Genomic DNA, 220,615 nt, shown 5'->3' on the forward strand with positions numbered 1-220,615 from the left:
AATTTATTGAAGTTTGTTAATCCAAATTCCAGATATTTCACTGGCACACCTACACCCCATTTTCATCCTGGCTCTTCGATTCGATGCGGTCTGGTCTTAACCACCATCAGCAGCTAGACTCAGGGGTCTCTGCTCTTGGTCCAAGGTCATCACAAGACGTCTCCAACCCTGAGTTCAACTGTCAGAGACTACTGACTATTCATGCTTCACTATCAAGTCTTTCAATCATGTTTTCAAGATCTCTCCTTATTGAAATACAGACTTTCAAAATTGGTCAGTGAAATAGAAGATTTGAATAAGTGAACTGTCTCGACAAGGACTGCATAGGGCAACACTGTCATAATTTCTGGCTCTAGTTGCTTTCCCCCGCCCTTCGTAATTCCTTGCTAATAACTAGAGAGATCTTTAGTGATTTGCTTTTGTTTACTAGCTTTGGTACGAAACAGGAAAGGCCACTTGATCGCAGTTTGAATACAGACAAAACACAAGGTTCAGTTCAGCAACATTGGCAGATTATTGAGAAGCGTAAAGTCTTCTGATAAGGACCAGATTTAGGCAATTGTGCAAAAGAAACGAAATATATATAAAAAGATATAACTCAATGGGGATGGGATTATGTAAAATTGGAGATCAACCTAAAGTCAAGTTTTAAGTCGACACATGTTGACGTTAAAGACCCACAAAATCGCTTCTTTGGTGTTTTTAACATACATATATATATATATATGTATATATATAATGTGTATATATATATATATATATATATATATATATATATATATATATATATATATATATATATATGTATATAATGTGTATATATATATATATATATGTATATATATAATGTGTATATATATATATATATATATATGTATATAATGTGTATATATATATATATATATATATATATATATATATATATATACATATACATATACATATATATATACATATATACATATATATATACATATACATATATACATACATATATACATTATATATATATATATATATATATATATATATATATATATATATATATATATATATATATATATATATATACATACATATATATATATATATATATATATATATATATATATACATACATATATATATATATATATATATATATATATATATATATATATATATATATATATATATATATATATATATACATATACATATATATATATATATATATATATATATATATATATATATATATGTATATATGTATATATGTGTGTGTGTATGTATAAGTAATTAAGCTTAAAAATCTTAAAATTTGTTATGTGAGTATTTCTTTATTCAAATTGTTGTGAGTCAGTCGCACACAAAAAAATGCTTTTTAAAAAAGATTGCCTTTTTTGAGCAGACATCTAGCTCCAAGATGTACTTCTCTGATCAGTTCTAATATGACTCGCCATTTCTGTTGCACCAGTGATGTTAGGATGTGGGTGTGAAGGACTCAAAGCTAGCAGGAGAACATGTAAAGAGATGAATGATGGGAAATAGGCACAAGCTTACTCTGCACCAACAGCCCCGCCTACAACTGACCTAGAAAAAAACACTGATTTTTGTTTTTTTTTGGCTAAAACCTTTATAATCATAATTAAAAGACCACTGTGAATCCTTTGAAAATAGATTTTAAAAATTATCAGAGTGGGACTTTGAATCTTGAATGTCTGGAACTCAAGTGAAGCAACTAGGTGACTGTAATTTTTTTGATGACCTGAGAGTAGTTTTAGTCAGAATATATTTCTATAAGAATATTATGACAGTAATCGTTATATGGGCCCACATCAAGATATTCATTCTTTTTGACATATTATTTGTTTAAATGTAAATATTCCAAGTACGTTTACTTTTGATTAATCCTTTGAGTAAAATTCAGACCTAATTTTACATATTTTAAGATTAACTTCTTGTGTAAACAGTACAATAGCTGCAGACAGAGAATCTCAATGAAGTCATTGGGTTTCTAACATTATCACATTAACTTGATTGCAAGTGAACACAACTGAGATAGCAGATCTTTCTCTGGTGCTCCTCTGCTGCACAGCAGTTCCTCCATCCCTGCACTCTTTTGTGTCCAGTATATCTTCTATTATCCTCAAACAAAGGGCCTTTTGTGTTGAATTACAGCCAGAAACAAGTGGCTGGCATCGCCTTCTCAGTAGTAATTTGCTGTCTCTGTTTGAGGGTTCTGCTTGCCGCGGTTTAACGGTCAGAGTCAAAAGACCAGACCCGGGTGCTCAGAGGTCAAACAAGGGTCAATCATTCACTATGACAGGTCAATGTGGTAATAAAGACGGAGAAGTTCAATGATTTGTAGAAAATGGGTGTAAATGTTTTTTGTTTTTTTAAACAAGAACAGTCTACAGAGGTGTGGAGCATTCAGAGCACACCCTACATGTTAGGACAGACAACATTTACCTCACACACATATGCAGAAAATGTAAACAAGCCATCAGGTTCACTGCGCCAAACAAGGTCACTGGCTGCATGGGTTTGATCAAAGCGCAGCACCAGCTGAGTCGCGTGGAAATGGTGCTGCAGGAGCAGAGGATCTGCCACAGAGAGAAGGCTGATAAGTCCTGCTCGACATTCATGACACAGAAGAGGAAAATGATTGCATGTCCTGCTCAATGGATTTCCAGCATCTATGCTTGCAAAATCTGGCCAATGACACAGATGAATCCCTCTTAAGCTGCCCTCATGCTTCTGTTCAGGCTGCAAAATACAGCGTGCTCCCAGCAGGGGGGATCTGTCAAAGTCTTCAAGGTGTTTGCTTTCATTATACCTTTTTCAAATCTCATTATGAAAAGATGATTATAAATGTGCGAGCAAAATGTCACTGACTGCTGGAAACTCACAATTTAATCATCAGTGATGGGTTGAGCGGGGACAGTAAAGTATGGAATTTAAAATGATGAAAAAGAAAAAAAGTGAAGAGAATTTGACATTTTTTTGTAAAACATTGTCCACAAAAAGATTTCCCCTAATGTTTTCTTGACCTTTTTGTGACTTTTTCCTATGGAGTTAATCCAAACTCAACTTCACATCTCACATTAAAATGTTTGTTACACTTATTTGTACACTTTAAGACATGTAACATGCAAAAACCATGTTTCATAACCACAAAAGAAACACGTGCAATGAAAAAACACACACAACAGCACATTACTTTAAGTGTGTGTATCTGTATTTGCTACTGACAGCAACGCAGAAGAAGAAACACCTCACAGTCTCATGCTGGGCTCGGTGGAATTGTTCCAAAGCAACGCAGAGGATGAAGAATTCAACAGATTTAGTTATTTAAAGTGATTTAAAGAGTTTAGCTGACTTGTTTGCATGTTCTTTATGCCATAGTTCACTGAATACTTTAGGTTAAGAGTTAGAGTTATGGTTGGGGCTTGGGTTAATACGGTTACAGTAGTGAAGCAGTCACAAATTCAGTCTATTATTGTTATCTAATCGGTTATTATGGTTTGCCTTTCAAGATGAAATGTCCGTTCTTGGTCTCGTGTTTTGTTAAATACGTTTCTCCCAAAAGTGCAACTTATACTCCAGACTTACAGTGCAAAAAATAGTGTAGTGTGGTTTTAAGAATTTGTTTTGCTTCTAGATTGAATATAAAAAAACAAGGAAGAAACATTTTTGTAAAAATAAATTAGCCCAATGCTTCAATAGTCCTGAAGTACAAATCATATAAACAAATCACCTGACCTGATTTGGAATTTTGTTTTGAATTTTAAACTGTAATGTTGCTTGTTTTATTGCATCGCTTTTTTAACTGTCAGTGTGATCTTTATTATGTTTTTTTATCAAGTGATTTTTTTGGTCTTTAATTAGCACAAATAAAAGAAACATACTAATCGTGTCATGGTATCCAAAGAAAAAAAACATACAACATAAACACGTGTTTGTGTAAAAGAACAAGCTGATGTGCAGGAAAGCCTACAGGTTTTTAAGAAGACCACCCCCAGATAAAAATAAGGAATAAAAAACAAGATATGTAATACTATCAAAACAAAAGTTTTAAAATTTTACTCTGCCCATTTTGTAGATCCATATGAGACATACTTTAAAAACAATATCACAGTAAATTGTTTTATGAAAGTCTGTTTAATAATTTAGTTTTGTTTGTTAATGTAATTTGCACTTAATAAACACCATAGAATACCACCCAATGTGTCACATGGTACCATATTTTTTCCATTCTTTAAAGCCAGTTGGTTGTCTGAGCTTTGAGGAAAAAAGGCATTTTTCCTTCCTGAGTGCTGCTCTTCTTTGTTTTTGCCCTGCTTTAAATGGTCTTCAGTATTAACACTAAACAGACAAATCCAAGAATTCACTTTTAGAGGAAAATAAACCATGCTAACTAGCATGCTTACTGCTAGCAAAAATAGAATTGTGAACGCCTGATTCCAACACCTACAGCTGGTGTGCAATCTCACAGTCTTGGTGAAGATCCTTATCCTCAACCCAAACCAAGTATAACCACAAAAAACCCCTCAGATATTCTGCCTCCACCGTCTCGATTTGTTGAAACTGATAGCCAGGCGGTTTTAATATATCGCTTCAGAGTGCAGGAGCGTGAGAGGGTTTCTTTTCATGAGGTCCCTGTAACTCACTAAGTAAAACCCTTTCAGTTTTTCTGTCCCACACACACAAGAACCAGAAAGATTCAGAATTAGCTTCAAATGAGTGCCAGCTCCCAGGCTTAATGGCTGGCTTGTGTTCAAAGCTTGTCTTTATTAAGAATATATAGGTGCTGTTCGGAGCTGGCCTTCCATGTGGGTTTCAGATGCACTGCAGTGAGAAAGCCGTTTTGGACATGCATCTATGCTCCCGCCCACGAGCAGTGTGGATAGTGAGCGGATTGGACCTCCATACTGGCTTGCCAACTGTTAGTCTTGCAGTCCGTGTGTTGAATCTTTTCCCCACTTTTGAGAATGAAAAGCTATCAAAATGTGGAGGCTGTGTATTATATGAGGCTGCAGCAATCCAACAAAGTGACTCTATTATCCTTAAGGGTTTTACATATATATTTTTGTTTCCTCAGATATACATTTATCTAGTAACAGTGTCAGCCTCATATCACTCTTGAATTCATGTAGTCATCTTTTGCAGCCTTAAGCTGCGTTGACACCAGCCTCGGCAACACACGTTTAAGTGGCATACGGATCTGATCATGTGTAAATGGCTCTATCAGAATGGAGTAGAGGAGGGAAACTTTGAACCGCCCATTTACATTTTTTTTTTTAAGTTGTTATCTGCTTCTGAGGACGGATATGAAGAAAATTAAGATTAGCTGTATTTTCAAAGTATTTCCTTTTTTTTTTTAAATCGTTGTGAATAAGGAACAGACAAATAAATTCCATTTGAAAAAGATTATAGTTGTTACTTGGAAAATACAAAAGGCTGGCCACAAGCTCCTTGCTCTGCTTTTAACTGTTCACACAAAACTAGCAGAAAATTGTCACTGATGTTTTTAAAAAAAACAATTACTATAAAGCCAAATCCGAATTATTACCCTACCACTACTCTGGCTTCTCCCTACCCCTCCCAATTATAGGGGCATTTACAGGGGCATGGGTGTCCGAAATTGTTTTTTTAAAACCCTTGTGCTATCTTAGATGACCCCACCCTTACTTTGACGTGTTATTCCTACCATGACAAAGGTGGATAAAGGTGGAAAGATTTCATGTAATCCATGGATACCAGTGAAGATCACATATCATTGAAAAAAAAAAGGTTCAGCACACTGTCTAGTGGGTCTAGATGACCCAACTCCCAGCGTTAAAGTGCCTAGGATAGCACAAAGGTTAAGGAAATAGCCGGTAGGGTGACCTGCATCATGAAGTTCCACAGAGAAGAAGCACATTTCTTCACATTGTGCGCTCTGAAGCACAGACGTTTACATTTAAATGTAACCAATGACTTGTTTTAGCAAGTTATAAAACTGATGTTTCGTATTTTCCGAGCGGTGGCAGTTATGAGCCAACATTGTCTAGCATGCGTTGTATTCTTTACAATAAAAAAAATACATTTTCAATCTTATCTGGTTTCATACCACAAATTATGTGCTTTAGAACAGCACCTTGGAAAATAACTGATGCAAAGCTGCATGGGAAGTTTCATGTTAACCGTGTTAGAGGAAAGTTCTCTAAACATTTCCCAACTCTTTCTTTCAAATTGTTGATGAAAACCATTATCTCTGTATGTGTGAATCTTTTTCGACATTTATGGTTGTCTAATTTTTAGATGTTTCTAGAATAGGCTGAATCCCCACCCGTAACAAACTTTTACTTTGAAGATCTAAATGCAAGTTGTTTTTTTTTTGGGTGTCTGCATTCTGCGAGCATGAAGACAATGAAAATGTAAAGGTAAATGTTGTCTGTCCTAACATTATGAAAATAATCAACTGAATCATTCATTCACAAAAGCACCATTTAGTTGCTCAATTACAAGTTCTACTCCCAACAAAAAAAAAGTTTTTTTCAGAGACTTTTTTAGAAACTGCATATTAGGAGGAAAATATGTTTACCATGAGAAATTGTTAAACACCACTAAAAGAAACATAAAGAAAAACTGTCATTGCCTACATAATGTTACTTTTTTAAAGTAAAACCAGCAGTGTTCTGACTGACAAGTTGAAAGTTCAGGAGCTTTTTCATAAATTTCATTCATAGAGACAAGCTCAAACAATCCCCAGCAGCTATCAAACATGTTAAGCCACCGCCATCATTAAAAAAGGTTTGTTGTCTTTCAGAAAGTTTACTTTACAAGTTTAAAGTTTATTTCTGTTCCTAATTTGGGGCAAACCCAGATGTACTGAATGCTTCTGTTGTAAAGTTTTCAATTAAAATGTGCATTCATACTAACGTTTTTCATTTAACACCAAAAATCATTCACTGCAGCTTCACAGTATTTTTCAAAAACCTTTAAATAAAGCTGTGACTTTTTGAAAACCCTGCTGGACAACATGACCTCTAAATCAAGGACAAATCTTTCCAAGTCCAAACTTATGACCTCGCTTTCATTTTTTAATTGTAGCTGAGTTTTTGTGCACCGCGCATTCACAGTTTTTATCATTACTGCATCACAAGCACTTAAGCTGGAAGAAAAAAGTGTCTCTCAAAACACATTTGTCCAACAATTCATAAAATCTACACAATATCTTTTTCTGCTTAACTGTGCACAACTACACTTCTACTTATTTTTTTAAAAAACAATACAAAATGCAAAGGTTCCCTTTCAGTGCAAGCCTGCAGGGAATTGACCAAGGCCATCTTTCAAAAGAGTCCCCCAACCAGAGATTCAAACTATTTAACTATAAGAGCTTATCCTTGTTTTTTTATAGATATGTTGCTATGCAACCTTTGTACATAAAGTGATCCCGCTGATGACATTTGTCCACCATTTATCATCACAGTCCCATGAGCACAAAAAAAATCTATTCAAGCATGTGTTTACTGTAAAAAGCTGTTTGTGTGTAATGCTGGGAAAAAGGCATATATTTGGGGTTGATAAAATTGATTTATCGATCTAAATCAATCCAAGTTATAATTGATCCATAAAAGTGGAGACCTATCTTTTATGCCTTTCCTTTTCTGATGACCTAAGGCATATAACAGCAGTAAGGCTAATGTCAGCAAGCTTGATGCTAAAGTATAATGGAATTTCCCACAGGACGGCTAATGCTAACACTCGGTTGACCTACTTCAATTCAATTCAATTTTTATGTATTTATATAGTCCAAAATCACAACAATGGGCTTTATATCGGTAATTGTAAAATAAAAAAAATAAAAAGGAATCCATGAATTCATAGAATTCCATATGAAAATGTTTAAATGAACTAACTAAACAGACTAGACTAAACTCGGCATCCCTGCCATGTGACACTATATGGTGTCAACAGTCCCTGTGGTTTATGATTTCACTAAATACATCTTACAGTAGGTTATTTCTGTACAAATATGTCTAAATGTGTGAACCGTGTTAATTCAAAATTGAACTGAATCAAATCGAGTGGATCGAAAGAATTCACCATAGCCTTTATCGATTCAATAATCAAATCGATTCTGGAAATCATTGATGATACCCAGCCCTTGCATTTATTCCAATTCAAAGACACTCTTTTTTTCAAATGTTCACAACATTTTTGGTTATCTGCAACTTACTCTGAATCTCAATCATTAGAATTTTTATGAATTTAGCACAATGAAAATAATGTTTTGGTGTTTTAAACATTTTCTTATGGCTTTTTTCTCAAGATGGAGGACATATATAAAGAAAATTAAGCTTAAACTTGCCTTTCTGAGCATCTATTTATTCAAATCGCTGTGAATCAGGAGCAGACAAAAAATGCTTTTGGCAAAAGCTAGTAGTTGTTCCATTAAATCAATCAGTTGGTCACAAGCTCCCTGCTCCAATCCATTCTGACACATCCACTTGCAGGCAGATAGATCCATGTAAATGTTTCCCTCTTCTGAGCGGGCATCAGACGAAAAACTGTACAGCTGGATGGCTCCAATATTAATCACCCTTTTTGTTGCACCAATAATGTTAGTCTGGGGTTGTAAGAGGCTGTAAGCTAGCAGGATAGAGAATGTCTGAGCCATCCAGCTATTTCGTTTTAAGGCAAGATGCCCGGACACATGAGGAAAATGAAGAAGCATATGGATCTGATCATGTGTAAATGGATAAAACAGAATGGAGTAGAGGAGGGAAACTTTGAACCGCCCATTTAAAAAAAATGTTTTTACGTTTTTATCTGCTTCTGATCATAACGATTTGAATAAAAAAATGCTCAGAAAACAAAAGTGTTAATCTAAAATTCTTTTATGTCCTCCATTATGAAAAATGATAAAAGAACATTTTAAAAACACCAAAAATACTTATTTGATATTTTCAATGGAGTGGATCTTCAATTAAAAAAACAGTTTATTATTATTTATTCGTTTATTTATTTATTATTATAAAATAATGTTTGACTATTAATTGTTGACCTTTTGCATCACTCATATTTGATTTGTGTTGATTTAAAAAAAACGTTTTAAAACAATTTGTTGATACTCTTTTATAGTGAAGTTTACAGTTGAATCGATAGTGAATAACTCATTTTTTCAACCAGCCTCCAGTGGTCATTGCAGGTATTGCACTTTTGTGAGTTCTCCACAAGAAGTGTCCTCTACGGTGGCCGAGAGGTGCAAGACACGCTTACATTTAAGATACAGCAACAGCAAATCCCAGTACAAATGAACAAATCATGAAACACAACAGCAAATCACGAAACACAACAGCAAATCACGAAACATAACAGCAAATCATGAAACACAACTGCAAATCACGAAACAACAGCAAATAACGAAACACAACAGCAAATCATGAAACACAACAGCAAATACTGAAACACAACAGCAAATCATGAAACACAACAGCAAATACTAAAACACAACAGCCAATCACGAAACACAACAGCAAATCACAAAACACAACAGCAAATCACGAAACACAAAAGCAAATAACGAAACACAACAGCAAATCATGAAACACAACAGCAAATACTGAAACACAACAGCAAATCATGAAACACAACAGCAAATACTAAAACACAACAGCCAATCACGAAACACAACAGCAAATCACAAAACACAACAGCAAATACTGAAACACAACTGCAAATCATGAAACACAACAGCAAATCACGAAACACAACAGCAAATCACGAAACACAAAAGCAAATCACGAAATACAACAGCAAATCATGAAACACAACAGCAAATACTGAAACACAACAGGAAATCATGAAACACAACAGAAAATACTGAAACACAACAGCAAATCATGAAACCTATAGTGGCCGGGATGGGGAAAGACACCTTTATATTTAGGACACAACCAACAATAAATCCCAAACTAATAAATCACAAAGCACTAATAACAATCTCGGAACAAATGACAGAGTCCTGAAACACAAAAGCAATTTCGCGTGAAAACTAACAAATACTGAATTACAAAAACAATCTCGATACAAAAGAACAAATCCAGAAACACAACAAGGAAAGCGGAGAAACGGCGTCTAACAGAAACGGAACGTCCTGAATCCCGGAAGTGATGAAATATAAAACTAATTGTGTATTATTTTTTACATTTCCTTATTACTGTGTTTTTTATGTGGACATTAACAATACATGAGACAGTCCAAAAGCATTTTTTCAATTGTATTACTACAATAAAAATTACAACAACGTTTAGTAAGGTAAAGTTTTTGCTTTTCCGGTATTAAGGTAATTCCCTCTCCGTTAAGACCACTCTAGCAACAATGCTTCAGGACTGTTTCATGTTTTTAAAATGTCCACATAAAGAAAAAAGTAATTAATAACATTGAAAAAATCATACACAATTAGTTTTATATAACGTTCATTTCTGTTAGAAGCCATGTCTCCGCTTTTATTGTTGTGTTTCTGGTTTTGGTCATTTGTAACAGGGTTATTTTTTTGTAATTCGGTATTTGAGTCAGGACTCTGTAATTATCATGATTTGCTGTTGTGTTTCAGTATTTGCTGTTGCATTTCGTGATTTGCTGTTGTGTTTCATGATTTGCTGTTGTGTTTCAGTATTTGCTGTTGTGTTTCGTGATTTGTTGTTGTGTTTCATGATTTGCTGTTGTGTTTCGTGATTTGCTGTTGTGTTTCATGATTTGCTGTTGTGTTTCAGTATTTGCTGTTGTTTTTCGTGATTTGCTGTTTTGTTTCGTTATTTGCTGTTGTGTTTCGTTGCTGTTGTGTTTCGTGATCTGCTGTTGTATTTCGTGATTTGCTGTTGTGTTTCGTGATTTGCTGTTGTGTTTCATGATTTGCTGTTGTGTTTCGTGATTTCCTGTTGTGTTTCGTGATTTGCTGTTGTATTTCCGTATTTGCTGTTGTGTTTCGTGATTTGCTGTTGTGATTCATGATTTGCTGTTGTGTTTCGTGATTTGTTGTTGTGTTCCATGATTTGCTGTTGTGTTTCGTGATTTGCTGTTGTGTTTCGTGATTTGCTGTTGTGTTTCGTGATTTCCTGTTGTGTTTCGTGATTTGCTGTTGTATTTCCGTATTTGCTGTTGTGTTTCGTGATTTGCTGTTGTATTTCGTGATTTGCTGTTGTGATTCATGATTTGCTGTTGTGTTTCGTGATTTGTTGTTGTGTTTCATGATTTGCTGTTGTGTTTCCGTATATGTTGTTGTGTTTCATGATTTGCTGTTGTGTTTCAGTATTTGCTGTTGTGTTTCATGATTTGCTGTTGTGTTTCAGTATTTGCTGTTGTGTTTCATGATTTGCTGTTGTGTTTCAGTATTTGCTGTTGTGTTTCAGTATTTGCTGTTGTGTTTCAGTATTTGCTGTTGTGTTTCATGATTTGCTGTTGTGTTTCGTGATTTGCTGTTGTGTTTCGTGATTTGCTGTTGTGTTTCCGTATTTGCTGTTGTGTTTCGTGATTTGCTGTTGTGTTTCGTGATTTGCTGTTGTGTTTCATGATTTGCTGTTGTGTTTCAGTATTTGCTGTTGTGTTTTGTGATTTGTTCATTTGTACTGGGATTTGCTGTTGCTGTATCTTAAATGTAAGCGTGTCTTGCACCTCTCGGCCACCGTAGTCCTCCCTGCTGTTGAGAAACCAGAGGGAATTAGACTTTGCTGAAAACGAACCCAGGCTGTAATGAGATTGAAATGACATCAAAGTTGCATTTGTTTGAGGAGGAAACTGAAAATGAGATGAATGAAAAATAATTTTGTAATGCACAAAACCCCACTGTGTTGATGAATGCTAGCAGCTCTCATGGGGAGGTGAGCACAATGGAAAGAGGCAGCCTTGAAAATGTGTTTATGGTTATGTTTTGAACACAAAAATGCTTGTTATCACATTCAGATATGAATGATAAATGAAAGATAAAAGGCTGACAGAACAACAGTCACTCACAGGTAACTTCAAGCTGATAAAGACCAAATTAAATATTTCTTCAGATAAACTGAGCAGAACTCTTTTTTTGTTAGAACTTTGCCTTTCTTTAGTGGTGTGATACCCGTTATGTAATTTTAGCTCCTGGTGAAAAATAAAACTGAAACAGGAAAACTTCTCCTAGAGAAGTTGTCATGAATAAATTCCATTAACCAAAAGTTTTTTTTTAAAACAACTTGCAACCATCTTTACATTTAATTGAAATGTTTAACTATTTTAAAAGGCAGCCACAAGGAGAACCCTCTGCAAACACATATTGCTGGCCATTTTAAGCAATTGTCATGTGACCTAAAACCCTGGTCACACAGAAAGACTGAAGCACAGTGTATGTGAAGCATTGACCGTATATGAGAACTGGACTGAGTGAGTGTGACGTCACCCATTGAAAATAACTTACATCCAGCTCAAACGAAATTAAGTCAATTCAGTCACCATTTTTCTATGACGCCGCCGTTAGAACCAGAGGACGTAAGTAAGTAGTTATTTGTCCAAGTCGGTCTAAGTCAATGTTTCAATGGCAACCACTTTCACCAGTCAGGAGTGTGCATGTTGGAAGGCCACACCCCTACTACTGAAAAGCGGGCTTGGGAGAATCTGTCAATTAGATGTTTTGACATTAAACCACTTAATTTTATTGAGTCATTTTATTGGCCAGTTTATGACTTGAATAACTTGTAATAGATGAATAAGATCAGGAAAAGAAATTAGGATAAGAATGAACATTAAAAAAAATGTATCAGAGCAAAAATGGTTATTCTGACAAATAGAATGACTGAGTAACAGCTTCTCTATAGAAGTCTATGGGATTTAGGCTTCTAGAAACCAGCAGGTACTTTCTTTTTGGAACTGGGATCCATTTTTAGTCTTTGTTATGAATTAACCGTGGATTTGAACTCAAAACCTCTCAGTTTCAGAGTGGACACTCGTATTACAAGACCACTAAGCTGGAGCTTTTCATTGACTTTCTACGTTTTTCCATTAAAATAAATATATTTTATGATTGGGGAGAAATCATATGCAGGCCTCCAGGCAACTCCCCAAATTCTGAATTCAACTTTTAGACACCAATGCACAAAAATGAAAATCAGTGTATCTGTAAAAAAAAAAGTTCCTAACTTCAAAATGTGTCTCACAAAAGCAGGAAAAAACTAAAATAAATAATTACTAACACTGTCTAAGCTGCAAAGGACCCCCACGAAAAAAAAGGATATCTAATATTTAGGTATATACCAGTATTTCTAAAGTTAAAGTATGATTAGATTAGATTAGATTTGTTTATTAATCCCACGAATGGGAAATTTCCTTGTCACAGTAGCATGGAGTTTGGCACAAGTATGTACAGACAGTAATGACAAGTTAGACAGACACACATTTGAAAGACCCACTATGACCCACTAATAATCGCTCACACTGGAAAAAAGATAATAAATTTCATTAATTAAAACACAGAGCTTTTGTGAGTGTCATGGTGCCTCTGTCAGACTCCTCCCCCTCCCAGCTCTGCTCTCCCCCTGACTCACAGCTGTGACTACTCACCTCATCAAGACACCAGCTTCATAAGGAGACCCAGCTCCAGCATTCTTCGCCAGTTCGTTAACCCTGATGGTGCCTAGGCTCTTTGAGAGCTACGTCTGGCTCCCCTTGTCTCGTACCTCGCTAATCTTGTCTTGTCTTCTATGCCTCAGGTTTTTCTCATGCCACGAGAGTCACCATTGTATTACACCACCTCGAGCAGCAGCTTCTTTCCACTCACGCCGACGCCTTCCGCCTTCAAGAACCACGGGTCCTGTGCTCCACAAGAACTCCAGCCACGCCACACTAAGAACTGCAGCCTCGCCTCTCTCTAAGAACCACAGCCACGCTCCTCGTCTAGAGCGCCAGCCACGCTCTGCGCCAAGATCTCCAGTCAAGATCTACAGCCACGTTTACCCACAGTCTTGCCTGGATCAGTAAAATTAAATCTTTTTACTTAACCACTTACCTGTCTCCTCCTTCCGTGTTTCAGCATCTGGGTCCGTCTCGTGTTCTGATCATGACAGTGAGACATGTCTCCTCCTTCATTTTTCTCCTTTGTCTTTTTTTAATCATATACATCATCCTGCAAGTTTAAAAGGTCTTGTATAGGTTTTATATAGGTCTTTTATAAAGTGGTACCTTGAACCCACTTTGCAGAAGGTGATGTGAAGATATCTTCACACCACCTTCTGCAAAGTGGGTTCAAGGTACCACTTTATAAAAAGTTTTACCTAAATGCGCATAAATGAATGTTTTGAGCTTCTGTGTTCAAATCTTCCGCATTCATGCATAACTACTTTTCCACAACTGTTTTTGGGGTCTGTGCACAAATCATGTGGTCACTGAATGCGCGTTGGGGAAACCAGGGCAAACTTTGACCATTCAGGAACTTTCGGATTTGGGAGGGCCGAGTGGAAGTCCCAACTGTTTGAAAATTAATTTTGGAGGAAAAATTAATACTAGTTTGTTCTTGCCCAGAATTCTGAGACACCAAGTTTTTCATTTATCGGAAGGGAGCTGTGAAAGAAAAGGTCTGGAGCAAAATTTTCTTAGATTTGCACCACTTCAACATTTCACACCAAGACTCTCCCAACTATAGGTGGCGCACATGGGCTAGTGAACAGTAGAAAAAGAAAAACAAGCCCCCCCTTGGTTGTCTAGTGTGAACACCATGAGCTAAACACGCATTTAAAAATGTTCTTGAAAGTGAGTCACATGTTTCCGTAGCTTTACATCTGTGCATCTGGAGGTAAGGCTTTATCAAGGTGCTCTAAACAAAGTTCTGTGTGGAAGAATTTGAGAAGAAATGGGATTTGCACCGTATCCCACTCTTCATCATTCCTTTAGTTTCCTTGCTTTTCATTTCCACAATGTCCTTAATCTTTTTCCTGATTTGGCATTGTTGTTAAAGAACATTTCTGATTTAAAATTGTTCAGCATGAGCTCTGTTGTTTAGGGACATTTTATACTCTCTGAAGATAAGAAGATAACTCTTTTGGGGACATAAAAAAACAATATAGTGCTCAGATCTAAGACAAACATCCCAGTTATTAAAGATTCCTGATAAAAGCCAGAGAGAAGGATCAAATCCAGGTAATGACTGTTCTTGTTTTTCAGATGTTCTTGCAAAGTATTTTTTTGTGGGGTTTAACACTAAAACATACAGATACTAATAATATTTAGTGTCTGCAATGAATACACATTAAGATAATTATTGATGGGCTAATAAGTGAATTATAAAGAAATTGAATTGTCACCTTTCTTTTTGTGAATAAAGATTTCTATTGTAGAATTAGATCAAGTAGAACTGCGATTAAAGGGCAGAAGCTGCAGATCCATAATTCAAACCAGACCCTCTTTGGCATCAGACCCTGACAGCCATTTGTGAGATTAACTCTCTCCTTGGCTTGCTTTTAGACAAAGGAGAATTGAGGGTAAAAGAAAAAGAATCACGTGGTCTGATTGGAAAGTGTTCCATGTCAATCTTTTTCCTCGCTCATAAATCCAGCAGTTTGCTGAAATGGAAGCTGCTCCTCAGGTTCTCTCTTCATATTCAGAAAGGTTTCAAGTGCTTGTTTGTAATTGGAGCTTTGAATAGGTAAATCAACCGGCAAATGTCACAGCTGCTGCCTACCATTAAGAGCTTTTCTTTGTTTCACAACAAAGAAGCGCACAGTCAGTCAAACAGCTGAAAGTAAAAGGCAGGAAATTAGGTTAAACTGAGGGCAGAACAATAACTTTGGACCACTTGCAGCAAACATGTGTCTAAAATTGTGGGTTCATTCATATTTTTAAAATTTACTTTGTGAGTTCATTCACTTGTCATTTTAAATTTTCCACCAGTTTTTGTGTACAAATTCAAACAAATCAAGACAGAAATTATTTTTTCTCACAAGCTAAAATGATCTGACTGGCAAGATTGTGAGCTGCAAAATTAAATGCTAATAGTTTTATTTTTTTTTTCAGAAATACTACAGTTAGAGAAATATTTACTTTCTAAATTCTCACAATAATTCAAAACATTGTAGCCTTTAGTTTGGTCTGACATGTCCATAAAGAAATATGTCATATAAATAAATAAAATAAAAAAGGAAAATGTGCGCATAATAAGCATTATACCATGGTCTGGGTAAATTCTTGATTCTGATTGGCTGCTGGGTTTGCATTTAAATGTCATAATGCACAGGGATAGTGCACGCACAAAAGTGCACGAAATAAGTTCCAATCACATAGCTTCAATGTTCTATATCGCGGCACTGGCTTGTTTAAAAAAAAACTTTTGCTTCTTCATCTCGACAAAAAAATGTGGTAAGAGAGGAACTTCTCCCTAAAATGATGCACCTTTGCTGCTGCAGTCGAGACTGGGTGTCCTAACAAAAAGTCCTCCACACTTAGCAGAAGCAACAATCCTCTGCTTCACGTGGGACGGTTCAGGCATCCACGCCGTGCTTTTTGATAATGCACACTTAGTCGGCCATTAACCTTCTTATAGCATGATCATTTATAAAAGACATAACATTTAAATCAGTGTTTAGTGCTTTATTCTTGTCATTTTTTGGTTTACACAAAAAGCGGACTATTTGTTACGTGGTGTGGTGCACCGTCACATCTCAAATGCAGCGGTAAAGGAAAGCGACATACATGCTGGTCGTTACATTTTTTAGATACCTGTAGCAGAAAACACAAAAGTACCAGACCAAAAAGCTTTCTGTGTCAAGATAATTTCAAATCATTTGAGCCCTTTTGAAGATTTCTTTTTTTTTTTAATTTCCACAACTTACTATGAGTGTTTTTAAAATATTAGTCTTTTTCATTGAGGAGTTTCCTCTTATTACAGCAAGTCATGGAAGCAGTATCCAGTTGTAAAATCCCACCAACTGTTTTTAGTGCATAATTTTATGGGTCGCCAAAAGTGAACTCACAAATATAGAAATGTGATTATTAATTAAAGACAAAAAATAATCTCTTGGTTTTATCCAATGACTTTCATTTCTAATAATACAAGGTTAGTCTAGCCATGATCACATGAGCTAAAACAGTTCTTTCTACAGTTTTTATATTTTACGATCATAACTCTGACCCATATTCTAATAATAATAAAATACACTGTTATCAAGACTTATAAAAAATAGGGCATTCCCATGCTTTTAGGATCAGTGTTAATGACATCCAGGGGTTAATCCAGTCTGTGACCTGTGCAGATTGTGTTTGCACTGTCTTTTTAATCCAGTTTAATCTTGCATGGAAGTAAAGCTTCCAGCATTTCTCAAAGACACAACACACAAAGCGCTATCAGGAGCTGCACATTCATACCGACTCAAGACAAGTTATAAAGAAATCAAAGCAAAATTTAAAAACGCCACCACTTGTTATTTAAACATTTGTGTGTGTCTACATTTACAGATGGCTGGGTTGGTTTTTGTGTTGGGGTAATGTTTGATTAACTTCCACTTCCTGTTTGACACTGGTTTTTGAAAATTAGGTAGATAAGTCAGTTAACTAAGTAAAACACAATGTAAAACTGCCAAACTTTACAGCAGAAGTACCTAAGTTTGCTTCTCAAAGCTTTTTTTATAGCTTCTGTAACTTCCATCTGTGAAAGTTTTGCTATTTTGATCCAGATGTCAACTTGGACAAGGAAAACAAAGATTTATGGATGTGTTTGTCTACAAGTGGATGCATCAGAATGTAGTGGAGCCCATTTTCTACATCGTCTTTTTCAAACTGCATTTTTTTTTTTGTCTTGATTAAAAGATACTCAGAAAGGCAATTTTGATTTTAATTTTCTTTATATGTTTTCCATCATGACATATGCCATAAGAACATGTTAAAAACACAATTGTCATCAGAGTGGGTCTTTAAATTGCCCTCAGATAGGGGCGTGGCATTTTAGAGAACAGGAAACACACTTCACATCAACCACCAGTGCCTGACAAATAATGAACCTCCATCTGTGTGCTGTCAGAAGGATGGATTAGTGTAACACCTTTACACGTGAATGTAGTTGTAAGGTCATCAGGTTATAGGTGATGAGCCTTTTTTGCCAACAGTAAGCTCTGTGGTCATCACCATGCATGAAGTCATAAACTTTTACCTTTTTTGCAAAAATGAGAAAAACGTGGAGCAAACAGGCCTGGCAGTTATTACACACCATTAAGGCGATTGTCGACATATGGATTTAATGTTTACTCGTCAATCAAAAGACCACTTTGCCATCTGCATAATCCAAGGTGAAACTCAAATTAAACGAGTTTAGATAAAAATATTTTTCAGGATCCTCATAACAGTGCATACATATGCATGAGTGTCTACTCTATAAGACTTCACACACAGATGAGCAGTTGATCTGTGTGTGAACTCTACGAGAGTTCACACACAGATCAACATAAACCCAAGTTAAAACCTCAGACTTTTGACATGAATATTCTGTATGTATGTTTGAGGATATGTGATCACTTAGGAAACACGATGGCGTGTTTCTCATGACAAAATCATAGACTGATAGACTGACTGTAGAAACTAATTCCAAATCTTAGTGACAAAAACCGACTTCTAGAAATCAGGGAAAGATTTTATTACATGAATTTGCATAAAATGTTGCTGTCTGATTGAACTGTAAGAGATGGCACGACCATAGGCTGCTGACACAGGGGCTATTTGGGAAACTTCTTATGAAGGAAAATATATTTATGATTGACTTTCTAAATTATACCACAGTCTTTTTGTCCCATCCTTGAGGAGCATTCCACCGTTTATAATTTTTTAAGCGTTTCATGTCCTTCTGCTTGCTAGTAGAAGTGTTTAGACTGAGAGATTGTGTCACTGTGCCTAATGAGTGTTTTGAACTTGTGCTTGGCCCATGGTGTTCACCCAGAACAAGCAGGGAGGGGCTTCTTCTTCTTTTTATACCTTTTACTAGTACATGTTCGCCAGGAAGTGCTTTGGTGCAAAATGTTGAAGTGGTGCAAATCTCGTGAATCTTGCTCAAGTTTTTTCTTTCACAGCTCTATTACATGAAAGACTTGGTGTCATAGAATTCCGTTCGGGCACAAACCGCATTTATTATTTTCTCCTTTATGATCAATTTTCTAACGGTTGGCACCTCCGTATATTAGAAGGGATGCCGAGTCCCTGAGTGGTCAAAGTTCAACCTGGTTAAACTTGCAGAGCGCGTTCCTATGGTGTCAAATCAGCGCTTAATGTTTTGCGCATCAAAACTGTTACACCGCAAATCAAAATCCCAAATCCGCAAATAAATTTGCATAAATTGAGAACCAAAACCCATCATGTGCAACCAAAAGATATAACCAAGAGCACGATCATATTTCTCAGGTGCCGATTTTTTTTTTATTGCCATACTGAAATCGTCTTTTTGAGTAGCGGTTTTATTCTGAAATCGTCTTTTTGAGTAGCAGTTTTATTCTGAAATCGTCTTTTTGAGTTGCGCTTTTATTTTTTGCGGTTGTGATTCTATAACCTGCACACGTAAAATCAGCGACACGTCAATCAAGCGAAGGGGAGGCGGGACATCACCGACACCCAGTAGCTTATTGCCTACCAAATGACTCAAAGTCAACATACCAGTTCCAGAAGGTACGTTTTTCGTAAGTTTTTCAAATCTTTTACTATATTTAACGATCAAACAAGTACTTTATGTAACCAGAGGATGGCAGCATAGTCAGATGTGCTCCACCAGTAACTGCTAGTAAAAAAAGGTGTTAGTTTGTCATGCAACATCTTACTTTCTATCGCCATTCATTACAAACAGTGTTCTCCTGTGCTGGTCAATGCTGCCTCAATGCTAGCGGTGTTTCCGGCTCATTTCATGACTTGTACGGATTAAACAGTCAATTTGTTTAATCAAAGGATCGGTCATGTCAAACCTGGGAATAATTGCCCGTGAATTGTCACAACGATTAATCAAATATCTTTTTTCAAGAAGTACATTAATCTATAGCCTAAATAAGGTTTCTCAACATTTCCTTTAGCAATTACAGAGGAAATAATTGATGAAATATTTATTTATTTTAGCAAGTGACCATTGTACAAGCGGGATAATGCCCTTGGAGGTGTCTGTTTTCAGAAATGAATGGACTTTGCGGAAGCAACCGTCGTCTGCCTTGCTCTGTTCAGGCCACATAATACATGAATTTCTTTTTTTTTTTTTTTTAACTTGTCCTGTCCAACAGCTGGGCAGGCAGATGAGAACTGAGGGCCTCTTGTGTCGGACATATTTTACTTTAACAACAGGGGTTGTTAATCTTCAGACAAACCAAAGGTATGTCTGAATAAAACCCCTTTTGTAATTGAGGCCAAACTTTATTAATTTCAATCATGTTTGAAAATCTTTGGTGTTGGACCGGACGGAAAAGGAAAGAAGGGAAGAAGAATGAGGGATGTTGGGGGGGGGGGGGGGGGGGGGGGGGGGTAAGAGGGTGATAATAGGAGGGGGGGGATAAGACCATGAAGCAGCATAGAGCAGCAAGTTTACTGGATGTTTATCATTAAGGTAAGGTAGTACAAAAAGGCGGGGCCTGTCCACACACTCAAATGTTATAAACACACCTGCTAGCTGCAAAAATGTCCACATGTCAACATGTAAACAAACAGATAGTGTTCATACACGCATACTTATGCCTTTCAACCAACTAGTGTGACATCTTTCATTCATTCAATCATGCAAACTATTAGTGCAAAGGTGAGCTAACACCTGTGCTCAGGTGAGTGTTTATGTTCTTCTAAAATGGATGGTGGAATGTGAAAAGAAGGAGGGAGAGTGCCCAGCCACCCCCACACCAAGACCCCCGCCGCAGCAGCAGCGGCAGCCGGAATCCCCCAACACCACACGGCAGCAGGCAGGGAACAACCGCCCCCCGGGCGATCACATCCGCCACCCAGGCCAGGGCCACCAGGACCGCCGCGAGGCCCCCAGAGCCAGAGAGCAGGGAGGCACGAAGGAAAGAGAGCGCTGCCCCAGCCCAACCAGGAGAGCAGCCCCCCCGCCGCGCCGGGAGAGCCCAGCGCAGGGCCCCACCCGAGAAGGGTGCCCACAGCCCCAGACGAGCACCCCACCACCACCCAGGAGTTCATGGCATCCCCCCGCCCCAACCCCAGGTACGAGCCAGGACCCCCCAAGTGAGACCCGCTCCGCACTCCAGGCAGCCACCCACCCGGCCCACGGTTGGTCCAGGGAGGAGCAAGGCAGGGGCCAGCCGTCCCCGCCCAGGAGGGGAGCACCCCGGGGACAAGAGGGGCCCACAAGGGATGCTGTAAACATGGCCCGACCAGGCTCGGCCACAGTTGGAAATTTGGCGGGGCCCAGCGCTCAGGGGCAAAGACCAGAACCCACCCCCCAGGGACACGGACACCCCCGGCTCAGGTGTAATGTGACACCCCCCCCCCCGCGCAGAGAAATACATGAATTTCTGATAATGGACAATACGTTGGGTGTATTTTGTCAAATTTGTACTTTAGCAAATGCTTTTATCTCTTCCTGTCCTCACCTTGACTTTTTACTGCCGACACCTGCACTTTTAAATTTAGTCTTTAGCATACATAAAAAACGTGTAAAAATTTTGATGGAATGAATTTCTGTAATTTTTTTGTTTTATTGTATTTATTGTTTCATTATATGCATTTAGTGATTTAATGTCGTTTTTTTTTTATATGAACATTTTTAGATTTTCGTAATTTTTAGTGTGTGAATTCACTTATTAATGAGTTAAGCTAAAGAGGCGTCCCTTGGAGGAGAGAAACCAGGATTCTGGAGCTGCCATGGGTCAAAGGGATCATGAAAGAGTTTCTTAGCTGAAGAGCCTCTCTGTTGGCAGCAACCTATTATATCCAGTGCAGTGCTCGTCTTCAATTATTCTACAGCCTTATCCCTTCAGGTTATGCACAATACATTAGGTGCTGATTTGACACCATAAGTTACGGCCACACATTTTGTTCATTGAATCCAAAATCGGTCATATAAACTTATGTAGCGATGTATAAACGTGAGTTTTGAATGCAACAGCTTGAAATGCCTATTTCCACGCATTTATAGAATTCTTATTGGAAGTGGAAGCTTGAACACGTGTTGCACAGGGTGGTGAGAATGTGACACTTTACAGAATAATAATATACAGAACTTTTCAGAGGCCAAGCACTGTCCCCTATGGTCTACCTTTGGCAAAACATCTCCTAATATTATAAAGAAAAATGGTTTGTCATGTTATATCTGGTCTTCGTTCACAGTTCAGGAAATCTGTTCTGGTTGGTAATCCAAAAATCAACGTTGATGCTGCAAAAGCAGACATTTGTCACTAAAAACACCAATTCCCTATTTAACCTTTTTTCTAAAGCCATTTATACGTATGGTAGCTAAACTTTAATGGCTCCATTAGGTTCATATTTTTAAATGAGAGTGAGTTAATGATTTGCATCTGTTAAGCCTCTGATGAACCAGCCCTCCTCCTGTTCGTCAAACAGCTCCTCAGAAACTGACATTTGAACTTCCATCCAGGTGCGAGCTCCTATTTCATACATGTATTCAGCTGTTTCCTAAAAGCAGAAGACACCACATTATCATTAACCTGAGAGCAGACGATGGCTTTTTCAAAAGGCTTGTTCTTGTGTTTATTTTGTTTTTAAAACAAAGAAGAAATAAATTATGCAGTAGAGGAAATGTAAAGAATCCAAGACCCTTTTGAACGGAAAGTAACCGGATTTGCATATTTTGTTGTGCATTTGAATTTGGATAATGCTTTCAAAGATAAGGGAAGAGAGTCTAATCTGTGTACTACAATAACTAAAACATTATTGGGAAACGTAATATTTTTGTTGTATAGATTTATTTTAATTTACATATTTCTGGTGTTTTTCTCTTGGATATTTCATTTCTGTGAAGCCTTAGGCTCCTTTTTTGAAGTTATAAACAAACTTTGATGGATTGAGGTGGTATTTACACTCAAAATGAATCTAAGCTTGGGCTGCATGGTGTTGTTGTGGTTAGGACTGTTGCCCTACAGCAGGACTGGCCAACCCTGGTCCTCGAGAGCATTAGAGATTTAAGATAAGATTTGTACCCTGTCTACACGTTTTTAGTCTTTTTAAAGACCCATTCCGATAAAGATGATGTTTTTGATGTTGTTAATATGTTCTTGTTTCATTTTTCTGATGATGGAAAAAAAAATTGAAGAAAATTAAACTCAAAATTACATTTCTGACTCTTTCTTTATTCAAATTGTTTGAATCATGAGCAGATTTGAAAACTGCTCATGATTCAGGTCATAAGCAGATCGAAATCATCTGCAAAATAAGCTGCTCTTTCCGACGGATTTCTTTGCTGTTGGGAAAAAAAAGCGTATTTGGTATGGAGAAAATACGTTTGACAGACCACAAATTTCCGGTTCCGCTCCATTCTGATGCACCCACTTGTAGACGGCTAGATCAATGCACATCTGGGACCGCTTTTATAATAGATCAAAAGATGATCGGAGTTTGACTTTAAACTCTTGACTTGTCTTGACTCTTGGATCTTCACAGATGTTGTAAAGTTTCTTCACAAAAAAGGTGATTTTTCTGCATATTGTCTTTAGTCTGACAATCTCAGTTGGAATGTTATTTACTAGAAAGGTTAGGATCATTCCTCAAGGACGCGTTGAAGCTTTCAGGCAAAATGCCAACCAATGATTGGGTCATGAAAAAACACATACATAGAAATCCCTGTTTGCAAAACTTATAGAGAATTTAACAAAAATGGACAACACTGTCCTTTACAGCGGTACAGGTCTGATATTGCTCAGCATTTTTTTGCTTAGACTTGTGAGGTGCTGTACGCTAGCGGGAGAAAGTGTAAACAAAGGGTTGATGGGAAATTAGCCTGGGCTAACTTCTGAGCACATAGTCCTGCCCACATCCCAAAGGTGAATTTCTAATGAACTCCTCCCGTGTGTCTTAACCCTGAAGAACCCAGAGGAATTTTTCCTGAAAAATTAAACAATGTAGAATACAACACAAACCAAGTGGACCATTGTTCACATTTTTGATATTTCTTTGTTACACTGATGTCACCACGGGTTTCTACAGGTTAAAACACAACACAGGCTTTTTCATTTTGGCAAAAACTGAACAATCATAAAAGACCGGTGGAATTTTTTTTTAAAAATATATATTTTTGGAGTTGGACTTCATTGGTCTCCATTACAGCATATACATGCGCATGAGACTTCCACACAGGTTTCCAGCCACAAACTGGAGTTATTACCCCAGACATCAAACTATGTACACACCACCCTCGGCAATGTGCGTCTAAACAACCACCTTCAATGAAAAGTCTAAGTGTAAACCAATGTAAATGCACGTTTTGGGCTTCCACATTTAAAACTCTCAAGTTTACATGCGGCTACTCAAGTTTTATAACCGTTTTCCGGCACTACATATGTCATGTTCAGCTTGTAGTCTCGGAGGCCATCATCATGGTAGAACCACAGGTGGAGTCTCAGGACTTGGGTTTAGCTCAAAACTTTATTTTCCAATTTTTTCTGTTGGCATTTCACAGTCATACCCCAAGCTCTAACCACTAACCAACAACAATCCTCCAAATGGTTACAAGTCCCACCTTTATGGGATTTCTCCTTTGGGAGCTACCATCCACCCAGGTTCCCAAAGATAATCTATTTACACAAAATATTAAAATATATACATTCAAAGTTTCCCCAACCTCTATAAAAATAGATAATTTCCTCACTATCTATCCACTCACTATCTGTTCCTAAACCATTTCAATAATTCACTCAAATAATAAAATTACTACTCTAAATCTCCCCTGTTAACTTTACAATGATTTTGGGTCCCTTCCCGGAACCAACATAAGGTTCTTGTACCCTTAGGGACCTCTTTTGCTGGCGGACTATTCCTGCGAAAGAAAAAACGGCTCGTTGTGACAACATACGACAGTGGCTCAGGTGGTTGAGCGGGTCGTCCAATGACCGAAGGGTTGGCGGTTCGATCCCCGCTCCCACCAGCCAAAAAATGTCGTTGTGTCCTTGGGCAAGACACTTCACCCTCCTTGCCTCCAGTGTGGCTCCACTGGTGTGTGAATGTGCATGAATGTCCCGGTGATGGTCAGAGGGGCCGTAGGCGCGAAATGGCAGCCACGCCTCTGTCAGTCTGCCCCTGGGCAGCTGTGGCTACAACCATAGCTTACCATCACCAAGTATGAATGAGGAGTAAATGAATAATGGACACACTGTAAGCGCTTTGAGTGTCTTGAAAAGCGCAGATAAATCCAATCCATTATTATTATTATTATTATTATACAAAACGTGTGGTCAATGAGTGCGAGCTGCAAATTAAACCAATTAAGCTTTGACCAGTCAGGGACTTGGATTTGGTAGTGACCTATGGATGATGTCCATTTCAATTCACGGAAGTGCCAGTCGTTTTAAAATTTGTCAAGGTTTGGATGTCTTTGTCTTAGTTTTTGCTTGCTTTTGTTTCTGTCATGTTTGAGTTCTGTTTCCTCTTTAATTTTGGAAGGTTTCCCGTTTTGTCATGCTTTTGAGTTTTGACTTCCCTGGTTCCAATCTCTCCTGATCGTTGTCCCTTGTGTCTTGTCAGTCCTGTCTGGATATAAGTCTTTTCTTTGTAAATAAACACTGGCCCTCCCTACCTGACAGAATGGACCAGCCTTACTTCTTCCTGGACCCAGCAGAGCGGGACATGCGGTTACTGGAGGCCTACTGCTTAGGAGCAGAGCGGACCAGGTCATAATGGGATTTTGACCAGGCCCAGTTCTCCGCTTTTGCCATGAAGGGGAGCCATCTTGCCTTGAGGGGGGGTTGTCGTCGCCGTCCCCCTTCAACATTCCGTTCTTGTTCCGGATGTGGTCCCGGACGCACCACAGCCTGTTCCAGTGGTGGTCCTGGATGCACCCCAGTCGTTTCCTGTTCCAGTGGTGGTCCCGGACGCACCACAGCCCGACCCTGACTTTACCATGCCTATCCTAGACTCCATTCCTGACCAGCCTGCCCTCTCGGCCGTGGAATTGAAACACTCTGACGACTGGCCTGACCCACCAGCTGACTCCATGCCTTACCCGCCAGCCGACCCACCGGAGCTCGACCATTGGCCCGACCCCCCGGAGCTCAACGACTGGACCAACCCGATGGAGCTTGATGACTGGCCGAACCCTGACCTTGCCACGCCTGCCCTAGAATTCTTGCCTGACCCGCCAGCTGATTGCTGGTCTGACCCACTTGCCCTATGTACTGACGACTTAACCCACTCCGACGACTGGCCCGATCCGCCGGAGCTCGACGAGTGGCCCAACCCGCAGCAGCTGACGATTGGCCCGCCCCGCTTGAGCTCGACGACTGGCCCGACCTGCCAGAACTCGACGACTTGCCGAACCCTGACTCTGCCACGCTGGTCCTGAACTCTAACGCTGGCTTAGGACTCCCAGCTATCACCAGAACCACTGACGCATCCTGACTTGGCCACGCCAGCCCCAGACTTTATGCCTGACCCACCAGTTCCATGTTCCATGTTCGCCCTCTGGACCCGCCTCATCTGCCACGCCAGACGGTTGACTTTTGGAACCTCGGTGCGGTTCCTTGAGGGGGCGGGGGTACTGTCATGGTTTGGGTGTCTTTGGCTTAGTTTTTGCTTGCTTTTGTTTCTGTCATGCTTGAGTTCTGTTTCCTCTTTTGGAAGGTTTCCTGTTTTTTGTCATGCTTTTGAGTTTTGACTTCCCTGGTTCCAATCTCTCTTGATCGTTGTCACCTGTGTCTTGTCAGTCCTGTCTGTATTTAAGTCTTGTCTCTGCCTTCCTCTTGTGCTGGTCCATACTGTCTCTTCCCTGGCAGTCTTCTGCCATGTTTTCATGTTTAGGCCACAGTAAGTTTAGATTTGTTTCCCTGCTCTGCAGCGCTTTTTGTTAAGTTAATAAACCCCTTGCCCTGGAACCGTGTGCCTCCCGTCTCTGCATTTTGGATCCTTCATGGTCACCAGCCCTCCCTACCTGACAAAGCTGATCATGGAGAACTTAATATTTGCAGTTTGTGCTAATCTGGAATTATATGAAACCAAGTCTTTCATATTATGGAAAAGAGCTGTGAAAGAAAAAGCCTGGAGCAAGATTCACAAGATTTGCTTCGGCTCAACATTTCAAACCAAGATTTTCCAACTGTAGGTGGCGAATAATTTGGGCAAGTAAACATTATCAAAAGAAGAGGTCCCTCCCTGCTTGTCCAGTGTGAACACCATGGGCTAGATATGAATTTAAGGACCCGCATTTATCGCATTGTTGAGCATGTCGCATGTCCGGTGTGGCCATAGCTTTAGACAAGAAAATACAGTCTTCATGGATCAACCAATCATCTCCTTACTTCTGTCAGCAGCCAGCCGAATTGGAAAATGTTACCTACTGTCTATCATATCCTAATGCAAAACATGACTACAGGGAACAATCAATAAAGGAGATCCATCAAATCTGACTCCGTTTAAGATCATTGCAGTATTATGTGAATATGCAATACGGTATACAACAGTACTGTCAGACAAAACAAGTTCATGGCTATTATGTTAATGCTTTCATTTTACACCAGTTTCGTATGCAAAATGATCAAATGTCCTCATTTTATGGTGAATTATTCTCAAAAACATGGAGTGAAGACACATTCAGATCTGCAGAGAAGTGTACTACTGCTCCTGCACTTGTCTATGGATCCTACCTCTGGCTCATCTAGCGCCCCCAGCCGTCCCCCAACTCCCTCTGGATGAAGCTCATCTGCTGGACTTTAAATATGAAGTTGTACAGTTAGATATTTTCATTTTTCTCTATGAGTTCTGGTACATCAACTGTCAGTCCTGGGGGAGGATCCCTCCTTCATGTAGACACCCCTGAGGTTTCTTTGTTTTTTTCGGAATCCGTTTTCTTAGTAGTTTTTCCTTACCGTGAAGGAGGGTCTAAGGGCAGGGATGCCCAATATAGTCTGTTTAGTTAGTTGGTTGAATGCTGTAAGCATTCAACCCTTTGTTTTCCTCTTCTGCTGTCTTCCGCCGTTTTTCGGCACTTAACTCCTTCTACAATTTTTAACCGATTGTAACCATTCAACTTTTAAAATGTTCAGCTCTTACTGCTTATTTGTGCTATGACTCTTGGTTTTTCAAATCCTTCAACTTTTTAAGATATTCCAGGTTTTCCGGGAATTTTTGCCCTGTTAAAATACATAGGGAAGTTATGGTGCATGAGGTACCCGGTTCAAGACCCCGTTCGAACACTTCAAAAAATTTTCAACCATTCAATTATTAAAATTTTCAACTCTTTCAACTTATTCCAGCTATGAATTTTGGTCCTTCAAATCCCTGAACTTTTCCAGATATTCCCGGATTTTCCAATCTTTTTGCTCCATTGGCGACACCTTTGCTTCTTTAAACAATTGTAACTATAACATTCTTTTGGCTGGAGACACCGTTCAAATATTGAAATGTTCACAAGGTTTTGGACTTCAACATAAGGCTCAAAATTATTATGGGATGGCAACACCACCTACAGTTTGGCGGCCATTTTGTGCCAAAATGTGAGGCAATTTTAAACTTCTTCAAACTTTCACCTATTTTAACCATTTTACTATTACAATGTTCAACCCTTTCAGCTTATTCCTTTCAGCTACGACTTTTAGTCTTTCAAATCTTTGAACTTTTCAAGATATTACAAGATTTTCCAGGATTTTCCAAGATTTTTGCTTCATTTAAATACATGGAGAATCCTTGAAAACCTTTGTTGCTTTCAAGCATTATAACTTTAACATGCTTTCAGCTAGAGGCACCGTTCAAACATCGAAATGCTCACAAGGCTTTGGACTATAAAATACGTTCATAAATCATTATGGGATGTTGACACAACCTACTGTTTGGTGGCCATTTTATGACAAAATCTGAAGCAAATATTGCAATAAACTTCATCCATGCCTGGAACTGAACATATTGAAATTCACTGGATCTGGACATATAAGGAATGTGGGCGTGGTTAGCAAACAAACTTCGTTGCTAAGGACGTCCAAAGGTTTACTTTTTCCGATTTGTCTGAAACTGACGTCGATTTATTCGTTATCCCCAGCCGACCCAAACATAAAATGGTTGCTATGGAGATAAAATCAATAGAAAAGCCACCATTTTGAAAAAAGTGGATTTTCTATCAACTTATAACATGTAGCTTTTACCAATATGATACTCTCAAACAATGTGTTTTTTGAGTCAGTTGATGATGCTGATGCTAGCACTTTTAGCCATTTTAGCATCATCTTCAAATTTTCAACAGTACATCCATTTTTTCAACAATTTCAGCTTTCATGCTTAACTCCGTCTACAAATTTTGACCTGTTTTGGTCATTCTACATTTACAATGTTCACCTTTGACTTTTGGTCCTTTAACTTCTCAAAATATTCCAGGATTTTCCAGGACAGTTCAGCCATTTTTCAACAACTTCAGCTTTCATGCTTAACTCCTTCTACAATGTTTGACCTATTTTAGACATTCTACTTTAAAATGTTCAGCTTTTTCATCAATATTTCTGCTTTTATTCAGCAATACAGCATTCAACCCTGCATTTTTTCTGGAAATGCAGCTCCTTCTAGTTCAGTTTAGTATTTTCCTATTGAATTCTATGTATTCATGATCCTTATGATTTTATGTTTACTTAACAATTACCGGTACGAAGCCCATTGAGATGACTGTTGTTGGGATTTTGGGCTATATAAATAAAAGCGAATTGAATATGAATCCCTATTTTTTCACATTAACAGTTTCCCTTTTATTTTATTTATTTATAAATTTCCAACCAAAACAAAAATTTATGAGAAAGTAATTTTTTACATTGATTATGTATGCTGAGAAAAAATATATTATTTAATACCATACTTTTTTTAATATTATTGTAAATTAATAACAATGCAAATAATCACAGAGGCAAATGAGGTTACATGGAAATTGAAAAAAGTATTTTGTGTTAAGAAATATCCTTTTTGTGAATGTAGAGCATTCTAAAAATATCAGTTATAGGTGTATAACTGATATTATATGATGTATAGTATGCATCATATTATTATTAATAATATGATACATTATATTTTACAATTATCACATAATTTCAAAAAAACAACCATTTCTGTGTTTTTCTTGTTTAAATCCTGGATGAAGAACATAGCAGCTCCAACACTGAGGAGGATGAGGAGGCGCAGTGACGATGGAGCCAATAAATAGGGAGGGCATAGAGGCGCGCGGGCAGAGGAGGCGCCGCTCGCTTATGTGTGGAGCGCGTGCTTTACAGCGCGGCTCCTGTAGAGAGCGGTAGATAGTTTTAATAAGTGCGTACAGCACTCCTATTACTGTACTGTATTCGAGCAGAGGGAGGAGCAACCGTGTAGTATTTCTTTCTTTTCCTTTTTTTTTAGCTCCTTTTCTCCACCTTGTCGTTGCAGTTCATCCAAACGCTACTAGAAAACAACAGAACTGTCCGCTTTCGCTGAACGGCTCCTGGTCGGGAGGAGGACGGGGAGCTGTGCGCCGCGGGACGGAGCTTATTTACGGTACAACGCTCAGCGGCCAGGCGGACGGCCACGTTCGGCGTGAGAAGGTTACAAGAGGGGCCGACACAAGTTACAGCGAGCGGGGGGAAGAACCCGGCAGACTTTCTCCCGCTTCCGTCTCGCTGCCCTACTTTCCACGCGGGTGTCCACCACGCTGCGAGGGCTGGAAGTGACGGTGAGTGTCGCCGCCTCTTCTTGCTAGCTTGTGTAGCCCGGGCTGCTTTGACAGACCGTCCGACCGATCCAACAGCCATAATGACGGCGTGTGGGGCAGCACGCGGGCTCCAAGGCGCTCGTGCCAGCAGTGTTCGCCGAAAGCAGGGGTACGCTGCTGGCACGGAGGGGCACGTTTGGTGTATTTTTAAGGCCCCAGAATTGGAACGCCTGCTTACAGTCTGGAACGCGCATAGTCCAGTCACGCATGCATGCGTGCACGCGCGCGGACACAAATGCACTCTGTCCCAACTTGCAGTGGCACACCTCCTGAAACTATGGCAGTATTTATGTAATCTAGTGGTTTTGTTCCGCCGACTAAATGTGGTTTCAGACTTTCTCTCCTTCAGCTGTGAAGTTCCTGTTTTGGTATCGCAGTCAAAACTTTTAAACAATTTTTATATTTATTTTTGTTTATGGCTACTTAAAATAAAAAGCTGAGCAAACTGTGGATGAAAAAAACAAAAAAAAACAAAAACAAAACAGTGATAAAATCCCCAAAATAAAAGCCCCGGTCTCTGTGTTGAGCTCAAACGGTTTTGAACCTGCTTAAGGACATCAGACTGGACCACCTCAGGTCATAGAGAGTACCAGAGGGTCTTCTTGCTTTGCACACTTTTTACCCAAAGAAGCAGTCAAGGTGATCCAGGCTGCCAGCTATGACAGTAAATTTGAAGGGACATGTAAGATGACCGATACTATGGCAGAAATCCAAGGATAGACTTGTAAACAAAGTGATACGGGTGTGTGATACGGGTGTATGACACTGCGTGTGTGTAACTGAAGTCAAATAACTACTGGATATAGAAAACATTTAGGAGTAAACACTAAAGACGCATTGATTCCCTATCCCCACGATTTGGTTCAAACCTCGATTTTTGGGTTACGGTTTAGTTTTGGTTCGACAAATGACTTGTGCTCTAACAAAACAACAAAAAAAAATGAAACGTGTAAAAATCCCTTTTTCATTTCCTCATAAGCAAGTAACAACGAAGAAAAACCTTTTAACCGACTTATGGTAAGCCTAGTGTAATGTAATAAAAAAATAAACGCGTTAAATTTTGAACAATTGTTTAACACTTTAAATGTAAACATACTGGTATGCAGTTGGGATGCAACTATTCACTTTCCCCACAATTTGGTTTGCTGATGTAACATACTGTTCGGTTTACGATCCAGAATTGTGCCATCCGTATAAAACATCGAAATGTGCTGAGTCGTTGCACATGTGCGCAACCCAGTCTTTTTGAGAGTTGGTATTATTTTTTCCACAAATGCACCAGTTGAAATGTTAGTTTTGACACACTTGCCCCCAAATACCCCTTCTTTTACACCAAAAGGGATTTTACAGCGAATGCACAAGGTGCTGATTGTCGCTCCCTTTAATAATGCTGTCTTGTTATTCCACGGCCCCCTACTTTTTATCATTCCTCAACTCGAGTTAAACCATCCCCAGTCCAAGGGGTGTCAGGGGTTTGATTGGCGATCGTCAATACAACAGTGACAAGTTGTTGGGCCTGTTGCAGCCGCTTGCCTCTGAATGCCTTCATTGCTGCATGAAAGCAGCAGGAATAATTAAATCTCTCTGTGTAATCAGTGCACTCAAAGGCTTGCCAGGGTTTCCACTCTCTGCTCGGTTTTTCAAAGGGACAAAGGGGGCAGAACGTATTGATTTTAGCTGAATGTATGGATTTCCCCGTCAAGATGGGTAGCTGATGGAAATAAAGAAAATCATTTGGGCTGATATTTTTTTTTCTTTTCAATTATTTTTCAAAGGACTACGCAAACGAGAGGTTTTTATCTCAGCTAACACCAGCCAATGTTGGGGCAGAAGGATACTTAGAGTTCTGGGGTCTATATTTATTGTGTGTCAACACGTGGAGTTAGAGTTAGAAACTTTCCATTGATGTGAACCAAAACAGAGTCAATCCAGGTTACTTGAATGTTATATCAGCTGGTTTTGCCCCAGGTGCCTCTCCATTAATCATTAGCCATCAGTTTAAATGGCAGTGGACTGTCCTTAGGTTGCTGATTAGCCATAGACAAATTTGTCACTCAGGTATGAACATGCTGCGGAAGAATCCCAAGTGGACCAAGTGCTCTCCATCAACAGGGCAGCCACGTGTTTGTCTTTGGTTTTCCTGCAGAACCAATGGTAAATATTGAATTGGGCCTAAATACGCGATCTTAGCTCATGAGTTTGTAATGTGAGGCCACTAGACAGATGAATACAGCCTTATTTGACTTTCTTAACCCTTGGATGCATAACCTACCAATACTTGCACATTTCCACAGGTAGGGTCAGATATGACCCTAAATAGAACCAAAGCGCAAAATACAGCATTTTTCGGAGTTAACGTTATTTTTTTTGCATAGTTTGGCTGAGGGTCTGAATTATGAGATTAAAAACATATAGCAACAGCTTCTAAAAGGCACTGTAGGTGTGTGTATCAGTGTTTGCTACTGACAACAACGTAGAAGAAGAACCACAGACTTGGCAGAATTTTCCCAAGTGACACCAACGATGAAGAATTCAACATATTAAGTGATTTGAAGTGATATAAAGAGCTAAGTTGACTTGTTAGCATGTTCTTCATAGTATAGTTATCTGAATAATTGTTTAAATGTTGCGCTAATATACTAGACTTCTCTAATTTTTCATTAAACTAAATACAGTTAAAAACCCGTGGGGTCACTTTTGGCTCAACTTATGCATCAAAGGGTTGAAGTCCTTAACTGTCTTCCAACATCTATTACTGTGACCCTTATTCCTTCTTGTTTTTTTCTGCCCCCGCCCCCATCATGTCTGCTCTTGCTCCCCTTTGGAGGGGCAGACCTCCAGCGCTCAAATGTGAACAGCATCCTCTTATGTAATCCCTCTGTGTGCAGCTGACGTCAGAATCCGAAGCCGCTTTCACATGATGTCAGAGCTGTCTGTAGAAGCAGAGGGCATGCTGGGTAGGTCGGTGTCTTGGTAGCTATTCCTGTCCTGAGCGGGGTGTAATGGGAAGGCCTGAGATTTGATGGTTGTTTGCGTGTCCTTGACAGAATGTGGAGATGTTATGTTCCTGTTCACTGCGATAACTGTTGTAGCAACCAAACCAGTTATTGTGCCAGAGCAGCGATGTCTTTGACTGTCTAATCAGAGCATGGTGGCTTCATATTGATATTTCTGCATTAATCGTGTCTATTGGACATTATTACTTATTAGATATAAACACTATAGATTAGCAACTGAAATGTATCTGCATCCAGTCACCAGCTCAGAGTGATTGTTGTTTTTACTGTTCACTTCCGACTCCACATGCCTGTTAGTCTCATGTTCAGCGCTGTCTCTGTTCGGCTGACTCGGATGGAGGATGAGCCTGGGGGTCTTTCAGATGTTGCCTGTGATCTATTCAGATGTTGCCTGTGACTTATTAGATCATAGCTTCCATATGGAAGAGGCTGGCATGGCAGTTAAGCCAGAGTGAAAGCAGCCAAGCACAAAATGTCATCTGATAATCCAAAGACTGCTGTGTAACTCAGCTAATTGATGCTGCGGTTTTGTAAAGGAGTGCACATCTGTCGTGGAGGTCAAACAGTTTATTTAAACTGTTTTTCTATCATTTTTCTGGCATTTTTGTTCTTATTTGCTGAATATAACTGAACGTAACCATCAATAAGTAGTGTACATTAGAAACCAAGCAAGGCAGTGAAGCTCCAGATCAGATCTGGGAATTTTTGGTGGAGGAAGATGTGCTTCAATAGAGGGCTCTGAAAGATGAACGCTCCTAAGTTTTGATAAAAAGCTGCAGTAACCAATCGTTCAAGCTTCTGGGATGAGATCCGCTGAAGTTTCGATTATTTTGTTTTGGAGTATTAAAAGATGTGCACTAAGTAACATGGCTGTGATGAGCAACATCCGTCCATCCATCTTCAGAACTTGCTAACTCCCTTTTGGGGTTACATGAGTCAACCCAGCTACTGTTGGACGAAGGCGGGGTACACCCTGAACAGGTCACCAGGGCCACACACAGACAATATACTCACATACACAGTTAGGAGAAATTTAGAGACACCAATTAACCATTGAAGCTTGTTTTTGGACTGTGGGAGGAAACCGAAATGCCCAAAGAAAACCCACACACACACGAGGAGTAGGCTTATTCAACAAATCAACATTTTTTGACAGTGCCATATCAGGTTGTGCAGTACACATCGCAAAAGACTGTAAACTGTGTTATAGTTACCTTAAATGTTTACACACATGCATTGACAGAGATACTGTTATGTTTAAAAAAAACAATTCTCACACTACCTACATTGGTCTTAATTGTTGTCCAGGACTACCAGAAAGGTAGATATTTGGTCTTTGATGAGTTTCCTAGACATGCGAGTTCCTTCGTTTCTATTATTAAGATAGCTTACAGTACAATTCATGTTGACTTTTTATTCAAATGTGGAAAGCAAATGATATTTTAGTAGTTTTTTGTTTTTCCATTTTTTTAATGTATCACAAGACTTATCATGACCGCAATTTGGTTCACTAATATCCCAGATTGCAAGTTTTCCTCATATTGTGTGGCACTAACGAAGAGAACATGCAAACTCCACACACAAAGAGCCCAGTAGGGATTTGATCCAGTCACTGCTGGGCCTTCTCACTGTGAGGTAAGAGGGCTAACCACTGCGTCAGCCCGACGCAGCCCGACTTTAAAATATCAGTGTTGTTATTCTCCACTGTAACACATGTACCACAAAGTTTATACATACCTGAAGGTATTTTATTCTTTAACAAAACATGACACTTTCATAATGTTCATCCTGTATGGCTACATTTTAAAGAAACAAGGATATTTTCCACTTTCTGATGAATATTACAGTCAAAAAGCATTATAAATATGATACTTGCTGTCCAAATTTGGATGAAAAAGCAGAGAAAAGGTATAACTCATAATAATCTTTACAGTAATGCATCTTGAGAGTGATTTTGCCTGTTTAGAAATTAATTTTGGATCTATATTCCACTAATAATATCAATTGAGAGTTATTATTGGTGGCTGGCAAATTAATAATATTCTCCAAAATCGGAGAAGGGGTCGAGACCTCAGGTTTGATGCAGTTGCTGTTTCGTTTCTTCAGAGGCTCTGCTGCTGATAACCATGCTGTCATGGTGAACGTGACAAGAGATTATCAGCTGGTCTTCATGCAGACCTGCTGTCTGTACGACATGGCATCCATTTAAACTCAGATACGTTTGCATGACTGCAGAAAACATCCAGGCTAAGTTCATGTGCCCCCCGCCCTTTTTTGAAAAATTCATTGCTTCTTCCTTTCTTCTCATAGGAAGCAGCGTTTTTTTTTCTTCTGATGGTGGTTTTGTTCAGTTGTTTCTGTTGAGCAGTGGTTTCCATGCAGATTGTTACTGGAAGCCCCCACTTATCTTTTCTACCTCTTTGTGCCATTGAGCTGTAGCTGCTCCAAACTGCGCTTTGCGTCGGCTTATGCCTCTGCTACCGGGAATTGGAGAAAACAATCATTTGTAAATCTGCCTTATGGGCCAGAAGAACAGCAAGAGGGCTTTACACAGCCTCCGTTCCCTCTTGTTAGTGCCAGCCAGTTTGGCTGCACCGAGATCACTTACAAATGGCTGCTCATCAATGGAAATATTTGGCACCCAGACCTGGGAGCGTTCTAATTATGAAGACAAGTCTGTTTGACCTTAGCTGCTGGACTGCTTCTGTTGGACGCCGATGGACAGGTGGTGGTTACCACCAGGGTCTCACAGCTAAGAGGTCCTGGATCAAAATCTGGCCGCGGCCCCTGTGTCTGGAGTTCCTTACTACTTGCTGCACATGCACACAGTTGTTTATGTTCCAGCAGCACCACATTGCATTTCTGTTTAGATTTGTAGCCTCAAATGTGGAATGGTTCATAAATGTTTTTGGGTGTCGAAGGATGTTCAGTGCAAACAGAAACTGAAATAAAATGCAATAAAAACCTCATTATTGGCATAAAGAATAAAGGGCCCACTCTGATAAAAACAGTGCTTTTGCTGTTTTTACCATGTTCTTGTGGCATATCTCTGAGCTCCTCATTGCTGTGGACAAGGACACCTGACTACAGATTTTCTCTCAGCTTGAGAGCATCAAGTCTGTCAAGAAACTTTTCTATTTCATTTCAGCCACTTTAAGTGTGAGAAATTTAAGAGAATGAATAAAACTGGTCTGTGAAACCACTGAAACTGACTGTATGGCAAAAGCAAGAATCTGACAGTCAGTGGTGTTCACTAACTTCTCCAAGTTGTTCTCTGTATTTGTTTTAAAACCTGAAGGGTAATTAAAGAAGTAAAACATGACGCCTAGAAGATGAACACCCGACACCAGTCCATAAGAGACTTTGATGAAGCATAAATGCACTGCAACTGTATGGAAATGTACCGACTGATAGCGCCAGGGCAGACTCCATGCCAAGAAAGTTCCATCTTTTTATTATTAGTTGCAGAATATTGACTCAGAACATTATCAGAACCTGAACAGGTTGCTTAAAAGAAGACTGTATGCCCTGAGAAAGCTTGTGTTCAACTGAAGTAGAGTGCAGAGAACAAGGTTGCACAAAATGAACAACTGCACATCCAGACACTCCTTCAGGTGCAGCTAGCAATGCATGCAAAATTGATGGAGGTTGTAAGAGTTTTTGTCTGCTGTCTCATGCCACTAAAATGTTTTCATTTTGTGTGACTTAAGTAAAAAAGGTTCATCTATTTGTCTGACCTCTGTTGCTGTTTTTATTAAATGTAACACCATATTTACTGTTTTCTCAATTTTGTTGAGTATAGATGATGTTTTTCAGTAGAATTTTTAAGAAAATTTGCAGATGTGTGTTAAAATGTCATCCATGTCTTCTGCATTGCATCGTGAAAACTGCTTTCGCTTCCTTGTAGAGTTTCCAGTTAATAACAGAACGTTACCCACTAAGACCAGAACCGTATCAAGGATCGTTGGTGGTTTTTCTGTTGACTTTTTTTTAAACCTGTTCCAGGTCTTTCCATTGCTCTCAGAATAGAATTTTAGCTCCTTCCTCAGCTGGAGAAGGCACCAGACTTGCATCACATATCTGCTTCTCACATCCTTCAAGTTTGACTTGCATCTTTGTTTGGCAGAGCTGGACGTATGGACTTTGGTAATGTTATGACTGTCGGTGAGGTTAAAGATCACCTCGGAGTTTAGTAGGGCTTCTCTGAAGCATGACTGACAGTATGGGCCCCTTCGTTACTACGCACCCAGCATTCTTCTGTTTGAGGAAACTTCTCATCTCCTGACATCCTTTTTCCAAACCCTCCCCATGAAGGCATTAGCACCAGTGGTGGCTACCTGATCTCCTCAAACTTTACAGAACGAGCTGAGTCCAGCCATTATGTTTTTAAATAAAACTAGTGGCGTGACACTAAACGTCTTAGTTTTTATTTTTGCTGCTGGAGTTCTGAGAATGTTTGCTAGCTTTTATGAAAATGGCGGGAGAAGTGCAGCAGGCATTAGACAACAACAGCAGGTGGGTGCGCTGCGGTTTTTTGGCAGAGCTCTTTGGGAACAGGAAGTTAAAGTGACTCCTGGTTTCAGCCATCACCGAGTGACTGGGATCCCTGCAGAGTTTGTGGTAAATTTCTTTTTTTTTGTGCTCCACTTTTCTGCGAGACTGAAGTCATTTGGTGCAAAATATATTTAAATCTTTCCTTTCACATGGATGTTTCCTCAAAAATATAACAGTGGAGTCAAGTCTTGTTAAAACCTGACCTTAGGCTCAATTTTATTTGCCGGTTTATGATCTGAATATCCAAATATTTAATTAATTCAGAAAATAATAATCAGCAATGATAATCTTACAATTAGTTCCAGTTTTGCCTATAAAGTATTGGGAGGGAATACAGCTTAAGAGGATTAACAGACCTCCGATCTAGAGCTAAAACCAAGCTCGTAAATTAAACATATCCTTTTATTTTTTTTAGGATTATCACACTTGTTTCCCTCTTTGGAAGTCTGAAGTTCTAATGCATTCTAGACATGTTTGTATTTGAAATAACTAGTCAAAAGCTGTAATAGGGAGCTTTGTGCTTGCAGCCTGACTTTGAAAGCAACTAATCCTTTGAATGCAAACGATCCTTTAAATCAGGCGAGCAGTTTCTTGTACAATATTGCTTATGAATACTAGCAGAAAATTGAAATACGAGAGCGTGTCTGTGAGTATACCTCGAGTCAGTTGAGGTGCAGACGGTGGACTTGCAGTGTATTTGAATCCGTACCTGTTGCAAGCAGAGAGGGCCGCATACTGGGAGGTCTCGGGTGCAGTTTATGCCAAGCACCTTGAGGCGCTGGCGTGTGTCTGTGTGTATGCATGTGTTTGCACAGGAACTCGTAGACTTGCTGATCTGGCAGGCATGCACATTTTTCACATCAGTTGCCTCAACTATTGCCAATCATTTAATACTGGTATATAGCAGACACCCAAAGCTGTCTGCTATGTAACAGGCTTGCTTTGCCTTCATGTGAATAACTTTGGAAGAAAATACATTGTTTCAGTTACAAATTCTTGGATAATGGATTTTTCGTCATTGTTAATGCAGTGCAAACTAGGATAAATAAGGGTGCAACGTGTAAGAAGCTATAAAGGGCCTTTTCATCAGGTCAAGTAAGATTGCACGGCTTGATTGTTCATCTACTTCTCACTGTCTAGTGCTCACATTCCCTTAAATAATCCAGGCCTGAGTCCATACGCCACTGTTTTACAAATTCCATACAGTGGGGAAGAGTATGCACTTTTTTTGTTGGCTTGCTTTGCACCAATAGATGATACAAAAAGGACCTTTAGTAGAAAAGATATCCTTTATAGAGCTAAATGCAGATTGTATATTTTAACTGTTTAAAGTTTGCATTATCTTGCAGTTTTATGCTGAGTTGTTTTAACAACTAACATGCAGTTCAGGTGTCAAATAATGAATACTATAGCTTTGCTGTGGCCCATCATGACAAGCCAGCCTTGGCACAGTTTATCTAACTGAGCAGAGCACAGAATGGAGCACTTGCTCTAACAAAGTTAAGCACATTTTTGTCAAGCGTGCCTGTGTGGTTTTAGGTGTTTTCCCATGAGCATATTTCTCATATTCTAGGAATGTCAGAAATCGTCACATTGTCATTTGGATTGGTTTCATCTTGAGCAGGCCAAGGCTCACACGAATGTCATGAAGTAACAAAGGCTGCTTGTTTTAGGTATTTGAGATCGCTCGATAAGACCCCTGTGCAGCAAGGAAAGAAGCCCAAAAATAAAACCACCTAGTCCCACCAGCCCTACCTATCATATAATGCTAAATGCCTTGACCTCTTCCACTGCACCATGTTCCAACCTGTTTGGGGCGTGTTCAGATAAGCTGTGGGCTGTTTTGCTATTCTGCTTGAAATGCCTGCTGCTAATATCACGCGACGTACCATCTTTGGTTTTTTCTCTGACCCTTTGGTCTGCTTGGTTGGTCATTTGCGTTCACACCGTTTCAGGATCACTCCAATGTTTTCTGCATGTCAATGAAAACCCTCAGTTTTAGGTTGATTGAAATTGGCGTGTTTTGTAACAGAGTTCAATAGAGCTTTCACACACACTAACTGCTGCAGACCAATCTGTGTCTTCTGAAATTGACACGCCTGCAGATGAAACTTTATTTTTGCTTGACTGTAGCAAGCTGTATTTGTAGCAGGCTGCTTGTGTTGCACTGTTTTCTGCACCAGGCATTTTAAGTGTTTGGTCTCTTACACAGAGTCGGGTTTCCCTGTGCATAGCTGGCCCAGACGGAAGGAAATCCAATAGTTACAGCGTGGGGGACCTCAAAGCACCTTCAGCACTGGAGACCAAGATGTGGGCAAGCTGCCTTTTGAGCATTGCAAACATGTACATGCATGCTTTGCAGTATCTGTTCCAGGCCACTTCAGGGGAAGATGTTATCACTTAAAGTTTGACAGCCTCAAGTTTGCTCTCTGTTACACACTTTCAGACAAAAGTACTTTGATTACTTCAAATGCCAACTTCCTGTTTGCACAGAAATGTTACTGACTGCAGACTGTTTAGTGTTGTGCCCAACAGGGCTTGCGTGGCTTTGTTTACTGCCAAAATGACAGGATGCAGCCATGTTGTGGTGCATGACTAGAAAGATTTCCCTTTTAAAATAGGTGAATGTGGATTAAAAACATTGGCAAGCCTTCAATTATTTGCATTATTCATTTGATGTAATTGAACAGAATATCACACAGTATCTGTGGAGCTACAGGACTCTGTCAGGACTGTCTGGCCAGGACTCAACAGATTCTGGCATTGGGCCTCTATGAACAGGGGAAGCTGTTGTAGGGGTTCGCTGCTGGAAATGATTTAAGGAGAACTGGGATTGATGGAAAAGGGGATAAAAGATTCAAGGTCATGCCATGAGTGAATCGATGCATCCACAAAGTGTTTATATTGCACTGATAATAAATGGAGTGATGGACCCATGTCTGTCCAAAGGTCTCTGTGTTGTGAGTTCACTGAGAGTTTGAAATGCTTCTTGTAAATTTTTTCCAAAAACAAAAATCGATTTCAGTTTTCTTGTTTCTGGTGAACAGCAAAGGGAAATGCAACCGGGGCGGAAAAAGGAATCTACCTTAAAGGACCTATATCATCTAAAATCAGCTTTTTGAGCTTTTCAGTGTATTATATTAATTCCTCACAAAAACAACCCCAAAGTGGTATTTTGATCTGCAGAGCTAACACTTTCATTTTCTGTGCACAATATGCACATCCATCTTTGGAAAAGTTTAGATGTTGTTTGCTTTCATAGGTGAAACACAGACACGCTGCCAAGTTGTCTTACTTCCGAGTTGGAAAATGACTCATATTTCATTAAACAATCGTTTTTCAGTATGCCAAAGTTAATATATTATTAAATATAAGGATATTTTTGACTCTTAAAAGGTTTGAGAAAAGCACAATAAAGGCCCTTTGAATAACCACTCCAATGAAAATTGTGTTCTTGTGGCATTTTCTGATGACGTAGGACATCTATAAAGAAAATTAAGCGTGAAATTGTATTCCTAAGTGTTTTTTTTTTAATTCAAATTGTTGTGAATCAGGTGCACATGAAAAAAACGCTGTATCAAAAAGAGGGAATCAGTTAAGTATAAAAATATACTGGATAGGTCATAAGCTCCCTGCTCCGCTCCATTCTGCTGCATCCACTTTTAGACAAGTGGAGCCATGTCAGTCTTGGTTTTGCCCATCTGAGCTGGCTTCTTTTTTGGTTGGTGGTGTGAGGGGCTGTAAGCTAGTGGGAGAGCGCATAAACGGAGAGCTCTCAGCAACGGGGAGGGAAGGGGGGTGGTTGCTCAGTGACAACACATTTTTGATGAATCACTGCCGCTCTGCCGAAACTGTCTTAGAAAAAGAAACTTTTTTCATATATAGTGTAAAAACAACATAATCATGATTAAAAGAAAATTTGGAATCCTTTTACAATACCTCAAAAGATGATTCGAGTGGGTCTTCAAACATGTTCATTGTTCTGGTTAAATTCAGGAAAATCCCACTGTCCCACTTAATCACATTTTTGATGGTGAAAGAGCTGTTCACGAATCTGACCCAATGAAGGCTCAGGGTAACCATAGAGTGAGACCTGTGTTGTTGTGGGATGAGGCTCCAACTGGAGCTGATGTTCTTTCACTAGAGTCCCTGATCTTTGTCCAGGTTGGATGAGCTCCAGTTGGTCCCCAAAGCCACCATTCCCGTACTAACAGCTGTAGTGTTGTACTGTGCCAAGCTGGGCAGCTTTCAGCACTGCTGACCTTCCACTCCTGCTTGTGTGCAAATCCTTCCTACCAACAGATTACAGTAAACCAGGAAGGACGTCAAGTAGAGCGCATGTCGGCCTGCATGAAGCCATGCTTATGTTTGCGTAAGGTGCATTGTTTACTGTCCACTATTTCCACTTGTTATTTCTGTTGCCCTGTCAGTTTGCAGGCAGACCGTTATTTGTTCCAGAGAGATTATTTGACGGGGAGTTGTCTCTTCTTTTCACTTTCTGAAGTTGTTTCGACCCTGTAAACTCAGGGTTTGCAGCAAATGTGCAGCACATCCACTTAATGGTTGCCAAGATGGGAAAAATTTGACATCCTCATCGCTTAGGAGCAACGAAAGCCACCTAAAGTAATGCCAAGCTTAGAAGTCAAATAGCATAGCATACTGATTCAAACATTAGTGGACTTTTTGCTGTTGCACACTGAAATCTTGAAAAAAGTAATCAAACTTTTTTTATCTGTATTCATGAACATGTTCCCATTCATTTGTTTGGGTGGGTGATATGTTTTAGGAATGATTTAGATAAGCTCAGAGTGTTATGTGGCAGGTTCCTTTCTCATATCGGATTATTTGTTGTGCAGAAACCAAATGCATGTATTTTAGTTTTAGTCTGTAATCAAACTGCAGGCAGCTTCCCCAAAGTCTTAGATGTGTGTAGGGCAGCTGTGGTACAGGGTAGGGTGGTCGACCTCTGATCGTAAGATTCCAGGTTCGATTTCTGCCCATGAGTCGAAGTATGAGACACTTCAATGTGGGGATCAGTGTCTTGCCTCTGGTGGTTATGGGTTGGCGCCAGTGTTCAGCAGTGGAGCCACCATCAGTGTGTGAATGTGACTGTGACTGGAAAGCGCTTTGGGCCTTTGAGGAATTTAGAAAAACGCTATACAAGTATATACCATTTACCATATGCCATTTTAGTCTGACTTTGCTCTTTCCCAGCAGTACACAGTTTTTTTCCAAACAGAATGAGTCCACCGACTGTATAATAAAGTGTGGTGCTGAAACATCTGTTAATGACATCTGTCTGTTTATATAAATGAGGCAAGTTTTTATCCCTACTGAGCAAAACTGAGCATTCTCTAAAAAAGAAGTCAGTGAGTCTTTGAGTTTTCCTCATACCAGGATGAAATGATGACTTTTATTTAGTAAATAGTAGAGATGTGATGAACTAATCTTAGAAAATCTGTAGCTAAAATAAAATTCAGGTCAGATTTATTAACAGTGTAAAAAATGCGTTTAATAAACACCAACAGTTATTGGTGAAAAATGTTTTACAATAATTCAGTAGATGACTAAAGCAGTTTTTAAAGTTCCTCGGTAAACTAAATCTAAGAAATTAACTGTGTACAAGGCATAAATAATGCTATTTATTTCAAAAATTGGACCAAAGCTTCATTACCCTTACAAAAACAGCAAAAACAACCCACTTTAACATTTTTGTTACACATCATAATATAAGTGATAATTTTTATTTACGATATTCCTGTAAACTTTATGTTCATTTAAAAATCTGTCTTTAGCAAAGCAAAAACAAGAGTGCCATTTATAAAATGTTGGCTTCAGTTTGACTCCTGTAAGTAAATCAACTCTATATATGTAGCACTTTAAAACTTCAAATGTTTTTCAAAAAGCTGTCAAAAAAAGTTTAAGAAAGGATAAATACAGCAGTTTCAAAAATTAGTTCTAAACACACACAAAGACAGTTGTATGCTTTTTAAAGGCAGAAAGCTGGTACTAAAGCAGATGAAAAATTGACTGTAAATGTGTTGGAAGGGATGAAGATAAAGGTCTTTTATAAGCTTTGTTTGTCCAACAACAAAGGCTCTGTCCTCTCTGAGCCGTGAATTTGGCCTCTAATCGTTTATCTGCTGATCTGAGGCGAAAACCAGAAAAGCCCAGTAAGAACACTAAAAGATCTAAAAGAAAAATTAAAACAGTTCTTTATCGAATTCATTGTGAAAGTGCCAGTATCTGCTCCAAACTTTATTTTAGTCATTGATCTGTTTCTGTTTGTGCAAACCGGGCTGCACGGTGGCGCAGTGGTGTCCAGGATGTCCCCTGCCTTCGCCCGCAAGCGGCCTGGATAGGCTCCGGCAGCACAGTGACCCCGAAAGGGAACAAACGGATTAGAAGATCAATGTTTGTGCAAACCTGGTGTATTGGATTATTGCACTGAACTTTAACCAGCAGGTTGTGGTTCAAAACCTGGAGAGGTTTTATCTGGGCTAACATGAATTCTGCCCCATCATCACTGAGATGTACTTTGCAGTAAACAAGTGGTGGAGGTAGCTTAACAAGCAAAAAATATCTATTTATGTTTGGTTATTACTTTCAGCAAAGAAAATTTGAATGCTGACTCCACAATAGACCTAATAACGATCATCCTGGTCATGCCACGCTTCATACATGTGCATTGGAAAAGGTTTTAATGTTTTCAATGCACAATTTCCCGTTAGGAAGATTTTTGTGACTCATAAAAAACAGAAAACACACCTAATTCAAATTATTGGTAGTTCAAGATCCAAGTTAGTTAGAGTGTCTTCCTGAGCAAGAATTTTTTCATTCACTGTAGAAAGGAAATCCACTCATGTCTTTCTTTAAATAATGCATTTCAGAAAATCTTTTTTCAAAATTGTCCCCCAGTATCTTATCTGTAATTCCTCCACCTCCTCATATCTAAAGCCTCTTCCCATCACCTAAGCAGTTACATATCTTTCTTAGATCTAAACCATCGAGCCCTCAGCTGAACTTACTATTTCTGACAGTATTCACTCTTATTTCTCTCTATGGGGATTGTTCTTAAACCCCTAAAAGCTGCTGCATCGGCCCCAAGCTGAATCAAAAACTTGGTGCTGATTCCTCTAACTTCTTGAATAAACGTACCTCCAAAATCTTATGAAACCTTTGTTCCAAAATGTATTAAAAGACTAGCATTTCAGCTTCACCTCCCACCTGTTTAAAAATACATTTCATGAGCAGTTCCACTCTGGTTTCTGTCCCTTCGCATCATTCTTGACCCTATTGCAACCTTAGGCTTAAATTGGCGCTTAGCAAGCCCGCCCCCACTTCCTGTCACCCATTGCTTTACATACTCTGCTAGCTTACAGCCCCTCACAACCCCAACCTAACAAGTGCAACAAAATGGTGATTATAGTGGAGCAAATCAGTAGTACAGTTTGGCGGATCTAGTCATGTACAAGTGGATGCATCAGAATGGAAAAGAGCGCATCTTATTTTCTACATAACAAATACGATACAGCATTTTTATCTGGTCCTGGTTTGCAAAAACTTGAATTAAAAAAATACTCATTAATGCAATTTTGAGCTTAATTTGGATTATAAATGTCCTTCCTCATCAGAAAAATGCCACAAAAACATGCTATAATACAATATTCATTGGAGTGGGACTTTAACCTATTTTTTCAAGTACAGTTTACACCTTCCTCTCTTTTTAGAGCAAATAAATAAAAAATGATGTAATACTTTTCTACCAAAGTCAACATAGAACTTAGAATGATCCCTTATTAGCTCAAAATCCACACAATAAAACTGAAATTTGAAAATTGCTCTGTTTTTCCCCACCCACAAATGAAGAGGATGCCATCTTCAAAAGGACCTTATCTTTTCAATCGCACAATAGTAACACATCTGTCAGCGTGCTTCTAGCTATGAAAGCTCCTTCCCCTATACCAGAGCTCTGTCTCTGGGCTATTTTAACTCTTTCCTCTTTGGTCTCACTCACAAAGCTCTCCATAATCTTCTGCCGGTCCAGAATCACCAGAATCCCTTCCACCTACCACAGGTCCCCTGGTCTCTAGCAGCTCCCCAGACTCTCGGTTTAAACCCTTCTACTAACTTTCACAGCCCTTTTGTGACCTTGACCTTCATATCTCTCTGATCCCCTTTATCTTGCTTTTCCTTTCTGTTCTTAAATAATCCTCTCCACCTGACTGTTCCCTTGTGCCTGTTTTACCACAACTGGGAGCAGTGGCTCTGCCCTCAGGCTTTAAAGCTCACTGCCTTCAGATGTTAGAAATATCACACTTGTGGTTTTACTTACTTTGTGTGTTTAAAAAAATAATAATATAGTGTCCTTGAGTGACAGAAAGGTACCCCCCAAAAAATGATTAATAATATACAAAGAATGTGAGTAGATCTACAGTGGGGAAGGTGAGGAAAAAACATGGCACAATGCTCTAAGTCTCCTTGGTTACGAGCATCTGCTAAATGACTTGATGTGGAAGTGTAGATCTTCTTTTTATCCACATTACCCACTACCCCTGTGGTGCAATGTTTGCTCTGTAACAAAGTTATGACAGTGTTGGGTTCATGCGTAGTTTTTACTGCACTAGCTTGATGTATATCACTTCAGTTAAATACATTAACATCTTTTATCCAATCTTCTGAGTCTAAATCAGACTCTCCACTCGGGTTGTATGTAAGCTCTAACATTTTGAGGAAAGTAAATTCTTGCTGCAGAACTGACTATATTAAGGAAATCGGGCATCGTATTCATTTAGATGTTTAGGTTTGTATTATTTTAAAGGGAATATTATCATTATTCTTTTTTATTTTTATCGGAACCTCTAAATTAAAGAAAAAAAGCTTCTCCCGCCCAAAAACTCAGTGCTTTAAAGAGATGCTTGCATGCTGCTGCATGTCGCTGATTGACAGGAAAGTGGGGCCCCATGCAGTAAAAACATTTTATGTTGAGACAATGGAAAGACGAGGGCTCCTTCTGCAGGGTATTTCCTAACTGTGAGCGGTACGAAAGACACATCGGCTGTTTCCATTTGTTGTTACAAACATTTTAAATATGCAAAATAAAAATATGGGTTTAAGGGAGAAGGTAAACAGGCATTCTAGGGAAGAGGTTGTCATTTTAGGGTGAGGAATCATGAACCCGCACTGAGGAGATTGTGGTTGGACTTTGGTTGGTGCAAAATAAACAAATATGATTTTTTTTTAAGTCCATTCTCAGCTCTGTTCACATTTCAGTTTAGTGACTTTTGTGGAAAAAAAACCTTTCTATTGCAATAGTTACTTCTTAAGATTTAAAAAAAGATAGCTGAAATGTCAAAAAATTGGTTTAATTGAATTTATTGTATTTATAAAGCACGAGTTCACAACTGAGGCTGTGTCAAAGAACTATACAAAACATCAGACAAAGTTTTATTTAAGCTCGTTGTAGTCCAATTCAGTCCAGATCATTTCAGCAAAGCCAGATGATCTCAGTTGTAGAATAATAACTCATAGACTGAAAAAGTGAAATTAAAAACTGCCAGAACAAATGTGCTCATTTCAATCATCATTGAGTTACTCTGGATTCCCGACTTCAACTGACTTTATGATTGTTATTTGTTTTGAATAGCAGTTTACTGGATGTTTCCAAATAATCCTGTGGATTTGGTTTACTTGGTTTGGGGATTGCACTGAATGGAGGCAAATTCTGCTTGCCCCCTGACTGTTGTATTCAAAGCAGCTTCACTACATAGTCTACCTACATTTTACAGTTTTACAGAGTTTGCATTTCTTAAGATTTGCGAAATACAGTCACGTTTTTGCTTTACTTTCAATGTGTGGTCAGCTGAATAGTCCGTTTGTATTTACACTGTTGGGATTCACACTTTTGTTCACTTGCAATAAAGTGGAAACCCTGGTGTTCAGAAGAACAAATGTTGGTTTATTTGGTCATCTCTAGAGTTCAGATGAACTTTCATCTCTGTCAAATGTTAAAACGTATTTTGGTGGGAATTTAACCAACCCTGGACAGAAACTTGTTTCAGTGAAATTCTTACTGAAGGCTAGCTGGAAGATGCAAACCTTTCATGCTAACAGCTCTGGTATATAAATATTAAGATTTAAACACATTTTGGATATTATTAGCTAAAAGTTTTTCCTAACCATTGCATTAAATAAAATGTTCAGAAATCCAAACTGTGAATTATTGCATATCTATATGATGTGTCAGAAATGCAAGAAATGTGTATTTTTTCCTTCTTAAAGGAACTTTCTGACAAGCACATTTTTTTATCAGAGAGAAACAGCTGTGTATGTTCAGGGGCTAAATAATTGATTATTGAACCATGTCTGTTTGTACGTAGAACCCATCTCATGCATAATGATGAACTCATACAGTACATGTGGCTGGATCGCACTGAGTGGAGAAATGCACAACAAGCCTTGTAGAGTAAATGAAAAACAGATGCGAGCTGAAACACTTCATGCAGTGTTTTCGAGCTCTAGAAATAACAGTTTAGTGATTCGCTTCATTAGGTTTGAATGTAGGGTTTTTGTGTGCTTTTGCTTTAAAATCTTTAAGTTCAACAATTGCATAAAACAAAGTTGGTTACACTCTTTACTGTAGTGTGCAGGCAGTGTGTGTGTGTGTGTGTGGGGGGGGGGTGCATAGGAAAAAACAGAGCAGGAGGACTTGCAGTTGAAAATGGGTCAGACATCTGAGAGCGAGGCATTCCACTTTCTTCCTTTTCCTTGCTTTGTCTCTCTTTATGCTTTTTTATCTTCTATGTTTCTCTTGCCAAGGAAAAGTGCAAGGAGAGTGGAGTTATTAAGCTTGGCATGTGTGCAGACATGGCAAGCTTTAATTTGGACACAACCCAGCAGATCAATCTCCACCTTGGCTCAAAGCACTGTTGAGCGTGCACGAGAGTCTACGCGTAACACTAAGCTTTTAAGTTATGCTAGCTGGACCCCGCTAAAAGGAAAAGTATGCTGGATTAATCCAATGTCGAAACAAATTGTTCTGCGTAGAGAACAGAGAAGGATCAGCAGATTGGATTGTGACTAAATGAGAGCTAATAGAATACACTAACCTCCAAATATGGAGTCTTGTGAATGATGAGCTTTGATTGTACCAAAGTCCCAGAGGGTGCACTCCCGCACACTCAAAGTCTTGGAGCTTAAGCAACTCCAGGTCATTAGCATAACATGCAAACATATGGACGTGATTCGGAGAGCCGTTTACTGAAGTGTCAGCAAGCATGCAACATTTCCTCTGTGAGGATTTCCTCTGGCATCTGGAGCACTTAGCCTGCTTCTGTTCCAAAATCCTGCTTGTTGGTGCTACGGCTGCTATCAGAAACGGGATGAAGCCGGGGTCTAGTCGGAACTCATTCATCACCAAACCCAAAGCAGGAAGTGATGATGGTTTTTCAGATTTGTGCTGAAAGAGACTTTTGTAGTTTTTCTTTTAAAGGGTCTATACCATGCTACTCTTAAACCTTTTATGGGGTGGCAGTTTAGCTCAGGCGGTAGAGCAGGTCCACCAACAATCGAAGGGTTGGCGGATCGATCCCCACTCTCCCCAACCAGCTGTCTCCCCCAAGCACGGCCTGTCTGCAGCCCACCGCTCCCCCCAGTGGATGGGTCAAAATGCAGAGAAGAATTTCCCCATTGTGGGATAAATAAAGTATCAATTATTATTGTTATTATTATTAAACAATATCCATGTATATGATAATATATTATTGTGGCAAACAACAGATTTTTAAAAAAATCAAATGTTAGTTATTTTCCAGAGCTCTTTTCCAACACGGAAGTAAGGCGACTCGATATCTAAGGGCTTTTGCTCCGTGTGGTTGCCGCCCATTTCATGACGTCATCCATGAGCTGGCCTCGGCAGTGTGTCTGCATCTCGCCCACGAACACAAACAACATCTGAACTTTTGCAAAGATGGATGTTCATTAGGGCTGTGCGATAAAGCGATAGTTAAATATATGGCGATAGAACTTTTTATCTTGAAAAGCTCTTTAAATTTTAGGAGTTATTATTATTCAGGTTTGCTGTTATAGCCTAAGAAAAACACATTTTAGGTTCCCTGTTATTTTATTCGCCCCCCCCCAATTCAAAATTGACTAATGGGACATTAGGCCATTGTTCAGAGGTTGGGCGGTCCACCTCTAATCGGAAATCACAGGTTTGATTCCCAGCCTGCCCGCGCATGTGGTGAAATGTCCTTGGGCAAGACACTGAATCCCATCATGCTCCTGGTGGTTGTAGATTGGCACCTGTGTTAAGCTACGTACACATCAGCCATTTGACACACTAGATGTGGGTTCAGAGTTCAAATTGTTTCACTTTCAATGTGCGTCCAGTGGACATCCGTTTCTATATGTAGAGCCTGAAAATGGTCTTAAAAACGTGCGTAGCTACATGTGAATGCAAGAGTTTTTTAGTTCTGAACTTGCCACTTAAACACAGAAGGCAGTGTAAACGTATCTCTAGGCAGCGGAGCCACCATCACAGTGAATGTGTGTTTGAATGCCGCTGTAACTGTATTAGACTTAGATAGTAAAGCGCTACATAGATATACGACATTTACCATTTTTACCATTTTTAATGTTTTTTTAACTTGATCACATCACCCCTTCCAACATTGTCTGCAGTTTTAGATAAACTTGGATTTCTTGCATCGTAAACTAGTTATTTACTCAATAATTTCCCCACTTGGTGTGCAGCTGGGCCTCAGATAACGCATGAGTCCTTTAAACCTTACTCTAAAAAGACTGGTTCATCAACCAGTGCCAGACTTTCCAGGATTTTCCATGGTTTTATTGCTGATACAGTTAGTAGAAGCAGAGCTTTTCCCCAATTAGGATATGTTAAAATAATAATTGCAGTGGGAGTTATAACATTGTAAACATTGTAATTGCAGAGTGAAAAATATGATGAATTTGGATTAAAAAACTTATTTATTAAGAACATTACCAAACTACTTTGTTTAATAAATAACTCTAAAAGATTTGACTCCTTTTCCAAGAAGTTTTAATAATGACTCAATTGTATGTTTTTGGAAAATGAGTAGCCAGAAAGAGTTCACCTGATAATTGAGGAAAAGTTATTATGTTTGAGGAATAAACATGTCATTTTAGTTCAGGCGGTCAGAGCAGCTGGCAGCACATGGGTGTTTCCCAGCTGCCTGACCTGTCCTTACAGCCAGCTCCATGTCATGTGAGACTCTGATGTTCTGCAGAGCTGCGGATCTTGGAACAGATGTGTGATAGATCATCTTTAGGAGAGTCAGATTGTTCTTCAGGGCCTGTGGCATTGTCTCAGAACTGGACTTTACTGTTGTTTTAAAGAGCCTGTTCTATACCAGAAACAATATCAGCCCTGATTATCTTTGGGATTTATTTCACCTGTGAAATTACAGATTTGTATTGACTCTATCTGCACTGTCATAGCTGCTGCAGTAAATTTTTATTTCCCCTCCCAAAAACAAAGCTCTGGTTCAGACTTCACAGCTGCAAAATTTGACCTGACTGCTCAGTTAAAGTTTGATGTTTCTGCTGGAAAACCTTATTATTTCTCCTCCACACCGCATCCAATGTGGGTTTCAATCCAATTGTCTGTTCCTGTTATCTTTCCCACCTGTGCAAATGCATTTTTATCCTTCCCTGAGTCCCTGAGAGCTCGCTTAACTAATGGATTAGCCTGATAATTCGTTGAATGGCCTCAAAGAGTTGCCCCAGCTTGCAATGGCAGAGATGACTTGTTCAGCTTGTTTATACGGATTTCTGCAGCTTGCTGTGTTTGTAGAGGTAACATGTTGTTCTGCCTTAATTAACCTTTGCCAATTTCCACCAGGATGTATTTAAAGTGAGATATTTCTGCAGAGAAAGCCACTGACCTCAGTTTTCTTTGAAAGTAAAACATTCAGTAAGCTGTGCTGTAAACCAAGTGAACAGTGAATAACTTTTTGGACTTTTAAGAAGCGATTTTACCTTAAGAAAGTTTGGTGAAAAGGAGATGAACGATTGTTGTCATGAATGCATGTGTCCTGGAATGAACTGAGCTAATAAGTCTGAGCCTCCCATTGGAAAGGAGCTGCAGTGATTAATGCGCTTCAGCTGGTGGAAACTGAGGTCAACCAACTCCTAGAATATACCAAGTGACAAGTTCACCTAGTTCTTCCATCAGTGGTGGTTTTTTCTCTGGTTCCATAAACACATTCTAGAACAACAATGTCAGGAATGGTTAGGCATTCAAGATGGTTTGTGTAGTAAGCAAATCTTTATACATACAGTAGACGCATTTCCATAGCCTCTACTCAAATATAAGTCCATTGTTTATTTGGTGCTACACTATCGCTAAAGCCTTTGTCACAACTGCCCTTACAGGTGAAAGGCTGTCTCTCATGGGGCACACAGGTGGCCCGCTGGAAATAGCAAAGGACAAAGTCCGCTTGGTGAGCCTGTAGAGCCAAAATGTTCACGCACATTTTTTGCTTCGGGCGACGTGTTGTGACAAAAACTTAAAAAACATGTAAGGGTAAGTAAGGAAGTGGTAGGTCAGATATGGATATGGAGATATGGATTTTTCATTTTTTTCAACCCATCCAAATGTGCAAGAAGTTCTTTAGTGCTGCTCATGTGATAAGCTCCTGCTCCTTGTGCGCAGCTGTTAAAAATGAGGAAATTACACAATCACAGCGTAGTTTGCGGGGATCCAAAAACTACGCTACATATCTGTGTCCAATGGGGATCCTACATGCACCTATGTATCACGTGCACACCCTGTTTGTGTGTGCTCAGTAAGAAGCCAGTATGCACACCTCACTAATGACTAGAGTGTGGCATAAGGGCACCATACGATAGAATCACCTATACATCACAGGTGCATGCAACTTACTTCAGCCTTACAGGCACTTCATAATACATTTGCCAATCACACGACAATTGGATGTTCATTTTTTGTGACATCCCTTGAGGTGGCCGTATGAGCTTCAAGGGAACTCCAAGACACACCAGTGCTCCTCTTGAGATTCAGCTGTTCTTCCCTAAAATTGTCTACGCGCCCGGGCAACCCAAAAATCTGCAGCACCTTTAGGGGTCAAATCCTTTACAAATGCATGTGACTAAGGCTTTGGCCAAATCCAAATGATGCAAGATTGGGCAAATGGTAATTATGAGCAAAGGAAAATGCAGAGATGTGCTTAAATTTCAAAGTAAAACCCATAGTGTCATCCTTGAATAAACTCGTGATTTCTCCCTCTGCTCCTTCTGAAACACCACGTGGAGCTTAAATGTAAAGATTTTGTTGGCACAAAAATGTGCCACCTCCGTTGGGATTCCCTGTTCATTCAAAGAGACGTCAAGATCTCGCCACTCTGCTTGAACCAGCAGCATCTATGAAGCATTTGCCAAACGACCCACGAAAAGGAAGGAAAGACTCTCCCTGTTTGACTGCTTCCTTCAAAAGTCGCCACAGCCCTTTTTCTTCTGTCAACGTAAAAGCACAGTATTTGTAGTTTCATCAAACTTGCTCACATTGGCTAGATTCAAGTGCAGTAATTTGTTTTCATCTGTTTTGAACAAATAGCGGTAATACGCATAGTCCTGTCTGCCATCATTTGCTTGCCTTCAGCTCTGTCCATGCCTAATAATAAGATAACCTAATAAAATCTGTGACGGTTGAAGCAACTTTGACTTTCAATGAAACCTGGATCCCTTTAAGCTGCATTTATCATTTTTTGTTACATTAAAAGATCTGCTGGAAGAATCTTATGATCATAAATTACCAGCAGATTAAAATTAAGAAGAGGAGAGCTTCAATCTGCAAGCATCATTCTGCATCCCGGTGTTTTTTTTTTTTTTTTTTTTTTTTTTTTTTTTAACTTGTCCTGTCCAACAGCTAGGCAAACAGATGAGAGCTGAGGGCCTCTTGTGTTGGACATATTTTATTTTAACAAGAGGGGTTATTCATCTTCAGACAAACCAAAGGTATGTCTGAATAAACCCCTTTTGTAATTGAGGCCAAAATTTATTAATTTCAATCATGTTTGAAAATCTTTGGTGTTGGACCGGACGGAAAAGGAAAGAGGGGAAGAAGAGAGAGGGATGTTAGAGAGAGGGGGGGGTAGGAGGGTGATAATAGGAGGGGAAGGGGGGTAAGACCATGAAGCAGCATAGAGCAGACAGGTTTACTGGTTGTTTATCGTTACGGTACGGTTCAAATGTAGTACAAAAAGGGCGGGGCCTGTTCACACACACTCAAATATTATCAACACACCTGCTAGCCGCAAAAATGTCCACATGTCAACATGCACACAAAACAGATAGTGTTCACGAACGCATACCTATGCCTTTAAACCAACTAGTGTGAAATCTTTCATTCATTCAATCATGCAAACTATTAGTGCAAAGGTGAGCTAACACCTGTGCTCAGGTGAGTGTTTATGTTCTTCTAAAATGGATGGTGGAATGTGAAAAGAAGGAGGAGGAGCGCCCAGCCACCCCCACACCCATACCCCCGCCGCAGCAGCAGCGGCAGCCGGAATTCCCCCAACGCCACACGGGAACAGGCAGGGAACAACCGCCCCCCGGGCGACCAAGACCGCCACCCAGGCCAGGGCCAGCCGGACCGCCGCGAGGCCCCCAGAGCCAGAGAGCAGGGAGGCGCAGAGGGAAAGAGAGCGCCGCCCCAGCCCAGCCAGGAAAGCAGCCCCCCGCCGCGCCGGAAGAGCCCAACGCAGGGCCCCACCGGAGAGGGACGCCCACAGCCCCAGACGAGCACCCCACCACCACCCAGGAGTTCCGGGCATCCCCCCGCCCCGACCCCAGGTACGAGCCAGGACCCCCCAAGGGAGACCCGCTCCGCACTCCAGGCAGCCACCCACCCGGCCCACGGTTGGTCCAGGTAGGAGCAAGGCAGGGGCCCGCCGCCCCCGCCCAGGAGGGGGGAACCCCGGGGAAAAAAGGGCGGCCCACAAGGGATGTTATAAATATGGCCCGACCAGGCTCGGCCATGTTGGAAGTTTGGCGGGGCCCAGCGCCCAGGGGCAAGGACCAGGACCCACCCCCCAGGGACACGAACACCCCCGGCTCAGGTGTAATATGAACCCCCCCACCGTGCGGAGAGAGCACCGCCGGGCCCAGGGAGCCGGCACCCAAGGGACACGGCCGCCATCGCAAAGGGGCCCACACCCCCCACCAGGGAAGGGGTAGGGGACAGATGGACCCAGGTCCCACCTTCCTTGTAAAATGTGTGTGCGTGTATGGGTGTTTGAGAGGGTGTTTGTGTGCATGTGTGTGTGTTTATGTTTGAATGTATATATTGAAGGGGGAGGGGTGTGTGTACTAAGGGGGGTGCAGTTAAAATTGGCGAGTAGGGCACTAAGGGGACATCTCCTGATTACTCACAGTGATGTCCCCTCACCCTCCACACCAAGGGGCCCTAAATGTCTAAGGTGCGGTTAAAATTGGCGGGTAGGGTGCCAGGAGGACATCAGCTGCTTGCTTGCAGTGATGTCCAAGCACCCCCCCTACCAAGGACCCTACATGTCTAAGGTGCAAATAAAACCGAAAGAGGGGGGGCCCACTCCATACGACAACCATAGGAGGGGGGCCACTCCCAAGTAGCCCCCCCCCAAGGCGCATCGCAGGCTAGACCCCCCACCCCCTCACCCTAATATGAGGGGGTGGGGGGTTGTTAATCCCGGTGTTTTTTAAACCTTTGGCTCGGTATGCAGACACATCACTATTTCAAAAGCAGTTATAGGATCTTTTCCTTTCCACGTCCTGTTGTGTTGGACAATGGTGAGACCTGTAATCTGGCAAACTGAAAAGCAGTTTTCATTCTTTCACTCTGTTTAATTGACACTGTTTTTCTGAAGAAAAATCTAATTGGGTAGAGTTCCCTTTTGATACTCTGTTTTATTGGACAATTGGACAATAACAGCTTTTTATAGCAATCAAAATCCTTCAAAGTTGTAGAAAATCCCAAATGCAGAAAGAAATATAAAACTGAGAGAAAAATGATGCAGTAATGGCAGTATGGAGATTATTCCTTTACAAACCAGCACAGAAAATGTAAAGAAATAATTTGTAGATCAGCTCAATAATGCTAAATGTTTTATGTGTCTCTGAGTGAGATGGTACATTACCTCAGTTGTAATTAGTGACCAGTGGCTTCACAAAGGACACTTGCATCAAGGTTTTATTACAGTGGTCTAAACTTTTAGGCTCATGCATACAGTCCCATGTGACTCTTTAATGGTTTAGGCACATGAGCGATGCATCCCTTATGGCTCGATGCAAATACTGACTGGGAGCTTAAAGTGCTGAAAGCGCACAGAAGTGCCTTATAAGGAGGCTGGGGTCAGTCCCCTTATTTGCAGGCTGAAGTAGTGATTTAAATGCATTGGCTGTTTGGACCGAGGCCATGGACAGAAATGATAGTAGAACCCGTGTTGAAGCTACAAAATGACTTCTATGTCTGCCTAAATGAAAGAAAAGCATGTGGTCACGTGTCCTGTAGCTGAACCTATTTGTCTTGAATTGGATTCTTCTTAAATGTTGATGTTTTCATTTACAAAGTGATGGTTGATAGAAAGAAGGAACAAAAATGTGATAAAAGAAATAAGGCATCTGAGTAGCCTTTTAGGTTTGTGTTTTAAAACGCTTTTCTATGTTGGTTTTTGTATCTGGAAGGACAATTGTGTGTTAAAGTCACTTGCTAAATGTTTACTCTGGAATGCAAGAAATAGTTTGACTCTAAGAGTATGACTGCCATGGAACTTGAACCAATGCATGATGATTTTAGGTAAAGAAATCCTTTTAGTTTTCTCTCAGATTGTAAGTTTAGTTGGGTAATTATGGATTTTGCTTTGTCCTACAAAAAAATTAAGAACACCAATCAATCGCTGTCTTTACATAGTGGATCAGAAACCAGCAGATCAGATGTTGTAAAAGCATATAACAAAAGCTTTAGAGCAGGGGTGCTCATTACGTCGATCACAAGGATTATCGATCTTAAAGGACATGTGGGTAGATTGCAGGTCAGCAAAAATAAATAACCACAACAACAAAAAAAGTACTTCTAAAAAATCCACCAGCCAATCAAAATCCTCACTGATAAGTTCGGGACATGATTGATATGCAGAACGGCCAATCGGACATCCTCTGAAACATACGTCACTACACACGCGTGTTTAAATTTACTGAGCGCAAATTCTGTCTGTCATCAGAAAGTCGCTTTCTGCCGCGTGGCACGTCAGTTCCCCGGCAGAAGACCACTCCGAACAACTAGAGTGTTTATTGAAGCCGCCCCGTGTGTGTCCTCCTGCTATCGGCTCTGCAGTTCTCGCCCGATAAATACGAGCTCATTAAGGAAGCGGGTTTTTTCCGTGGCACGCGCTTCGTACGGAGCCAGCAGCGCCTTTGAAATGCCACGCTCCCCGCATTGCACGGTTTACCACAAAGCATGACCTACGATAGTCGCTGCTTTCTGTCTTTGTAATAAAACCCCTCATTTGTTAATACAAAAGTATCTTTGTGTAATCTCACTGTGTAGTTTTTAATTATCAGTACATAAACAACAATGTACAAATAAGCATGTAACTAATAAACAAACATTTACTAATAGCATTTATATATATATTTATATAATATAACAATCTCAGGGTGTGTCTGAACGTAAACATTTATGGTTTTCCAGAAAGGCACACATAACCAAATATTAACAACCCTTTCTAGGATCTTCACAGCAAAAATATTGAGAAAGCATAAAAGATCATGCTGAAATAAGCAATACTATTTATGAAATAAAAAAAAAACAAAATAACTCTGTGATCTTCAAAGAAAAAAAGTCAGAAAAAATAAAAATAGTAAATTTTCTAAAATAAATCCAATATCCTCTCCCGTCATAGTCCATTTGAGACTTTGGAGTCACACAGCTGACATTTTGCTCTAAACTTTACGAATTAGTGATGGGATCTGTGGCTCTTCTTAGAGATCAAGCTCTTTTGAATTGGCTCACTAGAAAGACCTGGCTCTTTCGGCTCCCAAATGGCTACTTAGTTTGTTTTATTTTGTTGCTTTATTTAATTTACGATCAACAACTATATACAATTATGCACAAAATTGATAACTAAACCTTTTTAAACCTTTTTCCTGTAAAAAAATTTGAAGCAAAAAAAACACAAAATTATTTTCCTGCAGACAATAAAATTGAAATGGTTCCAGATTTTGTTTCTTTTTTCTAGACTCATTCATTTTCTTTACTTTGCGTTTTTGTGTTAATATAGTTACTTGTTGCATCTGACACTATCTCTGTCTCCATCATACTCGCTTCTTGCGCTGCTGCATGTGTAACCCCCCCCCGCGCGCTTAGGACAAACATGTATGTATTATGTATTAACCAATAACGTGTGGCTTAAGAGAAAAAAACAGAGGTTGAAAGAAAAGAAAAAGAACCCGGCATAAGAGCCGACACATCACTGCTGAAAATAAAAAGGAGTCCTGCACATCTGTGCTACATCCAGTGCTAATGAAGCAAAATGTCAAGTTCTTTTGTCTTCTGCTGTAACTGGACATATATGTGCAGTACAGTGTTCCCTTGTTAATTGCAGGAGTTATGTTCTAAAAACCCGCAAGTAGGATTATGGGTGTTTTAAGGATGTAAAAACCCTTATTACACACTTTTTACACTTTTCTCAGACATACATAAACATTTTCACATTTTTCTCTCTTGTGTAAACTCTCAAAGTACAAACTTTGGAAAAGTTTATTAAAAAAATATAACATTGCAATCACATATTTATCTGGAGAACTGCTTGTATTAGCAGACAAAGAGGCAAAGAGTAGATTGATTGACAAGGTTCCCAGCCAATCAGGACACAGAACAGAGTGCGCTGTTTAGAAAAAAAAAGAAAAAGCAGCAGCAGCATAATCACACTTGGAGAATCAGTGAGTCTGTGAAACGTGAACTGCAACGTAGAAAGTAATCACTGTATTCTCTTCTACTTGACTGTGATTTTGGAGGGGGTGGTCAGGTAGGGGCACAGACTGCAGAAGGGTGCAATTAAATGTCACGTTCTATGTGGGTCTCGATGGCGGCGCCAGACTGAAGAAAAAAAAAATCGTGAGTCTCTGATATTTCTTAGGAGGCCGAACCAAATATGGAGGTAATAAAAAAAGAACATGGATGCCTCCTGGACACCTCCCTGGGGAGGTGTTCCGGCCGGGCATGTCCCACTGGGGGAGGCCCAGGGAAAGACTCAGGACACGGTAGAAAGACTCTCCAGGCTGGCCCCTCAGAGGAGCTGGAGGAAGGGGCCGGGGAGAGGAAAGTCTGGGCACCTTTGCCCCCGCCACGCGGTCCCGGACGAGCGGAAAAAGAGGAATGGATGAAAAACATTACATTTTAAAAATCAAAACAAAACTCCAGAAGCTAGAATATAATTCTAAAAAAAAACAAAGCATAATTTAAAAAAAAGGGAACATAATAATTGTAGTTTTGAAAATTACTTTTGTTTTCCAAATTTAAAAAAACATTTTGCCCTCTGGATTGTTGTTTTGATATCTAAAACATAATTTTTATTTTTCATTTTGCTTTTTTGAATTCTTGTGATCTTGAATTTGTTTTTGTTTTGAATGATTTGTTGATGTGATTTGCACTTCAGGGCCACCATAGTTTTGCAGCATTACCAAGCCTGTAGTTTTTGGGGTTCTCGTCGGTCACCTGGTTTGGAGCAGTAAGGGCAGAAAGATTTGTGCCAGTGCGTAAGTCTGAAAAAACAAAAAGTGGACTCCCCTGATGCATTTGAGGGAAGAACCCTGACAGGGCCATCATATCTGTGTCCAAGTTACAATATATCCTTTCTCTTTGAGTCCTTGTAGGGATTGAATGATAGTTTTTGTTGACATGCTGGTACATCTTCCTATCAACTGCATGATAATGACCCTCACTGCTCCAGGAGTATAATGGCTGAAGGGATCATTAAGGGGACTATCAGTGCCGTATACTTCACAGTGGGGAATTCCCGCACAGATACTCATCTATGGCCTCTTGACAGTTTAAAGCCATGCTTTCAGCTCCCTTTGATTCCTCAGGCCAGCCTCTTCATTTGGTCACAGGATTAGAATACTAATCCTTTTAGCGCTAAGCTGGTTACAGGAAAATCTAACATGGCCTTTCATCGACGAAAAGGCCCTGCACCTCTTTGGGGGGGATTTTCCCCTCTGGTGCTCTTAGGCTCCTCCCATGTCATCCCCAGTATTGGTGGTCATCACGTGCTGCAGCGGCCACACAGGTTTTCGTGTGCAGGCCTGAAATGTTAATGGATGCTGTGTTCTGATTTCAGAATTCCTGTGTTGGAATCGAGCTGGGATCAAACACAAAGGGAGGACTCTGAAGTGAGGACAGCTGACCATAGAGGTAAGCTTTGCAAACAATGCAGGCTGATTAAAAAAAGTTACTAAGTGTGGTGTTTTCTGCACATACAGTAGTGGGGTGTGTGTGTTTTTGTGGTACCCTGACAGACGAACAAAGGCAGAGGAGAGGCTGGTGTTGTTTTCCCTGCTGGATGGCAGTGTCTCGTTTCCACAGGTGTAGGTATCGGGTTTGTTTTTATCTGAGGCGCAGTATGTGCAGTATGACAAAACTCTGCAGCTCAGTCCACACGTTTTGATTGTTGCAGCTGCCTCAAAGAGAAAAAAAGACGTAGTTGAAGACAAAACACTCAAAACGTCTTCTTTTCCCCTGCTGGCCTCAGGGTGATGTAAAGTTCAAAAATGCATCATGGTAATGCAGATCATATTGCTTTCCTCTCTACCCTATGATGGACTGGGGGGTAATAAATGTGTTAAAAGTGCAGTTGGATCAGTCAGAGTTCTTCCTGTTATCTGCATGCTGATGGATTTCGCCCTTCAGTCATCACTGCACAGCTCATGTTCACAGTTTTCCATCAAGGTTTTGCTTCTGATACAAAGTCACATGATCCTTTGAATCCTGTATGATCAGAAGGAAGAAGCGCCTAAATATCAGCCACATTAATCACAGTCTGTTTATGATCTGAGGAATGACTCATAAAATGTGTAGCACGTCTAACTAAAAGCTTCAACAAGCTTTTGTTTCAAAAGGTACAGTCTAAAAAACTGGAGGCATGAATCCAGATCCTGAAGTGATGTGATTGATTTCCTAAACGTATGCACTGCAGCTGACACCCAGAGGTTAGGCCAAATGTTTGTTTTTAGATTTACAGTTGACTTAGATCTGTTCAATGTCAGAATCCACAGTGTACACACAGTTGTTTAGTGTCAGGACTCAGTGACACTTGTTTCCATAATCAGCTTCCTTTAAAGAGGGCCCAGCTTCATTCTGGATCTCAGGGAATTTGGCCAAGATGCTTGTTCCTGCTTTGTGCACCTAAGAGGAAAATACTGGTACTGCTGGACTGACAGACTGTTTCCTTTTTCTGCCTCACTGGCAGAAAGTGAACCTCCTCCTGCTCTTGAAGCTTCAGAGACACTTTGGATGTTATTTTCCCTATGAGACTCTGAGCTCTGGATGCTGTGAAAAAGAAACAAAAGCCTCAACAGCGTTTCGTAAATGTAGCCTTAGTCGCATGTACGGGATATGGGGATGAACCTGTATGGCTGCTGGGGTTTTTTGAGTTGTCTGAGCCTGTGGAGGGTCATAGAGACGAGTGGCCAAATCTCAAGTGAAGCGCAGGTGTGTCTTGCGTTTGGCATGAGGCTTGTTTGACCATTTCAAGGGTCGTCATGAAAATGAAACACACGATTGTTATTCATATGCTGAGTGTTTCGTGAAGAATATGTAAGAACAATGTAAGTTGCACACACTTATGGTGTTTGGGTGATGCTGTCGCACAGTGCCATTACGCCACACTTTAGTCGTCAGTAGGGTGTGCCTACTGACTGCTTAGGGACCGCGTGCAAACGCTGCAAGGACAGGGTGTGCAGGTCTGAAGGACACCTACACAAACTTTGCTCTGATTGTCTAGGTCCCTCATTTCTAACAGCCTGGCTGCACGCAATAAATGCACACTTCTCATTTCAACTGCACTGTTGGGCGCCTTTCACAATGTGCAGAGTTTGGGCGGGTTAAAAATATGAAAAACCTGTGCGACATGCCCCCGTCTCACCCACTTCACTTTGACCTTCCCTTACGTGTTGTTCAGGTGTTCTCTACGACTTACCGCCCACAGCATGTCTGTTTAAAAAAAATCCACATGAACATTCTCTCTCTGTGGTCTACAGAGCCTACAGTGGTCTACAAGCTTGCTTTTTCCTGCGGGCCTCCTGCTTTCCAAGTACAGGTTTGCCCAGGTTTGCCTCTGTCCACCCGTAAGGGCTGTTGTGACAAAGGCCTTTTCCAGCTCTGAGATGAATGCGTCTAAGACCAAAAACACATTGTATTGCTTTATTTTCTTTATTATTACGGTCATTATTATTTCATCTACAAAACTAGCACCAGGCTAGCTTTGCTGGGTCACATGAAGGCAGCGTGATGAGGCGAGAACAAAGTTTGCTTGACGGCTGTGCATCTTTGTGTTGTCATGCTGTTGAATGAACATTTTGTAAGAAAAAAGTGCCAGGAGAACTGCTGCAACTGTTGATTATTGCTGAGCTTTTTTTAGGAGCAACTGAATCGAAACAGGAGAGGAAGTAGCATCTAAGGAAAATTGGAACAAAGGAGCAAAGCAGCTGGAAGCAGGTGACAGATGCAGAGCTGTTGTGTTCCGTGGGGACGCAATTTCTTTCAAAGCAGGAAAAAAAAAAAAGCAAGATTCAGAGCATTGATTCACACGATGAGCAAATGTTGTGGTTTATCCTGCTGCAAGAAATATTTTTCTAGTTCTGACATCACATGTTTTTATTCATAGCATTGAGAGAAAGTTGACTGTGTTTCCTTTTTTTGTAAATTCTTTATTTTTGGCTGCATGATCTTAGTGTACTGTTGGTATAAGGCAGGCATGTCCAAAATTTTTGCAAAGAGGGCCAGATTTGGTGAGGTGAAAATGTTTGAGGGGCAACCAATCAGTGTGCATTCTTTGAACCCGTTTAATAACATGCAAATTAACTATTTGATTGACATTTTTTTTTGCAATGGGATACTATTTATTTCTTCACATAAAATAGAAGTACATTTAAATACATTTTTCTAAAACTACAGTGAATTTCAGATTTGAAAAGCAACCTGTCTGGAAAAAAAACTTTTGTCAACATTAAACCTGGGTTTATATGAAATGTTACATATTATTCATTATGAAATGTTCACTGTAAACTTCTAAATGTAAATCGTGTAAAGAGGAATAGTTAACATATTCAGAAGTAATCATTGTGGCTTAGATTACAGAAACTAGTAAATCTGTTCCTCTTTTTTGGCCCTGTTGCCACAGGTTTACAACTGTTTATAATGGAATATAGCCAGTCAAAATCAAGACGTTGTAGTTCTTAGAAAGTACTGGGGGCAGATTATTGATTTTTATGACCGGAGCCGTGGGCCGAATTTGGCCTCGGAAATGTCTGGTATAAAGGGTTACTTGAACTAGTCATCAGAAATCACATTTATTGCAGTAAAACCCTGTTTGACTTTTTTTGGGCCAGTTTGAATGCAGAAACAAGTTGTTTTTTTTCCCATGACATTTGCATTTTCCTTCAAAATTTACACATTTATTTGGGCAGGACACAAAAAAACACAATAATAATTATTTCTACAAACATGACATCAGCAAGATGTTGATAACATGCATTTGTTTTATATTTATTGCTGTGAGTTATTTATAGGACATTGTAGAGAAACATTCGTGTAACACATTTTTGCATAAATTAGTAGGAAAAAGCTGAATTTGGACCCAGATGGTGGACTGTGTTTCTGCCTCAAAAATGCCAGTTTTTTCATTGTCAGATTGCCAGCCTGTCGCTTAATATGCGATTGTTTCATAAGTGTTTTTTTCCCCCAAATATCTTTATTCTCTATGGATTTTTCTAGAAAATGGTTTTCACCCCTGGAATTCTCCTTTTAACCCTTGTGCTATCCTAGGCACTTTAACATTGGGAGTGGGGTCATCTAGACCCCACAAGACAGCGTGCTGAACCTTTTTTCTTCAATGATTTGTGATCTTCACTGGTGTCCATGGATTACATGAAATCTTTTCACCTTTATCCACCTTTGTCACGGTAGGGAAACACGTCAATGGTCATCTTGACCCCATAGGATAGCACAAGGGTTAAAAGAAACTCTGTGGTTGTTGGTAAACCTGCATGAGTGGGATTCTTGTCTTGCAGTTTGTGTCACTTGGGATTTTCTAGATAAAGGGAATGTTTTCTGTCCTACGGTAAAAAAATAAATCAAGCAAAATTGACATCTCAAACTGCTGTGCTTGTTTGAACATTTTTTAGACTCCTAAACATGCGACAATCACAACTCATGTAATCCTTTTTAGCTTATGAGTGATGATAATTGTCAGAAATTGCTGTAAAGGCAGCCAATATCCTGCTTCTTCATTTTTCTTTATTCTACAGTTTTGAAAAAACAAGATGAACCTGTATGTTTAGAAGCTCGAAACAGTTGAATAACAGTAAAGCAGCTCCTGGCATGGAGGCTGCACCAACACTTGCTGAGCCGCAGAGAGTGGCCAAGACGCTCCTCTTCCCCCATCTGTCATTGGCACATGCTCAAAACAGAATAGCTCATCTGGAAACACCAACACAATCAGATGGGCAAATATGTAACAACATTTATGTAGGCGCAGACAAGAAAAAACAACAACATGTTCAAGTCCGTCCAAAGATAATCCAATGTTTACCTGAAGCCAATGAGTGCTGGGCTTCTGCAGGGCATTGTGGGTAGGGCGTCAGGAGGCTCAAAGGCAGTAATCACTCACTGGTGGTTTGACAGCACGTTTTTTGGACGGCACCCACCTCCAACTGATGTTTCAGTTGGAGTGAATGTCTCATTCGGTTGCACTGGCAGACATCCCTCTGCAAAAAGACGCACTGTGGGTTTCATCCACTACAACCAGATCCTTCTGCTTCATTTCTGACATTTTCAAAATATTTTTTTGGAATTAAAATAACAAATTAACTGCGTTTTAAGCTAATTTGTTTTTGCTCTGCAAATGAATTTTAGGATTAACAATTCCCAGGGAAACTGCTGAAGCATTTCCTAGAATAGAGGAACCCATAAGGTGCTTTACTAATGCTACTTTAAGTAATGTGGTCAGCCTTTGCTGGGTCACTGTGCAGCTCTGCAGGTGAATAGACCTCTTGTTTGTAAACTGCAGGTGTGATTTCCACCAGCTGAGCTGCAGCATCAAACTCAGGAGGTAGGATTGTGGTATTCACGAAACTGTGGTTTCCTTGATAGCTTTCTTGCTATTACTGAACGGAAGTAATTTTTTTTTCTTCAAGCATTTGGCATGAAATATTCCTCTTTAGCAGCCTTCTAGAAAACCCTCTGCATTCAAATCAGTCTGCATTAAAGTCAGGTTCGGTGGGGTGGGGGTCAGATGGGGTGGTTTAAGCAGAGGAGGCCACACCACATTTAACACAGATTAGAAAGTGGGTAATGTTTTGTTGTTTAGCAGTGCAGGATTCCTTTTGCATAACCCTCACATGGAGTTGCAGCTCTGCACAGCCCGCTTCCTGACATCATTCTTGTTATCACTCTTTAAGGCCTGTTTGGGTTGCTGTCTGTCCCTGTCATCAGGAAAACATGGGACCAAGTCACTTCATCCACACCTACAAAGTTAGCTTTGGTGAACCAGACAGAGCACAACTGTTATCCATTAACAACATTTTTTTGTTTTTAATTAAATGCTGTTTTTTAGAACCAGCAGACTGACTGAGATTTTAGGTGGCCAGTCAGTGAGGCACCTGATTTCTAATCTCCTTTCGTATTTTTATTCTATTTTAAATTAAATAATTCTGCAATGAGCCAAGATTTTAGGGGGTCCTCACTGCTAAACAGGCCCCCCAGAAATAAGTCAAAAATTCATAAAATCTGAAAAATGTTCCTTAAATAATCAAAATAAATAAATAATTAAAAAAATGTGGTAAGAAACATCATCCTACCAAGAATTCATATTTTAAGAAAAAGATTTAAGTCACTAAGACTTAACTGAGATTATTTTGCTGTTAAAAAAAACTTGATATGATAATTTTTTTTGCAAGAGAGAAAATAAGCTTTTTTTAAACAAGAGTATTATTACTTTCTGGGGATTATGATTTTGCAGTAAAATCTTGCTTGCAAATTGTATAACTATTTTTAATTAAAAAAAAAAGCTAGTGATGACTTTTTTTTATTCATAAATAAATTAAACCAGCAATACTTGTTTATTTTTCACATAAACTTTCTCAGTCTCCACTGCAGCTAAAGTCCTAAATGAAATGTGTCCTAAACTGTCTGAAAAATATGCTTGTCATAAATGTATATTCTAGTTGAACTGGAAGCTTCAGGTTCTGGACAGCGAGTCTGACAAATCACAAGTTTGACATTTGAACACAACCAGAGAATGGAAAGGTTCAAACTGCCTGTTCAGCCCGCAGGGTATGAAGCTGCTTTTTGTGAAGCGTTCCATCCAAGGCTGCAGGATGTTTACATACTCTGCATTTATGAGAAATCCTAAGAGTTAGGAGAAACATTTAGGAAATGGTATTGCCTTTTTAGTTGTCTGACATCCGGGTGAGTTTAAAGAATTGGTTTGGTAAGAGAAGAGTATAAATCAACACTTTACACAATTAACCTCCCATCTTGGGATGACAGAATTGTGTGTTACAACTAACTCAATTAACATTTATGTTATTAAAGAAATGCCCTTTAGTCTAATTTATGATTACTATTAAGGAAAACAAATTTAATCTCAGGTTTTTCAAGTTTCTTCCGATTCATTTACTCTCAGGATCAACTGAACTTTTAAGCAGTCCACTGCACTGCTGTTTTATTGTGTTACTATATACAGTTTATGAAAAAATTCTTTAGTTATATTTTGCCCACTCCTTTAGGAACTCCTTGTGCTTGGAGGCACAGAACAGGTGCAGCAGCGAACACCAACCCACAGCTTTTTATTGAAGTCCAGTGCGCCGGGTTCAGAGTACTCCTCTTTGCTGCTCTGACCCAGTAACGGCATAAGAAGGTGGGGCTCAGCTGCAGAGATAAGGTCCGTCAAAGACCTTGTAATGTCTTTCATCTGCATTTACGGACGAAAGGCAGCTGAGCCACGGCTGCTTTATGAGCCTGGGTAGCATGTCGCTCCTGAATAATGGACTTTTCATTTAAAGTCGGGAGTAGGTGGCTCACAGTCAGTAAAAAGTTGGTTGCTCACCAAGGATTTCGTACTGTATGTGGTATATGGACCAAATCGGATTGTTCTGCTTGCGTTTGGTTCAAAGGTTCCTCCCTCTGATCATTTATCTTAGACTCCTTACATCCAGCAGACCGTCAGCCAGCATTCATTTGTATAAAGATTACAAAGAGCACTTATAAAACCAGGACCAGAGTTATTACTTATGGGCTCAACAATGGAGGTGAAAGAGAAAAGCTCAGAGAACAGAGAGCATTGTGGGTAAAAGTGGCCTGATAGTGGTGGGCAGCATTGACCAGTTTAGAGAAGAGCATTCCAACGCCTTTTGTTGTCTGACCACAAATATGTGTGCTCCTACAGCCCAGCAGACTTCAGAGGAGTCCAATAAGAGCCCAGCAGAAGGAAGAGCATCGGACATCTTGAGGGACATTGGTCAGCATGGACCAACGTTTTTGACTTTTGCTACAGTCTGGCTTGGGATATAAAGAAGCATGCCTTTCATTGTGTTGGTAGATTAAACTGCGTTGCTACCCCCATGCATGCACAAACATGTACATTGTACATCAGAATGTTTTCTCAAATGCCTTCCAGCAGGTACAGCGTAGTTGACTGCTGGAATGTACCCAGCTAACTTTTTCTTGTATGAAACCATTTCCAGATCAGTGAGCTGCAGTTTGCACCTTCTCATTAAAGACAGGACCGTCCAGGACGGTTATATTTTGGTTTCAATCAACCCCTAATGATTCAATCCTCCATTGAATCATTAGAAACCTTCTTTGTGCTGAATTTATTCTCTTGCTAAACCAAAGAAGCCAATAATCTTTTCATTCCCATTTCTTCTAGCTCATTATTGTCAGTGTAGATTTTCCTGTGCTTTTGTTGTGTATGACCTCTCCCTGTGCTGCCAGTGGAGGTGTTGTCTCCATTACATAAATTACTCAATTGCATTTTGTCACAGGAGCTTTTTAAAAACATCATCCATGTCTGTCAAGGTCTGTTTAGCTGCAGCTTTGCCAGCTGGATTTGACACAGCCCCTGAATATGTGTGTGTGTGAGTGTGTGTGTGTGTGTGTGTGTGTGTTGCTATTGGAGTGCCTGTTTTACAACAAAATTGTTGCAAATTTTTGATTCTCAAATTATTGCAGAAAACATAATTTAAAACAATTTTTAAATGGCTCAAAAGCAAAGGTATTTTTTAAAATCTCTTAGCCAGAAGCCCCCCTAATGTCCTTACCTTTTTCCTGGACAGTCCTTCATTTGTAGGCCCACTGTTCAAGTTTGGTATGGACATGAAAAAAAAAGTACATTGTTTTAAATCTGTTCTTTGTTTTACTTTAAGTAGTCTGTGAAAGGAGCAATTTTTCTCCCAACAAATCTATACAACCTAAATTGAAATGTGAAAGCCTTCTAATTGTCATTTCACAACTGATAACCAAAATGTATAAATCATGAATCTAATAAAAAACGTATCTGTTAGGCTTTGTTAGGCTATAAAAAAGAACATTTACCAGACCCCCAAGTTTCAAAAATTGTATTCAAATAGTATATTAAGAAATATAAATAGGCAATTAATTGTTGCTGATGAAAGCAGTGATAATGAAGAAATGAAATTAAGGGTGTTCCTAAAAATATCTGTAGCATAAATTAATACAAATGTGGCTTTGTCATAGTTTGAAAAAGGCCTCAGAGGTCCAGTAATGTTTTATGTCTATGTAGGATACTCCATTCTGAACTCTGAAGGTTGTTTTTAGAAATAAAAAATAAAAAGTTTTATTCAAAATTCTTTTTTACTAGTGCTTTATACTAGTGGTGTTCTTTTTAATTTACAAGTCGGCTGTGGCTACATTTGTAGCTTAACATCACCAAGCATGAGTGATGAGTGAATGAATAATGGATACACGTCATAAGTGCTGTCAGCGTCTGGAAAAGTGCAAAAAAATCTAATTCCTCATTATTATTATTGTTATTGTTGTTGGTATGTTCCTGCCCAAGCGCCACGGTATCTCTGTGTAAGTCACATGCTGTGAGTGTCTTCTCTTAACGTAGATAATTTCAACTCTCCTTGCACGCATGGGTTCAGCCACGGAGACGACTGCAGGGACATGTCTGGATGGTAAGGAGAAGCCTCTGTTTTTTGGTACATACTGTACTGTACTAAAGTATGCCGTTGCAGTCCGTAAAGGTGCTATATATAGATGGAGCAGATAACAAATTAAACAAAAGAGACTCGATGTGAAACAGACTTGTCTGACTGGTTCTTGTTTAAAGGCTCAGCTTGGAGCTAAAGGATGCCTGGAGGTTCAGGCAGGCTGAGGTAAAAACAACATGGAGGCCCATTATATAAGCTTCAATCCAAGAACGAAATTGAAAGAGCCAGTGTTCTCAGATTTACTTTAGAAACATGTGCCAGTGTTCAAGGGTCAAGCTTCGGTTTCAGGACGTGAAACATTTACATATTCATGACTTGAGCGAGACTGGAACCACATGGTGCTCTCTCAGAAAACTCTGTGTCTGAAAACATTAGCAATGTGTTTTGGTATGTCAAGAAAAAAACAACAATTTTGTTTTGAATTAAACAGTGTGTGATATTGAATAGTGCTAAAATATATCAAACTCAACATTGGATGACAGGAGTGCTTGCTAGTCCTTACCCTGACCTAAAGATGGAACTGCCTCTCTGAGTCAGATTCCAACCATTCTAAAGCTATGGACAAAACAGCGTTCAAGAATGCGCATGTTCGCACAGGACAAGCAAGCTTAGGGGGTTTTTCTTCTTTTTTTTTCTACTGTTCACTAGCGCTAATCTCGCGAATCATGCTCCAGGCTTTTTCCTTAACAGCTCTATTCCAATATGTGAAAGACGTGATGTCTGATAACTCCAGCTGGCCAAGAACTGCAATTATTCATTTCTCTTCTGTGATCAGTTTTCAAATGGTTGGCACTTCTGTTATTTAAAGGGGACGTCATCCATTCGTCACTAGCAAATCTGATTCTCTGATTGGTCAAACAGGGGTTGACATAGCCCAGAAATTTGCACTGGCCCACAGGGCCAGTAGTTTTTGAAAGTTACTGGCCCGACACCGCGCACAGCGAGACCCGCCGCTCCGCAGGTGCTTGCAACTTTAGGGGGGTCCGGGGGCATGCCCCCCCGGAAAATTTTAATATGGTGCAATTTGGTGCATTGTGGTGACATCTAGCACTTATTTATACACTTTTCAATGACTAAAAATAGAGCATATCAAACTTAAATCTGCTCTAGTCTGTTTCAGATGTTTTGAAGAGAGCGCTGCAGTGTAGTAGGAAACACTAGTTAAGAAGTTTTCATGCTGCTTCTAATCACTGCTATTTCAAATTTGTTCCTAATCAATAGTTAAGAAGTTTTATTGACTTTTTTGCCCTGACTGCCTTAAGGTTCTGCTTTTTGTTACTGTTGCAAAGTTACATTTACTTTTTACTTACTTTAGTTACCTAATTAAATTAAATAATTGAAAAATTAAATACAATTAAATTACTGAGATCATTCAGCTAACTAGAAATACTTACTGCTTACAGTGTTGTAAAGAAAAACAAAATTAAGTAGTTTGACATTATACTCCATTTGAGTCTGAGATTCAGGTATTTGGAGTTGCCTTTGATTCTTTGACATTCAGCTTAAAGCTTAGTGCATACAGTTTCATCTTCAATGCATTCATTAAATATCTTGCTGTCCATAGCACTAATTCCACCCATTACTCCATCTAACATATTCCTATCTATTCCTGCCATGTCTTCCACATCTCTGACATGCTTCAGTCTTTCTTCAGTGACGGTGTTGGATTTATGATCATCGCGGTGAAAAACCACCAGGGGGCGCGCTGATATGTGTGTCATTTTAAATATATCTGCCTAAAATGTAATAATAACCCACTGGCTTGTTCCTTCGTTGTTGCTGTTTAACATTGTTTAGTATTGAATTGTTACATTCAATAAAGTTTGAAAAAAAAATTGAGTGAGCGCGTGCCGCGTGGTGCTCGGCAGTGACAGCCGCGCGGGAGAGGAGGAGAAGAGTGATAAAAGGTTTCCCATAGAAACCCTTGAAGTCTGAACACAGGACTAGCAGAAAAAGTGAATTATAAAGACGAGGTAAATCTACACGTTTTCGCAAAATATACTTTATTGTAAAAGGTGAAAAATGTATTAATTGTTAGATATTTTAGTGGCCCGAGCGGACAAGTAAAAAATAAAGTCTTGTGGTCCGTACTGCTCGAAAAACAGGACCGGGCCAGCGGACAAATGGCTATGTCGAGCCCTGTCAAAGTTCCACCTAGTTTAACTTGCAATGCAGGTTCAATGACTACCTGTTTAATACGTAGAGTCCGAAAAAGGACCTTAAAACTTGTATAGCTACGCATGAACGTGGAAGCCCAAAAACATGCATTTTATTGGGCGTGGCCACTTGAACTTCTGTTGCCAAGGGTGGTGTTAACATAGCTTTAAGAGTGGAGGATCAGTAATAACAGCAATTTTAACAATAACAGCAATTATCATTGTGCTAATGGCATTTTCTTTAGGACAGGTAATGGACGGGAAATGCTAATGCCTAGTTGACCTAAACATGCATTGCTGACTAAATTTACTTACTAGCATGAATTTTCCAAACTCTTTTAAGGAAACCTTATTTTAAAAGTAACCATTTGTGGTCCAAAGCACCGTTTTTAGCTCAAATCTTCTGGAAAGTCTAATGCTATAGTGCAAGGTTCATCTAGTGGCTAAACTGAAACGCCTTCCTTGAGAGGAGGAACATTTTATTTTGTAATATTTGCCAGTATGGACCCTTTGCAGTGTTAATGATCTACACATTTTTGTTGGAGGTTCTCCGTCTGAGAAACCATTTAACACTATGGTGTTAACAATCTCATTGGTTTATTATTTCACTAATACATTTTACAGTATGTGAACTCTATTAGATTAATTTGAATAGCTTTAAAATGTATATAGAATATTATTTTACTTCTATGAAAAGATGACTAAATATGTAAATCGTGCAATTCAAAATTCAACTAAACTGAGTCGAATCAAGTCCATCAAAAGAATGGAGAAAAAACAAAAAAACAAAATAAACATTGTGAATCGAATTGATCCAGGCTCTGGTGAATCGAATCGAATCGAATCGAATCGAATCGAATCGATTCTGGAAATTATTGGTGATACCAAGCCCTAGTTCTTGGAACTGCTACACCAGATGATATTTTTGGATGTTGGACATGTTAACACATAGGATTCTTTTCTTCCACAGACATGATAGAATTACAAGTTCCTTATCTAGAACAATAACTTTTCATGGATATCAGCCTCGCAGGGAAACATGTCTTTGCCAAGAAACAGTCATTAGTGTAAGCAGCAATAAAATGTTTGAGAAGAACTGATGCAAGCACCCCACACATTTTTACTGAGCAAAGCTCTACATTAGAACACAAGGCTATAGTAAAAGTTACCAACCGTCAGTACTGTAATGTGACTGAGAGTTAGTTTGTTTGGCTTGTACTGCCTTTAGTAGAACCAAACCCATGCCAAGAGCTACACTTCTTAAGGAATTCCAGATTAAAGCAATGATTGGCCATGGCTCCACTTTATTCGCTGAGGACTTTTCATTTTGCTCTTGGCTATAAAGATGTAAAACTTTGTATGCAACAAAAACATCTTTTTGGTGGAAGCTAAAAAGTTGCAATGAAAAAATGATATCCAGTTTAAATCTAATCTCTCTGTATCTAATCTAATATAGTTTGAGAAAACTTAGAAACTATGAAAATTGGGTTAAACATTACTGGAACCTCACAACTAACAAGGGTATTTTTTTTCCGCATTTTGCCATTTCTAGGATATTTAAGAAAGATAAGGATCTTTAGAGAAATAGGGCTGTTAAAGCTTTAGATTTAACAGGCTGTTTAGATAAAATCTCTTTTAATTTACTTTGCTCATGATAACAAATTAGTTAGAAGGGACGTCAGCTAATAAGATTCCTAATTGGCGTGTTGCTCATTCTCAGGTCATATGTTCTGGGTGTATGATTGTTTCCTTTAATTCTGTAGGTCATAGCTAAGCTTGGATGCTCAGATGAATATTTGCTCAGTCTAGGACAGAGCGGCAAGAATGAGCTGCGCCACTTGGAGACTCCATAGACAGTTTATCACTGGACATACTGACCAGTCCCCCCTCATGTTCCAAATAGGAAGTACCTACTGGCTCCAAGAAGCCAGAATCCCATAGACTTCTATAGAGAAATAAACAGCTATTACGTAAGGTATTTTCTATGGGTGACGTCACACCTGCTTTGTCCAGTGATACACTATCTATGGGAGACTCCCAACTTTGTTTTAGTTGTTTGCATCCTGTGGATCATGGTCTTCATCGTTAAAGAAAAATTATTTTCCTTTTTCAGTTTCAGAAGAACTATTATTTTTTTTTTCAACTACACTTTAAGGATTTAATCTTAGATTTATTATTACTAGTCTGCTTTTATAGTGTGTGCTATAAATCTTATTTTGTATCAGTGAAGATTAAATACCTATTTTGCTCCTCATATACATTGCAACCCCCCCTTTCTAGACTTTTCTTTTCCCACATGTCGAGTTCTGTTTTATCGTAGGAACCCAAGTCTGTCGGCTCTCAAACGCTCACAAAGATATTTTATATTTACCACTTTGCCCCTTTCCTTCATCCTTTTTAATGGCTCTGCTCTTGGCTTCTTCTTTTTTGTGGCCTTTCCCCTGACTTACAGTATTCTTTCAGGAATTTTGGCCCAAAGTCAAACATCCTAAATCAACTGCAGGCTGCCAGAAGAGCCTGGGCCCCTTTGCTCCACGTCTGTCACCCCAAACGTATAGTCCAGAAAATGTTTGTGTGGAGAAGAGGACTCGACTGTCAACTTTGACCGCCCTGTAGCTTCTTTTGGCATTTGTTTCTTTTCTGAATCCTATTATCCAGTTTGTTTTCTTTGTCAGCTCCTGATGACACACTACAAATTTAAGGAGCTATGCCGACCCCCATTATTCTCCTGGAAGATGTTTGATTCTGTAGCTTCCAGTCAAGACCTCTTTAGATCTCATAATACTATAAGCTGAATATTTTTGTCATGCAAAGCACTCGCCTAAAGTTTTTGTGCTTGTAGCATCTTTAAGAATGTAAACTGTTAATAAAATGTATCTTTTTGGTTTTTATTTGCCTTTTAGTACAGAAGATTATTATTTATTTTTAACTAAAAAGTGTGGAATCTGTCCACATTCTGCATTTTAACCAATCCAAACAGTATCGTTTCCTCACAGCAGTACCAAACCAGACCTTCTTTAAGCTGCAGTTCTTTGTTTCTGTTCAGGGTTCTACTGGGGTAACTGGGTGGGTGGGGGAGGAACCTGGTGAGGGACCTCGACAGAAGGGCCACACAGTTTAGATCATTCATCTGACTTGTTGAAATTAAAGGAAGTGTGTAATAACTTCTCACACTCTGTCAGAGGCTTGGATAAATGCAGCACTCATCAATAAAAATGCCAGACTATCATAACCACTAAACAAGCCTGCTGTGAAACCCTGCTTATCTTTTACAGGCACAAAAGCTACAGCAAAGTCTGGTGGAGGGGAAACCCTGTCGATGTGTGTGTGCTCTTTTGGACACAGAGGGAATCAAATTTACAGAAAACCTGTTTCAACACATTAAGATCCAAATCTCTGTTTTCCTTGTATTCGGTTTATCAGGAAAAAACAACAAATTATCTTTGAGTGCAAAAGTTTAGAGGAAATCAGCGCTCCAGGTGTTCTCTCCAGCATTTTCATTTTTTGATTGATTGATTGATTGATTTCAAGAACTGCAGTCAAAGCAATAAAGAATTCACACAGATGTATCATGCTCCTTACAGAAATGATGAAATGCATAAATAGATAAAAACAAAACAAAAAATAACTTAAATCACATTTGCTTATTTAAATATAGTGATTGTTAACTAAAGACATGCTGAGCTAGTTTTATTGATTGAAAAGGAGTGGGAAGAAGCAAGTTTATATAATCTCACCCCTACTGAGTTAATTCATGTTATAGTTTTACATAGTTTTCTGAATCCGGTTCAGACAAATTCCTTCCAAGTAACAAAATAAAATGCTTGTAATATGATTGATTATCTTGAGAAAACATTCATTTATGATTTCAGTAAACTGTAACGGTAACCGATATGTAATTATCATTGATTATCATTAGAACAAATTATTTCATTAAACCAGTAATTATTGCTACACATTGCAGATCAAGCAAAGACAATCAATTGCTTATTAATTGTAATGAAAACATTTCAGTAATCACTATTGCACATTACACAATGTAATATTCATTCACACATGTATTTGGAATTATTCAAACACCTGTTGATCCTTAACTCCTCTTATCTTCATATCGTGTAATCAAAGTTTTTTTTATAGATTTTCTTGAATATATGGATATTTGAACATTGTTTGGGCTCATTAATTAGCCCGTTCCAAACTTTAGTGCCACACAATTTTCTTACACATTTTTCTTACATGTGTCTTGGTTTGACTATCCCCTTTACCACACTATAATGTATTATTTAGTTATTAAATTGCTGTGTTTTTACCCCATACAGCATGTCCATGTAGTCTTTAATGAAGTCTTTGCATTGGTTGTTGCATGGGGGTAAGAGGTGCTAAGCTCTTGTCAACAACAGGGGTTCCTCTTGAGTCCTTTTATTTGAATACCAGTACAGACATTTGGCTCATATAAAGCTTCTTAATGTGTTGTGTTGTTTTTATTTCTTTTTTAGATGGTGAAGTGACAAACCTGTTGCACATTAGTCCAGTGATTTAGTGAGTTTGGCTTCGGCGCCAGCCTCATCCCTTTCTTTCCCTGAACCTCTCTCTGCCTCATCTGTCTTTGGTTGTGTATTGAATCTGGTCTGGTTTAAATTTTCAGTTGGATGCCTTCTTTGTTGGAGAGGGAACACGTGCAGAGCGGATGTCTTGTCTTGCACATTGGCAGCCAACTCTCACATTTCTCCACCGTCCCGTTTCAAAGCTGCAGCTCGGTATTTTTTCATCCCCTTTGAGACCGTAGCATGGAATGTCACCATGTCATGACTGTAAACGCTTACAGTCCACTACTGCTCTCATCAATAATAAAAACGACACAAGAAATTACTCAAAGTGAAGTCAGAATAGACTGAGGCCACAATTACCATATTTTCTATGGGAACTGCATCCTGGCTTTTAATGGTTTTGCATTCATGCTGTCACACAAAGGCATCAAACACATTTACAGTGCAAGGCAAGTGTTTGGAAGAAGCATGTGATTGGAAAGGCTTTGGACATCAAGTTATCTGGTTGGACATGTCTTTTGTTCCATTGAAATGATGCTGCCTTTTGTTCTCAGTGGGTAAAGCTGTCTGCTCGTCACCCCCTTTTCCTGTGCATCACTTTACAGTGAAAGTGAGCTTTGTTCCAACTCCTTTGTGGTCATTTTTTAATTACTTGTTATTGCTTCACTTCTGTTTTGTTTAATCCTTAATGTCCCACTCCAATCATTTTTTTAAATATATTTCAAAAGCGTTCCCAGTGGTGTTTTAATTATGGTTATGCAATTTTTAGCAGTTTTCTAGGACATGGTTTCTGCAGAGCGGCAGGAGTCGATTAGAAATTCACCTCTGAATTGTGGATGGGACTGTTGGCGTGGAGTAAGCCCACCCCAGTCTCCTTAATTCCATCTTTTTACTTGCTCTTTCACTAGCTTACAGTCTCTCACACCCCCAAGCCAATTTTACAGTTGCAACAAAAAAGGCGAGCACCATGGAGCTATCTAGCCATACAGTTTGGAGCTAGCTCAGACAAGGAAAATAAAGACGTGGTTCTGGTCGTGTATAAGTGGATGCATCTGAATGATGCGGAGCAGAGAGCTTATGGCTTGCCATAGTAATTGAATGTCACACTAACAAGCTTTTTCAAACGCATTTTTCCGTCTGCTCCTATTTCACAAGGCTTTGAATAAAGAAATACTCAGAAATGCAATTTTAAGCCAAATTTTCTTTATGTCTGTTCTCCTATGTCAGAAAAATGCCACAAGGGCATGTTAAAAACGCCAAAAACACTTTTTTTTTAAATTTAGAATAGGTTTTAACGATAGCTCCAATGAGTCTTTCTGGTGTTTTTAGGTAATTTCTTTGTCCAGTTTTTGGCAGTTTCCAGTTATGTTATTCTGGTTGCTGTATCAGACTTGAAAGTGTTCAAGTGTTGCGAAACTCCAGAAAAAACAACTATTTGAAAAGTGACGAGCCAGTATGTGGCAAAGCATTTCGTTTTCCTAGAATTGTGGGTCTTTGCGTGACTAAATATGACTGGTGTCGTTGGTTAGACAATCGCTAGCTTCTAAAGAGTTCACAGAGTCACAAGAGTCACAAATTCCATTGCTGACAAGATGCGGAATCTCAGGCTCTGTAAATGTACAATTTGCTCTGAGGGGAATTACAGTTTCGTTTGTCATTGTCTACATTTTAGGAGACTCCATGTGATGGACCGGTCTCCTGCCAAATTGTTACTGACAGAATGACGAAATAAAAAAACCTCACCTTCCTGAGATCATTGCATTAACTTGTCATGTAGAAAGTTTGAAACAAAAATTCTGGAACCAATGATAATTGAGCTTCAGAAAGACCAACAGGAGCTGTTGCGTCATTTTAACAGTTGAGTGAGCTCCTATTTAGTAAGTAAATTGAGGCACGTTCAGGTTTCATAATAAAAGCCTCTTTTTCTCCCCCTTTAAGGCTGAATGTTTCAAATGTGTTTAAATTTAGGAATCGAGCACACAGGCTTGAAACCCACAAAAGAAAGTGTTTCCGCTTTATCACAGATTTGATCGCAGATCATATTTCTGTCACATATCCTGTTCTCTGACTACAATAGGCAAGCATACAGTTACTCTAAAATAATTGAGTCCAGATATTTGATCCAATGAAAACATTGCAGCTCAGCTGTTGACCTATCAATTATACATAGGTGGCACTGCATTTTCTGTAAAAGAGGAGACCTTTGAATGTTGTACAATGGTTTAAAAAAAAATGGGGTTAGGATTTGTGCTGGTACTACAGAACTCTACAGTGGTGCTGTATTGTAGACGTTCTAGGTAATACCTATCACACTCATTCACGGTATAGGAGAACTGGGCCGAGTAAGTGTGGCCTCACCCATACAACACGGCCTACTTTCATTCCAAGCAAAATGAAGTCATTCCAGTCATTCCCTATTGTTTTCACGATAGGGATATCGCCATGTTGGAGCCAGACGTCGTCAGTAAGCTATGATTTGACCAAGTCAGTCTGACCCAGCGTTTCTGTGGTGACAATGTTTGTAAATCAGCAGTGAGCTTGTTGGAAGGCCACACCTCTACCACTTGAAAGCGGCTTCAGAAGAAACTTTCAATCAAATATTTCAACGTGAGACCATTTACTTTCATGAAGGCATCTGATTGGTCAGTTCATTACTTTAGAATAACTTTCACAGCAGAAAAAACACCATGAAATATCAAGAGCGTGTTAAAAAAAAGAAACGGAGCAAGAATTGTTATTCTGACAAACCGTGACTGACTAACAGCTGTTTACTACTCAATAGAGGTCTATTGGATTTTGGCTTCTTGTTTTTTAAACTTTATTAAAACTATGTAAAATACAATTGGTAAGAGAAAGCACTATACATACTGCGCAGGATTTTGGCTTCTTTGAGCCAGCAGGTACCTTCTGTTTGGAATAGAGGGGAGGGCTCACTCAGTCCAGTTCTCATGTACAACCAATGATCACACCCTGTTTCCTGTAAAACAAAAGGTTTCTAAAGGTTACAGGATCTCTGTTCAGGTTAAGGAAAAGTCCATGTTCAAATAATGATTAAATAATTGGATGTGCAAGCACTTAGGATAAAGTTGTCTAAGTGATGCATGATATTGTATGCACACTATGGAAGACAACAGCAGCACACGGGCATCGTAGGGTCTGGCAGAGCAGCCAGGCAGACTGTGAGGATGACAGCGCTACCTCTCTGTCTGTACACCATCAAGACTCCAGTCTCCTGTAATTGAACTAATTAGATGAGAAAAAGAGGGATGAAGGAGCATAGAAAGGTAGGACATACCTGCTGTGATCCTTCAACTGTTTTCATCAAGTTGTGCTTCAGGCAGCCTCAAACCAGTACCACTTAACTTTAATCTGTGTAATCTGCATCAATTTTACATTAAGAAGTATGGAAATTATCCGTTTATTTATCTAAATTTGTAGGAATCTCCCCTTCATTGAGACTTTTTTTAATGTATTTAGAAAAAATGAAGATTGTCCCTGTCAGTAAATCAATATAGTTTTTAGTATTTTATTTTGGTGAACAGCATGTCTATCGGTGCTGCTTTCAAACTTTTGAAACATATAATTTATTTCAATTTTGTTGGCTTGTGTTTTATAACGTGTTAGTGTGTTTAACAATAAATGTCATTTTCCAAATTTTATGTTGTGACTCTGAATCAAATTCACCTTTTAAGTATTTAAAAAAAACAGTTTTTAGTCTTTTTCCCAAAAAATATTTCAATAATATTGTATTTTTGTCTTTGAAAAGTGAGACTTTAGGCAGGATCTGTTTGCTGGAATTTTATCCCAAAAGCAAAAATTGTTTCTTCCCCTCAATTCCAATAAGAAAATGTCAGTAGCATAAGTGTAACGTCCCTCAGGATCTTGGTCAGTGACTGTACTCTTGCTCCTTCGAAACATGGCTTCTTTCTCTCTGTCCATCTGTTCAAATCCCACTTTCCCACTGAGCGATAGGTTAATAGTGGGAGCCACTCCGTTGCATTTTCTACCCTTTCAATTACAAAGTCAGTGAAAAAAAAGTCATCAACAGTATAGCACTGAATGGTGAGGAAGTCCAAACATCTTCAAAGCTCTAAAAGGGCAGTGATGGCGATCATGGTGCAGAGGTGGAGCGCTCAGCTTCTGATCGTAATATCGCAGGTTCGTTCCCCGCCTTTTCCACCAATGTGTTGAAGTCTCCTTGAGCAAGACACTGAACCCCACATTGCTTCTGGTGGTTATAAGTCTGTGCCAGTGTTGAGCTATGAAACTGCCATCAATGTGTCAATGTATGTGTGCATGGGGTGACTGTAAAGCACTTTGGGCCTCCAAGGAAGGTAAAAAAGCACTATGTAAGTATACACCAATTACCATTTCAAATGATTCTCAGTTCAGATGGTTTCCTATGAAAAAAGATTTAGCTCTGCATCCAGTTAAGTTTTAATATAAAACATTCTTAGACGAACAGAAAAACATTGGGTTTTTCTCATGATAACGGGCCTGCTAAGTGTAGTAAATGCTAGCTCTGGGAAAAATGGATTAAACGCCTCAAGACCAGAGCTCTTCTACGATATGCCTTTTTTTCCCTCTGACAGAGCCCCAGTTAAAAAAATTAACTACTATGGTAATAAAACCCAAAATGTCATGTCTGAAGAGGTTAAAGTCTTAAATCTGAAAAGGTTAAAAAAGAATCCCATAATCTTTAAGAAAAATCAAACAAGAAAAAGCAAAACAGATGAACAGTTCTAATAATATCAGCAAGTCGTGAATAGTCATTATCATATTCATGCTACAGCAAAGTCATCATTCATTTTTAAGAATTTTAAATGAAGATATGAATCACGTTTGGATAAAAATGTTTAGTAGTTCTGAAGATACCAAAGCTAAAGTCACTAAACATTTTTAAAGGTCTTATTATCACCTATATAACTAGATAATAGTCAAAAAAAAATCTATTTGACAGTTATACTATTTTTACTTGATTGTTATTTCACAGAAGTACTCTGTTTAAGCGTTAAACGATAAAAGAATGTTAATGGAAAAAGAAAATAGGGTGAAACCTAAATCTGTTTATTGTTAATTTTTTTTATTTTTTAAATATGTTACTAAAGTATTGGATCAGGACTGATATTCAAATCAAATGACTCTGAATTGGATCTGGCCCAAAAAAACCTGGTGGGGACACCACTAGCTGTAGTGGTAGTGTTAATCACGTGCATTCACTTTGCCCCAATGCCTAAAGTCTTTCTTTCTACATTTTGATCGTGCCATTTTTCAACATTTAGCATATTTGAGTACTTAAAGTTATACAATCTCAAAGATATGTGTAATATTTTTAATTTTTTCTAGTTTTTGGCAGCCTTGTCATTAATGCTCTAGAATAAACTTGAGGAAATTCTGAGATGTTGCTCTCCAAATATTTTGTAAAAACCTTAACTCCTTTTGTCTCTGATGGGATCTTAGAGATGCTAGGCTTTGATCGCCTCTCACATTACAGTCTATTATCATCTTTTAACACTGAGAGACTTTAAAAAAAGTCTGTAAAAGCATCTGATCTGATTCCAGTGCACGTTAAGCTTTGACTTGATGAAGAGTACTCTATGTTCCAGCATGGATCTGTTGGGATTACCTCACCATTGGGGACAATGCATTCCCACATCACAGGCAAAACTCTTTTCTTATCTGTGATCAGAGGCAGTCAAAGACTGAAGAGCAAGATTAATTATACTGAGCCTGCAGCAAACTGTGGTTGAGCACATAACGTTCAGTTTCACTGCAGCCTCACAACAGAAGCCGATCTAAGTCAGAGGGTGAGGGTGTGGGTTCTCTCAGTTTGGCTGTGTGTGTGAATGTCCCGTGAAGAGAATTACATCTAAAGTTTTTATGAGATGTTTTATTCATTTTCAGAACTGCTGTTCCTCCTTTCCCTCCTCATGGTGTTTGAGGGATTTAGGTCCTTCCTAAAAAAATTCTAGCCTAAAAATAGGAAAAGAACAGTAAAAATCACTGGAAAATAGTCAAGTTATTTGTCCATGCAACAAGTCATATTTACTTAACAAGAAATCATATCATGTTGTTCACCGAAGCAGCTTTCACTGATTCACACAGTTGTTTTGGCAGAGAGTTTTACTATGGATTATCCTGACACAACCCTTTGTATTGTCTAGGCTGGGGACCAGCACAGGGACACCCAGACTAAGGTCCCCCTGTGGCTACATAGTTGAAGCGTCTTGCCCAAGGACCCACACTGAATGAAGCTCATTGCGCTTCCTTCAAAGCAAACCCAAGTTTTCTACACGCCCGCCCTACAACCAGCCAACTAAGCCTCAAACAAGAAATATTATAATAAGATATTAACTGTTAGCAACAAGCAAGCATTTAAAAAAAGGGAAAACAATTTCTAAAAAAGGTAACTGTTAGATAGAATTACTTCTAATTGTTGTTGTTACAGTAAAATAATAAGTATTTTTTTTTTGCTGCTTCTAAGCAAATCATTTGTATTTTTATGTACCTAATTGTTGTTTTTTTTGATTAAAGTGACAAAAAACTAGTGTATTAAGTGGAAATGACTCATATTAGAACAAATGAAAATCACTATCAGGAATGAAACAGGGATCAGGGAAAACAGTCCTAATTGACCTCAGGTCATAGAGTCTTCATTATTTTCTACATTTATACAACAGTTAGCCATTATAGTCTTGTGTTACTTTCAGTTTTTAGTGGTTGAGTGGGATGTTTTTTTCGGTTCTCTTTGCTGTCAGCCTCTGTGCTTGTAATTGAATCAGCAGAGACGTTGGCTGGCACGTGGAGAACCTGACATGAAGAAGCCTTGTGGGGCTTTAGATTGTGCACTCTGCAGTTCCTCACGTGAGGGGAAAAGGGAAAATCCAAAGATGACAGCATTGAAAAAGGAGAAAAAACTTCAAGGAAACTTGACTGTGCTGAGTCTCTTTGTGTGAGCCAGCTCTGTGACATTTGTATCTACCCTCTTTTACAATAAAAGATCTGAGGCTGTGCTTTAACTGGATGTCACTCCAGCATCTTGCACTTTATTTCTGTTAATTCTGAATGCAGTTCTTTTTTTTCATTCGGCTTAAGAGTTGCTGTTAAAAATCAATTGTGTTTTTATGTTGGGAGCCTGAACGTGAAGGTAATGTCTTTGCTGCAAAAGTAGCATCGGTACTCGTCTGCCTTGCAATTTATTAAACTGAGAGCTCCAGTTTTTAAATTAACTTGCAAACCTCCCAAGAAACAGAAAGGCCTGATGTTTCTTCCAGCAAACCGAATCCTGTTCTGATCAGATCAGCAAAAAGTCTTATTTTGTGTGAGACTTGATTACGCCATCAAAAGTGTACGGCTGGATAGCTCCAACATTGATCGCTAGTTTTGTTTCACCGCTGTTGTTAGGTTGGAGGTGTGAGGGACTGTAGGCTAACAGGAGAGAGTGTAAACAGAGCACTCACAGGAATGGGGAGGAAAAGGGGGTGGGCTTGCGTAGGCCAACAGTCCCAGACACAACTCAGATGTGAATTTCTAATAAACTCCTGATGTTCTGTCGAAACTATGTTCTATAAAATACACAGGTTATTTTTGATTTTGGCTAAAACTGGCAAAATCATAATTGAAAGACCGCTGGGGATGCTTGTACAACAGATCAAAAGATGATTGGAATGGGACTTTTAATGCTCCTGATTTGGCTTCTGCTGTTATTTTTTTCATTTGCTGTTTTATATTTATATGCCTTTGTAACTCATTTTTTATCTTTTCTTTTATCTTTTAGTTTTTTTCTCAGCTATAAAGCAAGTCTGTAGTATTTTCCAGTTAAGATGTTTGTAGTTGAATCAAAACTTTTTGAAATTTCAAATGTGGAACTCAGTGCAGTTGTGCAGGCTACATTGGTGTTTTGTGTCCTGTGTTTTTTGTTTTTGTTTGTTTTGTTATAAAGAGGAAAGTGAAAAATATCTGGGGGGTATTCCAGGAAGCATGTTTAAACTACCCTGAGTTTAACCCTAAACTCCAGCTGAAATCCGCCTGAACTTGCTTACTCTGGGTATGTCGGTTCCAAAAGACCGGATATGAGTTGGCGTAATTACTTGGTAACCCTGGGTTAATGCGGGTGCACAGCAGGTACATAAAGACATTCTCATTGGATAGCCGATTTCTGGAGTCACCATGGAAACGCGTGGTGAAAAAAGAAACTTCTATACTTCAGTGAGACGGAGTCTGAGGTTTTAATGATGGCGTATGAATATTATACGTCCATCAAAAAAGTAACACGGCTGCATCATCAAAAGAAAGAGTTTCTGCTATGGTTGCTATGGTGACAAACAAATTTCCCACGTGTGGGATCAATAAAGTATCTCTGATTCTGATTTCTGCTTGTAGTAAAAGAACAGACAAAGTAAACGCAAGAGTTTCTGATATTGTTTCCATTTTCCTTGTCTTCTTTCTCTTTCGGCTTTTCCCATCAGGGGTCGCCACAGCGAATCATCCTTTTCCACCTCACTCTATCATGAACATCTTCTACCCTAACGTTAGCCAACTTCATGTCCTCTGTTAAGACATCCATATATCTCCTCTTTGGCCGTCCTCTTGCCCTCCGGCCAGGCAGCTCCATCTCCAACATCCTTCTACCAATATATCCACTATCCCTCCTCTGAACATGTCCAAACCATCTCAGTCTGGCTTCTCTGACTTTGTCGCTAACACAGGCAACGTGAGCCGTCCCTCTGATGTACTCGTTCCTTATCCTGTCTAACCTGGTCACTCCTAAGGAGAACCTCAACATCTTCATCTCCGCTACCTCCATCTCAGCCTCTTGTCTCTGTCTCACTGCTACCGTCTCTAACCCATAGAGCAGAGCTGGTCTCACCACTGTCTTGTACACCTTTCCTTTGAGTCTTGCTGGCACTCTTCTGTCACACAACACTCCTGACACTTTCCTCCAACCGCTCCAACCTGCCTGCACTCGCCTCTTCACCTCTTTTCCACACTCCCCATCACACTGAACTGTTGACCCCAAGTACTTAAACTCCTGCACCTTCTTCACCTCAGTCCCCTGTAACCTAACGCTTCTACCTTGATCCCTCTCGTTCAGACACATGTATTCTGTCTTACTACGACTGACCTTCATGCCTCTTCTTTCCAGAGCAAACCTCCACCTCTCTAGCTGTTCCTCCACCTGCTCTCTACTCTCACTGCAAATTACAATGTCATCCGCAAACATCATTGTCCAGGGAGATTCCTGTCTTACCTCGTCTGTCAGCCTGTCCATCAGCATAGCAAACAAAAAAGGACTCAAAGCTGATCCTTGGTGTAGTCCCACCTCCACCTTGAACTCCTCTGTCTGACCTACAGCACATCTCACCACCGTCATACTTCTCTCATACATGTCCTGAACTACTCTGACATACTTCTCTGCCACTCCAGACGACCTCATACAGTACCACAGCTCCTCCCTCGGCACCCTGTCATACGCCTTCTCTAAATCTACGAACACACAATGCAGCTCCTTCTGACCTTCTCTGTACTTTTCCATCAACATTCTCAAAGCAAAAATGGCATCAGTGGTGCTCTTACGGGGCATGAAACCATACTGCTGCTCACAAATCTCCACCTTCTTCCTAAGCCTGGCTTCCACTACTCTTTCCCACAGCTTCATTGTGTGGCTCATCAACTTTATTCCTCTATAGTTGCTGCAGTTCTGCATGTCACCCTTGTTCTTAAAGATCGGGACCAGAACGCTTCTCCTCCATTCCTCAGGCATCTTCTCACTCTCTAAAATCCTATTGAACAACCTTGTTAGGAATTCCACTGCTGTCTCTCCTAAGCACTTCCATACCTCCACAGGTACGTCATCAGGACCAACGGCCTTTCCGCTCTTCATCCTTTTCAGAGCCTTCCTAACCTCATCCTTTCCAATCTCTGCTACTTCCTGCTCCACAACAACCACATCTTCCTCCCTTCTTTCCCTGTCATTTTCCTCGTTCATCAGCTCCTCAAAATACTCCTTCCATCTTTTCTGTACACTCTCTTGGGTTGTTAGCACCTTTCCATCTCTGTCCTTAATCGCCCTTATCTGTTGCACGTCCTTCCCATCTCTGTCTCTCTGTCTGGCTAGCCTGTACAAGTCCTTCTCTCCTTCCTTTGTGTCTAACCTGTCATAAAGCTCATCGTAAGCTTTCTGTTTGGCCTTTGCCACCTCTCTCTTCACTCTACGCTGCGCTTCCTTGTACTCCTGTCTACCTTCCTCAGTCCTTTCTACATCCCACTTCCTTTTAGCCAACCTCTTCCTCTGGACGCATTCCTGTACTTCCTCATTCCACCACCAAGTCTCTTTACCGTCTTTCCTCTTTCCAGATGACACACCTAGCACCTTCCTACCTGTTTCCCTGATAATCTCTGCTGTAGTTTCCCAGTCATCTGGAAGTTCATCCTGACCACCCAGGACCTGCCTCAACTTCTGCCTAAATTCCTCACAAGTTTCTTCATTCTGTAGCTTCCACCACTTGGTCTTCTTTTCTGTTTTCCCTATCTTCTTCTTCCTGACCTCCAGAGTCATCTTACACACCACCATGCGGTGCTGTCTGGCTACACTCTCTCCTACCACCACTTTGCAGTCATTAACCTCTCTCAAATGACCTCGTCTACATAGGATGTAGTCCACCTGAGTACTCCTACCTCCACTTCTGTATGTCACTCTATGTTCCTCTCTCTTCTGGAAGTAAGTGTTGACTACAGCCATTTCCATCCTCTTCGCAAAGTCCACCACCATCTGTCCCTCCAGATTCCTTTCCTTCACACCAAACCTGCCCATCACCTCCTCATCACCTCTGTTGCCCTCACCAACATGCCCATTAAAGTCTGCTCCAATAACAACTCTCTCTCCTCTGGGAAAACTCTCTATGACCTCATCCAACTCACTCCAGAATCTCTCCTTCACTTCTAACTCACAGCCAACCTGTGGCGCATACCCACTGACTACATTCACCATCACCCCTTCAATTTCTAACTTTAGGCTCATCATCCTGTCTGAGACTCTTTTCACCTCTAGAACACTGTTTACAAACTCCCCCTTCAGAATCACTCCTACCCCGTTTCTCTTCCTATCAACACCATGATAGAAAAGTTTGTATCCTCCTCCAATACTACGTGCCTTGCTGCCCTTCCACCTTGTCTCCTGCACACACAGTACATCTACCTTCCTTCTCTCCATCATGTCTGCCAGCTCTCTGCCTTTCCCTGTCATTGTGCCAACGTTAAGAGTCCCTATTCTCAAACCTATGTTCCTGCCTTTTCCCTTCTCTCTCTGGCAACGGACCCTTCTGCCTCCCCTCTTTCTTCGACCAACAGTAGTCAAATTTCCACCGACACCCTGTAGGTTAACAGCATCGGTGGCGGTCGTTGTTAACCCGGGCCTCGACCGATCCGGTATGTCTAAAGTGTTGTGGATGATTCGCATGGTTATTTTGGCAATTTTTACGCCGGATGCCCTTCCTGACGCAACCCTCTCTATTTATCCGGGCTTGGGACCGGCACAGAAGTTACTGGCTTGCAACCCCTGTGGCTAGATTGTTTCCATTTTCCTTGTGACTCATATATATAACTTATCCAATTTTGCCAACTTAAATGAATTATTTCTATTGGTAACAAATAATTGAGTTAATTACATCTATAAAACTCAATAATTGTTTCTACAACTCAAATTTACATATTTATCTAACTAAATGTCATATTACTCCAATTCAATTAATATTTTTTTCCATCTTAATTACCGTAATTTCCGGACTACAAGCCGCTACTTTTTTCCTGCGCTTACAGCCTTGCGGCTTATTCAGTGACGCGGCTAATTTATGGATTTAATTGGCGGCCGCCGTGTACGTACTTTCGAACTCAGTGAATAGTTTGAATTCTCTATCTAACACCAAGCACGAGGCATTTTTATTCAACACACCTCTTAGCAGCCAAACAGCATGGACTTGACTTCAGGTCTTAGACACTTCAGTCATGGTTCAACAAAACGAAACACGCATGCCCGGCCGCATCCCATAATCCTTTGGGGCCATTAGACCCAACGTGCACGTGATCGCCGGTACATTATGATGAAGCTTTCAAGTTAAAAGCAATCGTTAAAAGCAGCGTAAAAAAGTCCACCGTCACCAACGGGTTTGGAAAAGCCGGTTTGCTGCGTGACGGAGAGAACAGCGCATGGAGTGAATTTACACTCCATTTACGGTTTCTAAGGAAACCGTAAAAGCGGAATTTTGCTTTGAAAAACTCACAGCCTCCGTGTGAGCTGGAGACATTTTCTCCTGCTGATTGAGCTGCGGGGCCGATGGCAGTCTGATGGCTCCCACACGTAACAACGCACCCGCCCCTCATACACAAAACGTACAGTATTAAGTCTGATTGCTTTGCACAGAAACGATTTGCTCCGTTCACCGGCGCAATGGGGACGAAGTGCTCCTCCTTGAAGCCGCCCTGGCCAGAGGTGTCGGAGTAGATAGGAAGGGGAGACAAGGAGCGCGCGGGGCGGGAGCGGAGCGCAGAGGCGTCGGCGGAGTGCAGAGGCTTCTGAATTCTGACGCACGCGCCGCACTGAGGCGCGCGTATCGCGCTGAGGCGCGCGCTTTTCAGTCGCCGCTGCTTTATTTTACCGTTGTGTTTTCTAACCAGTCCTGTTACTCCCATAACGCTGCTGCGACACAAGCGGAAGGAGAGCTTTTCCCGTTCACCCCTCCATGCACTGCTGCTACTTGCTAATTCTTAAACACGTACAACAGAATGGCGAGCTGGGCGTTGGCCCCGCCTTTAGCCCCTAAGACTCATGGGAAATGTGGAATCGCGGATGTAGATTTCCTCATTATAACTGAGGGATGTAATGTTGATTATATGGTTACTGTTTGTAATTTTATGTTAGATACCTAGATTGTCAATAAGTAAAAAAAAAAATGAAATAAAAACACCATAACTGAGGGACTTGTGAACAGAATAGAGGTCCATGCTGTTTGACAGATGTCGATACACTCAAATACATGAGCCAGAGTCAATACTGGCACCACCCACAATGTGCTAATAAATTGCACTCACTCTGGGATGCTGGGCGTGATCTGTCTGGATGACAATATCGGCTAACACATGCGCGGCTTGTACTCTGACGCGGCTTGTGTATGTATAAAAGCAGTCTAACACGTGAATATGGGTGGGTGCGGCTTGTAATCGGGTGCGCTTTGTAGTCTGGAATTTACGGTAATTATATTTCTTGAACTCTCATATGTCTAAGTTTGAGCCGGCAGATATGCTCATTTTTATAACAATAAAAAGGATGGGGGAAAAAATGCACGGAGTGCACAAATTCATTAAAGAATTTCCCGTCATTCTCATTACAAAGGTTAGTGGTAGGGGTGCAATATAAACTCCTCATCCTCTCCTTCACTCTCACTCATGGTGCAGCGACGTAAGCATAGTAGGACAAAATAACTCGGCAAAACACAGTAAAACAGCTAAACAACTAAACACATTAGGTCAAAAACCCACACTTAAACCCAAATCCATCCAGACAGGCAAAGGGAATGGTATCCCACAATCCCTTGCGGTGCCGATCTAACGGCAGCACCAAAGTTACACCTACTTAATTGAATTAATTTGAATGAAAGTAAAACAACTGTCTGAAAACTGCGTGTTATTTTTAAGCTGACTTAACAAAAAAACATTTATCTTAGCTGAAGCAAATAATTAAGTTAGATCAAAGTAAAAAAGTGTATTTTTCCAACAGCCATACGTGGTCTTATCACCCTCTCATGGTGGAAAAAGTATTATCTGAGCTTCTTCATCCACTAAATCATCTTAAAGTGGACACGCACCTCTCTGAAAACAAACTAACCTTCAACTAAACCTGCTCCAGACCAGGTTATGTTCAGAGCATGAGTTACTATGGCAATTTCACATATCCTGAAACATACCTCCATTTCTGGAACCGAAAGCTGAGGTTATCAACTTCCTTAGCCTCAAACTTACCGTGGGAGCTAGCATAACCTGCTTTCTGGAATACCCCCCTGGAAGGAGCATGGCAGTTGATGAGCCCAAATACACTGACTGATATACCACCATGTAACATCATGTGACAAGTCACATGGCTCAGATATTTGTGGCAGACGAGGATCTAACTGCTAGCTTTGGTCTCTAACCAGCTCATAAAACGGCAGCAGTTTTGTTGATGCTTTGTGAAGCTGACATGGCCGTGATCATGTGTTTTGATGGCAAACATTTGTGTTGAACTCATCCTGTGGTGCAGTCTATGGCATCATACACCTCATATCTCACGGTGGCTCATCGCGCATGTTCTGAAGGAACTAAGTGAAGCTCCTACTGGCCCCTGCAGCCTTCTGGGTTTTGTTAATTACACAGCAGCACAAAGCAACTGTCTTCTTAAATTATAGTAGATTGTAAGGCTCATGCCTCCTCATCCTCTCTGCGCTTCTTTGATATTTTTTCAGCTTCTTCCACACGCTGCTTTCACTGCTCCTCTAACGTGTGCCCTTTGATTTTCCCTCCCTTGCACCTCCAGGAGAAGTGAACTAATCCTCTGAATCAAATGTGTCACTTACTCCAAACCGCAATGAATAGGCCTTAGATTACCAGCAGGCGCTAATCGCATTTAGCCTTCATGATGATAGCTTCTGCTCAGGGATGGGCTCTGATTTGGAGGTGATTTAAGGCATGTTTTGAGTTTCTCTTGGTCCCAGCTGTCGTCAGGCACCTGTTGGGCTTTCTCTCAAACCCATTTGGTTTTGTGCAGCTCAGAGTGATAGGTCTCTTTTCATGTTATTTTATCCACCTCTCCAGTTTGCATATGGAAGTGTACGTACTATAGAAGTGTAAACTTCTGACATCCTCCTCTATAGTGTCTGTAGTGCTTTTCAGGGTTCTGTGTATACATAGTTTAATAGATCCTCCATGTATCTTGAAATAAATATTGTTTTTGAAAAATAATTTAAAAACCAGTAAGTTTTTTTCTATGAGTGCTTTGGGGTGTGGGAGGAGTCAACAGCAGCATTCACTTCTTTTTTTAAAAGAGCAATAATATTACTCCTATCAATAATAATATGTGCTTCTCATCAGTTTTCAAAATAATAAAAAAAGATAATCGAAAAGTTGATTAAAATGTTTTGCTACTTTGTTATTTTTCCATTTGGGAGTTGTTGTTGTTTTTTCTCCACTGTCATCCTTTGCCTGTACATCTAAAATTAAAATTAATTAATTAACTAATTGTGTTATATAATCTGCCCTTAAAAAAAGGCTCATTGAATGGTTAGACTGGTTTAACCCTTCCTAATCATAATATAATATAAAGACAACGTACCCTGGAGACTGAAGTCTGTCAAATTTAGAGTATTGACTCCTCAGACAGTGCCACTATAAGAAGAAATAGTGTCACTATTTTGAGCTGCTGTTTGTTGATCCAGCTTTTTGTTTTGATGTACTTAAGAACTTTACTCATGTAGTGACTTCTACATTTAATCACTCAACATAGATCTAAACATTTGGTTTATTTTCTTTTGCACACCAGGACTGCTCCACTAATGCAGAGTACATTCATATTTTTAGCAGGTATCATCACCAAGTCTGTCTAATGTGTCAAATGTGATGGTATGTGATGGTAAACAGGGGTGAGATTCTTTAAGTTTGCAAGTAATAAAACTCCTTTTGACAAACATAATATTTAATAGTCTCATGTGCCATATTCTGTATGTATAAGAGTAAATGTATCTATTTATGATTAAGAGTAAAAATGTAATTACATACAAGTGTATGTGGAAGTATGCGTATGTGTATATATTTTCAAATCAATGTCATGAGTAATTATCCTAAGTTTGATATATCTAGAGGTAGGGCTAGGCAATATATAATTTTTTTATATCACCATATCATTTTTAATGTCAGACGATAATGATACCTATCGAGATATAAACCAAACAACTATATTTGTCATAGTTGAACACTGGTGCTCATAAGATAAATATGTAATCATCTGCAGGATCGGAGATTTGTAGATTTGGTGAGGTGAATGCATTCTGTACAGGAAACACAGCAGAACGAGATTAAATGACAATGTCAACAACAACAGCAAAACACAATGATATTAAAAAAAAACATTCAAAGTAACTCAGAAAAAAATATGCAAAACAGCAAGACTGCAAAAGGTGAAGTGCGATATAGCCAGGGACCACTGTACACGGAAACAGGTTTTATAATCCCGGTTTACAGATTACTCACATCAGCAGTGGTGGCACTGAGATAGCATCCTTTTTTTCCTGACTGAGGAATCTTGTCTTCTGTGGCTAACGTTAAATATAAAGGCTTTAGTTTACATGAACTTGTAATTCATGCTTGCAAACCATCCTCTTATCCGGCCAAACACTGCCAGCACTGTCTTCTATGCTTTCTGGCTGGCCTCAATGCTCCTTTCTCTCTGTGTTTTCTTCATGCAAATACAGTGTGGAGGGCAAAGGGGCAAAGCTATTTGCAGCTCAACCAGCAGTAAATTTCTTCTCTGACAAGGCCCGTTCCATTGCCTTCTTCCAGTGTGCTATGACCTAAGCACCAGCCGGCCCGCTCCTGTCTCCTTGAACCGTCCAGCAGTTCTGCTCTCATCAACAAGGCCTTGTGCTCCCCACTCTTTGAGTCACTGTGTCTTTTCTCCAGCATATCTCTCCCGATTACCATCCCCCATCTCTCTTTAGTCACCCCCCTCATGAGGGCTGTGAATTTTATGACTGGTCATATAATGAACCCAGAGTCTCATAGGAACAAAATTATGTCCTTGGAATGATATTGGGTATTAGCTGAAATGTCACAGACCATTCGGAAGTGTAAGAGGCTGACAGAGCAACAGTCCGAAAGGCATTCTCTGCAATATGCAGTCATATTTTTTTTAACAAGTTTGGCTGTAAATTGAGTCTATGATGTGATTAAATTAATCTGAAATCGAAATCTTTTATCCAGTTTTAGACTTCAGCCTCACACGGGATGAAATGGACTGAACCAAGTGATGGATGGTTAGTGGTACCAGCAGTCAGAAGTTACTACAAGTGCTGCAGCTCTCTCCAAGAATGCCAGTCAACTTCTTTTGTATCATAACATTTCCAAAAACTGCTAAGCTAAGTTAGTCACACTTAATAGCACTAAGGCTTAATATTACTGGAAACCAAACCATTTCGAAAAAAAAAAGTAAAACTGTTGCAATTTAGTACGAGTTAAAAAAAAATTCCCAGTTCAATATGTTAATAAAAAAGATTACTAAAGTTTTTAATTTTGCTATACACCATATGAAGTTATTATTCACAGTAAGCAATCAGCATGAAAAAGTTAAAGAAGGTGGGATTAAAAAAAAACTTCAACTCAAAACATTCAATTTTGTCCTCCTTTCTATCTAAACCAAGAGTAAAGCGGCACTCACACCGAATGTGATTCATGCGTTGGGGCGTCCCGTTTCAATGGTAAGTCAATGTACAGACGCAATGTGAGGTCCTGTGGCACGATTTGGACGCCGAGCGCAGTAGTCTGACAACAGCAAGTTTCGTGTGGCGCAGCAAAAACTCAGACGCGCAGTAAATTACTCGGTCATGCCAGTTCAAATATCTGAACCAAGAATTTGCTTCAACCAATCAGGAACACAGGTTTTTGGCCTGTCACATGTCGATTTTTTTGCTGATTTGTATGGAGACAAGGGTAGCAGCGATTTTGCCGCAGGTCTAAACAGAGGCGAAGGACGTGAATTGGCCGCGCGAATCGGGTTTGATGTGAACGCAGCACAAGAAAAATTCCCAATCCCCAATTTTACGTATTTTCATTTGGATTATAAATTGATGTTTACATGTAATTTTGTAAAACTGTTTTTTAAGCAATCTGGATAAATTTCAGATTTGAATTCTCTGGCTGCTGCCAAACACCATCGCACCAGCAGATCAGTGTTAGGTAAATGCAAATACTATTTTGCATAAACTTTACAGTGTAGCCTCTAAAATCTAAGTTTCAAACTCTCCTGCTCTATTTTTAGATGGTTAAACACTCAAAGGCATTTTTACCCACCTAAAAAAAAAAGGAAAAACTAAAAAAACACCTTAACAATGGGTTCCACATTGACCACGAATAAAAAAAATACAGAGAAACATGTTTTCTAATAGCTGCTATTAAAAAAAGAACTCTTTCTATTGTTGCTACATTCACTGGCATTATATGTGTTAAAAGCTGCACCTTTTGGTAATTGTTTTCCATCAGAGCTATTAATAAAGATACTTAAAATAAAAAACAGGAAATTAAGCCTTGTCTAATCTGGAGTTTATTCAATGATTACCTTCAGGTGTGAGCATTTAAAGTTTGCTTAATGGGTATCATTAGTTTTGGTTGTTAAAATTGTGGAATTTACAGTTTTTTCCTAATGGTCGATTCTTTTGTTTTTTTTCTTTTTATATACATCTTTCCAGCATGCATAAAAGCTATTTCCCAAAAACTAACACAATTCAACCAAGATTATGAAACCTTTTAATCCACATCATCTAAAATATTTCATTGTTTTTCTAACATTACCTTCATGGTTTTTCATCAATAATTAAGTAAATTAAATCTAAATATAGTAATAGATGCAGAGTATAATGTTGTACTAAGGTGACCTTTTGCATTTAAAGTGTGAACCGTCCCTCTTGCTCTTTCTATGTGAGGGCATCTTCCTCTGTAGGCAGAAAGCCAGGCAGAATCGGATCCATCTCCATTCGCCATCATTCATATCCCTGACAGGCTAGTGAAATTCCCTCACCCTTTCCGGCAAGCAGTTCAAAGGGTTAGGTGCTGAACGTGGGGCCCCACGGACAGAATTTATCCTCAAGATGTTTTCAGTGAAGTGTTCTCTGAAGTGGGAAGAGTTCTTCTGCTTCTGTTTGAGACTTCCTCTTCCCGGTTGGCAGCTTTTTCATTCCAGCATTTTTGGATAAATTTGAGAAAATGCATAACAATTAGCACCCCCACGTTTTTACATTTATTCCACTTTTGCAAAAGTTTACAGCCCCCACTTGTGTTTGGGTAAATAAGCTGTGTTTAGTTTAATTGCTATTTAATCTTTCTTTTATTGCCGCATTTAGGAAGGAGCATGTCCACACTTTAAGATCCCAGAGAAAAAAATACACCCCCTCATCCCTTTAAATTAGAGCTTACTTCATGTTTTTAAAGCAACATCAACGGTACTTGCAGGGCAGACTTTCTAATCTATTTGAAAGTGCAAGCATGTGGCGATTATGTTGGGACTTGTAGCACGGGCATGGTGAGATAGGCATCAAACAATTAGTCACAGTGAGCACACGGCTTTGTCTTTTGTCAAAGCGCCGTCCTGTGGATTTTCTGGCACCAAACCAGCTGCTTTGGAACCTTAGAGCTATCAGATGACTAAATATCAGTAGTTGGAGGCAACTTTAGCCCGTTGAGCCCTGGGGGTCAAAAAACAAACGGAAAAAAAAACTTGCAGCGATCATAGCCAATAGTCTGTTGACATGACTCTACCTTATTTGTTTATGTGCACGAGCCCACACAACGTCATTGTCTCATTTGTTTGCTTGTGACGCGTGCTCTTGCTTTGTACACAACTTGTTCAGCAGTAACGACTGCGTGCACCAATGCGCGGGCGGATCCTGCACCTTCCTAACAAACCGTGTCTTTTTCTTATCGTTGATGTGCAGACCATTGCCTTGGCTCTGTTCATCTCCAAGCAAAGCTTTGGACGATGATACTATGAAAACCAAAACACAACAAAAAATGTGTTGATATTAAATAAGTAATTCTATAAATCCCTGCTAAATGATTGCTTGTGTTAAAGAGTGATTTAAGTTTTCTTGAATGAGTGTAACCTGTCCTGTTAGCACTAAACAAATCTGGACCAGTAAAATAAACCATTCAAACTAAGCCTGAAGTGTGACAGGCGTATTGACCGGAGTTCACATCGTCAAAACTCAACCACGTTTCAAAAATCTCTGATTGGGCCGCAGCACTGACTGTGTATGAGAACTGGACCAGGTGAATGTGAGACCACGCATAGAAAATGGTTTACTTTGGCTCCCAACAAAATGAAGTCAATTCAGTCACCATTTTTTTTTTGTCATGGACACTGCAGTTTTTCAGCCAGACAACGTCAGTAAGCTGTGATTGGTCCAAATCGCTCTGAGTCATCGTTTCTATGGCAACCACTCTGACTAATTGGAAGTCCACACCTCTTCTATGGAAGCGGGCTCAGGAGAATCTGTCAATCAAATGTTTTGAACGTTCAACGTTTTTTACATCAGGCTGTATAAAAGTTTTTTTTTTGGTGGGAAGTTTTAATTTTCAAGATGAGAGTCAAAAGGGAAACCCCCCTCTTCTTAAATCCTCCCTAAGTGGTCATTTTAGGAATTGCAACACTCAATACTTAAGGGTGGATGTTAAATACAAGAGCATGGGCCTCAAAGGTTTTCAGAGTAGGAGGTTACTAAGAAGCACAACACCGGCTCTGCAATGTGTATTTATTGTGTATTTATGTTGTATTTATCTGCCCCGTCTTAAAGTTCATTTAACCCTATGCCTCATGGGAGATGTAGTGCAAAACTGCCGCCGATCGCAGACGCTCTCTGAGCTTCATTGTTTTGTTCACTTTTTCCACGGTCTGATACCGGATTCTGTAAAAAGCTTCACCGCTAAAGACGAGCTTTAGCTGGTACTTTTGTTGGAACTGACAGACTTTATAAGCAGAATCGGAACAAGAAAGTGAAGACTTTAACCACTTCTGATTGGTCAGACTGATGACGTTTGATTAAACCTCCAAGAATGATTGGTGGAGACAGTTAAAGGGGCGGCAATTTTCCAAAAACAGAGCTGAAGCTGCGGCTAAATCGCGGTACCCTCATTCTGATCAAAGTGTCTTTAATAGAATCAAATAAACACGAAGAAAAAAGTATTTTATGATCTTTCATATTCCTAACTACTCAGTGTTTTATCATGGCCTGTTTGGATGAACAAAGAGCTGATATCCTGGAGATGGGAAATGTTTTTAGATTAGTGAAAATGGGTAATTTCCTACGGCACACCTGACTATCTGCCTTATAGCTCTCTGTTCACATGCTCTTCCGCTAACTTACAGTCCCTCATACACCAAAGCTAACATTACTGTTGCAGCAGAAATGGCAAACAATATTGGAGCTTTCAAGCCATAAAGTTGCCAGCTCAGACGAGGAAAACAAAGACATACATGGAACTATTTGTCTGCAAGTGGATGGGTCAACAGGGAGCAGAGCAGGGAGCTCGTGACTCACATAGTGTATTTTCTACGTCACAGCTATACGCTATAACATTATGCTTCATTCCAGAAGATTTTTTGCAAAAAACGGTGCTTTAGACCACAAATGGTTACTTTTAAAATGAAGTAAAGGGGTTTTATAATAATAATAATAATAATGGATTGGATTTATCTGCGCTTTTCCAGACGCTCAAAGTGCTTACAGTGTGTCCATTATTCATTCACTTCTTGTCCGTACTTGGTGATGCTAAACTACTGATGTAGCCACAGCTGCCCTGGGGCAGACTGCCAGAGGCCTGGCTGCCAGATCACGCCTACGGCCGCTTTGACCATCACCTGCATCATTCATACACATTCACACACCAGTGGAGCCACACTGGAGGCAAGGAGGGTGAAGTGTCTTGCCCAAGGACACAACGACAGTGGTGCTGGGGGGAGCGGGGATCGGACCGCTGACCCTTCGATCATTGGACGACCTGCTCAACTGAGCCACTGCCGCCCCATCTCTACTTGGATTGATTATTGATTTATTAAGCTTGGATTGATTCAGATCGATTCATCAATTTTATCAACCCTGCTCTAATGATTTGAATAAAGAAATATTAAGAAATGCAATTAAAGCTTAATTTTCTTTATATTTGTCCTCCATCATCATAAAAATGCCACAAGATCATGTTATAAACACCAAAAAACACAGTTTTCATTGGAGTGATCCGTTAAGTCTTTAACAACCAGGACTGTTAACGTATATTTCCTACTTGTGAAACCGTGGCTCTTTTTTTTGGCTTTCTCAATAGCACTTCTGGTTAACCACCTGTTAGATTGATGCCAGTTTACCAGAATAGCTGCACTCCTACACTGCATTTTTTCACAACTCTTAGTTATTGGTTTTCATTTTGAATCGACTGCACCTCCACTCACACCATTTATTGTTGACATACTTTGCTGTGCTCTGAGGTGCCTCCATCCCCTCGCCCTCTCTGTCCCCTTCTCCCTTCTGCCCACACAGGCCTGTAAGGGAAGAGCCTTTCAACTAATTAGAGGCTTGCCAGTGGATTCCTCTACGACAAAAGGAGCCATTCAAGTGGGCAGGCTGTTCAAAAGGCTGAGCTGGCAGCCGCAATAGCATAGCTCCACATTAGCAGCATGAATAAGCTTAACTTTGAAGCTCGTCCTCTTATAAAAACACCCAAGCTCTTGACTCAATATAATCCTTGCCATTGCTTCTTTGCCTTGCTTTTACTGCTGATCATCAACCGTTTTTCATGGGATGCCACATGTGTCTTGACTGCTGTCTCGCCTCGTGGTAGACAGGGCTGTGTGTGATGTTACCACGGTGAATCTAAGCCACGTTCTGTCTCTGCTCTTTCTGACATATTCAAGCCCAGCAGTCGTTTGTGTAAACACTGACTCATCTGTTAGAGTGGTCAGTTGTGTTTAGAGGCTTTTCATTCGTTTTTGCACCTCCTTGTATTGACTGACCCATCCATCTCCATCTACCTTCTTCCCGTCAAGGTTTTTCTGCAAGAACATGGATCCTTCAGAATTCAGTAAACGTGTACTTTACAATAAAGATGAGTGTAGGCAGAGTGTATCTATTTTCGATGTGTCACTTTTCTTTTTCCCCTGCAATGATGATATTGTTTACCATTACTGTACTGGTGTTCCTCAGCAGATGAAGGACCAGATGCTTAAATGAAATGCAAACAGGGAGTCACTTGATGTAAGATGGGGTCATCCTCATAAACATTTTTGTGAGCAGTTAGCGCAATAAGATGACATTTTTTGGAAATTTTTATGAAAAAACCTACCGAATATTTTCCTTATTGTTAGAATCTATTTTATTATATATTTTATCATGTATGTTGTTCACTATGAATACTATAAAATAATCATTTAAAATTGTGTTCTGATGTTGTGATTAACGATGGCTGACATCATAGAGTGAAAGTGACTCCATACGGAACACCTGGCACTGAGCACCAGGTGTTTGATCACCAGCTCATTCTGCCCGTCAGCAGACAGCCTCTGCCTGCCCGGCTGTGCACAGAGCCCCTGGCAGAGGTCTACTTCGGCCAGCAGGAGCATTTATTGAGGCTCGGGCCGGCCCACCAACTTCCTTGTTTGGAAGTGAAACCGAGAAGTCCAGTCTGACCCAGCCGTCCGGCTACACAGTCTGCTGCTTGGCCCGCGGTTTCTGCCTGAGGAACCTGAGCCTACTCAGGAGGCGATGTCGTGTCGAGAAGCATGCACTTCTCGAATCCTGCCCACGGATAAGGGAATAAAGATAGCAGTGGGAGGTCCCCACCTACGTGCTCTGCCTTGTGGAAATACTTGGTTGATCTTTCCAATAGCCTATGATATAAAGAAAAACTGAGCGCCGGATGTGGAAGTTTCTTGTTTTTTTTTTTTTGTCCTCATCCCAGGAGTGTTTTCTTGACTGGCCAGAGGTCAGTAACTCCGCACATGACAACAAGGTACACACAGATCTAAATAAAAGGGTTAGGAGGGCAAAATGACAGTAAAAGCATTTAAGCATGTTCAAATCTTACCCATTCATCTAAATGTGTCCATTTAATTTAAAGTAATTGTCTGATTAATTTAAGAGCCTGCTGATTAATTGGTTACAGACATTTCTTTTTTTTTTTTTTTTTATCGCGTTGATCTGTTGCTTCCGTGAAGTTTGTCCATGTCTGATAATGCACACCTGGAAGGGCATTATCCGGCCAATATCATGGTCATTTCCACAAAAAAAAAATAAATCAATTAGGAAAACTTAAGTCCTGTTATATTATTTAGACCATTCTTTCACAAATCTTTGTAAAAAACAGTCCTGAGTTCTTGATTTCATACACCTGTGGTAAGGCCAAGGGATTAGGACACCTGATTCTGATTATTTGGATGGGTGAGCGAATACTCTCAGTATTTGTCTGGCAGAAACCTTCCTCATTCTGCCTCCATCTGCATGAGGCCGTGTGTGCTCTGAATCAACCACAAATCTCTATAATAATGTGATTATTATGCTTAGGTTTTTGTGAAATATCCAAGGTTTTCATACCTTGTTGAAGGCATTGAACTATTTCACGCTTTTCAGCAGCAGTGAAATCCTTTTACTTTCCCATATTGCTTGAAAATGTTGGTCTGCTTAATAATGTTGAATGTCCCTCTGTTGTAAGGATCAGGCAGGATGGATCAAAAACAGCAGACAACAGACCGGTGGATGACAGTTTATTGAGAGTTAAAGCTGGACTGAGAGGCAGACTCACAGACAAGCAGGCAGAATTAAACAAAGGTTTCTGGAGCCAAAATGTCCAAATGGCTGAGCTCGAGTCAGTAAGAGGACAATCTGGCACAGAATAGGTGAAGGAGTTGGGCCTTATGCTGTTGTCCTGGTGAGGCAAATGGATTTTTGACCCTTTTTTTTATTTTTATTTTTATTTTTTTTAACTTGTCCTGTCCAACAGCTGGGCAGGCAGATGAGAGCTGAGGGCCTCTTGTGTTGGACATATTTTACTTTAACAAGAGGGGTTATTAATCTTCAGACAAACCAAAGGTGTGACTGAACAAACCCCTTTTGTAATTGAGGCCAAACTTTATTCATTTCAACCATGATTAAAAAATCTTTGGTGTTGGACCGGACGGAAAAGGAAAGAAGGGAAGAAGAGGGAGGGATGTCAGGGGGGGGGGTGATAGTGAGAGGGGGGGGTAAGACCATGAAGCAGCATAGAGCAGACAGGTTTACTGGTTGTTTATCGTTACGGTAAGGTTAAAATGTAGTACAAAAAGGGCGGGGCCTGTTCACACACACTCAAATATTATCAACACACCTGCTAGCTGCAAGCATGGATTTTTGACACTTAAATACAATTTGCATTGTAATTTGGAACGCACTGTATTCTGATATGATTCACTAGGTGTCATATAATTCCGGCTGAGCACAAACTGCAATTATTAATTTCTTCTCCATGATCAATTCTCAAATGGTTGGCTCCTCTGTGAATTAAAGGGGACGTCATCCATTCGTCACAACCAAGTCCCTGATTACCGGTAGTCAAAGTTCAACCTGGTTTAACCTGCAATGTGCATCCAATGGTCACATGTTTTTACATAAAGCCCAAAAATGATCATAAAAACCTGCATAGCTTGAATGCGAGAGTTTTTAACGTAGAAGCCATGAAACGTGCATTTAATTTTCATTGAAAGTGGCTGATTATATGCGCATTTCCGAGGCTGGTGTGAATGTAGCTTCAGAGAGACTTTTTCAGTACAACAGGAAACATAGTAACATGTCAGCACACATTAAAACCTTCTGAAGCATACATGGTGGTTTACCCTACCAAGAACTTGCCATTGTAAAGCATCCACTCAGGAAGGATGCATAGACAGAGAAACCACAATGTTTTCAAAAAAGCCCCAAAACTAAACTAAATTGGTGCTAAATAGGTGCTTGTGTTTATGGTTGTTAGGGGGGTGGCAGCAAATGAGGTCAAGAAACCCATTGTTTTTCTATAAAACCAAGTTGCAATGTCTTCTTAGTTGTGACTTTTCCAAGCCAAAGTCTTGAAACTGATCAAACAGGAAATGAAAGCACCCTCTAAAGCTTCTACAGACCCATTAATCAAATGACCGTCTGTCAGTCAAGACCATGCCCCCTTAAATGACTGGTCAGTGATGAAGTCAAGCAATGTGATTAATAGAATTTCCCACCATTACAGTTTTGTCAGGATAGAATCTCAGAACGTCAGGAAAAAAAAGAACCAGGCAAGTAAATCTGACTATTCCTCAGTGGAGTGAAGGAGGACTGACCTACTGCTGTAAAAAGCCCGTAGTGGTCATTTGTAAGAAAGCATGTTGTTCTTTTTTAAATCTAGCTTTAGTTTGAAAGTATCTACTTTAAAATAAAGATTATTTAAGCGTTAATTTTAGCATAACTTTTTTATATATAATTAGATATATAATTATTTGATATATTTAAGTATTTAGCATTTTCCGTTTTTACACTTAGACTTCATTGTTGCAATTGTAGGCTTGAATATTATTAGGGTTTTCAATAAAGTATATTTGATGAAGTACAAAAACAATTTGTAAAAAAAACTCTTAGGCAACCTTTCACTTGCTTTGGGGTTTTTTGTTTTACAAACGTGACAAATTATAATAATTAGAAAAAATAAGCTGCAGTCAGGGACTATGTAGTTATGATGAAAGGCCTGCGTACGGCAAGACATGATTTAAAGTGAGGCCCTGCAGGAAAAGGACGTCTGTAAAGTTGGTCTGTACTTGCCACGCTGACATTAACAGCAGTAGTGTTGCGTGTCTGATGATTGTTTCTGCATCCATCACAGCATGAGCCACAGATCAATGTTTGGCTTTTATGTACGACAAACAGACCAGGGCTGTGGGAGGAGAAAGGGGTTAGGAAATTCGAGCATAACTGTGAGAAAAAATTAAGCAGTAAAGGAAATTGAAATGTTATTATTCTGGTTAAGTTAAAGAGAGAAGCAAAAAATGCTTTATGTTTGTTCATTTGTTTTTCATATGACCTTCCCTCCATGCTGCCTCAGACTCCTTTTAACTCATACAATCCTCTTTTTTATATCTTCCAGGACAGAGAAGGGTGGACTGTGCAACACTGCAGACCTGGGGAGATCATAAACGCACGGAAACACTTACAGTATGACTGGTAGGTTCTGTTTTGCCTGCTTTCTCCTGTGTTTACTGTGTTTACCACATCCTTGCAGCTTTAGGGTTTCACAGCAGCAGACAATGCAAGGCTGCAGACTTGTTCTAGGCTCATTCTTGTTCAAGATGGCAAACCCCTGGTGGACAGTAGGGGAGTGCGGTCAGTCAGAGCATGGGCAATATTAGGGCTTAGGTCTTTCTGCACAAAGTTGCTGTAAAATGACATCTAACAAAACGTATTGCATAGTAAGAGCCTGTACACTAACTTTATGGCAGTTTATTAGTTGCAGTTATTCACACTGTTTTAACATGGAACCTTAAGGGCAAAATGCTTGTGGTCCTTTTTGGCCTTAGAGTGGAGAAGTGAAATGTGAGCGATAGCTTCACTTTTTTTTTGGGGTGTTTCAGGTAGGCACTATGTTCAGCAGCTGATTTAAAAGTAAACTCAGTGTCATTTTTAAATGCTGGATGTCAGCCGTCCATTTTCAGTAACTTTATGCACACTTTTATTTAAAGAAAAGTTATCTACAGTATTTCTGCAGCTCAGTCAAAGAATCTGTTGGTTTATTGTTCAATACCAAACTTGTTACCTAATCCCTCATCTATTAAAACAGTGGTCACTAACCACCTGTCCGTAGACCAGTACCAGTCCGTGGGGCAGTCAGTGGGCATAGAGGGAAAAAATACCCAATCTACGTTTTTCTGTTTTATTCATAATCTAATTCTGAAGGAAGTTTTATTTTGGAAAAACTACTGGATTCTCCCCACCACATCTGACTCAGTGGCTCAGTCACGTGTTGACAATCCATCCGCTACGTTCTTAAAGCTAAATTGAAACCCTCAAGCTAGCAAAGATATTTGAAAAGTTACTTTTCACAGAAATGTCAGTGAGTAAACAGAAGAAAAGCTGTTGACGTCAAAGAAAAAAGAACTCTTTATTTAACAAACAAAAACCAGAAGTCTTTACTTCAAATGAATTTAGTGCGACAGTTTTTTTTTTTGTTTTTTTTATTTAAAGCATGAATAGTGAGATAAGACAAGATAAAACAGAAGATAAACTAGAACATTTACATGGAAAAGAACAATAAAGCATGTAGGGAGGTAGAAATTGAGACCATCCCCAGATAAGCAAAGGATAAGGAATCTAAGAAAATACAAAGAAATGAAGTGGTAAAAATAATATAAAATAATAAGTAGTAATTAGTATTTAGCTAACAGTCTATCCCACCCAACATAATAATTATAACGCATAATGTCCAGCAACCAGTTGTCTAATGTTACGAGGACGCTGCTTATAAAGTTGCTCAAACGGTGGATTCAGGTTTATTAAAATGTAAAAAAAACAACTAATTTTAATGACAGTATTTATTGATTTATTTATTTTTATTTCTCCGTCACACCGTACAAGTCGGATGAGGCTGAAGTTGGCATCTGGTCTTTCTGCTTAACTTAGACCCTTATCAGTTAAGGGAAAATCGATCACATTTTAAAGTCTAGTGTATAAATAAGGTTTAAACCAACTGCAGATATTTTACAGAGAATGAAGATAAACTTTACCCTCAAAAGTTAAGGGAAAGTGGAAGCTAAGGGGAAAAAAGAAATAAAAAAAACACAGATACCCACTTTAACATTTTACAGCAGGGGTGGGCAATTCCAGGTCTCGAGGGCCGGTGTGTCTGCATGATTTCCAGATAGTCTTGCCCTACTCATGGCTGATTACCTGGTTCAGGTGTGTCCAGCCAATAATCTTGCCCTACTCATGGCTGATTACCTGGTTCAGGTGTGTCCAGCCAATTAGAACATGCCAGAGCAGGGTATGCTGGAAAACATGCAGGAATGCGGCCCTCAGTGCCCACCTCTGTTTTACAGACCAGTCTGTAAAATTATTGTGTAACATAAAACAGGTTTGTGGCCTGAAAAAGGTTTGGCGCCACACTGCCTCAAAATACCTGATGTGCAGAATGTGTCCTTTTTGTTTGCAAGTTCCCCCTTATATTTCCATGCTGATGAGAGCAGCATGTGATCGGCAGTTATGGTTGTGCCCCCTGCAGGAGGGGAGGAGGTTGTAAAGATGTCGCTGTGCTATTGTAAATATTTGTCCTCATTGTAATTGGTCACGATTCTGTTGTAAATGCTTGGCCTCCAAGCTGTTAACCTTTGAGTCCTTAGAGTGGGGAGGGTTTTGACCTGCCTGAGGGGGCAGAATTGGCGTCAGCTTCCAGTTTTTAGATGTTGCATTTGTGGGCCACTTTAATTAACTTGACGTTCATTGGTTTAAACCAAATGAATCTGGAGAGTTCAACAGCGTCCAGAGAAAATGAAACCCTACACTTTTGGAGAGCTTTGTCAGTATCATGCAGTAAAAGGACCAGCTTTTGTTATTGATGATGCCTGTAAAAGCTGTAAAGTGCTCTGCTTTGCCACTGGCTGTAGCACTGACCTTTGTAGGCACCTTTAAGGGGGTCCTTTCCATCAGGCTGCATCCTGCTTGAATCCATGCTCGCTTCTTGAACCAAGGCCACAATATGTCAAAGCAGGTGAGATTCAGCTGGAAACGTGTCAGAGGTAATGGAACAAGGTGAACAGGACATTTTAGAAGATGTGTTTAGCCCCAGGAAGTCTGAGGGGTGGAGTGGTGGAGACATGCGGTTCTCACATTTAGGTTCAGCGGTTGATCTGAACATGTGCTCGAGTGGTTGGGTACAGTATGTGCATGTGCAGCTGTGGGTTAGTTGGTGTGAATGTGCTCCTTTTAGGTAGGAGGAACCCTGGGGGGTGTTAGGGAGATGAGGAGGTGGGATCAATCTTGCATCACTGTACTCCAGGCTAGCATTCTTGACACCTCATAAATCTCACCTGCTGCTACAGAAGCGCTGCTGACGGTGCACGCCGCAAACTCCTCACGCACGCACGTACCCGTGCAAACTGTTCCGTGGTCCAGGCAGCTTCGTGCCGGCATCAGAAGTGAAACTGGAAAAAAGTGGGTGATTTTATAACATGTCTGTCAGCAGTCTGTGCTGGAACAGAGCAGCTGTTGTTGAAAAGCATTTTTTTCAAACAAAAAGAGGCGCTAACATATGGCTTTATGTTGTGTTTTTTCTCCCCAAAGATCCCTTGTACTGCTTTTTTCAGTTTTGCATTTTAATTGCATGTGCAGCAATTCTTGTGTTGAAAATAAATCAATCAACCAGACACATCATTTTATCTGCCCTAATTAACAGCTAAAACTATTTATTGAATAAAACTGCAGCATCCATTTCTGCAAATATCACTTTTAAAAGTCAACTGACATTTGTAAGAAGTCTGCAAAAGTGTCAATTCTAACTAGTTTTTCACTTATAACTTAATAATTCTTGTTTAAACTGGTCTTTGCCTTCAGAGATTAAAGATATCTCTAAATGTTTTCATTGTGACAACAACTGATTGTTAAATGATTATTTGTACAGTGGGCCAACGATAACAAGAGCTACGTTGCGTAGTCTCTGTGAACTTGGATGACTTTGTTTTGTTCTGGCTGAAGACCCTGAATCTATGGTGTCAGACTGAAGGGGATGTTTTTAGAATATCACATTTCACTCATCTGCTCCAGCGTTTGCAGGTCACATTTTTGTAAGTGATTCCAGTTAGCAAGTACACTGGGACTCTTATTCAGCTCCTTCCTGCGCCCCCTGTTCTCCCTTCTCTGTAATGTATGTGCACAGAGACAAATGGCACATGTGTTTACAAGTGACAGTCAAAAAAGAACTTTGCAAACTAGTCTGAAACGCATACAAGAGAATTAAAGATTTAATCATGCAACAAACTCCTCGTTGAGGTTCATGGATGCTGGATTTACAATCTCATGATGTTAATACCACAGTCGTCTTTGTCCTTTTCTCATGACCATGTGAAACTCGAACTCTGTCTCAGCTGGGAACGCTTCCATAGCTGAGGCAAGAGTGAGTAACTGAATCCCATTTACTCATTTTACCTACTTTTGTAACTGTTCGTGACCTACGTTCTCTTTTGATTTTGTCTTCTACGTCTTTGTGATATATAAAGCGTTCCACACCCAAACGATCAATCATGATGTCTGGTCATAATCCAGGGCTTTGTGCTGTAACAGTTCTCAAACAGTGGATATGCCTTTTAATAAAAGGGACATGTCATTTGATGTGTGAACTGAGATGTAGGAAAGACAAATAGCAGAATAAGAATTGGCTTACCAATTAGTCTGATGTTTGCACAGTGTTTAAAACCTATCAAAACTGAAGTCAATTCATTTTATTGATAAAACACCACAACATGATAGAGGTTGTTTTAGGGTACAACCAGACAAAGTACAACCAAAAAAAGTGCATTTGAGGTTTTTTTGGTAGAACACTAGTCAAGCAATTCTAGATAAGTGGACAAAATAGACACAATACACCGGAACATCTGTTAGAACTCAACACAGGTAGCTGTGGATCACATCATATCTCAGCCTGGGGGTGTCCGTGTCCCTGTGGTCCTGGTTCTTGTCCTTGCCCTTGGGCGCTGGGCCTTTCCAAATTTCCCACAGTGGAAGCCAGAATGAAACAGTATGAAATGCTTTTGCATGTGTGTTTGTATGCATAAATATGTGCATTTGTGCTGTAGGTGTATTGGGTACGTGTTGACATGTTTGTATGTAAAGTTTTTTTTGACCCAACAGCAATGTTTGTAACATTTGAGTGTTTGTGTGCACATGCCCCGCCCCTTTTGACTTATATCTACACCTTACAGTAATGATGATAAATCTCATGCATCGTGTTGCTTTATGATTCTACCCCCTCAATACTGAATACTCAATACCTACCCACTCTGTTCTTCTCTCCTCTTCTTTTCCATCCAGTACAACAACAACAACAAAATAATATACAAGCATTTTCAGTATAAATAAAGTTTAGCCTCAAATACAGAAGGGGTTTGTTCAAATATACACCTTGAGTGTCAGAAGATTCATATCCCTCTGTTGTAACAGTAAAATCTGTCCCACACAAGAAGCCTTAGCTTTTATCTATTTGCTCAGCTGTTGGACAGGACAAGTTAGAAAAAAAGAAGGTAACGCATGTGTGGAATAAAGATAAACTCAAGCTTCTAACAGCCCCGGTAAGAGATCTGATTTACACTTAGAGCCCAGGGATGCAGGCTTTATCATCCTGAAAGTGTGTCTAGTAATGCCCATAAAGTGCACTATCTACTGAACTAACTACTGTTTTGTTGCCAGCCTGTCCACATCTCATTGATCAAGTCCCCCCCCCCTTGTTCAGTGTCTGTTTACTGGTGGCTAAAGAGGAATTGCAAACAGAGTGGCCACAGACAGGAACAGAGCAGGTTCTGTGCAATCCACCTGCACACTGGCACCAACTAAAGTGAACATTTAAACAAAATTCTGACAGGTCTTCGTGAACATAGATGGAGTGCATTGGCAAAGAAAGCACACAGAGTTGACCTTGCATATGATCACTACTGCTGCTGTTGATGTTTTCCAGCGAACATGGTTATTTGCAGCTGTCACACACAAGCAGAGCCCTGTCATGTCTCGACTGAGAACCGCACTCATTCATCTTTCCTGTGGCGTTTTTGATTTGTGTTTGTGTATGTTAGCTTTCCAGCATCACTCCTTCTTTTAGATGCTGTTTAGTAGATTGGATTACGTTTTTCCTCAGACCTGGTTAGCTTGGCTGAGCTGCAGCACCATGCAGGTTTTGGCGTTTCTGATGTCTGGGTTGAGGCGACATCAGCTGAGCGGTGTACACCCTTGCTTTTTAATACACTGTACAGGTCTGCCAGTTTTTTGCTTAGAGACAGCCCGTATCTAGCTGTTGAGGGCAGTTGTGACAAAGCCATTAATAAAGTTTTGTCTGGATATGTAACTTTCAATCCCTGCAACTTTTGGGAATCTAAAGAATCTACAAATGAGTCAGTGTTTAGACAGCGTTTAACTCTTTATCATCATCAATAACATTCTACTAGAAGTGGTTCTAATGTAGTGGTTCTCTTACGGAGCTTGTTCACATCCACACTAAACCTTTAGCTGCTATTCAATTTTATTACTCAAGGTATTGGATTTTCCAAGAATGATGTAGACAGAATAATCCACACATGTGGCTTTTTCCCTTGAAGGCTAGGACTTCCCTGGGTGGGTCCACTTTTATCTGATATTTTTTGTAGTTTTACATCTGTGCATGACAAGCCCATATTTCCATATTAATATGTTCACACATTAGTGAAGCCACGACCATCTAGAACAGATTTTGACTATCACATATTCACACTCAATTTGCAAAATAGACCACTGTCAGCTGTGTAAAACTGTTATTGGATCAGACCTCAGCAGCGCTCCACTATGTCTTAATCCATTACCACTCTATTTTCCCCTACTGAGCGTGCACATCCTACAGTAGACCAAAGATGCCAAATGCACTGGCAGTGTCAGAGCACAACAGTACTGCAGTTCAAATTGAAAAGCTGTAATTTATTTTAAATTAGCGAATGAGCTAACTCTGCACAATAGGGGCCTTTACACCTTTCAGAGTCCTTACTTTAGTTTTTGCTGCAGTTCTTTTTGAGATTATTGAATTCTCAGATGCATTTTATTAGTTTTTATTCAAAAGTTTACATCCACACATTTTTATCTATGCTTGATTTAAATTCATTCCTTCTGATTTTCTTTCAATTTTATTTTTAATCACCCTTAATATAGTTTTCTTTGAATGTTTTATTTAAAGCACTTTGAATTCTCTTTGTGCATGAAATGTGCTATACAAAGAAACTTTCCTTGCCTAAAGTGCCCTCAGACATTTCTGTCTGTAAATACAACTCAAACAGAAGCATCACATCTCTTATGTTAAGTTTAATGACTTGTTTTCCTTTTTTCCCGGCTTATCTTCAGGGTTGTCTTTCCCCTTCACATTTATTTAGGTATCACACTTATTCTGCGCCGTAGTGGACATCAGAACAATTTTTGCCAAAAAAATGTATTTTAATATATTTTTTTAATAAACCATCAACGTTTTTATCTCCAGAAGACAGTGGACTAATCGTTGCAAAACGCTCATATTAATTAGATTTTAACTTTGTGAAATCAATTCCATTTAGTTTTTTAGTAGCAGGGTTTAGGGTGGGAATTTAGACACGTTAGTTTTTTATCTTGTTTGCTAAATATCTTTGGGACTTTATTTATGACAGAATGCAAACATTTTTCCTGAATTTCATTTTTCCACCAAAAATGAATACTGCTGCCGTCTCATGTAAATATTAGTCGTAAAAAACATCAGCATAAAGATGTCCATATTCCGTAACCGCAATAAAGTCTACATTTTAGGAGTTTAGAAGAAACCTCCCTATACCATTATGGCCATTTCTGTGCAGAACTGAGCACATGCAGGGCGGGGCTTCACTGCTGACACGTGAACTCAAATGGCAGCCTGAGTATTGTCCCATCCGTCAGGTCATAAATGTCGTTGGTGGTCGCACCAGTGCAGATGAAACACTTTTTGTGGGCACAATTATCCTGCACTGGAAGTTAGAGGGGTAATAGGACTTTACTCCTGGTCAGGAGCAGTTCTGTAAGTCAGAGCCTGGTTTCTATAACTAACAGTTTGGTTTACAGGCTTGTAACTGGTCAGTCCCCACATGACAAGAATGCCATACCCTGTTGCAGTGTAGACATGGAAAATAAAATACAGTATTGCATGTTGGGTAAGATGGGTTTGTTCAAGACAAAGTAGTTAAAAGGCTGTTTTTAACAGCAGAAAAATATGCCAGTTTTGCATTGCATTATATTTTAGGGTCTAATTATTTTTGAACAAAGGTAAAATTGGTGTCTTAAATTACTGGACCCTTTAATTAACTGGTTTACTACAGTTTGGAGATCAAACAATAAAAACCAAAGAAACGCTTTAGCATCACGTTGCTCCAGTTTTATAAATGGTGATATACGAGTGAATACTTCCTTGTTTTTGCTCCAAGTTAAGAAAGTTAACCTTCTATCAGCGGAGTTTTAGGTCCACTGTTGACATTTTAAAAATTATCTTAACTCGTCAACTGTTTACCCAATTAGCGTAAACCAACTGATTCTGATTTGGAGAAAAGCGTCTTTGTACAGATTTGCAACACTTTACCACCCTGCAAATGACTACTATTGCAAATTGGTACAAAGCTGCTTTTGTCAGCTTCAGTATCTGTTGGAATTACATATATTGCGAAAACTATCGCAGTGTGTGTTATTTTCTGTTGCCTGAGACATCTTCGGTATTAAAGGGTTAAAACAATGCAAATGTTCAATTGGATATGTATAAAAGTATGACGAGTTTAATTCTTTGAAATATTCCCTTCCCTGTAACACATTGACACCATAACACCATTCTCTTTTTTGCTTCATAAGAAATATGCAGTCATTGTATGTGTGCAGTATATAATTTTTTAGCTCAGAAAAATGAAATCAAATGTCCCACAGCTACATCCGTGTATGAAGTACCCCTTCTTTCCCAACGCAGTCCCAGTATTATCTGGTTTACCGCACTGCTGTTAGCGTCCTGTGCTTTGATCCCACACCTAATGCCCATTAAACAATCAGCCGGTTTAAGTGTCCAAAGGTCCTCGCAAATCTCGCTCGTCACTCCATAATTAGTTAAAGTCAAAAAACGGTACATGACAGGAAAACATATGCAGATATAATTTTACTATTAAAAGGCCATAGTATGACTGAAAAAGAAATTACTTAAACATCAAATGTTCATTAAGAAAAAGGCTTAAAGAAAGAGATAGAACCCACCTGGGTATCAAACCAGAATCCTAGCTGTAAGCCGATGGTATTCCAACCATATCAGACTTTTTACTTTATTTTTATAGAAAAACAGACATTTTTAAGACGTGAATCAGTTTTTAATATGATTTACTGCTGTGTATAAAGACATTGAGGAAGGTTTTCAATGGTTTTGTTACTACATGTTCCTGGGCAATAAATCGATTTTATCGATTAATTGGAAATTGTTGTTTTAGCTGATTTATTTTTTGAGAAAATCTAGATTTTAGTTTCCCAGCTCTCTGCTTTCTTGTGCTTCCGCCTTTCGAAGTAAAGTCAGTCCGCAGGTCTCCAGCAGAACGCAGATGGGCAAACAGCAGTAAGCAAAGAGGAGCTACTTCCACAAGGCTGGAAAAAAAAAGAAGCTTGTTGGACAATATTCACGAGTGTATGCGACGTGCACCCCCCCCCCCCCCCCCCCCCCCCCACACACACACACACAAACACACACATTCCTACATGTAGTGCTTAGTTTAGGCTGATGGAGCAGAGATACATGTGGCGGTTTATAACGGGATCCAAAAAGAACTGGAGGGTGAACCTGCAGCAAGAGACAGTTAAATAAAAAGTGTTGATCTGGAGACAGCGGCATTGTTGCACACTGACGCTGACGCTCTCACACTATGCTAATGAGCTGGTCCGCATGTCTAACCACAGACTGGTTAAAGTCAAACTATATTTTTACAGCGGACTTTAAGATGTGGCGGATAAATTCAACAAACTTAATTCATAGGACATTCATTGAAAACATTTTTTTCCTACTAACAATGACAGACATGAATTCACTGTCCTCAGCAGTATCCAACATTACAGAGCTTGTGTTGAGCTTAAAAAAGTCCCTCCTTGTTAGAGCTACATTTTTACCATTAATGACAACAGGGCCAGAATCCAAAATTTTATAATTTTTAGGCTGCTTTTGTCATAATTTCATCTAAAAATAAATCACCTGGAGGCAGAATTAGGAAAAAAAACTAATTTTCTGTCAACCTGCCCCCCTCTAGTAAATCAGTCCTTGTTTCCTCAGCAGGTTTTAATTTGAGTTTACAGTTAGATGACATTAAATTCATTTTCAGATATCAGCCCTCTCCTCATAGCGGTACAGGAGGGCTTATTAGCTGTGCTAAAGAGAAGAAACAACTCATTTGTGATAAAAAAAAAGAGCCTTTAATGACCGTGTGAAAACGCCAAAAGCAGAGAGAAAAGACAGATTAGAGACCTGAGTCACTTAAAACAGTTGTTTTTATCTGATGTTTTTATTATGTTGTGACATCCTCTCTCTCTGCATTGAACATAAGATCATTTTTTAAAATAACACCTATAGTTTTTCTGTGTAAAATAATGTAATAATTTGTCCAGTAAAAAATGTTCCTGGTGAGTAAATTTGGCTGGTGAGTAAAAAATGAAATGTTGACAAGTGCGGTTTTGACATCAAACCACACGCAGCAAAATCTGTCTGAAGGTTGGAGTTGCCAAAAGTGGGAGTACGACAAATTTGTTTTAAAGCCCTAAACGGAGGTACTCTGCTGAGTGTGAGAAGCATTTAGCTCACAAAACTTCTGCAAACATTTTTACAGCTTGTTGAACTTTGAGTTTGAGTTTATTTCCAAAGATGTTAAAATAAAATAGTTTTTATTTGATGTATTCTGTCATTTGTAAGTTTTGTTTAAGAAAAAAAAAGGAGGGAGGCAAAAATAGACTGAATGGAAAAATGGAATGTGTTTTGAAAAAATTTGAGATTTTTCTTTTTTGGCCATATCGTCCAGATCAACTGCATGTATTCTATCCAGAACAAAAACATGGTTTTAAAAATACCGTCTTCAGGCTGCCTTGTACTGAAAATCTGCTGAGTAATATAATGACAGTGAAGGAAAAGGAGAACAGATTCCTTCATTTTCAAAGCACTGAAAGTGCAACCCCCTTAAATCATGTCAGCAGATTCTGGTCAGACTGTCTGCATACAAACCAGCGTCACACATGTAGTCATAAAAAAACGATCTGACACACAAACCAAAACCATTAGCGCTGGCTCTGCACATAATTATTTAAGATAAATATGGAACATCCTGAAATCATTTGACATGAACAACTCATAGATTGTTCGGATTATTGCCAACAATAAACAATCCCAGTTCCAGTCTTAAGTGTCTTGGTTAATTAAATGCATGTATAAAGATATGTTTGCAAAAATCTTTTCCTATAACCAACCGATAATGAGCCCTTCAGCTTTATATGAATTTCTAACATCAGCTCCTATTTAACCAGGAATTACCCTTAGTTTTTTCTGAAAAAGGACACTGTTGGCTTTCACACTGGTCCTCTGAAAGCAAACGGAGTGAACCAAATGACCTGAAAAACCTTCTGGGGGTTGTCTTTTCCCATTGAACCTCTAAAAAAAGCAAAAAGACCGGTCTACTGACTGTCATGTCATGACCAGCATTTGCACCTTTTTCAATTATTCCTGCCTCTTCACAATAATGCTGCGGCTATTCTTTGTTTTTTTTCTATTCTGTCTTTGTTTGCTGTAAGTTGCATCAGGGTTCACTTGCAGGCAGTAATGTTCTGATGAGCTTTCATGCCAGAACAAAACCGACTATTTACAAAAAGAGACACCCCTTTCCATTCCTGTTCCTGATTCACAATTTGAAATACTCAAAAATGCAATTTTAAGTTAACTTTTTTAATATATGTCCACCATCAGAAAAATGCCACAAGAACATGTTAAAAACACCAAAAGCCCCGTATTCATTGAAGCGGGTTTTAAAAAAATGGACAATCTTTTTGCTTTAGCTCTCATGTGAATTCCTATAACACTCTATTAGTGTTGGTGCACAGTGGCAGTTGAATACATTTATTTGCACATGCTCAGACACGTCCACCCAAGCTACATTTTCACTGGAAATTCCTAAATTAATGGAGTGGATCATTAAGGCCCACCCATGGAACACACACACACACACACACACACACACACACACCCACACACACACACACACACACACACACACACTGCATGTCAGAGTCAGGTTTTAATGTACAGAGCTGCTTCACTTCAGCTTGTTTCTGTAATCTGGGCCTCAGTTCAACCTGGCTTCACTGTTCTACTAACATAATGAGAACAGGACATTTAGACATATAGTTCTCTTTGTGTGGCTGTTTTTTCTCCATTGCAGAGATCTGGCTCCACAATGCAGCACACACCCTACGATCGCGGTAAAATATATTTAAAATTGTGCATTTAATTGAAATTATTTTAACTTTAACTTTCAGTTTGTTGCACTGTAACACCTTTCTGGATTTTACCAGGGGTAGTGTTTTTTTCTTTTGGCTTCTTTGATTGTTGAGTATATTGATGATTCTGTAGTTTCCTCACGCATTATTTTAATGCAATCATCTTCATTCCTGCAGTGCCACTCCTGCTTTAAATGTTAAACTTCTCCTATGTGGACCCAGTTATCTTTTCCCCACTTTGGTGTGTACATAAAATCCAGCAGAACCCTTTACCTCCCCCCGGCCTGAACCAGTACTTTAAATTAAAGTTTGTATTTTTCCTGGCCTATAGTGCTTCTGTGGATCTTTTTATGTTTTTCCCTCTGCCCTCTCATTTTTTCCTGGCTTCTCCTTCATTTCCCCTCTGCAGCTGAGCATAAAAAAGGAAGCACATTTCCTCTCTGTTAATTACTGTAATCGATGATTGGCCTGCCATCATGTTACCGGTGCTCCTGCTCTTTGATTCACTGCCTTTTTCATACCCCGCCCTCCCCCTCCACCTCTGACTGGGGAGAAATGCATTAACGCCTCTGGAGCTTTTGCTGCTCAGAAAGGAAGCCGTGCTCTGTGTTCCGCTCTGTGCATTACAGCTGTAATCATAAATACAGATGGAGAAATGAGGAGGGCCAAAGGCTATGTCTGAAGTCACTCATTACCCTTTAAAAAAATCTAATGACTATTTTATTTGAAGACAGATCATTTGCTTTGTTCATGTTTGTTTGTTTTCCTTGGTTTTTCTTAGTTGTCTGTCACTGATGTAGAGAAGGAATGTCCCATATGAGTCGTATGAAACTTGCTTATCGTTGCACTTTTTTCAGTTCCTGTTTTTCTTTGGATTTCAGCCTAAAACGGTGCTGTTTGTCATTCTCTTCATGCCGCACTTCCATAAGTGCATCAAACAGCCCTGGATAAAAGGTGAAAAAGCTCTCACATCTGCTCAACAGTAAACAGTTTGGTTTGTGTGGAAACCTTCTTTTTGGAATGAAGCGTTCCCTGTGTTATCAATGGAGTAGTAGTGGGATAAAAACACACATGGCGTAGGTGTGTGTTTTGGCAGTTAAACAGCCTGACCCAACGATGATGTTTCCTTTAATTTCTTAATGATTAAGCCACCATGTGTGCAAACCAGCAGTTGCCTAAGCGGAGGTCAGGAAGTTGTGCCAAAACATTCCTCAAGCTCTGCAGAGTGGGCGTGACGGGGGTATGTGCAGCGTCCAGCCAATCAACCTCATGGATGTTGCCGGAAGTCGTGGTTTCTCTGCCTTTTGGCTGTAGCAACAGGGGCTGGGAGGGATTGCAGTTCCTGGAGTGGACAAGTAAATCCTCTTGTGTTGGGTTTTTATCAACAACTCGATTAAAGAAATTAAATTTACTTAGTCCCAGAAGGATCGGCTCACAAGCACACACCCGATTACAGCCACCAAAAGATGCATTTCTACTCCTTTTTTCTTTCTTTATCTGACTGATCAGAGGCGTAAACTTAGTCTCACCTTTTGCAAACTGCTCATTGTCTGACAGGTAATGTTTCTCCTCCACACTTTGATAGTTTGAGAACAGACAAACACAGGTTACAAAAGACCTCTGCACACAATGCAGTAAACTCCTGGGCAAAGAGTCGGCGACAAAAATTTTCATTTTATTTTATATCAGTTTCGTAGAAAAAGGCTTTGTTTGTGTTCTTGTATCAAAACACAATGTGGCTGTTGCTGCAGTGGGGCAAAACGTTTTTAGTCAGCCACCAATTGTGCAAGTTCCCCGGCACTTAAAAAGATGAGAGAGGCTTGTAATTTCCTTCATAGGTATACCTCAACAATGAGAGACAAAATGAGAAAGAAATCCAGAAAATCATATTGTCTGATTTTTATAGAAGTAATTTGTAAATTATGGGGGGAAGTAAGTATTTGGTCACCTGCAAATATGCAAGATTTCTGGCTCTCACAGACCTGTAACTTCTTCTACATTATTTAAATGCTATTTATTCATCCTAATAAAGAACAATTATGTCAACTTGATGCATAGAGTTGTTTTAAGATTATTTATTTTGGGAGCTTTTGATGCGTATTGTTGAGTAACAAGGCTGGGCTTAAAAAAATGAACGATAACTATTCAAATCAAGCTTGATATCCAACATAAGAAATTGGATTTTAGAAGCCATACATTGATTTTCATTTTAGCAGAAAAAGGCTTTGTTTTTAGTTCTTGCTGTTAAGGATATACAGCTGTATTCATGCTTTTGTGACCATGCTTAGATGAAGTGTCATCACTCTTTTCTGTGCTGAACTTTAGCTACTAATTGAGCATCCTAGTGGACTCGCAGAAATTCTAAGTGACCAAAAGAGGAAAAATGGGAGATTAGCCGCGTTCCCCTTCGGAGGAAATGACCTTTTATTAAATCAGATTTTGTGTTCTGTACTTCTCTGGAGAAACTCCTCTTCTGGCTATTCCTGGGCTGCAATGTCCCTTTTTGGATGAGGAGAAATTGATCCAATAGGTTTGATTTAATATCTCAGCTACAAGATTACAGCAACTGAGGATGCTGTCTCTTCTGCTTTATCATCATCATTTGCATAACTCCTTTTTTGTTGCTTTATCTAAGACTTCTTGTAGACATTTTATTTGCATCTTTAGTGGAAAATGGACGTTGGTGTTCATCACCTTCGGGTTGTAATCCAAAAAGTAAATCATTGTAGATCTTTAGGAATTTGCAGATAGAATTATAGAAACAATAAACAACACTTGTATCTGTTTTTATCAGATAGTAGCCATATAATGGAATTTTCTTTTTCAACGTGCTTCCTCTCTACCTTCCAGAAACATGAACATTTAAAGTAAATGTTCCATAAAAACGCATAAGTAAAATGTGTGGATCTGTTTTCTAAAGCACAACATGAAAACAATGTTTTGCCTGATAGAAATTCTTTTTGGTCATAGTTACTTTAGTTTTTGCGGAAAGTGAATTTTTTCCTTTATGAAAATTACATTTCCTCGTTATGAATTTAGCAGCCAGCTCATACTGGACTAGTTGAGTTTTTCATTACTGTCCTGTCTGCACAAATCACCATCTCCACATTTCACTAAAATGTAAAAATTAAAGCCAAAGTTTTGTTTGCGTGCCTATGGTCCTACATCTAATTTACCTGATTTAGCTTCTTTATACCCATGAGTCTGTCCTTTAATGTGACAGAGATAGAAATATTTGGTATAAAACATGCATTTCTCTCTTTTACTAATTTATCCCTTACAGCTCTGCCAACGCCTTGGAAAAAACCTCCAAAATGGACCTTGGAAGTGTTTTAAAAGTGTTTGAGTTTGACCTGCGCATGAACCCTGATAAGGGAGATGGATCAATAACAACTGTTAGTGCACCACTGAACAAACACACAAACATGGCAAAACATCATGACCTGTACATCAGCCAGGCGTGTTGGCCGCACGTACTGGAAAAATCTGAAACGTTCAACCCGTCTGCACTTCAAAATGAATGCACGTGCCCCAGTTTGAAGTCGCAAAGCAGTAAGAGCCTTTTGGAAGGCTATTACTTCTGGCTTGTTGGAGTCTTAGAGGGTTCAGCTCCAGTACTCATCATTATCATTGCATGGTGTGAAAGCATCAATGCTGCAAAGTGATTGCGGTCCAAAATCCTCAACTCTTTAAACAGCTGCAGACAATTTACTAACCATCATCCTGAGTTATGATGATCTTTCAGAGGACTGGTAAAGGAAGTTGTGTCTGCATTGAAGATGCATTTGGATCAATGAATGTCGATGAGTAGAGAGACACCAGTCCCTGATTTAAAAAAAAAAAAAAGCAAAAAACATTCGCTGTTTCAGAGTTCCGGGGTTCGCGAGAAAGGGACCTGCCACATCCAAGGCATCCCCGTAGCAAATGTCCACTGCAGCTATTAGGAGATACATTCTTCATGAGATGTTAAATGATAAAAAGTAGTAGGAGTCTTACAATTAATCGACTTATTCAATGAATCAGCTCATATACCAACAATCCAATCACATCAATCTGTCTGAGACAAGTTGTTTATCAAAGCGACTTATAGCATCATAAAATCATTTCCAAACGAAATGATTTTCACATTTTCACAGCTTGTATTTAGTTAGACTTTGAGTTTGAGCATATTTTCAAAGAAGATGTAAAATAAAATAGTTTTTATTAAATATATTTGTCATTTTTGTTATTGTTTGGTATTTGGTTTTAAAAAATCAGATCATTTATGTTTTCGCCCAGCTCTACTATAGCATAACAACCAATTGCATCACAGCGGATAGCACACACGTGATGACAGCAAAAAATGATCAGTCCATCATTTCAGTCTAATGTGTGGAAACACTTTGAATTTGGAAAGACATGACATGACCACACAGTATGCTAGAATGCTCCAAGAATGTTTGCTTTGTATTATGTGATGTGGAAAAACAACAGTGGGCTGAAATTTATGAAACAAAAATGTCAATAGATTTGCCATTAATTCTTGTTTACTTGTTTGTTTGTACTCATATTTATTTTACACCTGGTTGTCTACCAAGAAATAGAAGGAATCTGGAAAACTTCACCTGCACTGTTCAGTACCAGGTGATTTTTTTTAATGTAGATGTCCTGGATCGATTTTAGGTCAGTGAATAAGATTGTTCAAAATAAACCAAAATTGACTTTGAATCATATCAGCAACCACAAATTAGGAAAGGAATTGAATCATTGTTAAAGCCAACTGTTACACCCCTAGTAAAAAGCCGTGGTCAGTACTCTAGTGTTATTAATTAGACATATTAAAAATATCCAGCAGATCAGACAGCCTCGCAGTAAATAAAGATAACCCCGGGGTTTTACACAGAAACAAGGTAATCATAGGGTTAGCTGCAAGATGCAAAGGTCAGGAAGGGGACATGGAATCTAACACGCACACATGTGTGGTCAGTCTTGCTTGTTCCTGTACAACAGTTAGCTTGGAGAAACAGGATGGCACCAATCCTCTTTCCCGGTCCCCTAAGGTCCTCTGTTATTTTGATGTTTCCCATCTGACCTCAGCCATGTGTGTCTGGTTCTCTGGGAAGTCTGCCTGAGGAAGGCGGAGCCGCAGCTTTGACTCCTGCGTTACAGAGCAGGTTTCAGGGTGGCAGACCAACACGTCAGGTTGGATCACGGAGGCATTTAGACCACTAATGTGTTTAAAGAAATATCATAGGCACACTTTTTAAAACTTAGATTTGATTCTTTAATTCTGAAATAATGTAACAAAAACTTTTGTATCACATTTCTAAAGCTGTAACTGCTTTTACTTCCTTACTGATGTGATCCTCTTGAAAGCCTACATCAACAAAAACCTTTTTTTCTTCTTGCACAAGAACGGAAATCAGCCACGATGGGCACTTGTTATTCCAGACTTCAGCTTTCCAAGATAAATCTCCATCGTGTTTTCTTACACCTGTCAGCTTTTGATTTTATTGCACCTTTCCTTTTGTTTGGTTTGTTTTGTCTCTTGAATTGTTGCCTTGTTAGTTTTTTTCATGCTAGTGTTTTTGTTCCTTTGGGACGTTTTAACCCTTCAGCATCAGAGTTTTAGCTCCAGTGTTGACATTCTTTTGACTGCCGTAATTCTTCAACCGTTTACACGTATATCAGCTGATTCTGCCGCAGAGGAAAGCAGATTTGCACCTTTATACAACACTTTCTGTAAGTAATGTGTTATTTAGGGGTTGCTGGCGTCATCTCTGGTGTTGAAGAGTGAAAATGTTTCTGGTAGGTTTCCAATAGCGACTCTTTCATATTAATGACGACTTTTGGTGCATGTTTACTTTATTCTACTTTGCAGCAAGCAGGTGCTGCTGTTGATCCCTCCCACATCCCAATGCAGTCACAGTACAGAGGCCTGCACAGCCCCTTCATACTGCAGACAAGCAGCTCACTAAAGTTCTGCTTATGGACGATTCCAGAGACACCATTGTGATGCCACGCCCCCACCACACTGCGAGTCGACACCATAACCCGCGGTTACATGTGCAAAATATCTCGATCGGATCAATGGTCAGATTAGAATTCAATCGTGTACATGGGCCCAGAAAAGCCTTTTCCGATTATAACATTTGTTCACATGGGTCACACTTTCGGTCTGAATAAATCATTCGCTTATGCGCAGTAGAGTTTGAAATACCGGAAGACGAAATGAGTTCCGCTGAGAGGCTACATACATAGATATCTGGCAGCTCCGTAATATACGAGATGATCCTCTAAACTTGCTTTTATTAATGTTACGGTCATTATGAAGCACCTGGTCACTCATCATTTTAATTTTAATCCGTGTGGTTAGTGCTTTTTCTGTTGAAGAACGGAGCTGGAAGAAGCCAGGGCTGAGAGAGGCTAAGACGGGAAATGCTGCAATCTGCAGCTTGGCTGAACGTTAAAATGTGGGAATAACATCAGCTTTTATTATGTCGGGACACGACTGGAAACACACATCCACGTGATTGTTTGAACGGTTTCTAAGGACTGAGCGACATTTCTGCTTTGAAAAGCTCACACAGCGGCTTTGGGGGTGTGTGTGAGCTCTGCCCGGACACACACTTTTACCGGGAGACCCGGTTCTCCTGAGTTCGGTAGCTCGTTCACGTAGAGCTGCGGGACGGATCGCAGTCCGAAGTCTCCCACACATAGCGCACAGGTTACAAAGCATCCTCCCCTCCCCTCAAACACAAAGTCTGTCTGCTCTGCTCTGAGACACGGTCGCTCGCTCCACTTGACTAATCAAGTGCAGGAGCGGACTACTTCTTTTCTATTTATGTTGTGTGTTTTTTTTGGTTAAAGTCACTTCCTTCAGTTTATACTGGATCATCGCGGATGAGTCATTAGTTGGGAAATAAAATAAATGAAGTAATAAAGTAAAATAACGAATAATAATTATTTAATAACGAAAAATTAAAAATTCAATAGAAGCACAGACAGACTAATGCCTCATCACATTTCCGGTAACTTGAAAACGTAAAAGTGCTCATAGTTTTACGTTTAATGAGTTCTTCAATCACAGATTTGCTTTACAGCCATGCATTAAAAATCATATAAATGTTTATAGTGCATGGAGAAGTCACTTAATAATAAAACAAGTGAACCAGGTTAATCTGGTTTAAAGCAGTTAATATATTATTAGCTTTTCATTAGTAATTAAAACTGAGGATCCTTTTATTTTGTCATTTTATTCTCTCCAGAACAACAAATTCACACACTTTTATATTATTTCTCTGCAAACTTTGGTTTGCAAAGCTTTGTAAAAGCAATTAAAAAAAACAAGATGAAAGTTTTTAAAGACAAAGCACTGCCTATCTGACTTGCTCAAACAAGTCCCAGTTATGCATATTTGCTTGGGGCTATTTCTATGCAAAGGGAAACTTTCATCAGTGCCGTGCATGGAAAAAAGCTGCAGCTTCTCTGCTTCTGCTGGGATTTAAAGATTTGCTGTGAGGCTCGCTCGGTGCTCGCAAGAAACCTTTTCATTTTTGAGACATCAATGTGAGGAAAAGGAAACGACTGCTTGAAGATAGAAGAATGTGTATCCCAGTTGTTAGTTACTCTTGAAATGCTCTCATTGGCATTCATGTACCCTTTGATTTTCATGAACAAAATGTAATTTACGTCAAATAAATGTCTCTTTTTTTCCTGCTTTACTATAGAATCGTGTTTTTCACATAGTTTAGTATTCAGCTTGTAGTAATGCTCTGCTTTGTGGCATCAGTCTAACTGCACTCTCCCCAACATCTTCAAACATCCAAAACCACAAAAAGAAAGTTTTTCCTCTTGTAGTGGTGAGCAGGATTTTTCGAGGAATATTTTTTGTGGTAAAAAAAATAAAAATGCTATTTAAAGAAAAATACATTTAATTTTTTTTGCCCTCTTACTGTTCACACATCTCTGTACAGAATGTTTGACCAGCAACCCCCCTCCCCTTCTCCTCCAGCTGTCATCATGTATTCAACACAGACTGTCAGGATGGAATTCCTGGTTGCTCACATTAAAAATGTACATGTCTGCAAAACTCTGGTAAAGAAAATGATAAAACATCAAAATTGCAAAAATGCCATCACATTTCAGCATTTAACAGGCTTTTGTTTTAGCTAAACCAGCACAAACAGCAAGTGAGCTAACAGAAAGTGACACCATTGCTTTATTTACATTGTCACGCAGCCCCAGGAAACAAGAATATTTAGCAGAGAGCTGTCACAAGGAGTCTTGTAAAACTTTGGTTTAAATGAACCTTAAATGAATCATGCACATAATTACCTAACAACATCTCGGCATCAGCTTCCTGAAGCCTGGTTTGCTCTTCCCAGGCCCTCTGTATTTAAACGGAGACGTCGTGTAAAAGTGCTTTTGATTTGACGCAACTTGTTTATTTCTTGTTTCATTTATGTAAGAAGAAACAGCACCAAAATCAAATATTCCATCTGTCAATAAAGGAAAAAAAACCTTTGTAATCCGTCGTCTTGGTTTTATTAATGAAGCATAATGGAGGCAGAGTTGCTAGGAAGAGCATGAAGGCCAACCAGCCTACCTGTAAACTAGATTATTAATGACTGTACCAACCTCAGGGCTGACTGATATGAACTCTGTTGGCATGTTAACATGAATTGACAAACCATTAGTCTAATGATGGGTCACATGAGCCGAGTGTTGTTTGTGAAAAGGCCGTCTGTCTTTGGGCACAGCTGCTGATGGAAAGCGACAGGTTCAGCATAGTGAACCCTTTTTGGGTCAACATCTGCAAAGATGCACAGTATCATAGCCGCAAACTGTTGTTTTTATTTTCTTCTATTTATTTTCCTACCTTTAGGATGCAGGGTTTGATTATTTGATGTCTAAAAACTGTTTTTTACTGGGAAAAATAAAAAAGAAGGGGCTTTTAAAATATTTTAAAAATTCTATTATTTTATTACAACATGAATATGAATATACAGATAAATATGCATATTGTGTAAGAACTCGTGGAGCAATTTAAAATTTTTTCAAGAAAAGAAACTATTTGCCTGTAAAATACAAATATGTAAAAGTTTTTTTTCATTTTTTTTTTCATCATTGGACTGAACAGTTGATTTCTTTGAGTTTATGAATCGATCTATTTGCTTTTCAGTCATTGGAAGTATGTTTGTGCCCTGAGGTCCAGCAAACATTAGTGACTAAATCACATTTTAATTGCTCCATTTGTCTGTGCAGCTTCTTCCTTTTGCCAAATTGTAGCTTGGTTTTTACTCCCAAATGCTGTGAAACTAAACGACTTCAGTTCAAATCATCTGGTCAGTTTTAGTTGGTACAATTTCTGTGGAACAGAGAGCTCCCGTGTGACTGAGCTTAATAAGGCGTCTCTGGAGTGAAAAAAAGAACCAAATGCTTGAGGTGAGCTGAGACACTGTCATGTCTTACAAAAATAATGACCTAAAATGTGTCGCAAACTTTTATGAAAAAGCTGTTGAAGAGTTTTTTATTTGGGGACTCCTGTGTCCTGATTTCTGAAGACGCATTGGAAACCTTTACACTTTGATTGTCTGGTGGATTTGCTTAATTGGGCAAGGAGTTTTATATATATCTTTTAGTTTGGTGTGTTATCACTCTGGGCGTACCACTAGCTCCCTGCCTCAAGCTCTTAGCAATGGGGGGGGCTTGTTCCGTGCCAACGGTCTTGCCAACAACTCAGAGGCATAATTCAAATGTAATTCTTCTGCTTTCAGAAAGTATGTCCTAAAAAAACAAAACATGTTTTCTGATTTGGGCTTCAAATGGCATAATCGTAATCAGAAGACCTCTGGGAAATGTGTTAAAATGGATCAAAAGAGGAGCAGAGTGGAACTTCAAATCCCTCTTAGATTTACTTTCTTTTGTATGGTGCCAAGATGTAGAACAAACATGCCATTTGTTTTCTATGGTCAGCTGGAAAGTTTTCATGTACCTGCCTGTGGTGAACTGCACCAAGGTTCACTTGCAGGTCTCTTAAAGGCAATTCTGCTTTGACACATAAACCCACGATATCACATAGAAATGGGCATATTACTGCTCATTTGGCTTATTTACAGTCCTGTAGCATTTGACATTTTCTCATCACTCGTAGTATTGTGCAGAGATAAACTCTTCAGAATATACGTGCAAGTGTAAATGCATCATGTAAATGTTTCGGTCAAGTTCTTTCGGATAGCATTTCCTTTATTATATTCATATGTTCTAACAATTTCCTGTCGTAGAGCTAAAATGATGTCAGGCTTGAGTTTTAAAACTTCAAATCTTTTGTGTGTGTGTTATATTCTGCTAAATGTTACATTCTGCTGTAACACATTGAAACACAGCTGAAGAGGTTTATTTTATGGACTCAGGGGTTTATTATGAACTCCTGTAAGACAATACACTGACAGCTTCTTACAAGCATTCCTTGAATCCTTCCTTTAATCTGTTCTGCAAAAGTAGATACTCAAATAAAAGCTGAGATGTTCATGACATCTACACTTTAGACCAGGCTTTGTTCGTTTAGTCTGTTCTCCTTTTTTTCCTTTCCTGATATTGTTACCCTCTAACACAGTGCAGAATAATAAGCCGTCTTGAAGCTTTAAACCAGAAGATATGAGTAAAGCGTTTTCATTGGCTCCGAGGCCACTCATCATCACATCTTTATGCGGCCTCTGGTGTTTGCTGCTTGTCTAATGAGAGCCGTGGGACCAATTGCTAACTAGATACTGACTCTGCAGTTGGTCAGCCTGAGGCCTGAGTTAGTTACTGTAGGTAATTTTCTCTGATTCTCAACAGATGCCTTGTTCATTGTGCTTTGGTTTAGTAAATTTGAGTAGTATGTACCACATAAGTATGAATCAAATAGTACCACATAAATACACAGCAAGTACCATGGAAGTACCGAGAAGACACAAAAAAGTACCCAGTAAGTCCCATTAAAAAGTACCATGTAAACACCCTGCAAGTACCCAATAAATTCCATAAAAAATACCATGTAAATACCCTATAAGTACCCAGTAGTTACACTATAAATACCATGTAAGTACCACTTAAGTACACTGTAAGTTCTGTACTGTAAAAGAAAGCGTTACCAAAATTTCAAAACAAATCTTTTTTTTCTTTTGTTGCTCAGCAGCAGTTCAGAAAAACAGCTCCACTTAGTCTTAAAAGATGTTCACAAAAGTGCAGAAAAGCTCAAAAATGTATGTTAAAAAGGTTGTTTTTTCCTTGGAAGCTTCCAGATGCCTTTCAGTCAGTGCTAATGACAATTAAGGTCCCGAGACGATCTGTGTGTGGAGGATGTTTACTGTAATCAGATGCTGTGATCAACATGAAACAGCAAGAAATTCAGCTGTAAAAGCATCCTTCCGTTAGTGTTGAGAAAACCTCACAGGGCACCTTGGAATGTGCACTTTCCTGAGACTGAAGCAGACGGATGTAAATAATTTAATGTGCACACATAGCAGATCTCTGCCGGGCTCACAATTGACGCAGGTTTGAAAACGCTGCTGCTGATTACCACGCACTTCTTTAAATGATCAAACTTACAGGAAAGTCTGACGGGGCTCTGATGAAAACAGCATTCATGTCCTGCAGATCTAAAAGCAAACTTGCATTAGTTTAAGAGCCCCGAGTCCAAATTTGTCCGATTGTTTCGTTACATTGAAAGCTGTATTTAAGTTATCGAGAAAAATCCCAAGCTTTGAGAATATGCAAAAGTCCAAATGCTGACCTCTAAAGTTCACGTCAGAATTACGGCAGCTGCTGCAATGCCTTACGACAGGAGAGGCACCTCCTCAGGTTTTTAAGGATGTGGAGTTTTAGCCTCTAAATCAGGAAAAAAAACACAAGATTACATGTTCAGTATGAAGATATGAGAAGGAGCTCCATTTGTGAAGACTTCGATTTTTAATTTAATGTCTTATTCATTTCATTTTTTTTTTTATATGATTTCCTGCTTTCGTTTAAAAGCATTAACAGTAGCTGTTTACATTTTTTTATTTGTGGCTGTGCTGTGGTTTATTTTAGTCCAATAGCATAGCTTCCTGTGACTCCCTAAAAATCTTGACTCTACAGTCACTTTGCTGCGCTGGACGTGTGCCTGCATGTACCCACACGCTCGTTCTGTAAACCCACTTTTCTCTGGTTGAAGACAGCCGTGTAGCCCGAGCCTCCGTGACACTGTGGGCTTTGTTCTCGGTTCACCCTCCTGCTTTTACCATCACCTTTGATTCAGAGTGGGCTGCAGGTGATTCCTGTGGAATGCCAAACAAAAGCACTGTAAAGAATTACTCTAGAAAAGTGGTTTGCATATGTGTCTGCGGCGATGTGTGGATTGCTTCCTGCACAGGCATCATGTCAACGTGGGATGTTATTTAGATGTCTAACCCAGATGTGAAGGCGCCTCTTGGAAGTGAGCTGTGACGTGATTCTGCAGCATTTCTGTCCCACATTTAGTTTTCCAATTAGAAACCTGAGAATATTCTGAGTTCATCTTTTCTTTTGTTGTCATCATTGCATCGCACCAAATCTTTAATTTATATCTTTGAGCTACAGTCCAGATAATGTTATTTTTATTCTTCAAAAGATTAAGAATGGTGCTCATTCTATATCTTATACGAACTTAGTGGTCATGTGGAAGAGATGCTCTGAGACTGGAAGGTTCTGAGTTCAAATCCATGGTCAAGTCATACCTAAGACTCTAAAAACTGGACTAGATGTGTCTCTTTTAAAGGTTAAAATTCAACAGAAATCAGGATGCAAGCACACATTTCCTATTTACTCCTCACCTTAAAGCCACAGTTTTACTGGGTTCGCCTGTGCTAGTCTCATAGTATCAGGATTTTACATTTTGAAGGGTTCAGATCAGGGGTCGGGAACCTATGGCTCTTTTGATGGTCACATGTGGCTCGCAGACAAATCTTTAATTATACTTTTCTTTTTTTTTTTCATTGGACCAGTCCTTGTCTGGTGCGATGCGATGCCAGAGGCGGGCAGTAGTAGCGGTGCTTGGAGAACAAAATCTACACCAGCACTATCAGTTACTATTATCTATTATTTCACAGAGTTTGTACCAGCCGGAAACCTGTGAATTGACGTGCCTAAAACTGCGCGCTCCCATCTCTGAGAAAGAGCGCGCAGTTGCGGGGACGGGATGTGTGAGGGAGAAAGCAGGGGTTGGGGGTGGGGGTGGGGGCACGGCCAGTAAGGTGAACCGCGCAGGGATTGTAAATACGTAAAACCCACTGCCTGTCACTCACTGCAGCGTGTGAGTGTGGCTCCCCGTCTTTATGTGAGCAGTCTTTGTCACATCTACAGAACATTCAGACCTACGATCACGTTTAAAGTCTCAACGCCTGCATGAAGCAGAAACTCACCACGTATAATCAACCAGACTAGACCATCAACAGAACAACCACGCAGCACCAGAAGTCACATTCATGCTAAGTAAAAATCATCATTTATTAGCAACAGCATAACAATGTTGAATGAATATAAAGTTGGTAGAAGCGCTCTTGCCTCGGCGGGAGAGATTCAGGAGTTGCTGAATTAATTGTACGGCGTTCGTTGCGGTCTGCAGTAACCAGAATAAAGAACCTTAAAAGAGGTTAAGTCTCAGTGCCTCAGTGTGGGAAAGGGACGCTACATTATTGTATGGCTCTTTCGAAATTACATTTAAAAATATGTGCCGTTTATGGCTCTCTTGGCCAAAAAGGTTCCCGACCCCTGGTTCAGATTAACAACATGGTATAAATCTGCTCCAATCTATACATATACATATATATATATATATATATATATATATATATATATACATATACATATATATATATATATATATATATTTAATTAAAACATAACTTTAGTTTAGGGCAGGTGTGTCAAACTTATTTTCACCAAGGGCCACATCAGCATAGTGGTAGGGCCAGATATAACGTATACATGTGACTAAATAAAATGAAAAATAAATGTAACTACTCCTTAAGGTTAAATAACTCATTATTTATTTACTGTAATTTTTTAAGTGACAATTACAGTTGCATAGAAAACACATGTTTGCTTGTTACTCTAGCATAAATCCTCATACATTTGATTCTGTGAGGTTAGGTTATACGGACAGTGTTTAAGTCCTAATGTATAGTTGCCCAGGCCAAATTTTTAAGTCCAATTTCCCCTAGATATGAATAAATACACACCAATTTATATTTTTTATTTTAAGAAATTAAAAACTTTTATGCATTGCGGGCCACATAAAATGACATGGCGGGCCACATTTGGCCTGCAGGCCTTGAGTTTGACACATGGTTTAGGGGTTCTCAAAGTTTTTGTAGTGTGGGGCCAAATTAGGTCCTAGGGGCCAATTTTGGTGAAAAAAAATTGATAAACACAAAAAGTTAATGACCAAGTGTCATTTGTACAGTTAACCAGGCCCTCCAGATGTTTTCCCGGAGGTTGCTGTCCAGATCTTTACCTGTCTAATTGCATCGTTTGATAGACTTATTTCTTCAAACTTGTTCTTTTGCCCTTCCAGCATACATTGTTTTTCCAAACTCCCCGTCACATAAGGGTTTGCTACGCCGGGCCGTTTCCAAAGTCTCAACGTAGCTACTAGCTTCTCTCACAGATTCACTGGATTTAGCCATTTTTGTAAACAGTATCTGCTGTGCAGCATAGCCTCATTGTGGTTGTTGGAGCTTAATGTTGCGGTTTTGTCGTAGTTTTGATGATTTGTAACATAGTGACGATTTATATTGAATTCTTTGAGCATTACGTTTATTCATTCATTCATTCATCTTCTAATCCGTTTTTCCCTTTCGGGGTCGAGGGGCTGCCGGAGCCTACCCCAGCCACTTGTGGGCGAAGGCAGGGGGCACCCTGGACAGGTTGCCAGTCTGTCGCAGCAGGGCACATTACATTTACCTGCTTGCAAATCAGGCACAGGACTTTATCCAGCCCATGAGGTACGACAAAGTAAGCATTTGTCCACTTAGCTTGAAAGCGCCTTTTCTTCTTGCCAACACAACGTTTTTCCTCAAAGGAACCCACTCTGGCTCTCTTTTATTAAGGGCCACAAAAAATCTTCCCGCAGGCCGCCATTGGCCCCCGGGCCGCACTTTGAGAACCCCTGCTTTAGTTGAAGATGACAAAAAAAAGAAAATTGATATATACTTGATTTTAACTGAACCGACAATTTCAGTATATTTACCCTGAAGTGTTTCCAAGTGATTTGACTGAAGGACATGGATGCATGAGGTTGAGAAAGGCCTCCCACACACTACAGGAGTGACCTTGAACATGTTGAAAATGTGTTTGTGGTGTCTGAATGAAAACATGTTGCTGAGCGTCAAACGAGCTGTGTTTTGTTAAATTCTAAAACCCCTTGAAGCTAGTTTTCATCTGCTTGTCATTCTGTATCAGTTTTGCCTCTGCAAATATAAGAAAGCTAAATAAAATAAACGTTTATGTCATAATATAAGTTGTTTTCACAATTTTTAAAAGAAAAGGTTTTTGTGTTATAGAAAAGTATTCTTTTCAGTAAATTCTGTTTGAAAGGTGAACTCTGACTTGACTGAATCATAAAAAAGGTTTCCAGTGCACATGCTGAAACCCGGGAGGAATTTGTGCTGCAGACTAGCAGCACATCAGTTACAAAACAATATTTGTTCAACTTGCATGCTCTTACTCTGGCAGAGAGGTTATTAACGCACATACAATCTGTCTAAGGCGTCCCAAATTAAGCCTGGCTGTTTTCATTAAAACATCTTGGACTTTTTAGTCCAATACCTTTAATTTGAAGTAGATGTTCCAGGAAATTATTTCACTGACAGAAAGTATTCGTAAGCTTGATGTTCAGCAGACATTCAGCAGGAAATGCAGAATGCGTAGCGACACAAATAGCTTACATGTAGATGTAAGTATGAAGTAATCGCTCATCCACATACTTTCTCCCGAACGCCTGCTCTGCAATATGCTTCTAACACTTATTTTATAGAGCCAACCCGATCATTACGCACATTCCAGCTCAACAAGGCTGAAACAAAAAGCAGAGGTGGCAGAGAGAAGCTGTTGACAGCACCGCCTGGCCTGCGTTTCTTCTTTCTGTCTAACAATACAGCAAATGTGAAAGCATTATTACGTTTTTAATGAAGGGGCTGAGCTCTGATCGCTAAAACTGAAATGCTGATTTTGTGCATAAATATTCAGCTTAAAAGGTACAGTTTAAAAGGCTTGCGTGACTCAGCTACCAGTTTGGTTAATGTAAATACGAGATGTATGGATGAGGCATGAAATCAATCCAGCCATCCACACTCAAACACATTTCTGTTCTTTCTGTCCGTGACGCGCCCTCAGATGAATTACCTGCGCTGGTTATGAATGGGCTGCCAGAGAGACACCCGTTTCCTTAAATTATTTCAGCAAACACAGGCAGGCGGTAAACTCAGAATGAACCCGCTGCATTTCTGACGTGCACAGTGCGGCGAGTGTTGCCTTTGGATGGATGGATTCAGAATGTGAGGCATCTGCGAAAAGAAAACAAGAGATTGCATGGAACAGATGAAATGACTGATTAACTGCTTTGCTTTTTTCCTCCGGGATGTTTGCATTGAAAACGCAAAACTGTGCACTTTGACAGATCTGGCTCTCATTGCTAACACTCGTTCACCATCTGTGCCTTCTGCATTATTTTTTTCCCATCATGCTCTTTCTGCTAATTGAGCATCAAGCGAGGGAGATGTGCACTGTTGCTGTTTTTTTTAATGGGCACCCCACCTGACTAGATGTGTATCTGTGGGATCTTGAGTCTTCAGTGGGTATCTGCTCTGTTTCTAATCAGATCCGGGACCACACAGGCACTCAAGGGGACTGTGTGGGAATCCTAGCCCCTCTCTGTGGTACCCCAATATGACTCTGTGCCAAGAAAATCACCTCACAGCCTGTGGCTCTACCTCTCTGGCCTCCTCCCCCTGTTACTACCTTCTCTTCTTTCATAGAACCCACCACACAGCCAGGAAAAGACTGAGGTGTGAGGTGGGTGTTGGTATGGCTCTGTGGCACCCAGAGGCCACAAGAGGCCTTGTAGGTTTCATTACATGGGTGGGTGGGAGGGATCTGAGAAATGACCATTTGGGTCCTTTCGTGTTTCTGCAGGGGCGTATGCCTGTCTGTGGTCTCTTTACAGTATGTGTTTTATTGCTCATTACTGAGGTGGCTGAGATGCGGAGATGAATGGCGGGGTCTTGGGAGGGTGGGGGTGGGACGTGTACTGGGGTCTGACTGACAGACTTACAGACACCTGTGTCCACATCCATAAGAAAGCTGGTAAGACCCTATGAGATGTAGGGAAAGAAGGGCATGTTTCATGTCAGAGACGGATTCTAGAAATCAATAAATTAATGCCCTTTGGTAAATGTTTTTATCGATGGAACGGGACTCTTGTAGATCGCAGTCGTAAAAACAGTGCAGGCGGTGCTGAAGTACCAAAAGGTTTTGTTTTTGGAGCATATAAACTGGAGCGCTGCTGCAAGTAAACCTGTTGATATTCTTTCTTGTTGGATTTTTAACAGCCTCCCAAAGAGGCTAATGTTCATTTGAGGTTTAATACAAGAGATAATCTAAAAAATAAAGGCTAAAAAGCAACACGGACCACGGCATGTCAGTTCTGACTCATGCATATCTAATTAAGATGGAATTATTTCTGACTCTTGGCCTCCTAAACTGCTACACAATGATGTGGAAGCTTAAAGACCCATTACAATGAAAACTAGGTTTTTTGGAGTGTTTTACTGATGATAGAGGACATATATAAAGAAAATTAACCTTAAAATAAAATTTCTGACTACTTTATTCAAATCATTTTGAAGCAGGAGCAGACAAAAAATGCTCTTTGAAAAAGATTTTTTTTGTTTGGTAGAAAATGTGCTTCCTGCTCCACTCTATTCTGATGCATCCACTTGTAGGCGATTAGACCCTTTGACGTCTTTGTTTGTCCTCATCTAAACTGGAATCTGGCTCAAAAGTGTACAGCTGGATTGCTCCAATATTGCTTGCCATTTTTGTTGCACTGGTAATGTTAGTCTGAGGACATTAGCGTCTGTAAAATAGCCTTGAGGCTAATACAGCCACCTTTAAAGACATCATGAAAATGAAATGTACCATTGTCGTGCATGTGGCAAGTGTATCGTGAAGTATTTTGGAATAATGTAAGTTACACGCATTTATGACCACCTGCATGTCCAGCATAGGTTTGCCCATTTTTCTGCTTGCATACTTTTTACCCGCAAGGGTTATGACTAAGTCATTGAATGTATTTGTGGCTTTTTTTTTTCTTTTTTAAAGATTCAGTTTGACCTTTTTACAATTCTCCTGCTGTTTGAAGTTCTGACCTGGAGAGAGGAAGGCCTTCCAGGACTGTTGGCATGGCAACAGATGCACATGGGGGGATCAAAAGGATGAGTTTGGGAAACCAAAGGAGAAACATGAAGAGCAGAGGAAATTTTCCCGATTGGTTAGATAGTTTGGTTTGCCCTCGCGTGTTCGGTGATTAGACTCACTGCAGACACGTTGGTCCTCATCGGCCCTCCATGTCTGCTTTTCCAACCAAAAGTGGGACAAGCTCTGGCGTACCCTGGGCGAAAAATCGATTGAATTAATTAATTTGAATTTTTTGTTACGGGCGATTTAAAAAATAATTAAATAGAAGGTAAAAAATAGATTTTTGTGTAATGGCGCATTTTTGGCTCCCCAGAGCTTCATTAGCGCTAGTTTCACATGGCAGTATGGCAAGCGACAAACAACATCATAGCACACACGAAACAGCAAGCGACAACACGGCTACCGGTGAGAGTGGGAAGTTTGTTCCCAAGAAAGGAATAAATCATCTGTTGTTTGGAACTGGTATGGGTTTGCTGCCACAGATGTGGAGGAAGAGATCCCACGCTGCAACTTTGGTGCGCGCTTTCACTCACTCTCGCGCCTGCTCCTGATTCACGCAGCGCACTGACACACATACACATACTCATTCTACAACACCTATATAGTTAGTTCATTAGATAGATAGTTAGCTAGCAGCTAGTTGTTAATGTTGTTTGTTAATAAAGAATACTGTGTTGTAATTATGAATTGTATTCCTTTGCGACGGGGCCGCCAGGGGATTTTGTGTTCGGGGAAGCGGGGTGCGGTTGACCGCGACTCCTGCTGCTTCATCAGCGCGGTGATCAAAAATCCCACACCGTCACAGCTCTAGTTTATATCTTGTGGGACACAAAAAAAAGCGACTTCTCCAGTATCGCTAGCAGAACCGTTGAGGTCATATCTTACGGATACTGCGGCCTTGAAGAATGTTCCCCCGGGGCTCGTACAAAACCGGGGCTCGCTACGCATCCCTAGGAAAGGGGCACGGTGGAGAACAATCACCGAAGCGGTTGCTTTGCAAATAGCCAAAGACATGGTATCCGTGGAGAAGACGGGGTTTATTAATTGAATTAAAACCTTAGACCCCAGATATGAGCTGTATTGTTAATCCTTTAGAAAATGGTGCTACTCTCAAGGTGAATGTTTGTCTCCTTTTAGTCTAGACTGCAAAGAGCGACTCAAAACACAGCTGTGACTTTGATTCCAAGAGTGTGTTCATTTGTTTATTATTCATCCCAGAAATGGGGGTTACATTTGTCTTGCCTTTGATTAAATAAAAGCAAAATTTGCTTTAAGTTGTCTGCCGTTTGTACTTGTTGCTTTCCTTAAGTGGGGGGGATATAAATCGGAAATCGAATTATCGCCCAGCTCTACTCTGGCGTGTAACTCGCACTCTTCTCTGGAAAACACTGCACATGCACACACTTTCAAGACTAGATTTCCTTCTCTGCTGGACCATTTAATTATAGCAGCTGCACACACAAAGCCCTCCACATACTCTTGGCAGATCCTCTGCTATGTGAATACTCTCCTGTTGTCTCCTCTTCTGCTCTCAAACTAGTTAATCTCCCTCTTTTCAACTCCTTTAAATTCCTGCGTGGACATTTTTTATTTCCAAGACAATCTGGGGTTGCAACATGTGGTTCGATCCTAAAACTTGTAAGTGCACAAAACACAGACTGTAGGTTGTTAAGGTGGGCCGATCATAAAAACACAAGAGATGCAGATGAGTACATTGGAATTACCTCAAGTTCCATTGTTTAATAAAAAAGACAATGATTTATAGGTCATTGAAGTGTCTGATCATCTTTGCCACAGCCACCAGGTCTTTGGGAGGGCCCGCTAGAGCATGAGCCCACCTTAAGAAGAAAACTCATGTGAAAGTAGTGGAGAGGAGAAGAGAAGAAAAAAGACACATATGCGCTTTATTTGTTTTCCAGAGCCAGTCACATTCTTGGCAGCACCCTCACTTGTCCTTGCCAGAGAGGGGAGGTGGGAAGACGGGCATGAGAGCGAAGAGAAAGTGGAAGTGAGAGGAGACAGAACAGAGTGTTTGTCTTTGTTTCTGCTGCCTGGTTTGTGCAGTAAGGATCATTGACTCGCATTATTTTTAATGAGCTGCGAAAGTTTTAGAAACAGCAAAAGAAATTATTTAAAAAAAACAGGGAATGTAGCCAGTAAGCTGAATGTGACCACTCATTTGTTTGAGAGCTAATCCAGGTTTGTACTCTGCCACAGCACTACAGGGACCCGTGTGGGAGGTTTGCTCTCAGCATCTCATAAAAATCCCCACAATGTCTAAGGTTAAACTGTATACGCCAAGTCATTACCTCATTGTTATGAGGTCACTGAATGATGTCTAGTGGGATTTTCGAAAGACAACCATCCAGAATATTTACACTAGTCTAATACCATTCTTTAAGAAATATTCCCTGCATTTATACATGCTTTTTGCTAACATGAATATTTGTAAAAGGGGAAAATAATTAATTAATATGGCTTTTATACCCCTGCAGAATGCCAGTCTATGATGTTCTACTGGACAAAAAAAAAATCAAAAATCTTCAATTTCCTTTCTCTCCATTAAACCCCAAATCCTTTTGAAAATGGTTTATTCCTGTATTAGTTGTGTTAAAAAAGAGGGATTTGATTGAATATTTTTAACCCATGGAACATTGATTGATAGGTTAAACTTCCTTTACTGGAGAGGAACTCTAGTAAAGGAGAGGAACTAATCTAGCATACAGACAGAAACTGTATGTTGTCTGCGGCTGAGTGAAGCCATGTTCCGTGGCAGAACATCATGTAATGTTCCATTGGGGGGGTAGTCTGAAAAAAGCCGTATAGACTTTTTTTCAGGGTTCCCGCAGGGTCTTCAAAAGTCTTAAAAGCCCATTTTGAAGAAAAAAAAGCCTTGAAAAACATTTAAAAAGTCTTTTAACTTGGTCTTAAAAATGGTCCTGTTTAAAACCTTTTCCCTAGGACTTTTCTAGCCTTAAGTTTTATTTTTTAAGTATCACACGGGGTACCAGGCGATTATAGTAAAAAAAAAAAAAAAAGCTTATGAAAAAGAAGTAAAAATAAGGAGGACCCACTTCCCACTTATGAAACAGCGCAAAGCACAAAGAGGTGAGAAGCTAGTCGTGACCACGGCTAATGAAACAAACATTATACTCTAATACCAACTTTGTTCATAACACTTAAATAGAAAAAAACTGTCGGACAATGCTACACATCAGCTGCATTAGCATTTTCACAATAACACCCAACCAAACATTTGACTAGAGCTGGGTTGATAAAATTGGTTAATCGATCTGAATCAATCCGAGCTTAATAAATTATTAATCGATCCATATAAGTAGAGATCGAGCTTTAATGCCTTTCCTTTTCTGGTGACCTAACACAAACTGCAGTCAACTAAAGTCTGCTACTGATGCTAAACTGATGCTAACGTATAATGGAATTTCCCAAAGGATGGCTAATGCTAACGCTCAATTGACCTAAACATACACTGCTGACTAAATGATTAGCTTTATATACTCACAGGCAGACATTTTCAAAACTATTTTAACCCTTGTGCTATCCTAGGCACTTCAACATTGGGAGTTGGGTCATCTAGACCCACTAGACAGTGCTCTGAACCTTTTTTCTTTCCTTTTAGGGAGAACACGTCAATGGAAGGGTGGGGTCATAGGATAGCACAAGGGTTAAGTAAACATTTTTTTTAATTCTAGTCTAGAGAACTGTTGTTTGCTCAAATCCTCTGGAATGAAGTGTAATGCTATACCTCAAGCTCCACCTAGTGGCCAAACTGAAACGCCTCCGGAACCCTTGTGCTATCCTCGGCACTTTAACGTTGGGAGTTGGGTCATCTAGACCCACTAGACAGTGCTCTGAACCTTTTTTCTTCAATGATTTGTGATCTTCACTGGTGTCTATGGATTACATGAAATCTTTCCACTTTTATCCACCTTTGTCATGGTAGGGAGAACACGTCAATGCAAGGGTGGGGTCATCTAAGATAGCACAAGGGTTAACCCTTGTGCTATCCCATGACCCCCAGTTTAAAAATATAGTACCTACTACTACCTACTATAGTACCCCACTATAGTTCCGAAAATGTGGCATATGTTAACTTATAATACAGTTCTCCTTTGCTCAAGGGTCAAAGCCTCTTGATTTCAGGAATGATACGTAAGGATTTGGAACCAGGTGCATTTAACCAGGTCACCACTTGGCGGAATTTATGTTCCTTTTGAAATGGAGTTTAAGTTCCAGTTGATCAATCAATCAAACTTCATTTATAAAGCACTTTTCATATAAAAGTATAACACAAAGTGCTTTACATTATAACAAAACAAAACAATATAAAAACAAGCATGAAAATTAAAATAAACAAGCACAAAAATAAATACATAAAAATTAAAATAGGGCCCCCCTCCCCGTACCTACACAATCCCCCAGTTGTGTAGGTACAGGAGTTAAAGTAGGCAAAATAATCCATAGTGGTTTAATATACTTATACTGGTTTAAAAAGAAACCTAATAATTGTTCACAAATCAGGGTGTGGTTTGTATGGAATGACCATTGTAGATGAATAAATGTGCGGTATATTTGCCCATATTTAAAAAAAGATATGGGCATAGACAAAGACCCCACGAGTCCTTCAAGCTATCGCCCCATTTCTTTAATTAATGCAGATGTAAAAATTATCTGCAAAGCACTAGCACAGAGAATAGAAAAAGTCACTCCTCACATAATTGACTTTGATCAAACTGGATTCATCAAAGGCAGACACTCGGATGACAATGTCCGCAGACTCGTTAACATAATAGACTTTGCCACCATCAAAAACCAGGAAATGACTATACTATCACTGGATGCTGAAAAAGCCTTTGATAGAGTAAATTGGAAGTTCCTCATTGCTGCCCTCCATAAGTTTGGGTTTGGAGAATTATTCATCAATTGGATGAAAATATTATATCACAACCCCAATGCATCAGTTAGAACTAATAAACAGACTTCCAACAGGTTTTTTCTTGGAAGAGGAACTAGACAGGGTTGCCCACTCTCCCCCTCTCTTTTTGCAATATTTATCGAGCCTCTAGCTGCAGCAATAAGACAGAATGAGAGTATTAAAGGAATTAAAACCAAACACAGCCATCATAAAATTAGTCTCTATGCAGATGACATATTACTGTTTTTAAGTAATATACATTCTGTAAAGGAAACGGCAACAATCATTAATGAATTCTCTTCTATATCAGACTATTCCATTAATTGGAATAAATCTGTTTTATTACCACTGAACAGTAATGCGGAGCAAGGACTCACAATACCAGTTAAATCAGGCAATATAAAATATCTAGGTATTTATTTTTCCCCCAAAATATCAGAACTGGTGCTGCTAAACTACACCCCATTACTGAAAAACATACAGGACGATCTAACACGCTGGACCAACCTGCCTCTGTCACTTATGGGCAAGGTAGCCACGGTTAAAATGAAAATCTTACCCAAAGTTAATTATCTCTTCTCAATGATTCCCACACAACCGCCATTAAAATGGTTCAAAACATTAGACTCATCCATATCAAGCTTTCTATGGAACAATAAACCTGCAAGAATTAGTCTAAAAACTTTAAAATCTGCAAAAAGCTGTGGAGGATTAGAATTACCTAACTTCCACAATTACTTTCTTGCAAATAGATTACAATACATCTTAAAATGGTTAAAAAATAATCCAGAAACCAACTCATGGTTAGACTTGGAACAGGCGTTATGTGGAAAGATCAACCTGTCAGATCTTCCATTTATTAGTCAAATAGTTAAAAGACAGGATTGTTTCAAAAGTATTAATATAAATGCCACTTTAACAGCCTGGTGGGAATTTCTCAAAATATCAAAATCATCAATTCAACCGTGCAAAATGACACCCATCTGGAACAACCCAGACATCCTCATAAACAAAAAAATTATCCACTTCCCAGCTTGGCAAGCAGGGGGCATAAAACAACTAGAGCACATAATTATTAATAGAAGATTCATAACTCCCCAGGAACTTCAAGACAAACACGGAATATATAACTTCTTGGAATATCAGCAACTTAAATCAATTATTACTAAAAAGTTTAAATACAGAGACAACGATTTAAAGCTACCAGATGTAGTTACCACTCTGATCAATTTCTCAATGAATAAAACTCTCTCCAAAATATACAAACTTTTATGTAATTTAGATAACAATATTTCACTTCCGACAACAAAATGGGATGCGGATTTGAGCATCAGCACAGATGAAAGTTTTTGGTCAGAACTTTGTCTAAACACCTTTAAAATGACAAAAAATCCAAATCTGCAGCTAATCCATTTCAAAACTCTTCACAGAATTTACTACACTGGACAGAGGATGTTCAAGATGGGTCTCAGTAACTCAGACATTTGTCAGCACTGTGACAGTAATCTACCCGACAATTACATGCATGCACTATGGTTCTGCACGCCTGTCCAGGCTCTCTGGCAGCAGGTATGTGCCGATCTATCAGTCTGGCTTAAGGTTTCAATCACAGCTTCACCGTCACTTTGTGTGCTTGGTGACATGAGTGCCATCGATGTAGAAGGAGGATTAGGCTCTATCATTTTCATAACTCTTTGCATTGCTAAAAAAACTATTTTAATAAATTGGAAAAGCAAAAAAAATATAAATATAAGTCAACACAGAAATCTGCTGCTTGATCATATCAGCTTGGAAAAAATGTCAGCCCAAAGTTCAAGTAACTTTGAAAGAATTCGGTCTCTCTGGTCTCCCATAGCTAACTCCGTGACTTAGGGGGTGGGGGGGGCATGGTCGTCTCTGCTCCTTGCCCTTCTGCCGTGGGCCGGGGTGGGGGTCGGGGCCTCCGGTGCGTGGCCGGGGGTGGTGGGGGCTCCGTTGGTCGGGGGGTCGGGTCCGGCGCCTGGGTGGGGCGGCCTGGGGCGCTGCGTGGTCCTCTGGGCTTGGGTGTGGGGGTGCGTGGTGGGGGGGTGGGGTGGTGGTCTGGCTTGGCTTGGGGGGGTGGTCCCTTTGCCTGTGCTGGGGGGGGTTGGCGGGGGGCGCTGCTCGGGGGGGGGGGCCCAGCGGCGCTGGATGGGCTTCCCGTCTACACCTGGGGCTGGGATCGGCCCTTCCCTGGCTCTGGGGCGGGACGGGACAACCCTCTTGGGGCCCCCGGTCGCTCTGGGTGTCATCCGCTTCGGCTGCGGGGTCTGGGGGTGGGGTGGGGGTCTTGTCGGCCCTGTACTGTGGGGGGGCATTCTGGGGGGGGGGGGGGGGGGGGGGGCACTATTGGTACGGGGCAGGGGGGGTTGACGGGTCGGGGTCTCCGCTGAGGCCATCGGCAGTTTCCCCGGCCGGTTGGCTGCCTCGGTCCCGTCGAGGCCTGACCAGAGCTCTTCTAGGGCCGGCGTTTGGGGGTGGGGGCCTGGGCTTGCTCCGGGGGGGGCCGGCGCTTTCTGGCTCCCCTCTCTCTGTGTGGGGGTGGTGGTGCTGGGCCTGGGGTGTCTGCGCCTCCGGGGGTGGGGCCCCGGGGCTGGGTGGGCCTGGCCCCCTTGCTGGGGGGGGGGGGGCGGGGGACGGCTGTTTGACCACCGGGGGACAGTCTATCATCTGTCCCCAACTTACCCCCTTCCTCATATAACCTCATAATAGGGTGAGGGGTGGGGGGCTTAGCCTGCGATGAGCCTTGGGGGGGGGGGTTTACTAGGCAGTGACCCCCCTCCTGTGGTTGCCGTATGGAGTGGGCCCCCCCTCTTTCGGTTTTATTTGCACCTTAGACATGTAGGGCCCTTGGTAGGGGGGGTGCTTGGACATCACTGCCAGCAAGCAGCGGATGTCCTCCTAGCACCCTACCCGCCAATTTTAACCGCACCTTAGACATTTAGGGCCCCTTGGTGGGGAGGGTGAGGGGACGTCACTGTGAGTAATCAGGAGACGTCCCCTTAGTGCCCTACCCGCCAATTTTAACCGCACCCCCCTTAGTACACACACCCCTCCCCCCTCAATATATACATCCCAACATAAACACACACACATGCACACACACACTCTCTCAAACACACATACACGCACACACATTTTGCAAGGAAGGTGGGACCTAGGACCATCTGTCCCCTGCCTCTTCCCTGGTGGGGGGTACGGGCCCCTTTGCAACGGCGGCTGTGTACCCGGGGTGCCGGCTTCCTGGGCCCGGCGGTGCTCTCTCCGCGCGGTGGGGGGGTTCACATTACATCTGAGCCGGGGGTGTTCGTGTCCCTGGGGGGTGGGTTCTGGTCCTTGCTCCTGAGTGCTGGGCCCCGCCAAATTTCCAACTGTGGCCGAGCCTGGTCGGGCCATATTTACAACACCCCTTGTGGGCCCTCTTTTTTCCCCGGGGTTCCCCCCTTCTGGGCGGGGGCGGCGGGCCCCTGCCTCGCTCCTCCCTGGACCAACCGTGGGCCGGGCGGATGGCTGCCTGGAGTGCGGAGTGGGTCTCCCTTGGGGGGTCCTGGCTCGTACCTGGGGTTGGGGCGGGGGGATGCCCGGAACTCCTGGGTGGTGGTGGGGTGCTCGTCTGGGGCTGTAGGCGTCCTTCTCCGGTGGGGCCCTGCGTTGGGTTCTCCCGGCGCGGCGGGGGGGCTGCTCTCCTGGTTGGGCTGGGGCGGCGCCCTCTTTCCCTCCGTGCCTCCCTGCTCTCTGGCTCTGGGGGCCTTGCGGCGGCCCTGCTGGCCCTGGCCTGGGTGGCGGGCTTGGTCGCCCGGGCGGCGGTTGTTCCCTGCCGGTTCCCGTGTGGCGTTGGGGGGATTCCGGCTGCCCCTGCTGGTGCGGTGGGGGTCTTGGGGTGGGGATGGCTGGGCACTCTCCCTCCTTCTTTTCACGTTCCACCATCCATTTTAGAAGAACATAAACACTCACCTGAGCACAGGTGTTAGCTCAACAGACTGAATGACTGAAATATTTCACACTAGTTGGTTTTAAGGCATAAGTATGCGTGTGAACACTATCTGTTTTGTGTACATGTCGACAGGTGGACATTTTTGCAACTAACAGGTGTGTTTATAACATTTGAGTGTGTGTGTGGACAGGCTCCGCCCTTTTTTTTTGTTTTTTTTTACATTTGAACCTTACCATAATGATTAACAACCAGTAAACTTGCTGCTTTATGCTGCTTCATGGTCTTATCCCCCTTCCCCTCCTATTATCACCCCCTACCCCCCCTCTCTCTAACGTCCCTCTCTCTTCTTCCCCTCTTTCCTTTTCCGTCCGGTCCAACACCAAAGATTTTCAGACATGTTTGAAATTAATAAAGTTTGGCCTCAATTACAAAAGGGGTTTATTCAGACATACCTTTGGTTTGTCTGAAGATTAATAACCCCTCTTGTTAAAGTAAAATATGTCCAACCCAAGAGGCCCTCAGCTCTCATCTGTCTGCCTAGCTGTTGGACAGGACAAGTTAAAAAAAAAAAAGATATGGGCTGTGCTGCATTTGTTTATTTAGCATAAAAAAAGGGGTCACATGACCTCACCATTTAAGTCAAAGTTAGGTCAAGCAATCAAGGTCAGAGTGACGACTTGTGTGCTTTTACAAAGTCCCGCCACTGTGGAACTGGACCCGGCATGTTTGGGTTGGATGCTTTATGCTAGTGTAGGGCCGGAGTCCTCTGGGAACCTTAAAATTGCCTTGAGAAGTGCCTGCAATGAGGGACATTAGGTTCCCACAGAAACAGACTCCTGATTGTACATGAGGTGGCATGGAGGAAATCCTGAAGCAACAAGAGATCAGCTGAATTCTTCTTACATTCATACATGGTTCGCATAAGACAACAGAGGAGGATATGGGCTATCCCCTGTGATGTTATGTGGAAAAAAACAACAAACTAATCAAGAGGTCACTGGCAGACATTTCCAGAAGTACATGGGCTGTCATTTGTATGATTGGATTTATGAACGGAAGGTTCTTGGCCTCATTTCAAAGATGGCGGTGGAGGTGTTTAAGCAAGAAGAAAACTTTGATTACTGCCTCTCTGAAGATGTATGCAGAGCATGAAGTAGCCAGTGAAGCCGTAATGCCCAAAGACATTAAAACCATTGGTTAATCACCTCCACATCAGGTTGCTGACAGGATATCTGCAGAAATTGTTATTCAAATGAAGGGAGGCAGTCTCCTGCTGCAAGCTGGGTGTTAACATGTCATGTCTACCCACTCCAGATAATTTGATGGAATATAAATATTGGTAGACGTCAAGAAAAAACAAATCCACAAGGTCATTTAAGGGAAAACGTGATATCAGAAGGAGCATTATGGTTAGATACGCGCGAATGCCTCAATGACAGTGATGGGCTTGCAAACAGAGAACAAGCAGAGATGCTTCCCGAAACAGGATCTTTTTCTCTTTGACTTCTTGTGACCCTGCAGTACTAACAGCCCCCCCTCCCCGCATTTCCACAACCGTTTCCTTTTTTAATCAAGCAGCATGTGCGACATCAACAGCTCGACCCTGCCCTAATCTGCTTCTTAGCTCCTAATTTTTCAGACCAGCTTTGGCAGTCAGGGTCTGTGACCCCGTGTCTGCTGTCATGCTGTGAATTCTTCCCACCAGATCAGAGCTCTACGCTAGCAGGGTTTTGTGCGCTCTCATCATCTCAGGTTTGCTTTCTACCCGCTGTATCACAGGGAAGGAAATTGTCATCAGCAAAGGAAGTTCCAGTTTATACTGCTCTGGTTTTTAGATTCCTTTGGAAGCAAATCCGTCCTGTTCTGTTATCATGACGTCTTCAAAGGCCTCCGCCAAGCCTCGCTCAAGTTTTTACAAATTGTATAAGAGGTACATTTTAATGAAAAGATCTATTTAGTGCTTTTTCATTGTGATTAAGAGCATCAAAAACACCAACGTATCACTTGGAAAGCCATGAGACCAGAAGACTTTTTCTCTTACAATCTGATTGGGCAGGTGATAAATCTCAATGGATCTCTAGTGGGGTCCAAACAGCCAACCCAACATGATCTTTTACCTTCTGTTGTTCAGTTCAAATACTCACCTATGGTCATGAGCTCTGGGTCAAGAATACAGGCAGCTGAAATGAGCTTCCTCCGTAGGATAACTGAGGGCTCCCTTAGAGAGAGGCTGGGAAGCTTGGTCACCTGGGGCCTCATTTATAAACGTTGCGTACGCACAAAAGAAAGCGTACGCCACTCTCTACGCAATAGTTGAGATTTATAAAAAGCAAACTTGACGGGAAAATGTGCGGTCCTTCACGCAAGCTCTGACCCAGGCGTACGCACAAAAACAGGTGAAATGAGAAACGGCGACGCCGTCGGCAGATGGAAGAAACACGTGAAAGTGAAAATGACAATACTGCCTCTCAGAAATAACATGAAGACTTCACAAAGAAAGTCTTACAATTAACAGCCTACACCAACACCCGTTTGATCGATCAGCAGTGAAACAAACAAAAAAAATCAAACGAAAATTACAACAGAAATTCAAATGAACACTTATTTGCAAAAAGAAAAGTGAAATATGTTCTGCAATATTGGCATGTTGTGCAATTCATCCTCATAAATAATATATTTAACAGAACGAAATAATTTACAAAACTGACATTCCCGTCAATGTGTCCGTCTGGCGGAGCAGATATAGGTGCAATTAGACAGACAGATGAATAGATAGAGAGAGATGCATTAATTGTCCACTGGGGAAAGTTGTTTCATAGTAAAACATTTCTTCATAAGGTACGGAATTATGGTATTCATGCATATGCCTTTAGTTTGTTTTATTTTTGATAAAACAACGCATGTCTCAACCATTCAGAAAGCAACAAGAAATTACATTTGCGCTGAACAATTTCTCATTTCCACGTCGATTATTACCGACATCTGTAGCTTGTCAGATGCAATTAAATAGATGGAAATAAAATGCCCCATCACAATGCGTAATGACGCACAATGGCTGATCTTGCGCTCTTAGAAGATGTGGCAAATGGAAGAATTTGGAGTGAACGCATCTTTAGACAGCAAGAAGACTTGTTGGCAAACGAGGACGAGTGGCTTATGAGCCGGTTCGGACTTCCTCTGCAGGCTTTTGGGGGTGTGTCACCCGGTGCATCTGGCGCGTCGGTGTCCCCCTGCGCCTCAGTCACCACTCCACTTAAAAGGGATTCCCCAATTATTGCCGCCAGTCTCTCATCAAGAGGGGTCAGCTCCGGTGTCCCCCCCCCCACACCCGTGGCAGACACGGGTGTGTGTGTGTGTGTGGGGGGGGGGGGGGGTTCAGCGCTAGACGTTTTTTTGCCTTGACTTTGATGTCCGACCTTTTCTTTTTTATTTCGGCCACGGTCCGAGGTTGTGAGGCTACAGCTTACAGCGTCTGCCGCCGTCTGCCACTCACGTGCCTTTTTGGCATTAGTAATGCCCACACTGTGCCCTCCAAACAACATTATTATGGCCCGCAGCAGCAGTCACTGACTGCAAGGACCATATTGTTTTCGCAGTTGAAGCGACGACTTCGCCGCCTTTCAGCGAGAATTTGACCCCCGCCGCATGCTCGAAAAGTCACCAAAATATGCACACACCTGGGATAAATTGCAAATGAATTTTCCACAAAGTCAACGTCACCCCCCCGAAGACGATGACATCACGGCCAGCGATCCCGTCAAAAAAATGAATGGGCCGAAAATCGCGTATGGGGCCGAACAAAATGTACTTCAAAATACAGTCGCGAAACCGAGACACACGTGTCGGGGATATCCCAAAGATGTTTTGAAATCATTATGGGACGGCCGCACGACCTACGGCTTGGCGGCCATTTTGTGGCGAACTCTGAGAATTGGCGATTTTCGTGTTTTCCCACAATATGGGGAAAAGACACTTTTGTTTGAACGATTTTCACGCAATTGCACACACTTGCTGCCAGCTCCAGCCTACAAACACCCCAGAAGTGTCGTTGACCTTTGACCTTGGGAAAAGGCCGCCATCTGGAATTTTCTCAAAAAAGCACCTTTAGCACCAGATACAAACGAAAACTCTTCGTTGGAATTTTCATCAATCGTCTCGTAACTTTTCGGGCACCAATGGCCAGCTACTCTGGACAAAATGTTGGAATTAGAAGTTGTAGATTTTGAACGGCGTGCGCGTGGCGAGCTAGCAACCGTTGCCATCTTGGCTAGCTCGCACATTTTTCATCGGAACGTCGTGAAGAGGATATATGCGATTCCTTGGCCCGCGCTGAACAAAACGATGCTACGCACGACAAGATCGATAAAGGAATGTGGGCGTGGTAAGCAAAAAACCGTCGCAAAAAAATGTGCCGACTCGGCAAAAACGAAAAAATTCGGAACTTTTTTTTTGAGAATCGACTAACGAAACCAATATATCCTTGTCCGCGATATCCAAAGGACGTTTTGAAATCATTACGGCATGGTGACACGACCTACGGTTTGGCGGCCATTTTGTGCCAAAATCTGCCATTTTGCGTTTTTCGCGTTTTACACAATATGGAAAAATGAACTTTTTTTCGAGCGATTTCCACGAAATTTGACTCACATGTTGCTAGAGAAAGTCCGCAACTATCTCTGGAGTTTCGTCCACCTTTGACCTCGGGAAAAGGCCGCCATCTTGAATTTTCTATAAAAAACGCCTTTACCCCTGGATTCAATCGTAAACTTGTCGTTGGAATTTTCCGCAATCGTCTCGAAACTTTTTGGGCATCAACGTCAAGCTACTGTGAAAAAAATGTTGCAATTAGAAGTTGTAGATTTTGAACGGCGTCCGCGTGGCGAGCTCGCAAAGTCGCGCACTGCTATTCCTCATACCTTATTATGGCACGCAGCAGCAGTCACTGACTGCAAGGACCATATTGTTTTCGCAGTTGAAGCGACGACTTCGCCGCCTTTCAGCGAGAATTTGACCCCCGCCGCATGCTCGAAAAGTCACCAAAATATGCACACACCTGGGATAAATTGCAAATGAATTTTCCACAAAGTCAACGTCACCCCCCCGAAGACGATGACATCACGGCCAGCGATCCCGTCAAAAAAATGAATGGGCCGAAAATCGCGTATGGGGCCGAACAAAATGTACTTCAAAATACAGTCGCAAAACCGAGACACACGTGTCGGGGATATCCCAAAGATGTTTTGAAATCATTATGGGACGGCCGCACGACCTACGGCTTGGCGGCCATTTTGTGGCGAACTCTGAGAATTGGCGATTTTCGTGTTTTCCCACAATATGGGGAAAAGACACTTTTGTTTGAACGATTTTCACGCAATTGCACACACTTGCTGCCAGCTCCAGCCTACAAACACCCCAGAAGTGTCGTTGACCTTTGACCTTGGGAAAAGGCCGCCATCTGGAATTTTCTCAAAAAAGCACCTTTAGCACCAGATACAAACGAAAACTCTTCGTTGGAATTTTCATCAATCGTCTCGTAACTTTTCGGGCACCAATGGCCAGCTACTCTGGACAAAATGTTGGAATTAGAAGTTGTAGATTTTGAACGGCGTGCGCGTGGCGAGCTAGCAACCGTTGCTATCTTGGCTAGCTCGCACATTTTTCATCGGAACGTCGTGAAGAGGGTATATGCGATTCCTTGGCCCGCGCTGAACAAAACGATGCTACGCACGGCAAGATCGATAAAGGAATGTGGGCGTGGTAAGCAAAAAACCGTCGCAAAAAAATGTGCCGACTCGGCAAAAACGAAAAAATTCGGAACTTTTTTTTTGAGAATCGACTAACGAAACCAATAACCAACGTTGGGCATCAATGGCAAGCTACTGTGGTAAAAATGTTGTAATTAGAAGTTGTAGATTTTGAACGGCGTGCGCGTGGCGAACTAGCAAAGTGGCGCACTGTTATAACTCCTATGTTTTTCAAAGGACTACTGTGAAATTTGAATGCATGCATTAATGCCTGAAACAGAATACATTGAAAAACACTGGATATGGACATATAAGGAATGTGGGCGTGGTTAGCATAAAACCACTGTTGCTAAGGACAACAAAAAGTTTACTTTTACCGATTTGTCCGAAACTGACGTCAATCTGTTCGTCCTCCCGAGGGGACCAAAACATAAAATGGTTGCTATGGAGATAAAATCAACAAAAAAGCAGCCATTTTGGAAAAAGTGGGTTTTTTATCAACTTATGACATATAGCTCTCACCAATGGAGGAATGTTTTTCTGAGTCAGTCAATGATGCTGATCGCTATGCTAGCACTTTTAGCCACATTAGCATAGCTAGCATAGTTAGCATAATTAGCATTTTAGGTAATGTGTTTTTCTGAGTCAGTTGATGATGCTGATCGCTATGCTTGCACTTTTAGCCACATTAGCATAGTTAGCATTATTAGCAAATCCAGCCTTGACTAACTTTTCATTTGTGGATGGTGAGGACGGTGAGGGCGGCGAGGGCGGCGGTGGTGCGTAGCGTTTATCGTGGAAGGGGGGTTGCGTCTGCGGGCCATACAACGCCGCTTGCGGCTTTAATTCTCCTCTTTTCCACCTCGCCAACGATAACTTCTACTTCACATTGAGTGAAGTTACATTTTTTTGATTTTCTCTCCGTGTTTGCCATGGTTTCGCAATCAATGAATATTCATTTGTGGGCGTTTCACGGACTATTTATGGGCAACTATGGGCGTGTCATGAGGCCGCAAAAGCTGCGCAGCATTTAGAATTGGTTGTGATTTATTAAGGGAAAGATGCGTAGGATGTGCGTGCGCACGGTTTTATAACTCCGAATATTTCTGTGCGTACGCACGTCCTATGTTACATCCGTACGCCACTTCTGACGCAAATCCTACGCAAAGTTTTATAAATGAGGCCCCTGGAGAGACCCACTGCTCCTCCAAATCGAGAGGAACCAGTTAAGGTGACTCGATTATCTGGTCCAGATGCCTCCCGGGGAGGTGTTCCGGGAATGTCCCACTGGATGGAGACTTGGGGAAAACCCTGGACACACTAGAGAGACTACGTCTCTCGGCTGGCCTGGCGAACGCTCGGGGACCCCCGGAGGAGCCGGAAGAAGTGGCCGGGAAGTCTAGGCGTCTTTGCTTAGACCGCTGCCTCTGTGATCCAGTCGTAGATGAGCAGATGATAATGGATGGATGTTCAGTTCTATGCAAATTGAAGGCAGGCAGACCATCCAGAAAACTGAAATCACAGGGTAAAGAGAGGAAAAAAATGAAGGTCTGAAGTTTCTTCAACCATTGTCGAGCTCTAGTGAACAGTAGAAAAAGAAAAAGAATCCCCTCCTTGCTTGTCCAGAGTACATTGTGGGCTAAATGCGTGTTCAAGAACCAGCATTTAGCACATTCATTTTCATTCAAATGAAATGAAAATGTCAGCTTTTATGGCTCCAAGTGCTATTTCAAGTCTCTTCCAGAAAATATAAAAAGTGAGATGCAAGCCATGTTTCACAAGATGTTAACGTTATTCAAACGTCTGCATGTCTAATTCAGTTACAGCAAGTCTGGTTTTTGTAACTTTTTAATAATTTCCTAGTAATTTAGGAGCCTTTTTATAAAAAAAAAAAAAAAAAAAAAAACTTGTTCTGCTGCCTGAAACATTTTATTCTTAATTAAAATGGCGTAATATTGGCATATGTCATATACTTATACAGCGCTTCGACACATGGGTGGGCAAGGGGGGAATTGAACCTGCAACTTTCCAATCAGAGGTCGACCTCCCTACTGCTTCACCACAATCGCTGAATTAAACCAAAGAAAAATGGAACACTTAAAAGCTTGTTGACTCATGATCATTTTGTAAAGTGTACTACTTTATTTTTCTGTTGTGTTTAAAGCAAAACAGCAAAGTTTAGTTAGTTTAGTTTACAATGATTGTGTTATTTTACACCATAGTATATTTTCTAATACTAACTTATTGAAACTTTGATTTCTTTGATTTCTAACCAAAGGCTTTCATAGGCTATTATTGATGGACCAAGTAAGGGTTAATGGCCTTCGTAGTATGCATTATCAGTTTTTAACTCACGCTGTAGAAGCCTTTTTTTTTTTTTAAGAAGAAAAATCTTTTTTGGCCTTTTTGTCCGTTCTGGCTCTCCATAGCATGTATTTTTACACTGCTACCTTTATCTTTTTTGTCAATGAGAGCAGCTATGATGAGCAGGTGACAGCAGTTAGAGAACTTAAGAAAACAAGTTATTTATTTATTACTTCATTAACAGAAAATTAAACTAATCCAATGACCTCCACTCTTTAAAATTAACTTTTTTTATTTACTTCTTTAAAATCAGGCTTTCTGTTTTTAAAAGACACCCTTTCGAAATGAAGGATGTGAATTCTAAGACATTAGAGACTTTCGCTGGTACTGTCAGGCTACATCTAGAAAACTCCCACTTTATAATCATCATACACTTACATCATTTCCTTGTCATAAGCTAGAAATATGTCACATAAATCTGTCATTAATTGAAAATCTTGAGGTTGCTCAACTTTCCTGATATCTATCTCTGAGAATCGGAGCTGAATCTTTATTTTGGTTCGTTGTTTCATCCACAAACTGAAATAAAATAAGTTTATTTAACCTATTTCCCTTTTTACTTCTTAATCTTTTTTTCCTCCTACCTCATTCTAGACCATATTTTTTAATGTTATCAGAAATTCGCTTAATCTTTCTGACTTTCTCTCCCTCCTTTTTTTGAGTGAACACATTTTATGCCATGACCTTGACTACATGGAGGCGTTGAAGTGAGCACAACTTTAGGGTTGGAACATGAGACAAACAAGGACACAGCTGCTGCACCAGAAAAAAAATGAAATAATAATAAATAATAATAATAATAAATAAAGCGTACAAGTTTGACTACAAAAATATGACTTGCATGTTTTATTTCAAAAAAAACCTTGGGGGGGGGGTGTCACATCAACTTTTTCTGGCAGTTTCTGTCTGGATACCTTTTTTTGTTGTTGTACTAAAACCTTCTCTGGTAACCTCTGTCTAATGATCATCTACTCTTGTTGGTGATGTATTTCCAGAATGACAAACAAACATTTTTGCTAATATTTTCTGGCTTTCGCAAATCTTCTTAATTCAGCTTTTGTTTTAAATTGAGATGTTGCCTTCAAGTTAGATTTATTCCATTCAGTTAAGATTAAACTTGTGGGAGAACCTTTGCACGGTAAAAAATCTACAGCAAAATCTCCTTTCTTGCCAGTCACAGCTATGATATCAAAAAAAGGATAATCCCACTGTTCCTTATTAGGAAGACACTGACGAAGGGATTAGTGGGTCAAAGAATTAAGTATTTCCAGGACAACAAAAGCGGATCTTTTTAAACTCTTTCTGAGTCGGTGGTGATCTGACCTGCTTAAGGTGGAGCAAGAGGGGGCATTAAGCTTTGGGATTCAGTTTCCCAGGTTGCGCCAGTTGTAGCAATAACATTTAAAAATGGAGAAGGAAGGCTAATTTTACAGTTGGATTAGTGGAGCATATGAAGGTTTTGAATGGGAGATATTGTGAAGGTTAAATTTAGTCATTAGCACAGCTCATTACGTGCTGACCCAGTGACTGATAGCTTTACTATCATATGCTGAGCTGTCAATAAGATTAACAGTCACTGTCGGAAAATCTGTGGTTAAGAATAAGGTAGAGTGAGTTGTTTGATATTTAGCATATTATCTAAGCACTTTAAAGGATCATTCAATGCCAAAATTCTTGATGTTTCCTGGAAATTTCCACATGAAAAGTAACGTTTTTTTGTATTTTTAATTTTTTAATTTTTTTTAAAGATGTTTTTGACCCGATCGTCATGATGTATTTTGAGGCATGATCTGATTTTGGTCCTCTTTTTTACTTTTTTAGGTTTGTTCCCACCGCTCCGGCTGTAACTCTTAAGACGATTCCAGAAGGACCTTCACCTTCGCCTCAGGAGTTCTCCAAATCCTTCATATTGTGTGTCTACCACCTTTCGGTCTTGCAGGGGGTTAACCCCCGCCCCCATCAAGGGAACCCCAGAGACGGGCCTCTGTTATGATTTACTCTCCTGCCCTCACTCCACAACCATCGAATGACAAGTGTGCATCCGAGGGTGGGGCTTGCCTCAGTCTCTCACAATTGGTTGCTGAATGGAATTAAGGTGAATGGAACACATGCCCAAGGAGCAGGACTCTAACTCTAACCCATCAGAGGGCGAAGAAAAACAGTGAGTTTGCCTTTTTTAAACTTTTGAATACAAGTTTATATTTAAATTGTCCTGTTTGTGACGCCCTCCTTTTTTAGAGCTGGGTATCAAACTTCACATGCTACATACACCAAGTTGATGAGGATTGACTGTGAATTAGGGATGTCAGAAACTCTGAGGAAAAGAACTATAGCTGTCTGCGTTTTGTTGTTTGTCACAAAAGACTAAAGGAATCCAATGTGCAGCTCTGTGTTATCTGACAGAAGCCAGCAGAGTAAAAGGCAGTTTATTGGATTCCTACTGCTTTTACATTTTATGGTTGGTACTACATTACATTGAGCCTGTCTCCAAACAGTGAAGTGCACACAGAGGAATGTGGGATTTGTAGTCAAACAAGCTAAAGCCAACAAACCTAACTGAATTAAAACTATTATTTTGTACATAAACATTTTGAGTTAAACTAAAGTGGGGCATACATATTAACGGATATTATAATTTAGTATATCACCTTTGGGACACTAAAGAATGTTTTTTTTTTTCGAAATATGACTAATGTTACAGCTCATTATCCTACATGGAAGTAAGATAACTCGATCTCTGAGGCACCGCCTTTCACTCCTTGTGAATGTTGCCCATTTCATGACGTCAACGTAGAGCCGGCGTGTCTGTGTTTCACTCATGAAAACAAACATCCTTCGAACTTTTGCGAAGATGGATGTGCATATTGTGGAGCCTTACCAAAGTCGTCGTCAGCTCTGCGGAGAAACTGTGTGTGTGTGTTAGCCTGGGGGTGATGCTGGCAACCCAGACTCCTCCTGGAAGGGGCTGTTCCTCGCTTCCTCACCATCTGAGGACCCACTCGTTTTCGTGGATTGGGAGGGGCCGGTGCCCGGAGCACAGGGTTTTAGAATACTCAAAAATGCCTGAATGGATCAAAATACCTTCTCAGCTGCCCTTACAGCGAGACAAAAAAAAAAAAAAAAAAAAAAATTTATACTGTATTCATCCCTCAATGGGGAAATTCTTCTCCGCATTTGACCCATCCCCTGGGGGAGCGGTGAGCTGCAGCTGAACCGCGCTCGGGAGGCAGTAGTGTTAAGGGCCTTGCCTAAGGACCCCCACTGGGTGATGTTAACTGCTCGCCATTGATATGGTAATTGCCCCCCAGTACCATTGCTTATTCCCCTCCGGGAATCGAACCCTGGATTCCTGCATGGTAGCTTGTCACCTTACCAACCGAGCCACCCAGCCACAAAAGCTGTACAGCGAGACAAAGGGAAAACCTGTACAATGTGCATGCTATGGACAACAGGTTCCAGGGAATACTTATACAACATGCAAGGAGAAGTAAAGGTGAAGTAGGTGAGACACAGATTTTTTTACTTTGTACCACCCCTCAGCCCCCACATGCCCCCCCCCCCCCCCCCCCCCACACACACACACACAAATTCTGGGGACTGCGCAAGGGTATGTGCTGTTCACATGATAAGTGCATGCTCCTTGCATGCCCTCTACCTGTTTGCACCTTTTTTGTTGCAGACGGCCTGCATCTGGCCATAAGTTGTGAGTAATGACTTGAGTGTGGCGTACGGATACTGTACGTGTCACCATAGCCGCATTTACACTGCATGGTTCAAGTAACCCAATTCCGATTTTTTTTCCTCTCATGTGGCACAGATTGGATATGACCGGTTAACGTGTAAGCAGATCGGAATCAGGCCACACTCATATGTGGAAATAAATCTAGTACGAATCGGATATGTGCATTTGCGTGTGCCATGTAAGCAGACAAATCGGATATTCCCCAGTAAATGCGAGTCGTACGTCAGTGACGTCAACTCAGGATACCACCAACTGAGATCACATGACTTATTAATGTGCTTTTGTGCGCTGACTTTGCTGTTCGAGGACAGCTGGAGCCCCATCAGCTGTTACCTTTCAGCCTCAGGCTTCAGACCGTAGTCGGAAACCGCTGTTATTTCCGGTCCGTCCCGGTCGGGACGGAAACGCTAAGTAATCAAGCGGGACACCGTTGCTCTGGAACAGGCTAGAAACCAATTATTAGTACAACACAACGTCTGCAAACATGTCCTCGGTCAAACTCAGAGAGAGCACATAAACCGGCCGAGCAGCCCTTGTTTTTCCTCTCCCGCGCATCCCCTCTGGTGCGCCTGCCTCATCCTGGAGCGCCCAAGGCAACGCTTCCTTCCGTCGCTGCGTTGCCTCCATGACAACAGCAGTCACACAAAAGAAACACAACAGGGGGGTGGACAAGCTTTGCTTGTTTCTTTTTCGCCATGCTAAATGTTTGCCTATTGGACCAACACGCATCTTCTAAATGTGCTTTTATTATTGTTATGATTATTATTAAGGGCCTGCTCGCTCATAACTTTTTTAATCCGTGCGATCAGTGCTCAGGTCCGCGGAAGGCAGAAATGCTGTTACGTAGTCCTTAGAACGTCTACCTTTGATGGTTTCAGCATTGTATAGTGTAAATGCAAAAATCGGATACGGGTCACTTTTAAAAGATGATGTAAGCGGGTCGTCAAAAAAATCGGATATAGTCAGAAAATCGGATTTAGGCATCAAGACCTGCAGTGTTAATGCAGCCCATATGTCATAGGTGCATGCAACTTACATTAGCCCCATGAATACTTCATACACTTACTACACGCACAACAATCATACATTCCATTTTAAACAAGTCTCAAGGGAACTGCAAGGTGCCCCTGCACACCGCCTAAATTGCTCCTCTCTACGTCCCTCCACCGGCCCCGACAACTGAAAAACCTGCAGCCCCCATACGGGTCAACCCCTGTTTGGGCGCATCTGACTATAGCTTTGCAGTGAGGTCAATGCTTAAACTTTTGTTTAAGAACTTCAAAGTTGTTACTGACAAGAAGATCAAATCGCTGTGAAGTTTAATGTCTTTTTGTTTAAATTAACCTCAAAACATTTTACAATGAAACAAGTGTAATTCAGGAGCTCAGAAATAAGAGCCAGTGGCATCATCAGTCATGGTATGAAAAAGTTTTAAACAATTTCTGGCCTCTCCTCTTGTTATCCTTCTCTATTGTGTTGAATTGTTTTTAGAAGAAACCTTGTTTTGTCACAGCAATCTCTCTGAGCTATGTTTTACATCCTCGACCATTCTCTAAACAACGTTTTCTTCTGTCTATTTCTTTTTCTCTTCTATAAATTGGAAGCAGAACCAGTCAAACTGGCTTGAACACAAACAAACGCAGAGCTTTTTAAGCCCCTTCTCATTAATGAAAACATAATATTAGTAGAATGGAGCCTTTCTCAAAGACAGAAAGGCAAAAGGTCTGTGTACCAATGAGACGACGGCATAACAAAACGGCTTATCAGTCAATATCAGCTCACTTTAGCATTAAAACTGGGTTCTGTATAAAAAAAAGAGACATAGTTTCCCTGAAATTATGCAGTTGAAATATTAAGTTATTGCTGTATGTCTGGGAGTACTTCAAGTTGTCAGCCCAGATCAGGATTGTCCATTTTTAAGACAGTGCGTGAGAGCAAGAACTTAAAGAGAAACATGTGCAGAGATTATGTAAGCTTCCATCGGATGGGGTCATGTTTCTGTTTAATCTTCCCTCGACATGCTTACAAGGACCATAACAAATAAACGTTGCAGAAAATATTTAGCAGCAAGTTTATTGTTGTCGCAACATCATGTAAAAAAACAAAATCTTCTTTTGACTCTTTGTAACAAAAGATGAGATAACATGACATTGTTGGACACACCAAAACACTTTATTAAGCTTATTTTTTTAATGCGTTTTTGGTTCAGGTTCAGTCTGTCTTATGAAAATAGCAATATAACTCAATGCGTTAGTCTTGCAGAGGCCAAGTGCCCCTGCAGTAATGGAGTATCACATTTCCCTGCATACATTCCTCAGCTAACATGGACACCTGTCTGTGGATTTAAAGCTTTCCGTCTGGGAGGACAGTTGGTATCATGCACATTTGTGTTAATGTTCCATATTTTTACCCTTCATATCACATGTTCAGAGTAACGTACCTTGTTCCCTATTTCTTGACCAATATTTTTGTTTTGTTTTTGTGTCATGGTTTGGGTTTCTTTTGTCTTGGTTTTTGATTTATTTCTTGTTCTGTCATGTTTGGTTCTGTTTCCTGTTTTATTTTGAAAGGTGTTCTGTTTGGTCATGTTCCTGAGTTTTACTTCCTTGTCCCTATCTGTCCTGATCATGTTCACCTGTGTCTTGTCTGCCCTGTCTGTATTTAAGTCTCGTCTCTCCCTTCCTCTTGTGCTGGTCCGTTAACGTCGTAACGTCTCTTCCATGTAAGTCTGCTGCCATGTTTCATGCCACGCCACAGTAAGTTTAGGTTTGTTTGGTTATCCTGCTCTGCAGCGCCTTTTGTTTGCAATTAAACCCTCTTGCCTTGGAACCGTGTGCCTCCTGCCTCTGCGTCTGGGTCCTACCTGCTCTCCTGCCCCCCATATCCTGACAGTTTTGTGTGGTATGGCTCAGTTAAGGTGAACTTTATGGAATAATCTAAGTAAAGGTCTAAGTGGTCTTTAAAGACTCTCAGTTTTCCAGGTCATGTTAGTACAAGAGTCCTAGGTCCTACAAGGCCAACTGGCTTTTAAGACCCACTCAAGTCATTTTTTTAATCTATTTTCAGAGCATTCACTGTGGTCTTTTAATTATGATAATGCCGTTTTTTTTGCCAAAATCTTTTGCCAAAACCTGTATCATTTTCTAGGACATAGTTTCTGCAGAGCAGCAGGAGTTCGTTGGAAATTTGCCCTTTAGTTAGTCGTGGGTGGAACCATTAGCGCAGAGCAATCCTGCCCCCCTTCCCATCACCCATAAACATAGACTGGAAAAACAATGGACGAATCAAGGTGTGACGTCACCGATAAAAAATGCCTTAACTCCGGCTCATGCGAAATGAGGCCAACTCTCTCACCATTGCTTCCTGATACGGGTGTCGCGATATTGAAACCAGTTTACAGTGATTGGTCCGAGTCGCTCTAAGTCATCGTATGGCAACCACTGTCGCCAAAGAGGATTGAGTTTATCACAAATCCACCTCTTTCCACACCTCTACATCGTGTACCATGCATTTTTATTGACTGAAATTGCGCAAATTGGAATTGCGATAGTAAATTTGCCTAATCGAAACATTTCGATTGCGAAAAACTTGCATTTATCGAAACAAAAATGTTGCGCTTAGAGGAGGTGGTTTTATGGGCGTATCGAAGTGGAAACACTTTTTTTCAAATTAAAGAAGTCACGTGACCAACAACTCTGCACTGGTACACAGATTGCTTCCATAGTCCGTCACGGTTGCTGTTGGGCGAATGAGGAATACAGCCCGGATAGGTCGCCAGCCTGTGGTCGCTTCGCCATGATCCCGGCATTGCAGCTCACTGTGCCCGGCGGTGGAGCTCGCTTGCTTGCTATGCCAGCACCTGGGCAGCTGGCTGGCCGCAGACAGAGTGCAGCTGCAGGATGGGAAGGCACCCAGGTCGGGCCTCCTAAATCTTATGATATTTTTCCTATTTTCATCAAGACAATTATTAAAAGATCGTCTAGTTAGATTCTTGTGTTTATTTTTTCCCTCTTGAACTAATGTGGGTCACAGAGACACCGAAGTTGCGGCGGAAAGATTTTTTTTCAGCGGTAACTGAATTATCTGTTGAACCAAGACATGGAGACGTGATTACAAAAGCTTTTATAGTACTTTTAAAAAGAAATAAATCGGATCTCTAAACATCCTTCGTGTCTTCCATGCATTGTTATGAGATATACACAGACAGAAATGTAAATGTTTGTGCTGTAAATCAAAGTATTGTTCACACCCGTGTTTTTGAATGATTTATCACGTGAGTTGGTTTGTGTTTATTCGCATAATTATGGTTTAATGAAAACAGCAAAATTGTATTTTTTTCGACATTTCCATAATTTCAATAAAGTTATGTGCATTTGTGTAATGTAAACACAGACTGTATTCAGCTTTCCCTTTATAGAGTCCATTACACGGGCTCGGAAGATTTGTACAAGCCATTGAGAGCAATCCATTCTTCCACTTTCGGCTTCTCCCATCAGGGGTCGCCACAGCGAACGAATCGCATGGTAAATTTGGCAATGTTTTACGCCGGATGCCCTTCCTGACGCAACCTTCTCAAACCGGGCTTGGAACCGGCAGAGGTAGAGAAGGGAACAGGGAGGAGCCTGGAGTCGAACCCGGGTTTCACGGACGGAAGGCGCCGCAAACCAGCACGAGCTAAACTGGCTTTGAGAGCGATCCATTCAAACATTTGAATTTGCAAAGGGTAATTTTGTATTTGTTAACCTTTATTCTTATTTTTTATAGTTATTCACTCCTTCTTCATCCACGTTAAGCCTGAGATACAGAGGAAAATGTTTGTTGTATTTGAATGCTTTAAAAAGAATTTTAAAAAATTAAGGAAAAGGCCTTTACAGACGCCAAGGATGAAGTCTGCTGCCATTAGTAAAAAAAATCTGTCAATCAAACGCCTCAGATGTTCGACATCAGACCCACATGCTTTTACTGAGGCATCTGATTGGTCATTGAATGATCTGAATAACTTGCGATAATATCTTTAAAAAAAAATTAGTATTGGATTAAATATTATGAAGAAGGCATCAGAGCAAGAATAGTGATACTGAAAAATAAAATGACAGAGTAATAGTAGTAATAACTGTCTATTCCTCAATAGAAGTCCATGGGATTTTGGCTTCTTGGGAACACGAGAATGGAGGGGTTGAGCTGTCTATTGTTCTCTGAAATTTTAAGCTTAATTTTCTTTATACATGTCCTCCATCATCAGAAACAGGTCAGAAGAACATGTTAAAAACACTAAAAACAGCATTTTAATTGTAGTGTGTCTTTATTGTCTGTATTTTCTTTACTCTTTTGTCCTTAAGTCTTTCTACGTTCAGGGCCAACAAAATTTCATTTTCAGATGAAATGAGACCCAGTTTTTTCTTTTTTTTTAATCCTCCACTATCTTTTGAAACAAACCTTTTTAAATCTTTGTACTGGGCATCTTATAAAACCCTGAAGAGTGTCTAATGTTCATTGTTTAATGACATATTGGAATCTTCTTTGCCGTTGATTTCTTCGTCAGCAGATTTACAGGGTGTTGTGATGAACAAATCAAAGACTTGTGTTTTTTATGAACTGTGGTTTGCTTGCTTTCATGCTCTTCTTCTTCTACACACTGAAGATCACACCTCTCGCTTGTTTTTGGCTTTATCGTTCACCTAAACCACATATTCACCACTGCGGCGTTCAGCTTCATAATCCCTAAAAAAAAGAGTCGTCCTTTTCATCTCATGCTGTCAGAGAACGACTCAAAATTGTTTGTGTATGCAGCGTGAGGACGATTGGTAGTCATGCAGATTTCACCCAACACCTGTCACAAAGAGCAAAACACTTTTTCTGTCTTCTTTTATTTTTTCTTGTGTTGCCCACGACACTATCCATGTCTGTGCATTTATCTTTGTGGTTTCTCCCTTCCCATTTTGTTACTCCACATCTGGAAGCCAAATAAGGATTCAGCAGCAATGCAACTGCATTCAGCAGTTCCTAGAAGATTGAGGATCCCCCACCGTGCCAGCTCTTAGGACTTCACCATTGACTGCGTTGTCTGTTACTTTATTGCTGCTTATTTGTTTTCAGGCTTTACAAACAGGGAAATGATTTCAAGTCAAGCTGATGTTTCAGAGCTCTATGTTTAGCAATAGCTTTTGAAACAGATTTAAAAATAAAAGGGTCTTTGGTTTTATTGAGACCATCCCACAACTGAGAATTTGGCATTGTACATATCAAACAAAAGGTCCCAGTTAAACCTATTTTGATCTAAAAATTAACAAAACATCATGTCTAAGGATTAAAATGTATACCTAATAATGTAGTCTTATGCTTTAAATTTGCCTACAGTGAAAATGAATATGACATCAACTTGTAAGTAAATTTATTTCTGTTTGGGACTTTGGAATGGGGCACCTAGTGGTTAGCTGATCTTACTCTTGTGTTCAGGTGGCTTGAAACCAGAAATCAGGTGTTGCCCCTAAGTGATGAAGCATTTACATGATAACTTATTTCACAACTCTTACTAATGTGTTGGTGGAGTGATATTTTCAGCCGAGGGGAAGGTGTGGTCGTATACCTGTCAGCACGCTTGAACCCATCACACTTTACACTTAGGACGTTCCCTTCCAGGAATGGTATTTTTAAACAGCTATTACATATCTAAGCAACAAAACTAAACAATAACCAACAGGTTACAGCCCTAGTCTGTGATGGATGTTTTAGCAAGTTGTAAATATTCAAAAGTATTTTACCAAATCAAAAATATACCTGAATGAGTTTGGGTTAAAGTCTCAAGCTTTTGTACAATTCCACATTTTCTGACAGAATATAACAAATATGAAAGATGGTGCCACCTGGCTGTTAGTACAGTACAATGTGTTTGGGGTTCTTTTTGCGGTTGAAATTACTGCTGTTCACGTTGACTGCATTCCAAACTGCAAGAACATCACGTTCAGCTAGACCTCATCTGATTCTTCTGGCTGCAACCCAAAGGACTAAAGTTGAGCTGCGGTTGAATTTTGTACAGCTTTACCTTATTAGTTTATAAAACATTAGTTTACAAAACATTAGTTTTTCTTAAAACCCATAATTTTCTGTGATTTTTTTTTAAATCTATAACCCTTCTTTTGTGAACAAAAGTTACACATTAGGGATTTAAGAAGCTTTCCGAGCATCTTGTTGCACGTTTACTATGCATAGTCCACAGCTGTGCATCCAGGCTGTGGGAGTTGTCTTGCTTACTCTCAATGGCATGCTATATCTTCCTGTGGGTAACACTGTAATTTAGAGACTGGCGTGACACAACAGGGAACAAAGTGTCCATTAGCTCTGTATGTCTTGGCTGGGACAGACTAGCTGTAGAGCTGCAGCATATTGGCACAGCAAAAGACAACTCTGGCGACTCTAAATGCAGCACCAGGGGCAACAATCAGACACTGTCATGGGTATAATTCCCTAGACTGTTCTGTGGGTCCATGTCATGTTGTGTTTGTGAGGAGCATGAGCTACAAAGCTGCTCTCTGTTCTTTAGCTTGACTCACACACTGAAGACAAGACATAACAAACTTCAAAAACAGTACCATCCTGGTGTCATCTGCTAAATACTCTGTTTAGCCGATAGTCGCTAGCTTTGCGGAGAAAATGTGTGTTTGTGTGAGCCTGGGGCGGTGCTGGCAGCACAGATTCTTCTTGGAAGGGGCTGTTCCTCACTTTCATATATATGAATGAATGTGAGAAACTGCTCATTTTGGTGGATTGGGAAGGGCTGGTGCTCAGAGCGCTGGTTTTTAGAGTCAAAGCTTAGGCTCTAAAGCAGGGGTGTCAAACTCATTTTCACCAAGTGCCACATCAGCATCAGCATGGCTGTCCTCAAAGGGCCAGATATAACTTATACATGTAACTAAATGTAATGAAAAATACACGTAACTACTCCTTAATGTTAAATAACTCATTTATTTATAACTTTTTAAAGTGACAATTACAGTTGCATATAAAGCAAATGTTTGCTTGTTACTCTAGAATAAATTCTTTTAAATTTGATTCTGTTAGGTTATATGGACAGTGTTTAAATCCTAATGTATAGTTGCCCTATCCAATATTTCAAGTCCAATTCCCCCTAGATATGAATAATTACACAACCATTTTTTATTTTTTATTTTAAGAAATTAAAAACCTTTATGCTCTTGCGGGCCAGATAAAATGACATGGCGGGCCACATTTGGCCCGCGGGCCTCGAGTTTGACACATGTGCTCTAAAGCCATTGAGATTGTAACATAAAAAACGACACAAGGGTCTATCTGGTCTGGAGCCAGAGTAAATAGACTATAAACATTAACAGTCACATATTTGTAATGCAGACATGGTGCATTATCCCCCAAGGCTGACAAAGAGAAGGTCTAAATACCAACACCTACTGCATCAAGGTACATAGTAACTGAACTAGGCAGGAATAGTCTGTGTATTTTGAGTGTAGCCAAGGCGAGCATCGCTAAGCATTCAACCCCATTGCTTCTTCAGCATCGTCCGGTACAGATGAAGTTCTGTGGGTTGGCCCTAATATCGTCTGCCTGACAACCTAATAAGCACTATACAAACCACGCAGTCTCAAGAGAAGAGTCGGGCTTTGCTGTCTTTAGTGTTTACTGGATGTTACTGTTTGAGAAAAAGCTGAGTGCATTCAAGTATGCTATCTGGCTAAAGTTAGCACAAGCGATAAAAACATCAGGTTGCATGAAGAGACACAAAGATGCATGCAGGAGGCATGCCTTCTGCAACCGCAGCTCTGCCATGCATACTTTACATTCCCATCATGTCCTCTTGTGACTTTTGCAGAAGAGGTTCAAACTAGCATGACCCTTGCATAGTCTGTTTGCATTCACACTGCAGTGAACCAGACAGTTGAATCCTTGTTCTTGTCTGCTTAACTGTGGTACATTTGTTTGGTCTGCAGCAGGGGTCAGGGGCCTCATTTATAAAACTTTGCGTAGGATTTGCGTCAGAAGTGGCGTACGGATGAAACATAGGATGTGCGTACGCACAGAAATATTCTGAGTTATAAAACCGTGCGCACGCACATCCTACGCATCTTTCTCTTAATAAATCACAACCAATTCTAAATGCTGCGCAGCTTTTGCGGCCTCATGACACGCCTATAGTTGCCCATAAATAGTCCGTGAAACGCCCACAAATGAATATTCATTGATTGCGAAACCATGCCAAACACGCAGAGAAAATCAAAAAAACGTAACTTCACTCAAAGTGAAGTAGAAGTTATCGTTGGCGAGGTGGAAAAGAGGAGAATAATGTTGTTTGGAGGGCACAGTGTGGGCATTACTAATGCCAAAAAGGCACGTGAATGGCAGACGGCGGCAGACGCTGTAAATGCTGTAGCCTCACAACCTCGGACCGTGGCCGAAATAAAAAAGAAAAGGTCGGACATCAAAGTCAAGGCAAAAAAACGTCTAGCGCTGACCCGTGTCAGCCACGGGTGTGTTTGGGGGGGGGGGACACCGGAGCTGACCCCTCCTGATGAGAGACTGGCGGCAATAATTGGGGAATCCCTTTTAAGTGGAGTGGTGACTGAGGCGCAGGGGGACACCAACGCCATTGTGCGTCATTACGCATTGTGATGGGGCATTTTATTTCCCTCCATTTAATTACATCTGACAAGCTACAGATGTCGGTAATAATCGACGTGGAAATGGGAAATTGTTCAGCGCAAATGTAATTTCTTGTTGCTTTCTGAATGGTCGAGACATACGCCATACATTGTTTCATCAAAAATAAAACAAACTAAAGGCATATGCATGAATACCATAATTCCGTACCTTATGAAGAAATGTTTTACTATGAAAACAACTTTCCCTAGTGGACAATTAATGCATCTCTCTCTATCTATTCATCTGTCTGTCTAATTGCACCTATATCTGCTCCGCCAGACGGACACATTGACGGGAATGTCAGTTTGTACATTATTTCGTTCTGTTAAATATATTATTTATGAGGATGAATTGCACAACATGCCAATATTGCAGAAAATATTTCACTTTTCTTTTTGCAAATATGTGTTCATTTGAATTTCTGTTGTAATTTTCGTTTGATTTTTTTATTTGTTTCACTGCTGATCGATCAAACGTGTTCGTGTTCGTGTAGGCTGTTAATTGTAAGACTTGCTTTGTGAAGTTTTCATGTTATTTCTGAGAGGCAGTATTGTCATTTTCACTTTCACATGTTTCTTCCATCTGCCGACGGTGTCGCCGTTTCTCATTTCACCCGTTTTTGTGCGTACGCCTGGGTCAGAGCTTGCGTGAAGGACCGCACATTTTCCCGTCAAGTTTGCTTTTTATAAATCTCAATTATTGCGTAGAGAGTGGCGTACGCCTTCTTTTGTGCGTACGCAACGTTTATAAATGAGGCCCCTGGTGAGCTTTAACGTGCCCAATCGAAGAAAGCAATTAGATGTAATAAATTGAAATGCTGGACAAGTATCCTTAGTGTACAAGAGCTACCAGTTTGTGTGCGTCAACTTGATTTAGTCTAGCAGATTCCAATCAATTAGGATTTTAAAAAACAAAAAAAAAAACACAAGTACAGCAACGCAGGGTTGGGATTATTTAAGTTTTCTTCATCCTACTCCCTTTCAATCAATCTTTTAAATTCCTTTTGACAATCTTAATATGTAATAGTTTCATTGTGTCATGAGCTATATGTAAAATATGTTTATTTATGATGATTATTTTTGCTTTGACTGCTTGAAATAAACTATTTCCAAATCTTTGAAGGTTAACAGTACAGTTGCAACAGTTTTTTGTTTGGATGTGAAATAGCAACATAAAAGCACTTAAAGACCAACTCCGATGAAAATCAGGATTTTGGTGTTTTTAAAATGTTCTTGTAGCATTTTTCTCATAGAGGACAAATGTAACATATTATTAAGATTAAAATTTAATTTCTGAGTATTTCTTTATTAAAATCGTGATGAATGTATTGGGAGGAGATGAAAAGTTGCTCTCTTGTGATGCAACTATTAAAATGGGTGGGCCGAAGTGTAACTGCTCTGTTCCGTTCTAATGCATCCACTTGCAGACAAATAGATCCATGCATGTCTTTGTTTTCCTTGTCCACACTGGCATCTGACTCGAAACTGCATGGCTGGATAGCTCCAATATTGTTAATTTCTTACACCCCTAATGTTAGCTTGGGGTTGTAAGGGGCTGTAAGCTAGTGGGAGAGCAAAGGGAACAAAAAACAAAGGGATGATAGGATATTAGCGGAGGCCTACTTCCGCGCCAACCGTTGCCCACATCTCAGAGGCGAAGTTCTGATGATCTACTGCTGCTCTGCACAAACCTTGTCCTAGAAAACGACACAGGTTATATGATTTTGCAGAATCATAATCAAAAGATTACTAGAAAAGGCTTTTAGAACGGATCAAATATGATTAGAGTTTGATAAACAACAAAAGGACAGCAAGAAAAAAAACTCCTTTGCTGTTGCCATACAATACTATAACGTTTGCTGCTTCCTTGCACATGATCACTGAGCCTTTCTAGCGTGTGAACTGACACCTGTATTTACAGGAAGACCAAGGTTTCAGATTTTGTCCACAGCAAAGTTTAAATGAGCTGTCACAAATGCCTTAATGAAGGAGACTGTCCAAGGAAATAGACCCTGGTCTGGACAGGATGACTCTGTATTTTTCCACATAAGTGAGTCTGTTGTTAAGTGTGTGTCCTGCACTAAGTCAAACCACAGGAATCAATTTGAGGCTCTTAATGTTGCTTCCATAAAGTGTGTGCTGCAGGCAGTCAAGTGTGTGGGGAGCTGAGTCTCAGTGTGCTACACATTGACAGGTTTTTGACAAAAGAGCTGCAAGGTGCGCTTGTGTGGCCTTCAATTCACCCACAACACTGAATTATGCATGATTCTGTGATAATTTCATTTTAAATTAAAATGTTTTTGCCATCTTTTCCCCCCAAAAAGTGCAAATGAATTAGTCAGAAGTGTACATTGCTCCCTTGAATGCTTTGTAAAGAGTTTTCTTTTTCTTTTTTCCGTGAGACTTATTTAATAAAATTTTAATTGAACTTTAATAATATAAATATTTGGTTGAATCGGTTTTCTAGAGTTGTCGTCAGTACTGAGATTTTATCTGTTTTCTTTGCAAGCTGTCTGCAGCAGACCTGTTTCTGGAGTGACAGAGAGCTGCAGAAAGCATATCTGTTTGCTCACATTTCCATCTCCAGCAACATGCTGTCACATCGAAAGACGGCGCTGTCACCGAGCTGACATTCCGACGATTGTTGCCTCCAGCTGTGGGGATATGGAAGCTATTTAGCAGCAGGGAAAGATGCTGTGCTCCAAGTCTAGTCGATGAGAGCTCATCTCTGTCTGTGACGGGTACTTTCACCTACAACAGAAAAGAAATGTCATACCTTAGACATGGTTCTGGTTCCAGAATAAAATATTCAGTTGACAAAAATGTTGATTTCACAGATTAATTTGAGTATTTTGAGATCATAATTTTTGTCCCACATTCAAAGATCAAAATTTTATTTCAGTCAACAGAAAAACCACGTCAAAGTTTGATTGTTTTTCTACAAGCTACTAGATAAATCAAGCAGCAGCTCCGCAGGCTGTTTAAGGGCTTAATTTAATGCTCTGTTAATCCATCCAACGAGTTTCAAGAGGAATAAAGTGAACTATAATTGCAAACAAGACTATGCTGTAATTAAAGGCAAGGTAACAAGTGAAGGACAATTTAAGATGGCGTAAAGGTCCAATTTTAGAAGCTTAGGAGCTTGTGAACACAAAGTAATTAAATTGCTAGTTTCCCTGAGGAATGCTGTCTGCTGGTGTGAAGTGCTGGAACCTACTTTGATTCAAAGAGAGGGCAAAACCTCTGTGTTGTCTAGAGGCTGGGACAGGTGAAGTATCACATTTGTGATGGAAACCTTTGCGTTTTTCTGCCAAGGTTGTTGTAGAAACATTGGAAAAACATGGCTTCATGCACCAAGGATGATGACACTAGTCCATAATATGTCCAAAAAAATTGCTGTTGTTTTTCTGCACCGCATAGTAAATTCTATGGAAGACAGTTTGGATCAAAATTGACCAAAAGGAAAACATGATGATAAATTTTTGAACTGATCAAAACTGCTGTCTGCGGCTTGGGTATTTTTTAATGAAATATAATTTTCTCCCAAAAGTTAAGATGTTTACTTGTTTGTGATTTAAACAAACACGTAAACTTTTGTGAATTGAGTTTTTTTCTTTACATTTAGGTTTTCAAATAAAGCTGATATCCCTGGTAGAAGTCTGCCTTCGTTGTTGAGACCCTGCCTTAGTCACATGCACCTACACAGGGGATTGACATGAATGAGTGGTGCAGAGTTTTTGGGTTGTCTGGGTCCATATAGGTTGTAGACAGATCCAGGCGCATCGTAAGCAGAGTCCAGGTGGGTCTTGCCATTTCCTTGAGGCTCGTACAGCACCCTAGTGGATGTCATGAAAATGAAATGCAGGATTGGCGTGGATGTGGTATGTGTGTGAATTATTTGTAAGAATTGATTGTGTGAGTTACACACACTTATGTGATGTAACGGTGATGCTGTCATACAGTGCCTTTTGCAGCATTCCAGGTGTTAGTAAGGTGCACATACTGGCTGCTTACTGACTGTGCGCAAATGCTGCACTAAAGGCAGCAAACACACGGCCCGCGGGCCGAATCCGGCCCACCAGGTGGTTAAGTCCGGCCCACACATGAAGAGTAAAAATTATAAGGATGGTTAAAAAAGAAAGCACGTTTCTAGTCCATTCCTGTGGCGAGTTATGATTTTTTAAAGAAATAACCGAAACGCGCAATTCCGCCACTAGGGGGAGCAAAGGAAAAGCAAAACAGGTGAAACAGCATATCTCTGTATGTGCCAAAACTGAAACCTAACAGCTCTATGTCTGGGTAAGATGCACTTTGGTTCCCTATGAGCCTTACCGCTGTTATCTTGCTATAAGGATGATAAGTAGCAACACCCTAATGACCAAAATGTTGTCAAAGTGAAGTGGAGTGAAGAGCTTTCCAGGAACAATGGACAGAGTTTTTTTTTCTTTCACGAAGCTGAATGCAAAACCCCCATGATTGGTATGTCATCAACAGGTTGCAGTGCTCAAAGAATATAACATTCAGCACCAGTAAGAGACTCACCATAAAGAAAGGTTTCTGGATTGCTTCAGTGTCAGATGTTAAATATTCAGTCTGTATAAAATTAAATAGACCAACTTTTTTTTTGTTGAAATTAATTTTATTCGAGATCCATTGGACCCAAGTGGTTAGGCTACTATGTTGGTTGTGGCATTTTTTCAAATTGAGTAAAAAAAAACTAAAACAAAGCTGTTATTTTGCTTTTACGTTACTGGTCCGGCCCACTTGAGATCAGACAGGCTGAATGTGGCCCCTGAACCAAAATGAGTTTGACACCCCTGACTTAGGGGGTGTGAATGCAGGTGCTACATAAGTGCCCATAGGAAGCCACACAAACTACGCTCTGATTGGCTAATTTCCTAATTTCTAACAACCAGTCTGCAGGCGTGGAGCGCATAACAGGCATGCAGGAGCACGTTGTATGTGTTATATCAGTTTACGCTACAACCTTCTCCCTGCAGCATGCCGTAGACTAAAATCTGCATGAACATTTTTGTTCTACAGGCTCTCTGAGCAGCCTACAATCTTAACATTTCGTGCAGGCCACCTCCATGCCCCACAAAGATGTGCCCATTGTTCGCCTACAGACAGCCCATATCCCCCTCAAGGACAATTATGACTAAGGAATTACAGAAAATAGGTTTGTCGTTTACCTGGCATGTAAAAAAACAACTGTCCTCAAGAAAGTTGACTAACATCTGGTAATCTAAGGAGATGTAAGCATAATCATTGTTAGAGGGTCTTATCGCCCTGGCTGCAATGTGTAATATTACCTCTATTGTTGATCTATTTGCCGCACAACCTTTGATCAGTTTCAGTTCTAATCCTTTGATTTATTGAGTGGTTAAACTGCAAAAGATTAACTTGTCTTTTCAACAGGACTCCTAAGATCATGACTTTACTTAATGGAATGGGGTTTAAGATTTATATACAGTACAGACCAAAAGTTTGCACACACCTTCACATTCAAAGAGTTTTCTTTATTTTCATGACTATGAAAATTGTAGATTCCCACTGAAGGCACCAAAGCTATGAATTAACACATGTGGAATTATATACATAACAGAAAAGTGTGAAACAACTGAAAATATGTCATATTGTAGGTTCTTCAAAGTAGCCACCTTTTCCTTTGATTATTGCTTTGCACACTCCTGGCATTCTCTTGAGGAGCTTCAAGAGGTAGTCACCTGAAATGATCTTCCAACAGTCTTGAAGGAGTTGCACTTGTTGGCCCTTTTGCCTTCACTCTGCGGTCCAGCTCACCCCAAACCATCTCGATTGGGTTCAACCGTTCACCTTTTCTGCATCGCACAAAGACACGGTGTTTGGAACCAAAAATCTCAAATTTGGACTCATCAGACCAAAGCACAGATTTCCTCTGGTCTAATGTCCGTTCCTTGTGTTCTTTAGCCCAAACAAGTCTCTTCTGCTTGTTGCCTTTCTTTAGCAGTGGTTTCCTATCAGATATTCTACCATGAAGCCCTGATTCACACAGTCTCCTTTTAAAGGTTGTTGTAGAGATGTGTCTGCTGCTAGAACTCTGTGTGCCATTGACCTGCTCTCTAATCTTTTATTTTATTTTATTTTTTACTTGTCCTGTCCAACAGCTGGGCAGACAGATAAGAGCTGAAGGCCTCTTGTGTTGGACATATTTTACTTTAACAACAGGGGTTATGTATCTTCTGAAAACCAGAGGTATGTCTGAATAAACCCCTTTTGTAATCCAGGCCTAACTTTATTCATTTTAATCATATTTGAAAATCTTTTGTGTTGGACCGGACGGAAAAGGAAAGGAGGGAAGAAGAGAGAGAGGGATGTTAGAGAGTGGGGGATAGGAGGGTGATTATAGGAAGGGGGGGGGGGGGTGTAAAACCATGAAGCAACAAGTTTCTGGATGGTTATACTCATTACGGGGAGGTTCAGATGTATTACATGTCTATAAGGGCGGGGCCTGTCCACACACACTCAAATGTTATAAACATACCTGTTGGCTCCAAAAACGTCCACGTCAACATGTACACAATACAAATATTGTTCCCACACGCATACTTATGGCTTTAGACCAACTAGTGTGAAATATTTCATTCAATCATGCAAAATATTAGTGCAAAGGTGTAAAGGTAAACGACCTGCTCTCTAATCTGAGCTGCTGTTAACCTGCCATTTCTGAGGCTGGTGACTCGGATGAACTTATCCTCCATAGCAGAGGGGACTCTTGGTCTTCCTTTCCTGGGGCGGTCCGCATGTGGAAAAGTGTACGAACCCTAATATTTACATGTAGGGCGTGGTTGATTCTGATATTGGATATTGTTTGCATTTAGTGAAGATAAAAGAAGTAAAAGTAGTGGTGAGGATTAATGACCTTAATGGGTTTTGTTTTTACCACAAAGATGTTCCTTTGCGACCTCTGTTTCCTCAAGCAGTTGTTCACTTTTTCTGTTGTGTAGAAGATCTGTTCTTTAACCCTTGTGCTATCCTAGGCACTTTCACATTTGGAATTGGGTCATCTAGACCCACTAGACAGTGCCCTGAACCTTTTTTCTTCAATGATTTGTGAACCTCACTGGTGTCCATGGATTACAGGAAATCTTTCCACCTTTATCCACCTTTGTCATGGTAGGGAGAACACCTTATTGCAAGGGTGGGGTCATCTAAGATAGCACAAGGGTTAAGAGCTCTGCTGATATGAATGTTGTTTTGATATTCTCATTGATCCTCAACCTAAAATACATAACAATTACTAAAGGTTTCTTCAGAATTTCTACAGTATAGAAAGTGCTCTGAAAGCAAAGGTAGTTTCCTTGGATGTTGAAGAATTCCAAATATCAAACACGTGTTTTTTATCCAATCAAAGCTCTCCGTTTCTGTTTTGGGAAACCGTCTGATATGGGAAAGTGGAGTAGAGCTTAATCTCAGTATACTAAACACATCCAACCCTAACCAGCACCATTGCACCATCCTCCATTTCCCCTGCCTTCTGCTCCATTTCTTTGTGATCAGAGGTCCCTCCTGAGCAAGACTGGCCCATCATACCTGGCAGATGGCTTTTTGTGGTTTTAGCTGAGGCTCTTTTGCTGCTACATGCACATCATGGACATGAATATTTTCTGATGTCCAGCCGGTCTTGTCTTGATTTTTATGTGTGATTTGATTTTTTAAATTGTCTGCAAAAGCATTCAAATGGTGAGTAATATTAAAATGCAACCTACCCCTGCATAAACAAATAAAAATCACATTCTTATATTTTGTTCCTCTTATTGTACCAAATCCGACTGTTATTTTTATTCATTTTAAGTACCAGATGGTTGACAGAAACAAAGATACGTGAAGAAGTATCTGGAAAGGTTTCCTAAAAGTCAATGACTAGTTGCTACTCGAATGTTTAAGATGTCTTTTCTGTTTACCCCTGTATTTATGTAGGTTCTAACTTTGTTTTAGACGGCTACATCGATAACCCAATTTCCAATACTGTCCTTGGAGAACGCTCTGTGTTCAACCACTCCGAGGGATTTATAACCAAATTCCCACTCATCTCTTCATCTAAACATGGAGATCATTTCACTGATGAGTTAATTGGAGACCATGTGGAGTTGAGTTTCTTGCCCAAGGACGCTGTTGACTGGGGCAGGCGAGCACTGATTGGCAGAGAACTACTCTGTACTGAACCATCCAATCAAATCAAAGGTTTTGCCTTTACACCTGGAGTTCATAAGCGCTCGTCTTGCTTTATTTTGAAGCCATCATGATCAAATGTTGCCTGGAGTTTCCTGGTTTTGCATTTAGGAGAGAATTTGTTTGTGAAAGTTTTTGATGAAAAGTTAGACAGCAGGAAGACAAAAAAAAGAGGAGCCTTCCTTCAGGTTCTAAGATGATTACTGTGGTTTTATGGCAGGCTGAGGACCAGACCACCTCCAGATGTAATCAGGCTGATGCAATTTGAAATACTCAATGAATTGGAATAAAAAAAACAATTCTGGACCCACTTAGTGCTTGTTTTCATTGCATGTTTCATCTAGGAGATGGACAGAGTTTTGGAAAAAAAAGTCAGATTTAACTCGTAAACAAATTAAGGAAAAACATGACCCAAACAGATCTGAATTAAATAAATAACCTTTGTGTGTTTGGATAAAAATAATCTGTGAAAAACAATCTTTTTTTCTAACTGTTTTCTAACTTATTTTGTAATGTATGGTTTGATTAAAAAATGTTTAACTTCTGTAGTTTGATGTTTGCATGTTTTTGTGCAGACTTCCAGATTTTATAAAATAATTAATGAGATGTAAAAAATGTTCTTCGGTAAGATATTAGAAGTTTTTCAAAACGTTCATCTTAATAAATTGAATTAATGTACTTCCTTCCACACCGTTAGACTCGAATTTTGATTGAATGGGGAATAGGGATTCCACATTTATTGGTTTAAAACTGAACCGTATGTTACACAGTTGAACCAAATCATGGGGAAATTAAATTGTTCCATCACTAAATTTACATTGAAACGCTGTGCTATATTTCTGAAGAATTGATTATTACATTACACTAGGTTTAATATAAGCCAACAAATTTTTTTTTTTCTATTGTTATTTGCCTATTAACAAATTCAAGGATTTCACTGTAATTCTTTTTGTTTTGTTGTCGTTTTGTAATACACAAATGTATATATCGACCCAAAACAAAACCTTGTACAAATTATTTAAGTTTTACCCAATTATGAGGAAAGTGAATTGTTTGATCCCTATTTCAAAATGACGAAAGCAATGTAAAGCCTTTATTTGGTCTGAAAAAGAAAAGAAAACACTCTAACAGTCCAAAAGCTTTCACCTCCACAAGCAATCCTTTGACACTCATTTAGCTGGGATGGACACATGTGGTCAGGTTCAGCTCCTATCTCATGGAGAGAACCTTTATGGTAAGCAGGGACTCACCCTTTTCTAGGGTCCATGAAATGAATTGTGGCTCAAGGCTCCATCCTCGACCCTTTGCTTTTTAACATTTACATGCTTCCTCTGGGGAATGTTATCAGAAGCCACAACACACAACATCACGCTGTCTGTAGACATCAATACAAAACACTTTCTAACTGTATTTTAGCTATGAAATCATGGATGGCAAAACATTTTCTGCAGCTCAACCAGGAAAAAACTAAAATTTTAGTTATCTGTCCTGAAGCTAAGAGAGAGAAACCGTTTTTGAAGCTAAAAGAACTTTCATTAAGTCATTCAGAAACAGTCAGATATCTGGGCGTTATTTTCAACTCTAAGCTAACTTTTATTCCTCACATTAATAAACATGTGGCGATAACTGTTTTTTTATCACCTCAGCGATTTGGTTAGGGTCCGCCCACTACTCTCTCTGGCCGATATGGAGATTTTAAGTAGAATTAAGTAGAATTAATTATTGTAATGCCCTGCTTCCTGGTATTCAGAAAACTAACATTAAGAACCTTCAGCTCCAGAATTTCGCTGCACGAGTTCTCACCAAGAACAGGAGGCGAGCTCACTCCAATTTTAAAAACCCTGCATTGGCTCTCCATATGCTTCAGGATTGATTGTAAGATACTTTTAATAGTTTTTAAGTGTTTTAACAGGCTTGAGCCTTCTTATCTAACAGATATTTAATGAAATATTAGCCCTACGGGCCCTGAGATCCTCTGGTCCTCGTCTTCTAACCATTCCCGCTGTAAAAACCAAAACTTACGCAGAGGCATCTTTTCAGCACTATAAACCTTGTTTATAAAACAGTCTGCCATTGGACCTGGGAGCTGCAGAGAGCATAGTTGCTTTAAAAAAAAAAGGCTCAAGACCCATCTGGGCTTTTAGCTAATTTTACTCCTTTTTTTTTTGTTTTTATTATTTTATTTTGTATTTATTTATCTATTTTATCTTGTTTTATGGATTTACACAAAAATATTTTACCAGTATGTTTACTTTTAAATACTCATTTTTATTTCCAGTGCTTCCTCAGTTGGGTCCTCTCCCTCTGGGTCGGCTGCTGCTCAGCCACCGCAGCTCTAGATGGGGACCTGCATCGCCACTTAGCTGTGGTTGGGCTGGTCCCCGCCTGTGATGCTGCATTTGGCTGGCCATGCGGCTGTTCACAGAGAGGAAGGTCCCACAGATTACCGTTTCCAACAACCAACATTTTGTTAATGTGCTCAGCCTATTTCCCATTGTCTGTCGCCATCAGGATAGAGGGGGCTCTATTTTCATTTTCGTGATTTTTTTAATATTATTTATTTTGTTTTGTTTTAACGTAAACAAAACAAAATGCTTTTCTAGGACAAGTGCTATATGAATAAAGTTTGATTTGATTTGCTTTACTTTCACGCAAAGTGGACTATGGTGTTAATTTTATTTATTTATTTATTTTTGTCAGTTTTCATCCAACTATTCTATACTGAAAAGCTTAGTTACCTCCTCACTACAATACATTGATACATGAGACATTTTCCAACCTTTCCATTAAATGAACGTATTCAGATTTCTGCTTCAAGCTGTTCCTTTTCTATTTTAAATATAATGCTTCCCAACATTTTTTTAAAACTCTTGTTAATTCTTGTAAGTCTGTCTGCACATTTTAGTGAGCCACACCAGATTTCACTTGCAACTAAGCATAGAGCCTTGTGGAAGGTCGACTAAAGTTCTCATGTTTGGTCTTTGGTCAGAGTTCAGATGAGCTTTCACAGCTGCCAGAACAAGCAGAGTGTCAGAGGATGCAAACTCCATTCTGACGGCATGAATGCACATTGGCTGGTTGAATGCACTAAAGCAAAAAATGCTAATTATCTTTCCTTTTTTCTTTTATCTTAACCTAGCACAAAATATTTTATGGAAATGTCTTGAAAAAAAGAAAAGGGTAAAAAAAATTCTTAATGCAAAAACTTAAGGATTACCTGTAACAGCCTGTTTTTAAAACATCATGTTCTCTAACATTTTCAGGCACTTTGAGCTCATTCTTTTTCTTTTCTTTTTGTCTCACAGGTGGCTCAATGGCCCTAAAAGGAAGAGGAAGAACAGCCAATGTTCAGTGAAGAGCATGACTGGTAAGTATACTGTACATAAAAGAGAGAAATTCACATCCATCCCACCTGAATTGTGACTGAAGTATGAATTTTTGAAGCTTGTCAAAAGTGCTCCTTTTGTCAAACAATAAAAGCGCTCTTAGTGTGGGTGAACTTTCATAGCTCTTGCAGCTTTTTTACTTGAGGTCTCTGGTGGATTTCCTATTCATTGTCATTTTAGATGTTTTTTTAGAGTAGCATTTAGCCACAGTCACTGGATCTGACTGCTAAAATGCTACATAGTGCACATTAAGCTTTTAAAAGTATTCCTTTTTCCAAGGCATTCAACTATTTCATGCTTTTCAGCAACAAAGAGATACTTTTTTTTTCCATATTGCTTGAAATTCTTGGTCTACCTAATAATGTGGAACATCTTTCTTTAGTAGTTTTTCCTTTAATTGAACTCACCTGGCAAACTATTAATCCCAGCTGTCTGTGAGTTATGATAGTAATCCATAGAGCCCTGAGACACAATATCATCCATGAGTTTAAGTAAATTTTATCTTTTTGTCGCTTAAAAACTGATTGCATAATAGTTTGGATTGCACTTGTTTGTAACATGCTACACATTAGGCACATCTGAAGCGTTAGTGTAATCACAATACCTGTAACTTCTAAACTACTTTTACTACTACTACTTAGCTTTGATACCTCTAAAACAAAAGTTTCTGTGACTATGCTTACTTCCAACATGTTAGTAGCATTTAAAAAAAGCATAGTTCAACACCACTACTTGTTAGCTATGTGAGCTTATTTACAATAACACATAAAAAAAGTCTGAAACAGCTAAAACAAACGTTTCTGTGACTACACTAACTCCCAACCTCGTTAGTACGCGTAAAAAATCACAGTCCAACACTGCTTCATATCAGCCGCATTAGCGTATTAACAATAACACCTTGCCTTGCATGCAACTCAGAAAGATTAAACTGACATTTTAACAGGACACTCCAGATTATAAATCGCATGGCCAGTTTTTGAAAAAAATGTACAGCTATTAAGTGCGCCTTACAGTGCATAAAATAGAGTAAATACTGAACAGAGAAGATCTCCCTGGCAACTGCCATCAGAAAAAAAACATCTCTCTGCTTTGTCTGCATCAGAAAATGTGGAAGTGACACCTCAGAGTCTGGCACTCAGGGAGGAAAGAAAAGAAAGGTTGGAGCTGATGAGAGAGATGATGAGAGCGGTGCGCTCATAAAGACCCAAGTTGATAGAACAATTGAAATGTAGCACTCAGAGCCGAGTCCTTCCCCCTCATTTCCCCCTCCGTCTGCCTGCCTCCTCACATCACTCTGTGAATCTTTATCCTTGCTGCTATGGTCCATCTGAACTGGGGAAGTAGGATAATATGCCTGCCTTTGGCCCACGACTGGCCGAGACTGGATTATTTACACTGTAATGATGTCATCCTGTTCCTGTGGGAGTATGGACCACATTCATCAAAACCACCAGTCTGCATTCGTTTTCAGACTCTTACTGCAAACGAATGCAGGCTGATATAGCTATTCAGAAGAGTTGCTTTTTCTTTTCCTTCCTGCTTCACATTCAAAGGAAACACAGTAACTGTAGTGTGGGGGCCAACATTAGTGATACCTTCTTGGGTACTAGGCTGTACCGGTAGAGGTAAGGCAGGGCTCGGTTTGGGAGGGGCAGTCTGCAGTTATATTGATTTTGGGCTTGGCTTCCCAATGCTGCTACAGTGGAGCAGCTAAGGGACCCATCTGCTGCAGTTTGACCAACACTACAGAGGCTACTCTGCTCTGCTCTGAGTGGAGGATTTGTCTGTTCCTGTTCCTCTTTCTGGAATCTGTCTGTTCTTTAACTGAATCAATATAGATGAAATGAGAATGATACTCTAATTTTTTTATTTTTGTTTTTCTCTGCTTAAAGATTATTGACTGTATGTTAGATCTGGACTGAATGATCCCACCCTCTTCGTGTTTCTAACAGGAAGTACTCAAAATTCCATAGACCTATAGAGAAATAAACAGTCATAGTTCTCAGAATAACAAATCTTGCTCTGCCATCTTCTGTAACATGTTCTTGCTAATCCTAATTTTCTTACATGATATTATTTCTTTACTAAAAGTTATTCAAGTTATAAACTTGACCTATCATCTATAAAAGCATGTGATGCGCACTGGCCCCTATGTTGAACATCCAAAATATTTGATTGACAGATTCTCCCAAGCTTGCTCTCAAGTGGTTGGGGATGGGGCTGCTAACAAGCTCACTCCTGATTCGTTGTCTCAATTACTGCTTATTGACAACATCCGGGTCCAACATGGTGGTATCAGAATTACAAAAAAATGGCTTTATTTCATTGGTGCCAGAGGTAAGCCATTGTCGATGGGTGATGCCACTCTTGCTCAGTCCAGTTCTCATATGCAACAATGTTTAAGATGCTTTTGGTGCTGAATGATAGAATACAGCCTATTGGCTTTTCCTAAGTAACATTTTTTTTTCTTTCTTAGAACAACTTGAGTCCTGTTACAAACAGCAGTTTGGCTATAATACCACCATTCCTTTCCCCCTGCAGTCTTTTTCAGTTTTTCCATCATTCTCTTCTTGCACTCCCAATCCCTCCTTTTTTTTTTATTCATAGCAGAGCCAAAGGACACTGAAGGTCGCAGGTCTCACCATGCTTTGCTTGAATTATACACTGTAAAAACATAATTAAAATGCTCACAAACATTTAAAATATCATCACGGAGATCTAGCAGATAGGCAGACAGCATTGATCCAGAAGCTCTTCAGCTTCATGCTTTCTGTTTAAATGTGATCTGAATCCAAAACACAGCATTTCCCCAGGTGAACTGCTTTTCTTTGTTTGTCAACATTCCGTAACTGCAGAGTAAAAGGAGGTCATGTCATATTAATTTAAAGGTTTCTGATTGAATCGTTTCATTTTGTGGAACTTCAGTTTCAAAGTTTAATTTAATTTTGAATTTACTGTTTTCAACAAAGATTTTAAATTAAACAAATACAGCTTTCTAGCATAAAGTTATTTTTAAAAACTTTTTTGTATTCTGACTCATGGAAATGTTTTTATCAATATTTATCAGCTAAAAGCAGTTTTTCTGTATAGGTTAGCCCTGTACGGCTGATGAATGAACATTTCTGGTAGGCACACTTTGATTTGAACTTCTTTTGCTCTTCCCTGTTCTACTTTATAAATGCTCAATGCTGCTGCACATCTGCTTCAGGACTCTCAGGGATTGTGCAATTGGCTAACCTCGAGACGCTTTTACCATGTGCCTTACCCTCTAAAGTCAATGGATGTGCACAGACGCAGAGACTCCTGAGTCGCTGTGTTTGTGTGTGTTTGCACCGAACACCCACGCTGAATTTATTTGTGACTTGCAGCGGACCATCTCCTTCCCTCTTGGCTCCTCAGCTACATATACAGCACATGAACGCTTGTGATGTCTCTGCAGATGACGAGCTCAGATGCTGAGCTTCAGGAAAGTATAGGACAAAACAAATGACCTCCATTCACCAGTTTGAAAAAAAGAAAAAAACACATTTAGAACATGAGTCTCCTCATGTTATTTTCTGTGTTGGCCCTTCTTTTTTAGGACCTCTCCAATTCGACTGGGGATGCTCTCTATCAACTTCTGGGCCAAATCCTGACTGATAGCAATCCATTCTGTCATAATCACTTCTTGAAGTTTGTCAGAATTAGTGGGTTTTGGTTTGTCCACCTGCCTTTTGAAGATTGACCACAAGTTCTCGATGGGATTAAGATTTGGGCAGTTTCCAGGCCACCGACACAAAATCTCAACATTTTGGTCCCTGAGCCACTGAGTTATCACTTTTACCTTATGGCACTGTGCTCCATCATGGTGGAAAATGCATTGTTCGTCACCAAACTGTTGTTGGATTGTTGGAAGAAGTTGCTGTTGTAGGGGGTTTTGGTACCATTCTTTATTCATGGCTGTGTTTTTGGGCATAATTGTGAGTGAGCCCACTCCCTTGGATGAGAAGCAACCCCGCACGTGAATGGTCTCTGGATGTTTTACTGTTGGCACAACAAAGGACTGATGGCAGTGCTCACCTTTTCTTTTCGGGACAAGTCTTTTTCCAGCTGCCCCAAGCAATCGGAAAGAGTCTTCATTGGAGAATAGGACCATGCCCCAGTCCTAGGCAGTCCATTCGCCATACTTTTTGCAGAAGATCAATCTGTCCCTGATGTGTTTTTTTTTTTTGGAAGAGAAGTGGCTTCTTTGCTGCCCTTCTTGACACCAGGTCATCTTCCAAAAGTCTTGGCCTCACTGTGCGTGCAGATGCACTCACATCTGCCTGCTGCCATTCCTGAGCAGGCCCTGCACTGGTGGCACTCCAATCCTGCAGCTGAATCCTCTTTATGGGACGATCCTGGCGCTTGCTGGACTTCGGGATTAAGTTAATTTTCATGGCAAAGGACTATGCAATTCATCTCATCACTCTTCATAGCATTCTGGAGTATATGCAAATTGCTATTATAAAATTTTAAGAAGCAACTTTTCCAATTTATAATATTTGTGTAATTCTCAAAATGTTTGGCCACGACTGTATATTAGTCAATGAATCACTTTTAACTTGTTAAAAAGTTAACTTTTTCTTTGGATCAGGCGTTCTTTCCGATTACTTTTGTCCATGGAAACGCAGCTACTGATAGAGGACAGAACATGACCAAAAACACCACTGAAAAACTGAACTAAATTATAGAATTCTCACAGCCACAGTATGATGTCATTAAATATTATCAATAATTTCAGCATTCTAGGGATAAAAGTTGTAGGATGCCTATGTTTAAAATATAACCATATGGATTAAACTTGATTCATGTTGATTATGCCTGCAGCACAATGCCAACATAAATAGCCTCCAGTGTTTTATTGCTTTGTCTTCCAAGTCTATGATAAAGTGAACAAACTCATATTGACAATAATTTGTTGACATAAAAGAAATGAAAATTGTATCAATCAGGATCAGTATTTATCTGTTAGTAGTTTCTTTTAAAATTTTACTCAATGTCCGTATTGTTTAAAGAACATATTAAAAAAAGTGTTTTTGCTGCCCTTTTCCGACTTCAAGCACATCCCTGCACCTGGGTACACCAGGACACCAGATGGGAGAGTAGTGGTTTCATCATTCTCTTATAATGGTGCACGGTGGCGCAGTGGTTAGCGCTCTTGCCTCACAGCAAGAAGGCCTCCGGTTCAAGTCCCGGCTGGGGGACGTGAAAAACAACACGTGTGGAGTTTGCATGACCCCGTGCATGCGTGGGTTTTCTCCGGGGTCTCTGGCTTCCTCCCACCTTATGCTTCATAGGTTAATTGGCAACTCTAAATTGTCCCTAGGTATGACTGTGAGAGTGAATGGATGTGTGATTGAGGACATTCTACCCTGCGACAGACTGGCGACCTGTCCAGGTTTTCCCCTGCCTTCACCCACAAGTGGCCGGGATAGGCTCCGGCAGCCCCGTGACCCCGAAAGGGAAAAACGGTTAAGAAAATGAATGAATGAATGAATTCTCTTATGATCACGAACATGGACTTTTTTTGACACGTAATATAAGGGATGTCCGCTGCTCTTTTTTCCTACCACTTCCAAGTCCGGTGCATTGTTGATTTGATTAGCTGTTCCCGCCTGGGAACCAAAACATGTGGCAGGACATGGCTGTTAGTATGTTTTTTATTTTATTTTTATTTTTTTAGCAGAGCTATGATATCAAGATAATTTCCCTGCCAGGGGATCAATAACCTTTTTAAAAAATTAAATTCTATTGCAGTTTAATAGATGAGCCTCAATATGCATGTTCACTCAGTTGAATCAATGTTTTGGGACTCGATTAATATGCCTGTGACCCCGTGATGGATTTTTGACAGTTTGGTACCCGGGGAAATTTTGTTTTTCAAGACAAGCAAGAGTCGTATTCTAAAACAAAGTAAAATCATTGTGGTGCACACATTTGTGTCTTTAATGCAATTGCAGTTCCTTAACACTTATAGGGAAAGCGCCATCTTTGTGGGTCACTTACTGCACTTCTGATCACCTATGTTTGAAATGTACTTATTTAAAGACCCACTCTGATGGCCCGGTTTAGCTTAGACTGTTTAGCTTGGTTAAGCAATCAGCTGTTGCATTTTATGACATATTTATGTTTTCGTACAATTACCTGTGTGAAGCCCGTTGAGAACACTGTGTTAAGATATTGGGCTGTATAAATAAAATTGAATCGTAATGAATTGGTGTTTTTAAAATGTTCTTTTGGCATTTGTTTTCAAGATGGATGTATATAAAGAAAATCAAGAACAACTACCTGGGCAAATTTTCAGCTAATTCAGTTAAAAAGTATTATTGAAAACTATCACAACTTTTATTACAACTTTTAGGAAAAGCAGCTGCAACTTTCAGCTTTTTCTGCTGCAATTATCACAAATACTTCACTTGAGGTCGTGGAGTGAATGTACATCATTACAGACTATGGATTTTCTTATTTGGATAGATTTTTGAATGCTGGTGTGTCGTGGGAGTTTTGATAAGGAAAAGTGTACAAAAAAGGTTGAAAAAACTCTCCTAGAAAATGACAATTTTTCTTTTATTTTGCTGAACATGGCATTTTAATGTACCTAACTGTAGAAATCAAGCATTTTATTTCTTCTTATAGCAGCATAAATGTGTGTTTGTGGAACAGTCTTATCTCTGGGCACATGTAGCATGAGAGTAGATGTGATTTTCTGTGAGCTCCAGCTCAGCCACACCCAGCTCTCATCACCACAGGGAGATGAGAGCTGAACACGCCGCAGCAGCAGCAGCAGCCGCCGCCGCCGCCACAGCAGTATCCTCATGTTGTTGTGTTTGTTTCTTTAAGGGACTCAAGAAGTGCGAGTGACAAAATTCATGACTTATCAAGATAAACTTGAACACACGCAGTTCCTTTCTGCTTGTTTACAACATTTGAATGTCTGTTTACCTTGGAGTCCCTAAACTTTTATGGTTTTAGGATTTTAAAAAACGTGTGCATAACTGGGAATTCCGCGCTCCCAAGACACAGGGATCCTTAAAATGATTGAAGGGAGATTTGCTCTTTGATTTCAGTTGTATGTACAAAGAATTGAAAGTGTGTCCACAGCTGCTTCACGATCAGCAGGAAGTCAGAAGATAAAGGAAGACCATAGCTTACTGTGGAAAACTTGCCAAAGAGTTGATTTTGTTACCATGGTAACTGACTCCGGGAGCAGCAGTACTGTAGCGACTGGGTCAGAGTTTAGGTGGCCTCTGTGTTTGAGACAGAAACCCCAGAGTTTCCTCAATTTTTCATTCAATAACTCTCTCAGCATGACTTCAGCTCTTGTATTTGACAGGTGATATGAATGAAGAGTCAGGGGCTTTCTTGGGTAAAGAAATCACTAAAGAGTTATCTTTTTCAGGGTATATTCCCAGCTACCTCGAAAAGGATGAGCCATGTGTGGTGTGTGGTGACAAGGCCACTGGTTACCACTACCGCTGCATTACCTGTGAGGGCTGCAAGGTAAAAACACATTCGCACATATCAAACCTATAATGTACGCAATATTTGCTTGGGAACATGGTCGAAGGCTTCTGAGATCAGCTGCTCCTCCATACATTAAATACCTGACACAGTCCTATTACTCTGAGTGCTGTCAAATGTTTTTCTATTCCCACTATTAAATGTATTGCATGCAGCGTCAGGTATGGAATTTCAGGACTGCCACATAAAAAATTTGATTCAATAAGAAATAAAAATTCTAAGATTACAATCTAAAAAAGGAAAAAGAAAACACATTTGAAAGCAAAACAATAATGTGCTGTAAAATATGAAAGTATGTAACATAAAAGTATAAATAAAGCAACCTTCAACCTGCACAAAAAAGGAAATAGGAAAATTTAAAAAAAGGGTAAAAATCTTGTGGGGAAAATCAGTAAAATTGTTTTGGGGTTTTTATGACAGAGTATTAAAACCACCACAAAAGAAGAAAAATAAAAAATACATGTCATAAAATTCTTTTTAAAAATCCAACAATTTACAAGGACAAAGTTGTAAATTTGCTCTTCAAAAAGATGTAATTTCACAAGGGAAAAGTCTTGCTTATGCAAAATAAATTGTTACATTTTGCTTTGACCTAATTGGGAGTATATGCAGGATATATCAGTCTGCATATAGCTAAGGTTTTAATGAGGATATTTGAACATTACTTGTTTTCTTATATTTTTGTTACAGACAATTAAAAAAAATTGTGTGGACCAAGAATCTTACTGAATCAGCTTCACTTTTTTCCGGAAATGTACAAATTTGTTTCCATGAAATTACAGCTATATTTTCAAAAAAGCATGACTTTTTCCTTGTAAAAAAAAAAAAAAAAGACTTTTGAAATCATAAATATACGACATTGTACTGTTGTGTGTATGTGTATGTGTGTGTGTGTGTATATATATATATATATATATATATATATATATATATATATATATATATATATATATGGTAACGCTTTCTTTTACAGTACAGTACTTACAGTGTACTTAAGTGGTATTTACATGGTACTTATTGTGTAACTACTGGGTACTTTCAGGGTACTTTTTATGGAATTTACTGGGTACTTACAGTGTGTTTACATGGTACTTTCTATGGTACTTTACTGGGTACTTTCATGGTACTTTTTGTGTCTACTCTGTACTTACATGGTACTTACTGTGTATTTATATGGTACTATTTGGTTCATACCTATGTGGTACATACTGGGTATTTATAATATTCTTACTGGGTATTTACATGTTGTGCAAAGTTGTCTTTTATGGTACTTACCACATGTAAGAACAAGGTAAGTACAAATAAAGTACCTTGACCTTTAGGTCTGCACTCGCTGCATGTTTCATGGTATTTACCATGAATTTACCACAGAAACTACCCCTTAAGTACACTGAAACTGTACTGTAAAAGAAAGTCAGCCCTATTTCCACTCAACTACATGGTACTTTCATTACTAAATACCGGGTATGTTCACTTGAATATTACTTGGTACTTTCCCCTTAAGTACAATGAAACTGTACTGTAAAAGAAAGTCAGCCCTATTTCCACTCAACTACATGGTACTTTCATTACTAAATACCGAGTATGTTCACTTGAATATTACTTGGTACTTACCCCTTAAGTACAATGAAACTGTACTGTAAAAGAAAGTCAGCCCTATTTCCATTCTATTACATGGTACTTTCAGTAGTAAAGGCTGGGTATGTACACGTATTACCTTCCTGTGCAGTGTACATACATACACACTTGGTATTCTGACCTCACCAAATGAGACAATGCTAACTTGTTGGTAAGGGTAAAGTAACTACATTGTAAAAACATGTTCTGCCCTGATTACTTTTTGTAACATGAGGCAAGTTTAAAGAGAAACAAGACAGCAGTGAAAACAACAATCTTTAATATGATACATGTCTGCAGCATACAAAGTGTCATCACAATGAAACATGTTTTAAGTACAAAACAGTACAAAGGAGCATTCCAAAAAACACATTATTGGCCTGAGGGTCGTGCTTTTTGTCCATCCAAATTCCTTCAGCAGAGTTTGGTAACAGTGCAGGACTTCTTCAGGGTTTGTAACTGCAAGAAAATTCACAATAAAAGCTCAAATGAAAATAAAAAGCATAACGACTTTGATGAAATACAAAATAAATTTTACCTATTTAATCATTTCTGTAATGAGTTTGTTAAATCTCTGTGTAGTCTTTATCGCTTTGGCTGTAATACTTGAAATCAATCAATTATCCTCATTTATAAACATGATAGATTATTCACAGCTTTAAATTTTAGTTATATAAACAAGAACAAAAAAGAAATCAAAGACAAAAAAATCAAAATTGCCATAAAAAATATAATTTGTTTAGACAAAGAATGACAAAAGTAATGTTTTAATTGCCAATTGCTGTATGTATTTCTTCTTTATAAATATTATTCGCACCTACAATTTGCATTAGCATGAAAAACATGGCAGTGTAAAAGAAAAGGAAAAAGAAATAAATAGGCAATTTCAAATTCAACGCAGTTATTCACAAAAATATGTTTTAATTTTCAAACAGTTACATTCACTTTTGGGGGGTATTGTTGTCTCTATCATATTTGAAAATAAATAAATAAATAAAAATAGAATAAAAACGGAGAAAGAAAAGAAAATGCAGTTAAACTCTTCATTAATGTAAATAATATGTCCACTTGGTGGATTTAACTTACTTTAGCTTACTCTCCTGTGGCTTCACGGATTCGTCTGGGATGTCTTCTTTAACCATAGCTGATCTAAAGCGGTAAAAAAACGGAAGTACGTCATCATTATTTTAAATAAACGCCTTTCTTTGATTTTCCCAGAAAGACGTGCGCTCAGTCAAACGAGCACCGAACAACAGACTTTATCATTTAGGCCAGTGTTTTTCAACCTTTTTTGAGCCACGGCACACTTTAACCCTGAAAAAAATCCCGCGGCACACCAGCATCCAAAAAAAAAAAGCAGAAATTCATGGTCTGTATTGATCGACAGCGCCCCCCCCCCCCCCCCCCCCCCCCCCCCCCCGCAATCTCACGTGAATTTTTGTGATAATTGTGGCAGAAACAGCAGGAAGTTGCGGCTGTTTTTTTCTAAGAGATGAACCAACAGCTAAAGCTCGTCTTTAGCTGGTATATTTTTTAGAACTGAGCGACTTTATCAGCAGAATTAAGAACAAGGAAGTGAAGACTTTAAGCACTTCTGATTGGTCAGACTGATGACATGTGATTAAGCCTTCAAGAATGATTGGCGGAGACAGGTAAAGGGACGGGACTTTTCCTTACACAGTTATAGCTGCAGCTAAATCGCGGTACCGTGATTTTTATCAAAATGTCTTTAATAGAATTAAATAAACACAAAGAAAAAGTAATTTTAAGATCTTTTATATTCATAACTACTCAGTGTTTTATCAGGGCCTGTTTGGATGAACAAAGAGCTGATTTCCTGGAGATGGAAAATGTTTTTAGATCAGTTAATGAGGGTAATTTCTCCACGGCGCACTTGACCATCTCCCACGGCACACTAGTGTGCCGCGGCACACTGGTTGAAAAACACTGATTTAGGCTACGTGCTTGTTTTACAGGTGCCTCTCGCCTGGTAAGTAACAACAATGTTTGTAGATTTTCATTACAAACTTTGAAAATTTAAACATTTTGAAATAACTGAAATTATTGCAGTAACGTAGACATGCTCTTACGTCACGTTTTAAACACAGAGATAGCGGCTTGAAATCACGAGGTTAGCTTCTTTATAAAGTTTGATCAGTTTAAATATTTACATGTAATTTATCCAATATTTAAAAAAATAAAAACACTGGCTTACCTGCCAAATGAAGAGAAATTCAAACTGTTGCGCGCGCCTCGAGGCTCTCCGGATTAATGCACGTTCACTTTGGGGGAGTTGTGCTGCATTCAAGTGCGCTGGGAATTTGCAATTTTACTCGCCCCGACCTACTTAACAAAAACACACACTCGGGGTGTTTTTAGTATTAAAAGTAAATATTTAGCCTTGTTGTTTTACATATTTTCCTGACATATATAAAGTTCATTTTTAGAACAATATTTAAAAAAAGTTAAGTTTTGAATAATTTATTATCATGTTTATAAATGAGGATAATTGATTAATTTCAAGCATTACAGTCAAAGCGATAAATAATACACAGAGATTTATCAAACTCATTACAGAAATAATTAAATAAGTAAAATTTATTTTGTATTTCATCAAAGTCGTTATGCTTTTTATTTTCATTTGAGCTTTTATTGTGAATTTTCTTGCAGTTACAAACCCTGAAGAAGTCCTGCACTGTTACCAAACTCTGCTGAAGGAATTTGGATGGACAAAAAGCACGACCCTCAGGCCAATAATGTGTTTTTTGGAATGCTCCTTTGTACTGTTTTGTACTTAAAACATGTTTCATTGTGATGACACTTTGTATGCTGCAGACATGTATCATATTAAAGATTGTTGTTTTCACTGCTGTCTTGTTTCTCTTTAAACTTGCCTCATGTTACAAGAAGTAATCAGGGCAGAACATGTTTTTACAATGTAGTTACTTTACCCTTACCAACAAGTTAGCATTGTCTCATTTGGTGAGGTCAGAATACCAAGTGTGTATGTATGTACACTGCACAGGAAGGTAATACGTGTACATACCCAGCCTTTACTACTGAAAGTACCATGTAATAGAATGGAAATAGGGCTGACTTTTTTTTACAGTACAGTTTCATTGTACTTAAGGGGTAAGTACCAAGTAATATTCAAGTGAACATACTCGGTATTTAGTAATGAAAGTACCATGTAGTTGAGTGGAAATAGGGCTGACTTTCTTTTACAGTACAGTTTCATTGTACTTAAGGGGAAAGTACCAAGTAATATTCAAGTGAACATACCCGGTATTTAGTAATGAAAGTACCATGTAGTTGAGTGGAAATAGGGCTGACTTTCTTTTACAGTACAGTTTCAGTGTACTTAAGGGGTAGTTTCTGTGGTAAATTCATGGTAAATACCATGAAACATGCAGCGAGTGCAGACCTAAAGGTCAAGGTACTTTATTTGTACTTACCTTGTTCTTACATGTGGTAAGTACCATAAAAGACACCTTTGCACAACATGTAAATACCCAGTAAGAATATTATAAATACCCAGTATGTACCACATAGGTATGAACCAAATAGTACCATATAAATACACAGTAAGTACCATGTAAGTACAGAGTAGACACAAAAAGTACCATGAAAGTACCCAGTAAAGTACCATAGAAAGTACCATGTAAACACACTGTAAGTACCCAGTAAATTCCATAAAAAGTACCATGTAAGTACCCTGAAAGTACCCAGTAGTTACACTATAAGTACCATGTAAATACCACTTAAGTACACTGTAAGTACTGTACTGTAAAAGAAAGCGTTACCATATATATAATGCTGTAACACACATATGCTCTAACACAACATAAAATATAAAATGAGACACCGATAAGATGCGAAATTGAAATCTGGCTTGATCCTGAGTGAGGTAACAATATATTGGGGGCGTGTCCACATCTGTGACCCCCCCCCCCCCCCTCACATTCACAGAGGAGACAACCATAACTATAGGGCTATTTTTGTGACACGGACTAAAAATGTGCTTGAAAATGACTGGAGGCACAGCAGAAAGATGAAAACAATATTTAAAAAAATAAGGACTATAAACAGGAAGACTAAAAGTGAAATAATTTAAAATAATAGAAATCAATCATATACAACTGTTACAAGTGGTTTTTTTTTCTTATGTGATTGTAAAGTAATACAAACAAACTTACTTCTATAATTAATACTTTTACAGATGGATTTTATAAATCACTGATTAAAAATCTTAAAATTACCTCTGGAAATTAGTTTTTTTTAAATAAATTTTCTTATAGTACAGCTTTAAAACCAGATTGATTCAATATAATCTTTCACTAGATTTGATTAAATTATAACATTTTTATACACTCTTGAGTAATTTATGCCTTTTTTTACCTGCAATTCACTATGTATAATTCTTCAACCATGTTTATTAATTATGCCTCCCATTATGCTGTTATATTAATCAGCTACCTCCCTGCGCATCACAGACCACATTGCAGTCTGCATAATTTAATCATCCATCATTTCTACTTGTGAAGGGTTTCTTTCGTAGGACCATTCAGAAGAGCCTCCACCCGTCCTACTCCTGTAAGTACGATGGCTGCTGCATCATCGACAAGATCACTCGCAACCAGTGTCAGCTGTGCCGCTTCAAGAAGTGCATCGATGTGGGAATGGCGATGGACTGTAAGTGTCTCTTCTCACACACACAAATGAGCCTTTTGGTACAATCTGAATAATGAAGACATTTTATATGCATTATTAGTTATTCTGAAAGTGTAAAGCCTAATGGTTAGGTGCGATGTAAAAGGATTTTATGTAATAATCAAAAATGTAACAAATGTCTTACTCTTGGCTGTTTGTTCGTGTCCCGCAGTGGTGTTGGACGACTCAAAGCGAGTGGCTAAACGCCGCCTGATTGAGGAGAACAGGGAGAAACGCAAAAAGGAGGAGATGGTGAAATCCCTCCAGACCCGTCCAGAACCCACCGTGGACGAGTGGGACCTGATCCGCATGGTGACTGAGGCACATCGTAACACCAATGCTCAGGGCGCGCAGTGGAAACAAAAGCGTAAATTCCTGGTATGGACACACACAGACGGGCATAATTAGGCAATAAATACAAACTCAATTTTCAAAACTTACTTCGTATTTAATTTTTTACTCTATTTATAATCTGTCTGCAAGAAAACAATGCACAGATGGGGATGAGAAAATGTTGGTTCACTGAATTTTCTGGTTGGCAAACATCTGTGTGAATGAGCACCACTGAGGAGTGACTTTCCTCAAACATTACAGCTTGAGAACATGTCAAATGAAATACATTTACTCTGCAGTTAAACTGCATTCTTTCCAGCCTAAGAGCAGCTCTGCTTGTTATCCTGCAGCCACATGCAGATATCTCTGATCTGCAGCTTTTCTTCCTCTGTTCCTTTATGTCTCCTTTGGCTCCTTTTATAGATTGCCCATCTGCTTTCTGCAGGCGGCCTTCCTGTGTCAGGCAAGGAAAAGCCTTAGTTATGAGCTGTCACGACCAAGCTGGCAGACGACATCTGAGTTTCTCGCTAGGTTCTCACGCTGTGGTGAGACTCCTTCTGGAAAGTCCTGTCAGAGTGCCCCTGTGGGGTGTCAGGCTTCCACATTATGAACACCGACCTCGTGCTTTGGCCCATCGAAGACACCTCCACACCGTTAGCAGTTTGTCAGGAGAACCTTAGCTCAGTAACATTACAGTGCGATGGGTCAGTGGGACCATTTATGATCTGCCCTTTTTAGGCCAGTGAAGGGTTAGAGGTTGAATCCCAGATATATGGATTTATTGGAAATGAACAAATTTCATTGTTGTTTACATAAACAATAAAGGGGTGCATTCCATGAAAACTAGGATAAACAAAGAAGAAGTAATGAAACAAAGACTTATTAGAACAGGATCTCTGCTGCTGTCACGTATGATAAACAAGAAGGATCAAAACAAATCTAAGTCCGACAGGCTTCACCTGCATGACGGCTGCATTTACTTACTGAAGCAAATATATCTACATTTACATGCAAACTGGGATATGCCGATCTGCTGGATGGAGATTGGTATAATAAAACAGGAAACAGCGAATGGGTCTTGCACTCTTCCGGAAACATGTCACTACACCCTTCAGCCCTTTTTTAAGTGTGCACAAAATGTAAAAAGTAGCCTGTGAAAATGTAAAGTCTTTACTAGGGCTAGGTGATAAAGCGATAACCAAAGATATTGCTATAGAAATTTTTCTCGAATTAGTCTGTTGTGATACCCTTTTATTTTAAAGGGTCCAGAATAAACACTCACCAGTTGCAAGGATTTTCTTCTCTTTGGCAAGTAGAAGTTAGAGGTTTAGTCATGTTTATAAGTCCTCTTTTTGGTGAATTTCTTTTTTCCTTTCCGTCTGCACACAAGGTAAAACAGGCACACGAGGCGTGACACACACCAGCGGTTACTTCACCTGTTTAGTATTGGCTGGAGCCTGAAATAAGGCATTTTCTTTGGATGACGTTAGTCTATATATTATAGACTAACTAGAGTAATAGTTTCAGATGTAACTCATTTTACTCCCAACACAGACACAATGAAAAGCACTGGGGAAAAAAGTAAATGGCTGTTGCTCCTGAAAAAAAGCAACAGCCACTTACCCTAAAATGCTTTTATTAAAGAAACATAACAGAAACTCTTTTTTAATATTTACTGCTCCGGTCAACACTTTTGTTGTCTTCTTTTGTTGCTGCTCAGAATGGATTAAATCCATCTGAGCTGCTCATGCAGCTATGCACACTTATTCTTCCTTGCTGTTTGAGGCTCTGGGTTTACAGAACTGCTCATTAGTGCTGTACTTACTGCTGGTGGTTTGGATGGTCCCGTTGATATGCACTGAACTTTGGCCTGTATCATTCAAAACCAACAACCATTCTTATTTCACACTTAAATGCAGTGAGACATAAACACACACTTGTTGTTGCACACTGCTCTGGTGCTCACCCTGTGTGACTCCCACATCTGGAAGCTGCTTTTAACAAGAGCAGATTTAGTGTAGCTGCGCACTGCAGCTGTGTAAATGTGAACACATCTGTATGAAGGCTGTAGCTGCAGTAATTATGAGACAGCGGTTTAAATTTAGCCATTAGTTGAAAAAAGATCAACCTGCCTTTGATGCAGAAGCAGCCCACGACATAAGGTGCCGGTGACGGATGACAGACTGCATACGGCTGATACGACAGCAGCCTCCGACATTGCAGAAGATATTAATATGTAAAAATCTACAGCAGTGGCACCCATCAATGTCAGCAATCCCATTTAACACACTTGTATGTATAAAAATAAATATTAATACAATGAATCGGAATACAGCTTCAACATCCACAACTGGAGATTTCCAAGTCAGATTTAGAATTTTATTTCGTTTATGAGTTGATTCTATTTCCCCCCCAAAACATTTTCTTTGTTCTTTTTTGCTAAAACAATCAATGGATTTACTTGAATCATTAAAAAATGTAAACAAAATGTAAACATGATTAAAAGAATATAAGTAAGTACACTATTTTGTGTATTATGTATATAATTCCATATGTGTTAATTCACAGTTTTGATGCCTTCGGTGTGACTCTACAATTTTTCATACTCATGAAAATAAAGAAAACTCTTTGAATGAGAAGGTGTGTCCGAACTTTTGGTCTGTTCTGTAAATACTCACACATATATAAGTCTATACATAAGTCTATACACGTTCATACAGTAACATGTCCTATAATACCCAACTGTTTTGCACGTACAGGTAGATGGAGAAACATTTTTCTTTTTCTTTTTAAATGTCTGACTCCAGTCTTCCAATCGAAGTCACAAACTACTCATGAATACCTGAAGCTCCACAGCAGCCCTTCAACCAACACTTTTTAAATTGGACCTAAACTTATGAACCTGGTCGCAGTAACATTCACCAAATGTTTAATGTTCTCCCCGGCCAATTTACTAACTCCTCTTTGCTTAAACTTGGCATTTAGAAACAGAAACAAGTGTGATTCAGTGCGTTGGGAACATCTGGTTTTAGTTGAGGGCAGTGGGTGGAAAACATCAGCTTTCTGGAGCAACGCGCCTCCACTTTGGTTCTCATGAGATCTTATCATCTTCATCATAACATACAGTGTGTTTGATACATTTTAGTAGCTGGTGATGTATGTCAGGTAAAGAAAGAAAAGCCTCCGGGTCAGATGTCTCCATATGAGTCAAAATGATGTATCTTCAAAGGAGATGTCTTTGCAATAAAGGTAAACATGAAAGCCAGATTTCTTTTTCACATCTGGAAAAAAAAACGCCATTCAATTTAATTCTTAACTCTTACACAAAATGAGGTCTAAAAGGAGCTAAAACTAAAGAGAAGTAAATACAGATAGCCATTTTTAAATGTTTTCTCATCTTCATTTCTACAGAAAAGGTCTGCAGCTGGAACATTTCCCCTTATCTTTTGTAATTCTCTAAGTGTGCACAGGTATTGTGTGCAACCTGTTTTTTGCTCATTATTTGTTCTATAATAGTGTTGGTTTTGGAGAGTTTGTGTTTTTGTCTTGTTTTGTGTCTTGCCCAATTTCTCAGCAACTAGAAATACATTAACATGTGAGCCCTTTTATGGAGCTAAGAGAACTTTTACAAGCACAAATAAAGATCTATGCTCTCTGTATGTGGTCTGTAAGGGTTTCAAAGCTCATGAAAGGTGTTTTTAAACTGGGATTAAGTTCTTTATGGATTTCCTTTTATTCCGAAATGTGATGAACTTTTTTCTCTTTGCAGTGATTGTCTTAAAAGAAAAACTGCATGCGCTGGCAAATTCTAGAGCTTAGGGGTTTGATTCTGCAGGCAAAGTTCAAATATTAAAGAAGTTCGGGAGTTTTTTGACAGATCAGTACAGAACGACATGATCACACAGCTGCTAACCATCAACACTTGAGTAGACTGTATAGAAGCAGATATCATTTTTTTCTTCTGCAAGAATAAAATTTCAGTAAATAGCCTGTGTGAAACACACAAAAAAAAATGGTATATTTTTAAGGTTTGACTTTACCATAAGTCATCAATCCTTTCATTGTTCCAGATAATGAAACCCTATTTGGCTAGGCCTTAGTCACAACTGCCCCTATGGGTGGATATGGGTTGTCTTTACTACACGGTTTGGTCAGATCCAGAGTTATAATATTCAAATGTGAGCATTGGCATGGACTCAACAAAGATCCACCCATAAACATGGGCTCGATTCACCTGGAAGTGAATTCTGGTTCTGTTCACTACAGGAAGAGTGCATGAATTTAGATCAAACCTTAGAATCTAGAAGAACAGAGTTGTGGGCAAATGTAGAGTAATGAACAACTGTTATGGCCTTTCTTTAGACATTGTCAGAAAGCGACATACAGGTATCTGAAGGATTGACATTGTTGGGATTTTCTCCCTTCTGCTTTAAGGCTGCCCAAACTGAGCTGCTTCCGTTGGATCACATCGATGTTTCTGTTACCATCACCAGTCAATCACCAGTCAAATGTATTTAACTGTGCAATACAAAGGAGTCATGGTGCAATGACTTGCTAATTTTACTGTATTCTCGATTGGTTGTGAATGTCGATATATGTGACACATTTTAATTTTGTACTTAACTTTAGATTGTTTAATCTATAATATTTTGCCTTCTGTTCTGCTGCTGCAACATTAACATTTCTCAAATGTCCTAAGAATCTTTTTTCTTTTTTTCCTTTTTCTTCTTCTACCCTTTTCTTTCGTTTGTGCCTCAACACAACAAATGTCTGATCTTATTCTGTGACATTGTTGATGTGGTTTGGTCCACTCTCAGAAGTGCAATTTGCATTTCTCATTTTAATCAAACCAAGTCCATAGAAAGATATTGACCTCAACACAAACGTTGTTTTTTGTTGCTTTCTTTCCTTTAAGAAGTGAATAATTGTTGTTTTTTAGGTACGTTGTTGTCTTTATAGTAAAGGTATTTCTAATAAATCTTTTCTTTAGTGTTGATGTTTTGACATGCTGAACGTGTTTGCATTACAATCAACAGAGAAGGATGGGAAAAGTAACCGCTGAAACAATGCGAAACAATTTAAAACCGCATTGCCTCCATCTGTATCTCTTCTGGAGGGAGCATTAAGCGTTCAGCTTTTATAAACTTCAACACCCCCCCGTTCAAATCCATTGCATCAACACTGAACTGAAAAATGATTCCTGACTTTGACCAGTAAAGCCTTGCTTTGTTTTGACTCTTTCATGGAAATATTTACATCCATCAGTTATTATTCCAATTATTATAAAATTCTGTGAAGGCTGACAAAGCTTAGAATTTGTCCAACTTTAGGGGGGCGGCCTCCCTTGAGTTGCATGATGGATGACTCGGCCATTATTCCTCTACTTTTATTATACTTCTTCCAGGGCTGGAGCCCATCCTGAGTTAATTGGTATAGCTCTGACACATAGTTTTGTCAGTAAAGTGTAAAACAGAACTTTTCACAGTCCCAACCTGAGGTTATATCACTCTATAAATCTCTGTTCTACCGATCACCTGCTCACTGACATTTTTATCCTTTTTGGTTTGCAATTCGTAAGAACTTTGTGGAAAGGAGCAAAAGTACAAGGAGCTATGTTTTTGTGCATTAGGTTTTAACAGGGCCTGGTTTAAAATTCCAGTCTGGTCAGGGTCTTGTTTGGTTCGGTGCAACGCTTTGACTATCCTCCTCCAGGTTTGTTTTGTGTCATTAAACTGCTGTGTGATCCAGTTTCAGATATTTCCACATCTGACTCATTAGTTTAACACCAGAGCTGTAGCTCCATTATTGACTATCTTGCGACTACAGTAACTCTTCAACTGTTTGTGCCATTAACATAATTTCAGCAGATTCTGAAGCAGAGAAAAGTTGTGCAACAATTTATGTTAGCAATGTTTTCCACAATGGTGCGAAACCAATATAAAAAAGCTGCTTTTCTCCTCGTCAGAATTAGATCATTCATGTTGATTGCGTGTAAATGGTTGAAGAGTTACGAAATGTCAAAGAGCATTTTAATCTCTGATTGGTAAAATCAAACCAATCACTTTCTTGTGATTTATTTATCTTTTCATGGGTTAATCCCAGGTTTATAATTGGCAACTCTTTCAAATATTTTCCAATCGTCTCTGACATGCTGTACAGAAAAGTCTTTAGAAACATTTTCCGATTTCTGTTCACTAATAATTCATTTTCCTAAATGATGTCTGATGTGTTTCTCTTTTGAATGAAACTGACTGTTAAGCGCGTCTTTTTCAGATAAAACCTTAGGTAGTGGAGTGTTGGACTTGAACGTGGCAGTTACAACTTTTTGGTTCTTTTCTCTTAAAATTAGCTTTCTGCTTAAACTGCTATTTGCCTCTGAACTAGTTTGACACGCAGCAAAGGTCATTGTTCATTCAATACGCTAATCTTGCTAACAAGCTAGAATGGTCACCCTTTCACAACCATGCTTTAAAAACTTTGCTCGACACGGTACTTTAGAAGGTCAAGAGCTGCACTTTGGCCTCATCCTGCCATAGACTAGCGGTTTGTTCAAGTTCAGTTTTGTGAACTTCAGTTGTGCTTTTAGGTTCTTTTTCCCCATGTTTGTACTGCCATAAACCTGCACATCTAATATGTTGACAGGGTTTGAAAAGAGTGAGGGGTTTGAGCATTTGATCTTTAATGTAATTTAAACTAGTTTGGGCTTTTTGTCCTTTTTATTGCACTTGACTTTAGCTTAAGCTTCCAAATTTTCACACCAAAAAATTTGCGACCACCTTGTCATGTTTGTCTCTGAACTCCAAACTGTTCAGGGATGGTTTGATTCTGTTTTTCAGATTGAACGGTTGTTAGAGCATCAATCCTCACAAGGCTTCAACTGCTGCCAACAAATTCCAGACCACATTCCCAATGGAATTTTCCAAATGTTCTGAAATATTTGGAGGTTCTGAATCTTTTGTGGCAGAGTTTTTTATGTTGCTGGAGGTTTAACCTTGTTCAAATATCAGAAAATATCAAATGCATTTTACCGAGAATGAATAGAGACAATAATCTGACATTTTTCTCGTATGAGCTATACACAAGTTTTAGATTATATTTCACCTGCACTTCTCACAAAATTTCTAAGATAGACGGACCACACGAATCAAGCTCCTTCTAACAAAAGTATGTTGTAATCTTTTTGTGTTATTGTTTAGAATGTTGATATGCTCCAGTTTCCTCATTCTCTTTATTTGATTCCCTCTGCAGCCTGAGAAAATTGGCCAGTCTCCTGTTGCCCCTACATCAGACGGAGACAAGGTGGATCTGGAAGCCTTCAGTGAGTTCACCAAAATCATCACCCCTGCCATCACCCGTGTTGTGGACTTTGCCAAAAAACTGCCCATGTTCTCTGAGGTGAGTGCCGCAGGATTTCACTGAGCTTGTTGCAGACTTAGCCAGGCTAATTGTATTTGTGTTAGTGCAGGAAATGTGAAATTGAGGTCATCTATCTGAGCCTCATTCTAAATGTAAACTCACAAAACAAGAAATGGCCAATAAGGTTGAAATACTCAAAGGCTTTCCGTAGTGTGTTTGGAGTTTCCCAGCATGTTAAAATGCCCAAAATGCATTGTTGACTATTTCTGTGTTTTCTCCAGATTCAAAAAGCACACCCAGATGCATCTTTAGTTGCTTTAATTGGCTCTACTCACAATAAGACTTTATGTGATTGGATAATTATGGGGAGGTTTGAGTTACAGTAGAGCGTGACAGCAGTTCTAAAAGAGCTGCACGAGCAGGAAGCTGCTCCAACATAAATCAAGGAGGAGGAAAAGCTGTGACTGTAATCCATTACGGTGTTTAAAAATATGAGTCACTGCTTTTTTTTTTTAGATAAAGGTCGTCACGCTTTTGATCTCAGAGTTTTTCAGGATTACTTTTTATAATGAATGAAGTCATGGTTGCTGGAAAAGTCTAGTGATGCACATGATCCCTTACGTGTGATAAGGAAGCAGTACAGAAACCTTGTCACAGCAGTGACTGATTGGGATAAACAGAGACAAAGCTTCAGTCCGTAAAGTGAAGCAGCTGCTCTCCTTCTCATTGACGCTGCAGTAAACGCATTAAAAGCCTGTACTTTAAGCTTTGCCCCCAGTCGCAGATTTACGAGACAAATCAAGACAGCGAAAACGGTTAATCTGCTTGGCTGTCAGGAGCAGCACGGTGAGAAACAACCTACATGGAGGTGGGATAATTGAGCACACTCAAGTCTGCAGCTTTGATGAAGCAAGTTTTAACAAATGTCCACATAAATCAGTGTTCTCTCTGTGTTCCTCAGTGGTAACAAATAGCTGTTCTTTTGAGTCCAACTTAGTCTTCTTTATCTTTATCTTTTACAGCCTGAAAACAGAATGAAGTCAAAACAGTTATTCCTACAATTCTACAAACAACACCCTACAATAACAATGCAATGTCAATTGAGGTTTTTAAACCTTCATCTTTAATAAAACTAAACCTGTACATAAGAGTGTGTAGCCTTAGCTGAAAGCTGTCCTTGGCCACCTTTTCTGTCATTCTTCATTGCACTACCCTCTAAGCCAGGGGTCGGGAACCTATGGCTCGCGAGCCATATATGGCTCTTTTGATGGTCACATGTGGCTCGCAGACAAATCTTTAATTATACTTTTTTTTTCATTAGACCAGTCCTTCTCGGGCGCGATGCGATGCCAGAGGCGCGCAGTAGTAGCGTTGCTTGGAGAAAAAACTATCAGTTTACTATTATCTATTATTTCACAGAGTTTGTACCACCCGGAAACCTGTGAATTGCCGTGCCTAAAACGGCGCGCTCCCGTCTCTGAGAAAGAGCGCGCAGTTGCGGGGACGGGATGTGTGAGGGAGAAGGGGGGGGGGCAGCAGGTGAATCGCGCAGGGATGGCAAAAACGTAAACCCCGCTGCCCGTCACTCACTGCAGCGTGTGAGTGTGTGTTTAACTCCGCGTCTGCATGTGAGCAGTCTGTCTCACATCTACAAAACATTCAGACCTACCATCACGTTTAAAGTCTCAACGCCTGCATGAAGCAGAAACTCACCACGTATCAACCGGACAAGACCATCAGCAAAACTACCACGAATCATTTATTAGCAACAGCATAACGATGACTTATTGTACTTTAAAAGTGTTAAAATTACATCAAATGCACACATTCATTTGTATTTTTAGTTTTAAAAATATTGTCGCGGACTGAGTTTAACTTGGCTGTTGGGCCTCGTTAAAAGTTCTGGAGTTCATGGAACGCATCGATCAAGCAGTGATCTGATTGGCCCTTTGTTCTGTCGCTCAGCCTGTTGTTAGGGAGTTTGGACCAATGGGGTTCAGCTATGGGCCGAATAAGGGAAATGGGAGGACTGGAGCGGGAGCAGGGGAATAAAAAGTTGAGAGAAGCGCTCTCGTCTCGTCTCGTCTCGGCGGGCGAGAATAAGGAGTTGCTGAATTAATTGTACGGCGTTTGTTAGGGGTCTGCAGTAACCAGAACAAAGAACCTTAAAAGAGGTTAAGTCTCCGTGCCTCAGTGTGGGAAAGGGACGCTACATTATTGTATGGCTCTTTCAAAATTACATTTAAAAATATGTGGCGTTTATGGCTCTCTTGGTCAAAAAGGTTCCCGACCCCTGCTCTAAGCTCTTTCACGTTGAATGGGAAAAGTAAAGGTCGGAATCTGAAATTCCCAATCTCGTTTGGTTTTTGAGTTATAGTTACATCCTTTGTTTTTTGTTGTTGTTTTTTGCTGTGAGGTTTGGAGTGTTGTCCTGTTGAAAAACCAACTGTGGCCACAGTCTACAGTTGTGGAAGAATATTTGCATGGAACTTCCTAGAGATTTTCCACTCTCCACAGAAAAACTTGCTTTCTGTCGAAGTCGTTATTGGGATTTTTAGTCACTTGCATGTCTGATGGGGCCTCCCTTGAGAAGGGAATGCCTAAATGTTCACTCCATTATTTAGTTTGGACTCCAGGGCCGACCAAACTGTCTGGAAACTTTGTACATTTTCAACCTAAGTGTGAAGCAATTGGAGGTGCAGAATTCATAAACCTAAAACAAACTGACCAGGAAGGAAAGGAAGCTCAAAGGAGAAAACCAGCTAGTCTTCCAAATAATACTGTATACATGTTGTGTGGCCCACCTACATGTAAGTGCAGTTGGTTAAGGCTCCAAAAAAGATTGTTTATCTGAATTTCTTTATTTATTTTATGTATTTATCAACATCTCGAATAACTATTATTAACAATTATTTCACCCTGTTGATATGAGTGTTGTTTTTTTAGTTTTCAATAATAGAATGAATGTGATCCTGCTTGCATCAAGGCTGTAATAAAACAAAGGTTGAACAAACAAAATTAAGTTTTGATTCCATCCATAGCAAAGTCATCCTCTGCATTGTAAAACCAAACCTTTTAAACGTGTGTGCATGCACTGTGGTGATCCTGATGTGAAAGCTAATCCCATTAAGCAAACGCATGTAGTTATGTTATATATAGATGTTTAACATTGACATTGTTATCACTGTGGGGTCTAGCAAACACAAAGACGACAGGTCAAACAAAAAACAGACGGAAACTACTTCAGAAATAAATACTAAATCTGAAATGTTTTAGGTTTTCAGGGTAAAGCTGATTACATGAATTTAAAGAAAGAAATTCATATTTTTTTGGTTTTAGCAAAGAACTCCCAGACTTAACAGAAAATGTGTTTGCATCCCGTGATGATGACAAAAAACTTCCTCTGGTGTCCCACAGCTGCCTTGTGAAGACCAGATCATCCTGTTGAAGGGTTGCTGCATGGAGATCATGTCGCTGCGGGCTGCCATACGCTACGACCCAGAGAGCGAAACATTGACGCTGAGTGGGGAGATGGCTGTGAAGCGCGAGCAGCTGAAGAACGGCGGGCTCGGCGTGGTGTCTGACGCCATCTTTGATTTGGGCAAGAGCTTGGCGCAGTTCAACCTGGACGACACAGAGGTGGCGCTGCTCCAGGCTGTGCTTTTAATGAGCTCAGGTAGATTCAAGAGCACAATTTATACATATTTCAAACACACATTTGTAAAAACGTGAAGCTTCTCTCTGATAATGCCTTCAACGTGCATGTACTTAGTATATCATTAATGACCAGTCCAGCTTTATGTCATTTAAATGCTAATTTTTTTGTCTTCTTTCTGGACAAATATGACTCCGTGGCTGTTCATTTCCCAAATCATTAAGCACTTCTGTCTCTGCAGGCTACTGTGGATGAACGTTTTATTATGCTGATAAAAATAAGTCGTCATAAAGCAAATCATAGGCAATATTTAACTTTAAAGATTTGAAACTTTTTACCAGAAATGATAATTAGACTTTAAGAAGCAGACAGACAGAGTGCAAAGAAATATTATTAAATGTGGAAAATTTGTCTACTTTACAAAGAAGGAAGATCTTTTTCTGTAGCCATTTTACTGACAGCCTAAAGTCAATGAGCGGCTGATGTTCGTCCCATTTTTATGTCCTGTTGTCCTATTCCACAGTCACATCAGTCTTAACACCTTCATGATGTTTTCTCTGCAGCCTAAACCATTTTTTCCTGCAACTCAATATCCTCATGTTAACTTACAACTTTGACTTTGCCAACTGCATTTTATATGACTATTTAGAAATCCTCTGGATAGTGGTAAGGCTGCGGCATTTACTAATGACAACCTTTAGGTCATTAATTGTTCTCCAGTGGACAATGTTACTCTGTGTTTCATAGTGCTGCTATTCAGGTTTCCTGCTGCTGCAGAACCAGCTTTTTGGGCCAAGATTTCTTCCACTAGTACCAGTTCCAAAACAAAATGGTGCTGTATCTAAATCTGAGAAAAATATATAGTTTAAATTAAATATTTACAGTATTAACTACAACGTATGATCTGAAAGCTTGTTTTTTCCTGTTTTAAACTTCAGCTACACAACATTAAGAATTGCTCCTTTTGGAGTAGCATGACTTTAGCGGGACCAGAGTAAGCAGTTTTAGGGGGCAGTTATGTTGAATGTTCACCATTCTGTGTTCTCATGTGGGGATCTGTCCTTTTCACAAGTATTTTTCGAAACCATGCTAAATTTATTTTATGTATTAAACAGTGTTACCTTGTTTATCGAAGAGTTACGTTCTACAAATAACCTGTGATAGGTGAAATCCTGGTTGGATTACACATGTTTTAAGGCTGTAAAACCCTCACTACAAACTTTATACACTTTTCTCAGACAGTAACGAACAAGTCCCACAGTTCAAACTAGGGCTGCACGATATGAGGAAAACTTGCAATGTGTGATATTAGTGATCAATATTGCGATGACGATATAACTTACAATAAATGAATAGCGAAAAAAAATAAACATTCCATTTCACTGCAACAGTATAATTTAAATTAGTCCAAATATTTTAAATTACACTCGAAATGACCCTCGTCTACATAGGAGGCGAACATCTAACATAAAAGCTCCATCCGATTGGTCAACAACGTGAAGGGCTGTATCTGATTGGTCAAATGCATAAAGGGATTTATTCAATTTGTTAAATACTTCAAGCTGCCATTAGATTGTTTTAGCACAGTTGAGGTTTACAATTTATTGGGATTTTCACAGACTTTTGCAATTAGAATTGCACAGCTTGAAATTGCTTAACGATAAATTTACAATTTATTGTGCAGGCCTAGTTCAAACTGTCATAGTAGAATAAGTCCAATATTATAGAATAAAAACATAGATCTGCACGCGATCAAAGATTTATGTAAATGTGTCAAACTAAACGCATTCTGTACTGGAGACAAATTACAGAGGAGATTGATTGACAAGGTCAAAAGCCAATCAGGACACAGGACAATTTGCAGTTTAAAACAAAAGAGCATGTAAACTCCACTGAAAAAAATCCACCAAACTGCGAGACCATGAAATGTGAACCGCGATATGTGGTCAGATAGTGGTCAGTTTTGTCGATGACTGGATTCTGGAAGCTACACATACTCTGCAAGAGATTGCACAGCAGCTCCAATAATAGAAAGAATAGAAAGTCCTTCGGCAGATTTCATTTTCTACAAGGAATCAGTTCTTTCCGGTTTATTTCTTTATTTTTTTATAAAGGGTCAATTAACACTTGACCTTGTCAAATTGATAGATTAATTAAATTTCCGCAATTAATCAAAGGAAAAAGACAATAAAAATACTTAGATATATCAAATCTGTTTCAGTTATTAATTCATAAACTGATTAGAAAATAAAGAAAGTAAAAGAAAATGATTTTGTCTTCTTGAAACTATGATAACTCTTAGTCATTAACAGAAATATTTGCACTTATACACACAGTACACAACACACGACACATTGAATCCATTAAATCTATTGATTGCCAAAACAGTTTAGGTTCTTGAAAAGGGAGTGAGTAGAAGCGGACCTGTTGAATCCCACAGCTAAATTATACTTAACTTTTCTATATAGGTGTCATAATCCAGGTATTAACAAATACAATCATTAAAATACCTAGTATCTAAATAATTTAGTTTTTCTATATTCCACATCAGCCAGAATTCAAAAGAAAGAAACGTAATGAGTTCATAAAAGATTTTTTTTGACAAAAAAGAGAGGTTAGGCAGATGATGTGTTCAAAATAATTGAAAGAGCTCAATATTTGGGGTTGCAAGTGTGTGAGGTGTGATGTTCTGCAGAAGGGAACAGCTTTTAGGCAAAGCCTTCTGACATGAACCCCCTCAATATTGAGCTTAAAAGTGTAAACAACAACTAAATGTGTATTTTTTTCTTTCTTCCACCCTCAGACCGCTCAGGCCTGACCTGTGTGGACAAAATCGAGAAGTGCCAGGAGACCTACCTGCTGGCATTTGAGCACTACATCAACTACCGCAAGCACAACATTCCTCACTTCTGGCCGAAGCTCCTGATGAAGGTGACAGACCTCCGGATGATCGGCGCGTGCCACGCCAGCCGCTTCCTCCACATGAAGGTGGAGTGCCCCAACGAACTCTTCCCCCCACTCTTCCTCGAGGTTTTCGAGGACCAGGAGGTGTGACACAAAGCTGCCATGGTGCAATGGAAAAAGAGGAAGGCTGCGCCAAGCGGAGAATGGGCCATCACTTGTACGGCGGGTCAAGGATGGAGGGAGAGTCTCATCGGCTGTTTGCAGTTTTAAAACTGGAAACATCAAACGCACCAGCAAACATGGGAGTGAGACCAACATTATTTATGTTATGTGGACACCCTCTCCTTCTTCCTACTATGTCAAACCCGTTGTGGGAGCCTTTCTGTCTGAGCACGATCCATGAGAGTTGCAGCCATTTGCCAAGACATGGACACAAAACACGCATGACAGACAAACGCTGCCCAGTTGTTCAGAGCGACGCTCCGCCTCTCCCCCTGGCAGTGGTGGTTTTCAAAGCCCATGTTTCTAGTGTCAAAGCTGGCAACACCTTGCAGTATTACGTCTGGAGAAGTGTTAAAACGCTGATTCAGAAAATATGGACAATGGTGACATGTTGCTGGCAGTCATACAGGCATTCAGCATACACTGAAATTTCAGCGGACTTTTCTGAGCATTTCTTTGGTGAATGTTGGCTGCGGCGAAGCTGACCTCCTCCTTGACTCGATAGCGAGGCGTTCCCGCTTCTCCTCTCCGATTCCGCTGACACGGGTGCTATATTTATAGACGTCTGCTCCAGTTTTATGAAACTGTGGTTTTAAGAATCGAGCAGACCTCAGCTCCATTACCTACCTTCATTTTTTTGTAAGCGGACCGGCTCCGTGATGCGCGGCGCACACACTCGCACACTCACACATGAATGAGCAGATTTGCCTCGTCATTGCCAGTGCTGCCCGTGCCAGCAGCTTGTCGTCTGATGAATGACAATGAAGCCACCTCTCTCTGAGAGACTGCTGCATTGAAGGAAGCATAACAGAAAGTGATAGAACGATGGAGCTGCACTGCGCCGTCACATCCGGGGGGTGGGAGTAAATCTTCCACCTTCTGTCTCCACAGAAGTTTTGTGCAGCAACCCACCAGCAAGACAGCAGAGCTCATGTTGCACACATCCGTCTCTCTTTGTTCGAGACACATTTACACAAATACACACAACTTCACCTCAGAGTAACGAAACGCCTCGTTTTACTGTATGCACTGCGCCGCAGTGTTGATTTTTGCAGCCCGCACCTGCAGGGTTTCTCCAAGTTTGGTCTGCACAGACTGAGCTCAGCGTGGCCCCTCCAGGCTTCCATACGCACCTGCCTTTTTGTTTTTGGTGTTTTGTTTTGTTTTTTGTTTTTTACCATGGGCATGACTGAGAGCAGGCAAATGCAAAGAAGGCTACCATTTACCTCAAAACGGACACACCCCAAGGCTGGGGCAGCAATACTGCCCCTGTGGTGTCAGGCACTACCTCACGTCTGTGGACACGGGACAGCTGCCCACAGCTTACACACGGACACACCAATGGAGGTGGCACAGATGTGCGAATTTTCTTTCATAACACTCAGATGAAACCCTCAGAGCTGTCTTGGTTCATCAGAGCAGTGGTGTTTCATCTGAACTTGGTCCAGATGAAACACCACTGAGGGGCCCCCTGCAAGCTCTTACTGACTCCAGGGAATCGAACTCATGTCTTTTGTTATAAGGGACCAAGTGTCATTTTTTAAATTTTTTTTTTATTTTAATTTCTGTGAAAACAGAATGCAACCCAGACGAAAGGGTAACGAGAGGACCCATAACAGGGTGTCGACCTCTATGACGGCTACAGCGGTTTTTCAACGCTTATCATCAGAACAGGAATATCCAACACATGCCGGTCAAACAGCCTTCGGGATATTAAAACCAGATAATCCAAGCCCACTTTGTTCCTTCCGATTCTAGGGCCAAGTGTGACCAAACGCTCCGCCATAGGAGTACAGCGAAGTGGCAGAGGAGCATGTGGCCCAGATCTGGCAGAAATGCAAAACAGAAGGAGGGAGAAACCGGAACACCAACTTTCTTGCACAACAGCCCTTCAAACCTCCCCCTACCCAAGGGACCCATCCCCATCTCTACCCCAGCCCTTCAAATTGCCCTCTCTGGAGCCCAGCTCATACCGGATTAACCACAGAACCCACTCAGCCAGGCTGGTGGGAGTTTTTGCACTAATGCAGCAGTCCTCCCTGATGGCCCTCCCCTCCCTCATCAAAGTCTGATCGATACTCATTAGTTGGCCCAAGTGGTCCCAAACGGGCTCTGTGTAACAGAGGCTAACAGCTGCCACAGGCACACTGGTTCTGTCCAACATCCACAGCCCACAAATGGAGGGTGGTCCCAGCATCCCAGGAGTCAGTCCCCATTTCAAATCAAAAACCCTGTCTGGCTCTGACCCCAAACCCCATCCAGGTCTCCCCTTATAAGACGTTCTTTAAAGCCCCCCTGAAGCAGAACCAACCATTGAATGTCAAGTAAAGTGAGAATGTGACAATACAGGAGAATCAGGAAGAGTCACTGCAACGATGTGGCCAACGCCCCCCCCCCTACCTCCAAGAGGAAGGAGAGAAGTTTTGGAAACTCCTCTGAAGCTCCCGCACAGCCTCACAGGAACCCCTGCTCCCATGATGCCCCCCACCCCACCCCACATGTGAGGGTCAGACAGAGATCCCACATTCCAGAGATGCAGGCTTGAAGCGCGTCTTTGTTTAAATGTAAAGAAGAAAAGAGTTGTTGAGCTGGCTGGGCCTGTGTGTGGGACAGAGGGGAGATTTTAATGCTGCTTTACCTGCAGAGGGAAAAAATATGATCCCTAAATCAAAATTAGAAGATAGGACTTCAAAAAAAGACTCCTAAAAAAGTGATCAGAGACCTGTGTTTTGTTTTGTTTTTCATTTTTGTCATTGTTTTCTTTCATTTCTGTTTGTATTTTGAGGCTTTAACTGCTCTGTCTAAATGAGAGAAGAATTGGCTGTAGTCACTTTTGACGATGTGTGCAGTGTAACGTAGAGAGCTTCTTTTTCACATCTATTGTTTGTGTCCGTACGCCAACTGATGTGTCTGTCTGTCCAGTTGTCCGTCCCTTTTTATCCGGAGGAACTTACAACCAACATAATAGAAATTTCTTTAATATGTAATATTCTTTTTTTTTTATGAAACAGTTTTGGAGAAAAAAAAAACTGTATATAGAATCCAACCTAAAAAAGAAAAACCGAACTTTCATACCTCACATAACTCAAAGGAACTTGGGAGGAGAGTTTTTGCAGGCACATGTGAAAGTCCCGAGCGGCATATGGAGAGAAAAAAAGATTAAACGCGTCTGTAGGAGCTCCTAAAGGACTCTTTCCTCCAGCTCTGGGGCCCGGTTATTGTTTCAGACGGAAGAACATGCCAGAAGGTGAAACCTTAAAGGCACGGAGCTGAAACGGCCAGAAAACGAGGGACTCTGCAGAGTGTTTTAATGGAACTGAATGTAGCTGACAGATTGATGGGGTGGGGACAGACCCCGCAACCGCACCTCCACACACCAGCAGAACAGATCACGGTGTCAGGCAACATTACAAACAAAAGAAAAACACAAACTGAAAACATTTGTGTTGCCCATCTGCAAGGTGCAGTGCAGCTTTGTGCGTTTTCTGTGTTCAGCTTTCATCCACTTTCCCGCCGCCTGTTCGGTGTAAAAAGTCTGTCATCCCACTCTCATTTAAATGGTGGGGGGGGGGGGAACTGCAGGAATTGTGTAATGCTTGTCACATTTCCACGTGCGCTCCCTCTCACCTGTGCATGCAGATATTCTAAAGTGCCCCGTGACATTCATCATGAACCTGTGCCTCCTTGTTTGCTAAGAGATAACATCCTACCCCCCCCCCCCCCCCCCCCCACCATGATCCTGCCACCACACCTGTGCGCTGTGTGGTGTTTGTGTGTTCACCTGTGGAGCCAGAATCAGCTCATCCAAAGGATTGATGGGGGTGTTGGCAGGAATGGAGGGTGAAGAGATGGGGGGGGGGGGGGGGTCATTGATGCAAGCACCCACATCACCAAAGTTCAGAATGAATCTGTCCCATTTGTCCAAAGTCTCCTTAAAGTCACCCCCCCCCCTCCCTAAAAAAACCCTGCAGAATTCAGAAAATACCCCGAAAAATTCTGTTTGCTGTTCTAAGTTCTGACGACACGCTTCAAAGATGCCCCCCAAGAGTGAAGCCCCCTCTCTACACCAGACTGGTCTGTGCTCAGATGAGTCCTTCAACAGTCTGCCGGGGTTTTGAAAGGCTGGTTTTGTGGGGCTCCAAAGCCCGACCCCTCACAAAACTGGGTTTGAATGTTGACAGTTTGGACCAGAGTGGAATCTGTCTATAACGTCCTGCAATTCTGTTGTTGTGTTCGAGCCCCCCACCCCCATGCCAAATGTAGTAACTAAGACATGCAGGTAGCAAGATGTCTATGCAATCCCCCCCAAGCCCCCCGAGAAGGTGGTCTCAGCGTAACAACAAAGAGCCCGTCTCGATGACGAAATCTAATTTGGCCATGCTTGAATTCCCGAGGCTCTGAGCATGACCCAAAAACCCGGATCGCTGGCCTTGAGCTCGGCCCGTAAATCCCCCAAGCCCCCCTGGGGTCCCAGAGACGAGGAAGGGGGGAGTGGGAATGCTATGGAGAACAAGGATTCCACGGGATGTGATGTTTTTTTGTAAACTGCTCTGAGAGCAGAGTGTGCGCGCGCGTCTGTGTGTGTGTGTGTGAGGCGCTTGGAAGGGGTTTGTTGTAGTCCAGGGCTCTCATAGTTCGGTCGCTTTAGGGCCTCAGAACCCACATTTGTGAAATTCCTGTCTCAAATCTTCATGTCCTGGGAGCAAGACAAGAGGTTAGACATCTAAATGTGAAACCTTTGACTTGTGAGGACGGTTTTTATCGGATTTATATTTAAAGAAATGAAACAGAAAAGTTAAAACCTCCTGAGATGAACCTGCTGACCCTCCATTTTTGCTAAAGCACTTAACTCAAAGCACTTTGAAAGGCTGGACCCCCCCCTTAAAGTGGAGGAATCTTTAGTTCTAATTGTTACTAGATGAAGAAAAAGTTAGTTTGTAACCAAATGCTTTTTGCACCATTTTAATGTTTATTTAAATTAGTTTAAGCCCCAAAAATTCCAGAAGCTTTAGCCTTTAGGCAAATCATTCAACAAAAAAAGAATACATTCTTTTACTTTTGACAAAGTGCAATAGGTCAAAGAGTAATTCGATCTGTTTCGTACATTTAGGGAACTGTTGCATCCTTTCATGAGAGCCTCCTGTCCAAGCGCACACACGTGCAGACACACACACACACACACACACAAATGACTATTTGAGAGTGGGTGAAAGAAGCTATTGAAGGATTCTCTCAGGTAAAAAGGAAAAAACATTTTCTAATAAATGATGATAAACCTTAGAAGAAAAGCCATTGTTCCTTTTGTTTTTTGCTTCTTCTTCTCCTCAATTATCAATTTTCTTGTGCATTTTCTCCAGTGTAGCGCTGAAACAAAAAGAATTGATGTCTGTGTTAATACAAATTGGAGTTGACCTTCACACAGAAATCCTCAGCGGGTCCTTGCTTTATTAAGCCGAAATGAAAAGAATAGTGTTTGGAGTCTTCTTCATGCTGCATGCAGTGGAAGTGGTGGATGGGAAACAGCTGCAGTGGTAGAAATGACCGGATGTCAGACGTTCTGTCAAAGCCCGCGTGGTCCAGTGACACTGCTCCTGGACTCTAAGGCCAAACTAAAACCAGTTTTGTCAGGTTTCATTTCTGGAGAGACAGAATTCAAGTCATTCAAATGTTTGCTTACACAAAGTTTCTGTGTAGGAGGAAATATGATGTTGCGCTTCAAAAAATCTTCTTTACACGGCCAAATGTTTGTTTAAATTAACATTAAAACCTCCCAACTAAGTTTAGAGGGAAAAGTGAAGTAAATGTCCCAAAATAATCCTGTTTACTCAGTCAGGTGAAGACTTCCTGTTAGTTTCAACCAAGCCCCTTGTTCAGATCTACAACCCTCCACGCCACATGTGGGACGACCAGAACCTGAAGCTAATGAAAGGCAGATGGTCGTGATGTGTAACACAAACGCTTAAAGACCCACTCCGATGAAATTTGTGTTTTTAACATGTTCTTGTGGCATTTTCCTGATGATTGAGAACATATATATAAAGAAAATTAAGCTTAAAATTGACTTTCCGAGTATGTCTTTAATTCTTGTGAATCAGGAGCAGACAAAAAAAATCAAGGGGCAGTTCGACAAAGATCTTATTTGTGATGTAGAAAAAACTTTGACGCTCACATGCGTTATCTACAGAGAAAATACATAAAAGCAAAAGACGAAATACTGCAAACCTTTAGATTTAAAAAAATGAAAAACAAGTTTTTACCTATTGATATTTCTGCAGAGTGGAAAGATAAAGTTTTTCGCGTCCTGCTGAAGGATTTCAGGTCAATTTTATAGCTTTTTGTTTTCACCTCAAGGATTTATTAATCAGATTATCTTCAAAACGTTCGCTAAGACATTAGAATACTGGAGATAAATCTGATTTAATGAAAAAAGCTTTACTGATTTGTAAGAGGAAATTAAAAATCGGATGTCTTACTTAGATATCCGATGAGGAATATTACATTAAGCCTAATAGAATCTTGATTTGAATAATTTGATGGCGTTTCTGTTCGTTTGAACAGAAAGTTGGCTGTGACTGAATGGCAGAACAGGACACAAAGTCAGCCAAATCTTCGGCTGTTCTGTAAATACAATAGTTAAAAATAGTGTTTTTTATTTTATGCTGAAATTATTTATGTCCTTTAATGGTTCTTTCATTTTTTTAAATTCAAAAATGTTCTTTAATCTGGTTCAGCATCAAAATTCCTAACATTTAGATTATTTTCCTTTCATGAGTGTATCTTCTAAAAAAACACATTTATTTGTTCAAAAAGCCATCATCATCATCATCATGTTTGTGTACATTTTTGCTTTTCTCCTGAGCAAATGCCTGAAAGTTCAGTCCTTTCCCTGACATTTCCAGTCGCTGCACCTCCTGTCCTCTAAGGTCGCGGTGACGGCAGCAGCATTGTCCACGCCGTCACGCTACTCCAGAACCTACAGAGGGACTGAGGTTGCTGCACACCGTTGTGCCGGGAAATGGACATGTGGCAGGGATAAGCATGCTAATGCTGTGCTTGTTGTGTCTGGGCTGTACATTTGACCGCAAAAGCCCCTTTTTTAGGTTGTGGCACTGAAAAGTTTCTATACAGCAGGGTGTAGATGATGCCAACAGAGGATAAAGGAAAAAAGCGTTTTAAGATCTTTAAACCTTCAAAAGTAGATTGCAAAAACCCGGACCAGATGAAAAAATTCAGCCTGCGATGACTCCAACAAATATGAACTTTACTGCAGGTTTTCAGGCAAAGCTGCCTTTAATTCCAACTCCCATTAAATGATCCCTTATTGATGGCTTGAGTTGACCTCCTCTTGGCATCATGTTTGGACATCAGCAGAGATTGATTATGAAAACTGTGGAATTTTATCTCGTGACAAGATTTATGTTCAGAGTTAATAACCCCTGGAAATCATTTTTTAAAGTTGCACACATTCTGATTAAATACTAAATCTAAACTAGTTGGCAACAGCAATGTAATTTAAAAACTGTAAAACACGTACCTGCATTAAAAAAATGTCTTTGCTACAAAGTAAAAGTTAAAACAACCATGTTATCAACGTTTTTAGAATAAATTTAGAGAACTATAGCAAATAAAAATAAATACGAAAAAGGGTTGGGTCATATTTTTTCCAGTTTCACGCAAAAGATTAATTTATTGATAATTTAGTCATCCTAAATAGCGATATTAGCTTAAATGTATATGTTGTATGTTATTCGATTATCAACTAAAAACTTTGCCATGCAATAACAAAACTGTGCCACAAGGTGGTGATGGAGGGTCCAAGAGAATACAATGTTAAATAAGGTTTAAGCCTTATCTTTACCAAATTCATGTCTCAGTTATTGATCAAAAACAAATTTAAGCAAACAATTTACCATTTTTGAATTCTTTGAGGCAGATTAAGAGCCTCTGGAGGCTGACTGTGGTATTGCGCTTTTGGTCAAGGTGTAGGATAAATAAATATTAGGAAAAAAGGTTTTTGAGCTACAAAAGTGCCACAAGTTTTGTGTTTGGACACATTTATCATTTCAAATTATAATTAAAATCACCCATAGTTGTCGTGACATCAACAAACGCTATAATTCTGCTTTTACTGTCTTAAACTAATAGACAAACAGGAAAGTCAATGCAAAGACAGCTAAGAATGTACACAAAGAGCTGATTTATCTATAATTACAGATTCACAGTAGATGAGAATTTAAAAAGGTGACTTAGTGTAGAGAATATAAAACAAATGTCTGGTAAATTAGCAGGCTTTCTATCTGTTCAGAGATTCTCTGGTTTGATGAAATTGCCTCAAAGTGTGTTCACCGAGCTCCTCATCATCCAGCATCCTTTCCTCATCCTCTGTTCTGCCAACACACTCAGATCATCAGCTCTTCTGCTGCCTGGAGCTCGAAGGACTGTCCTGCAGGGCCTCCGTCGGAGCATTTGTGTCCTTCATCCTGTTTGGAGTCACTTTCTGCAGCACCAGCACGTCACTAAAACAGCCTCCTCACTGTTCCTCCTCTCACTGCTCCCCATCGATGCATGACAGAAAACCACCAGGCTCTTTGTGTGTTTTCAAAAAATCTGCGCTTCAAGAAGAAGTTTCACTGCTCCGCCAGCTTGCTCATGCAAGTCCATTGGAAAGATATCAGCTATTTATTTTAGTGCCCATTATGTTTTTTTAAGGTTCCTGGACTCTGTTTTGGTGTCTGGCTGCTGGTGGGCTTATTTTATGCACATTTGTATTACTTCATTTCCAAAATATATGTTCATATATGTTCATATAGGTGCACAATGCCAAGGTGCAGCCAGTTCATTTTACTTGATCAAATACAAAAAAATGTCCATGACAGATTGATGCATTTGAGTAAATGTTTTGCAAAGCTTACGTGTGGAAAACATGTCAGCACATGCGTTTAGTGGCATTGTAGTGAAAAAAGGAGCTAACACTTTGCAGAAACGAAGCTCTGCCGCTTTGGTTTTTGGACTCTGCTTGGGGTGACTGACATCAAATTCTGTGATGTTCACATCCTCCCAAAAGCTGTTCATGCAAACCAGCATTTACAGACAAAAAAAAGCCATTTGTGCTGCTTTCTACCACTTTTGCTGTGGGTCCTTGCTTCCCTGTGACTGCAGAGAAAACTACGCAAAAGCTCTGACACTCCAGGGTCCATTTTTGGGATTACAGACTTCCAGAAGGTGCCAAAAATCGGACTTTAGATGTATTTTCTGACATGTCGGACAGCTCTTTGTGAAAACAGTCAACTCTGATTACCTCTGGACACGGTGACAGTGGAGTAAAGCCCCTGCCTGCACTGTTTTTTGCCTCAAACTTTATCGGTTTCTTTTTATGAACAGGAGTCATCACTTTTGAGTCTGATGTGGCAAAAAAAGTAGCGGAAAACAAAGAGGACAGCAAATGTACTTATGAATTAAATGTTATCAGCCCTTTAAAAATCATTTTGACTCAGGCAGACATGATTTATCTCTTTAAACAAAACCTTGTTAAATCCAGCGCCTTGGACTGTGGATTATTTCTCAGCCAAGAATGAAAAGGCTGCCTCTGAGTTGGACTTTTTGTTGTTTTGTTGTGAGATTTTCATTCAATGAAACAAGTTTATGGCAGATTTTTCCTAAACCGTAATCTGTTTCTGCAGAATCTTAACATTTGGGGGTGAAATGAGTTAAAAAGCTTTTGAACATTTTTTTAGAAATAAAAATATAAAAAGACCAAAAAGCAAGATATGAGCAACGTTGGCCTCAATTCAGCAGCTTGACTCAATCATTTTTTAACTATGCTTAACCGTTAAATGTTAAGCCCAGACAACTTTAGAAACCCTCTTTTTAGTTGTAGACCTCAAACTAATTCTTTTTCAAGTTTCCTTTGGCATTCTTGCTTGAAAAACAACAGAATACTATTAACCTGTGAATGCACCATTTATTTGAAGTAGCAGAGCTATGAAGCAAACCCAACAAATTGAAGCCCAGATGCGTCTGTTGAGGGTTCCAATATGCAAAAACGTCAGACCGCTATGCAGAGCAGCAGGAACGTCACTGAGGTTAGTAAACGTCAAGTATAGACAACTGCATAACAAACAATACGTTTTTTGTCCTTTTTTAGTGGTTTTGTTCTTCTGTGAAAGCATTTAAGCAGCAAAAAGAATTCTGAGATAAACCGATCTGTGTCAATTCTCAAGAAACGTCTCCCACAAACCATTTCCTGTTTTACTGTGTACTTTTTAATGTTCTTTCTACCAAGTACATTTAAAGCCACACCGTCATACTCCGTCAAATGACATCAGACCTGAAAAAGAAGAAGATCCGGGTTAGATAAAGGTCTTTTTGGCATCACTCGGCCGTCGGAAACCACCTTGTTTTTTTAGATTTGTGTCACGGACGCCGTTAGATTTTAAGGTTGTCAGTCAGAAAAACGTGAAATTTATCAGGAATTTCTAACAATTAAAATAGTTGTGTTGTCTTTGTGTTAACTTTAGTATCAGTAAAGGTCACTCATGTTGAAACATGAAGCTGGTCTCTAAAAAGCCAGAAATCAGGTTTGGGACTCCTGAACATTTTTTATTTTGTCTCTTTAGCTTTTTTGTCATATTTTTATTTTTCCCTTTGAGTTTAGACCTGATAACTGACTTACGGTGTTAATAATTTGCAAAAGAATCCACATTAATGTAGGTGAGCATACTGATAGAAGGGGCAGGCTGTAGATACTAGAATATATTGATGTCTCTTTAACGGGCTGATACCATCCAGTCGCTAGCAGTTGTAGCACTTTCATGCCTCAAAAGAATAGCAAAAAAGTTTCTTCCTCGTCTGCAGCTAAATGAAAAAAAAAAAAAATGATTGCAACTTCGTGCCAAAAGAATGCAATTTCCTAAAACGCTGTGTACAATCAAAAGTTGCAATGAATTTCTTGAGAGACGTTAAGTTTAGACCTAGAAAAGTAGAAGACTTCTTTGAGCTGCACCTCTCATTACTCATGCCAAACTCCTTTGCACTTTTCAGCTTCTTCTTTTATGTTGCTGATGAGATTGCTCACCACAAGAGAAATTATACCTTTGTCCAGATTCAGGATTGTTTGCATCCTGATCCACGACTGGACAATTACACGGCCAACAGAATCATCGAGAAAAGCCAAAGGAAACTGTCACTGAAGCTGCAGTTGTGCAGCTTCATAGTATGCAACAGAGGCGATGGCGGATATGCAGGATTTACAAGGCCATTTTGACTTTACCAGTCAGATTTTCCTTTTTGAGACATTACAAGTTCACTTCCTGTCATAAGAGATGTTTTCATGGTCTTTTACATGAGTAAAGTGCTTTTTTTTTATCAGTTCTTTCCTGTTTATTTATCTTGAGTTGTAATCGGTGTCAAAGAACAGATAAAATGTTTAACATCTAACTTCCGCTATGAAAGTGCAGCTTTACACAAACTACTTAAAAACATCTTATTGTATGCTGAACACACACACCTGTGAGACAACTCCACTGTGACCCCCCCCCCCCCCCCCCCACACACACACACACACACACACACACACCTGACCTGGACCTGTCCTCCATGCTGCTCCTGCTCTTTTCACCGCCTCATCCTCCAGTGTGAGTACAGGTTTACTTTACTGGCTGCTTAAAACAGGTCCAGACAATCAAAGTGTTGGTAAATGTCAGTGTTTGTAACTTCAAATCTCTTTGTTTTTTTTGTTTTTTTATTTTGGACCAGCAAATTTAAAAGAACAAGATATTTTTATGGTAATTGTTGCTGGTCCATTTTTCAAAATATTTCTGTAATAAATATGTGACCAAATGTTTATTTCAGAGGTCTGTTTTGCTCTCTCATTTTTTCAGCTGAGTGTTGACAGCTGGAAGGTTTTCATGACTGGATTGATAAATTAAATCTATTTAAAAAACAACAACAGCTCTTTGTGTCTTTGCTGTGGTTCCAGAGTCACTCTATTCTCAGAGCCATTTGTTGCAACAACTGCTTGGTTTTGCGATGTCACTCATTCATGTTTTGACAAATTGTTTCTAGTTTTAAAAAAAATTAATATTTGAATATCCATTGTTACCATGGTAACAAGAAGGTTTGATAAATTGCCTGAAGAAAGTTCTTCATCTGACAGAGAGAGGATTAGGGGAAGGAACAAACAAGAGACAATAAGGATGTCATAGCATGACCAATAATAAAAAAGTATCAGGAGTACTAAACACAGGAATCTTCTGCATCTCAGCGTTTGGTTTTCTATTTTATACACAGGCAGGAAATGTAGGTGAAAAAAAATGTATTTTAATATTTTAAAAAGATATACTGAGGGGGAAAAACACCAAATGAAGAGTTTCTATAAAATAATTAAATATAACTCTGAATTAGTTATATATTTTTAAAATTAGTCTACAGTTTGTCAAATGAGAAAACAGTTCAAATTAAATAGGTGGAAACAACAGACTATATAATATTTTATATGTTTAAAACACATCTAATGAAAGGCTGTTGGTTTTTATATTCTCATTTAACTTTCCAAAAAATTTTTCCTGTTATTTCATCTTTTTTTATTTTACTTAAAAGTACAAGTGTAAATGTATCTTATTATTTTTTGAAGTACAAATAAAGATGTTTTTAACCTCTTTTTCAATTTATAAACATGTATGTATCAAGATCAGGAAGTAGTTTTCTTACAAGCATAGCCTTTTCTTTTGTATTTTGCCAACACTTGTGCAGAAAGCGCAACAAAACGTGTCACATTTAGATTTCAAAGTGACCAAGGAGCCAGAGTCAGCTGATAGTTTTCATTTCATTTGTTTTATTTTAAGTAAAAAAATACCTATTTAATAATTGTGAGGGAAATAAACAGGTGGAAGCAAAACCAACTATTTTCAATCTGAGAGCACAGAAAAAACAAAGAATTAGCGAAATGGAGACTCACAAGGACAATTGAACCAAAAACTCAACCCAAGGAAGAGTAACTGAAAGGAAGTAAAGTCGCAAAAACTTCGGATGAAAAATCTGATTTTCAGAATTTAATGATTAGAAGTAAAACAAAAAGATCTATATACACAGGAACTCTCCCCTCGTTTCTTTTGGGAAAACATGTCCTAGTGTTGTATGGATGTTTGTAAAGGTAATATTTTGCAGGGAGTTAGATTAGCTGGACTGAGTTAGATCTGCTGTTATATCTTTCTTAGAAAAACAAAAAAACAAAGGGAGAGAAAATGAAATTTCTAGAATTTCTTGACCTTAACAGGCTCCTAATATCCTAAAATGAAGCCTAACAGAGTTGGGGGTGTTTTACTATCCGTGCAGGACAGGCTCACCTTCCTTGGGAGGAGCATGTTTGCATAATTGAAGAGGGGTGTTCTTTACAGTAGCATGCAGCTGCTGTGAAAACGCAGTGGGCTGAAGTAATGGCTAAATGAGGAATAAACAACATTTGTCTGCTCAAATCAGTGTCAAAGAAGAAGAAACGGCCCAGCGCCACATGTCACAGCACGTCCTGTCTGACTTATTGACAAATAAACTCACATGTCCCACTTTGAGCAGAGTGGGTTTCCAGTTTAAGTGGGACAACAGTGGAGTTGAGTGACTTTTCCAAGGAAAAAAACAATCAAGTCAACAGATCGACTGAAATTTTAATGCGGGGTCCTTCCTGAACAAATATGTGAGCTGTGAAAGCCGGACGTGTAAAGGAGGATGTAGGGCACAGGGCTGAGACGGGCTCACAGGTTAAACGAGGTCATTCAGTTTGAAAGTTCATCTCCATCTGGTGGTTGAATGGAAAAGCTAAAAACAGCGACAGAACAAGAAGTGTCCAACTGCACCAATCAAAGTTTTTCCCAAAGGATTAGAAATGTTTGCTTCCTCTTCTTGTGTCGCTTTGTGTTCATGCCAGCTGTTTGTGTCAGGGTTGGTGGAAAACCAAAAAGCAGAGGCAAGGTCACACAAAAAAGAATCAAATAAAAAGCAAAGAAAAATATAAACACTAAAGGGAATGTGGTGGAGACAGCAGCATCTGAAACTTTGTTTTGGTGCGTATTCTGACTCTGGAAAATTTCAAAACAGGTACAAAGACTTTCTGCACACCCCTCTTCTGAGTTTCCTGATCCCAAATATTGCCTCAGTCACATGCACCTTATAGGTGATGATGGTTTTAGGGTTGTCAGAGAGTCGTGTCTAGCAGTTCCTATTCGACAATTCCAGCCACCATAAGGGAAGTCATAAAAATGGAAGGTACCATTGTTGTGCATGTGGTAAGTGTATTGTGAAGTATTTGTAAGGAAAATGTAAGTTACACGCACCCATGACATACAGCTGATGCTGTTGTAATGCTGCACTTTAGTCGTTAGTAAGGTGCAAGAACTGACTGCATGCAAATGCTGCACCCACGGGGTTTGCACATGATACACAAACCATGGTCTATTTATCTTATTTTTTCATTTTTAAAGCTATGTCCACACCAAACATGCAAGGTGTGTTTAGCCCATGGTGTCTTTACTGGATTAGCAGGAAAAGACATCTTCTTCTTCTGCTACTGTTTACTAGCTCATGTGTGCCACCTACAGTTGAGGAGTCTTGGGGCTGTATTGTTAAAGTGTTGCAAATCTTGTGAATGTTGCTCCAGGCATTTTCTTTCACAGTTCTGTTGCGATATAATGAAAGACTTGGTGTCATGTAATTCCAGTTGGGCACAAAGGGACGTCATCTAAACATTACTACCAAAAGGCCCTGACTGGTCAAAGTTTAACCTGATTCAACTTTTAACGTGTATTCAACTGCCACGCGTTTTGTACGTAGAGCCAGAAAATTGTCTTAAAAATATGTGAGTTTTGAATGCGCAAGCCTAAAACTGCATCTTTACACAGACTTTTCCTTTGACGTGTTTGCTTGAACGCGCCTTGCCGAGGTCGGTGGGAGCGTAGCTTAACATCCAGGCTGCACTCAAGGGAAGCACAAGGAGTGCACACCTTTCACCTGAACGGCACTAAGGGGCTCCTTGCGTAGTGTGCAGGATTTGGGGGGATTAAAAACAAAAAAATCCACATGACACGTCTGCATCTCACCCGCTTCACTCGTACTTATCCTTATTTGTTGTTTACCTGTCGCCTGCAGCATGCCTGTTGAAAAAACGGGAATGAAGGTTTTTGCTCCAAAAGCTCACTGAGTGGTCTACACCCTTGTATCTGCTGTGGGTCACCTGCGTGCCCAGTACAGGATTACCCAATTTTTGCCCACAGACAGCCTGTGTCCAGCTATGACTAAAGCATTATGACAGAATGGAGTCTGAGACTGGCCAATGCATGCACTTTAGAGATTCTGCCTGGCAGCAAACCTGTCTAGACAACTACCATCTGTGCCACAACCTCCTTTTTTTAGGCTTTGCTTTTGCTGCCAGTGCAAACATGTTCAGACATTGGGAGCAGATCTTCAAAAAAAGTTCCTTGACATGGATTTGATAGGCTTTCCTCTGACATAAAAACAAAACAAACATCACGGGTCATTTAGTTTGGAAAGTGGGATCTGAAAGGGTGAATTATGAAAACAAAAATGCATCAAGAATTCAAAGGCAACTGACATATCTATGTCCATATTCACAAATATCCCTGACACAAGGGTCAATCAGCTATGACTTGTTTTGATCGCTGCTACCACAGTCTACAATACCATCAGTGTCTACACAAAGTATTTAAGGATTACTTACAGTTCTTTGTGCCTCCCTCCTAATCATGTCTGTATTGCACTTCTGTTGTAACCAGATCTGCTTTTTCTCATGTGGTATACCAGAAGTGATCAATTATGAGAAAAACTTGCCTGATAATCCCCAGATTAGCTGCTGTTTGCTTGTTTGTCTTGCACTACAATCTCTTTCTATGATAGATCTAATTCACGTCCTTCTGATGGTGATTAATTTTTCCTCAACCGATTTTCAAACCAAAGACACCCAAAACACTCTTAGTTACAAAGTTGAACCGCTTTGATCTAAAAACGTTGGGATTATTAGCCTTCCTGCTTAGTGACATCAGAGCTTTTAAAAAAAGATTAAGCTATCTCAAAACATAATCTTAATCATCAAATATAATTAATTATGTTTAACATGTTTTTACAGGTGTTTTAGTTGTTTCTCCAAAGATGTTAATGTGGGAGTTGCACCTTCAGATAAAATAAAAGCAT

At 40.0% G+C, this 220,615-nt stretch overlaps 1 protein-coding gene and 1 long non-coding RNA gene across 4 annotated transcripts; one reads left to right on the forward strand and one right to left on the reverse strand.

Moving 5' to 3' along the window:
* The first annotated feature begins 30,305 nt into the window (after positions 1-30,305).
* thra (thyroid hormone receptor alpha) lies at positions 30,306-209,709 on the forward strand. Of its 3 annotated transcripts, XM_023949083.2 has the most exons (11): positions 30,306-30,787; positions 60,777-60,850; positions 103,508-103,584; positions 152,897-153,236; positions 176,002-176,063; positions 183,503-183,603; positions 189,786-189,933; positions 190,124-190,329; positions 197,533-197,679; positions 201,058-201,316; positions 204,099-209,709. In XM_023949083.2, the coding sequence occupies exons 4-11, from the start codon at positions 153,175-153,177 to the stop codon at positions 204,347-204,349; spliced, it is 1,236 nt and encodes a 411-aa protein (XP_023804851.1). In that variant the 5' UTR covers positions 30,306-30,787; positions 60,777-60,850; positions 103,508-103,584; positions 152,897-153,174; the 3' UTR covers positions 204,350-209,709.
* Positions 185,505-186,376, reverse strand: LOC144987977 (uncharacterized). Its single transcript, XR_013651666.1, has 2 exons — positions 186,328-186,376; positions 185,505-185,700 (listed from the first exon to the last, which is right to left on the reverse strand). It is a non-coding gene; the product is annotated as an uncharacterized LOC144987977 (long non-coding RNA).
* Positions 209,710-220,615: the final 10,906 nt, after the last annotated feature.

The sequence above is a fragment of the Oryzias latipes genome, chromosome 19 (assembly GCF_053564925.1).
Source record: "Oryzias latipes strain Hd-rR chromosome 19, Olatipes_Hd-rR_3.1".
Lineage (NCBI taxonomy): Eukaryota > Metazoa > Chordata > Actinopteri > Beloniformes > Adrianichthyidae > Oryzias > Oryzias latipes.

Coding starts and splice junctions, on each gene's coding strand:
- thra (XM_023949083.2), top strand. CDS start 153,175: ATGGAACACATGCCCAAGGAGCAGGACTCTAACTCTAACCCATCAGAG. Junction 176,064..183,502: donor TTCAGTGAAGAGCATGACTG/GTAAGTATACTG, acceptor TATCTTTTTCAG/GGTATATTCCCAGCTACCTC. Junction 197,680..201,057: donor AACTGCCCATGTTCTCTGAG/GTGAGTGCCGCA, acceptor GGTGTCCCACAG/CTGCCTTGTGAAGACCAGAT.